The 251,556-nt window shown below is 39.1% G+C and overlaps 2 protein-coding genes across 4 annotated transcripts; one reads left to right on the plus strand and one right to left on the minus strand.

Moving 5' to 3' along the window:
* The first annotated feature begins 4,782 nt into the window (after positions 1-4,782).
* On the plus strand, positions 4,783-200,034 carry nrxn3a (neurexin 3a). Its single transcript, XM_047344991.1, is given in 25 exon segments — positions 4,783-5,017; positions 20,557-21,649; positions 34,114-34,134; positions 37,847-37,873; positions 39,684-39,695; positions 101,786-102,087; positions 106,299-106,460; positions 127,401-127,694; positions 127,848-127,995; positions 129,395-129,778; positions 138,447-138,650; positions 140,136-140,162; positions 146,459-146,578; positions 146,801-146,921; positions 148,633-148,893; positions 149,033-149,223; positions 152,615-152,788; positions 156,854-156,973; positions 177,261-177,442; positions 178,056-178,227; positions 179,655-179,744; positions 181,207-181,514; positions 184,326-184,407; positions 197,397-197,638; positions 197,641-200,034. Coding segments are annotated over 24 exon segments (4,977 nt in total). The 5' UTR covers positions 4,783-5,017; positions 20,557-20,964; the 3' UTR covers positions 198,289-200,034.
* A 3,344-nt stretch (positions 200,035-203,378) lies between these two features.
* On the minus strand, positions 203,379-236,301 carry dio2 (iodothyronine deiodinase 2). Of its 3 annotated transcripts, none has more exons than XM_047344994.1 (3): positions 233,466-236,300; positions 229,468-230,078; positions 203,379-204,303 (listed from the first exon to the last, which is right to left on the minus strand). In XM_047344994.1, exons 1-2 carry the CDS (start codon positions 233,688-233,690, stop codon positions 229,503-229,505), a joined length of 801 nt encoding a protein of 266 aa, XP_047200950.1. In that variant the 5' UTR covers positions 233,691-236,300; the 3' UTR covers positions 203,379-204,303; positions 229,468-229,502. The 3 variants fall into 3 exon arrangements, with proteins under 3 accessions (XP_047200950.1, XP_047200951.1, XP_047200949.1); XM_047344995.1 differs by lacking the exon at positions 203,379-204,303 and adding an exon at positions 215,564-216,425 and having other exon boundaries at positions 233,466-236,301; XM_047344993.1 differs by lacking the exon at positions 203,379-204,303 and having other exon boundaries at positions 225,798-230,078; positions 233,466-236,299.
* Positions 236,302-251,556: the final 15,255 nt, after the last annotated feature.

Raw genomic sequence — 251,556 nt, forward strand, 5'->3', positions numbered from 1 at the left:
TATAATATTGCACCGAGATAATCTTTTCTTTGTGTTTGAGCTCGGTTTGTTCAGAAATACATCTCAGCAAATATAAAGCAATTGGTGGTGATGTTCTTAACAGGAAGAAGGGCCCCAAATCAAATTCTGCTTAAGGTCCCATACATTGGGTCAGCCCTATTTGTGGGTGCTTTTTTGGGTTGATCCACTGAATGAGGTGGTCTGTTTGTGTTTCTGTTGATGCCGTTTGCTACTATTTCCAATGGTGAGATTGCCGTATTCAAATTCAAATTCAGATTCCAAAATACTTTATTAATCCCACAGGGAAATAAATGTTGTAGCTCATATTATTTAGGTTTCTTCAAAGAGCCGTTGTAGATGCTGATGGCTGTGGGCAGGAAGGATCTCCTGTAGCGGTCTGTCTTAAAGCAGATCTGAAGAAGCCTCTTACTGAAGACACTCATGTTCAGGGTTCTCCATAATGTTCCTAAATTTACGAAGAATCCTTCTTTGCACGATGATCTCCAGAGGTTCCAGAGGAGTCCCCAGAACAGAGCAAGCCTTCTTTATTAGCTTGTTGATCTTGTTCAACTCCCTGGCTCTGATGCTGCTGCCCTAGCAGATGGTGGCAGAAGAGATCACGCTCTTCAAAACAGACTTATAGAAGATATGCATAATCTTGCTGCAAACACTGAAGGACACAATCTCTCTAGATGTGGCTCCTGTGCTTTACTCGAGCCTGCTGCTTGCATGGTGTGCGCTCTGCTGTTGTGTGGTCCGGTGTTGCAGTATAAGGTGTTTGGCAGTGAGGTAAGTTTGTTTTTTTGTTTGTTGTTATTAAAATCAGAAAGAAAGTAGGAAAAGAAAAGGAGGGAATGTAAGAAATAGAAAGGAAAAGCAAAAGGGAAAGAAAATAGGAAAAGAGGGAATAGAAAAAAAAACAGAGAGAGCGGAACAATGAAAAGGAAAAATAAAAGAGAATGGAAAACAAATGGGAGAAACGCTGGAGAAAAAGAAACAAAAAGAATACAATTTGCTGGTTGAATACAATAAAATAGGCTTAGTGTGCATTCATGATTGAGGCACGTGGCAGTACAGAAAGGGGTCAGCTTTATGGCAGGAAGGGTGGCATATCAGTTGGCCAGTGGGCTTTTGGCAGTGAGTAGCTTGGGCTTGATCTTGCAAGTCCACCAGGACATATGTGGGCTGATCCTATGCCGACTGACAGGGCAGTTGGATGCTTGGGCTCGGTTTGGGCCACTCTGTAGGGGTCCGTTGTTTGAGCACTGTTTTTACCATTAGTTGAACTGCTCTATCCCCACACAACAAATATTATAAAACATAAGTGACTTAATAGCGCCATGTTGGGACCAACGCATGTTGTTCTGGTGAAGCAGTCTACAGCAACAAGGTTTGATAATAGTGTTTTTTTATTATTTTATTTAAATAGTTTTTCTATATTTGCTTTGCTTCATGTTATTAGTGGTTTTTGAGAAGGGTGGGAGCTTTAGGACATGTTGTGCTGCTGTATACCAGTAGGTGTTTCCTGCATGGGATGGCACTGCATATATGGTGTGTGTGGTGGTTGTGGGAACAGGGCTGGGTGCTTCTGTCGGCCTGCCTTGTTGCTGCTCCGTTAGTGGGGTAACATTTTTGCCTCTTCATTGGTGGGACAGCTAGCCTGTGATGGGTGCTCTCCAGCACAGGATCATAGGGAGCTCCCCTGGGTGATTTTCAGTCCGACTCCTTGGAGCTGGGTTCTGTGTAAATGACAAATTTTAATGGTCTGCACTTGTATAGTGCTCTATCAAGTCCTGAGAGACACCAAAGCGCTTCACACTACAGTCAGTTATCCACCCATTCACACACTGACAGTGGTGAACTACAGTGTAGCCACGGCTGCCCTGGGGCAGACTGACAGAAGCGAGGCTGCCATACAATTGGTGCCACCGAGCCCTCTGACCACCTTCAGCAGACAAGGCAAGTGAAGTGTCTTGCCCAAGGACACAAAGACTGAGACGGACAGAGCAGAGGTTCGAACCAGCAACCCACCGGTTACAGGACGAACCCCTACCACCGTCTTCTCCATCGTGTAGTTTCAATTTGTGGGTTGCTAGGGTGTGTTGGAGTCGATTAAGAGGGGTGCCCTGAGTTCTAGATAGTCTTATATACTGGTTGTGTTCTATTGGAGGGAGCTGTGGATGGGGTATTGGTGGGGGGTTTGTGTGATGCTGTGGGTGAGTGCATGGACTGCTCTTGGGCCTCTGTGAAGCATGGGTTATGTGAAGGCTGTTGATTCACTTGATGGTATGTCGTTTCTTTGTCTTTTTTGTGTTTTTTTTTCTCTGTAATTGTCTGTTCTCTTTGTTGGAAGTGACAAGATGAAGATGTGGGTTTTTGTTCCTTTAATTCAATCTAGTCAGTTATGCAACAGCAGGAATATGACATTATCACCCTCTTGTGGAGTAAATTTGCTCCAATTCAATAAGGCAATGAGACTGTTTCATTGCTCTATAAATTGCTTTTTTGTATGAAGTTGTCTTTTATGACTTGACATGAAATCACTTCCTACCTTGAGTTTAGCAGCCTTTAAATCTCTGAATGATTTGTAGGTCAGAAAGAGTTAAAATGCAAAGAAATGTGCTTTGATTTAGAAATCATTTCACAAAAAAGAGAGACTCTGGACTTCGGTCAGTGCCATGAATCCGATCAGAATCAGGAAAATGTTAAGAAATATCCAGAGTTGGAACTGTTCAGGAGGCGTTTTGGTCAGAAATCTGTTCAGAGATGGGAATCCATTTTGTAAGCTCTTTAGAATTATAAATCTAATCAAAGCTTTGTTAAAAAGATAGCATCTGTCTGAAATAAGAACGGTATTAAGAGTTTAGTCTCTGTACAAAATAAGGAAAACATTCAGAATCAGGAATTTGTTCAGTGTCTGGATTCTGGTTTGAACTGGTAACTAATTAGACACCACCATTTGCTGCAATTGCAGCTGCAGAACCTTTGGGGTTTTTCTCTACACACTTTGCACATCTAGAAACTAAAACCTTTTCCTATCCTTCTAAGCAAATTAGTTCTAGCTCAGTCAGATTGATTGGAGACCATCTGTGGGCACCAATTTGTATGTCTTGTGATTGATTCTAAATTACAATTAGGTCTGGACTTTGACTGGGCTATTCTAACACATGAAAATGCTTTGATCTAAACCATAGGTGTCAAACTCCATTCAACAAAGGTCTGTGTCCTGCAACATTTTATGTGTCCCTGCCTCAGCTCTGGCTGAATCTTTTGGGTCATTGCCTTAGTGCAACGGAAGCCTCCACAGCAGTCTCAAGTCTTTTGCTGCCTCTGACAGGCTTTTATTCCGGGATGCCCCTGTATTTAGCTTCATCCATCTTCCCATCAAATCAGCTCCCTTGTCCCTGCAGAAGAAAAGCATCCCCATAGTATGATACTGCCATTGCCAGGTGTCGCCATGGTGATGTCATGTTCAGGGCAATGTGGAGTGTTAGTTTCTGCTGAAGATAGTGATTTGCATGTAGGCCAAAAAGTTCAATTTGGTCACATCTGACCAGAGCATATTCTTTCATGTTTTTTGTGTCCCCAGCTTGTGCTGAACCACTAACACAACATGCAGTAACTCTCAAAAGTGTACACACCGCTGTTGGAATGCTTCATTTTTTATATATAAAAACCCATAACAAGTCATTTCAAAACTTTTTACAACTTGAATGCTGTCAGGTTAAAGCAAGCAAATCTGTGAGAGGGACAAACGTAAAAAACGATCAAAAAGCTGCAAAACCCTGGTTGAATTAGTATGCAAATATTGTTTGTCATACACCTTCTGCTCCAGTTTAAAATAATAATAGAAAACTGGACTTTTATCTAAAACTGATAAAAAGTCAATATGAAAACTGTGGGCAACACTATTAGCTGCAGGAATTTCTGGTCAATACTGGTTATGCTCAACATGTAAAATCAGACTTGGGTTTTCTCCATATGTCTGGACTAAGGAATAGGCAGATGCCCAAAATTCCAGAAGAAAATTTTGATTCCAAAACAACACAACCCATCATCAAAACAGCACTCTGACCACAGTTAAATAATGGCGGCGGTTGAATCATGATCCAGGGATACATTTCATCAGATGGAACTGGTTTATATGTCTAAATATTGCTATCCATGATCTGTCTGGTTTGTTCATTTGTCTTCATGATGCTGCTTGTTCACTAATGTTCTCAGACAAAGACCTGAGGCCTTCAGAAAAGAGCTGGATTTATACTTGCCCTAGATTAAACACAGGTGAACTTTTATTTAAGGGCAGAGTACAGGATGCGAAATGCACACAACAGAACTTTTGTATGGTTTACATAAAATCTCAATAAATCGAGGTTTGTGGTTGTAGCTTTCTAAAATGTGGAAAAGTTAAAGACATATAAATACTTCTGCTAGGTACTGTCTTTATTTGTCACCTTTTTAACGATAGAAATAACAGAAAAAACACACGTTAACACGTTCCGACTAGGCTCCATGTTATTATTCAAATGTATTGTTCTCATATATCAAGCTCCATCGTATTTTAAAGATCTGAATGTTCCACGTGTTCCCATCAGAGCAGTTCACACTCAGACGACAACCTTTCCTTACGTGCTGAGACAGACTGAAACTAAACGACACCATATAGCATCCAGACGCGTCTTCGTGTTTGTGCGCACTCTCCATGTGCCTTTAAAGGGCGCGCGCCGGCGCTGAGTGGAGGGCGGACCCTGTTTGGCGGGCGCGTGCGTGTCAGCCTGTGCGCGCCTCTTGCCCGCAGCCGCCTCGAGTGGCACAGAGCAAACAGCGGCTTTTGTGCGCATGATGCACCGTGTTGGACGCACCTGCGAGGAGCGATAAAGGCAGCCCGGAGAGCCCGGCTTCTAACTGGATCCTGGATATTTTTGTAAAAGCAAAAAGGAAAACAAAAAAAAGTGGCTCCGTGGACAGTTGGCTGATGGATTTTAGCAGGTGGATACTTTTGGTCTGCTGATCTGAGGTCAGTAACGCCGTCTGTGTGAGTTCAATCTTTTCGTGTTAGTGTCCGCCTTCAGAATGAGAGTTAGAGGAGCAGAAACAGGAGGGGAGAGGAGGCAGGGAAGGCTCGAGTTTCGGCTCCTGACGAACAGGTATCACAGGACTTTTAGAGGAGTTTTTCCCCCTTTTTTCCGGTTTTTACGCACAAAGTCGGCGGATGTTTGCGGGTCTCCTTGAAGGAATGGCGACATTTTGGGGTTCAAATACAGAATTACTGCCATGTTGGCCTCTAATGTCGCTTTGACATGCCAGTGTAGAATTACAGACATCTGCGCTGTCCTCATGGTTACAATATTAATTATCAATTATATTTTTTGGAAAATAACATACTAAAAACATTGCAGTGCTTATAGTAGGCCCTAAGCTTTTTAACATATGCTTTAGTAGGAGGCAGAATGAAATAAAAATAGAAAAATTAAAAAGCGGATTTCCTTAACCTTGTTTAGGCTTATGAATAATAAATCATATGCGCGTCTAGTGTTCAGTTTCCACGCATTGTTTTCACGCATTGTTCTCGGCTGCAGCCGCGTGTTGAAATGTCACGCACGCTCCTCACGGACTCTTTAAATATTGATGCACATTTTCGCGTAATTCGACCAGCTTTTCTTTTGCATGACCTTGCGTTTGCGCGGAGACGGACAGCAATGACCGTTGCATTCTTTCATCATTCTTCCTGTTGGGGGGAAAGAAATAGGAAGCTGATGTTTTCTTCTTCGCATTCATTGGATCAGTTGAACATAAAATCATAATTTTAAGTTACAATTTAGACACCCGACATTTTACGATTAAAAGGAATACAAAAACAAGCCAAATTTGGTGCTTTCAGATTCAGAATTGTCGAACAAAATTAAAGCAATCCGTACATAACCCGACGCGAAATAAAAGAAAGGATTTAGGGTTAGAAAGTTCTGAAATATTCTGATGAATCGGGATAATTTGGGCTCCCCAGCGAATCAAATGTCGTCTTCAGGGGCTCGCTGAAATACATTTCATGCTGTACCTTACGCTGCACCTGACCGCTTTTTTACTCCCAATTCATCATGAGTAACATTTCAGCTCGAGCTGCTTTTATGTGTCACCTCCACTGCGACGGATGAGGCGAGATGTCCCATTTAAAGGGAGAATGTTTGGCGTTTTTTCTATTGCAGAAAAATACGAGGCCTTTCATGCAGCGCGCGTAAGAAATAAAATAGCGATGATTAAAATAAAAACAGGCATGAATCTTTAGTTTGCATCTCTAAAATCACCTCTAGGGCGAACAGATGAGTTTTTGTGTTCAAATTTACAAAAAAGGCGGGGTTTTGTTTCTCTCTCCGTCGCTGGAGAGACTTAATATGATTAGAAATTATTTCTGTGCGTTTATATATGCAAAGACGAATGTATGCAGGGGGAATTCCTAATCAGGATTTTTTTCATCTGTCCAAACCCCCTTCAGAATGGGCGTGACCCGTGTTACAGAATTTATTTATTTATTTAGTCTTCTAAAGGCCCGAAGATGTACCCTCACCTGATGGACACTGGAGCGTTTTAAAAAGACATGGAGAACATTGAAATGATATTTCTTCTTTATAAAAATAACACAAAAAAATCTGGTGTAATTACAATTTTTACATTTTAGTCAGTAAATCCTCGTTTCTTCTCTTTGTAATTTAGGCTTTTCTGATTTTTTTCTGATGTTTGACAGCTGATTAACTGCTCTGACAAAGCAACCGAAAAGAACCAAGGGCTCTCAAGGTAACACTAATCCCTCTGGGCGGGGACCGACTGATAATACGCAGGATATTTGCAGAATGCTCTTTTCTTTCTCCCCAGTGTCTCAGATTTAAGTGTGGAAAAGTGCGCGGCCCTGCGGTTCATCGAATGGTGTCCACTCTGTATTTGTCTGAATAAAATTCAACAGAAACAGTTCCAGTTTGGTTGCATTAAATATTATGAATATTCATTCATTATTTGCAGTAAAATAGAATTGAAATAAAATAGAAGATTGTGACAAAGCCCGTGTGATGTTACATACACCGCTGCTGCATCTGCGGATGCTAATGTTGGGAGGTTTTTGAGCCGAGACGTGTGCGTGGATTTAACTCGTGCGTGTGTAAAATTGTTTTTGCGCGCCTGCAGTCATTTTTTGGAAGCTTTCGGTCATTATTGTGACGGGGGCAATTATCCGTTTAGTGCGTGGAGGTTTGCATGCTTGTATGCGCGTGTGCATATGTGGGAAACGCGTGCTTGTGCGCGTGGGTTGGAGGTGTCTCTGATGATGTAATGCCACGAAGGGTGCTGCAGCCCAGAGAAGGTGTGTCCTGCCTTTTGAGGAGCTGAAGAACAGCTCGGTGCCCACGCTGCATCGCCATCACAAATACGAAGGCACATTTACACACATCCACGCACTCCCCCTCTCTACATTTACATGTCTGTAATTAGGACCTTTTTTAATTGTGTTCTTTCTTTAAACGAACAGTTGATTTTTTTTATTTTTTATCTGCCACCAATCTGTAGAAATCATGCTTTAAAACACGAATTATGTGATTTGCAATTTCTTTGGATGTATTTAACTTAATACGTGTTTGATTGTGGGTCCATACAGACAGTTTTGGAGGGTAGCGGACACTCTATTTGAGGCCATGTTCTTTAGTAAACTGAGCTCTTTTAATTTTTATGTAATTCTTCAATTAAATCATATATATAGCAGTTTACTGGACATTTACCAAATAATATTTGTACCATCAGACATAAGCTGCCACAAAAACAGACCCTCAGCATCCAAAGCCACCTCCCCTTGGAGAGAGGGAGATGTTTCCACCACCCAGCCTTAACATAAAGTCTGCTCTTCTCTGCCTTTAAACTCAGAGCTCAATCAATCATTTAATTTGGCAGCGGTGTTTTTAAAAATTGTGAAATAGAAAGATCAGTCATTTCTGCTCATCTGCTAATATTTTTATTCATTCATTTGATAAATAATTAGAAAAACACTGCTGAGAAGTAAAATTTTCCAATTATTTGCAATTTCCATTACATAACAAAAAGGTAACTGAAAATGTAAACAATAAAAAGTGTTCAATAATATTTGCTTAGTCCAGTCACAGACGAGTTCCTTCAGATTAAACTGAAAGCCTTTTTTTTGCTCAGAGCCCTTTGCACAAGCATAATAATACAAAACTAAATAACAAATTAAACAGATGTTTAATAAAACACATATTGGAAGATAATAAAATAAACAGGGATCTCATTGTAGGTTTTTTTTTTTTCAAGAAAGATTAAACAAAGAACATATTTCTAGAGATGCACCGATGTATCTATCTATCTATCTATCTATCTATCTATCTATCTATCTATCTATCTATCTATCTATCTATCTATCTATCTATCTATCTATCTATCTATCTATCTATCTATCTATCTATCTATCTATCTATCTATCTATCTATCTATCTATCTATCTATCTATCTATCTATCTATCTATCTATCTATCTATCTATCTATCTATCTATCTATCTATCTATCTATCTATCTATCTATCTATCTATCTATCTATCTATCTATCTATCTATCTATCTATCTATCTATCTATCTATCTATCTGTCTCTCTGCCTGTCTGTCTGTCTGTCATCAATTTGGAGGCCAATGAAGGAATACTAAAGTTATTCACAAATGTATGCATCAGACCGATGACCTTTACCTTTATCTGATTTTTATTTAACACAGAAAGGTGCATCAGTTATTTGCTGTTACTGGAGTAGATTCCAAACCATACGGAAATAAATTTTGATCAAGGTCTAGACACATAATAATACAAAAAATAAATAAGAGATTATTGATATATATTTAATAAAATTAATCTGAGAAAATAACCGATTAAGCAGGCATCTTAAGTGAGTTAGATTTTTTTTTGCAGAAAGGTGAAATGAAGATGAACAAATTTCTAAAGATGCACCGATCAGGTTTTTCCTGAATGATATTGATTTACAATTTTCTTTAACGTCTGACCTGCTGATTCTGATTTTGACCAATTAAATTTTTTCACCCTGAGGACTATAACACATAAGAGAGAAATAATTGTGCTGCAGGTTGTTTGAAAGAGGTAGCAGTTTAGTATCCAACTGAAAATTAAGGAATTACAAATTGCTCCATGAATTACGCATCAAAGTATGTTCCTAAACTTTACCTGATTTCTAATATACTCCCAAAAAGGGCATCAAACTACACGATATTGATTGATGGGCTTGTTGACTGAAAATGGTGGGAGTTTTTTCAAGCATTTAATGAACAGGAGAAAAGAAAAGTCAGATTAAATACGATCACAGCCAATTAAGCTAAATATTTTCTGATTCCGATCTCTAGAAGAAACTGTTTTTTAAGTTTGTGTCTGTTTTTATTTCTAATAAACTAATTTAATGCCTGACCATAAAATAACTGAAATCAATTTCTAACAGTCAATGAGTCAGTATAAGAACCTTCAATATTTACATATAATAAAGGGAATCTGAAATGTACATTTTGACCAAGTCCCAATCATTTTTTACTTTAATTGTTGTAGATTATTTTTCTGTTCTGATTGGGCCTAAACAGTTAGAACTACAAAGATTAGCTCAGACACTAATAAAAACATTTTGCAGATTTCATTTTTTCGATTTGAAGCATCATTTTCTGCAAGGCATGATTCGGATTTAGTTCCATCTTCTCATCCAGAGGATGGATTTGTAGATGTTTTTCAGACTAAACGACAGTCTGATAATCTGATGCATCACTGTGGAGGATGGTAAAAATGCAGACCACCTCCTCAAGCACAAACAGACAGATTTGAGCCTAAAATGGAGGCTGGATGCTGAAGGTATGTGTCTGAGGTGTGAGAAAGAGTGGGAGTGTATGAGGTGGAACGTCCCTCCCTCTCTGTTTTGTCTCTCCTCCTCCTCCTCCTCCTCCTCCTCCTCATGTCCTGCACAGATGATGGTGCAGAAAATCGACTCCACGGAAGTGAGATGTGAGCTCTTCGTTTGCGTGAGATGACAAACTGCAGCGTGTTCTCTCCAAGATCTTATCGTTCTGGAGGACATTTTGTCACTGCTGCAGTGTTTGATCACGGCCGTAAAATACCACCAAGTGGCTCCTATTAAAGCACAAGAGGCCTGCTGGTGCTTTTATTTGCATTCACACACACACATAGACGTACACACACACACTTGTCAAGCTGTTAATAGGATCCAGAGTGCTGCAGCCTTTTGTCACTGAGTGGATGTGGACGTGTCCCTGCGGGCCTCGTCAAAAGAAGCCTTTCAAAGAGAACAATGATCCATGCCGTTTAGCCTTTTAACCTCTGACGCGCGCCACACTGCAACACGACACAATGAGACCATCTGAAAATGATGTCTGCTTTGGTAAACATGAGTTTACACCACATGTGCATGAGTGCAGTGAGTGTGTCTGTGTGTGTGTGTGTGTGTGTGTGTGTGGGGGGGCTGATTGCTAGGTAACAGGTAGACATCTTTAAATTAAATAAAACGTATCTTAATTTTGAAAGCAAACCAATTGAATGAGACATTTTGATTCAGGTCTTTAACGATTAAACCATGTGCTGCATCAGAATAAATTAAGTGGATATTTGTTTTTCTCAAATATGTGTGAAAATCTGAATAAATACATTCTAAGCAAGCTTTCCTATAAAAGAAAGCTCAGTTTTTGTATGATAAAATATATATTTTTGTAATGATTTTAAAGATTATTGTTGATCCAAAGTGACAACATGAGAGATAGCACAATAAAAGGTTTTATCATCTAACAGATTATGCATTTAAAGTGTTTCTGTGTGACCAAAAGAGGGAGCAGTGAAATTTCCAGAGATTGAATTTATCAGATCTGATTGGTCAAACACAAGAATTAGATTTTGTTTCCTATTAATTAAAGTTCATGAAGATCAGGCACCCACCATGTTTGTTCTTTAAATGCTTTAAGTGGCATGTATTTTATGAGTTTGTTAAAATCAGATAAAGGTTAGGAATCGAAGAACCTAACTCATATTTTTTCACTTCTATGTGTCATAATCCCAGGCAAATAAAAATCTGCATGCATCAAAACTCAAAGAAAACCGGAAATAGGTTTTGCACCATTTTCAATGATATTTTGTCTTTTCTTTTTCCTTCCTTGCTTTTCCCTGCCTTTCCTTCTCAAACATAACCTGTAACAACTCACACCAAATTAAGTCCATATTTTAGCTGATATCTACGAATTTTTTTTAATAATCCTGTTAAATAAAGATCTTTTAAACTCCAACCTTGGCAGCTCTGATTGTCGGATATATTATTCATCATTGGGAGTTTAAAGCCACAAAAAATTAGAATATTGTGTAAAAGTGCAGTATTTTTTGCCAGTCATTTCAGAAAGTGAAAGTATTATGTAGAGATTCATTCCACATGGAGTAAAATATTTCAAGCTTTTATTCCTTGTAATTTTTATGATTATGGCTAACAGGTAAAGAAAACCCAAAATTCAGTGTCTCAGAAAATCTTAATATCACATTAGACCTATCAAAAAAGCATGTTTTAAGCACAAATGTCAGCCTTCTGAAAAGTATGCCCATTTCTATTCACTCAATACTTGGTTGGGTTTCCTCTTGCATGAATTACTGCATTAATGAGCCGTGGCATAGAGGTGATCAGCCTGTGGCACTGCGTAGGTGTAATGGAAGCCCAGATTATTTTGATAGCTGCCTTCAGGTCATCTGCGTTGTTGCATCAGGTGTCTCTCAACTTCCTCTTGACAACAGGCCATAGATTTTCTATGGGGTTCAGGTCAGGGGAGTTTGCTGGCCAATCAAGAATAGGAACACTATGGTCAGTGGACCAGTTTTGGTTGTGTGAGCAGATGCCAGGTCCTGCTGGAAAATAAAATCAACATCTCCATACAGCTTGTCAGTAGAGGGAAGCATATAGTGCTCTAGAATTTCCCGGTAGATGGCTGCATTCACCGTGGACTTCAGAACACACAATGGACCAATGCTGCGTACCATTAACCCCGGAAGTCACAACTGGGATGTCGGAGTTTACATCATGTCCAAGTTGTAGTGTTCCAGTATCCTGCTTGTTTTCGTTTGTATTGCTTGCAACTGTAACAGAAATCTTACAACAATAACAATGACAATAAACACTCTCCTATGCGGGATTTCGTGCATATAAACATTGTTGAAACATTGTGTTATTATTATTGTAAAGTAGTACGTGTACAACAGACTAAATGCTACATAGATAATAAGGAACTGCTAAAAACAGTCAAGTGAAAAAGTTACTATCATTGATGCAAGTAGCAGCCATCTTGAGTGCGGAAGTCGGCAATGGTCATGTTGCCTCGACTTTCAGACCTGTAATTCTGACTTTGGGGGACGTTCCAGTAAAAATTTCCTACTTTGAGGTCGGAAATTCCGAGTACAAATGGAACGCAGCACAACACCAGCAGATGACATGGCACCCCAAACCATCACTGACTGTGGAAACTTCACACTGGACTTCAAGCAACGTGGATTCTGTGCCTCACCCCTCTTCCTCCAGACTCTGGGGCCTTGATTTCCAAATTAAATGCAGGATTTACTTTCATCTGATAACAGGACTTTGGACCATTTAGTAACAGTCCAGTTCCTTTTCTCGTTAGCCCAGGTAAGACGATTCTGACGTTGTTTCTGGTCATGACTGTCTTCTGGACATCTGTCAAGTCAGCAGTCTTCCCCATGATTGTGTAGCCTATGACCCAGAGTAAGGGAGAGTTGAAAGGCTAAGAAAACCTTTGCAGGTGTTTTGAGTTGATTAGCTGATTAGGGTGTCACCATAAGTGTCCAATAATGAACATTTTTACAGTATTCTAATTTTCTGAGATGCTGATTTTTACCTGTAAGCCATAATCATAAAAATTTAAAACAAAGGCTTGGAGTATATCACTCTATGTGTAATGATTCTATATAATATATGAGTTTCACTTTCTGGGATGACTGGTAAGAAATATTGCGCACATCAGTGACACAATCGATAAATATCTGCAGGAGCAAGAGTCAAAAGTTTTCTTTTTTCCTGATGAAATAAAAACGTACAACCCATATCCAGGCTGAACGGTAGCACAGTTATTAGCTGTTGCCCACAAGGTCCTGGGTTGGAATTCTGGGCCCTGGGTCTTTCTTCTCTCCAGGTACTCTGACTTTCTGCCACAGTCCAAAAACATGACTGGTAGGTTCATTTGTCTTTCTAAATTACACTTCGGTGTGTGTGTACATGGTTGATTGTTCCTGTGTTGCCCTGTGATGGACTGGTGACCTGTCCAGGGTGAAACCCAGCCTCTTACCCAGTGCTATAGCTGAGCACTGGACCTCCCGCGATCCTGCAAGGATAAGTGGATATAGAGATTAATCACTGCTGACAGTTTGGGATGGCTCAGTTTTAGGAATCATTGACCTAAAGTCTGAATCCCATGTTGTTTTTTGATGCAGAAATGTTCAAACAAAAAAAAAAACATTAAATCATTAAATCCATTGCTTTGAAGGAAGTGTTTGGAAAACGATTGATTGGTTGTGCTCTGTGGATTAAACTTCTTTCCTGTGATGAGAAACTCTCAGCGTTATCTGTGTTGTAGTATAGTCCTGTTTCCCAACTTGAAGCTGTCTAACATGGCTATTACAGCCGTCTGCTGTCTGAGCAGTCCAGCTTGTTACAAAGACAAATGAGAGAGAAATCAGCCCTACACTGCTGTGCTCAGTGACCGGCTGTAACTCCTCACCTACAGAAGGTGTTTCTCAGGTAAATGGCAGTAATGACTCTGATTAGCAGAACTACACAGTGAAAAGCTATTTAACTGCTGCAGCTCAAAGAGAAAAACAGTGAGGGAACATCATTCCTTAGCAGTGGTTGATTTAAAAAAGACTAAATGCTGCTGTTGTTTGAGACCCTTCTGGTTCTGTTGAGTCTTATTCAGAGCTTCACAGATGTTCTGAAATCTATCTGCTAGTTAGTCTGTTTCTCTTAAAACGTTCTGGAACTCCAGACTTGTGGAGTACCAACGTGTGCAGTTGGTACTCTCAGCAGTCATATAATGCTCTGTATTTCTGTTTCCAGCTGCAGCATTGTGGTTCTGTTACCATTCTAGACCCATTTTATTTCTGCATTAACCTGCACGCAAAGCGAAGCATTTACTTCATCACATCAGAACCCAAGCAGTCAGGAAGTCGTGATGTTACTTTCAAACCATTAATGTGCAGCAATCAGGCTCATGTAATCCAAGAGATAATTCATCCATCTGAGATCAGATCAGATCAGATCAGATCAGATCAGATCAGATCAGATCAGATCATGGTGGTTACTAGTGCAGGAGAGAAACCAAGACATCTCTTTCTTTCAGTCAGGATCCATATCTCATGACCATAGGTGAAGGTCTGAACAGGGATGAAGCAGTAAAACCAGAGGTTCACATCTAGGCTCATCTGTGCCATCTCCTTGACAGACCAGAGCAACACCTCCCCCCTTTACTCCAGAAAAAAACCTCCAATCTGGATTAGAAGTGTTTAGTTTGGCAAAGCAGCAGAACCTCTGCTACAGAGCAAGTGGAAATATTTCATACCCTCTCAAATTTAATTCCCAAGACTTATCTAAAAAAAACTGATGGTAAATCCTTGTTTTGCCTTCATAATTTTCCACTGCAAGTCTTCAGGGTACAGAAGTTTGATTTTTGTTTTCATGGAACACTCTTTTTTTGTACTCATCTGGTCCAAGAAACAAATGTGCAACTATTTTTGGTTTCTGGGAAATAAAAGCTGGAAATTTCCTCCTGACAAGCTTACTCATAAACCTTCTTATTAAAGCACCTTTGGCAGCACACGCAGATTTGTTTGGGATCTCACAGGTTTGGCACACATTTCCATGGTATGCTGCATTTGGTTTCCTTTCCTAAACGTGCGTCTTGTGTTCGTTCAGATCTGAAACAATCTGTGTTGTAGAATTAACTGAGTATGCTGGTTTATTTATCATGCCGTGCAGATCAATTTCTTCATTCATAGGTTTTGGAACACCTCAGACTGCTTGTTAAAAGTTTTCCTTTGCTGAGACTCTTTTGACATGTTTTATAGTCTCAGCTTTGAAATGCTGAACCAGGAAATGAAGCTCACTCCTCTGCTGAGCAGATTTCTGTGACCCAACATCAGCTGGTGATCTCTCATGGGTTTGCTCCCCTATAAATAACATCCTGTGAAGGGTCAGGACTAACCCGGTTAGTGGGTTATTATCAGCATCAACTTAATCTGCAGTTTCTGCTCTGCTTTTAGCACTTAATCTTTTTTGCTTTGTGTGGCTTTCCCAGTTCATCTAAAAGACGCTTGAGTAGCTATACAAACACCATAGGCTTCACCTGCCTTTTAAATTGGTTCATTAGGGAAAGGTCATTAAAAGAAAGCTTTGTTTTAAGGAAAATGTGCAAAATTTGACAGCAATAACCAGGTAAACCTGCTGTCAAATCTCAAAGCTTTGGACAATAAGCAGGAGTGGGCAACTTCAGTCCTCCAGGGCTGGTGTCCTGAAAGAGAAGAGGTTCAGTCAAATGCTATAAATATATATAAGAAGTAAACAAATCAAAATATAAACGTTGGAAACAAACAAGGGTAGCTGTCAGCTTAATTTACCATTTCCTCCCAGTCAGTAACTTTTTTTCCGCTTACGTTTGAAGTCTATTGATAATTGACTATGAGAGACTGACATGGAGCAAAATGGGCATGTACGATGTAGGCAATAATACTGATAAAACTCTATTCTTTTACATTAGAGATAACTTTATGAGACCTGTCATTAGTTTTTGTTTAAAATTCTGGTCAGCCCATCTGTGGAAGAGTAGACCTTCCCAATAATAAATATCTTTGATGATGTTTTTCTCTCAAAAACAAGACAATTATCTTGTTATCATGAGAATACGAACATCGTTGTCTTGCAAAAAGCATTTTTTCCACAGGCAACATTATCCTGTTCTTACAAATTATATCAAAATATCAAATTTTATTTTTGAGATTAAAGAGGGGTTTACTAATACCCTGACAGAACCAAACAGAAAAATATATTCAGAGGAAATGGCTGCTCTCGGCTTCTGTAGTCAAAATACTTCCAAATGACAATATAGAGAACATGCATCAACTGGATTTAAGAAATGATTTCTGATAGAAGGAAAGCCTGAATACACTGTGCATGTAGGTTTATAAAATATAATAGCTTGTATAAAACAATGTTAAACATAAGTATTACAGACCCAGATGATGCTTCTATCAGATATGCCAAAACATTTGCAAACATAAATCCTTTTTTGTCTTAATGCAACATTCTTAAGAGAAACTGTAGATCTTAATTTAACGATTTCAGTTTGAAATAACAAACAACCAGGATAGACCTTACCTAATCTGGACCTTTTGGCCAACATTGAAATTAAATTTAAAACATTATATGGCTTTTACTGATAACACACAGTTGATACTGTAAATTGCAAATATTTTTGAATTTAGAAAAATAATTTGGAAATCTAATATGTAAGAAAATAATCCTAAAAATGTTCACCTTAGTCATACCTTACATTAACATTGAAACCCATAAATCAGCATGTTTACTCTTCAACCTCAGGATGCAGTTGTTTTTCTGCACATCTTATTATCCAGCTGGATTCAGCAAAAGGCTTTCTCTGCAGTCTGGTCATCAGATAAAGGCAGTCTGCCTGGCTGACTCATAGTCATTCTGTGCCATGAGAATAATGAGACTAATTTACCCAGCAGATGACCGATAACTCCAAACAACCTCTGGAGGAGGAAGAATGCGACTCTTTCACAGGCAGGAGTGATGACATTAAATGAACATTTTTCACTAGACAAGTAAAGCATCATGGTCCTTATTAACGCTTGTTACAGCAAGATAAAAGCTTTTCCTCTACTCCTGTCCTCATCTTCTTCATACAAAATGAAATAGCTGTTTTTTCAACTGAAAGATCATCTTCAACTTGACATGGAAACAGATTCAAAGTTGTAATCACTTTGGTCAGGATGTCCATATTAAACAGTCTCGATTTTGTTCCTGCGACATATTCAGGGACCTTTGATTTAATCTATTTTTATGTCCACAGTTTCCAAACATCTTTATTTTTGTCTACGTTCGCACAGTGCACACACTCTTATATGCCTTCATTTTCTGCTCAGCCTCAGAGTGCTGAGTGCTCCCACCCAAATTCTGATTAAATCCATGATATTTCAGCTCTGGCTGTTTCTTTAAAAACTGAAACTGAAGGGTCTCTTACATAAAACACAATAGATAAACAAGGATTGTGGGTAGAGTATTTTCCAAAACAACCTATTTCTTTTCACATTGTGGCCGTTAGTTTAAGGCTTACTTATTTTATCTGTCTAATGAAAAGAGTGGTGCTCTGGGCTTCCCCTCTCTTCTGCTTGCCAAAAAAAGAGGAAATTCCCATAGCAACCTGTGACTCAGCAATTTTCTACATCTCTGGTTCTTACAGTACTTGCATCTTTTTCTTTTATTAATCCGTCATCCATTCAGTTCAAAATTCTTAACACATCTAGCAGATTGTAGTTAATGTATGTTGAATTGGGATTAGATCCATTGACATTCTTCAAGATTTCTTCAGTAATTTTCCATTCAGAAACTTTAGGTGCTGGTTTTCTTCCCAGCCGAGTTATCCCAGGAAAAAAAAAACATTTAACGCTTGTCCAGAAATTGGGAGAATTGAGTATTTTACTTTGTTAATGATACAGGTAGGTGCTCACGTAGCATTTTCCCTACCTGCGTCCGCTGGCGCTGATCTATGGTGACAGGCAGCAGTAGTGGTGTGTGTGGTGCTTTTTCTCTACTCGTTTTTAAGATACATTTGCCTTTACTAATTTTCCTTTACTACCTGCATGAATAGGGAAAGTACAGATATGATCTACCTGGAACTAGGATGTTTATAAGGTGTAAACTAGGGAAAAACCCTAACCAACTGCAATTGACAAGTTTTTAAAGTGATGATAGAAATTAGTGTTTAGATTTTTGGTTAAACATGCCAAAATAACTTGTTTCAAATGGTTTAGAACATGTCATTGTTGGAATAGTTGGAAAAATGCAGCTTGGTGAGAATTGAATTGTGTTTTTATTTTTATTTTTATTTTTAATCTCAACCAGAAAATGATTAATTGCACCCTTTGGGTCAGGGTCAATATCTGCCTCAATTGGAGGAGTTGAAGTATTTATGTATCTTTTTAAGTGATTGTAGGGTGGTGTTAGAGATAGACAAAAAGGGTCCAGTCAGCGGTACTGCTGGTATTGCTTTGGTTTGTCATAGGAAAGAAAGAGCTGAGGTGACAATTCTGAAAACTTTCTTACCATCAACTATGGCCATAAAATATAGATAATGGCTCGATCAAATGAGTCAGTTTAGACATCAGGTAAGGACGCCTCTCGAGCGGTTCCGTTTGGACATTTTACAGGCATGTGTCCCTGGGAAAACACCCTGAGACAGACCCAGAAACCACTGTAGAGACTACATACAGATACATCTCAAAACAGTTAAATATCATGAAAAGGTTTCATTTCAGAAAATAAAACTTGTATATTATCAAGATTCATTGCGCAAAAAGTGACAATTTTCAAGCATTTATTTCTTGTAGTGTTGAAAACCCTAAACGTCTCAATAAATTTGAATTTTACATAAGATTAGTAAAAAATAAATAAACAGAAATGTCCTGCTTTTGAAAAGAAAGTTAATTTCTTTGCACTCTGTACTTGGCTGGGCCTCCTTTTGCTTGAATTAATGCATCAATGCGGCGTGGCATGGAAGCAATCAACCTGAAGTTCTGCTCAGGTGTCTATGGAGTATTATTCTTGACAATACTCCATAGATTCTCTGTTGGGTTCAGGTCAGGACAGTTTGCTGGCCAGTCAAGCACATTAACATCATGGTGATTGAACCACCTTTTGGTACCTTTAGCAGTGCAGGCTGCTACAAAGTCCTGCTGGAAAAGGAAATCACCATCTCTATAAAGCTTGTCAGCAGAAGGAAGCATGAATTGCTCTAATTTCCTGGTAGATGGCTGCGTTGACTGTGGACTTCAGAAAACACAGTGGACCAACACCAGCGAATGACATGGCACCCCAAATCACCACTGTCTGTAAAAACATCACACTGGAGTTCAAGCAATTGTGTTGATTCAACTTGATTCTGTGCCTCTTCACTCTTTCTCCGGGCTCCGGGACTTTGCTTTTCAAATGAAATGCAAACTTTACTTTCATTTGAAAAATGAGTTTGGACCACTGACCAAAGGTCCAGTCTCTAGTCCAGGAGTGGCTTGTTATGAGGATTGTAACATTTGTAGCCCACGAATTGGATTTGTCTTTTTGTAGTAGCTTTTGATCCAGTGTCAGTCCATTCAATAGACCAAGGGTTGTGTATGCGAAGTCAAATGTGAATGGAAATTTCTCCCACAAAAGTTTCTCTATACAGTTCTTCAAATTCTGCGAAATGGGTATAATATAGGGGCATTCCCAAAAAAACATGAAAGTGATTAGCTCTATCTTTGCCACATTGTCTCCAACATCTTGTATCCTGATATTTCTTTTGTGCTGGTGTAATAAAATATCTTACAATTTTCCTCCAGCCAAACTTTCTCCATTAAGGGAACGAGATGTTTTCCACTGTTGCCCACAGATCTCCTCCCTATTTTCCTCTGATGGCTTCCTTCCATCCTCCTTTTCCCATTTCAACATTTAACTTTTTTACAATATTCTAAATTACCAAGACACTGAATTTTGCATTTTCATTGTCTGTAAGCCACAATCATGAAAATTACAAGAAAAAAAGGATTGAAATATTTCACTCTATATATAATTAGTTTATATAATGATTGACAAATAATACTGAACGTATTCATGATATTTAAATTCTTCTTTAGATGTACCTTTAGTAGGGACTATGTATATCCCTTCTGGCCTGGTAAGACCTTGGGATTCCTCAGAATGTCGCTAAGGAGAGTCATGTCTGGGTTTCCCTCCTGCACCTACTACCTCTTGCGATAATAGACAGCGGATTTAAATCTTGCTCTTAGAAACTCTGCAAAACTTTTTAAGAATGGACAGATTGTGGTCATCAAATGTTTGAGATGTCTGACTTGTCTCAATGTCCTTCATCAAATTAATGCAAGTGCTGCAAGTCTCTGACTGGATGCAATCTGCTGGGTTTCCTGAGATAGAAAAACCTTTTATCCAATTTGAATAAATAACTGAATCTGACTGCACTGTTCAATGGTTACGATTAATTGGAATGTATGTACCTGACTTTTGTGAAGTGCCTTGAGACGACATGTGTTGTGAATTGGCGCTATATAAATAAACTGAATTGAATTGAAGTGTTGCATTGACTGCCCCCCTTGTAAACCTTTAAGAGATGTATATTGAAACTATTTTTGCAGATTAAACATTGATGACCTTTGCTGATCTTCTATCTTTCTTTTTTTTTCCTAACAGTGATGAAACTGAGAGAAACCAGAGGATCCACTCATACCTCCACTTCTCATCTGAAAACATGGAGGAAATTCCACTTTCCCTGATAACCAGAGATGATCATTGTATCAGACCTTACACCAAAAATAATGCTCTGAAGATTAAAAAAGCATAAACACTGAAAAGGATTCCTCTACACGATCACTGCCTTGAAGCATCTGGACAATTTTTTGCTCCTAAGACTGTTAACTCCAACGACTGTTATCCTTCTATCTCCCTGTTCCCTTATAAAGCATATTTTTATAAGAAGTATATATATGAATATATCTCAATACATGTTGTGGATAAAACTGGATTCCTGAAATTCAGCCAAAAGATTTCGATCTCATTGAATTTCTGTCTGACATTTTCTTGGATTAACTCTTTGCAGCTATGGATCTTGTAGGTTTTTCTATCAGACTGCAGTTATTCCTCAGCTCCTGTCTGGGATTGGAATTTTTAGGTACTCCAGGTCAGTGGGCGCGCTACCTCCGCTGGGACGCCAGCACCCGCGGTGACCTTAGCTTTCAGTTCAAGACAGAGGCCTCAGAGTCACTGCTGCTGTACTTTGATGATGGAGGATACTGTGACTTTCTGCAACTGGGAGTGGTGGAGGGCCGACTGCAGCTGCGCTTCAGCATTGACTGCGCAGAGACCACAGTTGTTTCCGACAGGCGGGTGGACGACAGCAGTTGGCATGCAGCCACATTGAGCAGGTATAACCTGCGCACAGTACTGGTGCTGGACGGGCTGGCCAAAGCCGATGAGGTAAAACCTCAGCGCCAGTTCATGAAAATAGTCAGCGACCTGTTCCTGGGTGGAATACCTCAGGATATCCGCAACGGTGCACTTACACTGCCTACGGTGCGAACCATGCAACCCTTCAGGGGAACAATTACAGACCTCAAGTTTGGCAGCTCACAGCCCCTGTTCTTGGGAAGCCTTAAGGTGCCCCTGGAGTCAGAAGGTTGGTGCACTGTCAACCCATGTGAGAATAGTGGAACGTGCATGGTTATAGATGGACAACCGGTCTGCGATTGCTCCAAAACGGAATACAAGGGCCGCTTCTGTAATGAAGGTAAGACAAGATTCCTGTTTTTTTTTTTTTTTTTAATAAAACATCCTAAGAAGGTTTATTAGAGCTCCAACTGTGAAACACATTCCCCTTCAAATCATTTTAACATTTGAAGACCTTTCTGTAAGCTATAAAATATAAATAAATTCCAAAACTTTGGTTTATTTAAAACCATCTATCTTTTTATTGTAAATTGTTTAATTTAGTCTCAAGGTTATCAATGTTTCTTGGGATACCATGAGATGCTTTGAATGTGAAAGGTTTTTGCACAAGAACTTAATGGTGTTGTAAAGATAAACCAATATGAAACAGGTCCAGTTACATCCCAGTACATGAACTCGCCTGTTTTTACAATGTGCTCTCCTCTCTAAAAATCACTGAGGTCTTACAAGAGGGAAGGGGAAATATCTGTAGTTGATTAGTTACAGTAGCAGAATGACAGATTTGAACTCTCCCCTGTGGAGATGTCACTGTCAATCTATGGATTCTAATACAGCTACCTTAAAGACCAAGAAGACACAAGACAGAAGCATGGACCCGACTTTTCCAGTACATGCATTTAAATGTTGGCAAAATACAGGATATTCAATAATTTCCAGACCTTTCTGCATTAGTTTGCATATAGATCAATCTGTGTCAGATTTGTTGCCAACTGGTGCAGATGTTCACCTAGTAGCAAATCTTGCACATTGCGTAGTTGTCATCCACGTTTTTGAATTCAAACGGTTCCCACACAAATAGACTGAATCCAATTTTTTATTTGATAAATGCTGCTGTTGCTCCAAACAATTTCTCTACTTCGCCATTGCGAACATTTGCAGTTTTGCAAGAAAATGGGGGATGTTTCACTGGTCCTCCCCTCTTCCTGCCATATTTATTTGCTGACTTTTCAAAATGAGACCATAAAACTCACGGGGGTTCTACGTTTGCAAGGGTCGTGAAATTTTAAACTTTTGGGAAAAATTTCATAATATGGTCATGCTACTTTTCTTATTCTGGTTTTGATGATTGCAATGTTTGTGTGATAGTTTGGATACAAAATAGAAATTTAATGATCAATTAGAAAAATTGTAAAGCCCTACATGTAAGCCTTAAGCACAGTTGAGGAGCCATGGACTGTTGCTCAAAGTGGCAAAATCATGAAAGTGGCATTGAGAGTCTGCAGTTCTGATATTAAGTGATGAATTAGCACTGTTTAACCCCCAAGTGAAGACGTGAGGTTAATCCTGACCTTCTCATCTTTTTCTGTGTTATGGAGAACCAAATATACTAATTTTAATCATAGTTTTATATAAAGTGCTTTGTATCTGCTGAAGGTTGTGAGCTTATTAAAGATCCTAAAAGCCTTTAAACTTCCAGTTTTTTTCAATTGCCGTGGCCTTTTCTCAGTGTAGATTGTTTCTGCTCTTCCACCCGATATCATTGTATCAGCTGTGCTGTAAAATCAGAAAGCTAATCAAAGCACAGTTAACTAGGGAGGCCCAGGTTAATGGCATCGGTCCTGCAGGCAGTGATAAGGGCACCTCTCCAGAGAATGAAACCTCCTGAGCCTCTTTTCTTCACCCAATCACAAGATGGCAGGTGTTTTTATATCGCATCCCTTTGTACAGAGATTTCTGTGTGTTTCACTCGCTCTGCAGCTGGCAGGCTAAAATTGATTTCTAGTAAAAGGAAAGCCTTTTACTCATTTCCCTCCCTGCTGGCCAAATACCAGAGACTTTCATCTGGTTAACGCTGAAACCTCCTGTCGCTGGATGAGTTGGGAGCTGAGAATCTTCAGTGATATTGCAATTAGCCAGCACATTAAACTGATTCAGGCACCTCTTTTTTAATCTGCTGTGAAAAAAAAATCAAGCTATGAACTTAGTTATTCACAATCAATACACATTCTTCAGGTTTTCCAAATCAGTGGCTTCCAGCTGCAGAGGAGACACAATAATCTGAAGCCTTATAAGATAATCAATACTACTTAGAGGAGAAAGTTTTTCTACAATTAATTCAGATCAGATGGGATTTGTTTAAATGCATTTGTTGAACTGTTTCCCCCCCTTGATCTCTCACTCTGAAGCCCTGCTCCTAATGTAAATATGGAATTTACATCCCATTTGGGCATTTTCCAAATCCTCATCAAGCAGATAAAAGGCCATTGAATCTGGAATTCAGAGATTATAATATATCTTTTAATTCATCTTGTTGAGGCTTTTCTATTTTCCATTTATCTGCTTATTAAATGTGTAGCATTTTACTGACATGATGACCTCTGTGGTGGAAAACGTTTGTCACATATTCTTTATTTGTTGTATTTCATTGTGTATAAATTAAAAAAGGAGTGAACAGGCAACAGGGAGAAGCATTAAAGAACATCCAATGTCTTCTCACATTAACCAAGACTGGGTGAAGAGAAGCTTCAATGGGAAGACATTACACTCTTCTTGAGTCCTACTACATCTGAATCTAAAATAACAATGTGGTCTTTACCAAGTTCGAAAGTAAACGCACATAATTGCACTACAGTTCCATGCAGTGCATATTTGCTGTGCTTTAAGGCCAAACGTTTCTACTTTGGACATTTAACATGCAAACTGAGTCTGTGAAGCCTGTGAAGTCTAAGATGGAGCTCTTGTTTTTTTGTTTTTGTTTTTTTTTTGTTTCTCTTAATGGAGCATGGTCAGACATTGTGGTGACTTTGCTTGAATCTCAATGTCTGTGGAGATTTGATGCTACTTTACATGTTTTACACTTATAAACATCTTTCTCCCAGTAGAATGACAAACATCAAACTGTCATTGAGGATGTCTTTTCACCTTGGCATAGTTAATGCACACTTATATGGTCCAGAACAACAAACTGCCAAAATGTACATGGGTCCATAAAATATAGAGAATACTGAGCAATTTTTCTTGGATTTTCTTTTAAATATCCCCTTTTGGATAGCACGAATGTGATTTTTTAAATACAAATTCATAGTTTGCACAACTACATTTGCTTTTGACACATTGCTTGGAAGTTCCAGAATTACACAACGCAAAAAGGACAATAGAAAACAGCCTGTTTATTCATGACAATCTGCAAATTTAAACACATAATCTTCAGTGCCTCTTGTGAAACAGCATCTGGTTTTACCTGACATTTGATAAGCATGGTGTGATGGCTCATTATGGCAGAGTAAAAGGGCTCCTTGACTCTTAAATGTAGTGGGAAGGCAGCACATGCAAATGCAAGAAATGGGTCAGTTCCCACAGCTGACCTAATGTTCTTGAAGGAAAATAAATTGAATTAAAAAATAACTGTAAAATTCTCTGAATGTTCCAAATATAGTTTTTAGTTACCCACATGTCCATGGCGTTTCCATTTACACCAAAATTAGTCTTTTTTTCCCAGCAGGATACAGTATTCCACCTAAATTTTACTAAGAGATGTTCCCTCATAATTCTATTGCTCCACATATTTTCTCTTAGTAGTTTGTCCCTCTAAAGAACCACCTTCCTTCCACCGCCTTGGAACATGATGCATAACTCAGCACCGCTTCGGAGTGGCTGCACCATTGACCCTCCAACGATAATGGCCTACTTTTCCCTACCTTGATTTACAGTCTCCATGTCAGAACCTGTTCCTGCTCCAGATTTATGTCTGGCTCTCCCTCTCTCTGCTGTCTGCCTGGCTGCCTTCTGCGAGGCGGTGATAGGTGACAGCAAGCAGGGAACCTAAGCAGCCCTGAGAGAATTTAGATTAGTTATTGTTAAGGGATAAATAACAGCTTTAATGAGGCTGACTGAGCTGGATTGGTGAGCGCCTGCTGTTGGGATAATGTGGAATAACTGAAAGTCAGCAAAACACGGTTTTACAAATGTTAAAAATATTTTTTCCTACTTGAAACATGCGAAATAACCAGATATTGGGACCAGATTTCTTTTCAGGGAATTCCTATTAAGGTTTGTTATAGCATGCAGAAAAGTAGTTGGTCTATTTCTGCAAAACTTGATTAAGAGCTGGATTAAATTAATGTGAGGCTACAATTCAAAATGATTTCCAGTAGGAGCTCTTCAGGTCAGTTGATAGAGTAAGAACACAAAAGCTTGAAGTGCTGACTGATTTCCAAACAAATAAACCTGAAGATAATCTAAATTAGTTACACAAACACAATTTGTTTCTTACAGACAGAAATGTTGAAGATACCTGTTAAAATCTAATGTTAGTAATCAGACTTTCAGCTCCTTTCAGCTACCTGCCATTCCAGAGAGCCCGGCTGAATGTTCAGGCTTCATTTTGACTTCCTGCCAAGATTAAATCAATTTGGGAATGTCATCTACCACTACATTCTTAAATTTGGATTCCTCAGGAGATCTGGAGATTTTCCAGATGTAAATTTAGATAGAGACATCTGAAGCTTTTAGACACTTTCAAAACAGTATCTAGTGTGTTATGTAAAGATTATTATAAGACGGGGGGTTGAAGTTCACTCACTACTGTTATGCCTCTGATATACCCGGTGGTGGTAGTCAAAGAGCTGTTTTGGCAACTAGATGTCAAATGGTAGGCAGCAGCAGTGCTCTGTTATAATTCACAGTGCTGCTGTTACTGGCATCCCAGAACATTACTCAAAAGGTTTACAGGCTGCAGCATCTTAAAAAGGATATATCTATTTCGTTACTATCTTTCCTATTCGACCGCCTTCAAGCTTGTAACTCATGATGTTTTTACTCATTTCCATGGCCAAACAAGTACAAGACAGCCAAGAACACAGCTAAAGTTTGATAACCTTACAACTGAAACACTGAACTGGGGCATCAGTTCTGACACAATTTCCACCCAGGATAACTGTAGTGCTGCAAAGACTCCAGCTCGAATTGGAGTCCATAAAGTGGAGATTTATATGGTGTTTCATCTGGTAAGGAGGAGGAGAAAGTAAATATAAATGTTGCTTGAGTGAAGTAGTTTGGAGACTCAAACTGGCACACTGTGCTGGAATGTGAGCAAGCTCTGTGGTGAGTACAGTCTGCCTGTAGTCACCACTCTGATGACTGACAACTTGTGACAAAAACAAAAAACACAAAATTCTGGCAGCACTCACGTAGACGTAATGTTAGTTCTGACCACCATGGTTACTCTGATGCCCACAAACATCAGCCCTCCCATTTCTCCAAACATCTGTCAGCAGAACAGTTTATATTGGAGACAGTCACTCCAACCTAATACAACACATCTAGAGGTTGATGGAAAAGCCAAAATACTGAGAGGGCATCTGAAGTTAAATGATCTCTTCTTGACTTTGCACAATGGTACTATGCATGATTCTCAGCAAAAGCACTTTCCTATCTTATAAACCTTTCTTGCTCACAAGCAACAGTTGGGGTCTGTCGTTACTTTCAAGATTTTAAGATTTTCTTTTTGCCATTAATAGATGCTTGTCTTTGTAGACATTTACATGCAGTGAGTTGTCAGAGGCTCTTATGAGAACAAACTAATTTTCTAAAGTGTAGGCTGCATTTTGAGTAAACTGTTGTTATTGGGTTTCTATGTGAATAGATATTTTGTAAAGGGGAAATCTTCCAGTAATTCACATAAAGATAGATGGAGAAATTCTTCCATTACATCTTTTACAGTGGTAGATTAGTACTGCCACTTTAAATCAAATTAATGATCGTTTAAGAAGAAAGTAGATGTACCTTAGATACAAACAAGAGGAACAACTGCATTGGTTGTTGAGTCTAATATGTCTAAAAATGAAAGTTTAATGAATCCTTTACCAAACTCAGCAAATTACAGTTAACCTTTAACAATATATACATGTATGATGGACTTGTAAATAAAATATAAAGAAAAGAAAGTCCTCGGTTGGCAGTTTTGTGCAATAACAGGCCTTCAGTTGATGGTCCCACCCAATATGACACAATCTCTTTAAGATTGATCACTCCAATCTTTTACTCAGATTGGAGTGTTCTGAGTAAAAGACTACCTCTTTAAGTACTAACAGATACTTTTACCCTGCTGAAGAATGCTCCTAAGCTAAAACAATATATTGTTCGTGGGCTTGCAGGTATAGGCGATACAAATGTTGATGGGGTAAATGGGATTCTGAGAATATGAACGCTGTACACAGATCATAGTTGGCCGGGTTCAGCACAAAGAGCATCTGAGCGCTGCAGGGTGAAGCAGCAGACCACTACAAATGACACCCTGTTGTCACACCAGACCGATCGTGGATGAACTTTGCAGATTTAGATGACTAGAGGTCTGCCTGTAGTGATGATGATACAACAGAGACTATAAGTCAGCACAAACTCTTGGTGGTCAGTATAAGTCATGTCATTTCAAAAGACCTCTTCATCCAGGTGAGGAAGGTGGAAAAACTACTAACCAACAGGCTCTATCTAGGACCATGAGTGTTTATAGGTTATTACTGTTTAAAATAACATATAAGGTTTAGGTAAGAAATATATAACTGACCTTAGGCCTGGTGTGATAGCCATCAGTAAACAGCCTTTTAAATATATTTGGTTTATAAGGGAATTTTGAGCAGAATTTTGTTAAATCACTACTTTGAATTGTTGGTTGAAAGATTGAGACTGAAATATAAAGTTAAAGCAAACAAATTTAGCGTTCTGTTTCACAGGTTTTACTACCAGTGCAGTTATCACCACCTGATCCAGCAGGACAAACCTAACCAAACAACTCAGTCTACCAAGCAACCCAACTGAGAACTTTCTGTGGATTTTTTTAAACAATGACCGTTTTTTTTGCCCCTCTTTCATAAAGGCCAGTTTTATGGAGTGCACTACTAATAGGCGTCTTCTCTGATTAAAGCTCTCCTTACCCAGTCTGTCAGTTTTGGTGGGACCGGGATGTCTTCTAGGTTTTCAGCTGTGCCACACTCTTTTCAGATGATGGATTTAAACTTCTTTAAACTCTATCGCTAACCTGTCTACTCTCTGTTTGATTTTCACGATGCTTTTTGTTCATTGATGTTTTTCTAACAAGCCTCCGAGGACTTCACCAAACAGCTGTATTTACACTGATTAAATTACACACAGACTCTTTTTGCCAATTTAGTATCTTCTAAAAACAATTGCTTGCTCGGAATTTAATTTAGTGTTATCAGAGCCAAAAGGCTCTATTTGAAAGCATAGCACATATTTCAAATTTCTATTTGTAAAACATTTTGAAATTTTACTGCTGCTTCACAATTATGCACTCCTTTGTGTTGATCTGTTGTAACCTGTCCAGTTACACAACCATAGACATCAAATGGCTTCAGCAGGCCTTCTTTGTTGTTCATCCAGCTATCTCTGTGTTCATATCAATATGAAACATGGCTGCTGGTGAAATCAGAGATCCTAAAGCCTTTACAGTAAGGATGATGAACATAAGCAGTAATTGGTGTATTTATCTGCAGATGTAATTATTATTAATCCATCAGTGGTGAAATACCTTTTGAATCAGTATGCTTTCTCAGTTTCTGCAGCCCATCATGAATCATCCTTTAAGTAATCCACTCTAATCCCCAGAAATCCTCACCTCGCCTTTTAGGTGTAGAGTTAGAACAGAATCAAGCACATTCACTTGAATTATGTGTCCACTGGTGAATAAATATGTTTGTCTAAGACATGGTGAGATGATCTGTGTGAAATAAATCAGGAGTTTCTGAGAGTGCAGCTGGAGGCATATGTTAGAAATACCTGCGACTGTTTGACTGCTCTCTGGGCTCTTACCTTTATTAAATATTTGTGGCTTCACTATCCTTATCTCTCTTGCTGTCTCACCAAAATCTACTACAAAGCGGCACAATGCAGGTGGAAGAAATTGTCAGAGGACGTAGGTCAAGATTGAGAAGAAATGACAGGGCTGCAAGGAAGGGGACTGAATCCAGCTGTTCATCAGAGAGACATAATCCACCTGAGTGTTGGATCGTAAAGAGGCCCTGTTTTAGAGAATACTGCAAGATTTACATTAGATGAATTTAAACCTCACAAAGTTGGATTCTCACTGGCTTTATTTATATTGCAATAATTATTGTTGGATATTATGGGATAATAAGGGCACTGTGGCCTAAGGTATAACAATCTTAAATTTTATTTTAGAAACCGTATTCCAAACATTTGAACTCTTTATATTTCCCTAAGTGTGGTCCAGATTTTCCTGTGAACTTTTTAAAGCTGTGTTTCATTAGCTTCTTCTCTGGGGTTTTTGAGGGTCTTTCTAAGGCTGTCTTTGGACCTTAGCTGTATGTACTTAATTTACACCTATTCATTTTTGTTTCCTTTTTTTTTGTTATTTTACTCGCTGCGAGGAGAATGGACAGAGATGTGCTTTCAGTTACAAATCTCCTACCGCTTTGAAAACCATCTGTCCGCACCTCTCTTTTTATTATCTTTGGGGGTTCCCTAGTTACAATACACGTTGCTGCTCTGAAGGATGGGAAAAACAGCTGCAACGTAAACAGGTCATACACCATTATCTTGTAACAACACACTTCCGCAATCTCCCCCATCTTTTTTTTTTACCATGTCCTGTCCAGGAGAGTATCGCTCAGAATTGTTGTCAAGTGCCAAGAAAATTGCCCAACAGATTTACTTTCACAAGCAGAGCATCACAGCGAATGCTTTAAAGCTCTGCTTGATATTTATAGAAGAAACTTTATTATAAACTTCTTTGGGAATATTTCAATTGTTACGGACACGGAGACTGAAATGAAAAGGAAAAAAGCTCAAAAAAGAGAGAGATGGGGGAAAAAGGGGAGAAAAGGAGGAAAGAGTGGAGGAGAGAAAGAAAGATGAAGAGAATACAAGATTACACCCTGCTTGCTTATACACCTGCAGCTGTTTTTTTTTTTTTTTTTAACAAACTAGTACACGGTAATTCTGAATGTAAAATGTACTTAGTGAGAGGTGCAGCCCAATATAGAACATCTGTGTATCTGTCAACACCTGAAGCTCAACACCTGTAAGTATGGGTGTGGACGCGCTTTTGTATACAAGGTTTCTCCACAAAAATATGCAATAGCGAGTGTGAGGACCCACAGGCCTGCCCCATGGTACCTGGACGGACACTGAGGAGATCTGAGCCACAGACATCTAAAGGCCACCCAAAGCACAGGAACCCCGGAAGAACCACCGCCGGGACTACCGCAACCCCCCCCAGAGAAGAGCAGTGGAGAGTCCCAGGGGAACCACCCAGCAGCGACAGTGCAGAAGCCCCAGGGAGCCGCAGCGACGAGCCCACAGGCCCTGCCGGCAGCCGTCCACGCCCGAGCAGATCCAGCCACAGACCCAGAGGCCCAAAACCTGGGACACACCACCCCTCAAGCAGAGGCCCGACAGAGCCCAGGGGGCCAGGCCCCGGCAAGCAGCCACTAGGAGTGAGCCAGTCCACACCAAAGCACCCGGCCCCGGACACCGAGAAGCACAAGTACACCAGCGGGCAGAGACTCCAACCACGGGCAGGTAGTGTGGTGGGGAGGAAGCTGATCCAGGAGAGGGAGCAGTCCAAGACCCAACCTGTCACAAAAAAAAAAAAAAAACAGGCACACACAGTCACAATCACCCACTCCCACCCTCATACATACACATAAAATCACTCACACCCAACGTAAGGATAAATAATTTATACCTATTCGGATACAACTGACCTAATGTATTGGCCTACAAATAATCCAGAAACAAATATTTTGGCATATAGTCACAACTAATGATACTAATTTTATATCTTTATTTCACTTTACAGCCCCTTGCGAAGGTATTTATATCCCTTTTGTCATGCAAAAACTACACAGACTGCAATGTGATTGGGATTTTATGTGAAAGACCTCCACTAAGTAGTGCCTATTTGTGATGCAAAAGGAAATAGGTTTTTTGATATTTATTAAAAATCCTAAAAGTGAGTTTGTATACAACTCCTTTTCTTTAACAGCTCTAAATAAAAGCAGTGCAACCATTTGCCTTCAGAAGTCAACTAACTGATAGAGTCCACCTCTATTTTGTAAAATTCTATCTGACTATAAATCCTCAGCTTTTGAGGTTTGTTCGAGAACACTGGTAAACAATCATGATCATGAAGACCAAAGAACACAGCAGACAGTTCTGGAATATAGTTGTGGAAAAGTTGAAAGCATGATTAGGTCATAACACAATTTCACAAACTTTGAGCACTGTTGAATCCATGATCTGACAAAAAAACTGCCTAACTGGATGAGTTGCAGAGATGTGCAGCTCAGGTAGGAGAATCTGTTGACATTGCCACTATTGTTAGTGAACCCTGAAAACTAACCTTTTTGCAGGAGTTGGAAGAGGAAAACCATGGTTAAAAGAAAGCTGGACCAAAACCTCATAGAAGCTGCAAAACACTTGAGACTGGGGCAGATATTCGTCTTACAGCAGGACAATGTTCCAAAATATACAGCCAGAGTTAACTGGAATTGCATACATTTGTTAGCATGGCCTAGTCAAAGCCCAGAGCTAAATACAATTAAGTCAGTAGGCATGTTTACATGGCCATAGGTATCTGTAATAAAGGGATGATCGGAAAAAAATGTAATCATGTAAACGCATCAATTTAAAGATTCTGATCTGATTCGGCTCAATTGGAAAGAAATTCCATTTCCAATGAGAGGAGGAGTTTATGCCGATTCACAGTCTGAATGGTGTCCATGTAAACATTCATTCTGATTGGGGCAAACTGTAGGGCACATGTGTGCCCTATGTCAGCATGATGTTTTTCCACCTTCGGTGACAAACTTGGAGGGATGTTAATTTCGTGGTTTGTGTAAAATACTTTGGGGTTAATGTATAACACAGTCCAAAGACATGCCTGTTAGGTTAATTGGTCACTCTAAATTTCCCTTAGATGTATGAATGAGTGTGTGCATGGTTGTATGTGTGTTGCCCTGCGATGGACTGGCGACCTGTCCAGGGTGTACCCTGCCTCTCGCCCATAGACTGCTGGAGATAGGAACCAGCTCCCCCGTGACCCATTATGGAATAAGCGGTAGAAAATGACTGACTGACTGACTGACTGACCTTGCTTAAAATGAAGCAAGAACCTCCCCATACTATGCTTATAAATGTAGTCATCAGCTTGTGGCACAAACTGTACATTCTCTCCTCCTCACAGCCTTGAACAGTGAGGCCAGCTTAACCTTCATAAGTTTTAGCCATGCTGTTTGTTTGTCAGTTAGGAGGTGTAGAAGCAAGGGTTCCTTTCATCAATCACAGCAGGTGTCAAAGGCCAAATTTGTGAAAGTTTCTTAGATTTTCCTCTAAAGTTTGGGAAATGTCCACAGTAAGTTCCTGTCCTGTCCCTGTTTAAAATCTTTTGACTCAAAGGATCATCATCTATTAGTGAGATGTGATGCTGAGCACATGTGGTCAGTTAATTTTATAGATAATCTGTGCCAAACTACTGAAAACTGCCATAATTTTACATTATAACAGTTGTTTGTCTCTTACTTTACTTTTACTTGGAATTCAAAATGAGAGTTGTCAGTGATGACGTTAACCGGGGCTGTGCAGGGTTCAGTAAAATACAGGAAATTATAAGATGAGCTGAAAGGTTTTCTGGTTTTACGTTAGGACTAAAAGACAATGTCCCGAGAATAATCCCAATGTTATTCTATTTATTATCTTTGCTTTCAGTTCCTTCCTGATGTTGAAATCTCAAACAAAGCCAAAGGTTTGTAAAATCTCGAAGGAATTTGTGGATTTCCCAACACAAACCCAGCTCTCTTCCCCTCGAAGTAACTGGACTTATTCCATGTTGGAGCTGCTCAGTTTCAAGTGAATTAATATCTAATGCATACCAAATCAACCACCATCTGCTTGTGTTCACATATTAACACCATAACATGCCCAATTAGTCCATGCTCCGAACATTTAATGCTTCTCAAGTCAATTACTGTTCATTTTATTCTGCAACTGCGTTGCCTCTCAGGAGCCTAACTAAATAGAAACTCCTCTGTTATCAAAGTAAACCTGCAGTTTTCAAAAGACGTTCATCTACCTAGTGTGATGTAATGTCCACTTCAAGTTTAAATGCCAGCAAATCCTGCATCCAAAAGCTCAATGTTTGATATAAAAGGTTTGATGTTGATATTGATTGTTCCTGAAAAAGTCTCGAGTTCAAAAACAGAAAATTCAACAACATCAGAGCTGTGTATGTATTTAATCCTACTATCTGTCTGCTGGGAACAGTTTCCATTTTATTCAGTGCTGAATTTCTTTAGCTGAGTAATCTAGTAGCAGTAGGTTATCTTCATTTTCTACTTTCCAAATGTCATCAAACAAATGTTGCTTCTTTCGCTCCTCACTGTTGAAGCTTCCTGTAAAGCAGATGCAAATGTTTGTGCAAACCGCCGGCCATTTGCATTGACTGCATTGAAAGTGTTTGAACAGTTGCATGACAATCATCATGCAAGTACAAAGTGTGTTTCTAATGCTGGTTTCTTTGCTTGTTCTCTCTGTCTCCTTTCATTGCAGGGGTCAGCAAGACTATACCAGGTGAGTTAAAATGGACACCTAATACAACCAAGTGAGACAAAACAGTATATCTTTGTGGAAAATAAGAAATAAATTTAATACCAGTCCCAATTCTGTTGTTCAGTGGAAAAAAGTGGCCACCAAAAAAAAAAAAGGTCACACACTAAGATTTCGTTGGACCGCTTTTAGCTTTGATTACGACATACATTCATTGTGGCATTGTTTCGAGAAGCTTCTGCAATGTCACAAGATTTATTTCCACCCAGTGTTGCATTAATTTTTCACCAAGATCTTGCACTGTTGATGGTAGAGTCTGACCCCTGCGCAACGCCATCTCCAGCACATACCAAAGATTCTCAGTGGGGTTAAGGTCTGGACTCTGTGTTGGCCAATCCATGTGTGAGAATGATGTCTCGTACTCCCTGAACAACTCTTTCACAATTCGAGCCCGATGAATCCTGGCATTGTCATCTTGGAATATGCCCGTGCCATCAGGGAAGAAAGAAATCCCTTGATGGACTAACCTGGTCATTCAGTGTATTCAGGTAGTCAGCTGACCTCATTCTTTGAACACATACTGTTGCTGAACCCAGACCTGACCAACTGCAGCAACCCCAGATCATAGCACTGCCCCCACAGGCTTGTACAGTAGGCACTAGGCATGATGGGTGCATCACTTCACCTGCCTCTCTTCTTACCCTGATGCTCCCATCACTCTGGAACAGGGTAAATCTGGACTCATCAGACCATATGACCTTCTTCCATTGCTCCAGAGTTCAATCTTTATGCTCCCTAGCACATTGTTGGACAGTTCTCAACCCAATTTTGGTAATTTCTTCAACTTCCTTAGAGGTTTTCTCTGCTTGATGCATGCCAATGATTTGACCCTTCTGAAACAGACAGACATCTTTTCCATGACCACAGGATGTGTATTTCGACATGATTGTTTAAGAAATGAGAAGCAACTCATTGCACCAGTAGGGGTTAAATAAATTGTTGCCAGCTGAAACATAATCGCCTATGCAGCTTGCATTTACTGTTGATTTTTTTATGCATGCAGGGCCAAGGATATACATATAGACTCAAATATATACATACATTGCCCTATAAGCGATGTTGATGGTTTCTAGAAGGTATTTTAACTTGACAAAGGCAAGGCCTTCTAAAATTTGGTTAGTGACTATGATTGAGTGCAGCTGCCAGCTGGATTAGTTGGACAGCATCCATTGGCACAGAACAATTCTCAGAATGATGGGAAAGTCTAAGGAAATCAGTTAAGGCCTAAAAAAGGAGTTTCGTAGATTTACAGAAGTTGGGAGGCTATTTTGGAACATTTCTAATCAACTGCAGATTCCTAGATCAGCGGTTCAAACAATATAGACAATGATTCCAAAGTTTTTTTGGGATTAATAAAGCAGGCTGGCATTCAGCTTCAGAAAACCCTTCACCAAATCCATCTCGAAAATGTGTGGACTATGTTTTATATGGGAAGAAACTTGTGCCATCAGAAACTGAATTTGAATTGCTCTGACTGAATCTGTATTTGTGTAATTTGAAATTAAATGCATTGGTTTGAAAATGAATTTTACTAAACTGAAACTGAATATAATGGTTTAAAACTAAATTTGTTTGCTTTGAAAATTGCTTTGCTTGTATTGAAAATTCAGTTTGATTACTTTCACTTTCAGGTCTGAAATTCAATTTCAGTTCTAAAATTCAGTTTTTCTTTGTGTCACACATCCGGGTTCTTGAAGCCAGAAATTAATCAAACACAGATTTACTGATTCACGGATGCCATTCACTATTGCTATGTCCAGATTCAGGACTGCATCCTTTGAAGGACGCATTTGTAGGCCGATAACGTCCTGGATGAGAATACGAATGCTGTCCAGTCTCCAAGGTTTCAATAAATGCGTCCTTCTTATCCCCAGATTTGAAGGATGGGTCCGGTGTATCCTCCATGTCCCATCCTATCCCATGATTCATTGCGGGTCGAAGTAGATTGTTCAAACGGAAGTGGCAAAGGCCGGAGGACAGAAAAGCTGCCCAGAGAGAACAGTTGACTTCCGGCACATTGTTTTCAAAATCCCGCTGGGTTTCCCCAATGGGTGGAAGTTAAACATATATAATTCAGTCAGATAAAATCTAATATTAATGTTTGGTTTATTTATAATAATAATTACTATTAGTATTATTATTATGCTCTGCAAATAAACTGATTTAAACTTTGTAATATGTTAGTGTTTAAGTTGTTGAAAGCTTTACAAATAAATTAAAGAAATGGTATTTGTCATCAATGTATTTTTATCTAGAGTTAGATTTTTACATCTATGAACACAAAAAATATTTTCAACATTTTAAATGGCTGAATAATGAACAAGATCAAAAAACAACATCTTAAAACAAAACAGCATTATAAGCCATCAGCAATATGTAAAAGGGTAAATAAAAACCGTGTAGTTATTTACAGTAGAGACAGCGTTATTAACCTTCAGGCTCCATTTGTTCGCTTTCACAGCTCTGCGCTTCATGCTAACACGGTTGCTAGGCAACAGCAGTTACGCTGAGGTAAGGGCAAGAGAAACGCAGACCGGCGGCACACTATGCTAATCTGGCATGTTTAGCTAATAGCTACAGGTAGCATAAGTGTTGCTGTTTGACCATCATTTGTTTACATGACGCTTCTTATAGATGCTTATTTGACTTGGTGATGGACATCCGCCAAGCTCATGTAGCTGTACTGCTCCAGTTCAGCATACCGTAAAGGAAGTTTAACCTGATGTGAAACATAAATCGATGAATCTGTGTTTGATTAATCTGTGATGTTAACCCGAATGTGTGACACAAAAAACTGAATTTTGGAACTGAAATTGAATTACAGACCTGAAAGTGAAAGTAGTCAAAATGAATTTTTAATACAACAAAATACATTTTAAAAGCAAATGAATTCAGTTTTAAACCAAAAAATTCAGTTTCAGTTTAGTGAAATTCATTTTCAAACCAATGCATTTAATTTCAAATTACCGTACACAAATACAAATTCAATCAGAGCAATTCAAATTCAGTTTCTGATGGCACAAGTTTCTTCCCATAGCTTTAAAGTCAGGACTGTGCTATATAACCAACCAATTCAAATGGACTCTACCAGAAGAGTGGTCAAATATCCAACCAGAGTGGAAAGTCCATAGTTGTTTAAACATTTGGCCACAAGTTTGGTTTTCAAATTTTGTGAAATCATGTAGATGTAATTTTTAATCTTCCTTTTAAAAACAATGTATAATTTGGTCTATAAAACATTTTCACTGGAAGTTAAAACTGAAAAACCTCAAACTTCTCGCCTTAAAAATAGTTGATCACCCCCTTAAGACAAACAAAGGTGTAGATAATCTTATGCCACACTTTAAAAACCGCTGTAGCTGTATGATAATAAATGGTCATTTTCTATCTCAAAGATGATGACAATGTTCAAATTTTGTTTTTGCTCCCTAAACCAAATTCCTACAGTTATGGTTGGTTAATCAGGTCAGTTTTTGTGTCTGATTTCCCAGTTTAAGTATTCTTTAAAAGTGTGGATTTTTCCCAGAAAGCCTCCTGCTCGGACACAGGAAGCTTTGGAAAGTGATTGTGTTTGGATGTTATGCTTTCCCCTCTCAGTGGAAGCATGTTTCGTCCCAATACCACAGAGTATTGAAGCTGAGTGTTCTCTTTCCCTCCCTTTTCTTTTCTTCTCAAGGCTTCGCACACATGATGGCAGAACAAGGTATGCGTTCTTTACTTCTTCTCTATAAAATCTACTTTGTTTGTGATTCTGGTGTGGAGCTGCATGCTTTGGTGAGGACTGTGTAAAAGTGCATGGCCTTTGTACAGAGACACTGTGTGTGTGTGTGTGTGTGTGTGTGTGTGTGTGTGTGTGTGTGTGTGTGTAATTCAATTGGGATTATTCTGTTTGTTCAATCAATTCTCTGAAATATTTCCAGTAATCTTTCACAAGTTGAATCACTTACAAACAAATGCCGAATGTTTGGTCAGAAAATTACTTTTAAAGGAACATTTTGCATATTTTCTAAAACTAAAACAAAGTAAAAATAAACATAATAAATTAAAAACAAACCAATTTCAATTTAATAAAATTATGAAATAGAAATAACATTAAAAACTGAAGTATAATTTTTAATTATGAAGTTTAGAGTAATAATTACACAAAAAGAGATACATTTCAGGTTTATAAAAATTGACAAATTGCATGAATGTTCACATTTCTCCTAGGACATGATTTGTAGTAAAATTTGTTTTTAGATTAATTTATTTTAAGTATTCTGTAGGCCTATATTTCTTGACGGTCCTTAGGCAGATGCCATCTTGTCTGTTGTAACAACAGGACACTAAGTTATAATTTTTACATTTTTTTATTTTTTTTACTGATGATTTACCGATGATTTTCTGAAGTTTTATTTTCTGATGCATTTTAAACTGAAAATCCAACAGGGAGTCAGTCAATCAGCTGCACTTTCAATCCTGTCTTTACATCTGTATTTTTTCCACTCCAGCTACCTCTTCCTTAGGGTGTTTCTTGTCCAAGATCAGGGCTACAGTTGTGAACTACCTTGCAAATCAAAAATTGGTTTCTGCCACAGCCATTTATGCTCTTAAAATCATAGGTGTCTAACTAATGGGACAAGTCAATCCCTTTAGATTCCCTGCAACAAGATACATTTGCAAAGCCTGCAATAATTTTCACTTTTTGTCATACTATAAGTAACTGCTAAGTTCCAGACTAGCTCTAGGCCACCTTTAAGTTGGCACAGTTCTCCACATGATCTAGTAGCCGTTAAAGGAACCAAAACAGAATTCATTCATCCATTGTCTTCTGCTCATCCAAGTCTGGGTTATAGGCACAACAGGCCCAGGAGGGAAACCCAGACATCCCTCTCCTCAGCGACTCTATTCAGCTCATTCAGTTGGTCCCAGGCTGGAAAGGGACATATTGTCCCTCCATCAGTTAGTGATCCACTCTATAGTCCCCTCCCAGAATCTTTTGCGACCGCAAGATGCCTTTCCATTATAAGACTAGTGTATACAGTAAGAATTTTGCATGATTAGTTGGTCTAGTTGGAACTTGATCTGTTTTTAACCAGCAGAGCCCTCTGGATTTATTTGAGCCTTCATGGACGTTTCAATACCAGCTTGTAATAATGCAAAATAGCAGGAATATTTGGTTGACTTTTATTTGTTTGTCTTTTCACTTTTGGAAAAATTGACCAAAACCAATGAATTTAAATGATAAATACATGTAATTTACTCTCAATTGTGTACCTGCATGTTTTCCTTCTGTGGTGTTCAAGTCTAAAATAATTTTATTTAATATTTTCATCAGTTCTGGAATTCCTGCTCCAGGATTCCTTCTGGCCTGCTGTGTTTGCATGTTTTAAATGTTGTAGAGAAGCTCTGTGCACTGATTAACCCTCAGGAACTTACTCTTCGTCCTCTTCTTTCTCCCTGCCTGGCCTGTCTCGGCTGTGGACTCTCTGTTGCTCCCCCTCATGCTCCTCCTCCTGCTGCTGCTCTTCTAGCTAAAAGCAAAGGTACAGCCTTTTCAAAATCTTTCCTTTTCCGCGTGTATGAAAAGCGCCGATTGCTCTGTGAGTGTTTGAGTGGAACGCGTTTGATGTTTTAATGTGTTTACTTGTCTGTGTTCTGTAATGCTTTCTCACTGAGGGTGCTTGTGTTAAGTGAGTAATTAAGCCAGCAGCAAATGAAAGAGGGAGAAAAGAGACTTGCTTTGTGTGTGTTTAAGTGTGTTTCATGATTTGTTAAAATACTTTAAGTGTACACAGGAAGACTGCACAGTGGACCCTTTTTCAGAAAAATCCTCCCCTGCTTTTCTTTCTTCAAACCAAAGTGTCCACTCAGCAGCTGTGTTCTGCAGACAGGATTTATGAGATGCTCACGTTTTCTTTTTATCAAAATCTTGTCTGACAGAATATTCTGCTAACTCTGGCTGAAGCATTTCTATCCCTATACATGCATTTGTATGTAATAAATTGCAACCAGAAAGACTCCAGAAAAAAGAAATTATTATTTGACTGGTAAATTACTAGCAAATAAACAGAGGTTTCAGGCTGTATATCTATTCCCATCATAGTATGCCTTTAAAGCCTGAAGCCAAGAACATGTTTGTAGTTAAGTTTCAGTGCAGTTCCCTGCTATCCACTATGATGTCCATTATCTGTGGACATCATGCAACTTAAATCTGAGATCTGATGTCCAGTCCTGGGAACACTGAGTAAATGGGTCTCCAATGATTTAGGGGTCTCCATTGTTCACACTAACTCTGAGATGCATTCACAGTAGGTATGAGACCAATCTCTGCATTTGGGACCAATAACACGTTTTTAAATGTCTCCTTCAAGCAGGGATTCTGTGCGTGGATTTAAAGCATTACTGGGATTTTATGTATTTTCCTGTTGTTGGCAGGACTCTGGTTGTAGCATTTGGATGAGCAGCAGCCTGAATTTGAGTTTTTTTTTACTAATGCCTATCAAGACACCATCACAGAAATATAACCTGCTGAAACTAAAATGATTGCTTTTCTGGTTCCTGATTTGACAGGAAAATCTTAATTCCCTCAATAGTGTTTAAAGATGTTGGTAGACTTTATACAGTTGTAAAAATATAGCTCTGAGTGCTAAGCTACAAAGTTTTCTAGCATGCTCTGTATCTTTTAGCCTCATCAACAATGACTGATTCTTTTCTTCGACTTAAAATGGAGTCCTGACCCAGCCCCCCATTGACATTATGCACACACTCATTCTGTGACTGAGGGACCTGTGTGATTGTTATTGTTAACTATAATCAGCGCTATGGGGAGCATGTAGATGTTGAGTAAAAGTGGCCCAAGAAGGGGTCCTTGAGTCACCCAGCATGTGCTTTATAATTACAAAATTACCCAAAGAATTCCAAGTTTAATCTAAAGAGTTGTAAAATCATCAGATGAATGTAATATTCAAGTTGAAAATGTATATTTATTGTCCAAAAATATAAAATAACCATGTCTGAAACACAAAGTCATAAAGTGACACTGATTACAGAATCAAAGAAAACAAATGCAGCACATTTAATCTTAGTTAAATTATTAAAACGATCACTAAGGCTACAAAAAATAGCTAAAACTTAGCAGCATTAAAAAATGGCATATTTTATTGTCTATACCAGAAAGGTAACTGTCCTATTTTCCCGTTTTTTCTGAAAGGTTTTGCATCAGAAATCCAGTCGCACCAGCCCCACAATGTTAAATTTTATTAAACACAGCTTTTTAGACACAGTTTTCTCTACATTATCAGTCAAAAGCTGGAAGCCAAAGTACATTAATTTCTCACAAGGGAAGCAAATATGCTTTGGACAGAGGGTTTTACTGAACTGACACACTTTACACTCATCCTTAACTTCACATAGATAAATAAATAAATAAATAAATAAATAAATAAAGCTATTGCTTACATCTTTACCTCGGTTTCTGCCAGTACATTATCTGCAGTATTTTTAAACAGATGAAGCCAAATATAAAATCCTCAATAGGATCCTTAAAAGGTATTTGTCCCAGTATTTGCCACAGATAAACCAGGCAATCTGTCTCACTCTAGTGAATGTTAGATGGTGTGCTGCAGTGTGTAAGCATGACTACATGAATCCAGCTAATGTTTCCACTTTAATGTTTCTTTCACAAAAAATACTGGGATTTTTTTAATCAAGACTTTAAATTGTTTTGGAAGAGATGGTGGCATAAAATCTTCATTCCCTTGGAGGCTGAGTGAGGGCAAGGCTGATACCGATGCTTCAATGTAAAGATGAGCTGGTTTCTAACTTCAGATTTAAACCCTTTGAACCAAGTACTTTAACGATTTATGTAACTTTTAAAAGAAAACCTCCTGCATTATTAGGTAAAGGTGATGTTGGGACACCCACTGTGGGTATGGAAATGACAAGTGTGGAGTTTTAGGTTTAGATAAAACCTGTAATGGAAACTCCAGGTTACACTATGTTGCAGTATGTAAATGTATATGTGTTAATGTAACTTGTAGAAAATCCTTTATACTTCATAAAACACTGCATGAACCAAGCAGAAAGTGGCTGTCAAAAGTGAACACAACCTTGTCCAGGTTTTCTGCTGTAATAAATTGAGACCATGATAAAAGTTGGATATGTTTTTCAATTCATTACAGTTTATTTATATAGTACCAATTCACAACACATGTTGTCTCAAGGCACTTTACAAAGTCAATTCAATGGAATCATACAGATTTCAAGTCAGGTACATATATTTCAATTAATCCTAACTATCAAACAGTGCAGTTGGATTCAGTTTATTATTCAAATTGGTTAAAAGGTTTTTCTTATTACAGAAACCCAATATATTGCATCGATTCAGTGACTTGCAGCATTCACTCCTGGATGAGCATGTAGCGAAAGTGGATAAACGCTCGCATTGACTTTGCAACAATCCAACATACTAGGAATGCATGTAGCGACAGTGGAAAGGAACACTCCCTTTTAACAGGAAGAACCCTCCAGCAGAACCTGGCTCAGTGTAAGCAGCCATCTACCACGACGACTGGGTTTTTTTCCTGCACATATCCTATGCAATTCAATTTAAAAACAACCAAATCTTTTAGAAAAAAAAAAAAAATGAAAAGGTGCAATAACCTGGTTGCAAAAGTGCGCGCCTTTGAATTAAAGCTTTGTTGATGCACCTTGTGATTCAATTTTAGCATCCAATCTTGTTTGATGTGAAGCTGTCAGCATTCCATATATTGACAATATTTGCCTTGCAAACACTCTCCAAAGCGATCAGATTGTGAAGGCATTGTGTTGTTGATTTGGATATATGCTTGGATTCACTGTGATACTGAAGAAATAAAATCCATCTTTAAGTTGCTAATGGTGAAAGTTTTTGCATCATGCCCTCTTATGAATTAGTTTTTCAGTTAATCGTTTAGGATGAATGTCTTGAATGTGGAAAGGTTTCTGAAACAATTAACCAAGATATAATCCTTTCTATTATAATACTTTTAAAAGCCACTGTGTTTCCTAATTTAGGAGTTTTCAGTTTTTATTCACATTATTCATGTTCTATTTCCAAGCATTTTTTTCAAGATATTTTATTGAAAGATCAGATCAGGACTGTGGTCTGATACTTCTCCTCTAATTGGTGACACAGTTTTAAACAATGTTTTACTGAAGAACACTTTACCTATTGAGTGAGAACCTAAAAGTCTTAGCACATATTAAAACTATTATATGTAACTTGTTTAACTAGTCCTTAAAGTTCATCAGTGAATCCAGTCTTTTGTTTTCAAATAGTTTTTCGAGAATACATATAAAAAAAAAAACATGACAACTATTCATTGTAATTTTACAGTAAATTAAGATGGCTAAAACCTCATTGAAAATTCAAAAAAATATTTGACTTTGGTAAAGATAATTTTAAAATAGAAAAATGAATTCAAAGTGACTAGCGGTTGAAGGATTTGTCCTCATATGATTGGCTAAATGTGATGTTTATGTTTGATCCAGCAATAGGTTGGAATGCAAGTCTTAATAATTGTGATTTGAAAAGACTCGGGAGTCACTGTATTAGAAAGCCTGGAGATGTTTGTTGGAACACACTTTGTTTTAGAAAGAGTCATTGCAGATGCTTTGTGTATGAAACATATTCAGGTCTCTTTCCTGTCGGCCAGCCTGTGATTAGTTGTGCACCCAAAATGGCTTCCCCTGTACATAAGCCCAGCGCTCACTCCTGGAGATTTCTGCTCGCGGAGATTTCCACTCTCCTCCCTCACCTCCACTCCTGTATTTCCTTGTTGCTGTCTAATCCCTCAGCGAGATGGTTGCCATTATTAGGTATTGCACACATGCAGGATCCCTGTTGTCGCCTGTTAGGCACACAAGAGGCTCCATTCTGGCTGTGTTTGTATGCCAGCTCACTAGTGGCAGAAGAAAAGATGCTGGGGAAAAATGAGATAATTAGGAAACTTTCTCTGCTTCAGAAGGGTCATATTTTACTGTCATGGGCTCAAATTAAATTCTCTATATTCACTTTTAGATTTCTCTTTGATTCTTTTTTGTTTTTTTAAATGTCAATTTTTCCTTATCTGTCGGTATTTCTCATCCCCTTCTGTTTCTTTTCCATTTTTTCCATTGTCATTCCCTCCTTAACTAGCTGATCCTTTCTTTGCCTCTCTTTCACCTGCAGCAGTTTCTTTAATCAGTCTCAGTTTTATCTCTTCTCAGTTTGATTAGCTTCATTCTCAGTTGATTCTCACTGTCTTCTCACCTCCCTCTGGTTTAAATACACCATCTGTATGAGTCTTCATAAGAATCTAGAAGAAATAGTAATGCACATTTGAATCTGTGCTCATTCTGTGTTTTTGTTTTATCTTTCAACTAGAAGAGAGGATCCAAGGTGACCTGCTTGTGTCGCAGTTTGTGATGATCTGCAGATTAATGACTCATTAATGTATTACTGTCATGACATGTTAATGACTGAAAATGCCCAAATACATACACATGCCCATAAACCCATGGTGTCAATTAAAAGCAAAGTTACAATTAGTTAAAAAGTAAGACATTTCCATCCCTCTTCCATGACTGAAACCCTGATATCCTCCTCTCAATCAACATTCTCCTCCTTGTCCTGAAAAGCATTCCTGGGTCAGAAAATATATATATAGTCTTTCCAGAAAGATCTGGGTCTGCTTCCAGTAGGAGGGAAAACCTTAAACAGAAACTTGACTAGACAGACTAGAGCAACACCCAGATGAAGCCCTGATCTGTCAATCTCCTGCTCCATCCAGCCATCCGTCTGAGATACTTGAACTTCACTGCTTAAGGCAGAGACTCGCACCTGATCTGGAGTCAGCATTCCACCTATTTCCACTTGGGAAATATTGCCTTAGAGCAGGAGGAGCAGACTCTTTTCCTAGCTGTAAACATATCTTGTGCTTTCTGAATGCCACGATTTCAAGATGCCATTTGGACAAAAGAAAAGAGGAGACCCTCCTCTCCATGACTACACCTAAAAATCCTGTATGTGAACACTACAAAAAGTGTTTTCATGCATTAATTTAAGGTTTACAAAGCAAAGGTTTGAGGGAGCCCTGAAGGAATCCAGCCCACAGTATATTTTGAGATGATTTACAATAATGAGAAATCTACTGGTTGTTTTTCCTTTTATACAAACAGTCATGGCGAAGGTCAAATTAAGATTTGCACACATTACAGTTCAGTGACAGAAGACTGACCTCTGAAGAAACATCTAGAAACTGCATGAATTGGGATTACTTTTATCTGGCTCTTATGGAAAATTAAGGGAATGCCTGAGAGTGATCAAATAAAAATAAAAATATAACAAACTATTAAAGTAAACAAGGATCATGTGTTTTATAACAGACATTTTGGTAAGAGCAGCTGAATCCACTGAACCTGTTTATTAAAGAGATCATGACTGGGCATCTTACTGGGGTTCATGAATACTTGGACAGTTGGGATTTGTGCGCTTGGCTGACTGCTGATAAATGAGCCAGACAGGGATCACCCAGCGCTCGTGTTATAGAGGGGGAAGGTGGACAGGTTTACTTGGCAGAACCGAGGCGACACATTAAAATCTCCTAATGCATCTCAGATGAGGTTCTGTTTTCTGTGGACAGTGGTTTTAGATTGGGTCCCTAAATGGCTGGAATAATTTCCAAATCTAAAAATATGAAGTCAATTTTTATAGAGATTCTGTCCGACTTACTACACATTCGGCTGTACGCAACACCAAGTCAGATTTTCTGCATCTATATCCACTTTATTTTTTCACCAAATATGTTGTCAGTGCCTGTTTGAACTCAGATTACAGTGGATGGATGTAGTGCCCCCAGTGTCCATATTATGTGTGTTTGAATAAAACACAGATAATATCTAGTCACACATGGTCATGTGACACAAACCAATGTTGGCAAGCTGTTCTGCGGTGCCACACTGTGCCGAGTGCTTACTGGCACAGCCAGCTTGCCAAGAAACAGCAGTGAGAACAAAAACAACAGACCCAGACAAAATGGAGAACACTATACTACTAACTGAATAAGGAATGAGAAAAATCAGTTTTGACCTGGTCAGCAAAAAGTTGAGTCAAATACCATTGACCTATAGGAAAACATTCAAATCTGCCAGTGCAACCATATCAGAATAATGGAAAACTGGCAAACAATACCAATACACATGTGCAAGAAATCATCAGATTCACTCCCTTGCTTTTCAGCTTCCAAGCCAGAAAATAATTTCCTATACCTAAAGTCTTTAATCAAGAGTATCACTGGTTATTGTATACATACAGGGGTTGGACAATGAAACTGAAACACCTGGTTTTAGACCACAATAATTTATTAGTATGGTGTAGGGCCTCCTTTTGCGGCCAATACAGCGTCAATTCGTCTTGGGAATGACATATACAAGTCTTGCACAGTGGTCAGAGGGATTTTAAGCCATTCTTCTTGCAGGATAGTGGCCAGGTCACTACGTGATACTGGTGGAGGAAAATGTTTCCTGACTCGCTCCTCCAAAACACCCCAAAGTGGCTCAATAATATTTAGATCTGGTGACTGTGCAGGCCATGGGAGATGTTCAACTTCACTTTCATGTTCATCAAACCAATCTTTCACCAGTCTTGCTGTGTGTATTGGTGCATTGTCATCCTGATACACGGCACCGCCTTCAGGATACAATGTTTGAACCATTGGATGCACATGGTCCTCAAGAATGGTTCGGTAGTCCTTGGCAGTGACGCGCCCATCTAGCACAAGTATTGGGTCAAGGGAATGCCATGATATGGCAGCCCAAACCATCACTGATCCACCCCCATGCTTCACTCTGGGCATGCAACAGTCTGATTGGTACGCTTCTTTGGGGCTTCTCCACACCGTAACTCTCCCAGATGTGGGGAAAACAGTAAAGGTGGACTCATCAGAGAACAATTCATGTTTCACATTGTCCACAGCCCAAGATTTGCGCTCCTTGCACCATTGAAATCGACGTTTGGCATTGGCATGAGTGACCAAAGGTTTGGCAATAGCAGCCCGGCCGTGTATATTGACCCTGTGGAGCTCCTGACGGACAGTTCTGGTGGAAACAGGAGAGTTGAGGTGCACATTTAATTCTGCCATGATTTGGGCAGCCGTGGTTTTATGTTTTTTGGATACAATCCGGGTTAGCACCCGAACATCCCTTTCAGACAGCTTCCTCTTGCGTCCACAGTTAATCCTGTTGGATGTGATTCGTCCTTCTTGGTGGTATGCTGACATTACCCTGGATACCGTGGCTCTTGATACATCACAAAGACTTGCTGTCTTGGTCACAGATGCGCCAGCAAGACGTGCACCAACAATTTGTCCTCTTTTGAACTCTGGTATGTCACCCATAATGTTGTGTGCATTTCAATATTTTGAGCAAAACTGTGCTCTTACCCTGCTAATTGAACCTTCACACTCTGCTCTTACTGGTGCAATGTGCAATCAATGAAGACTGGCTACCAGGCTGGTCCAATTTAGCCATGAAACCTCCCACACTAAAATGACAGGTGTTTCAGTTTCATTGTCCAACCCCTGTATATCACTAATGAACAAGCTGAAATTGGAAATCGAAGGTTTAGGCATTGACAAGGTTGCATTGATATTTTAAGATTTCCTAGTGTTACACCGAACACAAACACTTCCTCTTGGCACTTTGTTTCTCATGGTAGCAATACACACTGTAATACAACCTATACTTTGACAGAACTTAGTTTTACATGGAAGTACTTGCTTTCCTGGAACTTGCAGAGTATGTGCAAGTCACTTTGCAATTTATATTACAGCCTGTGCTTTACCAGAGCTTTATTTTACTTCCTGAGACTCAAGAGTTACTTTCAGAAAATTACAGGTTACTTTGTGGATCTTGTATTACTTTCTGCAACTTAAAGTTTATTTTTCAGGAATTTGTACTTGAGACAAAAAATGCCTTTTAAGCCTAATCTTCAATAATATCAAATGAAATATATAGTGGTTACAAATGTAAAATTATAGTGTTTTTGTGAAAGCACAAAAGACAGAAGCTGCTATGTACTTCAGCTATACTATATTTAGGGGTGCTATACACCTCTACCACCCATCTTACATGACAATGGGAATGGGATTACACCGATATATGCCATGCAATGCATACATCCTTGTATTTACCCATGATGTGTATTTACTCCCACAGTGTTTTATAAAAATAAATCAGAATGTGGATTCTCTTTTCAGGGTCTTTGTGGGGTCTTTATGGGTGTAAACGTATTAAGAACACCTTGGGCTCTTCATTATATGTGATGGGAGGTACTTCTTCTAAAGTAGTAGCCACTTTTTGGGGTCTTAAGTGTAACAAGATGGGATGGTTTGCATGAGGGCAGGTTTATGTGCAACGCAATTTAAATAACATGCACTGGAGGCTTAACTGTGTAGAAAGTTCTGGCTGCAGATGTAGTTCTCTGGCCCCACCTTTCCCAGTTCTTTTTCTGGTTCATAGTCTTATTCTCTAACCTCTAAACTTCATCACCTATGCCCTGAAACATCTGAAAATGGGGTTGATTTTTGCTCATGTTGAAATAACATAAAATATGCTCTATTCTGTGTGACAAAAGTCATCCACTCAGCGTATGAACATTTAATATTTGTAGCACATGTGGGTGTTGTGTCTGCATGTGTGCAAAATGAGTGTGCTGCAAAAAAATCAAGTAGTATGCTAATCAGCTAATCAGGTTTGATTGCACTACAGAGGGGTGTGTTCGTGGTAACCTTGAGGAGGCTGATAATCGGGAGATGATGAGTGGTGGGAATTATCTCACAAACACACTCTGAAGTCAACATGGCAGGACTGACAGATCAGGTGTATTAGTGCTTAATTTAAAAATCTGCTTTTAGACTTCATCTTGGACAAATTTCACACTGAGAGATTGTTAACAAAGATGAAGAAAAGGTATGGGTGGAGCCTATTTAATTAAAGCCCAGCTTGTGCTAAATAATACCAATGCTTACATTTTAGAGTAAAACAGACTTTGATTAGTTAAGTGTTAAATGGTTCACATTAATGTTTAATATTTTAATAATCACTACATGTTTTTTGTAATGAACAGAACAATTCAAATCTGCCTTCTCCCACGCATTTAAATGCATTCACCAAGGCCCTTTGAAATAGCCTTGCTCGACTGCAACAACAGTCTCTTATCCCATGCCAATTCAATCCTGAGTCTTTAAAGTCTAAAGGTTTTGTGACCCTGAATTATTAGGCTCTTGTGTCTGAATGTCTTTACGCATGATCTAATTTTACTCATTTAGAAATTCAGAAAAAATCTTTTAAAATAATGTTTTATTAGTTAACTTAACTGATGATTGTGTTAAACACTGAATGTGACATTGTCCTTTGTGTTCCTTGTGTTCAAAACACAGAATTGTTCTATAATATTATTTTTTAAAATACTTTAGTATAGATTAACATTGTTTATTACCTGCTGCATGGTACATGTACGTGTATGCATGATGTTCCAGTTTTAATTATCCATGCATGTCTCTAAAAGGTCAGCTTTATGAGGTACACAAATTATTGTAATGTAGAGTTCTGCCATAAAGTTTCCCGAAAATCGGTCTGTGATCTCATGCAACCTGTTTTATTTATGCATCCAAACAAATGGAGTCCCTGCTCTTTAGCTTAATACCAGCATAAGCACTTTCTGTTATAAAGTGTTTAAAAGGAAATGCCAGCGGAGGGTCTTTATGCAGCAGCTGATCGATAGAGCGGCCCTCCAGTTGTTTGGAAGTCACAACCTGTTACTCTGAAAATTTTTATTTGAGTTTTGTTCTGGTGTGTTGTGATTATGGCCAGCTTGAACTTCATATGATTGCAGCATTTCCCAGGTGAAATTAGGTGAGTGTGGGAACAAAATGTGAGGTCTCTACAGGAACCATTTTTATTCACATTGAATCAGTTAAGGACTGAAGCTCAGAATAAGGTTTATTCTATATTTAGAGCTAGACAAATGTATTTGTGTGGGCTGAAATATTTGTACTAGTTGATTATTAAATTTAAATGAGCTGTTATACTCATCTGCTTAAAACAGAGACTAAAAAAAGTATTCTGTTGTTTTGACTTGTCATGCTCATCTCCATTTTTGTAAAGTTGTTGTGCATGCCCCTTGTTGCACTCCCCAAGCCAGAAGAGCAGAAAGGTTGTTTTTGCACTAATAATCACCATTGCAAATAACCCCAGAAGGAATATTAATGGCAAAATGTTACATAAACTTCTAAACCAGCCTAATGTTAAGACATATAAACTGTGTAATTATTGAAATATATGAGGAACTGCTCTAGTTTTATGTTACTGAATTATCTTCTGGTGGAAATGTCCATCCTAATTCACAAAATGTGACCTCTCATGTGACGACTGAAGTTGTTGCGATTGTAACCCGTTCGGTTAAAGATGTCAACCCCAATTGTCAAATCGCCCTGAAGCAACGTTATTTCAGCACCAGAGCACTCCCCAGACAACATTTCAGGCAGTGGGGGGAGCGGGGTTGGTTTCTTATATTGCGAAAATATTGAGATAATGCTTCTTAAACAGAAATAAACTGGGCCAACAGTTTTACAAATAACATCAAACTCTATATATTTGCCATATCTTTGTAATTTAGTGTAGTCATAACACAGAGTATTAGATCCTTGACTTTTACCTTTCTCTTCTTTTTGTCTTAGCCTTTTACAGTTGCTTGTTGTTACAAACACTCCAGTGCTCTTCAGCATTGTTGTACAGCCCCGCAAGGTTGTGACTGTAACCCATTTGGTCAAAGATGTCAACCCCAATTGTCAAATCGCCCTGGAGCAAACATATTTCGGCAGCAGAGCGCTCCCCAGATGACATCTCTGGCAGGGGGGGGTCCGCAGCACGCTTAGAGGGGCAAAGAAAACATGGCGGTGATGTAAGAAACAATTGAATCCAAACATTAATTCCCACCCCCCACCCCACACACACACACACACCCGGAGGGATTGACACAGGCAGCAGCACAGGAGGAAGAGAAAGAAGGAGGAGGAGAGATTATGAGGGAGAGTGTGCTGGTTATCTTAATTAAATGGAAGTGTATTTTATCCTCCTATTGATTTGTGCCAGGGGCTGTGTGCATTGTGTGTGTTTCAAAGGGACCGTCTGATCTGTGGAGCTGAATTTACTGATGTGAAGAGTGAAGTCGACAAACTGCTAGGAGTTTTATAGTACTAAATAATAAACCTTAGGTCTTACAAACTGTTTATGACTGTTTTGAACCAGTCATTCGGAAATACAAAACAAAATAAAGAGACTCTCTAAAACGTTTGGAAAAGTGTCTGCTTTCCTGATTGTATGAACTCATCTATTTCATCGTGCCAATTCCAGCCGAGCTACACACAAACCCAAAGCATTATTCTTTTCCTCCCTTTCCGCCCCTTCTGCCCTCCTTTCATTTATTTTGATTCCTGAAAGTTAATGTTAACAGTTCTGTCAAGCGACTGTGCTCCAGGCAACACTGCTTAAATACATCTTGCTATTTTAGTGACCTGCTTTCTGGCATGGGTTCTTTTTTCCCATTACTGGAAATGACATTTCATTTAGAACACATCATTCATCTTTTCAAGTCTACATTCTCCCTCTCATTTTTATTTTCATTTTTGATATATCTGTATTGGGTTTTCATTTGACTTATTTCACTATTTCTTTCCTGCAGTTCACACAAATATACCACCTTTTGTCCACTGAATGAGACATAAAGCATCTTAGATTTAGTTTTAAGTAAAATACAGTGTCAGTATGTCGTCAGATCCATTTATAAAAACAATTATTGCAAGATGCACATATAAAGTTCAACTTTCTCCAGCCTGTAGTTGAAAGAAGATTATCAGAGTGAAGTCAACTGAGTGCTCAAAGAACAGCAAGCAATGGCTTGCAGTTTTAAGCATAGCATATTTTTCTCCAAGTGAAAAATTTGGGCCATGACAAAAACGAGAGTTCTGTTACAGAAACTTTGTGATCATCTTTATCAGTAAATGTAATGTATACATACATACAGCAATGTTCTTTTTTTTTTTTTTTACTAAACCAGTTTTAAAGCGATGTTGACAACAGAGGGGTGGACTTTTATCTACTGGGGAAAATTAGGGATTCACCTGTCTGTTCAGCTATTTTCTGTCTCAAGCTTGGAGACATTTGACCCCACATTGATTTAGTAATTGTCACCAGGGTCCAGGCTAACCAATGAAGGAGAGGCCGTTGATTGTGGCTGCTTTCATATTGTATATCAGTATTTCAACTTCTCCCATCCACCACATCTGTAGCATTAGCTTGAAGTGACCTTTTAAGGCCAAATGACTTGTTTTTGTGTAGACAAACTTACAAAGTTTGAGAGGAGTGACATATGGTGTTCTCATAATATTTTGACACCTATGTTCCTGTATTGCAGTAAACACGAGGTGATGTGTAGAGACTTTCAGCTGCTGCTATGCTTTACATAACTGCTGAACAGCTTGCTAATATGAGGTAATCCACAATACTTTATAGAATCAGTAACAATGGTGATCAGAACCAGAGCAGAAATTGCAATGCTTACCTTATTTAAAATTAATGTGAATTCCTTTGAAAAGGACATTTTCTCATAAGGGTTAATTTGTTACTTGCCATAGAGCCTTTTACATATCCTTGGTTTTTGACACCTAAACAATGTAGGAGCAACTCCCAAAAAACTGGTTCCCACTATGGTCTGACAACTTGAAAAACTCGTACTCGTCATCTTCCGCTTTATCTGGGACTGGGTCGCGGGGGCAGCAGACTCAGCAGAGATGCCCAGACGTCCCTCTCCCCAGACACCACCTCCAGCTCCTCCGGGGGGAGCCCAAGGCGTTCCCAGGCCAGCCGAGAGACATAGTCCCTCCAGCCTGCCCTGGGCCGTCTCCTGGGCCTCCTCCCGATGGGACATGCCTGGAACACCACCCGAGGAAGGCGTCCAGGAGGCATCCGGTATAGATGCCCGAGCCACCTCAACTGGTTCCTCTCAAGCAGCGGCTCTACTCCGAGCCCCTCCCGGATGGCCGAGCTCCTCACCCTATCTCTAAGGGAGTGCCCGGCCACCCTACGGAGGAAGCTCATTTCATCTGCTTGTGTCCGGGATCTCGTTCTTTCAGTCATGACCCAAAGTTCATGGCCGTAGGTGAGGGTAGGAACGTACACCGAACGGTAAATCGAGAGCTTCGCTTTTTTGTTCAGCTCTCTCTTCACCACAACGGACCGGCACAGTGCCTCCATTACTGCGGCAGCCACACCGATCCATCTGTCGATCTCCTGCTCCATTCTCCCCTCACTTGTGAACAAGACCCTGAGATACTTGAACTCCTCCACTTGAGGCAGGCACTCCCCTCCAACCTGAAGAGGACAAGCCACCCTTTTCCGGTCGAGTACCATGGCCTCTGACTTGGAGGAGCTGATCTTCATCCCAGCCACTTCGTACTTGGCTGCGAACCGCCCCAGCGCATGCTTGAAAAACTGTTAATTCTTATTAAACTTTTTTAAACTTGCAAATTAGAAATGGACATTAAGGAACTGCTACCTTTTTAGTACCACCCTCCTTTACCTCTGAGTTGGTTTAGTCCAACCTGATTTGGTTGGATCAGTCACTTCATTTCATTTCTATGGAGTCTGTTACATAGAAGTATCATGCTAGTGACTGTTTCCTAGTAAAACCTAACTGTAAAATTTTAATCTGGGCTTGTTAAATCAGCATTAATTCAATACAGCCTAAACTAACAAGAAATAAAGTTTTCATCAGGGATTGAACTCAGGATTTCCTGCACCAAAGTATAGAGTTTAATCCTTTCCCATTGCTAAGGACCTGGACAAGTAAGTGCAACCTAGGAATGTATTAATTGATAAAATAATTTACTTTCTTTCATGGATTTGGAGGTTCTACACCTGGTTCTACACATGTTATGTGTAGAACCAGAGGTTGAAGCAGAGCTTGGCAAACCCTCAGAGGCTGGAGCTGATGCGTCGGCGAGACCCTCAGTGACGTGAGCACGTCACTGAGCGTCCGGCCGATGCCTCAGCTCCTGCTCATGTCACTGAGGGTCCGGCCGACGCCTCAGCTCCTGCTCACGTCACTCTGGGTCCGGCCGACGCCTCAGCTCCTGCTCACGTCACTGAGGGTCCGGCCGACGCCTCAGCTCCTCCTCACGTCACTGAGGGTCTCACCGACGCCTCAGCTCCAGCCTCTGAGGGTTCGCCAAGCTCTGCTTCAGCCTCTGAGGGTTCGCCAGGCTCTGCTTCAGCCTCTGAGGGTTCGCCAGGCTTTGCTTCAGTCTCTGAGTCTGCTTCAGGCTCCACGCCTCCGGAGTTCCACAGAGTTTCTGGGAGGTCCTCTACTCTGCTCAGTCGGCCTTCACGTCTTTGGTGCAGGTCGGGTCGCCCGCCTGAACTCTGTGCCTGCTCGGGACGACCTCCGGGTCGCCCGCCTGAACTCTGTTTTTATTTTTGGCCCTCCTACCGAGGCCCCCACCGCCCGCCCTGGTGGGTTGTTTTTTGTTTCACCATTAACATCAAGTTCAGTAAATATTCGCACCTTGAAAGAATTCCTGTGAGACACAGGAGGAACATACAGTAATGTTTAAAAGTACACTCACTTTACCACACTCTTCAGCTTCTAAAGTCATTTCAGTCTATGGTTCTCAAACTCTGTATGACGTGCCCAGGTCCTGAGGCTCCAAAAAAATTAGGTTTTATTCTTAAAAAAAAGGTTAAATTGGTTTTATGCTGTCATGATGCTGTACAGGTCCTTCTCAAAATATTAGCATATTGTGATAAAGTTCATCATTTTCCATAATGTCATGATGAAAATTTAACATTCATATATTTTAGATTCATTGCACACTAACTGAAATATTTCAGGTCTTTTATTGTCTTAATATGGATGATTTTGGCATACAGCTCATGAAAACCCAAAATTCCTATCTCACAAAATTAGCATATTTCATCCGACCAATAAAAGAAAAGTGTTTTTAATACAAAAACGTCAACCTTCAAATAATCATGTACAGTTATGCACTCAATACTTGGTCGGGAATCCTTTTGCAGAAATGACTGCTTCAATGCGGCGTGGCATGGAGGCAATCAGCCTGTGGCACTGCTGAGGTCTTATGGAGGCCCAGGATGCTTCGATAGCGGCCTTTAGCTCATCCAGAGTGTTGGGTCTTGAGTCTCTCAACGGTCTCTTCACAATATCCCACAAATTCTCTATGGGGATCAGGTCAGGAGAGTTGGCAGGCCAATTGAGCACAGTGATACCATGGTCAGTAAACAATTTACCAGTGGTTTTGGCACTGTGAGCAGGTGCCAGGTCGTGCTGAAAAATGAAATCTTCATCTCCATAAAGCTTTTCAGCAGATGGAAGCATGAAGTGCTCCAAAATCTCCTGATAGCTAGCTGCATTGACCCTGCCCTTGATAAAAACACAGTGGACCAACACCAGCAGCTGACACGGCACCCCAGACCATCACTGACTGTGGGTACTTGACACTGGACTTCTGGCATTTTGGCATTTCCTTCTCCCCAGTCTTCCTCCAGACTCTGGCACCTTGATTTCCGAATGACATGCAGAATTTGCTTTCATCCGAAAAAAGTACTTTGGACCACTGAGCAACAGTCCAGAGCTGCTTCTCTGTAGCCCAGGTCAGGCGCTTCTGCCGCTGTTTCTGGTTCAAAAGTGGCTTGACCTGGGGAATGCGACACCTGTAGCCCATTTCCTGCACACGCCTGTGCATGGTGGCTCTGGATGTTTCTACTCCAGACTCAGTCCACTGCTTCCGCAGGTCACCCAAGGTCTGAAATCGGCCCTTCTCCACAATCTTCCTCAGGTTCCGGTCACCTCTTCTCGTTGTGCAGCGTTTTCTGCCACACTTTTTCCTTCCCACAGACTTCCCACTGAGGTGCCTTGATACAGCACTCTGGGAACAGCCTATTCGTTCAGAAATTTCTTTCTGTGTCTTACCCTCTTGCTTGAGGGTGTCAATAGTGGCCTTCTGGACAGCTGTCAGGTCGGCAGTCTTACCCATGATTGGGGTTTTGAGTGATGAACCAGGCTGGGAGTTTTAAAGGCCTCAGGAATCTTGTGCAGGTGTTTAGAGTTAACTCGATGATTCAGATGATTAGGTTCATAGCTCGTTTAGAGACCCTTTTAATGATATGCTAATTTTGTGAGATAGGAATTTTGGGTTTTCATGAGCTGTATGCCAAAATCATCCGTATTAAGACAATAAAAGACCTGAAATATTTCAGTTAGTGTGCAATGAATCTAAAATATATGAATGTTAAATTTTCATCATGACATTATGGAAAATAATGAACTTTATCACAATATGCTAATATTTTGAGAAGGACCTGTATATTGGGGGGAAACATCTCTTCTTTGGTCTCATCTCAAAGGACATTATACCAGAAGTCTTGTGGTTTACTCTGATGCAACTTTGCTGTCCTCAGTTATGCTTTTCAAATAGAAGAGGCTTTCTTCTTTAACCATTCCAAACAAGCCATAGTCTTTTTCTAACTGTACTGTCATGAAGTTGAACATTTACCATGCTAACTGAAAGAGAACTCTTGGGAGTTTTGCCATTTCTCTTGGCAGAGAACTAGTAAGCTGTCCTAAATCTCTTCCATTTGTGAATAATCTTTATCTCTGTAAAATGAATGACTGGAAAATGGCATTATAACCTTTACCAGATTGATTAACAGCAACTGTTACTTCTGTAAAGTCCTTGCTGATCTCTTTCCTTATTGGCATTGTGCAAAATGCTCCAGAGAAGCAAACTGACAAAATTCTTGCTTTTACAGAGGTACATACTAATCCTGATTAGTCTCTCAGATGAATGACTTTTATTAAAGCCAACCTAAATCAGAATTCAAAGAAGCTCTGAGTGAGGCCTTAAAAATCACACTTGATGTTAAGCAAGCTTTCCATTAGCAGGAGCCTCTTCCTCAAACCATTTTTTTAACCACACTCATTCAAACCACCTTTTAGTATACCACCAATCTTCAGCATCTATCACAGCTGCACTTTCATATTGCTGTAACGCAGCCTGTCTTTATCCTGTGATTGTGCATTTTATTTACGTATTCACCATTTTTCTGATGCACTAGGTCTTTCAGATTGTTTAGTGTTTTTTGGTACTGCAAAATGGTATTTAGCTTTTATGTAGTTGCATAAAAGAATGGCAAATAATGTGAAGCTAAACTGAACAGATTTTTTTAGGCTTTTAAGGTTGCTTTTTTTGGGTGGCTTGATAAAAAGGCAGTGAAGAATTTTTAGAGTGCTAATATGGACTTTCTGTGATTATCCCTGCTGCTATATTTCCCTCAATAGAAATGAGCCTGGTGTGAAAAAGGAAACATTTTCTGCTGGCTCTCAGTTAAATGCTCCTGTGCAGTGCAGTTGAGTCAATGGCATAGCACCAAGGTTAGCTTTGCATACATTTTCCTCTTTGCTCTGTGCTTGACCGTTAGAATCGGCCTTCCTTATCTTGTTCAGCTTTTGCTTTGTTCCACATGGCTGAGCTCCCAATGAGCTGCAGTGATCATTCGATTGCCTTTAGCCAACCATAACTGTCAGAGTGTGACATTTTTGGACTTTGTTTTATAGTCTCTTGTGATGGTTTATTTTTGTCTAGATGTTTCTATTTTGGTTTTTGTATCAGGTTTATTAGTTTGTTTTGCTCCCTCTACCGCCTCCTGTTGTTTTATTGTTTTTCTCCCTGAAGTTTCCTTTATGCTTGTCTCCTTTTTACTTTGTATGGTTCTATTATTATCATTATTATTATGGTTCTTTGTTCTCCCTGGATTCTTTTAGTTTAGTTTCTCATTTAGTATTTCTGTTAGATATTTGTTCTCTCTCTCTCTCGGTTTAGTTCTCAGCTTTGTTTCTATATTTCAGCCTTCCTTTTTAGGTTAGCTCTAGTTATTGTTTATGTTTATTCCAGTCCTTGTTTCCTCCTTTTCATTCTCAGTTTGTTCCCTTAGTGTTTATTTAGGTTTGTTTACTTTTGTAGTCTGGTTTCCTTATGGTTTCTATTTTGTTTAGGCCTTAGGTTGTTGTTGTTGTTCTTTTGTTCCCTCCAGTTTCTCTGTTTCCTTTAGTTCTTGGTTATTCTAGATTTCTTATGCGTTTGGTTATTTTATCATAGTCTATAGTTTTGCTTAGGTCTATGTTTCTCTTCATTGTTTATTAGTTCCACCTGTTCCTTCTGCTTCCCTGCCTCCTTGTCACACATGTTCCCTGTTTCTTTGATTACCTGCCCTTTGTAATCCCTCGGTATATTAGTTAGTCTAGTTCCTTTGTTCAGTGCTGGTTTGTTGCGTCACCTTCCCTGCGCCACGTTTCCTTCGTTTCTCGTGCTCTGTTAGACCTGGACTTCTGTTAACTCTCTGAAACACCCTGCCTGCCTGCCTGCCTTCTGTTTTGCCAGAGTTTAGACTCAAATAAATCATCGTTTTTACTCAACATGCTGTCTCCTCGACTGCATCTGCACTTTGGTCGGCAACAACAAACCCAACATATGACAATAACTGCAGCAATCTTAAAGTTGTGACGGAGAAACGGCGGTTTGAGGAGAAAAATGATCTATTGTTGCCATGTTGCCTCTGACTGGCTGCTATCAGAAGCATTTGACCCCAGAGACAAATTATCTCAGATGAAGAAAAACTCCAGTGTTTCAGCACTGAAGGTGACCTGAACATTCTGGCTCGACAAATTATAGTGTCTGTGCTATCAGATGGTGAGGAAGGCTAAGCGGATATAAACACCACATCCACTCGGAAGAGGTGAATGCCTATCACTGATTGATCTCCCTCTCAGATTCATTTCATATAATTCCCATCAGCATAATTCAGCCTACTAAACATTCCCTTCAGCCTTTAAAATTAATGCAAAGTCCCACAGAGAGATTCAACTGGAAAACATTTGTGGTGCTATGAGAAAATAAAATATACCTGAGGGCTGTGTGCTGGGCCCACTAAGCTTTTAACATTTATATCCAGATAAGAGAAGTCCATTATCTTTCATGCTGAATGCTCATCAGCTGGCTTTGATGCTACAAAAGCTGTGGAGGCTTATTTTTCCAGAGGCTAACACAGAGTCGCTTCAGATCAGTATGTGTGTGTGATCTAAAGTGGGAAACTTTTAACAGAGTTTGTTGCAAAGTTATGCAAATTCCCCCCATCAGATAGACAGCATTTTGGGTGATTTATTCAAACCTTTCATTGTCAAAAGTCCAAATATGACAAAAATAGTCTTTGTCTCCTTTTAGTCTTTTGTCACAGAATATCTTTAACATGCCAGCAAATACACCTTGTACTTCATCCATCACAGTGCCTGGTAAACCTCCAGAGGAAGACATCAGGTATCCTAATCAAATAAACCATTACAACAGACTCCTTTTGATTTAGTTGAGAAACACCTCTACCCTAAGCTTACGTTGGACCATGAAGCTCCTCACCATGTTTCCAAGGCAGAGCCCAGGTACCCTACAGAGGGAGCTCATTGCAGTCATCTGTATTCAGGTTCTTGTTCTTTCAGGCTTGATCCATATTGCGAGACTATATATGAGGTTTGGAATGACAATGAACCAGTAAATTGTGTGCTTCACCTTTTTCTAGCAATATTGCAGACCAAACCCCAATACATCTATCCATCTCCTGCTTCATTCTATGGGAGGCCCCATGAGACAAAACTTACAATTACTCTTACATGCTTACATATACTCTCTCACAAACATAACTATTCACTTGCATAAAGACAACCAACCCCTCTCACAAACATTACTGTAATCTCAATTTCTCACACAAACACAATCAAACTCTCTTACATATACCACCAAACCTTCTTACATATACCAGCTAACCTTCTTACATATACCACCAAACCTTCTTACATATACCAGCTAACCTTCTTACATATACCAGCTAACCTTCTTATATATACCACCAAACCTTCTTACATATACCACCAAACCTTCTTACATATACCAGCTAACCTTCTTATATATACCACCAAACCTTCTTACATATACCACCAGACCTTCTTACATATACCACCAAACTCTCTTACATATACCACCAAACCTTCTTACATATACCATCAAACTCTTACATATACCACCAAACCTTCTTACATTTACCACCAAACTCTCTTATATATACCATCAAAACCTTCTTACATATACCACCAAACTCTCTTACATATACCACCAAACTCTCTTACATATACCACCAACTCTCTTAAATATACCACCAAACTCTCTTACATATACCACCAAACCTTCTTACATATACCACCAAACTCTCTTATATATACCATCAAAACCTTCTTACATATACCACCAAACTGTCTTATATATACCATCAAAACCTTCTTACATATACCACCAACTCTCTTAAATATACCACCAAACTCTCTTACATATACCACCAAACCTTCTTACATATACCACCAAACTCTCTTATATATACCATCAAAACCTTCTTACATATACCACCAAACTCTCTTACATATACCACCAAACTCTCTTACATATACCACCAAACCTTCTTACATATACCACCAACTCTCTTAAATATACCACCAAACTCTCTTACATATACCACCAAACTCTCTTACATATACCACCAAACCTTCTTACATATACCACCAAACTCTCTTATATATACCATCAAAACCTTATTATATATACCACCACCCCTTCTTACATTTACCACCAAACTCTCTTACATATACCACCAAACTCTCTCACATATACCACCAAACTCTCTCACATATACCACCAAACCTTCTTACATATACCACCAACTCTCTGAAATATACCGTCAAACTCTCTTATATATACCATCAAAACCTTATTACATATACCACCAAACTCTCTTACGTATACCACCAAACTCTTACAAACACTATCAACTTTCTGTTTTAGCAAAGGAAGTTGCTTTTGTAAAACAGGAAGACTGTTTATATTCCCATTGTCTTATTGGTCTGCAACTTTTAAAAACAATCACATACCCATTGAAACTGCTACTAGCTAAATTTGGGCTATGGATTGTTTGGGCAGCATCACTTTGTTTATGCTTTGATTTTTTTATTTATTTCATTTAGATTTTCTACTAAGTCATCCATGGTTTTGTTCCCTATTTTTCTTGTTTTTCAAAATCAGCTTTTTGTCATCAATGTAAGTGGTAATGAAGATTATGTTAGAATCTTTTTTACTAATGCAATGAGGTGTGTTCAGAACATTTTCAGAGAAGATGGCGTGGGTGTGTCTGGACATGACAGTACAATCATGGATAGATTAATCTATGAGCTTAGAGGATTTGCATAAACAGTCTCAGTTTTTCTCTTAATATCCCAGGAATTAGAAGAGAGTGCCAATCAACAAGTGTTAGAAGTTCTGGAAGGTCTCTGCATGTGTTTTTGTTTTCAGTTATAAATTCGTATAAACATTCAAGATCTATGGAAATCAGGCAAAGGGACTTGCTTTTTTCAAAAGTGCCGCCAGTAGTAAGAACTGGTCTTTCTAGTCGCCCCAGGTACAACATACAATGTGGTCAAATAACCTACTGTTTATCCTTAGGAATGAGCTGGCAAAGAATGGCTGCATGCTTTGGAATAAACATAAGAACATTGTACAAGCACAGGCAGGAACTTGAAATAGAACCAATAACCTATTCAGAAATGTCTGATGAGGCCTTGGCTGGTATTGTCAGGGAGATTCTTCAAACTACTCCAAATGTAGGGGAAAGATATGTATTAGGAGGCCTTCGATCACACAACATTAGAATTCAACGCTGGCGTGTGAGACTTTGCCTGCAACATCTGGATCCAATTGGAAGGGCTTTCCGCCGTCACCACACAATTCGCAGAAGAATCTACAATGTTCAAACTCCAAATCAATTATGGTGAGTTTGTTCTTAATACTGTATATTAAATAAATTACTCTTTAGCACAGGTGCTTGTAGAATACTCCACAATCCTCTGTGACTATGAATTGCATTAAAAAACATAAATTATTATTTACAAGGCTTAACATGAAGACTTAAATAAAAACATTTTTATTTCTGTAAGGCTGTTATCAAAACTTTAGTATGAAATGTTTCTCAAAAGTGACTCACATGCACAGATAACTGTATAAAGGTTTCCCTATAATATGACCCTGTCTCTGCAGCCAGGAGACAAGAGATAGTATGCCAAGGGCTTCACTGATAGAGTTCATACGTTATTTTATCTTGTGACCCCCTTCATTTACAGACACTGAATCATGCAGTGTTGGTTAAGTAGCGAAAAATACAGATTAAATGCGACATAACCATTCAGACTGCAATTGCTTTTTGTTGAAAATTGGATAGATTTCCAATTCAGGACCACAAACAAATGTGATATGGATTACATAAGAAAATAATTGGTTCAGACAGATACAAAAAGATCTGACCTGATGTGAGTCACATTTCCTAGCAGTGAAAAGGGCCTACTAGTTGTAGGGGTAAAAGTAGTAGTATTAATGTAAGTAGTAACTCACACAACAACAACAACAAAACATTACCAACTTGGTATGTCTATTATACAAACCTTTCAAATGCCCCAGTCATTCTGTGGACCACCTGAAACATGAGAATGTCCTAAACCAACAGATCTTTTTCCTCAACTTTCTTGAGTTGCCAAAGACATCCAGCATTTGCCAGACAGTCCTGCATTGGTTCAGTGGCACTTATCAAGTCTTCAAAAGAAGTGCATTCTGACACCTAACAATAAAACACCAGAAGGAAAAATAACTAAATTTAGGTTTGCAAACCAAAAAAAACAAAAAGCCAAATGTTCCTTTTTGTACTTTAGAGAACCCCGGACACCTTAATGTATTTCAATAAACATCCGCATACACTGCATTTTAGCCACAGGTATTAAAGAAGTAGTCAGATAGTTTGTACTTGTATGTCAAAATAACATTCTGGCATGTATTATATACTTTACATACACTGACACAAAATAAGCAATATAAACTTTATACAACAATATGACTTTAGACATAAATTTATTAGGAAAGCCATATAAACTGACATCTGAATGGTAATTCATTTGTGATATTTATTTTTCCTTTTACCTTTTTAACCTTCTCATAGAGCTCATTATCAGCAATGTCACTTAATACAAGCTTGACAGAGGAATTGCCACCAAGTAGTTGTGAATACAAAGTTGGTGAGATAAATCCTGGTGGAGGACCCCTGTTCACCAGACTTACAGCAATGGCCTGCCCAACAATAAAATATCGATCCTCTCGCAAAGCTGAAAAAACACAGATAACACCACACAGGGCAAAATGAATGGCAATGATGAAGACTATAAAATATCTGCAGAAAGAAAATACATTTCTTCATAAAAAAAATAATGCAATGACACATAAACAGCTTACCTGAACTGTCTAGAGCCAAGTTCAGTTTTCCATCTCTTCCTTCAAACACTGGTGACTGCTATGGGCTCCATTAGCAAATGTAGAAATTCTCTTTGTGGGCCACCAAGGTCCACAGCCTCTTCATGCAATCCTAAGTCATCTGAAAACTTAATGCACATCTGGTACGTTGGATTGTAGGATAGTCGTCTGAAACCTTGCAGAGCTCCATCCAGAACTGACGGCCTGTTAATATTAAATCTAGATCTTTGGCTGCTATCAATTTGAGATGCAAGTTCAAGAAGAACCTCTTTTGCTGATCTTAGTGTGGGAAGGTGTGGGAGGGAGAAACAGAATAATGACAAGAGCACAATTTAACAATTTGTTATCCCTAGATGAACATAGATTGTTACTATTACAATTTAAAACTGAAAAGCTCATGTTTTTTTGTGCCTACTGCTTTTGATGTACTTCCTTTGAGCATTATGAAATTATAGCATATTGTGACAAAACAGAGTGAATTGCTGGTTATGAGCATAAAGTCATACACACAGCATTTAAAAAGATATTTAAGCTTTCAGTTTCCTGCAATTTCTATTATAGTTTTGAACACAAGCATAGGAAAATATCTGAAAATTTCAGTTCAGAACATGCAAAATACATGCCAAGAAATACTTTAAAACGATTATTTTCTTCATTGCAAACTTTAAAGAAAAGGTCCGCAAACTCTCAGAAATTTAATGTTTGTATTTTAATAATAAAATAGAAACTAATATTTCTAACCAAATTATATGTCAGTCAGTCATTTTCTACCGCTTATTCCATAGTGGGTCACGGGGGAGCTGGTGCCTATCTCCAGCAGTCTATGGGCGAGAGGCGGGGTACACCCTGGACAAGTCGCCAGTCCATCGCAGGGCCCAAATAATATGTTAAATTCTAAATTATGAACCAATGTGATGTTAGAATGTTACTTACAACTGACTCTGAAGACTGGCTGTCATTGCCTGATTTAATTCTTCCTCATCAGAAGAAAGGTCAGACATAGAGGTAATTATTGAAAGGTGGGTAGCATAGTTGTCACGGGAGTCAGATGGAGTTTGGTTCACTGCTTCAACATTCATAAAGCTGGGACATCATTCCCTTGTGCTGAAGAAAACTGGTTAGCTGTGGTCAAGCTGTCAGTGCTCTCTGGTTGGGCTGCAGAGAGCTGGTTAGTCCTGGGCCTTCTGGTGCAAGGGTAATTTGAAACCTGTATCAATGAAGTCTGGTATCCTCTGGCCCTTGTGTTCATATGGTAACTCATCCGACTTGCTATGCTATGGCCGGTGGTTGCTGATGGGGCATCCGCTTCCATAGAGCTGTCTTCTGAGTCTGTGCCATCAAACTAAACCAAACATAAATACATTTATAAAATATTGACATGAATTATATAACCAAAGTTTCAACAGTAGACTGAAAAATTATATATAACCTACCTAACATTTTAAATATCTTACCGTAAGAGAAAGATTGGTTGATGGTCTAATGTACACCGACTTTGATTTGAATATCTTATGAATCATAAAGCCATTCAGTTCTTGACCTTCACGCAACGTTGGTGAAACAAGTTTGTTTCCACAGGGCATCAAAGGTTCGATGCTAAAAGAAGCATTCAAAATATTGTGATAAATCCTGAACTTATTAACTGCACTGAATGCATCATTTTAATATTCCATTATTCCAAAAAGCATACCTGAAATCATCAGGAATTTTATCCTTGAAGGCTTCCTTTATCTCTTGGGACTGTCCTGCAGTCCCATGATTTCTTCATCTCAAAAGCACTTAAAATGTATCCACTTTCATGAAGCCTTCTCTTGGTTTTGTATTTGCACATTTCCTTCCATGTGGAGTTTGGTTAAAGTATGACATCTTTGTTAAAAGTAAGATGATTTGTGATTGTGGGCCTAAAAATGAAAGCAAATATACATTTCACAACACATTTCCCAGCAGCAATCAACAAAACCATGGATAACAAACTTACTAAAAATAATCTTGTTTTAAAAAAGCATTTCAACAAATTTACACAAATAATTAAAACTTTTGCTCTTCAACGTTAAGACATAGAAAAAATTATTTAAAATAACCCAAGAAACTAATTTATAGAGAACTTTTCAGTGGCTAAAATTTTAGCTGCAATTGCAAATGTCTGTAAAACGATCATTCCATTGTCCTTTGACAAAACCAACAACATATCCACTTGGCTGAGACAGACCACAAGACAAAAAAAAATTACTTGAATGTTACAGTTTAATAAATAAAAATTCGCAATAGCACTCGAGCCATGACATAAACATGGCACTGATTTGCCCTAGGAATATGTGAAAGATGAAACAAATAATGTACAGATATCTATTGGCGATGCCATTTAAACAGGTGCTTACAAAGCTTAGCACTTGCATTTTAACTCATCCCTATTTAGTCAATATGTATGCTTTAACAATACATTACAACCAACAGTCTAATACAGAGTCAGACTTATCACTCTTAAACTGAAACAAGAGCAGTTAGGCATTGTTTATTTTTTTAATAGTTGAGTTTTTCACATCAAGGGTCATCACAGAACAACAGAGAAGTACTGTTTACATACTGTTTTTTCTCTATATTCCTGTGTTTTTCAACAGATGCCTGTCGTGTCATGATGCCTGCTTCTTAATTCCTATGCTCACTTAGTTGTGCTGAAATTTAAAGACTTTCTATAGGTAACTAATTAACATGCGAGTGCAACCGTAATTTATTAACTCTCCTCTTCCTCGATTTCGAGGTCCATCTACCAAAATGGTGCTAACTTTGAAAATGTGGCCGCGGTTCTTGGCTTGGGTGCGCGATAGCTCCGTCAGCTATGCTGCTGCTGTTAGCAGTGTACAGTGTTGCCAGGTGAGAAATGTAAGATTATTGTACTAGAGACATAAAATTATCGTATTTTGAGGGAAATTATCGTACACTCGTCATAACCAAAATAACAAGTCTGTTGATGTGTTGAATAGCGTCTAATAGGTACCCGCAGTTTGTGGCGTCAGTACGGAATGGATTTATCAACAGCTGCAGCCTCACAGTGCCGGGCTCTGCTTCTTCTTTTCTTTTTTTCATTCCTCAATCATGGGCGGGCGCAGTGGACTATTCAGCCAATCATGGCCGTTGTTCTGAGGCCAACTCATTCACGTCACTCGTAGGTCACATTTAGAAAAGCACAATTGGCTGTTTATTGGCTGTTTATTGGCATCTGTTTTCGGATTCGGAAACAGATGCCTTAAGGGTTCACAAAAATCTCCGACAGACTTTGGCGATAGGCTGATGACAACTGATTACAACCACACATTCACGGAATGGTCAAATTATTTGGCCTTTTTTTAGGAATATTGATCGTACATCGTACAGAGAGCAAAATGATCGTACAAATACGATAATTATCGTACACCTGGCAACACTGGCAGTGTAGGATGCACCTGGCCCGAAGAGACGTCTATCTTCAGCATTACCCGCGGCGACAGATGAGGGGTCCGAGGCTGACTGTCGGCTTCTATCTAACATCTCGGATACTGCTGTTACGACTGTACGAGCATTTACAATATTACTTAAAATATTAATTGCCTCCGTGAGTCGCTCCCTAAAGCCATTTTCCCTTACCGTGCAAGCAATGTCTGTAAAAACCCGCCTTTTTCTTCCTCATTACTGGGGTCCAATCAGTAACTGAGAATTTAAGTTTACTTCCATTTCAATCAAACTCTTACACATTCACCTATTCTCATTCACACAGACCAGTAGGATAGTTTGATCGTGTTTGTAAGAAGATTTGGTTTTATATGTAAGAGAGTTTGATAGTGTTTGTAAGAGAGTTTGGTGGTATATGTAAGAAGGTTAGCTGGTATATGTAAGAAGGTTTGGTGGTATATGTAAGAGAGTTTGGTGGTATATGTAAGAAGGTTAGCTGGCATATGTAAGAAGGTTTGGTGGTATATGTAAGAGAATTTGGTGGTATATGTAAGAAGGTTTGGTGATATATGTAAGAAGGTTTGGTGGTATATGTAAGAAGGTTTGGTGGTATATGTAAGAAGGTTAGCTGGCATATGTAAGAAGGTTTGGTGGTATATGTAAGAAGGTTTGGTGGTATATGTAAGAGAGTTTGATTGTGTTTGTGTGAGAAATTGAGATTACAGTAATGTTTGTGAGAGGGTTTGGTTGTCTTTATGCAAGTGAATAGTTATGTTTGTGAGAGAGTATATGTAAGCATGTAAGAGCAATTATAAGTTTTGTCTCATGGGGCCTCTCATATCATTCTGCCATCACTCAGGGCCAAGACAGTAATATACTTGAACTCTCCCTAATGCAGAGAAAGCTTTCCACCTTTTCCAGTTAAAGAACAAAGAAAGGCTGGATCTGAGTCAAGGTGCTTCGAACTCAGAGTCCAAAAACACGACAATGACAGCACCCTCATATTTTTGGATATCTTCAGGCATGTTTACAGAGACAATGTGGGAAAATATAACCTGAATTGCTTATGGTTTATATCCTCAAAGCCAAAGCCTTGTCCAAGCTTTTAGAGAAGAAATGGGAAAATGGGAAAAACTTTAGCATCCCAATGTGGTCTCCTCACACCATGGGAGAATATGACAGATGTCCCTAAGCAAATGTCAGGGATAAAATATGTCCTCAGGGAGGGACCTATTGCAAAGTATTTTTCTTTTTTTCCTTTTAACTTGAGCACAATTGTTCAAAAATCTGGTAAATGACACTACATTACCTAGCTTGATATGTAACCAAAATATACCTGATAAATAAACAAGTTTAACTTAATCTTTTTTTTTAATATAAAGGCTTTGTAGTCTACTTCACTCTTGATTGCCTTAAGAACTTATGCAGTCTATTATTCCAGATCTGCATTAAATATCTCATGTGTTTTACCTACACTGATGCACACATGGCTGCCCTCGGCTCTCTTTGTGTGCTGTCTCCTTGCTCTTTGCTGAGTGTGGATTGTGGAAGTCTGTGTCATTTTGGCCTCGGCTGTACCGTGGGAGTGGGTCACGCTTGATGAGGTAATACAGCGTGAACATGAGAACTGGGACCAGCCAAGCCTGGGACATTTTCCAAAGCTGCACACATACATTTCCCTACTGGCAACACACCAAGCTGTAGGTGTCCTCTTACTGACTCATATCTGCAGGTTTTTACCGTGCAAAAACAAACTAAACCTCCGCTGGTGGTTTTCTGCAGGTTGTGGGATAAGGCATCAGTCTTTGTGATGCAAACTCAACAGATTTACATTCACGATGCCCCCAGAAAGCACCAGGTTTTATTATATGTTTTTGCAATACATATCAGTAATATTAAATATTTGTTTCTGTGGTCTAAAGTTAAAGAACACATTCATTCTCAATAAATTTGAACCTAAAACTATAATTTATTCAGTTGTATATCCTTAAATATAAATTCTTAGTGGCTAATCTGTACCCCATCTTTCGCCCAATGACTGCAGGAGTTAGGCACCAGACCCCTGGGACCCTGCATGGATAAGCGGGTATAGATGGATGAATAGTTGCTTATTTAAACTGATCAGCATTTAGACATTTTTCAATGAGCAAACTGGCTCCCATCAATTCCAAACACCTGCAAAGGTATACAACAAATTTAAGCTTAATTAGAGACTTGTATGTCATAAACAGTAATAAAATGCCACGCACTACATTAAGTGTTGTAATGAAAGTTGCTTTTTATTTTGTCAGGATGCAGAAAACACAAGAAGAGAGAAAGGACACACCAGTCAAAATACTAATGAGCAGGGCAATAGAACAGATTTAAAAGTTTATTTAAAGCTCTGATTTAGTTTGTTTCACATTTTCAATTATTACAGATGCAACAGTAGTTTTAGTTCACAGAAAAAAGAACTAAGAATGTTTTGTTTTAGCAAATAGTATAAATGTTTCAAAAATGACTTCTATTTGAAAGAATCTGTTTTATCTGCAGAGTTAACCAGTTTAGATTTTATCAGTCTATTTTAGATTTTGAACTGGAGGTGATAAGATTCAGTCCAAATTCCTTAAAAACTGTAAAATGACACATTCCTGGAGTAGTGAATCACATCCGAACTTCAGCTTTGTGCCGAAACAACCTGAAAAAAATATTTAACAATATTTTATATGTTATCACCAAAAGAATAAAGCTTTAACAGTAGGGTTATATAAATACATCCAGCTCACACAAAATGATATCCAAGATAACATGAGATTGGTGCTATAATTTTGAGATAACTAAGATTCCCCACTTTAGTTTTCACAATTAAAATACAGGTTTTACATTTAGCGCGCTTATTTTTATTGGAAAGGAGGCAGACAGGAAGGGGTGTGAAGAGAGGAGAAAGACATGCAGCACTGGTCACCAGGGTCTGGACACAAACCAGGGACAGGTGCATTGAGGACAGAATCCCCTGCATATGGGTCGCACGCTCTACCACTACGCCACGCCGCCAAAAAGTGTGTTTTTGAAGAATCTGTAATCACTCTAGAATAAACCGTAAAGGTATGACAAGCCCATATATTGCAATGTTCACGCTTGTCTAAATTTAAGGTAAACTTGCATTAAAAGTGATCCCTTTATGCCTTTTTGCAAATTGATTAAGGTAACAAATGTTAAATTAAGCTTTAAGGAATCTATAATTGGTGTAGAATAGGTTAGTCCAGGCTTTGCTAGTCTGAGTCATTTAGATTTTGATTAGTGATCAAAGTGCAGTCTAGACTTATTGAAAAACTGTGAAATACCTCTTTAGTTTAGCACTGATAGGAATTAGAGAAGCAAATCACATCTTAAGTGTCTTAGCCAGTTGTAGTATTTTCATATCACGTTATATGATATGAAAATATCACTATTTTGTCTGTCACACTATCGTTTTAGTACCCAAAATGCTACTATAGGAAAAGTTTAAAAGTTGAGTTTCAAAATTACATATTTATGATGCCAGCAATGTTGTGATTATGAATATGAATATAATATTTAATATTAATATTTTAATATTTTATCAAATAATATTTCGGTCTGTTAAGGGTTGTCCTGTGAATACCAGCCCAATAAGGCGGTGGTATTAGGACAAAATTGAAAGGGATGAGCCAAGCTCTGGCATTATTGAACAGCAAAACTCTGTCACACACAGAATGAATTCACACAATTTCTTAAAATACAAGAATTTATTAACAAAAATAAGTCAACAAAAAGTCAAACATATTTCACTCAACAAACTCTTTACTATGCTAAAATAATCCAACTAAACTACCAAGCAGAATTAAAGAATAAGGAAGACTAATGGGCAATATAAACAAGTTTATTAAAGATGATTGAAAATCATGACCAAAAGAGTGATGCAACATTACCATGCAATGTTTATGTTTGAGAACCATGGATTATCTTGAAGAATCTGGAAATGAAGTTAAGTTAGTCTTAGAACCAACTTAGGCAATAATCAGCATACCTTTGGATAACCATTCACAATGCAAGATCAGATAAAACATTTTTTAATAAAATAATGTTTTAAAGAATGATCTGCTGAATAAAACCAACCTTCTGGATGACCAATTTTCAACGGTGTCTCATTAGCTGCCTTTATTTATTAAAATGATATTTAAATAAATATTATTTAGGAAATACTAGAATATTTAAGGAAACATTTTGGAAAAGAACCAAATCTTTCTGGAGAAATGGGGCCTAATGGTGTTTACTTAGTTATCAGGTTTAGCAAAATGATGTTTAGGTAAATATTTTACTGGATTGAAAACTAGCAGCCTTTTTGGGTAAATGATCTTAGTAGGCAAGCACGTGTTCTTAGCTGTTAGCAGTTAAAGCTAACAAAACAAGCTTATAGCTTATCATCAGAATCAAAGACACACCTTTAAAATACCATTAATAAAAGGGTTAAAATGCATAAGTGCGGATGGCGCGTTATGATCAATGTTCTGTGTTTAAAATCACCATTCAAGTAAAGTTTGTCTTAAATTTAAAAACACACATACACAGAACACAAAACTGAGCACGTGCTGAGCAGATAGCCCACTAGCTGAGTTCAACACAAACAAAACCAAACTTAATAAAATGAAAACTGTTTAGATTATTTCATTCTAAAATACTTCTATCACTCTGCCCAAACCTAACCACGTATGAACCGTGCTGAAGAAAAGTTGTCTGGGCAACAACGAAGTTTGAAGAAAGCTCCGTGAACAAAAGATTAGCTTCAGCTAATCTCCGTAGCTGCTGGGTGGGGCGGCTCGCTCTGTCCGCCGATCAAACTGCACAGTTACTGCCGTAACCACGATGATGTGTCCCGTGGTCCTTACTTTGGGAAACTGCTTCACTCGGCTTGCTGGGACCTCTCTGGAAACAGTTCGCTTCTGCAGATCTCAGAGAGAATGTCAAGCAACGCATGTACCTTAATTACCCCTTTTTATGAATGAATACCGGATACACAAACAGCAATTCATTCGTACTTAAATTAGTGTAAATGATTGGCTGATCGTATGACACTCTTGGATCCAGTTTGAAGAGTTATGTCTGTTTGCCTGCAAAGAGACATTAGCGCGCTGTGCCTCTCCTGCCAGCTCCGCAGAGGGGTCCGGGTGGAAGAGATTGATTCATTGGAAAGTTGGGGGTTTTATACGGGCAGTGACCTCACGGGAGGTCCGCTGTTAAATCCCCTTCCTAAGTTGTGCTGGAAGTCGGTTAATGCAATTTATTTTCAAAGTTCCAGAAACGTTTGTACCGGACTTCATGTTGTAATCCATGGCTGTGGGTTCCAACAGTAAAAAAAAACAACAAATAATTTAGGTATATTTGGACATAGAGCTGTAGAAGCAATGGTTTGACAAGAAGATGCCTCCTGGATGTTTGGGATTTAATACATGTTCTAAATAAAAACTGTGGATGTCTCTGCACTTCACTTTGGTAGAATGGTACCACAACATCACTAGTGCCCTCCTTCCAAGACTTGTTTATCTGAATTTGGAGCAATTCGAACAAACTGCTCTCCCCAGTTTGGTCTGTCCATTAGTGACCATTTTCTGTTGGTATCAGTGCAAGCTGTCATCAGAGCACAGCCCCACTTCATCGTCCCCTCATTATTCTGTCCTCGCTGAGACCTCTGTGCATTGTATCAGAGGCATTGCCTTTAGCCAGCAGTCGGAGAACGATGACAGGCGTAGACACTTTGCAGACTTTATCTGCATGTCACCATCCTAGCAGACCTGACTTTACTTTCTATGAACCTGTGATTCCGGCTTGTACATACACAAACGGTGCAAGATGGCCTGGGATGTAAAGGTTGATTGATGCACAGAGATAAATGTGGTAAATTAGTTAAATTGCAGTGGGAGATCTGTAATCATTGCCTCAGTGCTTGCCATCCCTCCCTAACACCTACAGCCCCTCTTGTGGATGCATCTTCCTGTTTGCACTGGAGTGAATTTTAAAGAATTCCATTGATCCCAGTCAGACTTAATTACCTCTCCCTCTCCCTGTTGGAAACCAAATGAAACTCTATTTAGATGCTATCTTTCCTTGTGGTGTCTTTGATAGAGGAAACAATGAGAAAGTGAATGTTATCTTTGCCTTTGCCGAGGCATGGTAAAATGTGAACTCCATCTTTATATCATAGGGTTTTTTTTACAGATTGGAGAGTAACACAGAAAAAGTCAAACATCCATCCCATGATCCAATTCCTTGTGGACCCACCTTTACCAGCAATAACAGTCTCACATGTCTGTGGAGGGATTTTGGACCACTCTTTTCTCCCAAACATTATTTCAGCTCATTGATGTTTGCAACAATTTATTTTCTGTTCAGCTGTTTTAAGGTCCCTTTGTCACATTTCAGTCAGGTTGGGGTCTGAACTTTGACTGAGTCACGTTGATTATTTTATTTTGCCATTCAATTCAAGAATACTTTGTATACAAAAGAGTTCATGTTTTTGACTCAATGACTATAAGGTGCCTAGGTGCTGTGGCTGCAAAGCAAGTCATAAGGACCCTACTACCGTGCCTGACAGTTGGTTAGATGTGTTTGTGCCGATATGGTGTGTGATCTGAGCTTTATGGCAAAACATTTCTAATCTGATCTCATCTGTCAACATGACAATGTTCAAGAAGTCTAGTGGCTCATGTGATGCTAACTTTTCTTATTTAAACCTTCTAAAAGAGCCATACTTATTCAGGCCTTCTGTAATTGTGCTGTTGCAAACTTTAACACTCAGCATGCTAACCCAGCTCTTTGTTTTTTGTTATTTCTGAGCATTGCATGGTCTGACTTTGAGGTAGATTTGTGAGGACCTCCACTCCTGGAAGATTGACAGCTTTCTTGAAATGACTTCCACCTTTCTCCCATTACAATGATGAACCTCAGATAGTTACAATATGGCTGTGAAACCCTTTTCAGAATGATTATTTGATTTTAAGAATAAATTCAGAGCAGGGTTGTGATTAATTCAGATAAACAGTATCTAGAAAATATATACATAGGCATCAGTTTCCTTGTAAATGCTGAAGGTTTTCTTTTATCTCTCCACACACAGAGCGGGGCAGCTCATTTTCTTTGATGCCATTGGGTTATTGGTTTACTGAGTTTACAGGTTTAGATGACCACCTCACCTGAATAAATCTGTGAATTGATAAAGTGTCTCTTTCACAGATTTCTGTATGTGTGTGTGTGTGTGTGTGTGTGTGTGTGTGTGTGTGTGTGTGCGTGTGTGTGTGTGTGTGTGTGTGTGTATGTGTGTGTGTGCGTGTGTGTGTGTGTGTGTGTTAGCTGTGTGCTGAGCAGATTATTGGAGTGGCCCCTGCTATCTTTATCAGCCAGATGCTCGCTGCGACACAACGCTCACACGACGACTCGGAGAGAGGGGGATCTGTTATCTCTCTGCCTCCAGATCCTGCAGCGTCTCCTCACCTCCCCCCCAGCTCTTCCCCATCCACTTCTCCCAAGGCCCCCTTACATTTTATTCTTTCTTCCACTCTTGTTCTCATTTTAGCACAATTGTTTATGATTGGTCTGTTGTTTTTTTTTTTATATATGTGATTTAAAGAGCTATTACTGGAGTAAAAAATTTTGCACAGACACATAGAGTATTGTGGGAGGTGTGGGAGATGGAGATGAGCCAGGTGTAGACCAGCCAGACCATAGGTGGTTAAAAGGAAGTCTATTGGTGGCAGTTTTGATCTCAATGGGACTTTGAAGCTCTGGGAGAAAGACATTTTCCAGCACTTTTTAACAAATTGGTAGAGGAGAGGAGTGTACGATTGTTCTTGGAGGAAAAGAAGGGATGGTGAGGAAAAATGACACTGGTGGGTAAAAATAAGCCAATCAAGATGGAGCATGTGGTCCGTTCCACACCAGTAACTCCCACTTTAATACCGCCCCAGCCCCCGTCTGTTCAGCCCCCATTCAAACACACACAGAGTAAAGGACAATGCACACAATGGGTTCATCTATCATCTATTGTTTTTTACACGCTCCACCAAAAGTGTGGTATATGTTTTCCCTCACAAACACACATATACACATTACATGTGATCATCACTGCATAATGTTCACATTTAAGGCTAATTTCCTTGGTTGTGTTTCATTTCTGTATATTCTCTGTATATTTGGAAAGGTATGCTATTTTTACTAGAACATGAAGGATGGTCTGACTGGTCCTGTTTGGGACATCAGTCAAAAAATCACAACCAGTAATTTTTATTTGTGGATTCTTTTAATGATGATGCATATCACAGTGATATTAGATTCAGAATCCTTGGATTCAGTGGATAATGAGAACATTACTTTTAAGAAAATGTTCTGTAAATTATTATCAGGGCTATTTCCAGGCCTTGAAATTACTTTTGTGGCCCTCAAAGACTATGGTAGAATAGTGTGAAACACGTTTTTAAAAATGTTGGGTCGAAGTATTTAATGACAAATAGTAACCTTTTTTTATTAATGCCATTTTTTTTTGCTTTAATTCTAATTTTATAGTAAATGCGACCACAAACATTCAGGTCACTTTTTGCTAAATCTTACCTAGGTGCTTTTATACATGAACCATTGCTAAATATCGCAGCGTTTTTAAAGAAACAATGATCCACATCCTGTTTTTGTAGCTGAGAATAGAGAAACAAATTCCTAAACCATCAAAATAGAAAATAATTGATCTGGAACTGAAATGTTATGCATTTGTTGTAATGAGGGGAACATGAGGTATCCAGTATATGTTTTGGATCTACAAAACTAACAGAAAAAAGTATAATGAATATTTCTTCTGACCTGTGAGTAGTTTTCCCTTTCTTGATTTTGGGCCCCTCTGGCCAAAAGTTTGTACACCACTGACTTAAGTCTTTAAAATGTGAGTTCACGAACTAGTAGAAGAGCTGAAAGCATGTGAAAGTAAGGAGAATAATCAAAATAGGCTTAGAAGGAAAATAAATAAAACTGAAAATATAAACTCCAAAACCAATTAAAACTGCAAGCCAAACTGGAGGAGTCAAAAACCACATACTGTACTTTTTATTAATTTTAGGTTTCTCAATAATACTAATATATCATTTTATTCATGCTCGTGCTTTTATTTTTCATATTAACTCTTCTGGAAAACCTTATCAAGCAGAGATAATTTTCAGACCAATGTTTGATGTCCAACCGAAGTTTTTATGCTGTTCCACCTTTGAGGTAACATTTGGATAATTCTATTGTTTTAAACAGACTGCAGTGAATTCAAGCTAACCCAACCACTTCAGATTCCTATAGCATGAAAAATATTGAACTTCATGTCCTCTGACTCAGCAAATGTGAGCTGGTAGACTTGATGTGAACTGACAATAACATGCCGAAGTGATTCCAGAAACGGTGCAGACTGTTCAAAGCAAAGAGATAATCCCGTCAAACTGCGTGAAACAGTTTAAAAGAGACATATTTAACAGAAGTTTGTCAGTCAGACTGCAGACATATGAGATTTGGACAAAGTATAACTTGAGGAGGAGAAAGGTTCTGTTTGTGTTGACTGTAAGCACTGCAAGGTTGTTGCCTCTCATGTATCTCTGTGATAATTGCCCTTCACGTCAGGTCGTTTAAACATGATTGTGGATTGAGGTAATCCAATAAAATGTCACTTAAACTCTTATCAAATGCAATCTTAAAATGGTTGGGGATGGTTCTAGAATTTTTGCGATTATGAGCCACTGACAGACGGATTTAATCTGGAGCCTCACTGGGGAGGGGTCAATCATTGTGTGATTATTAGCCCTCCTTGGGGGAGTTTGTCTGGGCCCCATGAGAGAAAGGAGGTTAAAGCTACTTAGCCTGAGGAAGGCCCCTCAAAGCTGTCTGTGTGTGTCGGAGAACATTACTGCTCCCCTGCTGACCAAAATCACTTAATTTTTTGTCAGATCTTCACCATTTCCTGTCTGCTGAACACCGACACAAAGGCTGCTAAAGTGGACCAATTTTAAAGAAAACTATGTGTAAAGTAGATTTTTACTCTCGCCACATTTATGATGAGGTCAATATCTTACCTGACGTTTACTGTAAGTCTCTTGTCATCTTTACTTAATATAAATCCTGATTATTATTTTTCTTTTTCCTGGAGTTAGACAGACTTTTGTTCAAATTAACAGATGTTATTTAGCTCGTTGATTGAAGTAGTTCTTGGCTTTCCAGTAGAGGCTTTCATCTGTACATCTGCAAGTCACCATTGCTGTCTGAGGAAGTGAAGGTTCCCACAACCTCCAATGCCTTTCCTTTCAGTTTAATGTCAGCATTATCTCACACCTTAATCCTTCGGATCACTTATTATCTGCTTTTTTTATATGAAGACCTACATAAGCCTTGGTTGACGGTACTCAGTCCATCTTCTGTCAAGATTTAATCAACAACACAAAAGGGAAGAACATGCAAACTTGCCTGACTCCGTTCTTTAGTTCAAAAGCCTTCATCAGTTCAGTGTTGGTAGAGCATGCACACCATGTGGTGGGTTCAATTCCCGGTCTCGGGTCAATCCTGCATGTCATCCCTTCTCTCACCACCCCTTCACATATAAGCAATGCAATGAAAAAAATATTTACATGAAGAAAACAACGAAAAATAGAGTGCAATGCATGTAATCGTCATACCCAGCCAGTGACTGAGTTTTGTGTTTTTGTTTATTTCTCCTGGTCTGGTCCTTAGTTTACCCTTAGTTCTGTGTTTTTGTCTTGTTAATTGATTTCACTCTCTGCAGTCTGACCCACACCTGTTCCTTGTTCCCAATGACTACCTTGTCCCTCTATTCATTGGTTCACCCTGCTTTCTGTTTTGTATTTAAGCTCCTTATTTGCCAGTGTTCCCCGCTGGTTCCGTCTGGTTTCCGGTGTCCTGATCTGGTTCTGTTTTCCCTGCCTGGTTCTGTGAGCGAGGAAATATAAAATTCGGCTTACCTTCATTCCGCTGGCTCCTATCATCCTTCTCTGCATTTTGGTCTTACCACAACCCGTCTTATATGTAACAGTAACAGCATGACTAAGAATGCACAAAAAGTCAGGTAAATAAAAATTAAATTAGCATCTTACAGAGTTAAAAGCCAACCAGAAGCGGTGGATCTTAAGAGCACAATTAAAAGTCAAGAAGCCTGATTACTGGCATTTATTTCTATTGTTTGGACCTGTGAGGTCAAATACCCTATCACCCTTAAGTTTCAGAAATGGATTGTTCTAGTTAAAGTTTTTTTATTGTGGCATTAATATTTTTAGACTTATTGTGATTTCTATGTGTAATTTAATCTGTATTTTCCTGTGCACCTTAGGGAATTAACTACTTTTAGATGTGTAAGGTGATATCTTCTTTATATTTCAAGTGTGTAAGCGCACAGCCTATTTGGGCTCCGGTTCAACCAGTCAGCAAGCACCATTCCCTTGATTGCTGATTGGTCAGACTGTTTGTGTGAATATGTGATTGGTGCATTTGATTTTTATTCTGTCTTATACTTTCTTTATTTAAACACAAACTGTTATTTTGTAATTACCATTATGAAGACACAGGCCAAATTGCATTGGTCTGCTAATAAAGTTGCTTCCTAGTATTTCAAGTGTTGCAGGAGTCCTCTCCTCACCAGGCCTTCTGGGTACATAAAAGCTCTCCACACAGAAAAAACCTACCAGTGAAATATCGACCAGAAATAACCATTAGGTGCACTTATCCTTCCATTTAAAGTCACCATTAACCTTATTATCACCCGTATAACAAAAGACAACAATTTTGTTCTCTCTATTAATCAGGGCCAGAGATACAAAGAAAATAGCAGAGGCCCAGGTATTCAGCCCTATGCTACTTGCATAGAGAGTGAGCACCATTCCAAAGACTGCTTGATGGTAATGCAAAACGGTGCAATCTGACCCATCGAGAATCTATCAGTGAAAGTTGCCTTACTGTTATCATGTCTGGTGTCATATTCTATAATAACTGTGGATAATATATAATGGCTAAATTAAGATAGCACGAAAAACAAAAAGTAGTATATCATTTTTATATATATATATAAACAAAATCCAGAGCCAGTTAAAGCGAGACAACTAACTGGAGTTGATGTTTATGTGATGAAATATGTTTGAGAAACTTTGAAGCTGTTTGATTTACTGTGTCATATTCTCGTTGTAATCACTTACCTGCAGTAATTCAGTTAAATTAGAAAAAGCCTAATTATAACATATTGCTTTGTTAAAAAGTCAGATTCATCCATCACCAGCTTTACCCTGACAGAGTCTGACAGGCGTCTCATCTTCCCCTCTGCAGCGTCTCCTCATTAGGACGTGGCGTGCACGCAGCATTAGGCCTGCCACATCTCATCGCAGCAGACGTCCACTCTGGTCTGAACACAGTGCGTGGAAGCACCACCCTACAGCTGTCCTTCAGAAATCACTTTAGTGGCGTGATTAATGCGTCCCCCGTGTCATCTGTCCCCCCTCAAAATGCAATTATGTTTTTGAGTTAAAGGACAAACTGTCCATCAGAGGAGCATGATTACAAATCAGAGAGAAATGGTGACTGGCAGAGGAGCTTCAAGAAGATCTCTGGTTCAAATGGCTTCAAAGTTGAGGAGAGCAGCAAGAAAAGGAAAATATCAGAGAAAAAGAGGGCAGAAAGTTGAGTTGTGGATCAATAACTGCCATAAACAAATGGGGAAAGGATCAAGACCTTCATAACAAAATAATCAGATTAATTGTGAAATTGATCTTCCTTTCTGCAGTAAAAATAATCATTGACTAACATTATTCGTAATTTCTGTCTATCATGACTGATACAGTGAAAGAGAAACAAATCTAGGAACAATGCGAAGAGTAATTAGTTTCTGTTTTATGTCCATTCATTTTCATATCTGTTCATATTTAAGCGGACATTTTGTGATTGAGAAAGGACCAAAGGAAGAGGACATACTGTACAATAGGTGGACAAACGATGAGGTCCAGGCTCTTTTAAGCAGTTTTGCTGATGACGTCATTCAGCGAGACGGTGAGTCGGTAAAATAGAATAATAGGATGTATGCTAAAGTCGCTGCCAAAAAAATTCTATTTCCCCCAACCTTCTGGACTGGAGGTGTAGGACAGTGTTCTTCACAACTTCCCTTACATCATCAGGCTGATAGAAAATAAATTTTCCAGAAACAGAAAGTACACAAATTACCCAGGATTCCTTTTACCCATGGAAAAAAAAAGCCCAGGTATTTAAATCCTGGGACTTTCACTGGAAAAGTAGCAGACGCCTAAAAAACGTTGTCAACCTCCTTGAATGTTTCCCTCTTTTGTTGGTTTATAAATGAAATAATTGTTGATGTTTTTTGACTAGAAAACTTTGAATCAGTAAAAACAGATTTTTAAATTGTCATTTAAAACATAGTGTGAAATAAGCATTTGTATAAATAACCCATTTAAAGTGGCTGACCTTATTCAACAGAGTGCCAACCTTTGGTCAATGCCAGAAGTATCACAGTTAGTGAAAGACAGATCCCCTATGTTTAGCTGAATTGTGTAAAGTGACTCTAGTAGGAAAAGCATCTGTTTCTGGGAGAGCGGGTCTGGGGTTTGTCAATATTCCTGTTACAGCCGCAGCATGGAAACAAAAAAAACATACTTGGCTATGGCTTCTATGGGGAAGTTAAGTTAGGGAAGTTCTGGAAAACTGTTCAGCAACTCAGAAACAGGGAGCATCCCAAGCTGTGAATAGTCTGTGCTATGGTTAAGTCATTTCAAGCTTCTCCCTAATTCCTTCACCATGTCCTCTGTGGAGGAGACAGTCTGAGGACTTGGGGGAAACTGATTTCATCCAAAAGATGTTGCACTTGGTGGCAGGGAAGCGAATTTTGCATTTGGTTTGTTGGAGGAAAATATTGGATCATAGGGAATGTAAAGTTAAAGGATATCAGATTAACACAATTCCTAGATGCAGAAGCTGTTTTACTCTGGAATCAGTAATAAGCTTTATTTTCTGATAGTGCTCTGGTCTGGCCAGATAAAATATAAGTCACTAACATGTGACCATAAATAGTAATTTTTTACTGAACTCTTGGTGTATTTGGAATGATGACCTTCACATTTCAGTTAATATTTTGCACTTCTTATCTAAGTCTTATCTCAGTCTTATCTAACTGGAAGTAATGTTGGATTCAATGAGTGCCTGATCCCTGCTGGACCCCACGTGAAATACATGGCTGTGAAAAAAAAGACACCATCAAACACCAGTTCAGCTTTTCACACAGGTTACAAACAGTTTCTGTGAAATGATTTTGAGAGGATATACTTTTTTTATGATCAAAAGACAACAGAAAAATGTTTTTATTCAGCGACCTCCCATCCTCATTCATTTAGCTTCATTCTCTTATTGTAAGGCTTTCATGGTGCCTTTAGCACCCCCAGTTTCTTGTAACTATGGTGACCGCCAGCTGAGAAATGGCAACAGTGGCCCTTCATTAGCTTTTAACACAGGCTCCGACAGCCCAGATAATAGCCAATGAGTGTGTGTGTTTGTGTGTGTGTTTAGGGATGTGGCATTATGTCAGGCAGTAAATGAAAAGCCTGCAGGGATGAAGCCAACCTCACTGTCATGGTTCAGAGAACATCGTGTGTGTATGTGTGCGTGTGTCTTTCGTACTATGTGCATATGTGGGAAGATGAGCACATGTGAATGTCAGCAGATATAAGTATGCCTAATGTACACATGCAGACAGCCTTGACAACCCACCACACACACGTTGGACATGTAGGATAATTCAAATCCCTTGTGTCTTCCATCCATCCATCCGTCCAAGGATTTTTACAGGTCCCAAACTTGCCAACTGGAGTCTTCTTTTTAGTAGCTGCATTGTTATCAGTCATTAAAAAAGCTAAATGAGAGTGACCTCCTGACAGGTTTCGCTCAAAGGAAAAATGCCTGATGTGTTTGATTGTTCGCTGCGTTTTGAAAAGAGTTTAGGGTGTTGCATGGTGGAATATTGTCATAGCCAGAGGCATCGTCTGTCCCTTTCATAACATGAGACTTTAATTGCCTTCAAACAAGAGACCGTGAGTACATGAAGACCCGATTGTCCAAATGCAGTCAAAATGGTAGCACCTCATCATTTTCCCACTGTGGGATAATGCCTCAGTGCTTCCATCCCCCGCCTGCTGCCGCTGCTATGTGTTTTAGTACCACACCGCCATTTGGTGCACACATCCCAACGCACCATTGGTCAAGCTGAGGAACAAATGGAAATCCACCAGCATGCTGAAATTACTGATGGTTATCTCCACCCCTTCCCCCTCCACCATCTTTCCTCTCCTTCGAAGTTGCTCTTCCCTCACCCACCAGATCAGTCTTTGCACAGTTCAGGGAGGAGGATTACTCTTGTAGGAGCCGCTTTCATCTTTTTTATTCCCCATATCCTGCTCTGTATTTATGCCATCCACATGCTGCGACCATTTAAGTTGATTACAGCAGTTAATAATAAAGACAGATGTTTTTTTTCCCACAAAGTACAAGTCTAAATTAGCTACAGTATGGTTCAACATTTACTCAAGAGTCTAATTACGATTGTTATTAAAGATTTGATTTATTAGAAGCATTTTATTCAGAGATGTATTTGATTCTCAAAGAATATCACTAGCTATTTGAATTTTTTTCATCTGCTAAATTAATAAGATATAGAGAAAAGTATGGAAATGGTAAGGCAGGGCTGAGGAATGCCCTCTAAAAGTGGCTGTTTCTATATTTCTCAGAATTTGCTGATGCACCACAGAATAAACAGTATGACCGTTATGAATGTGTGTTTGAACATTGTTTTCTGTACGGGTAAACATTGACCCTGCAAAGTCCATGCAAAACTGTGTTTAATATTGAATGTAGCTAAAGATGGGTCCAGCTGTAAGCCCCAACACAGCAAACAATTACCTTACATAGTGAATGTCCTGTTATATAGTGAGAAGGGGTGTGACAATACAGCCAGACCAATAAAAAATGTCTAAGGTTCACTTTACACTGGATGATCCAAAACATAGATAGTCAGGTCTTGGTGAGATCTTCAGTGCATAGTAGAATTTCAAAAATTACCTATATTCTGATGGGCCAATGAGGGATTTGAGTATCCTAAAAATCCTGTGAAATGCTGTGAAGACCTGTGCACACCAGTGTGTCTTGGTCATTGAAAACTTGAAGCAGGAAAGAGCACCATGCTAGCCTGGTGTGATGTAGTACAGAATTGAACAATTTCAGTCCTTCTGGCCATTGTCATACATGTTCTAGATTTCTCTCTGCTCCTACAAACCTGAGTCAAACACTTGAAATATTTTTTGCAGGACTTTAAAAGTTGCTCTGACAACATCTCTCCTCCCTTAAAATTACCACTTCTGCCCATATCTTCTGGGTGCTGTCAGTAAAATGAGTTGGCTTACTGGCAGATGAAATTAGTGTAGACTTTGGCAAGTTGACCTACAGTCACATAGACCCTGCAGCACAGCAACAACCTTCCAAACAAATGTCTTATTCAAACTTACTCTTACAAGTCTGAATAATTACAGTAATTACACCGTTACATTATTGTATAAATAATGTAATGGTGAAAAAAGTAACATTTGCATTTAAATGCCATGATGAATGTAATTTGAAAAATAGGAACAGGGCACATAAAACAGCTCAACTCATTGTCTTTGAGACAAAACTATAAAGACGAATGATGCAATCACATACTGTTGTTAAATAGATTTGGCTTCTAGTAAGGTTTTCATTATGACAATTAATGCAAACCTCATGGTGTACACACATCTCCATCCATGGTCATTAGAAATTGGCAAAGAGCTATTCCTAAATCCTAGCACTGTGCTTAAAATGAACTGTATATTTGACAACAGTGTCAAATTTAATCAGGTTACACTCATAGATTATACTGTTACAGATCAAATATTTGTTATTTTTTATTGTTCTTACTAAAGAACCAAGCTTTGATTAGTGCAAATATTAGAGTCCTATCGTCTGCCTTTCAGGGATCTTCTGTTTTTTCCAGGTATCATTTTGTAGTTGCAAATATCAAACCATGTTCCAGACCATATGTGTGCATGTGTGGACTCTGCAAGACCAAGTTAAATTTAGAGCTTTTTTCATGCTTTTCATTTTTTAGTGTTAAAGGCACAATGATCAATCTCTCTGATCATATGAGCTCATAAATGCATTCACTAGAGCACAGAATTGTTTCTTCACTCTTTTTACCTGTTGCAAACTTAGGTATGAGAAAGAAGCATTTCTTTTATTCACGTCTATTTATATGGAAATATTCTGTAAGTACCTAGATGATTTTCACAAGTCTTAAGGTCATGATAGATAATATCTTGATATGATCTGGCTCCAAACTGAATAGAGTCTCCATGGTCTTTAGGTGGTGTCACTGGTCTGTTTAGTTTGGTTCATCCTTGCTTTGAAATACTCACAATTTTCACATCTCTTCATAGCTAAATGATCAGTATATTGGTCCACTGTTCAAAACGTAATCATTTAACAGTTAAATGTTTTCATTTTTCATCAGCATGTGTTTTGATTATGTGAATCATTAATTGAGGTTGGTGGCAATTAGCACAGGACTTTCAACAAGAAGACAAAGGGCTATGTGCTTTTAGATAATACTTAGAACTAGACAAGTGTTTGATTTAATGCAAAAACTTATTTGCTGCTGCTGTGTGTTTTCATTTTTTAATTTCCAACTTCTTCAGAGAATTTGTTTTGAATTTAAAAGGTTTGTTGCACTTGAATATGTGTTTGCAGTAAAAATGGCGAAAAATATAAACCACACAGATTAAGGGGCAAAGTTGAAGGCATTTTTAGATGTTTTTGTGGAAAGAATTGGACAAAATACCACTTAAAACTGTTCAAGGCTTGGTATTCTCAATGTCCGAATGGACAAGGATTTTAAGTATTGGGAACATTGCAAGGTGGGAAAGATGCAATTGTTTCTCCATGAAATGGCTTCAATACATCTCAATGAATGAAATGAAGGCAATAACGCAAAACACATATCTTTATAGTGCCTACCATTAGATAGGTCAAATTGAATAATGTAATAACTTTTGTCATCTTTGTATTTGACAAACATCTTAACTTTATGTTTTGCGATTTTCAACTTTGAGAAAGAGGATTTGTAATAAAGAAAAGTATAAATTTTCTTCACTGAGAGACAAATGTGTGATGTCAGCATACTTTGAGTTAACTTCTGCCACTCATCTGATCTGTTTTCCCACATTAACTGTTAAAAGGAGGAAATTTATCCTAAAAAATCATTTAGGGACCAATTTAACAGAAATCAGACATTTACTTCACACAAACGAACAAAAAGAGCAGGATGTGCCCTGACATCTTTGCGAATTTGTGCGCAAAGACTGTCTTTTAAATAGGAAGCTCCTTTTATCCTGTAGCTCAGGTCAGGTTTTCAGCTGCTGTAAAACTCAGAATATTAAAAGCACTTTCCAAGTCAATTATATATTTGGTTAAGATTTAACATTTTTACAGTCATTTAAAGAAGATAAGGCAGGCCGTGTACTTACACGGTTTATCTGGATGAAACCATTTTAGGTTGAACCCTCCTCACAAGCGGAAACATTATCTCCAGAGCTGCTGGAACGAGGCAGCCATTTTGTGTCTTTCTACTCATGTCCACTTCTTGTGTTGCGGTTTTGCATGAATTCGCCTCTTTGAAGTTTTAGTGTAACAGCTCCGTTTGGTATGCAGTTGCTGTGGGGAGTCTCCCTCAGCTCTAATTTACAGTCTCTGCCCCAAGAGGAAGTAAGAGCCCAGCAATCACATTTATATTCAGTGCAAACCGAGATAATGCTTCTCTCAATCTGCTGCTCCTTCAATCCTCCACTTGCATCCTTGCTTTTTCACCAGCACTTTTCTGTGTTTTTTTATTAAAAGTGCTACTCCTCTGCAGGTTAACATGTCCTCACAGCAGCACTGTCGGCTGCTTATTCAGATGATCATTCAGCTAAAGAAGGATATTCTGAAATTTCTGCAAATTTCTGCATTCTCTCATCTGAGTTGATCGTTATTCCTCTCTGGAAGATTTACGACAAGGTAAAACATTGTACTTTCATGGTTTTTAAATCGACATGCACCTTAATTTTCCGTTTGTCTGTAAACACAGATAAGTAAGGGTGCAGTGCTTAGGGCTGCATGAGTGTGCAAGGCATTCTTTTTTCTTTAGAGGCAGGTTTACCAGATGTGATGTCTGCCATAAAGTGTCTAAAACTGCCAGCAGTGATAAGAGCCTTAACTTTGGCAAGGGCATACAGGGACACAAAGGTGTTGGGGTTCCAAAAAGGTATTAATTTGTTATTTACTAGTTACTATAAGATTTTCAGACATTTTTTTTATTTGTATAAAAACATTAATTGAAATTACGCAGTGTTTATAACAAAAGAAAACTAACCGCAAAGGTTAGTTTTGACAAAGCCCCAAAGCTCAAGCTGATATGTGCATAGCCAACCCTCCATCGTAGTTCACATGTGTAAAATAAACTCACTTGAGAAGGGTCCCAACAATGTCCATAACCCAATGGGCTCACATCCTCCTATATCTGGACCTGGCCACAACTCATAGATAAAAAAAAAAAAAAAAGAGAAAACACTTTTATTACTTGTTTGTGTTATTTTTGAAAACTGTGGCCAGGTTATTATAGCAGGCAGTCTTCTTCCTATTGGATGTAGTTACTGATTGCACCTCCACACTGTGGTCCTTTTACTTTGCCATACAGCAGGCAATAAGATCATTCAAACTTCTTTTACTGGTGTCACGTGTTTAATAGAGGAAGAAGTATTTTGAGTGAAACCAGTAGAAGATCATTAATAGGGAAAATTGTGGAAATTATAAAGACATGTGATCTCTGAAATGTATAAAAGAGCAGTATTTTCATGTTATTCCCTACTATAACTGACGTGCATTAAACAGTCAATTTTAATCACAACCCTCTCTTTACTGTATGGAGGGCTGATTAGGACAATCTTATTTCTTAAGCACTCAAGCAGAGGCAAGAAACTTTATCCTGTGAAGAATAGAAGGCTGAGCCAAGAGATTAAGAGAGATGTTAGGACCACAGAAAAAGATCATTAGCTAAGTAAAAGACTGATGGGGCTGCTTTCCAGGAGAAAATAGTCTCCAAAGTGGGGCAGAAACAACACCTAATGAACAGAAATGGAGACAGATGAGTCTCAGCTCATGGAGGTTTATTGATGCAAACAATGTGATTTGGAGTTTTAGGGTGGTAATGTGGCCCAGAGTTGGGTTTATCTCGGCGGCATTAGGTTAAACATTTCTGTAATGTTTTTTTATTCTGATGTGAGCCATCCTTGGTTACAGAGCTGATGTTGCAAAAACCAGGTATTTTTCAATACCGATTTTTTTCTTTCATAGTCAAATGTACCCTGAAAATGAAAACATGGCTGGTAAATGAAGTATGGATTCTCACTGCAGGATTTAGCCTGTTTTTAACACATACTGAAGACAAAAAACTGCTGATTCTGCTTTATGCATATCAGAGGTAATCGTTAAGGTACAGTACAAAGTTCAAGTTCAAACCTTTCTTGTCAGGGCCTGGCGCGTGGCATAGTGGTAGAGCATGCGACCCATATATTGAGTCTTCAGTCTTCAATGCAGTTGTTCATGGGTCAAGTCCCAACCCTGGAGACCTGTGCTGCTTGCTTCCCCCTCTCTCCATTCCACTTCCTGTCTACCTACTTTCCAAAAATAATAAAAAATAAAAGCCACTAGTGCTGCAATAAACATCTTTAAAAAACAAAAAAAGAGAAAACCTTCATTGTCATTGTATAATACAACAAGATCCTGTGTTACTCTGTGGCAGCCAAAAACTAATAATAAAAACGTAAGCAATTATAAAAGCATAAATACTCTTAAGTTAAATAAAAGACTTTCATTGTGAAGTTAACAATTCTGACAAGTGTGGGCCCTCAAAGTCCAGTACTGCCTCCCAGAGGGCAGCAATGAGAAGTGTTGGTGCCCAGATGAGAAACATCTTTAATGTTTGTGGCTCTGCATAGGCAGTAGCTACCGTACAAGTTGTCCAATGATGGTAGTTCTGTGCCAGTGATGTTTTGGGACAATTTAATGACCCTCTGGAGAGACTTTGTGTCATGAGCTGTACAGCTGGTAAAGCACAATAGCAAGCCATAGGTAAGGACACTCTCAATATAGCAGCATAGAGGAATTGAACTACTCAGCTGGCATTTGTAAACCTTATGGCAGACGAATGACTCTTTGCAGATTTCAACATGTATCCCGAACCATTGAATTGTTCTACAGGACTCAACCTCACGTGTTTCAACCAAAGCTCAATTCTGATGATCTTAAGCAATGATGAATACTGTCATGGGTGGCAAAGCTGAAGCAAACTGTGACAGTGACCATCTTCAGAACTTTAAATGTGTTCCTTTTCAAAATGTTCCACCTGATTTGCTTCTGTGCATATTTGCCAATTGTAAAATTAGTACAAATGGCATTCTGCTTGTAAACCTTTGAATAGTTACCTGATTTCCCATTACAGCATCATTGCATGCATTACCACTTTAGCCTCTGTCTGAACAATTTATCTTACTGATTGGTGAACAACACAATTTTTATTTACGTTTGCTGTAGTGTTGTATGGAATGAGGATGATGGTATTGGCTGTACTGCAGGTTCGTATGTGGTGGGCTTAAATGGTAGAATTTGGCTGATTATAAATCAGTCTGCCTGGTAACTGTTCATCATGGGGGGTGACCTGCAATTCTGCAGACAACATTTTTGGGACTTATTTTTAATTAAGCCTATTCTGGAACTAAATGGAAATATAGCCATACTAATCCCAAATGCATGTATTCGGTGAACGAGAGGGTAGCCTAGGGGTGTTTTGTTACTGGACTTCTGTGCTCGTCATGGATTGTCGATAACTAACACCACGTTCAAGCATAAGGGTGTCCATATGTGCTCTTGGAAACAGGACACCCTAGGCCGCAGTTTGATGTTCAACTTTGTTTTCGTATCATCTGATCTGCAGCCGTATGTGTGGTGCTGAGGTCACCGAGGTGATTAGGTGAGTTCCTTAAGGCTCTGGATGTTGTAGGGTTGTGTTGGTTAACGCACGTCTGCAGCATCGCATGGACATCGGGGGGAGTTCTAGTTTGGCAAACTGGGGTGGAGGTCCCCCTGTTCAAAATGGGGGACAATAGAGTGTGTTCCAACTATAGGGGAGTCACACTCTTAAGCCTCCCTGGTAAGGTCTATTCAGGGGTTCTGGAGAGGAGGGTCTGTCGGATAGTCGAACTTCGGATTCAGGAGGAGCAGTGTGGTTTTCATCCTGGCCGTGGAATACTGGACCAGCTCTATACCCTCAGCACTGTCCTGGAGGGTGCATGGGAGTTTTCCCAACCAGTCTACATGTGCTTTGTTGACTTGGAGAAGGTGTTTGACCGTGTCCCTCGGGGGATCCTGTGGGAGGTGCTTCGGGAGTATGGTGTACCAGGCCCTTTGATACGGGCTTTCAGGTCCCTGTATGACCAGTGTCAGAGCTTGGTTTGCTTTGCTGGCAGTAAGTCGGACCCGTTTCCAGTGAGGGTTGGACTCCGCCAAGGTTGCCCTTTGTCATAGATTCTGTTCATAACTTTAATGGACAGAGGGGATCCGTTTTGGTGGCCGTATGATTGCATCTCTGCTTTTTGCGGATGATGTGGTCCTATTGGCTTCATCAGCTCGTGATCTACAGCTCTCACTGGTGCAGTTTGCAGCCGAGTGTGAAGTGGCCAGGATGAGAATCAGTGCCTCCAGGTCCGAGGCTATGGTCTTCAGCCGGAAAAGGGTAGAGTGGCTTCTCTGGGTCGAGGTGGGAGGTCCTGCCTCAAGTGGAGGAGTTCAAGTATCTTGGGGTCTTGTTCATGAATGAGGGAAAAATGGAGCAGGAGATCAATAGACGGATTGGTGCTGTGTCAGCAGTGATGCGGGCGCTGAGTCAAAAAGCGAAGCTCACGATTTTCCGGTTGATGTAAGTCCATACCCTCATCTATGGTCATGAGCTTTGGGTCGTGACCGAAAGAAAGAGATCACGAATACAAGTGGCTGAAATGAGTTTCCTCTGCAGGGTGTCTGGGCTCTCCCTTAGAGATAGGGTGAGAAGCTCGGTCATCCGGGAGGGACTCAGAGTAGAGCCGCTGCTTCTCCACATCAAGAGGAGCCAGTTGAGGTGACTGGGGCATCTGGTAAGGATGCCTCCTGGACGCCTCCCCGGTGAGGTGTTCCGGGCACTTCCCACCAGGAGGAGGCCCAGAGGAAGACCCAGGACACGCCGGAGAGACAATGTTTCTCAGCTGGCCTGGGAACGCCTTGTGATTCCCCCGGACGAGCTGGCCCAAGTGGCTGGGGAGAGGGAAGTCTGGGTCTCTCTGCTTAGACTGCTCCCCCCGCGACCCCTCGGATAAGCAGAAGACAATGGATGGATGGATAGATGGATGTATTCAAAAGAGCTTTGATATGTTGCTTTATGTGATGTCCATAATGGCTTGCTGATGGAATGCTTGGTCTTTAAGAAGTTTGATTTTATCTTGAATTAATAAAGTTTGAAACATAGAGGGAAAAACAAACAGGAAAAAACTGACAATAACATGGTGTTCTGTAGGTGTAAAACGATATTTAAAGTGTTTGATTCCTTTTACAGAAAAATCTGGCTATTAGCTTTAGAAACAAATATTTGATAATTTTCTCTGTCATTAACTTTGACAGCTCACATTTGAAGTTTAATGAAAATTGAAACTGAAATCAGTGTTGAAAATCCATAGAAACAGCTTTACTGTTGTGGTTTCTAGAGCAGAAAGTGATAGTGGGCATGCACAACATGGGCCTCTACATCATCTATTGAAATTTGTCAGAGCAGAACAGTGTTATTAATAATCCATACTAAAATCTATATATAATCTGTGAATTACTGTGACCTATTGTAGTATCCTAAGGGGAACACAAGGTACAAAATACACAAAAAACAAACTAGATTAAAAAAATGACACTAAAATAAAAAAGGTACCGTATTTTCCACACTATAAGGCGCACTTAAAAATCTTTAATTTTTTCAAAAAATGACATTGCGCCTTGTAATCCGGAGCGCCTTATATATGGATCAATTGGTTAATTGGTTGATCCATACTGGTTGTACACGGCGCTCTGTCAAAATGTTTCAGTACAACTGGTAAACTACAAAGCCGCACCGCTTGCAGCATTACGGCTACCGTAGTCAGGGGCGTCGCCGAAGTAATAGCAGTAAACACCTGTACTGTGCTTACTCCTAGTCCAACACCACTTGTGTGTGTATAACGTTTGAATGTACTGTTGCAGGAATTGCCTGAACTATATGTGATTAGAAGCTCAGTGTGTGGGGTGTATGTTTCGTGTGTGTGTATGGAAGATGTTGACATTACTCCTCCGGACAGAGGTGGCGCTGTGTGCTGCCGTAGCTGAGAATCAAGAGTGAAGGAGTGACGTCGGTATTATTGTGTGTGTGGGGTGGGTAGAGACGGTGACCGGAGCAGCGGTGTATGAGTCTGTAAGCCCTGTGTTTTTACGTGCTGCAAAGTCATTAAAAAGAACCCCGAATCTCGTCAACAACTCAGTGTTTTGATGCTGTTTCTTCATGCTCAACTCAGCAACGTATGAGTGAGGGAGTTAACCCCGAGGAAACTAGTAACTTCGGCCCTGGAGAAAGCGTCTCCCCTGTGTCATCAGACTACGGTCAGGGGACAGAAACAGGAAAGGTTAACAGTACTAACGTTTGATTTAGTGCATCAAACTGTTTCATTTACGTGTTTACTGAATCAGGGAAAAGTTCCCTTTCATGTTTTAACTAACGTTTGATTTCAACTTCAACTTCATAGACTCCAATGCATTCCTAACGTGCAGTTGGCTCTATTCAATAGAATTCTATGTAGAGGAGACCTTACCATGAGAGTGAATGGAGTTATCAGAACGCTGGTTTGAGGTGTATTAATAAAGTTTGACTGACTTATCTGACTGTTTTGTTGACATTCTCTTTAGCACAGCTCCATCTAGTGAATGCATAACACAATCCCAGTCAAACGTTTGACTGCAGTAGCTTCTATTCTATGCGCCTTATAATCCGGTGCGCCCTATATATGAAAAAAGTTCTAAAATAGGCCATTCATTGAAGGTGCGCCTTATAATCCGGTGCGCCTTATAGTGCGGAAAATACGGTAAATGTATTGTGTTTCTTTTGGTTCTTTCTGGTTGCTTCTGCTGGTGTCAAGTGCGGGTAAGGAAGAAGCACAATGTTTCAATTTATTTTTATTCTGGTCGACATAAAGACTAGTTGACCCTTATGAAATGTGAGCGATTAAGATCCCTGATCAAACCCCAAAAACTGAGAGATTTTCTGCTGTTGAACATCATTTGTTGGAGGAATATAACCACATTTCCTTACAGTAGAGGATTAATACAAATTGAAAATTTTCTTAAACTGTTGTTTGTAAAAGCGGATTTAAACTTCGTCAAAACCTGTCAACCTGGTGGGTATGGCTTTGTGCATGGTTAATACAAAACATCCTGTAACAGGTCCCTGTATGACCAGTGTCAGAGCTTGGTTTGCTTTGATGGCAGTAAGTCGGACCCGTTTCCAGTGAGGGTTGGACTCCGCCAAGGTTGCCCTTTGTCATAGATTCTGTTCATAACTTTAATGGACAGAGGGGATCCGTTTTGGTGGCCGTATGATTGCATCTCTGCTTTTTGCGGATGATGTGGTCCTATTGGCTTCATCAGCTCGTGATCTACAGCTCTCACTGGTGCAGTTTGCAGCCGAGTGTGAAGTGGCCGGGATGAGAATCAGTGCCTCCAGGTCCGAGGCTATGGTCTTCAGCCGGAAAAGGGTAGAGTGGCTTCTCTGGGTCGAGGTGGGAGGTCCTGCCTCAAGTGGAGGAGTTCAAGTATCTTGGGGTCTTGTTCATGAATGAGGGAAAAATGGAGCAGGAGATCAATAGACGGATTGGTGCTGTGTCAGCAGTGATGCGGGCACTGAGTCAAAAAGCGAAGCTCACGATTTTCCGCTTGATCTAAGTCCATACCCTCATCTATGGTCATGAGCTTTGGGTCGTGACCGAAAGAAAGAGATCACGAATACAAGTGGCTGAAATGAGTGGCTCCATTTTATATCTAAAAAAGTTGGATGCATCACCATTATACTAATTCTGATAGAGGCCTGATCCATCCATTCTTCATTTTAAAGAAAACTGCTCAACCTAGTTTCTCAGAAAATCTCTAATCTCTTCTTCCCAAATTTTTGGTAATCATTGAATTTGGTAACACAAACCTTCCACACCACTCATGATTTATCATTGTCATCCATGAACAAATCAGTAAGAAAGTCCACACGTTATAGATCATAATGTCAATGCATTATTTATAACCCAATGACTTATTTATTGCTGGTTTATGTCCAGACTAAATCTATTACCCTGGTGCGACTGAGACTTGTCAAAACATAAAAAATGCATGCAAAACAATCCATATTATTCATTTATAAATGCTTTCAGGTCATTTGTCATCATCCACTCAACAGTAGGTTAAAGTTATCAGAGCTGGATTGGCCTCTGTAGTAATTCTTTCAACAATAAAATAATGGAAATTTGGCAAGAAAATTTACTTCTGTGCCACCAGGAGTGGCTTGCAGCCTTCGGATATTAGGAATATTTACTGTGTCTGTAGCTTTTTTTCTTGTGCCATCTCTGCTTCTGACATTTTTATGGATGACCCCTCACAGGACTCATTTCAGCTCATCCATCAAATGAATGCTCCAAATAGAACAGCTTACGGATGCCATTAAAACTATTATGGGGTGATAACAATCTCCTCACATCATCCTCATTTCAGCCATAAAGACCTTAGATTCATTCTCACTTCATTAATATACCACCTTTCAAGAACTATGACTTCCTTTCTGGGCAACTTTAATCTTGTATAATTTTTTTCTTTCACTGGATCACCACATCCATAAATCAGAGACATAATATTCAGAGGGAATAAACAGTATGAATCCATAGTAGCTTTATGGCTCTTTTTTCTATACATAAAGTTTTACAATTTTTGGGGGGAAAGTAGGGCCACATTTTTATCATGTCCCTGCGGGAAAACGTGCTTACGGATGCACTGGCGTGTTTCCTCTTGCCTACGGAGGAACCACGGAGCTGCATTTTTTGTCACAGTGGGCTGTAGATGGAGAGAGAAACATGGATGCTTTCTCACATTGGGGGAGCTATGTTGGAGACCAGATGCAATTTGGCTCTGCCTTCTCTAAAAACAGCAGATAAGAAGAAGAAGCCTCATACTTTTAAGGAAGAAGTACTGTATTTATCGCTTTTGCCTACTTTCTTGGCATTGCTTCAGTTTGATATTGATGTTGTTCAGTGTGGCTAAAACTTAGATATTTATCGTTTGAGTTTCAACAGCCTGAAAAGGTTCTATGACTGTGTGAGGACAAGCAGTTGGGAGTTGTCTAATCCCAGTCTGTCAGCTTTCTTAAAGTCTGGTTTTAAATTAAAAAAGGTGCATTAAAAGACAGTGATAATGGCTTTGGTAAATGTTTGAGAGAAATGTGACTTTAACACAGTGGCATGAATACTTCTAGTAATGCAGAAATGTGACAAATATCGTCTACGCATCCTTAAAACTAGGTGTCCATACTGAGAAAATACCCTTTCTATGCTGAAAGAAAAATACTACAGGAAGCTTTATGTTCTCTTTTTTTATATTTTACCTGTATTGTCAGTAATCAACAGAGACTGCAACCTAGACTAGTAGCACTTAACCCTCATGTGTTCCTTGACAATCTTTGCCCACGTTTTGTGCCACTTATTCCCAATCAAAATACGTACATTTAACTAAATTACCTCTAAATGTCATGTTTTATTGATTTCCAATAGGTGCAGATATTTTCTGGCTGTAAATTAACCCCAAAAACATCTACTTTTTGATTCGTATGAATGACTTTGCACAAAAAAAAAAAAAACACGGCACATTACAAAATGTTACCTATACCACAGTCTAAAACCAAAGCAGGACCTTCCTCTTGCATTATAACCTGTACAATCACCAAAATCTGCATAGTGAATTGTTGGGTAGAACTATTGCCTCACAGCAAGTAAGTGTTCAAGATAATGAAAACCCCCAAATTAGTCTCAGTAAATTAGAAAAATACATAAGATCAATGAAAAAAGGATATTTCAAACAGAAATGTCAAGCTTCTGAAAAGTATGTTCATTTCTGTGCTCTCAATCTGTTGTTGGGCCTCCTTTTGCATGAAATACTGCATGGGCTACAAATGTCACATTCTTTGTCATAAGCTACTCCTGAACCAAAGAGTAGACTGTTGCTCAGTGGTCCAAAGTCTTCTTTGACAGTGAAATTTGCATTTCATCTGGAAATCAATGTCCCAGAGTTTGGAGGAAGAGTGGAGAGGCACAGAATCCATGTTGCTTGAAGTCCAGTGTGATGTTTCCATATAGTTAGTGAGAGCGCCAGGTCATCTGCTGGTGTTGGTCCACTGTGTTTTCTGAAGTCCACAGTCAATGCAGCCATCTACCAGGAAATGTTAGAGCACTTCATGCTTTCTTCTGCTGGCAAGCGTTCTGGATATGCTGATCTAATTTTTCAGCAGGACTTGGCACCAGCCCACACTGCCAAAGGTACCAAAAGCTGGTCCACTGACTGTGGTGTTACTGTGCTTGACTGGCCAGCAAATTGGCCTGACCTAAACCCCATAGAGAATCTATGGAGTATTGTCAAGATGAAGATAAGAGACACCAGACCCAACAATGCGGATGACCTGAAGGTGGCTATCAATGCACCCTGTGCTTCCATTATACCTCAGCGGAACCACAGGCCGATCAACTCCATGCAAAGCCGCATTAATGCAGTAATTCATTCCAAAGGAGGCCCAATCAAGTATTAAATGCATAAAAATTACATTATTTCCAGAAACCTGACATTTCTGTTAAAAATACTCTTTTTTATTAATCTTATGCAATATAAAAAAATTTTAAGTGCTTTCATTCTCTGTAAGCCATAATCATCAAAATTACTAGAAATAAAGAAATATTTAACTCTGTGTAATAAATCTATATAATATCTGAGTGTCTCTTTCTAAAATGACTGACAAAAAAAATTGAACTTGAACTCAAAACATTTGCATTTTTTTTGTGCTGACTTGCACATCCGCAGGTTTTCTCTGGGTATTCTTCCATTGTTCAAAGTGTGCTTTGGGTTAATTGTCCTGGTTAAATTGCTCTTAAGTGTCTATGTGCTGGTGCATGGTTGTCTGCCCTGTGATAGACTGGTGACCTTCTTCTCACTCACTGACTGCCACAGATCGGCCCCAAGCCACCATGTCCCTGGCTGGGGTTGGGAGGGTACAGACATTGCATGGACGGCCACTCCAATATGGCATAGAGCATTACAAAAACTTGAGCTTAACTGTGCATAGGAATACTAGAATATTTGTTATTTGAAGTAATTTCTGTTGTGCAGCATCTTTGGAAGACAAGAACACTAACCAGAAGGAAAAACTGTTATAGTCAGGAATTTTAAACAATAAAAAGCATTAGGGTTAATAATGTTAAGCTTTCCTAAGTATACTGGTCCTAATGGTATTACAATCAGCCTAGAAAAGATTGTGTTGTATAATTACTGTGGGTAATTTGAGGCTTTCTTATGCATTGTTCTTTATTAACAGTATTCCAAGCAACTCAGTGAATATTTTTGGATTCCCCAGTATCCCTAAATACTATGCTATCACCAAACCCTAACTGGTGTCATGTTTTACCACATTAATCTCATCTTCCAAAAGTGAGAAGGAAATCTGTTTCAGTAGAATAGTTGATGCAGTAGTGCAGCAGAAGTAGTGGTTGTATTTCAGAACATTTGTGCTGCTTCAAATAGAAGAAAATCGTCAATTTATCCAAGATAAAGTGGTCCTGATCTTTACAAATGTCAAGATTTTCTTTTAGTTTAGTTTAACAGTACTGGGGAACACAATTTATTCTGTTATTTTTTTTTTTCCGTTTTCAAGTTACAACTCCTTTTTCGACCTACAATAAAAAAAATATAATAATTTTTTATTTAAATTGTTATTTTAAAGAAATCTTCTTTTCCATACAAACATTTCAGTTCTAAACTTTAATCGAACCCTTTTTATATGTACTTTAATTATGGTTAATAATTTACATTTGCTTTTCTTCCTAACATTCTCCCAAACCTGTCTTCTGTTCTTTTCTCTTTTTCTTTTTTCTCCAACCCACTCAGACACTCACATTCCACTGTTTCATTTTGCATCTTTAATAACCAGATCGCCTCTGGTCATTGACTTAGAAACAACTTACTATAAGTGTGTTTGACATTTATTACGTATTCAGTCCAGTATTCATAAAAATATAATGTGAATTTTAGCAGAAATGCATGCATATAGATGTGTATGTAAGTAGAATGTAAAAGCATTCAACTCTCTATTATTCCATTGTCTGTTTTTGTTTTTTAATTCAAACTAATATAAAATTGTTTATACATAAATACAGCAGCCACGGGCCTTGGGTCCAAATGCAAAATCTTTATTTACACTGCTGATGCACAGTTATATTGTAGTCTTACGGATACATTTCATTTTCTCAGTCTGGTTTGTTCTGTTCTGCAGTTTTGTGGTCAGGATTGAAGCTATGAACATCTGAGATAAATGTGCTTTAATTCTGCGTTTTAGAACTAGACAGAACTAACAGTCATAAGGAGTTTTTTAAACAGGGACCTCAGCTTGTAAGATAATATGGCAATGACTTTTGTCAGAGGAGATAAATGAAATCACTGGTATTTAAAAGGTAAAATGGAATTACTCTGACAGGACAAATTGAAGAGCAACAATATAAATGGATCACAATGTATATAACAAAATAAATCAGAATTTAGGTTTCAGGTTATTTCTAAACATTTCACTGGTGATATTGAATAGTAAGAACAATCAAAGTTTCACAGTTGTAGCAACTAACAAAACTCCATTATTAAAAAGGTTGGACCATGGTGGCAAAGAGAAAAGTACCGCTTTTAATATTTCAGTCCCGAAATGACCAGGTCTTTGAACTGATCTATTTGGATATTAGGTGTTAAGCAGCTACAGGGGGGAATGAAATGGTTTAACCCAATGTACAAATGTCTGGAATGTTATTAAAGATTTTTTTTCTTCCAGGATTTATTTATTTTTCAGAATGTAGCTAAACATTCAGTGTAAAACAAAAAGTCAATGAACAAAGGAACCTCGTCTAGAGCTAGAATGATGAAGAGACATTTTCAATGTGCTTTTGAGAAGAGAGCACCCTGTGAACAAGTGTACGGAAATATGTTGCTTTTACGTTTGCTAACAAGATATAAATAGAAGATAAAACCAACAAAAAGGTTATGTGGATTTATTTGGATTGCTTTATTATTTTTGTTTCTGAAGTGAGGCAATGCTAACCAGTTTGATGTGTTTTGGAACTATATCAACTGTATTTATTAAATCCACCTTACTAATTTAGATTTTTCCAAATAAAATTCATCCATATATCCATACACCATAGGGTCTCCTCACCAGATTCCAACACTGGAAATCAGCCCTGCACGTAATGGGCCATGTGATCTCCTGGTACTTTTTTGGTCTCAGCTCATTTTAGGTCTCAAGAACCAAGGTTCTACCACAAGGTGCTCGTTGGCGAGCTACCCCCACCCTTCTGTCCTTGCTCCAGTCTGAGCAACATTTGCCTTTTATTATTCCTCAAGATCATTGAACCACTCCCCTGACCCCTTCTATAAGGCCAGTTTGCAAAGGAAGACACTGCCAAGATGTAAATGCTCCTCAGACCCCTCCACCACATTAGGTGGCGATTACTTGGAGGAGATCATAATCTGTTAGTTCTTTAAATAAACTCTTCCTTAGGAAATAGTACAGTGACTGTACTCTTCATTTTCAATACACACGACAATAAATTAATTTAACTTTACCTTATAGAGATGGATATTTATTTGTTTGCATGTTTTAGACACCTTTGTGTCTATTTTTGGATCTAGAAAACTTGCTGTTCATGGTATGTAGAACATCATCACTGGAACAGCAGGTTGTGTCACTGGAGCATTGAATGAAGTCTGATTGATGGCATTGCCGTGTTAGTTTGTGTAACTTGGTTGGAAGTAGATTCATCCTCATCTTATGCAGCTTTTGTTGCCTTTCAAGATGCATAGATGAAAAATGCATCCGTCACTGCAATCCTCAGAATCCTCTTAGTTGATTATTTGTGATTTTCTAACAGACTCTGGTGCAGAAAAAATGTCCGCTCTCCTTTGTGTATAAAGTCTCACAGCTGGCACTGGCATCTTGGCTGACTTGGTTTTGTCTCAATAATTTATTCCCAAATCTTCAAATGTAGCATAATACAGTAAAATCTCTTGACTGCACTGAGTTGGGCATGGTCTGTGTATGAACATAAACCTGAAGATCCAATATGTGTGAACAAAACAGAAGAAGCAGCTTCATTTTTAAAGTTCCTCCACAGAAGCATAAGCTGGTAGATTGTACTTCATTTTGTGTGAACACAAAGTCCAGTATTTTTGCAGAGGAGACAGCAAGTTAATTGAAGATTATGTTCCAGATAACCCCTGAGTGGACCATTTTTCTGTGTTAAACCTCAGCTCTTTGTTGCCCTCTCCTCTTTCCATGTTCCCTTTTACTTCTGTGTTTTCTGTTACCCTTCGATCAAGGTCATAAATACATCCAGAGTCTGTGGCTTCCCTCTGTACGATCACAAACATGACCACTACATCACAGTGTCTCTCTGACACGCAATTTTACTGGAAAGATTATTCCTTTGATGTTGCAATGCGATAGCTCTCAGCAGTCTTGTTTGTCACGTGCTGAGGATTTGTGAAGGTGTCTTATCATGATGCTTATTTTAGACCAAACTTACAAAGATTATCACAGGATTATTGCCTCTTTTCCATGCTCTAAATCTACAGCACTGTCAGTTTATACACCAAAACCCTTTTGATATAGCAAACACTTCCTAACCCCATATTCTAACCCCATGAAGAGTGGCAAGAAAAACACCCTGTTTAAAGAAAGCAATGAGAACTACCATTTCCAGATTGCCACAAGCCATTTAATGAACAAAGCAAACATGTGGAGTAAGGTGTTCTGGTCAGATTTAGACCAACACAGAACCTTTTTGGCCTACATGCCAAACACATTTTGCAGGAAACACTACATGTCACTCTGAAAACATCATCCCCAGCTGTGGAGATTCTTTTTTTTTAACAAAAACGGTAAAGCTTGTTAGAATTTAAAGAAAGACAGATGGAGTTATATACAGGGCAGTTCTGGAAGAAATACTGTAAGATGCTGCTGAAGACTTGAGACAGGGATGGAGGTTCCCCTTCCAACAGAACAAGAAGCCAAGCATACAGTCAATGCTACAATAGAATTGTTGTGATAAAAGCTTACTGAGAATGGTCCAGTCCAAGTTGTCTGGAATCAACCAAGAATTTGAGACAACTCTTTAAAACTGGTGTATACAAACACTCTTAATCCAATCTTACTTAGCTTTAGCTTTTTTGCAAAGAAGAATGAGGAAACCTTTAGCCTCTAGGTGTGCAAAGTCCAAAAGACTTACAGCTGTAAATGTGGTTCCATAGAGAATTGACTCAGGTGGGCTGAATGCAAACACACCACAATTTTTTGATGTTATTTGAAAAAAAAAAAATTGAAAACTAGCTGTTTTCGTCGAATTTGAAATTATGTAGTACCTTGCACTTGTTGGAATAAATGAGTGATGTTTGTCATTATAGATAGAACAATGAAATTAATTATTGCTCTATTCAAATGTCCTCAGTGCCATATTGTTTGTGTATGTAATGACGTGTTATTTTTTGTGTCACATTTGCATTCAAGTGTAATGTGGTGAATGTTGGGATCATTGAAGCTACCAAGGCAGAATAAAAAGTATTTGGGGGTCTGTTTGCTCTTTCTTTAATTGTTCTGAGCCGTTTGTCAGACAGCGGCAGTTCAAACTGGGATCCAGAGCATGTACTGTTCTTGATGATGCCTTTTTTTTCATCGTGGCAGAACAGAATGGGCCCAGATTTGTGAGGTCCTTCCCAAATATGCATTGCAGCACCTTGACAACTTGATGCAGTAAAATGTAGGTTTTCACAATAAATGAGCTAAAATGACGTCAGAGGAGTAGGTATACAGGGAGTTGCATAGCTGTAGAGCTAGCGCTCCATATATTGAGGGTATTAGTCGTTTTATTTAGGCATCCAGGGATCAATTCCTGACTTTGGGACCTATTCTGCATGGCTTCCCCTCTTTTTTCTCGGTTTCCTTTATAATTAATTTAAATAAGGCCAATAGTGCCACATGATCTCGAAAAAAGGAGAGCGTGTGTACAGTAATGTGAGAGAAAACTACTGAGAGTAATTGCTGCTAAACATTTTCGGCAAGATTATAAGGTGGACTTAGTTTGATGTTATCTTACCCATGTTTCTGAGCCCGATTCATTTTCCTCCCACCACAGCGAGGGAAGAGAATGTTGCCACCTTCCGTGGTTCGGAGTACTTCTGTTACGACCTCTCCCAGAACCCGATCCAAAGCAGCAGCGACGAGATCACATTGTCCTTCAAGACGTGGCAACGTAATGGCCTCATCCTGCATACAGGGAAGTCAGCCGACTATGTCAACCTGGCTCTAAAGGACGGTGCGGTCTCCCTCGTCATCAATCTGGGCTCCGGAGCGTTCGAGGCCATCGTAGAGCCGGTCAGTGGGAAATTCAATGACAACTCGTGGCATGATGTGAAAGTGACCCGGAACCTGCGACAGGTAAGGTCCAAGGGTCAGGTAGATTACTCCAAAATTCAGTTAAATTAGAAACCTGTTTTGTTCTGGTTCATCCATCATAACGTTTCAGTTCATTTCATGCTTTGGTTCTCTCCCTCCTTGTTTGTGTGCACAGATGTTACTGTCAAGATGCATGTGATTTATGTGTAATTTTTTTGTAAATTCAAATCTTACCCAACCCACCTTTCTACCAAGCCCACAGGTACTGGACCCGACTTGGTAAACAAACTCCATTGTATGGTAGATATCATTTAACTCATTGCCTTCCTTAGTTTGCCATCTACCTCTTTATTTCCTCCTGTTTGATTTCTGGCTAGGTTTGCAGAAAATGGTACCAACAGAATTAAATGATGACTGGGTTCTGAAGTTTCTAATCACTCACTTGACTCTTCTTTTACGAGCATTGTTTTGCTTAACGTCAACACTATGCATGCTGTATCACTTCTCACCTCACACAACTATTTCTTTCCTTTGGTGACTTTTCTAGACATTTAAGTTCCTGTAAATCAAATCACTTGCTTCTCCATCATTCTTAGCCCCACGCTATAAAAGTGTGGGGTGTCCTGATGGTTTCTGTGAATTAGGAGAAGGGCTCAGTAGCTTTAAAAATAACTGTTAGGTACACACCTGGAAATGAAGGGGCTGGATCTGCACTTTTGGATACACTCACACATTCTCTCAGTTAGAATATTTGTACGTCACAATAGCCACTGTGATGTCTAATTAAATGTCTCCAGATTGGTGTGCTTGGTATCACTGTTAGTTATTGTTATTTAGTATAAAAAAGTAAAGTGTACTACCAAAAACAGCAACCATTAGAATGAGGGGGGATAGTTCTCTGGTAAAAATACTTTGTCACAATAACAAAAATGGTGGATAGCTAAAGTACTACATATCTGAATCTGACTTACCTATGTATATTTGTAGTCAGACTTATCATCAATATGTTTAAAGATTAGTGTACCTAAAATGTCAATAACTAATTTTAAATATATTCATTTTAATCTATTTATATATTTTTTTGTATAAATTAAATCTGTTCGTCTTCTGAAGTCCTTTATGTTGACATTTAGGTTTAAATTTTTATCTTAACAACATGTTTCTCCAGGCTCGAAGTAATATTACCATTTTAGAGCAGCCCAGCCAGAGTCCCAATTTGCATCTGATAGAAAATCTGTTCAGGGAGCAACAAATTAGGGTGATGGTAAGGAGATCTTCAGATCTTAAAGGCAACTGCGGCCCAGGCGAAAAAGTAGACTTCTTGCAATTCCAGCTTCCTACTGCCACATGTTAATATGCTCCCGAGCAAGGCACTTAGCTTCAACTTCCCCACCGATGTGAGTGTGACTGGGTGAATGTGGCTCTAGTGTAAAACGCGTTGAGTGGTCTGTGTGACCAGAAAAGTGCTGTATAAATTCAGTCTATTTACCATTTTACTATTTGAAGCTCATAACCAAAGATAAATTGACAAGATAATTATTAATCATATTGTCTGTGGAGGCCCGCAAAAAGATGGCCAGCAATTATAAGATGGGTTCGATTGCTGTTATTCCAAAAACAATTTTCTTATTGATTGCAAAGAAGGGTTTAAATAAGGATTTTGTTTTAAATAAACTACTAATAAAAACAGATTTTTTTCAAGATTGATACTTTTACATTGTTTTATTACTTTTTGAATGGTGCCTGTCTTATTTCCGATCATAAACAAGCTTCTTTTGTTTTTGAAATACTGAAATAATGATGAAAATACCCCGAGGTATGAACGATAATTTTAGATTTACCTATTCAAACCATACAATATGTTTTCTGTACTAGCATTACACAATCTTTCTACATTTTAAAAACATAAAGTAAACATATCATATAAGCTCATATTCACTGCAGCAATAATAATAGTTTATACAGCATAGGTGGGCAATTTACGTCACACATTTACATAGTAAGAATCACGAGAAGCGATGATGTTTCAGCTCCTTGGAGTTTCTCATCTCTTAGTGGGATTTTAACCACTACTTGAACTAGGTGCCAAGAGATAGTTGGAAGGGGAGCATGCTAGGGGAAAGAGCCAAGGGAAATCAGATTCATTCCAAATAACATCAAATTAAGACCATCTGGTATTTCAGAACAATAATAGTTTGGCAGTTATTTTAGGAAAAAAAAGTTAGTGATTAGAATGCAGTTTCATTTTAAATTTGCTGGTCAGGTAATATAAATCTCTTTTAACAGATAAACTCTGCATTTACAAAATTAGTAGCTACTTAAAACTAATATCTATCTATAGTCTTGTTTCTTTTTATAATACACAACTGTTTAATTGTTTAGAATGTGTTTACAGGTCCTTCTCAAAAAGTAGCATATTGTGATAAAGTTCATTATTTTCTATAATGTAATGATGAAAATTTAACATTCATATATTTTAGATTCATTGCACACTAACTGAAATATTTCAGGTCTTTCATTGTCTTAATATGGATAATTTTGGCATACAGCTCATGAAAACCCAAAATTCCTATCTCACAAAATTAGCATATCATTAAAAGGGTCTCTAAACGAGCTATGAACCTAATCATCTGAATCAACGAGTTAACTCTAAACACCTGCAAAAGATTCCTGAGGCCTTTAAAACTCCCAGCCTGGTTCATCACTCAAAACCCCAATCATGGGTAAGAATGCCAACCTGACTGCTGTCCAGAAGGCCACTATTGACACCCTCAAGCAAGAGGGTAAGACACAGAAAGACATTTCTGAACGAATAGGCTGTTCCCAGAGTGCTGTATCAAGGCACCTCAGTGGGAAGTCTGTGGGAAGGAAAAAGTGTGGCAGAAAACACTGCACAACGAGAAGAGGTGACCGGACCCTGAGGAAGATTGTGGAGAAGGGCCGATTCCAGACCTTGGGGGACCTACGGAACCAGTGGACTGAGTCTGGAGTAGAAACATCCAGAGCCACCGTGCACAGGCGTGTGCAGGAAATGGGCTACAGAGAAGCAGCACTGGACTGTTGCTCATCCAAAGTACTTTTTTCGGATGAAAGCAAATTCTGCATGTCTTTCGGAAATCAAGGTGCCAGAGTCTGGAGGAAGACTGGGGAGAAGGAAATGCCAAAATGCCAGAAGTCCAGTGTCAAGAACCCACAGTCAGTGATGGTCTGGGGTGCCGTGTCAGCTGCTGGTGTTGGTCCACTGTGTTTTATCAAGGGCAGGGTCAATGCAGCTAGCTATCAGGAGATTTTGGAGCACTTCATGCTTCCATCTGCTGAAAAGATTTATGGAGATGAAGATTTCATTTTTCAGCACGACCTGGCACCTGCTCACAGTGCCAAAACCACTGGTAAATGGTTTACTGACCATGGTATCACTGTGCTCAATTGGCCTGCCAACTCTCCTGACCTGAACCCCATAGAGAATCTGTGGGATATTGTGAAGAGAACGTTGAGAGACTCAAGACCCAACACTCTGGATGAGGTAAAGGCCACTATCGAAGCATCCTGGGCCTCCATAAGACCTCAGTGCCACAGGCTGATTGCCTCCATGCCACGCCGCATTGAAGCAGTCATTTCTGCAAAAGGATTCCCGACCAAGTGTTCAGCGCATAACTGTACATGATTATTTGAAGGTTGACGTTTTTTGTATTAAAAACACTTTTCTTTTATTGGTTGGATGAAATATGCTAATTTTGTGAGATAGGAATTTTGGGTTTTCATGAGCTGTATGCCAAAATCATCCGTATTACGACAATGAAAGACCTGAAATATTCCAGTTAGTGTGCAATGAATCTAAAATATATGAATGTTAAATTTTCATCATGACATTATGGAAAATAATGAACTTTATCACAATATGCTAATTATTTGAGAAGGACCTGTATTTGCTTTTGCGTTGAATCAGGAAACAGAATAAAGAAGTCAATTTAGGTAAATGTCCATGTAGGTACCATGAAACCGGTTTTTTATAATAAAATAAATCACACCTGTATGGCAGTGCAGATTTTATTGGTTATTTATTTTTCCTGTGTGCCCTGCAGTGTGGACCTGTTTCTGGTCCTTCTTTGTCCTGCATGTTTGCATTACTTTACATCTTTCAGTCAACTCGTGTTCATGTGTTCTTGTGTTCAATTGAATCAGATTAATTTACATTGACAAGTTGCATCTATTAACCTGAAGAATTGTTCTGTTTGTCCCCTCATGGTTGTCAGGTGACGATATCTGTGGATGGGATTCTGACCACCACGGGTTACACCCAGGAGGACTACACCATGCTGGGATCAGATGACTTCTTCTATGTGGGTGGGAGCCCCAGCACAGCCGACCTGCCGGGATCTCCAGTTAGCAACAACTTCATGGGCTGTCTCAAGGAGGTAATGTAGCATAGTTGCTGAGAAAAAATGTGTTCCTGCTGTATTTTAATCAGGTTGAAAAAACTCTGTAAGCTCGTTGTCCAACATAGATGCACTGCCATCTATGTGGAAATGCACTTCAGCCTGTTAGTTTAATAGAGACATGGTTGAATTCATGACTTTTCCTGAGTATTGCTATGCAGATTTGGAACGGGTGAAAATGCAGATAAATAGAAACCATAGAAACAAAAAAATATCCTACAAAGTTTGTTAAACTTGACAAAGGAGACAGTTGATTCGAAAATAGTCATGATAATAAACATACATACTAAACCAGTCCCACTATGAAGCTTCCATACACCCTTCATTGACATGTATTTTGTATTAATTTGGGGCTTTTAGTGATTCATTTGAGCAGTTCTTTCTCATTTATGGAATGATTGTATGTCATACAACACTACTTTGTAAAAAGCAGGGATCTGGGACACAAGTTTGAATTGATTAGTCAAATTTACACCTACAGGCTCAAATATACCACCACCACCAATATTTAGTTAAATGTTCCTAAGCAAATTGCACCTCTGTCACAAGCCTATGTAGCCATCAATACACTTCTGAAATCACTTTGGAATCATGTGGGTCCACTCTTCTTCATACAGTTAGTAGAGTTTAGAATAATTCATTTCCTGACACAGACATGGCTATTAAGCTTAGTCTATACAGTTTCAGTAGTGTTGAGGTTAGGCCTTTGGGTAGATCATTATGGAAGCTCAATGTTTAGCCAGCTTTATCTATTTCAACGCCAGTCTGGAGTGTTTGGAATCATTTGGGATCAATTGGAGGTTCACCCCATTGTTTTTTGTCAATCTAGCTGTTCCATGAACTTTGGACAACGTACCAGTGACATTGGCAGCCTGATAAAATGCTAAAACCACCATTGTTGACAATTGGGATGGTCTTCGTGGATCTAAAAGCCACACTTTGACTCCTCTAAACAGAATTCTTGTTATTGAGGTAAAATAGGTCAATCTTTGTCTTGTTTGACCAGAAAGCACTTGGCTTTTAAATGTGGACAGTTCAAGTATTTCAGTCCTAGGTATTGAAGGTATTAATTTTTTTCTTGGTGGGCACCTCTCAGTCCATATTGATGCTAAATTGGCCTCACTGTGGACAGCTAATAAGTTCCTGGAAATTTCCTGAAGATCCTAATCAAATTTGTATCATCTCAAAGTAATACCCTTAAATCTTCACAGGATTTATTGCCTTTTCCCATTGTTGTGAGTTTTTGGTCATTACAGTGAGCGCTGTCAAACAAAGCTGCAGGTGCATTCAATTTACTAACACTTACCAGAGGACAACAGGACTTGGTCTTGTCAAGTTCAAAGACATTCTAGAACCTTTAACACCACTCATTAAATTATTTAAGAGAATGTTATGTTTTTTCACCCTGTGTGTAAGGGTTTCTAATTTTAGTTAATGTACCCTCCTTGAACCGCCACCTTAACATGGTGGAGGGGTTTGAGTGCTCAAATGATCCTAGAGGCTATGTTGTCTGGGGCCTAAATGGCCCTGGTAGGGTCTCCCATGGCAAACAGGCTCTAGGTGATGGGTCAGACAAAGAGTGGTTCAAGAATCCCTCATGAGGACCAAAATATCGAGGCACGTGACGTCACCCGGTACGGCGGAGCCGGGGTCCCACCCTGGAGCCAGGCCTGGGGTCGGGACTCGTCGGAGAGCGCCTGGTGGCCGGGTTGCTCCTCGTGGGACCCGGCCGGGCCAAGCCTGAACGAGAGACGCGAGGCCATCCCCCAGTGGGCCCACCACCTGCAGGGGGAACCGTGAGGGACCGGTGCAAAGAGGATTGGGTGGCGGACGAAGGTGGAGACCTCAGCGGCCCAATCCCCGGATGCTTAGGCTGGCTCTAGGGACGTGGAATGTCACCTCGCTGGGGGAGAAGGAGCCTGAGCTTGTGCGGGAGGTCGAGAGATATCGACTAGAATTAGTCGGGCTCGCCTCCACGCACAGCGTGGGCTTTGGACCCCATCTCCTTGAGAGGGGTTGGACTCTCTTCTACTCTGGAGTGGCCCACGGGGAGAGGCGGCGGGCTGGTGTGGGTTTGCTTGTTGCCCCACAGCTCAGCCGTCTCGTGTTGGGGTTTACCCCAGTGGATGAGAGGGTCGCATCCCTGCGCCTTCGGGTTGGGGAGAGGTCTCTGACTATCATTTCAGCCTACGGGCCGAGTGGTAATGCAGAGTACCCGGCCTTCTTGGCATTCCTGTCGGGGGTGCCGGATAGTGCCCCTCCCGGGGACTCCATTATTCTGCTGGGGAACTTCAACGCCCACGTGGGGAACGACAGTGACACTTGGAGAGGCGTGATCGGGAGGAATGGCCTCCCCGATCTGAATCCGAGTGGTGTTTTGTTATTGGACTTCTGTGCTAGTCACGCATTGTCCATAATGAACAGCATGTTCAAACATAAGGGTGTCCATCAGTGCACTTGGCACCAGGACACCCTAGGCAGGAGGTCGATGATCGACTTTGTTGTCGTATCATCAGACCTCCGGCCGCATGTTTTGGACACTCGGGTGAAGAGAGGGGCTGAGCTGTCCACTGATCACCACCTGGTGGTGAGTTGGATTCGCTGGAGGAGGAGAAAGCCGGACAGACTTGGCAGGCCCAAGCGCATAGTAAGGGTCTGCTGGGAACGCCTGGCGGAGCCCTCTGCCAGGGATATATTCAACTCCCAGCTCCGGGAGAGCTTCGACCAGATCCCGGGGGATGTTGGAGACATAGAGTCCGAGTGGACCATGTTCTCCGCATCTATTGTCGATGCTGCTTCCCGTAGCTGCGGCCGTGAGGTCTGCGGTGCCTGTCGCGGCGGCAATCCCAGAACGCGGTGGTGGACCCTGGCAGTAAGGGATGCTGTCAAGCTGAAGAAGGAGTCCTATCGGCTGTGGTTGGCTTGTGGGACTCCTGAGGCGGCTGACGGGTACCATGAGGCCAGGCGTGCTGCAGCCCGGGCTGTGGCAGAGGCAAAAACTCGGGCTTGGGAGGAGTTCGGTGAGGCCATGGAGAAGGACTACCGGTTGGCCACGAAGCGATTCTGGCAAACCGTCCGGCGCCTCAGGAGGGGGAAGCAGTGCTTCGCCAACACTGTTTATAGTGGGGGTGGGAGACTGCTGACCTCGACTGAGGACATTATCGGGCGGTGGAAGGAGTACTTCGAGGATCTCCTCAATCCTGCCATCACGCATTCCGTGGTGGAAACAGAGGCTGGGGACTCGGGGTTGGACTCTTTCATCACCCAGGCTGAAGTCACCGAGGTGGTTAAAAAGCTCCGCGGTGGCAAGGCTTCGGGGGTAGATGAGATCCGCCCTGAGTACCTCAAGTCTCTGGATGTTGTAGGGCTGTCATGGTTGACACGCCTCTTCAACATTGCGTTGCGGTCGGGGACAGTGCCTCTGGACTGGCAGTCTGGGGTGGTGGTCCACCCTCCGGTCCCACCTTCATAAGAAGGGGGACCGGAGGGTGTGTTCCAACTACAGGGGGATCACACTCCTCAGCCTCCCTGGTAAGGCCTACGCCAGGGTATTGGAGAGGAGAGTCTGGCCGATAGTCGAACCTCGGCTTCAGGAGGAGCAGTGTGGTTTTCGTCGTTCTAGGCACAGTCAAGGGCCGGAGGGGGTCTGGTTTGGGGACCAGTGGATTTCGTCTCTTCTTTTTGCAGATGACGTGGCATGCGCTGTGGCGGTTCACAGCCGAGTGTGAAGCGGCTGGGATGAGGATCAGCTCCTCCAAGTCCGAGGCCATGGTTCTCAACTGGAAAAGGGTGGCTTGTCCTCTTCAGGTTGGAGGGGAGTTCCTGGTTCAAGTGGAGGAGTTTAAGTATCTCGGGGTCTTGTTCACGAGTGAGGGAAGAATGGAGCGGGAGATCGACAGACGGATCGGTGCGGCTGCCACAGTAATGGGGGCACTGTGCCGGTCCGTTGTGGTGAAGAGAGAGCTGAGCCGAAAAGCAAAGCTCTCAATTTACCGGTCGGTCTACGTTCCTACCCTCACCTATGGCCTTGAACTTTGGGTCATGACCGAAAGAACGAGATCTTCCTCCGTAGGGTGGCCGGGCACTCCCTTAGAGATAGGGTGAGGAGCTCGGCCATCTGGGAGGGGCTCGGAGTAGAGCCGCTGCTCCTCCACATCGAGAGGAGCCAGTTGAGGTAGCTCGGACATCTACAGTATACCGGATGCCTCCTGGACGCCTTCCTCGGGAAGTGTTCCAGGCACGTCCCACTGGGAGGAGGCCCAGGGGACGGCCCAGGACACGCTGGAGGGACTATGTCTCTCGGCTGGCCTGGGAACGCCTTGAGCTCCCCCTGGAGGAGCTGGAGGAGGTGTCTGGAGAGAGGGACGTCTGGGCATCTCTGCTGAGTCTGCTGCCCCCGCGACCCGGTCCCGGATAAGCGGAAGACGACGAGTACGACGTGTACGAGTACCTGAAGGCACCATGAAAGCTTTGATGCACAAATGAATCAGGGTTCACAGGCTGTGGTTTAACCCATTGGTAAGATTTTTCAGATATTTGTTTTTATTACTGACAATTTTGTTCAGGAAGTATAACTGAGCCTTCGAACTAAAGGAAAGGTCTCCCTCACGTATAATATACTAGACACCATATTGAACATGCTAACATTGCAAGCTTAAAAAAAGATGATTTTTTTCCAGTTTTGTATTTTTTTGTCTCATACTATTAAACCCAAGTATTAGCTCGGCTGTAAAAGAGGCTTTTAAAGGTTACTGCATCCTGATACCAATACCCTGGACGTGAAACTTGGCTCTGAGAGTTACCACACACAAACACACACCCACGTGCAGACAAATATATTTCTCCCTGAAGCTCATGATGTCATATCTTTGCACTTAAGCAGAGCCAGTGGAGTGCACTGTGACTGCAGGGGCTTGGCTTTCTCCATCTCACACACACACGCACACACACACCACCACACTGAGTGTACAGCATCATATGGCTGCAGTGTGATGGAGGAAGTGGCGCAGCAGCCATTTAATCCCCCTCTGGCCTACTTCCTGCTCTGTGGCACGCTGGGCCTGTTTCAGTTCTCTGCACCACCCACTCCCACTCCTGTCAAGCATGTGCATGGACACACACAAATATGCACAGATAATTAGAGACTTGTATATTTGTGCATGCACTGATTCATGAACCACAGAATCGAATATGAAAAGTGGTGTCACACGAAGAAAATGAGGCAAACATGTTTTTTCTTTGATTTGATGTGCACACAAGCAAAATTCATTAACATACAATGAATGAGTATAAGAATGCACAATGCTGCAGTGTAATCTCCTGGAAAATGTGCTGCTATTTCAGGTTTCTTGTTCACATTTTTTATATTTGTAGATGCATACGGTTTGTCTTTTTATGACTTCAGAATAGAGCCCATTCCGCCCCTTGGACTTATATCTATTCCTCTGGCACACACTCAATGCTCTCAACAAATCCGGCCAAAAACGTTTAAAAACCTAGAACTCAACTGTAAGCTTAACAACAGCAAGTCTACATTTACTGTCTATATTTTATTGCAACGTCCTGTGTATTGGATAATACATTATTTCCAAGTAGTTTAAGTTTTTAAAAACAGACGCTCAGCTCACGTCTGTGAAAGTATTCTTAGTAGGCTTAGACCTAGATCTACCCCAAGCACCAGCCTAAAGATGACCTTTGTCTTTATTTTTCCTCTGTTCATCCCAATTTGTGATGTGACCGGTCAATTTATCTTTTTTAATCTTGTTTCCTTGTCTCCATTTGCAAAAGTTCATAAAAACATAATTTTGTTCAAAGAAAATCCTTCGTACCATTGCTCGAGTTGCAGTGTGTGGTTATCACTCTGTTTCAGAATCAGAATCAGAATCAGAAAAGCTTTATTGCCAAGTACGTTTTTGGACATACAAGGAATTTGTTTTGGCGTAGTCGGTGCAATACAGTACAAATTAAACAGTACAAACATATCTACAATATAATATAAATATAAGTGCACAGTTTTAAGTGAGTGAGAGTAAATATAGAGCAGTATAAGATGCAAGAGCAATACAACAGTGCAGGTGATCATTGTGCAAGTAAAGCAGTGCAAGTAAGCAGGAGTCCAAGCTGAGCGTTAATGTAACGCATAGAGTTACAGGTTACAAGTGTCCTGTCAGCAAGAAAAGGGGGGGTGTGGGGGAAAGGGAGAGTGTCAGTGTGGTTTCCGGGCTTTGTTAACCAGGCTGGTGGCAGATGGGAAAAAACTGTTCTTGTGGCGTGAGGTTTTGGTCCGGATGGACCGCAGCCTCCTGCCAGAGGGGAGAGTCTCAAAGAGTCTGTGACCGGGGTGGGAGGGATCAGCCAGAATCTTCCCTGCCCGCTTCAGGGTCCTGGAGGTGTACAGTTCCTGGAGCGACAGTAGACTGCAGCCAATCACCTTCTCAGCAGACCGAATGACACGCTGCAGCCTGCCCTTATCCTTGGCTGTAGCAGCGGCATACCAGATGGTGATGGAGGAGGTGAGGATGGATTCAATGATGGCTGTGTAGAAGTGCACCATCATAGTCTTTGGCAGGTTGAATTTCTTCAGCTGCCGCAGGAAGAACATCCTCTGCTGGGCTTTCTTGATGAGGGAGCTGATGTTTGGCTCCCACTTGAGATCCTGGGAGATGATGGTTCCCAGGAAGCGGAAAGATTCCACAGTGTCAATTGTGGAGTCACAGAGGGTGATGGGGGCAGGTGGGGCTGGGTTCTGCCTGAAGTTCACAACCATCTCCACTGTCTTTAGAGCGTTGAGCTCAAGGCTGTTCTGGCTGCACCAGTCCAACAGATGGTCCACCTCCCATCTGTATGCGGACTCGTCACCATCAGAGATGAGTCCGATCAGGGTGGTGTCGTCCGCAAACTTCAGAAGCTTGACAGACTGGTGACTGGAGGTGCAGCTGTTGGTGTACAGGGAGAAGAGCAGAGGAGAGAGAACACAGCCTTGGGGGGAACCGGTGCTGATGGTCAGGGAGTCAGAGACGTGCTTCCCCAGCCTCACGCGCTGCTTCCTGTCAGACAGGAAGTCAGTGATCCACCTGCAGGTGGAGTCGGGCACACTCAGCTGGGAGAGCTTCTCCTGTAGCAGAACTGGGACGATGGTGTTGAAGGCAGAGCTGAAATCCACAAACAGGATCCTGGCATAGGTTCCTGTGGAGTCCAGGTGCCGGAGGATGAAGTGAAGGGCTAGGTTGACTGCATCATCTACAGACCTGTTGGCTCTGTAGGCAAACTGCAGGGGGTCAAGGAGGGGGTCGGTGATGTCTTTTAGGTGTGAGAGCACAAGGCGCTCAAAGGACTTCATCACCACAGAGGTCAGGGCGACGGGTCTGAAGTCATTAAGCCCTGTGGTCCTTGGCTTCTTGGGAACAGGGACGATGGTGGAGGACTTGAAGCAGGCTGGCACATGACATGTCTCCAGTGAGGTGTTAAAAATGTCTGTGAAGACTGGAGACAGCTGAGGCTGGCTGGTGAGACAGAATCCGGACCAGCAGCTTTCCGGGGGTTCTGTCTCCTGAAGAGTTTGTTGACGTCCCTCTCCTGGATGGAAAGAGCCGTCCTCGGCGTGGGTAGGGGGCTGGTGGGGGGGAACTTCAGGGTGGGGGTTGGAGGTGCCAAGGCCCCTCTTGAGGTTGGGGAGGTGGGGGTGGTGGATTGTGGCTGCAGCTGTTGGGGGGCGTCGTGGGAGATGGTTGCAGGACTGTCCCTTTGTCTTTCAAAGCGGCAGTAGAACTCGTTCAGGTCGTTGGCGAGGCGTCGGTCGTTGATGGAGTGGGGGGCTTTCGGCTTGTAGTTGGTGATTTGCTTGAGCCCTTTCCAGACAGACGCAGAGTCGTTGGCTGAGAACTGGTTTTGGAGCTTCTCAGAGTACAGTCGTTTGGCCTCTTTCACTGCCTTGCCAAACTTGTACTTTGCCTCTCTGTATATGTCTTTGTCCCCACTCCTGAAGGCCTCCTCCTTATCCAGTCTTAACCTTCTGAGTTTAGCTGTAAACCAGGGTTTGTCGTTGTTGTAACTCACCCTGGTGCATGATGGTACACAGCTGTCCTCACAGAAGCTGATGTAGGAAGTCACAGCCTCTGTGTACTCGTCCAGACTGTTGGTAGTAGTCCTGAACACATCCCAGTCTGTACAGCCTAAACACGCCTGGAGATTCTCCACAGCCTCCCTGCTCCACTTCCTTGTCGTCCTCACAACAGGTTTGCAGAGCTTTAGTTTCTGCCTGTATGCAGGAATCAGGTGGACCATGATGTGGTCGGATTGGCCCAGTGCAGCACGTGGGACGGCGTGATAAGCGTCTGGCATGTTCCTTCCCAAACATGAAGTTAGCTGACATACTATTGCAACCACCAAATGTTTTAAATATTGCAAATAATGCAGAGTTCTCCTCAGTTATTACTATAATGATCTGAAATAACTTTCCATGCTTTGTGTGGACAAAACATAAATGTAATCTTGTATTTTCTCCTTTCCAACACTATTCCAAGTATTTTATACACAACTCAATACATTTTTATGAGCATTTCAAACAACTTTTGTTCCCAATTAAGAGCTGTTGCCCTGGTTAGCATTCCTGAAGCCGTTGCAATAGTTGATTCTCTATGTGCTTTCTGAACTGTAAATATTCTTACCTTTTGTCAATAAGCTGCCAACATTTGATATGTATATTTTAATTTTATTAAGACCCATTTCTTTAGCTGTAAGCTTAAAATTACTAAAATCAGTCAAAATGAAACATGCAGAAACACAGGAAATGCTGGATTGATGCATTGATCTGTAGCTTTAGCCCTGTCCAATCCAAGAAAGAAGTGATAATCAGATCCTATATTGGATTGGATCAGACCCATCTCTGATACTAATTATACTTAAAGACAGATTTTATCAATAATTTCTTACGTTCATTTTTTATCTTATCATCCCATTGTAAACCAACAAATGAGCAAACTTTTTGATATTTTTGGAAAGGAATTATATTGTGACTTTACCTTAAATTTAAGCTGCAATTCAGTCAATGCAAAGTTATTTTAATTACAGATAATATAGATGTGATGCTCAGAAAGCTTTTGTAAAATTTATATTAAATCACTCAGTCTGGTTCAAGTCTAAAAATTATTCCACCAGGAGGAATCTGAAATGTAAGTAAATTGTTTGAATTATTAAAACATAATTAGTAAATCAGAGTATATTTGCATATTTTTACATGCCGTTTTTTCCCAATAGAAAAAAATGAGTCCTGGATAAAAATAAAGATCATGCACTGAGAACTTAAATGATAACGCATACATTATTTAGACTGTAGAAAGCAAGTAAAAATACATCTTGACTTCAAAGTTTTTGCAGATTCAGCTTGCAGATGTCCTTATTTATTGTACAATCATCCATAATGGTTTTTGTTCGGTCAGTTTCCTCTCCTCCCCAAAACAAATAAAAAACCTATGTGCATTAATCTGAGTACCCACTCCCAGTCAGAACCCCACCCAGCCACCCACACATCTGCAGCATCCACCAGTTCCCCTTAGTCTACAGGCTGGCACCTCCTTGTTCTCCTCTCCCCGCCATTAGGGCTAATTTCCCTTCTGCCGGTGCTCTTGTCCTCGCCATCCGCTGTGCAGGATAACGGATAAATGTTTTGTTACCATGGTACCAGGTGCTGGTTGCCCTTGGTAGCTCCTTCGGCTGGCCGGCCCGTGATTATTATGCCTTTCATAACCAGCAATTACAAAAAAAGCCTACATCTCCGAGCCTACAAAATACATAATGGCCTACAATAACACATAATTGCTGTAATTGTGGTTGTCATTACACCTCCATCAGCCACTCGTATGGAGGCCTCTGGCTGTGGAGCGTATACTGTCACCAACAAAGAAACACAAAGAAGGAGTTCACGGGCCGGATAGTGACTACAAGCAGAAAAGAGACAATTGCTGGCTGTTGTCTGATGACTCTTCCTTCACCACATTGATTTATTATTATTTTACCATATTTATTTTACCATTTATTCATCGTTTCTATGTTGAAAGGGCTTCATATAATATTTTTTACTCTGCTGAATTACACCCTATCCAACTAAAGTTAATTAGCTTATACCTTTATTGACTTAAAAAAAAACATACAATTAACAGATTAACTGGAATAAACATGCCATGAACTCAACTTTAAGATCAATTATAAACAGTGGGTGACAGTACATTACCAGTGGCACAGGTACTGAGTGTTAGGTAAAAATTACTCGTTTTTTACTAAAGGATGTGCTTAGATTTTAACATGATTTTTAACATGATTTTTAACATCTGGTTTAAACCGCAGATTTCTTAGATTGCAACATTACAGTCATGCTAAACGTTTTTTGCTTCAGCTTTTTGAGATTTTTTTTTTTCAGCCTATCATTCACCCAAAAAATATAAAAAAAATACTTCATTTAATATCAAATAAATCAGCACCAGATGATTACTTCATTCTTTGGGCAGAATTGAGACAAACCTAAGTACTTGAATAAGATGCACACAAGGTGGCTTGATTAGTTGCTCCACAGATGTCACATTTTAGCTCTCACCTTTTCTTTTCTAGATGTCTCAAACAATTAGCAGGAGGATTCATCAGAGAAAATAACTTTGCACCTACATAGTTTCAGTCTGTCCTTTTATTTTTACTGGACAGAAGTGACTTCTTTGCTGTTCTTCTACCCCAAATGTCTCTCACACCCACCTGCTGGCAGTGCTGAGTAAGCTCTGCACTGGCACAAACAATGTCCGCAGGAGAAAATGATCCAGCAGACTCTCCAGCATCCTGAAGCCTTTTTCAGTGCAACTGTACCTTTTTGTTTAAAGTTGGTGATCTAAAAAAAAAAAAACTGGCAGTTTCATGCATGTGAGGCCATTGTAAAATAAAACAAAGATGGCCGCATGCAATTTTTGGAGGTAACAATTGCCAATGATTTGAAGATTTAGAGTTATTTAATCAGTCAAATTAAAGAGTGGAGTGCTTCACAGCTTCACAGCTTCACTGGTGCTAATGATAAGATTGTACTGTGTGCTGAAAAAAGTTAGGTGGCCACAAAAAGGAGAAATTAGTGTAAGATGAGTTTTTATTAGAAAGTAAGTAAGTAGAAAACTTTGCAATTTTTATTCGATCACTTTGTACACTAATCTAAAAATAATGTGATCTCTCAGCACAAACACTAAAGCTGCACAGGTTGCAAAATGCAATCTCTGTTGATACATGAAAGTTTGACCTCAAATCTAAGATGACCTCTTTGTCAGAACAACTGTCAACATCATATAAAAAGAATGTAAAACGGGATCAAAACTTGCTCAGCAGAGGCTCAGGTAGGCACTGAGAAGCGTCAGAAAAACACTGAGGAAGAGCAACTCTGCAGAGCTGTATTTGGATAATAATCTGAGTCTTTCAGTTAAAGTAGCCTCAGTACTTAATCACCAGTGTTTTAAATCAGATCCAGCCTGAATAATACACCGAAGTGTCCATGTACTTAGAGCTTGTCTCCATCAAATGAAACAAATCAGTTTGTGAAGGTGCCATCATTTTTACTTGACTGACTAAGTGGGTTACGGGCTCATGTTGTGACTCTCTGTAAAGCAAATCCTGCCCCCCTGTGGACAAGACCCCATACCGTCAGGGATTTGATGTTGCAACACACTCCTCAGAAGGTCTCGTGTCAGAACCATGTGATCACTTGTACTACAAGACCAACACCAGCAGCAAGGTGTTGATTTGCAGGTGTGTCTACATGAAGATTGCATGGATATGCCAATATTTCTGTTGCAGCAGAGACATATGGTCAAAACAAGCATGAAGGGAGGAAAATCTGTTTCACAAAGGATAAGAATGAGAAGTGATACAAAGATGATCTTAAAACAAATCTTTTTGTTTCATATTTTTACCTTAGTCTGATTTGTGGGACCACAGGTAGACAGTGTGTGTGCATCTTGTAGGAATTCTCAGGGGGAGATAACACCTGAATCTGTGCTGGTCGGCAATCCAGAGAGGTAATTTCAAGCCTCAGTCATATTGTGTAACAGTGCTCGTTCTCACACACTGATAAGGGAGTGTGCGTGTGTAATGATGTGTGTCCTGAACGCCTGGTCAGGGAGATAATGCAGTGATGGATTTCTTTCATCTGACCATTGTTGAACATTTTCCCTCACCTCTGCTGCTCACACACACACCTTCAAATTTCCATGCGTGTTTGTGTGCACATCCATGTTTTCTTCGCTCAGAGTGGGTATTCCTCGAGCTTCATTCTCATGTTAACCTGCAGCCGGATCTGCAAAGTGCTGATAAAGCTCCCTCTGCATGTTGAAAGGCTTTCTGTGCGTATTGTTCGGAGGTGGCAGAAAGCTGAAAGTGACTCGTCAAATTGTCAGCTACACTCTCCGTTTGTCCCTCCTCCTCTCCATACGGGCCTTTTTTAATGATTTATGACAGGTTCTATCTTTATGTGTAAATATGTACAGTATCCACACCAGCAGAGTGTGCATATTGGTGTCTGTCAGGAGATGTTTCCTTCTTTTTGTAGCAATTCTGGTAGCAATTCTGCATTTTTTTTAAATTAGTCCTCATCATTCATCCTTAGAGGATTGGCGTAAAGGTAACCTCAGTATATACTCACCCTACAGACTTGTCTGTTTTTTTTTTTCTTATTTGACATATCTGAAACATTTAAATGTTAGACAAAGATATCACGCGTAAATCAAAACAGCAGTTTTCAAATGATGGTTTCATTTATTAAGGGAAAAAGCTATCCAGACCACCTTGGTCCTGTGTGAAAATATACCGATTCCCCCCTGTTGTCCTCTTAATGGTTCAGAAAATGAAATTAAGGTTGTAGAGGGCCTAGTTAAAATCTGGACCTAAATCCGACCGGGTTGCTGTGACATGACCTCTCACCCTTGATTGCAGTCGTTGCTGCAGAGGAAGGCACAATAACATTATCGTTTGAATATGGCTTTTAGTATTTATTCAAGTTTTCTTAGTCGGATACTCAAATTTGCCATTCCTCAAGGGTAAGACACCAGGGTGGATGGATCCTGTGGCAGAGACAAGCTCCTGGCACAGAAATAACTTTTTACATTTTACTGGTTGAGAATCATGGACTCAGACCTAGAAGAACTTGTCATGTCTCATGTCTCATGTCTTTTAATGGCAAAGGAGAAAAAATCTTTTTAAACTAATAATTCATGTACAAATCTTCTAACAATTACTGATGAGAGAAAGGCTTCCTGATGCAGTAAAAATATCCCCAGGAAGAATACCAAACATCATTTCAATCTGAGAAGGATGTTCTACTTCTGTTCAGTTATAATTAATTCTGCTGACACCAGTTTACTTAGAATGCACTGTAGAGAAAGGACAAAGGACAATGTGATATTACAAGGAAAACTATGTTCCAGGTAAACATTCAGAATGACTGTGCATCCTTGCAGGGATAGCAAGTTTTTATTCAGAGGAGAGTGAGTAATGATTAGGCGATCTGAAAGCTGCAGAAAATTCTATCTGCTTTTTTGTTTGTTTTGTTGGAAAATAGTAATATAAACATCATAAATTCATCATCATAAATTCAGGATTTTCTTTAGCCTGTCTCAGAAAAGAAGTAGCATAGTATTGATATTCTTGTTCATCTGTCTTCCACTTTTCTAAAATTTTTTGTGAAGGTACATTAACAAAGGAAAGATACTGCTCCCCAGTGAGACTCTACAGCTCTTCCTAGGGACTTCCAAAACATTCCCAGGATTGTGTGTTCTGGGTCTACTCTGTTATCTCCTTCTAGGAAAATGTGCCCTAATTAATCTATCCATCTCCAGGTCAATCCTGGAGTAAACTCACCAAGAGTAAAACACCAGGGTGCTTGAATCCTGTGGCAGAGACAAGCCCCTGGCACAGAAGCAACATTCTACATTTTACTGGTTGAGAATCATGGACTCAGACCTAGAAGAACTGGCTGTCATCATGGCTGCTTTACACTCACCTGTGATCCAGTCTAGTGTGGCTCAGAAGAACCACAGATGAGAACCTGAGGTTGCCAACCCAGACACCCTCTCTCCATGAATAAACCTTCTGGATCAGTCTGAACACCACAAACAGGATTGGTTCTGTTGGAATCAGATTCTCTAAGAAAACAGTACACCATAGACTAAATCTGTACCAAAACCCTTCTGGGGTTCCTCAGAACCCCAAGGACATCCACATAACCATCATCAATACCAGAAGTCCAAAAGCACATCCAGAAACCTCTTAGATCATTTAGTGTTACATTTTTGTGACAATTATGATTAATATCTAAACCAAGGGTCAAAAGAACAAAACTACAAACTTGCAATAATTCATTGCAATTGAAATATCGCAACAAGTAACATTCAATTGTTTCAGGAACCCCTGAGAAACAGTTTAAAAATGGAATACATTTCATATAGATTAAAAATGCTTCTGATTTATCTTTCAGTAGCATATTAGAAATGTATCATCATATGAACCGAAATTTTGAAGAGGAAACCGTCGGAGGAACATGCCCTTAAACTACATTACAACATTTTTAATTCAGAACATAGTGGGCTAATGGCATCCCAATCAATAGAGCGGAATATGTGATGGACCCACTCAAAGAATGCCAAAGGATGAATCCTTCTCTGTGGAATCTTTTCTCCAATATAGGGAAATATGTGGTCTGAATGTGGCTGTTTTGGGTGTTGCAAATTATTCTATTATTGACCTAAATGCGAGGAGACTGTGATGTGGCCAAAAATGATATATCTTATGGCTTTTTGTGTCTATTCAAGTAATCTTTGTTTCATATTATTCATTTAAGTGTGACAAACAAGCAAACGCAGAAGAAATTTGTAAAATGAGTAAGCGTTGTGCAAAGAATCCAGTATAAAGCTACCAATCTTAAACGTGGCATGCAGATGTTTTCCTTTAGCATCACTAAGTTCCAGAATAGAATGTGTAAAGACGTTGATGTGTTGAACTACACATGTCATACACTTTATTAATAACTCTCAAGTAGAGTGGAACTTAACTACAATGGAATAATAAAAAAAAAATGTCCAATTCAATTTATTTGTTTTCATTTAAAGAGAAAAGCAACATGTATTACCTACAGGTTAACAAATTAAACTGCTGCCAGTTCAATTTTATTGTCATAGAACATAGCTGAAAATCTTCTTCCAAAAGCTGTCTAACACTATAAATTTACAAAGCTCGCAAATGTTCACTAATATAAACCTAATGGAGGTATTTTACCAAGTAAACTCTAATAAAGGAAAGTAGCATATGTGTATAAATTCACTATGAGGACCATTGATGGGTTTAATGAAGCCAAGATTTTTCAGCAAAGCAAGAGAAACATGTTTCCCTCCATTAATCTATAGATTCCGGTTTGTTTCCCGCAAATGTTGCTCTTTCTCTGCTAGAAGGACTTTTGTTTTTGGGGCTTCCTCAGTCTGAGTGCAGGTGTCTCTTATCAACATCCTTCAACACTTTGCAAAGACTAGACTGATAATCCTTTCTTTTATTCCATTTTGGAGAGGAGAGACTGAAACTGCTCAATCAGAGTAGGAGAGGATGCTCTTCATGAAATGTTGGAAAATCCAATATATCGACAGGAGGAGCAAGAAGAGAACAAATGGGGAAGAAAGAACAGATAGACAGAGGGGGAGAAATGGAGAAGACTATTTTCTGTGCAGTCCTTCGACACGTTGAGGGATGATCTGATTTACTGTCAAATGTGCAGCTGGATTATCAATATTCTGAGCCAAGACCCTTGATCTACCCTCACAGCCAGCAGAGCTGCGGTATCTGAGATGTTCAAATAAAACAGGAAAACCAAACAGAGCAGAGGCTGTTTGTCTTGTTCCTGTCTAGGAACCCACCACAGACAGACTCTGAGTGTTTCTCTGTCCCGAGAATTAGAGGAGAAAAAAAAAAAGAGGCCTTCAATTTTCCACTCGAGCAGATTTCAATTTCCACCCACATCCCCCTCCGTGACTCCAGCCTCCCTTTGTTCCTGACAACATTTAGGCTGCAGGGATGAAAGAGACTGTTTCTCAATCATTTGTTTCCCATCACTCGTTCAAATAGAGAAACTGGGTGTTTGGAAGCAGCTTTGGGATACAGATGAATCAGGAATAACTGGAAGTCTGCACCAACATCTGTGTTTCTCTTTTCACCAAATGCTTTACTGGACAGAGGAACAGCAATGTCACAGGTCAGAAGAAGAATGTTAATAATAGTTTAATTTCTAATGATGCATTTAAGCATTTAAGAATTATCAATTTTATATAGTAAATCTACAAACAAGTACTGAATGACTGAGAGGAAATTCCATCCATCCATCCATCCACAAAGACAAAATCATTCATATTATGGCATGGAGGGTTTTCAGCCTCAATGACTTGAAGACTCTTCCTAGTATTGAGGAAATGATTAGAGTCACACACAATATTGGGTTTAAACCTTTTTATTTACAAGTACGATTAAATATAACATTTTACTGAGGTATAGATTTATATGGTTCATGTCATTAGAGTCCACTTATTCTCAGTTTTTGCAGCTTTAAAGAAGTGTATGTGCATAGAGTGTCTGTAAAACATGTGGTTATACACACATATGTCTTTGCTGGTCATCAAATCTGAGAGCTGACTGACAACACGGAAGTATTACTGTCAGAGTTAGACACACTGAAAAACTCAGAGAACGTATGCAATGAAGACACAAGCAAGTCAAAGTTATCTTTGGCTGGCCAGGGAGAGACAATTCATTCTCTCAAAGGAGCGGCCCTGTGTCACAGCCTTTTATTAAAGAAAGAAAAAACACTCATGTTACAGCATTGTGGGTGTGGCTACACACAGTTTCACAAATACTGAAAGTCCTACTGAATAAAACTGGTTCTGTCCATATACTGATACAGCCCACACGTTCACATCTGGCATCCAAGGCCACGAAGATTGGCTGGGGTGCGAACAGTATTCTTCCCAGAACTACTCCACACACACACAAGTTCCTGCTCAGTCTGCATAGCAACCACCCAAATGCAACTCTAAGACAAGATGACAATTCTGTTAATAGTTCATAAAAGTACTTCAAAGATAAATGTAAAAAGTATTCACCCAACTAAATAAATGAAAATGTCTTTTAATGGCAAAGGAGAAAACATCTTTTTAAACTAATAATTCATGTACAAATCTTCTAACAATTACTGATGAGAGAAAGGCTTCCTGATGCAGTAAAAATATCCCCAGGAAGAATACCAAACATCATTTCAATCTGAGAAGGATGTTCTACTTCTGTTCAGTTATAATTAATTCTGCTGACACCAGTTTACTTAGAATGCACTGTAGAGAAAGGACAAAGGACAATGTGATATTACAAGGAAAACTATGTTCCAGGTAAACATTCAGAATGACTGTGCATCCTTGCAGGGATAGCAAGTTTTTATTCAGAGGAGAGTGAGTAATGATTAGGCTATCTGAAAGCTGCAGAAAATTCTATCTGCTTTTTTGTTTGTTTTGTTGGAAAATAGTAATATAAACATCATAAATTTATCATCATAAATTCAGGATTTTCTTTAGCCTGTCTCAGAAAAGAAGTAGCATAGTATTGATATTCTTGTTCATCTGTCTTCCACTTTTCTAAAATATTTTGTGAAGGTACATTAACAAAGGAAAGATACTGCTCCCCAGTGAGACTCTACAGCTCTTCCTAGGGACTTCCAAAACATTCCCAGGATTGTGTGTTCTGGGTCTACTCTGTTATCTCCTTCTAGGAAAATGTGCCCTAATTAATCTATCCATCTCCAGGTCAATCCTGGAGTAAACTCACCAAGAGTAAAACACCAGGGTGCTTGAATCCTGTGGCAGAGACAAGCCCCTGGCACAGAAGCAACATTCTACATTTTACTGGTTGAGAATCATGGACTCAGACCTAGAAGAACTGGCTGTCATCATGGCTGCTTTACACTCACCTGTGATCCAGTCTAGTGTGGCTCAGAAGAACCACAGATGAGAACCTGAGGTTGCCAACCCAGACACCCTCTCTCCATGAATAAACCTTCTGGATCAGTCTGAACACCACAAACAGGATTGGTTCTCTTGGAGTCAGATTCACTAAGACAACAGTACACCATAGACTAAATGTGAACCAAAATCTTTTTGGGTGCACATCAGAACTCCAAGGACATCGCATGACCATCATCAGTGACCGGAAGTCTAAACGCACATCCAGAAACCTCTCAGATAATTTAGTGTTCATCACATTTTTGTGACAATTATGATTAAAATCTAAATATCTCAACTAGTAACACTCAGTTGTTTCAGGAACTCCTGACAGTTTAAAAATTGAGTACATTTCAAAAAGGAAATCAGTATAGATTAAAAATATTTCTGATTTACAACATTTTTAATTCAGAACATAGTGAGTAAATGGTATTCCAATCAATAGGACAGGACATGTGATGGACCCATTGAAAGAATGCCAAAGAATGAATCGTAATCTGTTGAAGATAGTGCTTCTTTTCTCCAATATGGGGAAATATTTGGTCTGAATGTAGCTGTTTTGTGTGTTGCAAATTATTCTATTATTGACCCAAAAGCAAGGAGACCGTGAGGTGGCTGTAAATGGCATGTTTTACCTACAAATATTCAGTAAACTGCAACATAAGTGTAATCACATCAGGGGTGATGCATCATCATAAGAGAACTGTCAGAGACACAAAGGAGGAAAAGATGAGAGACGAATACTGAGTGTGCCAATACTTCCGATGTTTCTGTGACGGATATTTTATAGATTAATGCTTTTTGTCACACCTTTGCTCTCAAACTGGAGTTTCTGTAAACATATTTGTTCTTCAACAACTTATAGTGATACTTCTGAGGGAGTAAGTTATATTACAGTCAGACCCCCTTGTTCAAAGGCTTTCATTTGAGAAAAACTGAATGGTCCCCTTAAGATCTGGGGTAAATGTGTACCTCTAACACAGGGGGAAATGTATCTTGGTGTCTTGATCCAGAGTAATTGGGGCTTTGTTTGGAGTATTGAGGATTATGTTCTGGTCTGTGTTGATGAGAACGGATCTGAGATGAAAGGGGAAACTTTTAATTTATTGTTCCATCAATGTTCCAACCTTTGGCCAATGTCATGATATATGAATCAAGTGAAGAAAAGAATAAGACCCTGGATTCAAGCAGCCGAAATGTGCTTCCTCTGTAGGGTGGCTGGACTCAGCCTTAGGATCTCTATCATCTAGGGGGAGCTTGCAGTAAAGCTGCTACTTCTCCACATCGAAGAGAGTTAGGTAAGGTGGTACATCCGATCACGGTGCTTCTTGGATGCTCCTCTTTGAAGGAGTTTTCAGAACCCACAGGCAGGAGACCCTGAGGCAGACCTCAAAATTTGTTGGAAATCCTCCTGGAAAAGCTGTGGAGTGCTGCTTCTGGACCCAAAACCTTCATGACTCTACTTTGGATATGTTTAACAGGCTGAAAAATGAACGGCCCATCTACTATTCATTTTTGAGTGTTGAAAAATCTGGAAAGTGAGGAAGGGATATGAAGACCCAACCTCAGTTGCAGTCAAATAAATATGTTTGATTTTTTTGAGGCTGGTCTGATGCAGGTGGGTAGTGTGAGCTGATCACTGACTGACCTGCAAACGCGTGTTTCTTAAAGCCAATGACAAAGAGAATCCGGGAGACGGCATCTTTTGCTTTTATGTAACCATACAACATTGTGAACATAAACACAAAGCAGCACTGGGCTATAACTATAAATTATAACCTAATTACATTAAAGTAGTGATAAAAAAAAAAAAAAAAAAGTAAAACAGACAGGTACTAAAACACAGTATGTGATGAAAACTGAACAATTCATATATCGTGCATAAAGGAAGTAGGACTTAATTAAACAAATTGACATATTTGAAATATCTTCTAAATAGAATAAACATATTTATCATACATTCTTAATGTTTCTTTTCCATGATTCAGACCAAACATTAAATTGTTGCCTGTTCAGACAGACATATTAACATTGACACTCATTCAAAAACCCACAAACAACCTCAGATTCATGCTCCAAACACACACCATGAGTATAGCAAAGAATACAGTCAAATCTATCCAAATCATATTCACTTGTGGGTTAAACTTAACATATTTTAAATTGTGTCTTATTTATTTGATGGGGGAGTGGAACAGATTTTGGGGTTTTAATTGTATTGTGGATTTTAGGACCTGAAAGATTAGTCTATAGCTGATGTTTTTCTTTATATAACTTGTTTTGATATTCCTAAACATCTTTGTTTGCAGATCTCCATCCAACAACTCTAGGTTTACACTTTGATTCCATCCTGGGCCTGTCATAAGAGTTGAGCTGCATCACTGGGCTGTTGTTTGTTGTGGGGGAAAATGAGCTAAAAATGTATATAACTTTCCTTACCTTACCTAACATTCCTTAGGTAAAATAAACTAGCTTTATTTGTATAATTTTCATCTTTGGGTATTTTTATTCTAAGCTCCTAACTGTTGAATAATGTCAGGATGTACGAGTACCAAGATCAAATAAATCTGTCAGCATTAGTTTGAATCCTTAATAATCGGTTAAGCCATGTATTTTTTTCAAATGGAGTTTGTGTCCATCATCATACAGTCTGAATAGGCATGCTGCTAATTAACAGGAGCTTGAATAGAAATTCATTTTCACACATGAGGATTGCATTCATCTGCAAACCCCTGATAATTCCGTGTTTTATTTCTTTGTCTAATTGTAAAAATATAAATTAAAGTGACAATATTCTAATGTCATGCTTTTTAGCTGATTGTGATTTCTTCATTGTTGCATCTATAGAAGATTAACCAAACCCATCATTTGCTCATTACAGGTGGTGTACAAGAACAATGACATCCGCCTCGAGTTGTCCCGGATGGCTCGGATTCTGGATCCAAAAATGAAAATCCAGGGTGAGGTGTCCTACAAGTGTGAGAACGTGGCCACGTTGGACCCAATCTCCTTTGAGACTCCAGAGGCATACATTAGCCTCCCCAAGTGGAATACTAAGCGGATGGGATCAATCTCTTTTGACTTCCGCACGACTGAGCCTAATGGACTCATCCTGTTCACCCATGGAAAGCGACAGGAGCGCAAAGATGCTGCTCGCAGCCAGAAAAACACCAAGGTCAGTTCATAACACCTGAAATTATTCCCAATTTCATTTCTCATTTGTTTAATGTTCACCTGACCATGTCTGCAAAAATGAGGTCACAAGATGTTGGAGGACCAAAAAACATGTTGCTTATACTTAATGGTACTCTCTGGTTCTCCTGCACAGGTGGATTTCTTTGCTGTCGAGCTCCTGGATGGCAGCCTGTACCTACTATTGGATATGGGCTCTGGGACAATAAAGGTGAAAGCCACCCAAACAAAAGTAAATGATGGGGCATGGTACCACGTGGATATCCAGAGAGACGGACGCTCAGGTCAGTGAAGTAGTTGTTTGTAGAAACTGGAATTACTGCTGAAATCCTGAGCTGTGATGCTAGTTACATCATGAGTTATACTCACTGCCCAAACATGTAAGCCTTCGGAAGAAATGGTCAAGTTCGGACATAATCTGGTGCACATACCTTTCAGCAATTTCATTTACTGGGAGGAACCAGCCAAGGCTCATCTAGTTCCACAATTTAACCCCTATCAAACTCCACCAGTGATGGTAATGCCGTCTAATGTGTGTACCAGAAATTCTTTGTCTGATGACCTTCATTTATTGTTCTGAATCTCAGATCATTGGGTAACTGCCTGTAAGACTTATGCCAACTTAAGCCAGTTCTAGACAGTCTAGCTCCTTGTAGATCTAATCAAACCAAAATGCCCAAACTGGATCATTCAAAATGCGTAAAGTTAAGTTTCCAAAATTATTGGAATAGATATGAAGCAAGGAAGCACAAGTTTAGCATGAACTCTGTAGCCAGTGCCAAGGCTAAAACAAATACATATTTTTCTTATCTTCACAATGTTCTGCTAACATGGACCACCCCATGTAGTTTAGTCTATCTGAAGTCGCTTGTCTGTTAGTGGTAGATTGTAGAGTCTTTCAGTCCTTACAGAACGTCTTGGAGTACCTACAGTTTTTTTTTTTTTTTTTGCCATAAATAATCTGCCGCCTCTGTCACTGATCTTCTAAGGCCTTAAAACTTCCTCCTAAACCACTGAAAATACTGTACTCTTAGACATGACCGAAATGGCCTTACTTTAAACATTAGTAAAATTTCTAAGCAGCATTTCTCGAATATGACTGTGACTTAGACTGAAGTTATAGACTGAAAGCTTATGAAGCTAAGCCATGGACAATTCTTGTTAGAGTTTCAAATTGGGCACCTTATTTCTTACCTTGGTAGGTGTACCTCTGCTGTACATCAAATTCTTTAGACATTCTTTGCAAATGTCATTGTCTTTTCCTAACTTTTTGAGTTAAGGCATCAAGATAAGGGTGTGGTTAGTTGAGGTAGCCCCCCAAAAATCTTGAGATTTCCAGCTACAAAAACTTCTGAAGCACCTATTCTTTGTGCTTAAACCTACAGATAAATCACACATCACCATACATTAGATTTTTAGCCCTATAAGATCCAAGGATAAGTCCAAGACTTAATGCCTTGGCTGTTAGCCCCAAAGGGGCATTGATCCGCTCCAATTAAGCCCCAGAACTAACAGATGAAATTCCATGGTCCAATTGTTTAATGATATATACAGAAAACTCAAAGACTTTTCTACCCACAATACCAAACCGGTGGTAGTTTGGAGGGGGTAGCACTAAATCTCTATCATGTGTTGCTGCTGCTGTTGGCTTTTGTTAATCTGTCCTTTCCCTGTTTGCCTTAGGCACCATCTCTGTAAACAGCAGGCGGACACCGTTTACAGCCAGTGGTGAGAGTGAAATTCTGGACCTGGAGGGAGACATGTATCTGGGAGGCCTTCCAGTCGACCGCTCCAACCTTATCCTGCCCACCGAGCTCTGGACAGCAATGCTCAACTATGGCTACGTCGGGTGCGTTCGTGACCTTTTCATTGATGGTCGCAGCAAGGACATACGTCAGATCGCAGAGGCACAAAATGGCGCTGGAATCAAACCCTCCTGCAACAAACAACAAGGAAAGCAGTGCGAGAGCTACCCATGCAAAAACCGGGGAGTCTGCAAAGAAGGTTGGAACCGATTTATCTGTGACTGCACTGGCACTGGGTATTGGTCACGCACCTGTGAGAGAGGTAACCCTGGGTTTGGATTTGCATTTTTGTGTGCTCTTATGTGAAAATGGGAGTAAATTATTATTTTAATCAGAAGGTATAGAGTGTAGTGACACAATGAAGAAGTGAGGCAGGAAAAGCAGCAGGTGTTAGTTTTATAAAATAAAATGGTTATAGTGATTAATATTCATTGGAGCAACGGCAAGCAGGTGACATATTCAACTTACACTCACCGGCCACTTTATTAGGTACATCTTGGTAGTACCGGGCTGGACACCCTTTTGCCTTCAGAACTGCCTTAATCCTTCGTAGCATAGATTCAACAAGGTACTGGAAACATTCCTCAGAGAGTTTGGTCCATATTGACATGATAGCATCACACAGATGCTGCAGATTTGTCAGCTGCATCCATGATGCGAATCTCCCGTTCCACCACATCCCAAAGGTGCTCTATTGGATTGAGATCTGGTGACTGGAGGCCATTTGAGTACAAATAACTCATTGTCATGTTCAAGAAACCAGTCTGAGATGATTCTTGCTTTATGACATGGCACGTTGTCCTGCTGGAAGTAACCATCAGAAGATGGGTACACTGTGGTCATAAAGGGATGGACATGGTCAGCAACAATGTTCAGGTAGGATGTGGCGTTGACGCGATGCTCAATTGGTACTAAGGGGTACTAAGGGGCCCAAAGTGTGCCAAGAAAATATCCCCCACACCATTACACCACCACCACCAGCCTAAACCGTTGATACAAGGCAGGATGGATCCATGCTTTGATGTTGTTGACACCAAATTCTGATCCTACCATCCAAATGTCGCAGCAGAAATCAAGACTCATCAGACCAGGCAACATTTTTCCAATCTTCTATTGTCCAATTTTGATGAGCCTGTGCGAATTGTAGCCTCAGTTTCCTGTTCTTAGCTGACAGGAGTAGCACCCTGTGTGGTCTTCTGCTGCTGCAGCCCATCCGCCTCAAGTTACGTTCAGAGATGCTCTTCTGCATGCCTTCGTTGTAATGAGTAGTTATTTGAGTTACTGTTGCCTTTCTATCAGCTCAAACCAGTCTGGCCATTCTCCTCTGACCTCTGGCATCAACAAGGCATTTGCACCCACAGAACTGCAGCTCCCTGGGTATTTTCTCTTTTTCTGACCATTCTCTGTAAACCCTAGAGATGGTAGTGCATGAAAATCCCAGTAGATCAGCAGTTTTTGAAATACTCAGACCAGCCTGTCTAGCACCAACAACCATGCCACGTTCAAAGTCACTTAAATCACCTTTCTTCTCCATTCTGATGCTCGGTTTGAACTGCAGAAGATCATCTTGACCATGTCTACATATCTAAATGCATTGAGTTATTGCCGTGTGATTGGCTGATTAGAAATTTGCGTTAACGAGGAGTTGGACAGGTGTACCTAATAAAGTGGCCGGTGAGTGTCCATGCACTGAGTGCAAAAAGACCCCTCAACTAAATAAAGCAAGCTATCATATAACTGACTCTGAAACATGATTTTAAATGAAAAGGAGATGAGGAACACATTGAGAAAGCTTTTACTGAAACACAAATATTCATAAAGATATCTGAAATCCATTACCAAGCATCAGTGCAGGGAACACTTTGAGTGACGCTGGATTTTTCATGTTAGAAATATTATTTTAGATTAAATTAGATGCTTACCTGGTACTGTTAATGCAGTTTTTTTGAGTATATCAGGGTAAGAAAACGTGCACGCTCTTCTTGATCTGCATTGTGTGGATGCGATAAGTCAAGTCAACCTTAAGATAACATTAATGGGTCAATTTTGCGAATGAAACCTTTCTGTTTAGATTTAGAATATCCATCAAGGTCCCCCCAACTTTAATCTGGCTGATCTGCTGAAGTTACAAGTCCATCAAGGATTTTAAGAGCTTTCTGCTTTGCTGTGGAAATTATTTCTATGGGGAAACAATGTATTATTACTAGAACACCTTATTTTCGGACAGGTTTTGTTCTTGCTTTAATGATTGTTTGGTAAGTTCCGGTCATCCATTTCAGGACCAGTTGACACTAAGTTTAAGGTGATATAATTTTGCTAGACTGTGTCTATATGGGAAGGAGCCATGATTAATATTTTACCTCTCTAAGACAACACATGGAACTAATGTAGGTGTATTACCTACATAGGGCCATACAAGTTTATATTAGAAAATCATTTGATCTATGGATGTAAAACAATATTTATTCCTAATTCTTGATTTTCCATTACCAAATATTTGCTAAACTTTTGTGTCACCTAATGCCAATATGTTTGCACCAGAAATAGGTAACTGAAGCGATGATGCGAGCTTTAGCTTAGCAGTAGTTTACACTTTCTGTTTGTTTACATTAGTCTTTTTTATTAAAGTTTCGGTCAAACGTCACGCTTTAATGGCTAAATGAAGGATGGCGAGTAAATAAAAAATCTAATTTCACTGCACATTCCACTCCCATGTAGAAGTATAAGAGGAATTTTAAGTAACTGCTGAATAATCCTATCTGTAGCATATTATCTAATAAATATTTTAGAAAAATAAATTATCCCTTATGTTGAAATGTTTTTACTCTTAATGTTTGGAAGCTGCATCCGGCTATGTGCTGTATGAAACCCTCTTATTGATGTATTAAACAAGTGAATCGTAGAATACAACACAGTCTCACCTGAGTAAAAATGTTCTGCTCTCCTACATCCTTCTGCCGTTTCATAATCTCTACCGTCCGGGTTTACTGCTGAGCTGACTGCAGACGTCGTCTTCAGAGAGATGTAAATTAATTCCTAAGCCATTTACAGCTGACACACAAGTTTTCTGTTCAGCATTGAGTCTCTCCTGAATTCACCACAGAGCTGTAAGGAAGGTCTTCCGAATGCCAGGAACCGACCGGGATAAAAACGTTCAGTCAATGAACATTCAATGAACAAACCTTTTAGGGCATTAAGGATCTAAGTATCTGCCAACATTAACGGAGTTGGTGCTGTGTAACAGTTTACACGTGGCATCTGTTGGATTAATAAACCATCACTGTTTAATATACACATGGTCATGTAGAGGTTTTATGTTGCCTTTTTAAGTTGTTAGGGCAAAACTATTTTACAGTGTGAAAAAGTTATTTACTAAATCTTTAGTCTAAAACGTCAGTGGTAGCATTTTCTCATAGGACCGGAACACCATCCATCCATCCATCCATCCATCCATCCATGAGAGGATGTACAAAGACAAAATCAGTTGCTCACTTCAATTACAAAATTCCTCAGTTTTAAAATGTATTGTTACATTTAAGGATGTCAGGTTTTACTATACAAGTCTGAGTCAAACATGATACTTTGTTCACTGTGTTTTGGCAATTAAAACCAACTGGTTTGTGGCATTTCTCTACCCCACCTGTCTATTCCTACAAATACACCTCAGCCTGCCAATGAGAGGAAATTGTCCTGTCCACCTGACCAGTTTTCCTTCTTTTGTCCAGAACATTTATTAAAGATTGATCAAGGACGGAAACACATTTTCACACCCCTAACCTTTCAAATTGTTCACACTCCTTTTAGCATATCAAATAGCAACTTTCTCATATTTTAATTATTTTTTTTCTAATTTCCCTTATCCAGTAGACTACAGAATAATATTAACACCTCGGAGTCTCATTATTACTTTGGAAAAGAGAAGTTGCAGGGTGTCAATGGGTCAATCTGACTGGAAACATTTTCCATCAGATTAAAATTTTTCAATTTAACTATCAGGTAGTATTATTTGCCTTACATTTTAGATGAGTGGATCTAGCTCCTTTTTGCGTGCTCACAGCTGCTTTTAATGAGTACTATAAACTTAATTAAACCTTTGACTTCATATTTTTTATTTTAAAGAGAATTATTTGCACTTTTCTGCCATAGTATTGATTGCTAATCATTTAGAAGACTTCAGGTTTATCTGAAAAGAGCACATCATTAGGATTGTGTCTCTGTTGGTTTTACACATGAAATCTGGCAGTTACTGGGTTCCCTGAAATTATCTCCTGCTGTTTCAGAAAGGTTTGGATATTTTTCTGCTTCTTCAGAATCAGATCTTCACTTGTAATAAAGTGTCGGAGGAAACAATTTGCATTTATATAGATCTGTGTATTTAAAATGACCTAAAAAGTGTAGTTACTTTTAAGCCACAATAGCCATGAAGAAATCCCTGAAAATTTTGTTATGATATAAAGTGTTTTTATCATTACCATGCTTCCTTATTTTTAACTTTGTGGCCAAGAGTTATTATTATATTGATCCATTTAACAAAGAACTATATATTTTTAATATTTATTGTGATTATTTCTGATGATTGCAGCTTACATCTGACAAAAACCCAAACCTCAGTTTGTAAAAAAATTTGAATGTTGCATAAGATCAATAAAATAAAGATTTTTACCTGAGAAGTTTAAGCCTGCTGAAAGGATGCCAATGTACTGTACAATATATGCACACCTAATACTTGCTAGGGAGTCTTTCTACAGGAATTACTATGTCTAAGTGGTGTGGCAAGAAGGCAATCAGCTTGTGACACAGTTGAGGCAGGTCCAGGCTGCTTTAATTGCGGCCTTTGGCTCATTTGCATTGTTGGGTCCTGGTGTCTCCCATCTTCCTCTTGACAATACTTCTTTGAATCTCAATGGGGCTTAGGTCAGGCCAGTTTGCTGGCAAGTCAACGGGTACCATGGCTATTACATCAAGTACTGGTTATTCTTCTTGCTTGTGCACCTTTTTCTATCAGACTTTTCCTTTCCACCAAACTTTCGATTGACAGGCCTGGATCCAGCTTCTTTAGTTATGACATTTTGTTACCCTCCTTGTAGAGTGTAACAGCGTCTGCTATCAAGTCAGCAGTCTTCCTACTGATTGTGTAGGCCATATTATAGTATTTATGTACTTACGTCTCTTTTTTAATGGTTTTATCAGTCACTCAGTCAGTCATTTTCTATACCGCTTTTTCCATAGTGAGTCGCGAGAAAGCTGGTGCCTATCTCCAGTAGTCTAAGGGCGGGAGGTGGGGTACACCCTGGACAGGTCACCAGTCCATCGCAGGGCAACACAGTCACACACAGCACACACAACTACGCACACACACCTAAGGGTTATTTAGAGAAACCAGTTAACCTAACAGTCATGTTTTTGGACTGTGGGAGGAAGCCCGAATACCTGGAGAGAACTTACGCATGGTAATGTTTAGTTATGTTAAAATGTTGAGACACCAATTCTTGAGTTTTAATTAGTTGTAAGCCATGATCGTCCACATTAACAGAATTAAACACTCGAAATGTATCTTACACTGTGTGTAATGAATCAGTATAGTAACCAAGTGTCACTTTTTCAAATGAGTTCTTAAAAAAATTTTGTTTTTTTTATTGAGATGCATCTGTAAGAAGAGACACTGCTTGGACAGCAAGTAAGTGTATATCGATTGTGTGGTCACCCTCCATCTCACAAGCAGCTGCATCCAAGTAAACATGAAATGTCAGAGTTAATCTGACAGGCCAAATCTCAGCTGGAATGGGGGCTTAAAAAGTAATTTCAAAACATGTTTGCTATCTGCAGAAAAACTTGAACAAAGAACACATCATGTCTTTATCTAAACCTGATATGAGCCGAATTTTGGTGCAAAACACTTTCTAAAGCTGCAATAATTATTTACAGCTTAATTTTAATGTTTAAATTCAAAACAGCATGTTTTGGCAACAGATTTCTGCAAGCTGAAAGGTGGACTGTGTCTCCCCCATGTGGCCTTTTGACAGCCCTACACCCGGCTGATCATGCGGTAAAAGGGAGCAAAAGGACATTTAGAGGACACCTAATGCTTCAGCACTTAGTTAGACAGTTTATCATATATAATTATTGTGACAAGGACAATAATTATGTCTGATTGATTCCAACAGAAGGCCAGAAAAGGAAACCTGCCCTGCTATTCAGCTTGTGACAAAAGGCAGCAGGGCATATTTGGTCAAATCTGGAAAAGATTTTTACCTTTAGAGATTTATTTTTCTATGGGGGAATCAAATTCTGGAGAATCAAACATTTAAAAAGTCAGTATCAGTTTTTTTTTTACCCTTGCTCACATTTTTTTTTTACATATATATATACAGGGGTTGGACAATGAAACTGAAACACCTGTCATTTTAATGTGGGAGGTTTCATGGCTAAATTGGACCAGCCTGGTAGCCAGTCTTCATTGATTGCACATTGCACCAGTAAGAGCAGAGTGTGAAGGTTCAATTAGCAGGGTAAGAGAACAGTTTTGCTCAAAATATTGAAATACAAACAACCTTATGGGTGACATACCAGAGTTCAAAAGAGGACAAATTGTTGGTGCACATCTTGCTGGCGCATCTGTGACCAAGACAGCAAGTCTTTGTGATGTATCAAGAACCACGGTATCCAGGGTAATGTCAGCATACCACCAAGAAGGACGAACCACATCCAACAGGATTAACTGTGGACGCAAGAGGAAGCTGTCTGAAAGGGCTGTTCAGGTGCTAACCCAGATTGTATCCATAAAACATAAAACCACGGCTGCCCAAATCACGGCAGAATTAAATGTGCACCTCAACTCTCCTGTTTCCACCAGAACTGTCCCTCAGGAGCTCCACAGGGTCAATATACACGGCCGGGCTGCTATAGCCAAACCTTTGGTCACTCATGCCAATGCCAAACATCGGTTTCAATGGTGCAAGGAGCGCAAATCTTGGGCTGTGGACAATGTGAAACATGTATTGTTCTCTGATGAGTCCACCTTTACTGTTTTCCCCACATCCGGGAGAGTTACGGTGTGGAGAAGCCCCAAAGAAGCGTACCACCCAGACTGTTGCATGCCCAGAGTGAAGCATGGGGGTGGATCAGTGATGGTTTGGGCTGCCATATCATGGCATTCCCTTGGCCCAATACTTGTGCTAGATGGGCGCGTCACTGCCAAGGACTACCGAACCATTCTTGAGGACCATGTGCATCCAATGGTTCAAACATTGTATCCTGAAGGCGGTGCCGTTTATCAGGATGACAATGCACCAATACACACAGCAAGACTGTTGAAAGATTGGTTTGATGAACATGAAAGTGAAGTTGAACATCTCCCATGGCCTGCACAGTCACCAGATCTAAATATTATTGAGCCACTTTGGGGTGTTTTGGAGGAGCGAGTCAGGAAACGTTTTCCTCCACCAGTATCACGTATTGACCTGGCCACTATCCTGCAAGAAGAATGGCTTAAAATCCCTCTGACCACTGTGCAGGACTTGTTTATGTCATTCCCAAGACGAATTGACGCTGTATTGGCCGCAAAAGGAGGCCCTACACCATACTAATAAATTATTGTGGTCTAAAACCAGGTGTTTCAGTTTCATTGTCCAACCCCTGTATATATACATACGTCCAGCGCAGACATATGTATTGAAAACTGTCCTTAGTTTGATTACTACTAGTATGTTTTAAATTGACATTTTCAATCTAAAAGAAGAATTATAAAGAATTTAATATTCTTTTAAATTGGATTTTCGGAAACTTTGGTGGGAGCTTATTTAAAAGTAGGCTGTTTCTTGATAATCTTAGCTATAAATATGAGGTTTTGTAAATATAATCTGTTTGATGAGAAAGGTTCTCTATAGCAGCATAGTGTGTTTATGCCTTGGGTCGGCTCTGAACACTATAAACATTAATCAGTATTTTAATACGGTTCCCATGTAATCTTGATTTGTCCATAATTTGATTTTATGATTAACCAGGTATGGATAAGTATGGAAAAAAAAATTTGTGAAAGGAAAAATGTCTGATGTCCCAGACTTTTTTCTAAAGGATCAAGACATAATTTTGCTCAACAAATGCTGTTTTTTTTAACCTTTATTTAAATGCCATGCTTTGTCTGTGATTTTCCACCATTGAATTTTCACATGTTACTCATCAGTGTTTGGGTTTTGAATCTACTAATGAAATGCACACTCATTCAAAAATCAAAACTGCAAATGTCTTTTATTTTTTGGGCTCAATGTAACTTTGGTTAAACTTGACCTGTGGTTTTTAAACTGGGTCAAGTAAAATGCTAAACAAAGCTTTAAAACAGAGAAGACTAATGATTCACTAGTTGTGTTTTACTCTGCATTTAGTGTAGGGCGCTACAGTTGATCCACACTGAAAATTGGAAGCCAGTTTCTACAATGTGTTGTTTTATGATTTGTAGAACCTATGGTCAATACCTGAATATCATTCAAGACATTCAAGGTCAATGTCTTGTACTTAAATGTGCAGAATGTTACAAAAACTGCTGATAAAGTCCTCCAATTTGAGTCAGGAAAAGTGTGGAATTTTGAAATGAAAAATGTGTAAGTACCCTCGTTTAATGTCATCTGTGGACTATGTCAAAGCTTTTTGAATTATTAATTTCCAGCATAAGATTATTTGTAGAAAAGGCTTTGATCAGCAAATGTTCAGACAAAATTCAACATAACAAGGTAGATCTCATGATGCTACTTCATGAAATAAGGTTCTTTCGGCTAGACCTGTGGTCCAGCGCAGACATTTTGAAGGGATCAGAAGCAGAGCTGTTCTTGTAGGTTAAAGGTCATATTTAAAGTGTCCATGTACACTACAAGTGTCACCTGTCAGGAATTAGCTGTCCTTTGTTTGTTAACATCCATCCTGTCTCTAACCGACAGAGGCCTCCATCCTCTCCTATGATGGAAGCATGTATATGAAGGTGGTGATGCCAACTGTCATGCACACAGAGGCTGAAGACGTCTCCCTGCGCTTCCGTTCGCAGCGGGCCTACGGCCTCCTCATGGCCACCACCTCCCAGGACTCGGCCGACACACTGCGGCTCGAGTTGGATGGGAGCCGCGTAAAACTCACAGTCAACTTAGGTATCGTATAACCCCAACACCAAAAGCTCAAGCAGCTCTTTCTTCATCCATCTGCCCCCACATTTCTGTCTTCGCCATGAGCCGATTTACCTTCCAGGGGTAACGTCTCTAATCCACTGCTTTTCCTCTCTCTTTCTCATCCCCTAATTCTTCCAATTACCTTACATTTTTTGAATAGACTATAGTATTGTTCTCTCTCTTGTTTGCATGAGTATTGAGGCAGTTTCTGCACACAAATGTTATTATAGTGGTAAAAATATGTATCTCATCTCTGAAAAAGCAAACAAAAAAATCTTTACAGGATTATTGAGACAGCTGCAGCACAAAGTACCAGAATAATTTAGTTTCTGATTCGATCAGTTAGAACATTAGAATAAACTCCTTCTGCATTTCTCACTAACTCCAGGTCATTTCTTTCTTTGCTAACAGCAGTATCCTTAATGAAGTGTGTGCTTTCTCAGCGTCTTGTTCTTTCCATTCTCCTGTCGGCTTCATTCTTCCATCATGCTTTGTCACCAGATGGTATTCACCCCTTCAAAGGCCTTAAGCCTGCGGCCCGTCAGGCGAACAGCCCGAGAACAGAGCCCAGCAAAACCTGCAGCTGGCTGCGACCCCATGAACCTCCAAACATTGAGGCTCTTATTTTATTTGTAAAATAATCTTTATTTATATGTCTGATTTTTTAAGCACATTTAGGACTTATAGTGTTAACATGCGTTAGATGATCTATAAATCCCATTTAGATAATTTTCTTAATGATTACATTAATCCCCATCAGATCTTAAGCCCCTTAGATTTGCTCACTGCTCATTTTAGTCTGTAATTTCTTTCTCAAAGTGTAAACATTCCCAGTTTGAGCTTCTGATGCAGCTTAGACCCAAACATAGCAGCAGAGTAGTGCTCCAGTCTTCACAGCTGGGGTTCCGGTGCCTCTGCACGGTGCTGGTGCTGATTGGATCGCGGCTGTTTGCTCCCACTTTTCTGTTGCGGTTGACGACACATGACCCACCAGCCACGTGGTGACCAACCCATGGCGTGCTCACAGCTGCTGGCAGCAGCTGCTCAGGCCTCGCATTGCATCGTTTCACTCTATTCTCTGCGTGAAAAGCAAATCAACCTGCTTTTTTTTTCACTTTACAAAAATTTGTGGCTTGGAAACAAAAGAATGCAACAAAACCTTTTATCTTTGGCTTTGGGTTGGAAAAGCCTCGTAGCTGGTACCACAAGTGGCCATTTTACAGTAAAGAAAAAGCCTAAAATGTTAAGCCTAAACTTTATAAAGAAAACCAGCTCTTTAACTGTTTCTCTGTATTTTGTTTTTTCTGATCAATTGGTATTGAATTAAAGATAAGAATCCAAAGAAATAAAATGGCCACCCTCCTGCATGTGTGCGTCCCCGGAAGGGTGGACTTTTTGTTTTTGGATGTCTGCAGCTGTAACCTTGAAGGATGCAATTTCATCTGTCATTTATTCTTCCCCATCTAGACTGTATCAGGATAAACTGTAACTCCAGTAAGTTAACACTCAAGTTTCATTTTGTTCTTGTTGTCTCTTCTTCTTATATCTAATCTGCACTGCCTTCCACTTTACTTTAACCTTTATTATGTGAATGTTGAGTTTGTTTCGGTTTTGAGTTGAAACTTTAAGATTAGAAAATGTTTCTGTTGGTTTACATCTGAAGGGTTTTTATTCTTTATTTGAATACAATTTATTTTAACCAATGCAGACAAATAGTTACTGAACAAAACCAACAACCTAAACATACTAAAAACATATTTTAGCCCAAATGTTCCCAACAATGCAAATATCAGGCAGAATTTCTAATGGAGAGGGCAGGAGAAATCCATAAAGAGCCATTAAATAAAAAGCATTTCAAGAGCAGTGTATCACACAATTCATAGAAAAATAACCCATAGGGTAAATAAAAGGGTGTCAAAAAAGGATTGCAAGTAAAACGTGTAATTGTGGTTTTATTGTGGTTTTATTTTTAGAAATTGCAATGACGAGCAGTTGCTAGTCACTTCCCTTTTCTGTTTCTTTTCCCTCATCATGGTGACCCCACCCATCTCTGTGAGCTTTAGCATCTTGCTCATTAAGAGCTTTATCTGGTGTAGGCATATAGGAAAGTGAAAGCCCTTCCAATTAGCCTAATATATTATTTTAAAACAACATTTAAATGGATGGCCATCTGAAATTTTATAGTCTACCAAGTCTTATATTTAAGCAATCCTTTGCTATTTGGGTATTACACACATTTAAAATGTGTAGAAGATTCGACTCATTGCGCAACTCCACATCAGATTGATGTAAACTTGAAGAATAAGAGCACCGCAATCTCTGACAAGTTTCTCAATGCACAGACTTGTTGCAGCCAGAGAAGTGGCTGGATAGATCCAAAGGCAATGATAAACTGTTCTATTCAATTCTAGTTATAAAACAGAGCAGTCAAATTCAGTTCATAATGCCAGTTGGTGAAAAGTTTGCTACCATTAAGCTTAAAATTATTCATAGCCCTGTCAGATTTAGGTTTAAAGTAGTCTTTTAATTTCACTAACATGCTGTGTGAAGTCACATGTTTTTGTGTTTTCAAAATAAAATAATCTCTGTTCGTTGTAGAATTGTCCAATTCAGATTTGTCCAAACATGGTTCAAATGTTAAGCTAGAAATGATCAAACTCTCTCCAGATTCCTTGAAAAATTAACGGCAACTTTAGCATTATTATCCATCAGTGGTGAATGATAATAATGCATAACAGGCTAAGTAATAGTTACATAGTATATGAAAGCCAGGATGGACCTTATTAATGCAGACGCCAAAATTATAGGGATGATAATGGAATTATCAGCTTTATAAAGGGAGGAAGGGAGGTAGATGGGCACATTTTGGACCTTGGAAATTCTATCATCTTAATGTCACTAGGATCCAACTTGTTGAATAGAAACAGAAATTTGTGATTCCTTTTGATTTTAACACTTACATACTCATAGTGATCAGTTGTAATCCTGAATCTGAAGCTGTTGAAAACAAGGTTAAAAATCTCTAGACAACAGCATGAGGACCTTGTAAGTAATCACTTGTCCATGTGGTTCTATCAGCTATTGATGTGTGTCGGTTCTGGTTGCAGTGCCTTCTGAGGGATAGGAGATCACGACCTTCCAGCTAGGCTTGCTCCATGAAATTCTCCTAGATTCCTTGAATGGTTTAGTGATATTTAGTATTATAGAGGGAGAAATATGCAAATCCCTTACAGTCTTTTCAAACATAATTCCTAAGCTACTAAGTAACTCAAACCTTTATGAATATTGCTTTTTTATAAAGATGCATTTTAGCAGATTAAATTAAACTGAAAACAACAAAACATGAAATATCTTACTTTTATACTGTCAACTATAAATTAAGATTCAGTTTAACTGCAACAATCATTGTTATTTTTGCTATTTTCCACACTGTACCAACTTTTCTAATTCAGATTTCATGTTGAATATGACATATCTCTCATAGGTAATTCAATCATCAACTCTGTGTGTCAAATAAACATTTGATATTGTTTAGATATCCACAGGTTTTCAGATAATGATTTGTTTAACACAAACAAGAGTCCGTTCTATTATTTTAATGATGTAATGAAAGCTTAAGGTGGTTTTATTTTATACTTTTCAAAGAACCTTGGTGAACCAGTGAGCTTTTTCTGCTGCTGCACTCATAGTGGGCCAATAGCGATGTTTCAAGACATTATATCACATTAAAGCAGTTACAGTCTAAATATAACAGAACAAATGGGAACTGCAGTTGTCACTGTCCATAAACTGCCGATTCAGAAGAAAACCTGTTTAGTTTCAACCCATTGGACCATAAACCTCAATTGCACAAGCATCTTAAAGGTTAAAATATCTTTACTTCAAAAGAGAAATCAATGTGAACATTCTAAAAATTCCAGATGTATGCTTGAATGTTTTAAATTAAATTATTTTTTAAATAAACTAAACATATTGAGTTCATGTTTGTTAAAATGCTGTGTGCTTAGTTAAATGTCAGAAACATTGTTCAGCACATAACAGATTTGGTGATTTTCCACACAATGATGTGGTTCTCATTAAGACTGAAGCATTTATGCTATTTCAGTAAAACTAAAATGGGTTTGGTTAACATAACCTTTTAAGGTTTATTCACACGATTTCCCACTTTGGCTTTTCTGAGACTGGCTGGTAGGGCGAGGTTCATCAGAGACTCCCAGACCACCCTCCCATTTCCGTGCGTCCTCCTTCACGTAGCACTTTGCTTTCCAATTTCAGCCATCGAGCTAATCTCTCCTGTAAGTATTAAACCTGCCGGTAGACCTTCTTCCTGTGGAACATTTTTAAAACTTTTTCCTAGGAAGGCATTCTGAGATGCCCAAAATACCTCAACTGTCTCCTGTCAATGTGAAGAGGCAGCTAAGCTCCTCATCTCATTTCTATGGGTGATGCATTTCATCCTGCTGAGGAAGCTTGTTTCTGCTCCTTGTGTTCACGTCTTATTCGTTCAATCATTTCCTACAGCTCATGATGGGAAACCTTGACTAGTCAATCGAAAGCTTTGTCTTTTTATTTCAGATTAGCTGTCTCTTAACCCTATATTGCTGAATAGTAATGTGAATACATTGAGTTGTTACTGACAACTTTAAGATTCTTAAACGTCTCCAACTAGGGCATTTACTACCTCAAAGTGGCAATCCTCTTTTTTCTTGCTCAGGACCATGACTTCATTGGTGCTAAAAGTCATTCATCTCAGCAGCATCCCAAAGGTTTCTGCACTGTGAGTCAGAACCACATTGCCCAAGATAAAAACAGTGGTGAAATCCAAAGACTCCCAAGAAATTGGACACCCTCTTCCCCCTGGCTACATCAAAACATTCTGCCCATTAAAATAATGAATGGAATTGGTAACGAAGGGCAACCCTGGTAGAGTCAGACAGTCACTGGGACGAGTCTGACTTCTACTACATGTACTACCTGTAGGATGATATGGCTTAAAATTAAAATCACAATTTAGTTAGGAATGATCGCGTTACACAATATTAAAGTTAATGCTTCTTCTCAACAATAATGTTCAACCTTGTTATGCAGCTGTTAATAGTGAGTCAGACTCTAACCGTCCTTCCAATAGCAAGATAAAAGCAATGTAATTTGCAGCAATTTGTATCTTTCCGCATAATCTGTAGAAGTGATTTTAGTAACATTTTCAGTTCCAAACAAAGCTGCAGTTTGGATGCTCATTTTCAAAGTACATTAAACCAGCAAATATATATGTAAAACCAAGCCTAAGATTACCTGCAAAACAAACACAAACAACCAAATAAAAACAGCTGACTCAGTATAATAACGCGCATAGGTGGCCGGCATCAAAACATCTGACCAAACTTTGACTAGTGACTGGAAAAGCAGTTTTTTAAACAGTCTAGAGTCATGCCACTTTATGAGTCTTATAACAGCTGTTCCAAAAGAGGAGGCTAGAAGAGAGCAGGGCAAAGATTTGGAAAACCCTGCCAAACACAACTAAATCACAACAATTATTGTGTAATAATATATTACAGATACAAGCTAAGCTCTAAGACATTAGTGCATTGTTGAGTGTTGAACGATGAGAAGAGCAGCCTATTAACATCTGCCATATTTTGTTGACAGCACTTTTTAGTATTGTAAATACTGAACAATGTGTACAAAGTATTTAAGGCAACATAAGTCATAAAGCGACAATTTCAAAAGAACTCAAATATCTGGTACAAAAAAACAACAGACATTACAATAAAAGCTGCTTTACTAGCCAGACCAAATTATTTACTACCAGATTACTCACCCTTACCTGACGAAGGCAACAATAGTAAAGTTCATCAACCTTTTGTCCGATCAGCAGCCAAACTGTAGCTTTCACAAACTAGAGCAGTTTTGGTGAAGTCAAGCTGAAATCTCTAGTCCCAGGATGACTTTGCAGTAAAGGTCGTGTTTGTTTAAGATCTCTTCCTTATCTGTACTCTTTGATCCAGAGCTGTTTTCTTTTATAAACATGTTGTCCGTCTATTAATCCCACATCCGACAGTAAAAACTGGGGAACCCTTGCTAGGCTGTTTGCATTTCAAATGGTGTCTCCATGCTTTCTCCGCTCAGGTGCATGCTCTGATATTTTCCTCATGGGCTGGAAAGGGGACTAAGTGATGTGTTTAGGAATACTAAGAAAAACGGAGCTTCCAGCTAATTAGATCCCGAAGGTGCGGTTGCTATGGAAATTCATACTTGAATAGTCATGAAGCTGTCATTTTACAAATCGCACATGGAAGCAAAGCACAATATATCACATATACAGTACAGACCAAATGTTTGGACACACCTTCTCATTCAAAGAGTTTTCTTTATTTTCATGACTATGAATATTGTAGTTTCACACTGAAGGCATCAAAACTATGAATTAACACATGTGGAATTATATACTGAACAAAAAATTGTGAAACAACTGAAAATATGTCTTATATTCCAGGTTCTTCAAAGTAGCCACCTTTTGCTTTGATTATTGCTCCGCACACTCTTGGCATTCTGTTGATGAGCTTCAAGTGGTAGTCACCTGAAATGGTTTTCACTTCACAGGTGTCCCCTGTCAGGTTTAATAAGTGGGATTTCAAGAATTGTAAATGGGGTTGGGACCATCAGTTGTGTTGTGCAGGAGGTGGATGCCTTCAGTGTGAAGCTACAATATTCATAATCATAAAAAAAAAGAAAACTCTTTGAATGAGAAGGTGTGTCCAAACGTTTGGTCTGTACTGTAGTTAATATATCGTTCAGTCCAAATTACTAGCAATGTAAACCAAGCTGTTGCTACAGTTGTACAGGGACTAAAGTAGTAATGTCCACAGGACACCAAAGGGATGTGGTCATAGGCCTTCTGAAGTCAGCAAAGCACATACAGACTGTTTAAGCATAATGATGTTTGCATGTTTGACAATGAAAACCTAATTACTCTGTGTGAATCCAAGGCTCGACTATCAGTTAAACTCTCCTGTCTTGAATCCAGGTATAAGCTGAAATATGAGATCTTATACTTAGAATACACCATTTTCTCCCCTTTAAAAAGGACCAGTGCCCCAGTCAGCCAATCTACAGGCACTATCGCCAACCTCCTGATATAAGTTGTACTGGCATTTCAGCAGGGTCGCTTCAGCAACCTTCAGGGCCTTGAAAAGCTTAATGGGAGCCATAGAGTTGAGCTGAGCTAGGTTTCCAGATTTAATTACATCAGTCTCATTGGTTCACTTTTTATTCTATTGTAAATTAGAGGTTATGTTACTAAACCCAATGAAATAATGCATCCTAAAAGATAATGTACACCCAGCCAAGATTTATTACAACTGTTCGGTTTAAATAATGCTTCATTATGAATGAAAGACAGATAATTGTGTGGAAATTCTTTTATATATTTTTCGAATTCATTCAAAAATTTTGCTGATTTCTTTCATAGCAGTGTTTCTGATAGTTTCATAATGCAGTTGAAGGGAAAGATTTCTAAAAGCCTGTAATCAGTAAAGGCATTTTTCCCTCTCTGCAGCTTTAATCTGCTGTATTATATGAACACATTTATCAACTATTTTGTCTTTTTTCATTGTGTAATTCAGTGACAGAACCAAACCTTTGTTTCCCAAATGAATTAGATCCAATCTTGGATACATTTCCAAGCCTCTGTGCAGCCTGCAAAGTTTATGCCTAGACTGACTGGTGGGAAGACAAAGGTTTGGTTTGAGGCTCACTTTGTCCTTAACTTTGTGACTGACCATTGTTCTCAGGCAAGGGACCGGAGACCCTGTATGCCGGGCAAAAGCTCAATGATAATGAATGGCATACAGTGCGGGTGGTGCGTCGGGGCAAAACCTACAAGCTAACGGTTGACGATGATGTAGCAGAAGGTACTTAATCCTGCATCAACTGGAAATCTTCTCAGTGTTGCTTTGTCAGTGTATTTTCACCATGCTGGGGTGTGTTAGCTATGAAACATTCCTCTAATACTGTTAATGTAATTTTTTTCCTTAAATCAGCCCTTTTGTGTTAGTGTCAGACAGAGTTCTCTTTTCTTTTCGTTTTGTTTGTCTTTCTTTTCAACCCATCCCCTGCACCCTCCCCGTCTGCAGGACAAATGGTGGGCGATCACACTCGGCTGGAGTTCCACAACATTGAAACGGGAATCATGACGGAGCGTCGGTTTGTTTCCACCATCCCATCCAGCTTCATTGGTCACCTCCAGAGCCTTAGGTACGTTCTACAGTCATTGCCACTTTCAAGTGGGTGTAGGAGGGCAATGGAAAAATAAGTCCAAATCAAATTCAAAAAATTCTGATGTTACATTTTATTTGCCAGATTGTTAAAACCCATGTTAGTTTCTTCAGAATCGAATTAAGCGGGAACTACTCAATACATTTTCAGATGTCGGTGCCTATCAGTAAATTAGAATGTCATCCAAATGGTAATTTCTTTCAGTAATCAATTTCAAAAAGTCAAACTTGTAGGCTATAGGTAAATTAGGCAAAAACAAATCAGCTTCTATTACAAACTCCAATAAAAACACAATCATGGGGAATACTGCTCACTTGACAATTGTCCAGCAGACAGTCATCGACACCCTCCACAACAGGGTAAGCCACAAAAGCCCCTTGCTAAAGAATCTAGCTGTTCAGTGTTAGATCCAAGCACAGTAACGGAAAGTTTAGTGGAGAGAAAAAGTGGGGTGGAAAATGGTCCACAAGCAACAGGAAAAATCAACTTAACTTAGAACAAAGAGCCATGGTCTACAACTGTTACAGTTGAAACCTTTATTCTTTTTGCGAACACAAACCAAAATGTTTTAAATGTCATGGATTCAACAATGAAGATCTAACAGAACACAGAGTAACAGAGTATTAGGGCCAGACTAAGAAAAACCTTTTTTTTTTTGAAAATTAAGAGAATTATAGTCCTAATATTATCAGAATAAAGTCCTAATAATACAAGAATAAAGTCATAATGAGACAGCTCCACTTCCACAAAAGAAGCAATTTCTTCCAAGTACATGTGATTCTTTCTTCAAAAAAGACAGTTGTTTGCACAATCATTTCAAAGTCCTGATAACAATTTGATTCTGATATGCTAAAGAATTAAATATTTCCTTATTTGTGAAGCCGATACAATAGTATAACTTCACAAGCTGCTTAACATGCAGGGGGAAGACTGCACTTCTTGTAAGAGTTCTCATAAAATTACAAGTTTATTCTCATGTTATGACTTTGTTCCCGTAATACTCTGACTTTATTCTAGTAGACCTAATATTATAACTTTGTTTATGTTATATGACTTTATTCTTGTAATATTATGACTTTGTTCTTGTCTAAACACCACATCGTAGTTTTTAGATTTATTTATGTTCAGGTAAGAATTGTTACTTTTTACCAGTCTAAGTATCCTACATCATGAACAGGCTGATCAAACATAGTTCAGATTCTTATAAGACGCTGACGTAGCTTTTTACTAAAGCTACAAATAGAATGCTAACTTCAGCTGAGTGGAGCTGCTTATGTGATAAAATTAAACTGGAAGGATCAGTATCCATTAACGCATCCATTAACCCATAGCTCTTTGGAGTTAAAAACAGCTAACAGCTATGATCTGTAATTCAGACAGACTAAGGCTTGATGAAGAAGAACAAACAAATACTTATTCTGAAACTTAACAATAGACTGCCCAAATAAAAAAGAAAACCTTCAGAAACCAGGGTTACTCTTGATCAAGACCTCTTTAAGTATGTCCCTTCCGGGTGGTTTACAACCTTTGCATAATGCTCTTGTTTGACAGGATGGTTCTTTGGGAAGAAGATATTACCGCCATTGTTCTAAGTTCTATTATTGCTTACCAACCCAGGTTTTCATGCTCTGGAGGACATTTGTATCTCTGAGATAGAAATATTAAGTCCATGTTATCTTTCTTTTTTCAGGTTTAACGGCATGCTCTACATTGACTTGTGCAAGAATGGCGACATTGATTACTGTGAGCTCAATGCTCGCTTCGGGGTTCGTTCCATTATAGCCGACCCGGTTACCTTCAAGACGAAAAGCAGTTACCTGAGCTTGGCCACCCTTCAGGCCTACACATCCATGCACCTCTTCTTCCAGTTCAAGACCACCTCCCCTGACGGCTTCATCCTCTTCAACTCTGGGGATGGAAATGACTTTATTGCTGTAGAATTGGTCAAAGGGTACGTTCTGGTTTGAGGAGATATCTTTTTAGTTTACTTGGCTTGTTTCAGTTGATGAAGTCAAATGTATAACTTTAAAATCAAAATTATTGGGATTTTATTAGATCTGTTTGAAATTAAAGACATGTTTTTGCTGCAGATACATCCACTATGTTTTTGATCTTGGAAACGGGCCCAACCTCATCAAGGGCAAAAGCGAAAGGTCGCTAAATGACAATCAATGGCACAATGTGGCTATCACTCGAGACAACAGCAACACCCATACCCTAAAAGTAGATGCTACAGCCACAAGTCAGACGATCAATGGAGCCAAGAACCTTGACCTCAAAGGTAAGTCCAGAACATGACATTTGTCACATGATTTGATCTCATTTTAGATCCAATCTTCATTCAGATGAGTGGTACTTCAACTCTTAAGAAAAACCTTTCACATATGTTACCAGATATATGGGCAGCTTACTCAAAACAAAAGCAACAGAAGGTTCAGGCATGGAGCTAAATCTCTTATGTTCCTTTCTTTAATTCTAACTTAATACTAATTAAAAAAAAAAAAATGGTTTTGGGAGATACACCTCAATGAGATCAGTGGTCTAAAATACACGATTTTGTGACATCTAGTAGCACAGCTTTCAAATTGCAAATTTACCAAATGCGAAAGGGGGAAGAGCCAACTGTGCATCAAAATGCTAACATTACTGATGAATCAAGCAGTCGAACTGATAGTCAGTCCAGGTAAAGACTGTTGTGTTTCCTGCCAGTAAATTGATTGTTTAATTTTGAGCCTAGACATTCCTAAAGGAGAGCTCAGTCAGTCAGTCATTTTCTTCCACTTTTTCCATAGTGGGTCGTGGGGGAGCTGATGCCTGTCTACAGCAGTCTATGGGCGAGAGGTGGGGTACACCCTGGACAGGTCGCCAGTCCATCGCAGGGCAAAACAGTCACACACAGGAAAAACAACCATGCACACACACTTAAGGGCAATTTAGAGAAACCAATTAGGTTAACAGTCATGTTTTGTACTGTGGGAGGAAGCCAGAGTACCTGGAGAGAACCGCACACTTAAATGCATAGTCAAATGTCTGGAGTGCTATGGCTACAAGGTTATTGTCATGAGTTTTTGGACTTTTGCCTCAGACAGACAACTTCTTGTGGCTGTTTTGATATTATTCTGGATGCTGAATCTGCATGCTGTTGCCACACTAGAAACTGGAATTACAAGTGACACTTCAGCAAAGTTTTGATATCAGGGCACATTTCCCCAATTGAAGTGATCAGAACTTGACAAGACTTTCCAAACAAGGTGTTTACTCATCCTTCAAGCAATTGTTTCAGCGGGAGGAAAAAGCTAATTAATATGCTAACTCGCCACCAAGTGGTCAGGGGTGTGAATAACAGTCTGTCAAAATGACAGATGACCTTCAAATTTGTCACCGTTTAAAAAAACTGGAAAAAATGTAAAAATATTTGGTTAACACTATCCCTGGGCCCTATCCATATTATCCAGAAATCTTGGAAAATTGAGTCTTTCTTCTTTGTGTTTGTGCTTCTTGTTCACATGCAAACAACGTTTTTTATAAGACAAACTGGAATTTTTAGGTTCTGGATAGACTTGCTTTTACTGGGATTTTTAGAAATGATAACAAATGAATTCAGTGTCCACATACCCAAACTGGAACTGTTTTTATGTATGTTTCCCACAACTTACCATATGACCTTTAAACTTCAAGCATAATCTGAAATATGGCTATAAACAAGTGGTGTGAAAAAAAAAAGTGAAACTCTTTAAGGTTGCACTGCTTAAGCATGTTCTCAATGTCCGTCCTTTGAATTTTGATGCCATTAATGACAATATTATCATCTCCTACTGGTGCAGCATTGGTATTACTGTGCTTTTCTAGGAACTCCAGAGAACATTTGGATGCATTTTTTTTTTTGGAGGATAAAACATAAAGTTAGTGTGGTGATGACATTCAGATATTAACTTTTATATTTTAATGAGACTGAGAAACTACTTAACAGGTGTATTGGTTAATTCATGCATCATTTACCTTTTTTGTACTAGTATGTATATATATATATATATATATATATATATACAGTACAGACCAAAGGTTTGGACACACCTTCTCATTCGAAGAGTTTTCTTTATTTTCATGACTATGAATATTGTAGCTTCACACTGAAGGCATCAAAACTATGAATTAACACATGTGGAATTATATACTGAACAAAAAAGTGTGAAACAACTGAAAATATGTCTTATATTCTAGGTTCTTCAAAGTAGCCACCTTTTGCTTTGATTACTGCTCCGCACACTCTTGGCATTCTGTTGATGAGCTTCAAGAGATAGTCACCTGAAATGGTTTTCCAACAGTCTTGAAGGAGTTCCCAGAGATGCTTAGCACTTGTTGGCCCTTTTGCCTTCACTCTGCGGTCCAGCTCACCCCAAACCATCTCAACTGGGTTCAGGTCCGGTGACTGTGGAAGCCAGGTCATCTGGCGCAGCACCCCATCACTCTCCTTCTTGGTCAAATAGTCCTTACACAGCCTGGAGGTGTGTTTGGGGTCATTGTCCTGTTGAAAAATAAATGATGGTCCAACTAAACGCAAACCGGATGGAATAGTATGCCGCTGCAAGATGCTGTGGTAGCCATGCTGGTTCAGTATGCCTTCAATTTTGAATAAATCCCCAACAGTGTCACCAGCAAAGCAACCCCACACCATCACACCTCCTCCTCCATGCTTCACTGTGGGAACCAAGCATGTAGAGTCCATCCGTTCACCTCTTCTGCGCCGCACAAAGACACGGTGGTTGGAACCAAAGATCTCAAACTTGGACTCATCAGACCAAAGCACAGATTTCCACTGGTCTAATGTCCATTCCTTGTGTTCTTTAGCCCAAACAAGTCTCTTCTGCTTGTTGCCTGTCCTCAGCAGTGGTTTCCTAGCAGCTATTTTACCATGAAGGCCTGATTCACACAGTCTCCTCTTAACAGTTGTTCTAGAGATGTGTCTGCTGCTAGAACTCTGTGTGGCATTGATCTGTTCTATAATCTGAGCTGCTGTTAACCTGCAATTTCTGAGGCTGGTGACTCGGATGAACTTATCGTCCGCAGCAGAGGTGACTCTTGGTCTTCCTTTCCTGGGGCGGTCCTCATGTGACCTAGTTTCTTTGTAGCGCTTGTTGGTTTTTGCGACTGCACTTGGGGACACTTTCAAAGTTTTCCCAATTGTTCGGACTGACTGACCTTCATTTCTTAAAGTAATGATGGCCACTCGTTTTTCTTTACTCAGCTGCTTTTTTCTTGCCATAATACAAATTCTAACAGTCTATTCAGTAGGACTATCAGCTGTCTATTGTATTCACCTCCTGCACAACACAACTGATGATCCCAACCCCATTTATAAGGCATGAAATCCCACTTATTGATCCTGACAGGGCACACCTGTGAAGTGAAAACCATTTCAGGTGACTACCTCTTGAAGCTCATCAACAGAATGCCAAGAGTGTGCGGAGCAGTAATCTATATATATATATATGTGTGTATACACGTATCTATACATGTGTATTATATGTGTATGTGTGTGTGTGTGTGTTTATAAGCTAAATAAATTTGAGGAAAAGGCAGCTATACAAAGGCACTAGTTGCTTTTTCATTACAGTCTGAACCTGTTAGTACATGTCACATGAAAAGATTCTTCTATTCTGTTTCTTGTTCAGGTGATCTGTTCATCGCAGGACTGGGTCCAGGGATGTATGGAAACCTACCCAAACTGGTGGCTTCCAGAGAAGGCTTTCAGGGTTGTTTGGCTTCCATGGATCTCAATGGTCGCCTGCCAGACCTCCTCAATGATGCCTTGTTCCGCAGTGGTCAGATCGAGCGTGGATGTGAAGGTACACCGTCGCTCCGGTCTCAGCCTGATTTAGACTCCTACAACACAAAGTCCAACTCGAGCTCCAGCAGTCCTTTCTTCCTGCTCAATGCAAACAGTAGCTCCTCAGCTCTGCATCCATATGGGAGAAACTCCATCCTACTAACTGTGCTCGTTGCCTCATTTACCCACTGCTAGATTCATACCAAACATCCAATGCTTCCTCATCTGCACCATCACCACGTTATTGGCCACATTGGCCGTTCATCAACTGTACCAGCACAGTCACTATCGGAGCAGTTTTGCCAGTTTAGCAACATAAACCACTCACTGGTGCTGTTTTTTATCCAACATTCTTTTGTAAGATTTGTTTTCTCCACATTGATGTAAATGTAGAATCGTAATAGATAGAAAAAAACATGTAAAGATCTATGCTGCACAGTCTATATTGGATATATGGTTATGGTAAATGGTTCAAAAACAGAAAGAGATGTATACTCACATGTATACTGACATTATGCACAGAAGTATTTCTGTAACATACTTGGCTGAACCCTTACTAATCCCTGCCTCTATAGTTTGCAGCTTCTGTTCCTTTGCAAAGACACATCACTTGAAACAGGCAGATCTTCTAGGAGTCTAAAGTCATTTTGTGACAACAAACAGTTGATTTCTCTCTCAAAAAATCTTCATATTTACCTGGTAAATCTAAAATTAACTCAGATGATAGCTTCTGCTTGCCATTTAGATTTTATCTTCTTGCAGCTTAGCTTTAGTTCAGCCTAAAGATCTGTTTGCTGATTCACACATAAATGCTTAGTCTGCTCTGATTGGTCCATTAATGACCAGTTTTGATAAAATAATGTATAAATCCGCCTTGCTTCACAAGGGGGGAAAAAAAAATCTTAAATGTATGATTGACTTTTCTTAAATAGACTGGAGTCACACTTTAGAGGCAAAAGTGATTTTATAGCTTGTTAAATACATTTTTAAAACTAAAATTTGACCCTGGAGGAAAGGCATGAATCTCTTTTTAATTTTATGCCTTTAGTTTTGTAAAGAAAAGTATGTGTTTACCACAATGTGACTGAAAATAAATATTTTATTTAATATTTTATTTAATAAGCAAAATGTATCATATAAAAACACTACATTTGAAATAGAAACTTTAAAATAAATTTCAAAATGGACATCATATTTACAATTGATGTAAAAAAGGTTCCAATAATTCAGACTATGTTATATAATTTTTAAACCTCATCTTTTTGTAATGGTGCAAATATGCTATTCAGTTCAACTGAAAAATAAGCTAATTTGTTGGAGGGAAAATGTATAAAAATCTAACTGCACCAGTAAGCTGGTTGTATACCAGCGAGACGCCTAAACAAATACTCTCTTAAAGCACCCTTTGATTCAGTTTCAGCATTCATTCTTCTTTATTTTACACATGCTGTTAAATATAATGTATCTGATGAACCTGAAATAATGTTCAACTGTTATGGCTGAAATTTCTTCATTTTGCTTGATTACATTCTTTAGCTAAATCTTTATAGAGATGGCAAAGAAAGAAATGGGGTTTGTTGTACAAAGCTCACAAAAAGGATCCAAAAAACTTCAAAGCATTTTTACATTCACAGTTAAGCCCAAATTTTTTAGACCTCTGTCAGATTTAAATATAATAATATTTTCATTCAGTGAAGAACTTTGTTTTTGTTAGGAAATGAGACAGGCATCTTCTCCTGCCGAAGATGACTGAAAGCTGAAACTGAATCAAAGGTTTCTTCTACAAACTATTTAACAGTGTTCATACTACATTACTGTAGCTTTTTTATTGTTTAATTTTACCTTTCAGAGGTTTGTTACTTTTTCAGTTGAACTGTACAGCAGTTGAAGTACACAAAATGACCATAAAGCTAATAAATAGGATATATTGAGCTTCTGTTGCTCATCAACCCACAGTTTAATTTTGAATTCCAGTTTTAGAACACATATAGCTCTTTTATTTGAATAAAAACTGAATGAACTGTTTGCATTTGAGGAAACAGCCAAGCTAACTGGAACACACTGCCTATTGTAGGATATCTCCCAAAGCCAAAGACATGCCGGACATATCGGTCACTTATGTTGTGCCTCGATGTTGTTCTCTTTGCCCAAGGACAGCTGCTGCTTGGGATTAAGTAAATGGACAGCTGTAAAGGTTTAATATAAGATGCTTGAATTCTGAATTTCTCAATTCAGTTGTGCAGTTTCAGCTTAGGCCATGAAACATGTGTCAGAACTGCATTCTATGCTGATTGTTCTTAAAGCAAAACTTGCCAAAGGTTTAATGTTTTGTGCTGCTTCCTGCTTTATCCATGCCTTCAATGTAATACCGCTCCATGGAAACATTTTGCACAGGCTAACAGTTGTCAGTGTGGATAAAAATGTTTCTATCCTCCGGTGCTTTTCTTTTCTGCTTGGTTGTTTTTGTCATCCTCTGAAGGTCCTGGGCCATCCTCCACAAACTGTTCTTGTTTGCATGGAAGTCTGTTTTTATTTTCTTGTACCTGCCTCCAGCTGGCCATCAAGTACTCTGAATGTTACATTTTTTAACATTAACTCAGAGCTCAATTAATGTGTTTGTTGCTGTAAAAGAACAATGTGAACTGTTCTGTGTGATGTTATACATTGTACTGTATTTACTGTGGGGAAGTGATGGTTGATCGGTTTATTTTTCCAAATAAAATCTCATCGATCACAGCTGGGTGTCCATCTCATTTTAATAAATCATTTTATGTTTGCTTTATGTTTTTCTTTATGTTGGGACTCTCATTGTAACTTTTCAACCTTGTTTTTATGTTTTTCATTTCAAGCTTTCATCACATATGCTGATTTGTCGTTCTTTGGCATCTATCAAAGCCTACAGTTGAAGGTTATAGATCCAGACTGCCACACTACTCTGTTACCATCACTAGATGGTGCTGCTGTGCCTCTGGTAACCACTGAACGTCTTACATGAAACCCTAATTCAGATCAGCCACCAAAAATAAAGGGAGTTTAAACTAGAACGCCCCTTTATTTTAGATTGACACAAGATAAGCATTTACACATTTACCTAAATTACCAAACCTCCAGGAATGTTTTTAAAAGTTTTCTAAAATCCAACAAAAACCTTAAAGCTTGAAAACAAACATGAATGGCAGTTGTATTCTTAGATAACTCAAGAAACAACATAAACATTGGTATTTTTTTATTATTAGTTTAATTTAAAGAACTATAACCTGCAGAAAAAAACATTGTAGTGAAGAGGAAGAAGTGGAGAAGAGATGTGAAGCTCTTGATTTATTTGTCCATTTATGTTTCAACCCACACCCAGTGGTGGTACTTGCATGAATGAGGCCCTATGTTGTGCAGATATTTCCACCCAATTCTGACACCCTTTATTGTCACTTGTTAATTTATTGATTGGAGAGTCTTACAGAACTCCACCACAAAACTGGTGTACAAAATATTCCCCAAAGAAAACTGACAAATTCCATATTTTTGATGCATTTTTTGAACTTACATTACTGTAATATCAACCCAAACCTTGTTGTCATTTCACCATGACAATGAATGAACACACTGATAAAAAAAAAAAAAGTAAACACCTGCAGGAATGGTCAGATTGCGATGGGATATTATGACTGGAGGAGTGTTTGCAGGCATCTACTAGTGTGTCTGACAGAACAATGAGTGAAGGTCAGCAAACGCAGAGGATGCCTCATAGACACATTACACAGCATCACCAGCACTTCATGGAATTTGATGGGAGTTAAGATTGTAGGTTTGCAAGAGGCCAGATGGTTATTTAAGGAAACTGAGCACTGCTCCTCAGCAGATTTGTTGAGACATTATGTTTCAGAGGGAGGTCAACATCAATAAATGTAGTATCTAACATCAGTCCTTCAATGCCCAGTCCATCCATGTTTCATAGAAACAACAGAGTCTTTTCCAGCAGGAGTGAGGAGAAGAATATCTTAGTCTATGCTACTTCTAGTCATTTCATGATTATTGTTGAACCCAGGGTTTGTCTGTGTGTTTGGTGGGTATTGTTGGACTCCCACAGGTCCCAGCACAACCTGTCAGGAGGACTCCTGTGCCAACATGGGGATCTGCATTCAGCAGTGGGAGAACTACACCTGCGACTGCTCTATGACCTCTTACACTGGGACCCAGTGCAACGACCGTAAGTTAATTTGTCGTGTTCACGTCTAATGTCGCACCACTCAGCACTCCATACTGGTAATGCAATAAATTATTCAGCATGAGAACATGTAAAGAATTGTTTGTTACACAACTTAATAATTTAATATAATCCTACTGAGCTGCTTCAGTGAAATAACAGTAAACAAAAAAAGCTTTTCATGATAAATTTTATAAAAAACAATCACAGTCTCATTGGTTTGGCTGTTAACTTCCTGCCTAAGCAGGTCCGAGCTGTGCCAGGAACTGTCTTGTGTCCTTCAGCTTTGAATTGTTCCTACCCTTCAATTCAACCCTGCAATTATTTCATAATCCAGCAGCAAACAATGTTTCCAATAGAAATATGTCATTCCTCCCTACCTGTACTTACTTCTTTGGAGCTCATCCACGTTGGCAGCATAGATGATTTTTGTGGGAAATGTTTCTACTATATTATGTTTTGCATAACAAATAAGTGGTCATCCATCCAATTGACTTATCTATTTTGTGATTACTGTGAGAGATTTGCAGACAGTGCAGGTACAGAAGCAATGTCATCTTCAATATATGGTGGTGGCTTAAGCTTTAGTTAGCAGGACTCAAAAGGCTTTTTTTTTGTTTGAGAAAAGTGTGTTCCAAAATTACTTATAACATCCTTTGCTTTAACAAAACAAAGCACAATCTGATTGAGAATTATCTTTCATAATATTAAGATTGTGAGGTTTTGTGGCTATAAAATATGCTGATATACTGTATGTCCTTTAAGAGTAAAAACACATCATTGGTGCACAAGTATTATGACACATCAAGTGGCACCAGCCATGTTCAGCAAGCTATGGCCTGGTGACTATGTAGTACCCTCTTTAGGATATGACCCTGTCCTTTTAGCTGTAATATTCTTAGCAGCATGTGTGGCTTGTATGTTGCTAAATGATGAGGGCCATTCTTTGGAGATAACCTTTGGTAACACAGACAGTGCTTTAATCTGCATCTCATCAGTCTGCACGAATTTAAAAACAGTGTGAACTGCCAGCACAAAACCTGAATCAGTCAAATTTAGCATACATCTAAAACACAACATTTTTGTCACTACAGAAATTTTTGGTCATAACTGTGTTCTGAGCTCAGCAGAACAAGACAATTTTTTCTTCGTTTTTACCTGCAACTTCAAAAGCACCTTTTTCAAATAAATCTTGTGTAGTCATCTGTATAATCTCTAACTTCCTGCAGCAACAAAACATGCAAAACGTTTTTAAAAAGACTGTGAAAGGTGCAAGCTGTTGCACGGGCCTTAATGAAAGTTTTGTCAGAGGTTGAATTCTTGAAAGCAGTGTTTGGAGCCTTGGAGAACACTAAGTTACAGCACACTATGATACAACCCAACATCCGATCAAAGAGGGGAAAGCTGCAAATGGCTTCTCATTTGTTTGTGGTAGCTGAATCCGGTTTGTGTAGTCAACATCTAATCCCATGCTTTCAGTTGTCGTGTCAGATCAGAGCTGTTGCTGTCTTGGTTATGCCATAATCAATCTTAGTTATTCTGGTATCAATCTCGTTTTGTATGGAGTGTTTTGTTTCCACTGGCCAGATTGGTCATTGCGGTTCAGCATAGCATTTGATTGTGTTGTTTTATAGATGCTTCCATTGCATATGGTTATTTCCTCACCTTGATCTTGTTACACCACCATAATACCGACACATTTTCTAGCTCATTTTCCATCCAGTTTGTTTTAGCTTTGCTTATGCTTTTTGCTCACATTAATACAAAAAATGTTTCTGCTTCTCTTGTTTTGAGTTATGGGGTTAATTTGGACAGAACGTCCCATTTTGTTCATTCGCCCGCTAATTAACGTAGGACTTTTTGACCTCTTAACTTAAACCCTCTTCACTTTAACTAAAGCCCTCGCTGTTTTGTAAAAACTTTGGATCTTTTTGTAGGGTCTAGATGAGGTTGTTAGGAGAATCTTAAGCATGATCTAAGAAATATTTGCCAGAAAAGCTTATACTCTAAGAATTGGTCTGGTTATTGGTTGCTTTTGACAAAATACATATCATAGAGATTATTCCTGTCTAAATTGTTTGAGAATGTATCATGGGTTTTATTTTGGTATTTAAAGCACAAATTAAATCAACGAATCAAGAAACTTGCTGGAACCATTTACCACCTGTAGTAATTTGAAAAGTTTATAAAAGTATATAACATTTAAGACAGTTTTTTTTTTTCTGACTTTGTTAAACATTCTCATAATGTGGGTTTTGAGCATGGACACAGCTTAGTAAGCTTATTGTGGTTAATTACTGCTGTGGCAGTGTATGTGGATCCTGGATATAAATAGTATAGTGGTATTCAAAGGTCTGTAGATGAATCCTACAGATTCCATATACAGGTCCTTCTCAAAATATTAGCATATTGTGATAAAGTTCATTATTTTCCATAATGTCATGATGAAAATTTAACATTCATATATTTTATATTCATTGCACACTAACTGAAATATTTCAGGTCTTTTATTGTCTTAATACGGATGATTTTGGCATACAGCTCATGAAAACCCAAAATTCCTATCTCACAAAATTAGCATATCATTAAAAGGGTCTCTAAACGAGCTATGAACCTAATCATCTGAATCAACGAGTTAACTCTAAACACCTGCAAAAGATTCCTGAGGCCTTTAAAACTCCCAGCCTGGTTCATCACTCAAAACCCCAATCATGGGTAAGACTGCCGACCTGACTGCTGTCCAGAAGGCCACTATTGACACCCTCAAGCAAGAGGGTAAGACACAGAAAGAAATTTCTGAACGAATAGGCTGTTCCCAGAGTGCTGTATCAAGGCACGTCAGTGGGAAGTCTGTGGGAAGGAAAAAGTGTGGCAGAAAACGCTGCACAACGAAAAGAGGTGACCGGACCCTGAGGAAGATTGTGGAGAAGGGCCGATTCCAGCTGCTGGTGTTGGTCCACTGTGTTTTATCAAAGGCAGGGTCAATGCAGCTAGCTATCAGGAGATTTTGGAGCACTTCATGCTTCCATCTGTTGAAAAGCTTTATGGAGATGAAGATTTCATTTTTCAGCACGACCTGGCACCTGCTCACAGTGCCAAAACCACTGGTAAATGGTTTACTGACCATGGTATCACTGTGCTCAATTGGCCTGAACCCCATAGAGAATCTGTGGGATATTGTGAAGAGAACGTTGAGAGACTCAAGACCCAACACTCTGGATGAGCTAAAGGCCGCTATCGAAGCATCCTGGGCCTCCATAAGACCTGAGCAGTGCCACAGGCTGATTGCCTCCATGCCACGCCGCATTGAAGCAGTCATTTCTGCAAAAGGATTCCCGACCAAGTATTGAGTGCATAACTGTACATGATTATTTGAAGGTTGACGTTTTTTGTATTAAAAACACTTTTCTTTTATTGGTCGGATGAAATATGCTAATTTTGTGAGATAGGAATTTTGGGTTTTCATGAGCTGTATGCCAAAATCATCCGTATTAAGACAATAAATGACCTGAAATATTTCAGTTAGTGTGCAATGAATCTAAAATATATGAATGTTACATTTTCATCATGACATTATGGAAAATAATGAACTTTATCACAATATGCTAATATTTTGAGAAGGACCTGTACAGGGCTGTTTGCTTCAACCAGAACCCCTCTAATCAAAGCAATACAAAATACTTTTTAAAACTCTTTTTTAACATACCTTTTAATGAACGCCCTTTCAAGTGTGAGTTTCAACTCTTGGATGTTTCTAACTCTTTTTTTTTTTTTTGATTGAGACTTGCTGGTCTTTTTATCCATCCTTTGGTGCTTTTTTGAAATATGATTTCAGTCAGATGAATTATGAACAAAGACTGTTTTTTACCAGAATTCATTCCATGCCAGATTTAAGGTACACTACGCTACAAAAATGAAGTTTTTTCTTTATATTTGTCCCAGAGCCATGGACGCAGAATATCTAAACATGGTTTAAAACCGATCTCTGAGTTTGGGCTGATTTTATAGTGTTCTCATTTAAATTTAGGACTTCAAATTGTGGAATTAACTTTTAAAGCTGATTCCACAGACTTATACATTTTTCTAGTTTATTTTTGTTTTGTTTTTATTAATGATTTGCCAAACCATTGTGAAGTTAATCAATATGCTGATGATGCTGTTATTTATATCTTACTCAGATCACAGGCCCTAAGATAGGCACAGAGGTGAAAGGTGAAGATCTCAATTTCTGCATCATCAACATTCTGATCCTTATCTATGGTCATGAGATATGGATCATGACCAAAAGGGTGAGATCCTGGGTCTAAGCAGCTGAAATGAGCTTTCTTTGTAGCATGGCTGGGCTTTGCTTTATAGATATGGTGAGAAGTTCCTTTAATTGGAGGAGAGCTCGGAGTGTATCCGCTGCTCCTCCACATCAAAAGGACTCAGCTGAGGGGATTCGAACGTCTCCTGGAAACCTCCCTGGAGGAGATCATGGAGAAGACCCAAACATCATTGGGAGTATTTTGTATCTTTTATCTCTGGGAACACCTTAAGATCTTCCAAAATGAGCTAAAGAGTGTTGCACAGGATAGAGGTGTGTGGACCAAAGTAATCATATGTGTGGATAGATGGAAATATTGAACTCCTAAATATGTTAAATGCTGCTCACACATTTAATATAAATCAACAGTTTTGTCAGTTCCTTCTCATCTCTTTGTCCACGTTTTTTGTTTGCTTCTTTCATCTCCTTTTGGTTCTCCTGGCTGCATGTCGGAGAGAAATGTTGATCTTGTGTCATGCATTTGAACATATCTCATAATGGATTATAATATTTATAGGTTTTTGGTGGTTCTTATGAATTTTGAATATATAAAAATACAATGTGTTTGGGAAAAGACTTCTGTTGTTGAATGAGTTCATAAGACAGCACATAAGACACAATGTTTGAGACTGTTTTTCTTCACAGGCTCAGACATGAAAGCAGTTAGGCTCACTACAATATTCTTTTGAAACAGGCACCTGACTCTACACTGACATAAGGTTGCATCATTGTCCGTCCAAGTCTCAGCCTTAGTATTGGAAATTGACTGTTTCATGTGCTTCCGATTTTCTTGTTTGCCTCATTTTCGTTTCAGTGAGCAGTCACAGTTGATGTTGCATACCCGATGTTTGGATCATTATATTAGTGTGTGTGTCTCAGCAACAGAGTGAAATTAAATATTTAGGATAAAAAAACATCTTTTTTTGTTAAGTAGAGGAAAAAGTATGAAGCTACCCTCCAATTTTCATTTCTAAAGGTCCAAAAGAAATGTCAAGATTGAAAAAGGGAAATGTTCTGTTAGACCAAGGAAGACGCCAAGGCATCAGGATGGAAAACTCAAAGTACTATGCTTTAAAAATAGAAAATGAACAAAATAAATTACAATTTCTTCACAAATTGCAAATGGGCACAAACAGGAGTCAATGTATGTTACCAAAGTGTAATAAATCAGCTGAAGGAAATGACATCCAGAAAAGCTGAACTAGAACCATCACTAATGCCAAAACAGGGGAGAACAATGTTTCAGTGGGTGAAAAAAGCACTTGTTAAGTGTGAATAATTGGATCCAGTTAGTTCAGGGATAAATCCTGAACCAGCTTTAGACCAGGAGCTCATGCTGGAATGTATATTTGGTACAATGCCGAAAGCAGCACATTTCCAAAGTTTTTAATAGTATTAGACCTTATTACTTCCACAGGAAATTCCCACATAAACATTTCTTTATTCCATCAATCCAAAGCAGTTTTGCTTGCTGATGACAGGATGATTAGGATGATAATACATGTGTCCACCAAGCAAAGAGTAATCAAACCTTTCTTTAGGAGAGGCTGTTTACCTTATGCATTCTCCAGCACTCTTGCATGGCCAGCATGTCCAGATCTCCATTAAAATAGATATTTAACGTGGAATCTGAAAAAAATGGTGCAAGAAAAGCTATGCAATACGAGAATGTGAGGATCTAATTGACAAAAGTATTATTTATGCCTCACACAATTCAAGTTGTCTGAATAGCTAGAGGATCTGATGGTACATGATCCCATCATTTATTCCTTTACTTAATCTGAAAGGAAATTGTAAGCTTAGCTTAATTACCACTTTTCAGCCATATTATAAATGTAATTATCACAGACCTTTACTCTCACTTTTATGTTTGTGACACCTATTTCTAGTTGGTCGCAAAGTGGGCTGCAATTACTTCCCTAATTCATGTTAATGCTTTGGTGTCTACTCCAATGATTCTGAGCTCTGGCAGTATAATTCCAACCCTTCCAATATAAGGGATTGAAGGTGCGGAGAAGTGTTGGAGCTGGAGTTCATATTCATCACAGGTCGCTCACATAACAGTGGGAAGACCGATAGAAGATGAATTGGTGAAGTAAGGCAATAAATAACATTTTATGACTGAGCAGCTCTTGAAAAATGGGGATGAATAGAATGCTGGAAAAATAAAAGGAATTGAGCTGAGATAATTTATGTCTTTGTGTGGGCCTTTGGAATAAGAGGAAAGTGGAGAAGCCTAGTGCATTAGCTGAGTTAAAAGACTGTGTGCAGATGTTTCGTGAATATGAATTGAACCTGTTTGTCTTGTACAGTTTCTTGAGATGACTTTTGACTTGGTACTATATAAATAAACTGAACTGAAATGACTCAGTTGCCTTAAAATCAAACAAGCTTTCAGCTCCTGGCAAACACTGCTTAGTGTTTGTAATGTATATCAGCAACTCTCTGTACATTTTGTGTCCAATTTACTGCACCAGATTCTGAAAGGAAGCAGCTAAAGGTCAAGTTTCCCTAAGGTATTTGGTATTTGGTTCCAGCCATGACCTTCAGCGTGTGCTGCAGTGGTTCACAATCAAGTGTGAAGGGGCTGGATTGTTGTAGGGAAAAATTTCCCTCCTCATATTGTACTCCAATCTTGGATACGGTTAAGTTGACAGATGCATGAACAAATCTGGCTTGTTTGAAAGCATTGAAAGACAAAGTCTCTTTTCTCTAAAAGGAATATGTCATGTAGTTGACCATGCACTCCTCTATACACCTAAATATTCTAGAGTCACATTTGAGTCCATCTGTCCGACAGGTAACGTTTTGCCCAAACTAGGTCATCAACAGGACAATAATCACAAACACAGCAGCAGAATTAGAAGAAGAATTAAGGTGCTGCAATGGCCCATGCCAAAGTCCAGACCGCAGCCATATTGAACTAGTACAGCAGGACCTATAGAGAACTGTGCGTAGTAATGGTACATGGTCTGCATTTGTATAGCGCCCAGAGACTCCAAAGCACTTTAAACTACAGTCATCCACCCATTCACACACAACGTGGTAAACAACAGTGTACCTACAGCTGCCCTGGGGCAGACTGACAGAAGCGAGGCTGCTGTAGAATCAACGCCACCCGGCCCTCTGACCATCATCAGCAGAAAGCACATCCAGAAAGCATTGTCTGCACACCTCAATGAACTGAAGCAATGTTGGAAAGAAGAGTGGGTCAAAATCTTACAATGATGACAGACTGATGCATTTATGCAGAAAATACCTACTGAGAGTAAGTATTCTTCAACCTGCAGGGCTTCTGTACAATTTGGATCCAGAGAGAAATATACATTTTTTTAGTATCTTGATGCATAAACCTTCTAAATCAAAAAAAAAAGAAAGTTATTTTCCATTCACATGACTCTAAGCAGTGAAATGCTAATTCCTCACAGGCTGCAAAGGAAATTTTCAACTGGAGCAGGTAATTGTTGGAATAGGATGAGGTGGGACAACTGGTCACATTTAAGCAGAATGGCAGGCAATCAGAGCGATTGCCAGGGTGACATAGAGTCTATTTTCCTCTTCACTGACCTTTATATGTGTTCTGCTGTGAGCTGGATCCTTCATTGATCTACCAACCTAAAGACTAATCATCAGCACCAAGTGCATCCATGAAGTTGCAGAGCAGCTCCTCCTTCCTGGCTGTAGGGCTGATACGGCTTAATGTCATTAACTTGTTCTCGCAGATATGTGAGGTTGATGAAGGAGAAGCTGATGTGTCCTGGTTTATCTCTGTGTAAAGCAGGTCCTGAATGAGCTGCGTTAATGTGCTGCTGATAAACGGAGGATAATGTGCATGTTGTCCTTCACCTTGTTGGTCTTCCTCAGCCGTTGTTTGTGTAATCTTTGCCCTTTTGCTGTTCCAACCCACATAAATCTGAAGCAGGAGGTAAAATAAAAAGCAGGAGAGCAGGAAATAGAGAATGTGTGGTTGTGGGTGGGGGTGGAACTGGCGTTCTTCTGTTGGTGGGGGAAAAAACAGCCATGCATCACAGCGGACAGGTCATTTGAACAGTGCAATGCTGCGTCTAAGGGTTTAGGAGATTAGAGAGGCTAATAATTTCTGAGGGCCATGCTTTATGTTAATGTGACAGGCTTCGCTATATATTTCTGCTGAGGCGCCGTCTTTGTTGCTCTTAATTTTCCTTTAATGGAACTTTTGTGTTTGTTTCAACAGCCGGTTCACAGGTTTTACCGGCTTTGGAATTACCTTGCTTTCTGAAACAGAGGTCGTCCTCTAATTATTTCTCCTAGATATAAGCAAGGGCATCGCTGGTACACAAAGTGTAGCAGAAACTGAGGACAGAATTAGCAGATCTGGACTCATTATCACAGTTTTACATTCTATTTATGCAATTCTTACTAGCAAAAGACATAAACTGAAATTATCCTACTTACATTTCCAAAAAACAACCAAAATGCTTCTGGAAAATATGATGCATTAAGATTAATGTCTGGGAAACCTTCACAAATTAGGCTTTTATGACTGATGATTTTCCATGAAAAGGAGATGAAGCACTTTTATAAAAGCTTAATTAGTTTGCTGGTCTAAATAATTAAAACTTCCTCTCAGAGATAGTAAGGCAGTTATGGTGCTAAACTTTTAAAGTTTTGTTAGACAGTTGTCTTGTTACTTCGTAAAATGACATGCACTGAGGCTGCAAGTTGTGCCCAGCTGATAAGCTGAGAAAAAAACATGAATGCACAGTAAACATCTGAATTATTCTCCAAGAATTTTCTTGTGGTGCAACATAGAAGATAGTAGTGGTTTGTGCTTTTCTAGGCTGCGGTAATAAAGAAAAAGCCTGGTCAGTAATCAGATTTCGTCACGATTGACATAAAGCTCCGAATGTTCTGAATGGTTATACTGGGATATTTGTCACACACCAACAGCTGAACTGATGCAGTTCCACACATAGAACAAACTTTTAAAAGACAACCTTTTATACTTAACTCAAAATGTACATCTTGCAACCACTTTTTATCATGTTGCCTCTGAAATGACTACATAAACCCAGAGGGGAGACACACATAGGCAGACTCCCAAGGTGAAAGCAGTTCCAGCCTATCTGTTGAAGCAGGTAATAAAATGTCTAAGATAAAGGCTAATGCCCATTACTTTAGAAATGTGGAAGTAATGCCTTTATACAATAAGGACACCCTGAGAGCTCAATCCAGACATTAAGTGAGTAAACATGTCTTGTTTGACAGTGTAACCAGGCTTCACACATGTTATTTAAGAAGTCTTAGTACATCCAAATGCACAGAACTGTGCAGGTAAACCCAGATTAAAGTTACTCAAGTTGTAATGGCATTAACGACACACATTGGCACAATTGAGTGATGCAACATCCTGCAAAGGCCTTGAACCATTTTTTCCTCTTCTAACATTTTCAATTTCTAGCATTACAATAAACATTTTGATTACTACAGAAGATGCAGAAAAACAAACAAGCTTTAAAGTGAGTTTGCTATCACATACAGGTCTATGTGGTCTGTAATGTCATGCAGAGCGGAGAGCAGGTTGATGGGTCCTTTCATGTAGACAAAATAATATTCAGCTTTCCCACTTTATTCCCTTAGGCAGAGAAGCTGTGAAAGGCCTTCCTGGCTGCAGCCATCAAAGCTGACTTTCAAAAATCGCATTTGAGTTGTGTCACAAGGATGAAGACATCATACAAACATACCCCTAGAACATACCTCCGCTAAGATAGAACAGCACCTGCACAATCATACTGTATCTGTGTCTCATCTTTCTTTTTATACTGTGAGCTGTAAAACAAGTTGGAGTTTGGAATATTTCTTCACGTTTAGAAAATGAAGTTTTCAAAATTCAAGGGGAAACTTAAGTTGTATCTGAGGTGGCTGAGAATTAGTGAGCACCTAGACAAATTAATATATAATAATGTCTGTACCAAGTTACTTTTTCTGTAAGGAATACAAATGTTTAAGATTGCTTAGTTTGTATAAACCAGTCTGTAAATGCAAAATCTAACAAAATACTATTTTGTTATGTGTTTTTGTGTTCATGGTGTTTACCCTATTCTTGGGAGAGTTGCTGTAGGATTATACAGGTCCTTCTCAAAATATTAGCATATTGTGAGATAAAGTTAATTATTTTCCATAATGTAATGATGAAAATTTAACATTCATATATTTTAGATTCATTGCACACTAACTGAAATATTTCAGGTCTTTTATTGTCTTAATATGGATGATTGTGGCATACAGCTCATGAAAACCCAAAATTTCTATCTCACAAAATTAGCATATTTCATCCGACCAAAAAAAGAAAAGTGTTTTTAATACAAAAAACGTCAACCTTCAAATAATCATGTACAGTTATGCACTCAATACTTGGTCGGGAATCCTTTTGCAGAAATGACTGCTTCAATGCGGCGTGGCATGGAGGCAATCAGCCTGTGGCACTGCTGAGGTCTTATGGAGGCCCAGGATGCTTCGATAGCGGCCTTTAGCTCATCCAGAGTGTTGGGTCTTGAGTCTCTCAACGTTCTCTTCACAATATCCCACAGATTCTCTATGGGGTTCAGGTCAGTAGAGTTGGCAGGCCAATTGAGCACAGTGATACCATGGTCAGTAAACCATTTACCAGTGGTTTTGGCACTGTGAGCAGGTGCCAGGTCGTGCTGAAAAATGAAATCTTCATTTCCATAAAGCTTTTCAGCAGATGGAAGCATGAAGTGCTCCAAAATCTCCTGATAGCTAGCTGCATTGACCCTGCCCTTGATAAAACACAGTGGACCAACACCAGCAGCTGACACGGCACCCCAGACCATCACTAACTGTGGGTACTTGACACTGGACTTCTGGCATTTTGGCATTTCCTTCTCCCCAGTCTTCCTCCAGACTCTGGCACCTTGATTTCCGAATGACATGCAGAATTTGCTTTCATCCGAAAAAAAGTACTTTGGACCACTGAGCAACAGTCCTGTGCTGCTTCTCTGTAGCCCAGGTCAGGCGCTTCTGCCACTGTTTCTGGTTCAAAAGTGGCTTGACCTGGGGAATGCGGCACCTGTAGCCCATTTCCTGCACACGCCTGTGCACGGTGGCTCTGGATGTTTCTACTCCAGACTCCGTCCACTGCTTCAGCAGGTCCCCCAAGGTCTGGAATCGGCCCTTCTCCACAATCTTCCTCAGGGTCCGGTCACCTCTTCTCGTTGTGCAGCGTTTTCTGCCACACTTTTTCCTTCCCACAGAATTCCCACTGAGGTGCCTTGATACAGCACTCTGGGAACAGCCTATTCGTTCAGAAATTTCTTTCTGTGTCTTACCCTCTTGCTTGAGGGTGTCAATAGTGGCCTTCTGGACAGCAGTCAGGTCGGCAGTCTTACCCATGATTGGGGTTTTGAGTGATGAACCAGGCTGGGAGCTTTAAAGGCCTCAGGAATCTTTTGCAGGTGTTTAGAGTTAACTCGTTGATTCAGATGATTAGGTTCATAGCTCGTTTAGAGACCCTTTTAATGATATGCTAATTTTGTGAGATAGGAATTTAGGGTTTTCATGAGCTGTATGCCAAAATCATCCGTATTAAGACAATAAAAAACCTGAAATATTTAAGTTAGTGTGCCATGAATCTAAAATATATTAATGTAAAATTTTCATCATTACATTATGGAAAATAATTTACTTTATCACAATATGCTAATATTTTGAGAAGGACCTGTATATGCTTGCAACATTTAGTAAATTTGCATAATTTTGTGAAGAAATGCCAAACTGCTTTACAGCAGCAATAGAGCTAAATGTGTAAGTTCGCTCTGGGTACTCCAGCTTCTTCCCTAAGTCCAAAAAACATGATGGTTAGTTGGTTATTGCCCTTATGCCTGATTCACTCAGAAAGATAATTATGAAGATTTCTGACCCGATAGTTCCCTTCCAACAATCTTAAGGACATCTCTTTTTTTTTTTTGATGGCTCTAAAGAAAATCTTATGAGATATTCCTGCTGTGTGTGGCATATCAAGAGTGTTCTAGTCTGCTCAGAAGAATGTCGAGATTGCTCCGACTTTACTCGTACTCGTACTCATCGTCTTCCGCTTTTCCGGGACCGGGTCGCGGGGGCAGCAGACTCAGCAGAGACACCCAGATGTTCCTCTCCCCAGACACCTCCTCCAGCTCCTCCGGGGGGAGCCCTAGGCGTTCCCAGGCCAGCCGAGAGACATTCCCTGCAGCATGTCCTGGGCCGTCCCCTGGGCCTCCTCCTGGTGGGACGTGCCTGGAACACCTCCCAAGGAAGCCATCTAGGAGGCATCTGGTATAGAAGCCCGAGCCGCCTCAACTGGCTCCTCTCGATGTGGAGGAGCAGCAGCTCTACTCCGAGCCATCCCAGAGATGGCCAAGCTCCTCGTTCTTTCGGTCATGACCCAAAGTTTATGGCCATAGGTGAGGGTAGGAACGTAGACCGACCAGTAAATCGAAAGCATAGCTTTTCGGCTCAGCTCTCTCTTCACCACAACGGACCGGCACAGCGCCCCCATTACTGTGGCAGCCGCACCGATCCATCTGTCGATCTCCCATTCTATTCCCCTGTAGTTGGAACTCACCCTCCGGTCACCCTTTTTATGAGGTGGGACCACCACCCCAGTCTGCCAGTCCAGAGGCACTGTCCCCATCCGCCATGCAGTGTTGAAGAGGCATGTCAACCATGACAGCTCCACAACATCCAGAGACTTGAGGTACTCAGGGTGGATCTCATCCACCCCCGAGGCCCTGCCACCGCAGAGTTTTTTAACCACCTCGGTGACTTCAGCCCGGGTGATGAAAGTGTCTAACCCCGAGTCCCCAGCCTCTGTTTCCACCAAGGAATGTGTGATGACAGGATTGAGGAGATCCTCGAAGTACTTCTTCCACCGCCCGATGTCCCCAGTCGAGGTCAGCAGCCTCCCACCCCCTTTAAATTTGGGATATTCAACATAGTGGATTTTCTTGGCCCGATTTCCATGCATGTGGGGTGTTCCAAAAGGACAAACAAGCATGCAGGCTGTTGAACGTGATGTGTAGCCAATCAGAAAAAGTGGTGATGAAAACATGGAGGTAAATCAAAAATACAAAAGACAAAACAACTGCCTTGGTGCACCAGAAATGTATTCACATTTATTTCAACTGTAATTAACCAGATAGTCTCAATGAAATATCAGAACAGAAACTATCTCAACACAGTTTTTAACAACAAACAAACATGGACTCACATTTGAGTTCAGACTACATTATGTCTCATTTTGTGAGATTTCTGACATCCGTGAGTGAAATCTGTTTGTGTGTGGTGTGTTGTGCTTGCCGTGTGGCTGTACACCACACACTGTAGCACCAAACTTGTTATGTCAGAACATGACTCAGAACATGACTCCTGGTTGCGTTCTTTGCTGTTTTATGTATAATCAGACGAAAATTGTTTTGTGACTTGATCAAGTGTGTGTTAAACATGCACACAAAGTGAAACAGGATTATCCCTGTGATCAGTGGAATATTTTCCAATTTTTACCGACAGATGAGGAATCAAGATGAATATGGCTGAAGAATTTAAATTTTAAGTCACCACTGAAAGCCCACCGTGTGTGTATTATTACTTCATCGTTGTAAAGCTCATGGATGAAAATTTTGACCCGACATCTGTATTGACCACCAGTACCACACAGTACTGGTCGGTCAGTGTCATCTGTGACCGACCACCAGAAGAAGCTTCTGGTAAGTGTCTGCTAAGAAAGTGTTTTTTGGTATGTTCCACTAGGATGACACCTTGGAAGACCCAGGAGATGAGTTGGACAGATGACTTTGTTTCCAGTTATTTAGTTTTTGGAGTCATTGTCTGGCTTGTTTCAATAAAAAGCTGTATGCCTAAAGTTCACCTGAGAACTAACATTTATTCTGTTTGTCACATTTACAAAATTTTGAATCTTAAACATATCCAAATCTGTTCCTCAGCAACACTGTGAGATCATTCTAATTTGTGTACAGATTATAAGTATTTTCTAGTAATTAAGAAGTGCATTATTTTTTGGCTTGTATTGTTGTATCGCAGTTAGGTTGGTCACTAAATGCAACAATTAGCAAATTCTACTAGATTATCCTCTTTGCAAATGAAATATAGTTAATTTTGGTGCATTGTCATTCTTAAATTAAAGTTTCAATTTCAAATGGATTTATTCTAAAAAATGTCTGTTAAAATTCCTACATTTAAAGACGAAAATAACATACTCTATGATGCGGCTTCAGTTTGAAGCTCTTTTGAACTCTGATGCTTTGTGAGAACCAAACAGATGGGTATTATAAAATAAGTTCTCCAATATATTTATACTAAGATGTATACAATATCGCCCTGTGATGGACTAGCAACCTGTCCAAGGTGCACCTGCCTTTCTCCCATTGGTTGAAATGCATTTATACATTTCCCGAAAATAATCACTTCCGTTTTATCCTCTGTTTGCTCTCTGAGGATAATTGTATCCAATATTTTTAAAATTCCGTCCCAGAGTAAACAAACTCTGCTTTTGTAGTTTTGTTCCGAGTTCCCCAGCTCGTCTTTCCATCCTGGATTTGTTGTGTCCACATTTCCTGCATCCTTGCAGCCTCTCTTTCACCTTTATTTTACCTCTGTTGTTTCTCTCAGCAGCTCCTCAACAGCCGTCCAACCCCTCCTCCTCTTTTCTCCTCTCCACACTACGCTCCCTCTCTTTCATCCTGTGGCAGCTATGGGATCCAGTTCATTGCTGTTCCCTTCGTTAAACAGACAGAGTGTCCAGACTGAGCGCATACATCAAATGAAGGTCCTAGATGGATATAGACGACTGCAAACAGAAAAGGACTTTTACTGTCACTGAGATATGGTGCTTTAGAGGATATTTTAATCTTTTTGGACTTAAAAAGAGGAAGAAACAAGAGAAACATAATAAAGTAAATAGTTCAGTGGATTTAAAGAGTTCAGGTTTACGAATGGGTTGCTCATTTTGTGATTTATTTTCCAAGGATTCCTCAAGATGTCTTTTTAAGAGTGAATGGAGAAATGAGGTGAGAATAGTGAAGCACATTTGGAGTGTCCAGTCAGGAGCACCAGCGAACCCACTGCTTTCATACAGAGGAGGATGGAGGATGTATTGATCCATCTTTTATGGTCCATTATTGTATGCTTCAGAACAACACATACTTTTTCTCAGGTGGATTCTTCTTTTTCTTTCACTGACCAAGTTCAACCAACTCTAACATGATGTGTCGGGAGTGTTTGGAATTACTGGTGATCCATCGACTCCCGATCTGCTCTATTTGCTTCAACATGAGATTATTTCACTTCAGTATCCTGCCGTGTGTGACTGTTTGAATATTCATCATCATGTGCCCCATTGGTGCTCTACTTTTACGAAGTTCTAAGAAGAGGAGTTCATGCCAAAATCCTGGACTGATTGTTCTTTACCAGATTGCTTGGATTTGGTGGCTCATTCTGGGATGTCATGCTGCATCTGCAAAGCAGAGCTCATCCCCTAACCACAGACCTCAGTTGGCAACAGACTCATTCCATCAACAGCTATATGTGGGGAGGCATCGCGCCTCTCAGACTACATCCATATACGGCTTTCCAGCAACTCTGAAGGGTGCTCATGGTGAGTGGTAAAACATCAAGGAGAAAATCTAATGAAATGTTGCTACACAAATATTTTTTGTTAATGCAATCAAACATAGTGAAGTTATTGGAATGCCTTGGCTTGAATATAAGAAAGTAGTTGCACACACATCAGCAGATGAAGGTGCAGGGAGAGCTTGCAAGATCTCCTTCTTAAAGTCTAATCTGTCTTGGCTTCAATAAATATAAAATATCTGGCTCTTTGGGGTTTAACTCTTGTTTTTGAGAAAGAAAGATATTCAAAAGCTGCTTTGTTTTATTTGTTTGTTTGTGTAAGCTGATGTATGCTCCAGGACAGACTTATTTTAATATTGTTTTTGCTAAATGATTAAGTTTTCTTAAAGGATGTCTTAATTTTTATTCTCCCAGAGGTTTGACTAGTTGTAGTCCACTTTGCTCTCCTTTAATACCTACTACAAAGTTTTACATGAGGGGCAGCTGATGAGCAGCAAAAACCCAAAGTTATTTTATTCTTTCACTTTCCTTTTTTTTTCATCTGACCAAACTAGTCCTTGATTAATTGGATCCTGTATGCCAAATTATACTTTTCTTTTCTTTTTCACACCTAAAAACTAAGTTTTCTGTTCATCAGCACTGTTTGCCTCAAGCAGCATATAAATCTTGACATATTGAACATATTGAAACATATTGCGCTATAATTGTGGTATGGTACAAGCAAATATGCTGTTTTATTTCTCTTTTGATTAAATCATAATTTTAAGAAAGAGAATACCTAAACTTTCCTAGAGATTGAGTAAGTTCTTCAACGTCCTTTGAGTGATAACAGATGGCTGGAGAGTCTCATCACCACTTTAAGGCACCCAGGGGCAAGATTAATAAGATTGTTTGCCTTCTATATTTATGGGTTGGAGTTACAGTTAAGCTTGGGAGTATGTATGTATACCGGTGGCTCTGGCCTGAGTTAGTCCAATAATCGAAACCATTTGGAGTAGACAGTCAAAGGCAGTTTATGGGCCAACAGGTCATTCAAGGTGTTGCTTCAGTTTAGTTTGTTTATTAGCAGTTCAAGTAGTTTGTCTTGTTTAATTTTGGACATATAATCAGTTGTGGATTCCAGAGTTCAATTTTCACTAGAGAGCCTCTCACAAGAAGAGTTCAGCCAAGGACTATTGGCCCTTGGTGTTTAATTCAAATATATAGGATTTGTAGTTACGTGACCAACATTTTTGTTTAAATTGGACTACCAGTAGACAACATAATGCCATGAGTTTAGAAGGTGGCCAATACACAAGGGAGGGGTAAACAGACTGGCAAATTGGTTAGGTCTAGGGAAGGTTTTCAGCAGAATATGGACCAAAGAAACTAGCTATGTTCCAGACAAAGAGCTAGAAGGTAGATAACACACAGGGTTATTCAGATTGATGAAACTAAGAATAGCAAAGTACAAGAAGAAATACTCAGACAAGACCTATTTATATATCATGTTTTTAAATCCTTCCTTTTCACACATAAATCATTCAGTTGTGGTCTATATAAAGTGGAACTGCAATGCTTTGGTCTGAATTCCTTGATATTCTATCTCCACATGTTGATCTTTTACCTGTGTTCTGAAATGCATCTGAGAGCAACTCGTTTTGGAGCGGTCTCTTTAAATGCTACTGATGCACCTCACACCCCACACCCCTGGAGGTCAAGGAGTGTTCCACTTTAACCCATTTTGTAGGTTGTTACCAGATACAATTACCTAGCGGTGCAGAAACATGATAAACAAAACAATTCAAAACTGTTGATGTAATGATTATATTCAAAACATGCAGAACGGTTCTGTCCTCAAGGAGCTAAAAGCAGCACACGCCGCTATCATAAGCAGAAAGCACGATACTACTGCTATCAACACAATGGCGAGGATGTCATATCAACACACAATAAACTCATGTCTAAAATAAAGTTTGTTGTCATTTTTTGGTAAGCATGTCAGCTTACAGCTTTGCTGTGTTCGTCGTTTCCATAGACAGAAAGAACTGACCCCTTAATCAGATGAAGTCTTTCAGCAGATCCTTTTTGATTCTGATAGAGGTTGCTGAAGGGATTCCTCCTTGAAGTGGGGGAAATAGAAAATTTCCTCACTGCTGTGGGAACATTTCTATGAAAAATAACATTTAACCAGGCGGTGTAATGAATTGTGTAAGTTAATATACCCAACAACCGAACATTTAGACTTATCCAGCTTAGGCATACTTGAGTTTGAAGAACAAAATCTCAGCAAGAAATAAAAATGGCGGATACGTGAAATTGATCAGCCAGAAGTCCATGACCTTATTTAGCTCTTCCGCTCAAAAAACGTAATAGAGGATAGAGAAAACTGAAAATATGACCCAAACAGAAAATAAAGATATCTTTGCAACACCTGGAGAGACTAAATTAAATGTTTCTGAATTCCTACATACTCCAAGTACACAACAAAATATATTTAAGGGCTAAAAATTTGGATTTTGCATGATATGTCATCTTTAAGGGGACCACAGAGTGTATAACTATGATCTTGCTTTCAGTGGTTGCCTCCAGCAGGGCTGGAGCAAAGGTCGTCTAGTTTGGAAAGCTCAGGGTCTTATCTTTGCTTTTTTAAGATGAGTCACTCTCATCCAAGGGAGACCTGTACTAGGGCCACTGGTCTGGACACCTCCCTTAATGTGTTTTCTGGGCGCATCCCACTGGAAGGAGACGAGCCAAAGCTAGCAGGCATATTTGAACAAATTGTATGTGTCTACCAATTTGTCCATTCTGGTGAATCAATCCGGAACAGACATCCTTAACTAGGACAAAGATCACATTTGGTGGTAAGATTAAACACCAAGTTTTGATAGGCTTTTATATTTTTGTATTTTGAGTTTCCATGCATGGATTTTTTGTGATTCTGACATCAGGCAGAGTAGAATATATTTTAGGGTTTCATTTTCTAAAACATGTTATGTTGATCCTGTTTTCACTAAAGATTTTCTTTTCATGCAGAACCGTAGTATATCCACCATAGTAGAATGTTATTTTGAAGCTTCTTATGAAATCCTCTGGAACCTTCTTCTGAGTATTTAGGTATTGAGTTTGAAAATTGCAGCTCTAAGCAAATCTCTTGAGTAGTTTATAAAAAATCCCTCACATCATTAGCCTTACTCTGTAGTCTTTGTTGATGTGCAAACACACATCAACAAACACGTTCTAGCAGAAAGCTGTATCCACTTATCAACATCATTACTTTTCCTCTGCTTGGTCTCTCTGACCGTGAGTTTAAAACAATAGGCTCACAGTAAATATTTCATTGTGCAGAGAATCCCCAGGGATAAAGACAACAATAACCACATTTCTTTCCCTAGGTCTCCAGGTGAGCAGTTGAATAAACAAAAACAGGATTATTTGGTAAGGCACTTAAAGTCGCCTCCCCCATAAAGTATTAGCATGTTCTGTTAGGGGTAAATAAAAGTTGTTTCTTCTTGTTCTTCAGCAGGCATAGAGGCGACTGCAGTGTTAACAGGTCACTTATTTGTAAAGCAGTTTGTGAAGAGCAGTAAGGGCTTTTGGGAATTGGGGTCTTCTGGCTCAGGCAACAAAGTGCTTTTGTGATGAGCATTATCAGCCCAGAATCGTCTTATCTGCCTGGGCTTGCTCATTAGCATTAGCTAACCTCTGTGTTTGTGCACACATGTGTCAGATTGTGTATTTTTTGTTTGCACAGGAACTGTCAAATAAGGGGACATACAGAAAATTGGTGTGTATTAACAAACAACCTCAGTGCATTATCTGAACACAAATGTCATGCTCTAACCACAGTTGGTCCAAGTGGTTTATTAGAATTTTCATGTACATTCACATATAAATAAGTTTCTCATAATAATAAGAGTGGTCAAACGAGATATTAAAACTATCAAAACAGTTATTTGTGGTATTTACTAAATTTTTTATTGAATAAAACAACCTGTATTAAAGAGGTCAAATCTACTTCAGTGTTCTCAATATTTACATTACTATGTCTTGTTTTACCTTCTGTTTTAAACACAGCCACCAGTATTCCTGCATTTAGGCAAAATCTAGGTAGAGTTTGCTCTTACTCTTTTCTTTTTTGTGTCTGCTCAATTGATACAACTGTATTTTGGTGGCTGTTGCCATAAACCTTGATGACAACCCCTACAAGACCTATTAATTAGGATATTTGTGATCTCATTTGGACAGCTCCGGCAAAATAAATAAGCAGCATGTTTAAATAGAATAACCTGTGGATTGATTTTATGTATATTGGCCAGTCATTTACCTTTTCTGTTATGGCTAATGATTTATAAATTCTAATTATCTTTCTGTTCCCCTCAGCTGGAACCACATACATCTTTGGCAAAGGGGGAGGTCTCATTACGTTCAACTGGCCAGCTAATGAGAGACCGAGCACCAGAACCGACAGACTGACCGTTGGCTTCAGCACATCCCTAAAAGATGGCATCCTGGTCAGAATTGATAGCGCGCCTGGTCTAGGGGACTACCTTATGCTGCACATAGTGAGTACTCATAAATATTCATCCACTCTTCCTTGATTTGGTCTCATCTGGTGTCCTGGCATGCAAAAGTTTGGATTATTCCAGCCCATTACTAAAACTAATGATGACATTATATCTTGTTATGCAAGTTACAGTAGGAGTCATCTGTCTCTTTTTTCCTATGTTGACAGGGATTATTTCTGAATTATTCATGATATTTCTGGTTAAGAATAGTTTCAGAAATGTTCCAAAAATACTATAGATGCAATAGCATTTGAACATAAGGATTTATTCTTAGCATTAACATTTTCCTTGTTTCATCAGCTACAACTCAAGCCCAAAGCAGGATTCATCCACTTCCTTGCTTTAGACCGAGAAAGGTGTTGCTTTCATAAATTCGAAACTGACGCAGACATAATGAACCTCTGTCTGTTCACATTTCAGTTGCAAAACAATCCAATATGTTGTATCAGTAAATATAAAAACTGCCATACATTTTAGATGTACTCCATGCTGAACACTTCACACGAGATCAAAATGTATTCAGTTCGTTATATTGTTTGTATTTCTACACAAATAAAGAGAAGACGTACCTACTTCCCAGCACCTTAACAATGGTATTTTGTTATTTTAGGAACAAGGGAAGATTGGAGTGACCTTCAACATTGGAACTGAGGACATCAGTGTTCAAGAAAGCAGCACCCCAGTGAATGATGGGAAGTATCATGTGGTTCGTTTCACCAGGAATGGTGGCAATGCTACCCTGCAGGTGGATAACTGGTCAATCAATGAGCATTTCCCAACAGGTACAACAATAATGGTTCATTCTCGACTATATAACAAATTGTTTAAAGAGCTCTGATGAGGCGATGGGGTCATGTTGTTGTGCCGCAGCTGGAAAAAGTCACTGGACAGCATCTGCTTCAGAAATCATCATATTTATATTTATATCATCATATTTACCAAAATCATTGCCATCACAAGATGAGGTAACGCACAGACATGTGTATAGGGATAATTGAGACTTGTTTAAGGAGGTTCCAAATAGACTGTCCTTCTGCTCCAGTATTGTTCTCAATTTAATGTCAACCCCTAAACTCTGTGTCCATGCATTCAATGGTCTTTCTCTTTTTGTTCTGACTGAATCAACAGTTAGCTGATCAGTTAACTAAATTTGTCTATGGGTTGGACCTCTGAACAGAGCCATTGATAAAACCTCTGAGATTATGATCTTTTCTGTGAACACTGTAGCATTTTTTCTTCTTGAATCCATTGAAAAAAATCTTGTTTAATGTGAGAGAATGTCTAAGCTGAACTTTGAGAAGACAGTTCAGAAAATCTGTCTTTAATTTTTAATGAGAGCTCATGCTGCCCAGTCACCTGTGTATCATGGTTAGTGTGATCCTATGAAGAGTTTTTAAAACCCCAAACCTGCAGTTCAATAACATCTTGCTTTTTTCTGTTACCCAGGGTTCATCCCATGATAACCTTAACTAATATATATATATATATATATATATATATATATATATATATATATACATATATATATATATATATATATTAAGCCTGCCCTAAAATGTCAAAAAATAAGTGATCAAATATATACTGCTGTGTGTACATGTCATTTGACTAAATATGCGTTACAACGCATATGTTCAGTATCAGCCTCTTATCACTGGTAACGACGCAGCTTTCCTCTCACTCATTCCCGTAGCTTCACAGTGCTTTAAACAGTGAGTTCAATAGCGACGCAAAAGTGCTGGGCTTTGCCCATCAGATGCGCAGCGTCTCTGGGGGTCTTTGGGGCAGTGGGATTGATTAGATGATCTGTCTGAGGCTGAATCCCTTTTTGATTGACAGCGAAATGAGCGAATCAGCAATCTAGAAATTGAACTTCCCCTCCATGACTTCTTTAGTAGAGAATGTGCATTTGATGTCATGGCAAATTCACTGTTTAGAAGATGCAGTGTTTGTGCACCCCCACAATTTTTTACTATTTTTAGAAGCAGGAGTATTATTCTGATACACTCCTGGCATCAGAGCATACTCTATGCTAATGTAGGGGTTCGTGGTGCAGCTATTAGTAATTAATGTGTGAGGAAGCAAACAAGGTCTAATTTAAATCTAATCTTCCAGCTAAAATGATTTAACCTGATGTAAAGTCTTCTTGAATTTTTCATGATTCTGATATCAATAAATGCCTTTATAAATGTCTTCTTAAACTTTAAAGGGAACAGCGACATTGAGCGCTATCAAACGGCCAATAAGAAAATTCCTTTCAAATATGTCAGACCAGTAGAAGAATGGCTACAAGAGAAAGGTAATTTATATTAAACATTTTCTGTGTGTGTGACCACTGTCCTGATGTTCCGTTCTATAAAATAGCAGTATTAAAAGCATGTCTTTGTTTCAGCTTTTAATACATATTTTTGTTTAGAATGCTCTAAAGCTATTCTGTGAGAATTGCTGATTTTGAAGTAATCACGAGTGTTCTCATTTACTTAAAAAAATTAGGCTTTTTTTGTGTTGAACATAAATATGAATGTATATTCATATAAAAAGCACAGTTTAAATATTAACAAGTAAACCAATAATTGTGAAATAAAGTATCACCCGCCTTAATGTAAAAGACAGCAGGATGTTTAGATGCTTTTATGCATAAAGTAATGCATGGTGATATGTTATCAGAAATGAAACACTACTTTAGTCAGACTGTTTACACCTCTAACAATTACACAAAAGTGTCCATGTAGTTGTTATCTTGTGTTTTTCTGCAATGCATTTACACAGGGCTCTAACTTCAAAATGTCAGTGATTTCAACCTTTTTGATCACTCAAGAAAGTTTAAAGCAACATCTAAATGTAAATTAAGACTCGAATTCCACCCAACAACATGAAGCTGGTTATTGCTGTACGAGAGAACAGACAGTACCTAACCTAAGAGATCAGACACTCCGCCCATCCATTCATTCATACTTGATTATCCTTACAAGGCCTGCAGGGGGGCTGAGGCCTATCTCTAGCAATCAATGGGCAAAAGGTGGGGTAAACTCACCATTTCCAGGCAACACAAAGACGAACATAACAAACAACCATTCACACACACACTCACTTCCAAAGGACAATATTAAGTAACCAAATATGCTTATATTTGGACTAATTGAGGAAGCCGAACTACTCAAAAAGAACCCACGTATGCCCAGGGAGAACATGCAAACTGCAAAGAGGACTTGAACTCAGAATCTTCTTGCTGCAAGGCAACATTGCAAATAACTGTGCCACTGCACAGCCTGCACTCAGACTAGCACACACCCTAACTGAATGAAAGATATTTGAGTGTGTAATTTCCAGATATACACAGTAGTGTGATATGTAAGCTCTATAAAACCCAGCCTGCTCTGTTGCCCATCATATATTCTTTTGTTCTGCTTTACTTTTCTGTGGTGGTTTGAGATACCTTACCTGGCAGGCTGTTAGATTATAACATTGATTTTGTCACAATTTTATTTATTTTACTGCATTGAGGTCAGACAATACAGGATCTATTAATGGCCATTATATTTTTTTAACTACATAAAATTAAAGTGATTAAGCCACTGTTGAGAAATCTATTTTTTTCCAGTAACTTACTGTCTTAATAAATAGAGACATACACAAGTATTTCAGCTTTGAGTTTGGTTTCATGGAAACTGTATAATTTTAGTGCTACTTATTTTATTAGTGTGATGCCTATTGAAAAGTGCTTCTTAATGATAATTTCTTACTGTGGATGTCTTCTCAAGGACGGAAGCTTACAATTTTCAACACTCAAGCAACAATCGCAGTTGGAGGTAGCGACCAAGGCCGACCTTTTCAGGGTCAGCTGTCGGGTCTTTATTACAACGGCCTTAAGGTTTTGAAAATGGCGGCTGAAGCCAACTTCAACATCAAGATCAACGGCAGTGTGAGGCTGGTGGGTGATGTGCCCATTGTGGCAGGTTCAGCAAGGACCACAGCCATGCCTCCAGAGATGTCAACCAATTTTGTTGAGATGACCACTATGATCTCCACAACAACCACACGGAAACACAGGCCCTCCTCAACAGTACAGGTGGGAATGCCATCCAAACGGTTTGTCATTGTTTTTTCCGTTTACCTATTATCCAAACTTTCCTGTAATCTTTCAAAATGGTCTGGATTAATAGTTCTCAAAGTTTTTGAAATGTCTGTCAGAATTTTTATGTAGAGCTTTTCACTTATTTTCAGTGCAGTTCTTTGAAGTAATAGTTTTCAGAGGAATCTTTGTTTTTTCTAAGCCACCTAACTCTGACCTGTGAATTATTCAGGCAAATAAATCAGTTTAACAGAGTGATTTTAACTGTAATATTATTATAAAAGAAGCAGAAAACATGGTTGCATCCACCTGACTAAAGCAATCATTTCAGTTGTACTGCACACAACCTACTGATTTATCCAAAATAGCATGTAAATAAATATATTTGTAGCATCAGTTTTAAACAATTACTCGATTTTAAGTAAGAATCGGACCTGAAACCAAATATTGATAAAAACTCACATCTTATTTAAGCTAACATTAGTTTCATTTAGCTTACCTTTTCCAAGCCTTTGTTTTGCTTACCATAGTTAAATTTTTCTGAGCTTTTCTTAATTTAGCCTAACATAATTTATTTTAGGTACTGATGTATATTGAAAAGTTTAAAATATTGCTTAGTTTTCTTAGCTAGTCTAGAATAGTTTACTTTATATATAGTTTAATAATCTTAGCTTATCTGAATTTCTCTTATACTACATAATTCAACTTATCTTATTTTAGCTAGCTGTAGCTTAGCATTGTTTATTGTTGCAATGAGTGGTGCGCAGAGGTATTTACGTTGCAGAGAGATGAAAATAAGTGAGTCTGTGAGTTTCTTCAGCCTCTATCAGGCATATTTATTGAAGAACTTTAACAAAGTTACATGTAAACCCTTTTGCTTACAGCGCCATTCTCTTCAGCAAAAGTAAAACGTAAAATCATGACATAATGACGTCGCACATGCGCACACCAGGAGTAACATACATGACAACAACAACAGGTGGCAGTATTGAAACATGTTGAGTAAGAGCGTTTACAATAGTAAAGTTTAACATTTATCATCTTTACCCTCAGCAACAGACCTGATTTCAACACCTGATCAAGACATGAGTTAGTGTGAAATTTATACATAATCCTAATTTAGAGGTAGATATTTAATTTATGTTAGATGAAACAGGCCTACCTGTTCTAAATGTTGGTCTAAGCTTAGACTTTACATAAATAATAAAAAATCAGTAAGCACCATATTAAGGTTTGGGAAATTCTACAAAAGCCTAAATGAAAACTCAAAGGAAGCTTCATTTGTTTTACTATGAATGAACCAATTTAATTATTTAATAAGAGCTAAAACTTGAGAGAATAGCAGTAAATATGATTACAGTTATCAGTGGCAAGCTGCAGGAACCTCAGGGTATTCAGCCCTAAGTGGTCCCAGAAACAAAAGCAATAATAATAATGAAATAAAAATAATACTTTTATAAAGCCACTTAATAAAAATGCATTAAAATAATTAGATGAAAACTTTATAATGTAATAATATAAATGAGCTTGATTCTGATTTTTCTGTCAGAGATCTTGGCCTTACTGAGATGTTGAAAAAAGCCAATGAGAAAGACGTGTCTGCAGCACCAGGCATAGCTCGGGGGTATTCCAGTGTCTATGTTTGAATACTTTCAGCCTTGAGCTGAATAGCATTGTCATAATTATATTTGGATTTGCAGTCAGTGGTCATTTTCTTCAAAAGTTTGAACATTCTAGCAGGCATAATGACAATTATTGTTAGAGACAGACCTGTCATGGTTTTTGCTGTTCATTGGCCATCTAGAACACTGACACGGCCAATGAGAGGCTACAAACTTGTATCAGATTAAATAAAACAGCAGAACCTGTTTAGTTGCTCGCAACACAGAGGTTGTGCAACACTGACAGAGTTTCTCTGAGGCAGATGAGGACTGGGGTTTAATATGTATTTGTAATAAAAAAGTCAATACTATTATAGCAATGACAATGAAACATTGACCAGTTACAAATGAAAGATTGTGGACTTCATTGTGCATCATGAAGTGGGCAGCTGTGTAGTTCATCCAGTAAAGCCATTGTGTAAGTAAATGTAAGGTCCTGAGTTTGAACCCAACGTACAGTGTATAACTCATCTATGATCATTTAGACATGTTTCAGATGTCCTTCAGTTAAAAAATACTCACTGGGTTTTCTTAGCTTATCTTGGCTTAGTTTAGTTTGACATAAAGGCAGCAAATAGTAAATCCATCAGCCTGACTTGTTATGAAGATGAAACAATGACCAATCATCTTTTTGTGTATTGTGTATTGTATTAATTTATTTGCTTCATTTTTATGTCTAGAAGCATTTGGGGACAATTTTTATCTTAAGATAACTGCTCAAAGTCATTGGTGAACATTGATTCTATGTAAACATAAAAAGCTTTTCAAAATTGTAACATGGCACAATTCATTATTTCATATTCATACCTGTAATAGTTTTTTTTTTGGGGGGGAACAATTAATCTTTCATTATACTTATTACTTTAATTACTCTAAACATCACTGAACATCAGCACAGTAGAGTCTCATCAGCTACAAACATATTTTTAACTAAAGACTTTCTGCATTACACTTTCCACGTCTAAATTAGTTTTCATTTGTGTGGTTTGGATTTTGTTTTGGATTGTATGACCTGGAGACAAAGTCAAAAAGACACTAAGATCTGTCATTGACAACAGAGGTCATAAGACAATGTCTAAACTTATCTGTTCACCCTGTTTGTTTTTTTCGGTTTTCTCCTCACTCTGGATGGGATTTGTGGAAGAAGCACCCAACAGATGACACTGGGTCTTCTGCAGAGTGTTCAAGTGACGACGAAGACCTGGAGGAGTGTGAAACGACCCATGCAGGTGGGCTAGGTTAGTTTGCATTTGCTTGCTTTCTTTGTGCTTTTACACTCATCTGCAGCAGAGGATCAGATGATCCTCAAAGCATCACGCCCCCCCATGGTTCTAGAAAGTGTAACTTAAGCACTTAGCAACATCAGTTGCTAAACAGCCAATATAGTAACAGGAACTTGTTGTAGGTAAAACCAGAGTTTTCAATAAAACTTGAGAAAATTGCAGGAGTTTAATTTAGTGTTATGAGCTACACTTGCACATGGGTTTTTTTTAAAGTGGTAAACATGGTTCCCAGATTACATACAAATGTTGGCAGCAGAGAGGAACAATAAGAGCTACAAAGTTTTCATACAAATCTGCCAAATTTGCATGGAGGCGAACCATGTTCTCTACACTGATGCTGCAAAATGTGTTTCATCATGTTTTAGATCATCGCTCCTGCAGTTCACCGCTCTTTTGATTTTCATTAAGAAAACAATATTTTCAATTTTGTTCATAGATAAAATGAGAACTGTCTCCAGATTAAATTTTTAGTCTTTTTTTGTTCTCATTTGTGTTTGTTTTTTTCATATTTAGAAGCTTGCTTTGGTAAATGTGATAGAGAACAGATATCATTGAATTTCTGTGTACAGGTTTTTCTTTCTTTGGGTCATACTTTTGCTCTTAGGTGTACTCATTATTCTGTCTTTTTAGTATCCAAATAGATTCAGGAATTTTGATAAGTTAATCAATTTGAAAAAAATTGGGAATCTCCCTATTTTTAAAAACACTAATTTAAGATGATTCAGAGTTAAGTTGGAGAGAAACTCAATATTTTTAAAGGCCTTTCAATGGAACAGTTAGATTGGAAAATCGGAACTATACACTTCTTGCAGAAAGCATAAAACTTTGTATGTAAAGACTTCCGTACTGGTAATGTTGTGGAACTCCTGAAAAATAGTGGGTCCGTTATGAATAATACATGGGGCAGCTCATACTTTTATGTAACCTGCAGGTGTCTTTCCTAGAACTTACATTTCCATAACTTTCCTGCAACTAATGGGTCACTTTCAAACAGGTTAAAAGTTACTTTGCCAGAACTCACTGGTTACCATCCAGTAACTTACAGGTTACGTTTGTGAATTTTTATGATAAGTTCAATTACATTTATGGAAAGGAAACATTGATAAAATATTTTAAAAGTAAATTCATGCCACTAAAAGGAACAGTTGTTGAGATATATGGTCATAAATTTCACTAAAAAGGCATTTCCAGACTACTCCTTTGTGATTTCGTTTCGGTCTTTTATGACGTCAAAGGGGAACCTCCGAACGTAAACTGACTGCTGCTACAATGGCCAGCAACACAGACAGCAGCAAAGAATCTGATATTTCTTTAGATATATTTCAGTCACTATCAGAGAAAGACGCAGCAGAGATAGAAGAAGAAAGTCACCTTTCATCAGATGGCAGAGCACAAGTGCTGCGGCGTGCGGACAACCATCTAATTCGGCCACTGGAGCACGGCCAGTGTCAATATGCATGAATCATACTGCACCACCAGGAAACAGAACGAGCACAACATCCGAATTTTCAAAATAATTCACAAAAAATTTACAAGATTTTGCTTTATTAATAAATACACATATATTTATATTTACACATGTATATATAAGCAGTTGTCAACATTACATCAATTAGATCAGTTACTGGGTTAACTATTCTAAACAGAGCAATTAAACATTAAATGCACCAAATTAAGCACATAATATAGCATGGCTGCACTCAGCCATCTGTACACATGCACACTTTTTTGCTTTCTGTAATAAGTGAAAAATCCTTCTGAAAAATTAACTGTAGTTGATCCGTTGTTTCATACGTTTATTTTTAGATCTGCATTGAAAACAATGCCAAACATTTTAGGTTGGCATGAAGTGGATCTACAGGATCTACATGGCTAAATAAATATTGGACAAATCCCAAAGAATTTGGTTGAGTGTGGTTCTGGTCATTTTTAGATTACCAAGATGTCTTGTGGTCAAGTCATATGTCAGTTAATTCTACAACTTTACTAAAGGTCAAAGGGTCATTCCCAAATGTTTTCAAAAAGACTGTGATCATGTGGTGTAAAAGGGGATTCAAACGGTGCTGTGAAGCCTGAGATCTATGGGGATTTGTGAAGAAAGATAAAGACAGGGCCCCAGTCATCCAGTCATGTGTTTACACAGAAATTCACACCATTCTAACCCTAACATCATGTTGGCGTTGATTGAAAGCTGCATGCTTTAGGTTTTTCTTATGTTTTTTACTTCAGTTGGAAAGTCAATGCTATTTCCTGGTGTTTTGTTGCCAAGATGTCATTCCCGTCTTTCCGCGAACTGTGCCAAAATGCATTCTTGTATTTATGGCCTCATCATATGTGGCACAACATTTGGTTGGTTATGACTGTTTCTTCACATCTCTTGGTGTATCGTGTGGCTTTGTGCCTTGCAGTTCCTCTGTTTTCAAGGATAAAATAACATTTTCATTATCATCTACAGTTTACTTGTCCACCCTGAACAGCTAGAGATCGACATTATCTTTCACACCTCCTAGTCTTCTGTCTCCCTGTCTCGCACTTATTTTAAACATAAATGTGAAAAAATGCTTTACCAAATTGAAATACTTCTGTTGAGAAGTCTTTAGATTACAAAATCTGTCTGTTCAAGGTGAATTTATTACTTGACTGCATGCTTTTTGATTGACCCACAACACCATGCACCTCCTCCATTTAACTCAGTTGTTTTATCTGCATTTGTGTTGAAGTTATGAGCTGTTTTTGCGGTCGCAGCATCATCAAATTGCCTGTTTAATCCCACACTTTTTATTTCAAAGTTGGACTGTATGTTTTTGTCTGGACAATTCATCAAGTGATTCTGTTCTCTGTTGTAAACCTTTCTGTCATTCTATCTGTTTAATTTCATAAGATGGCACCGACATGAGTCTTTAGATTATTTATGAACCACACATTTACAGCTTTTATAATTTCTTTGACACCTATGAGAAAATTTTGTCAAACGTGATTAGTGTTCAAGATAAATCTTGCTGTTCTAAAACTGTCACTCCTTGATAAAAATCAGTCATCTTGAATCTGGCAACATGTTTTTGGTCATACTATACTATGTATTTGACCAATTGGTGAACCTTAGGCTGGGTTTGGTGAATTGAACTTTCAGCCGAAGATGGTAAGGCAATCATTATGTGTGGAAAAAGAGATAAATGACAAAAATAAGGCAAGAAAAAAGACATAACTGACAAAGTAGCAGACTGAACATGTTTTGCCCTTCATTCAATATAATCACTGTGCAAAACAGTGGTGCCTCAAAAGAGACACGTATACTAGATGTGAAAGGATTGGAAATGGAGCCAACTCACCTTCACTTGTTTGAACACACAGCTTAAAAAAATTCCTGAAAAGACCTATTATTCAGGCACCTTAACTTACCATTGTAATGGTTGATTAAGAATTTGTGATTAACTGTAGCTGAACGAAGGCATAGTGAAAACTTACCAGGTTAAGAATAGCGGAGCTTTCCAGTTTCATTCGGGGCTACATGATCTTTGTTAAGGATGAGAATGATTGGTGTGTATGACAGCTTGGACATTTTAAAAATAGCAGAAGGAAATAGTAGAGAAGTAGCTAATTTTGTACATTTTTCATGACCATATCAGTCAGATGTGCCATCTTATTAAATTAAAATAAATTTACAGCTACATCTAAAAATATAATTTAGACTGCACAGTGACATATGTTGGAAGAGAAAGCAGATTTAAAGCTGGTATCCTTAACATTTTATTTCAGTAACTGTTTTGTCTATTCCTACATAAGACAAAAATAAGGCAAAACACCCCAAAAACTATGGTTTCTATTAGTTCAGTGGTAAAGTAGTGGAGTTTCCATCAAGTGGTTATAGCCAATTATCAGGATGCCCATTCAAAAATGCCTCATGAAGCGATGGACAAAACGAACCTTGAAATTCTTGAACTGTCCAATCCCTGCTCAGCAGGTTCTTCTTTTTATGTTTCTCCATTATGGCTGCCCTAAAAATTAATTAAGAGGCACTGCAAAATTCAGTATTCCCTGTCCTTAAAACTTGGGAAACAGAAAGAGATTTTAACTGTGACTTTCAAATGATGCTCACAGATATTCTTCAAAAAAATCATAGTTTGATTATTAGTAGAATCCAAAACCCTAACAGCTGGGAAAGATATAACTAAGGGATATTGTCCTGGAAGTAGCGACAACAAAAATCTTTTTAAACCTGGTAAAAAATGTCTATAAAATCAAATGGTTACTAGTAGGGGTGTAGCAATATTTAAATGTCACAGTATTCTTGTTAAACTAAAGTCCCTTCTCACAAAGCGCTATCTTCCTGTTGCATTAGCCTGAAATATGTTTAAATACAATAAGAGATTCATAAAACGTAATTCCATTTATTTTTCAAATAAAACGTCACTTTTTCAAGGCTTTTCTTGTCCAAAACCTTTAAATGAAAACCTTATAATGAGACAAGCACCAAAATATATGGACTCGTCAAACCTGTACTGGACTATTCTACACTGATTAAGTATTCTTTAAAATAATTATGTTAGTAAACAAAAATGAACAGAGATTTTTACAAAAATATTGCCTAAATCTTATCTTGTCTTTTTTCTCTGCGCCCAGATTGTGTATCATCATGTCTCATGAGTCGAACATAACGGTGCACCCTAGTTAATAAAAGTGAAAGGAACAACACCCTCAAAAAAATGCATTGTAAATTGCCCAAGTCTTTGATTTAATCTTCCTCGTCTTTGAATAAAATTTTTCTTGTTTGTTGTCATTTTATCAAAGGGTGAGATTATGTGTTTATCTTATGTGAAGTTTTTTGATCAAATATGACAAAGTAGTTATTTTTTCTGTTATTTTTCAAAATGTCAATGTTATTTCCATTGATACTAAGATTATAGTTTTATGCCATATATGTCTTTTGGCACATGCATATATATTATATATATATATTTAAGTAATGGCAAACAGTCCTTAAAAATCTCACTATTTTATAGATCTTTTATTATCCACAAGTTAATAAATGTCAGCAGATAGGCTCCTTTTTCTGTCGTGTTTATATTTCAGATTAGATTTCTCAGATGTGCTTTATTAGGATTACACAAACTGCAGTCTATTAAACTCAATTCAATTCAATTCAATTCAATTCAGTTTATTTATATAGCGCCAATTCACAACACATGTTGTCTCAAGGCACTTCACAACAGTCAGGTACATACATTCCAATTAATCCTAACAATTGAACAGTGCAGTCGGAGTTAGCTCCTGTCTTACATCTAAAATGTTTTGGAAATCAGCTTTACTTCTGTCATAAAAAAAGAGAAACTCTCGCTCAATATTAATGTATTAGAAACATATGATTTGTGTCTTTTGTTCTACTTATTAAATGTGTACCTGTGTCCCAATTCCAATTACTAGGGAATCGGTTTGCAGACGGTGAACATTTTCACTATGTCACAGTTCATTGGAAAACAGGAATAGAAACCTCAGAAAGTTGCATCAGGATTTTGTTTTGGGCCAGAACCCGCTGTTACTTTAAATGCATGTTTGTTTTATGGGATTGGGACACAGTGTCCATCTCGTGTTCTTACATCGGTCAGTCCTGCCAGTTTGCAGTGTGGTTTCTTTTTTTTTTACTTTCCCTAAATGCAACTTACTTTAAGCATGCATCAACATCCTGCAGTTTGACTAAAACAAACCCAAATGACAGTAGTGGTAACCCATTCTCAGCCAGTACCGTCTCCCTCCGATGTACACCCAGACTGCACGGCCGGCTCATGTTTAAGGACTAACATTACAGGGAGCACATGAGAGAGGAGCCCGTCCTCCAGTCGAGTGCCTCTCCCATACGTGTCTGTTTTTTATTGTGTGCATCTGGTTGTAGTGTGTGCAAAATTTTAAATGGCTTTGTTCCTTCATCTTAACATTTTTCTTCATTTGATAGTTGAAACTGGTCATATTTTTACCCAGTTGATCACTGGCATTTTGGTTCTGATTATGTTTTTTGGCATATATGTTTCTTTTTTTCCTCAGAGAATACCTAAATCAAAGTGTGAAATATTTTTCCTATATTTTTACTTTTTTGATTTGGAACTCCTTCAGTGACTTGCTTGTGTTTCATTTCAGGTAAACACTGATGTAATCATGTAAATTTAATAAAAATAAATAAAAAATCCCCACATCAGGATGTGATTTATGCACATGCAAAATAACCTCACACAGATTATAATCTGAAGCAGTTCCAGATCGACCTCTCACAAAACAATTTTAGACTTTTTACAACCTATTATGACAAAACAAAACTTTTTTATACACACTCTGACCAAAGCATTCAAGCATCAGTGTGAGTATCCTGAAGGAATGGTCCAGTTTGGATGTAATTTGTTCCACATGCAGTCCATTTATAAGAATGTTTATGATTTGATTTACATGGAGCCAACATGTCCAGCATGACCATCAGAGAACATCAGTGGTGGGACCAAAGATAGCAGGTCGTTACAGGAGCACCCAACAGTTAGTGAAAACACTACATGAACATCAGCAGATACTGAGGATGCCTTGTAGATGCTAGCATTACTAGCACTAGATGGTATTTGATAATGGTCACATTGAGAGTTCGGCTGGGAGGCTGAATCATGCTACTGCCACAGAAGCGGCTATGAAATATATACTATACTATCTGCAGAATTGTGTCTTTTGTGAATGACTGTGTCATGCCACCGTTTCAGAGGAGAATCCCATTATTCTCCTCTGAATTACTACTACAGATGACCTGAACCTAAAGGCCAGGGGTGGTGCTAGCCATTTGGGTGCCCTAAGCACAAATGCTTTCTGGTGCCCCCCACAGGCACAACATTATACAGTATTTTTCAGTGTCTTTCTCTTTATTTCCAAAGCAACTTCTCAATATTAAGGCATATAATCTCATGAATCTCCATAGTTAACTCATGATTATATTGTCAATTTATCTTAACCGAATATTTTTCTGTGTGTATAATATTCGTTTAAGCATTGGGGTGGACAAATATACTTCTTTTATGTAAATGAACATTTATTATAATTGCAACAATACCAAACATGAAAATTATCAAAAATATTTTGCAAACAAAACTATAAAGGTACTTTCACTACAATATTTGCCAAAAGTACTACTATGTATATACTTCCACACAAGATAACTGTGTTTTACCTATCATGGAGAAAAATCAACAAAGACAACATATTTTAAATGGGATTAAAATGAGGAGACAAATAAAGTACAATAAATAAAATGCAACAATGGATAGTGTAATACAGAACTATGACTCATCCTATAAAGTGATGTTAGACTTACTTTTTGTGCTGTTTTCACATGTTGCATTTGATTGATCCAAACCCATTAAAACATGTTCATCAGTAGTGAATAACTGCATGTTAAATGATGCTTTACTACTTTTTTTGGTCTACAACAGTAAAAAAAATGCCAACGGTTCTTTCTGTTTCTCTCCCTCTCAGCCGCTACTGAGAGGCGCTCACAGCTGCTCTGAGCGGCCGAGTAAGAGAGGTTGACAGGAGGTCTCTCGACTGTTTAAGAAACGGTAGAAACAGCTAAAACAGAAAACAAAATAACGTTCAAACTACAGCGCAGACTAGGTCCAAAAAATACGAAGGCATGCGTGTTAATCACGCATGTTTTAACTTTGCTATTATGAAATAAAGTCAGCTAGCCTTTTCATTATGTAATTTCCTAGAATTTGCAACATGGCGTGTGCCAGTTTGTTTTCATCTGTTTAATTATCTGCTGTGCTGTGTGGTACTATTTGAAGTCTAGTCTAGTCTATTTGAACACATTCATGCACAATACTGCCAGTGCCTGTGTCCACATGGCAGATGCCTAATGTCGTTGACTATGGTTTTGTTTTTTGTACAGTACGGTGATTTTCTTCTTAACTTGGGTGACCAGAACCTTGACAAATCCTTCGAATGCTTTCAGTTGACCCATTTGTTCCATCAACCAGACAAATGCGACAATGTTTGATCCTCATGCAACTCCTCCGCATCATGCAAACTCATGTTGTGACCCCTATTAAATGACATCAGGTGCTGGTAATGCTGTCAAATGAGCCTAAAAGGCATTCTCTCTGCTGACCTTAACTTCCTTCTCTCACTGACTGTTGGTTGCTCAGGTGCACAATCATTTCACTCCTGAGCCCGTCCCTTACATCCTCTAAAGCCTTTTTTGAGACATTCTCACTGCTGGTAAATTTAATCATTTGCATTCCCACTATTGTTCTGCATATGAATCAAATTAGATACAAATCAGAACATTCCTTCTGGGTAGGTCACTGTTTTTGTCAGTGAGTGTATCTTGACTGTAAGAACAATAAAAACTGAATTGCATGGCTAAGAAGTTGCAGTTTAGGGTCTGTAAGACATGTCAGTGTTAGAGTTCTTCTGTTCTTTTCTGTAGATGGGCATGTATATTGCTCATTGTTTGTATTCCCATCCCTTCCTTACAGCCAAAAGCTCTAATGCCGCCCGACCGCTTCGTACTGCCTTTACATGGACATGGCAACTGACTTACACTGTCACCCTCATCATCCTCATCTCCTCTGTAGTATGTTCATAGGTCCAACCCCTTCTTCACCTCCTCCCTTGTCTTTAAAAATATTAAAATATAGAATCATCCATCCATCCTACACTAAAGAGCAAATCAAGCAAAAATTGTAACATGGATAGATTTTAGGCTTACTGAAGTCTCTTGATATGAAAAGAATGCAGATTTTTTTTGTAAAAAAAAAAAAGAAATTATTTACAAGGAAAGAGAAACAAAGCATAAAAAGCAGAAATATGGTGTTTATTTTTCTGTTATGTGGTGTGGATGTATGTGCTGTTGCCTCCCTGTACCGTCATTGTTTTAAGATAGAACCCATTCTAATGTGGATAAAAATGATCTCTAACGGTACCAAGTGGCTATCCAATATTTTACACAATTTTTCCTTTGTAAATTCTTTTCCCGTTGCCTAAAAATCATGCGGACAAATTGTTGATGTGAGTTAATGACACACAATGTGCATGTTCTGATTGTCTTTGTGCTGCTTGTTTAAGATGCAGTTTGTAAACTGAAAATGTCAAAAGCTTTCTAATATCTCCCACTAAAATCAATATGATAAAGCTGGTTGGGTCAACCTTTTCTTGAAAGCTTGCAGACTGCATCTCTGATGGATGTTTGGTCATGTGGCAGCTGATGAATCTTCAGTCGAGCTTGAAATGACACAAAAGGTCTTTGTTTAGTCATGAGTTGTATGCCTGTGATTGGATGTGTTTGTGGTTGCTGTGTGTGAAACAATGTTTTGTGTGAGGTGTTAATTTGCATGAATGACTCTAAAGCAACATGTTAAATCACAGTGGATACTTTTCATGTTAATGAGTTAGTGGCTCTATGAATGTTCACTCCAATGATAACAGCATGGGGCACATCATGATTACTAATGATGTTTTTCTTTTTATGCAACATAATAAAAACCTAATCACATTAGATGATGCCCAGAATTTGCCAAACACCATTGGATTTTACATCAGTTTAAATAAAATTAACACATCCATCCGTCCATTGGTTTCTGCTTACCAAAGGTTGGGTCCTAGCTGTAACAGGCCAAAAGGGGAAACCCAAAGATCCCTTTCCCAAGGTGTTCCCAGGCCACTCTCTGGCCACTGTATTAAGTACACCTGCTCAATTGTGTGTTAACACAAATAGAGCCAATGGCAGATATTCAATGCATCAAAGGAAAGGGGAGTTAAGTGTAGTTGTTGGCACAAGACAAGTCAGTTCGAGTACTTAAGAAACCTCTGATATACTGGGATTTTCACTCATAACCATCTCTGGGGTTTAAAGAGAATTGTCCAAAAACAGGAAAATATCCAATGAGAAGCAAATGCCTCATGCATGTCAGAAGAGAATGAGCAGATTGTTTCAAGATAACAGAAAGGCAACTGTAGCTCAAAAAACCACTTGTTACAACCAGGGAAATAAAATCTGTCAATTTGCAACATGATGAACCTTCAAACAGATGGACTACAGCAGCAGAATATCTGACCTGGTTCCCCTTCTATCAGCTAACAGGAAGGCGAGGCTACTATTCAAACAGACTCTTGAAGATGGCATAGTAACCGATTGGAAAAACATTGCTTGTTACATTTTTGGCACACTTTGGGTTCCTTTTTAGCAGATGCATTGTTTAAATTCCACAGTCTACCTTAGTACTGCTGCTGATAATCCCAAAAGGGGTTCCAATCTGATGCTAGCAAGATGTATAATAAAGTGGCTGATGAATGTACAGTTCCTCTTTAAGTTTAAGGTCTGGCCCAGAATTTGGATGAACCTACAACCTCCAATAGTAGGTGTCCAGGCATCCTAATCATATGAAGCACCTCAGCTGACTTCTTTGAAGCTGACTCCTTTAGATTTGGATAACTACCCAGAGCTCAACCTAGTGGAAGGAGCTCCTTGCCCAGACCTTGGCTGCCCTACAGAGAAAACTAATTTTAATAGCTTTTATTGCTTTTATTCTGGATCTTATTCTTTTGGTTATTATCTATCTCTCATGACCATTAGGTGAGGGTTTGAACATTAATGGACTAGTAAGTTATGAGCTCCATCTTTCAGTTCAGCTGGTTCAGACTAGAGCAACCTCATTAATGCAGGATAAGCTCCAATCCACCAATCCATCAATCCAATTCCTGCTCCCTCCTACCATCACCCAGTAACAAAAAAAAACCACATTACTTGAAACCAACAGACTTTCCATTGAAAAATAATTATTAAAGACTAACTGAAATTTGAGCAGATTTTTGTAAATGGAAAAATGGTTAAGATCCACCCTTTTTGTGTCCTATGTGTGTCTGTAAAGGAAAAGAGAACATAAAGAAATTTCCATAAATGTCTGGATAAAGAACATATTCTTTCATTTAGCATGCTGCTATATAGGGTGTGAACATTTAGGAGCCACACTCAAAACTTCAATAAAAACACAAATTAAAGAAATGTTTTCTGGTGACAGAGCTGCTTCTGGTGAAATAATTATTATACAACAAAAAACTTGTCATGAACATGACAGTGTTCTGTGCCATGTGGAAAGTCCTCTTTGCTGTCTAAGCACTCTTCTGCCATGTATGATCTTTTTGTTGTTAGAAATATAGATTTTCAATGTATAACACTAATGAAGAGTTTCCCATCTTCAAGATTCAGCTCTGCATCTGAAAACTATTCATAAACCTGTTACTAGATTTAGTCAAGAGGTATAAGATGACCTGGGAGCCAGTGAGTGGCGATACTGCTATTGGTTTTGCAATAATTAAAATTGGTTATTTGGATCATTTCCTGGCCCTGTAGTGTTGGAGGGGGGATATTGTGGGGCAGTAAATGTTAGAAGTGCTAAAGATCTGCTGAAGGCTGATAATTTAAACCAGCAATTTAAACCAGGTGTGCTGAAACAGGGCAACAACTAAAATTTGCAAGACATTGTGTTTCAAGTACCAGTATTAGGAAATGCTAGTTTAACGTTCATTCATCAAACATTGACAGCACTTAAAATCTACAGTTTTCGTATTAGGTTTTTGTTCTTTTGTTGGAAACAATTTATTTCTTTGGAAGAAACTAAAATGATCCTGACTGCTTCAATAAGATTTTAGAGGGAAAGTAGTAACAAAAGCAACAAAGATTTATATTAACAAACAATCAGAGTGACCGCTCCTATAAAAGCAGGAATTTTGGTAGTTTATAGGAAGAAAGACATCAATATTGGCCTTAGAGAAGCAACTGTTCCTGTTTATCAATCTTGAAAGGGTTATGAGGCTATTTCCAAATTACTTTTGCAGTTTTCAGAGAAACATCAAAACAATTAAAATCAAGAGCTCCATTGCAGATTCTCACAATACCATTTTTCATAGCAGGACAGTTTGAAAAAGACTAAACAAATTTGCTTGTCTGGAAGGTTTGAATGACAAAGTTTCTTCTTTAAAATAATGTCTGCATGACTTTTTTGCAAATTTGCTGTGTCATCTGAATGAACCACAATACCTGTGGAACAATGTCCTTCGGACGAGTAAGGCATTAATATAGATGTTTGGCCACAATGCAACTTCAAGTTTGAAGAAAATTAAGCATAGCATGTTGACACAAAACTCATTCCAAATGTCAAGCATTTTTCTATAGGGCTGATGGCATAGGGTTGTTCTGTAGCCAAACACTCTGGCAATTTGGTGCATTTCAGTCGACCATAAACTACTTTGCATACCCAAAAGTCAAATGTGAGGCTACCTGGCCCAAACTGGGTCATGCAACTAATCAAGCAATGTTGAAAATAAGTGAATTAAACTTTCTCCTCAACATTATGAGACAGGTGGTTCTACAAGCTTTTGGATCATGGACTTAGTTTTCCACATGACTGTAACAAATAATGAGAAAAGAAAAGAAAGTCATCAAAACGTTTTGTTTTTTGATGTTTTTGAGCTTTTTTGTGAGAAATAAGCTGCATTAGCAGTAAGCAATTCCAGTCCTGGGTGTACAGAATAGTGCTATTGAAGCTAGCTATTTACATTGGTCATGAAGATGGCATATTAACTTTAGCAAAAAATTTGATGTGCTAGATTATTCTTATGATGATACACATTTTAAAGCAAAAAGCATGTCCAATTAGGTTTATTAAGTAATCCTTACCAAGTAGTTCTTCCTTCTTCCTAAACCGAAACTGATGTGAAAGAGTGAGTAAATGTAAACAGTAAAAGCTTACTATTAGAAGCACACTGAAATGAAAGTACAGTTTAGATGATCCTGCTGGCTCCCGGTTCACCTCTCAAGCCTTTTCAATTGTTTTTTATGTGGCATTTGCCAGCTTTGTTTGGTTAATAAATCACAGTGTTTGCCTCTAAAATAAATCTTTCTCCATTTCCAGGAGCTGAGTTAGTCATTGAGGATCCATTAGAGCACCCCTTTGTAGCTCCCTGTGCACCCTTCATTCCCACAACCCACCACCCACTCCTCACCATTATTGAGACCACCAAAGAGTCCTTGTCCAAGGCCACTGAGGCGGGGGTACCTGGCTTGTCGGAGCGAGGCAGCGATGATTGTGATGATGATGGCTTGGTGATTTCGGGGTATGGCTCTGGGAAAGCGTTCAAGTCTTACCTGCCCCCACTGATGATGATGAAGATTTTCACTCGAACTTCTACTTGTTAAGACCTACATCACACTTTCAAGGTGACTACAAAGCACATGCGCCCAGGACTTTTAGACCAAACAAACCTTCCATCTTCAGACGCAGTAGGACTACCACCATACCAGTAACCGCCAACCAGAGCCACCACTACCACCTCTGCCTCCACCACAGCCCTCCACAATTCTCCGGCAAATCAAATAACCGCGAGCTAAAACCCCAGCCCCAACCTAGTGTTGCTTCTATTGCCACATCCTTTGAGGTAGACAGCAGCAAGCTGAGGGGCCCATTAATAATTTCCGCCATGTTCCATAATATACCCACAGCACTCCCCACAGAGCCAGGCGTCAGGCGAGTCCCGGGGCCCTCGGAAGTGGTCCGCGAATCTAGCAGCACCACCGGGATGGTCATCGGAATAGTGGCAGCCGCAGCGCTGTGCATCCTTATCCTCCTGTATGCCATGTATAAGTACAGGAACAGGGATGAAGGCTCCTACCAGGTGGACGAGAGCAGGCACTACATAACCAACTCAGCTGTGCAGAGCAATGGCGCTGTCATGAAGGACAAACAGCAGAGCCTGAAAGGCAGCAACAAGAGACAGAAAAACAAGGATAAGGAGTATTATGTGTGACTGAGACTCAACCCGACAGAACAAAGAGAGAAGGCACTGAGAGAACTTTTATTACGTTTATTACGTTTCCCTGTGAGGAGCTTTGACAAATGATGGTATAACATGGAACTTGAATAATTCTATACTGTGCTGAATAGTTGAACTGATATGTACTGTAACATAAAGCACACTTACTATTAAGCAAAAAGCTTAATGACAAGGTTAAATAGCAACTTTAGAAACCTTACACTTCTTTCTGGTCAGAGACATTGTCGGTATACAAATATTTCGCAGCATCATTCTCCTAAGTGACTTTTAGAGCTATGTGATCCTTGGCATTAAACAATTTTTGTGAAATTGTTAATTACAAAAGGCTCATTATCTTAAACGTTTCCAGCATGTAAGCAACAAGTAGTGCTTAACAAGAGGGGGTCAGACACACAAAGGACTCTTGTAATCAAAATATAACAGATTTCTATGGTTTATACATAATATAAGTGTGGTGTCTTACTTATTTTTGCTTAAAGCAAAAGAAAAAAGATTAAAAGAGAACAGTAAGAAAAACAACTATTTTATGTGTATTATATGAATCCAAGTGAGCCAATTGCCAAGGGCAGACCTCATACCATCTGTTTGCTCTGGCATCTAATTCACCACAATTATTCTCATTGTCTGACAGACACAGTGACTCTCTTTGTGGGAAGAATTTGTCAGTTCTCTTGGTAAGAAGCGCCTGATTGTAAAATGCATGCCATCCTGATTCCACAGTAAGGTGCAGTTCAGTAAAAGTCCAGTAAAGAGTGTTCAACTGGGATCACACAAAGGCAGTTCTTCATCTAAGACCAGGACTTCCCCTCTTCTCGAAACCCCTCAAGCGGATCTCTTCTTGCTGCACAGCCCGTGGTGGTTTTATCTTTCTGCACAAGTGTGTGTTGGTTCATTGCCTATCATTCTCTTTTTCTATGGAGGTGTCAGGAAGAACACAGATGCAGTACTACGACACTGTTAACAAATGTGTATACAGAAATAAATCAAATGTTCAAAGTGTGGATTATATCTACCGTCACAGTCGACTGTGTCAAAAAAAGAGAAATTTGTTTACATATTTTATTACATGCTATCTGTTGTACTTTGTAGGTAGTAAACTGTACATATACCACGACAGTTGTAATTTTTAGTACTGCTATTGTACAGACCGAAGATATGATTTATCAACAGATTTCATGACAAAAATCTATCTATCTGTTAATTTACATTGAGAAAGACTTTGACCAGACTGTGGAGAATCATATTGATATTCATGAAGAATAAAAATGTATTGTTAGCCTAGAAATCTACACAGAAATGTTTCTAAAGTTGCATGAATATTTAACTACTCGCAGTTGTCCAACAAATACAAGGTGCCCTTTCTTCTCAACCATGGCGTTCTTGTCCTGGGGCACACTGATTTCTGTTTTGCTTTGTTTTTACTTTTTTATAGAGTGAAAGAAAGAGCATAAACTCAGACTCACGGTGAAGACAGAGATACTCAAATAAAAGCTATAAAGGGGTGTTCACTGTTTAAAAGGACGTCATTTCTTCTTTGTTATTAGTTTACGTCTTGCTTTGGTGAAAACTTTACCATCCATTTATGTTTACATTTTTTGCCATTGCTATTAAAAAAGTGGAGACTTTTTTCTCAGAAATCATATTTTGGGTTACAATTGTTATGTTTCATAACTTTCTTTCATCCATTTGATAACAAATAAACATTTTTTTTCTCTGAAATTATTCTCTTATCCCTGGGTAAATGCAGTTACACAATTAGTGTAGTGTTGTGTAGTAAAATGGTTAGGTTATTTAATATTTAATTGAATTACGTTCGGTCTGTTAAGGATTGTTCTGTGAATACCAACTCATTATGGCGGTGGTATTAGAACAATAGATGAAAGAGTGATTCGAGCACTGGCATTCTTAAAAAAGCAAGCTCTGTACACATTTGTAATAAATTCACAACTTCTCCTTAATATATTTAAAATTTATTAACAGAAACCGTTAAACTCCAAGTTAAACATATGCCAATTAACAAACTATTTACTAGGCTAGAACAATTCAGCTAAACTACCAAGCAGAATGAAGGAAAAAGGAATCTAATGAACCATGTACAAATAAGAGAACAAGGGAACCACTAAAAAGAACGTAGTGATATGGCAGTTCAATGTGGATATTTATGTTTAAGAACTGAGGTTTATCTTGAGGAATTTGGAAATGAGGTCAAATTAGTATTAAAACTTATTAAGGACAGCAGTTGGTATGTGTTCAAACAACCAGTCACAATGCACAATCAAAAGGTAGTAAAGTAAAACATAATTTGATGCTTATTGTTGTTTAATTTGCAACCATTATTTTAGTAAAAATAATATTTATAAAAATATTATTTGCAGAATTATAAATCAATTATTTTTTGGACAATTGATCTTAATGTTATTTTATCCAGCCATCACATGAAGTAATGGACTACTAAAATGGCAGAGAGGAATGTTTATGGACTCTCAGAAAATGGCAACGTAAATATTTGACTTTTCTGGCGCTAGCATTAGCAGTTTTAGTTAATAAAGGAAAGTAGCTTATATGCCAACCTTTTTAATGTCACATGTTAAAATACCATTAATACAAAAATTAAGATGTACATGAGCACTGATGTCATATGATCTACCGATTACAGAGCAAATAAAACGAGCTCTGTTGTAAACAAAACTATCTGCTGTGTGGTATAAACCGAGCTATTAGCTTGTTAGCCGCTACATTTGTGGATACAACATTTGGCATGTTGTTAAACAATATTTAAACCTTATTTTAACAGGGTAATTCAAGGAAGGGTAAAACAGAGATAAAATGGAGGAAGCTCACATAACTGGACCATCAGTTTTTAAAACATTTCATTGAAGACAAATTTTGTATCAACTTCAAAACAACACAGAACAAATAGGCTAGCCTCAAGGCTTAAAGGCTGGTTCGATTTACTTTCACCAGGTAGCTTTATTACCACCACAAACAAAGCAAAACACAATGAAATAACCAATATTTACATTCTTTCATCCTAAACTAATTTTCTGTGCCCAAACACTACCTCATACAGGAACTGCTCTGAAGAAAGGATTGCGGGAGGTCCAAGGGCGATGACTTACGTGGCGGACAGTGAACAAAGAACTGTGGCGGAAGCGTTGAGTAGCAGTATCAGCACGCATCAAGCATGCAGAGCTGCAGTTTCGATGCCTTCTTCAGGCTGTAGGGAAAACCGCTTCACTTTGCATGATTATAGGCACTGTCTAATCTGGGGAAATTCTGGCTCAGATACCTCTTCTGTAGGAGTTCAGAAAGAATGGTTTTGGACAACATTGTCTTAATTGACCTTTCGCAAAACCCTGCCCCCAAACGGTCCTTGTCCAATTACACATCATTAGCATTTCTAGCTATGTAAGCTAGGTCCAACATTCCCAAAGATGGTGAAGCGATGCGCTTATGGTTTATGTAAATCAGACAGTAGGTATCCCAAGAGTTTGTCTGGGGTAGTCGTGTTTTTTCCCTTCCCAAAGCCGAAAACACAACTGGAGCGGTGCCTACAAAGGATAAAACGGTGTGGAAGGCCTCACTCCCAGCTGAATGTCTCGAAAATTAACAAGCATACGTACGTCTGCTCAAAGGTAAGGCAAGTATTGGCCTGCTCTAGAGGTGATAATATCAAGGTTATGAATAATATGCGTTATTATTGTGTATTATTTAGGATATTGTATCCAGAAGATTACCCTCTTACGTTTAGTAAGTCCATTACCTAACTTTGGTAAATTCAATTCAATTCAATTCAAAAATACTTTATTAATCCCAAAGGGAAATTAAATGTTGTTATAGCTCATATTATGTAGGTTTCTTCAAAGAGCCGTTGTAGATGCTGATGGCTGTGGGCAGGAAGGATCTCCTGTAGCGCTCCGTCTTACAGCAGATCTGAAGAAGCCTTTGACTGAAGACACTCTGTTGTTGTAGGACAGTCTCATTAAGAGGATGCTCAGAGTTCTCCATAATGTTCTTCATTTTATGAAGAATCCGTCTTTCCACAATGATCTCCAGAGGTTCCAGAGGAGTCCCCAGAACAGAGCCAGCCTTTTTTATCAGCTTGTTGAGCTTTTTTAAGTCCCTGGTTCTGATGCTGCTTCCCCAGCAGATGATGGTAGAAGAGATCACACTTTCCACAACAGACTTATAGAAGATATGCAGCATCTTGCTGCAAACACCAAAGGACCTAAGCTTCCTCAAGAAGTACAATCTGCTCTGTCCCTTCTTGTAGATGGCTTCACAGTTGCATCTCCACTCTAGTCTGTTGTCCAGGTGAACACCGAGGTATTTATACTCCTAATTATGTCTAAGTACATGTTCACTGTCGTGTTGGCTCTCAATGCTGGTAACCCTCTAACGTTATGTTTTGTCAGTTTAAATACATAAACGTAATTAGCTAACTAACATAATGTTAGCCTCCTAACAAGCAACTTGAAATCATTTTCTTTTCATCTTTCATTTAGCATTTCATGAATGGAAAGCCCACCCCTGAGTATCCCAACCCTGTAGTTGCTGTACAAGTGCTGAACCAGACTAGGGAGCAGCTCGGAGCCAGTCGAAAGCCACCCAAACATCGGTAGGCCTACATGCTAATATTTTATTTGAAAAAAAGCGTTGCACTAGCCAGTTAGGTAGAATGAACAGTGAATGCTTATAAGTTGCACTTATCATTAAACCACTTTGAAGAGCAACTGGTATATAGGCAGTGAATAAATACTGTATAGGGATTGAATACTTGTTTATTGCACTTAAGGCACTGTAAATAAGAACATGTTTACCAACTCGCAGGTTAAATAAATAATAATCATGGACAAAATGTGTATACAGATTAGGTTTTGCTGAGCTGAATGCTTCCAGCTCCAGCACTGATGATGCTGAAGAGACTCAACAGCATGTTGATGACTGTAGTGAGTGATATGTATAATATTAATTAGTACCATTTTAAAATGAGTGTAACCCTGCCCAATCTCATTAAACTCTGTATTGTGCTAAATGATGAAATAGGCAGAAATAAATTTGTGACAATGCATCTCCTTCCTTTATTATAACATTCACTCTGTTCAGAGGTTGAAACAAACACATAACATTGTTAAATGCAATGGAACAACATCCAAAAGTCCTGACATGAAAAATAACTGATTTATCTCACTGGCATGTTACATAGTAGTCAAAGAAAAATACATCAAGCTTGCTCTTCATTTGTTCCCATTTTGCAACATCAAAGTGTATTCTTTCTAGGTGGTAGTCCTCTTCACATTTAACAAAGAAATCACACCATGACATACCTGTGAGCCCAAGTTGCCCCATTATTTGGTAATGGTGGGCATGACACTCTTTTAATTTATAGGTACCATCTGGCTGCTTGTAAAGGTAGGGGCACTCTGTGAAGCTGTTTTTAGAAGGGAACTTAATTTCGAAAAGCCCATAGTTTCTTTCTATCACTTTACGGTCAGTTGATGTACCAAGATGTGGGGCATTGGGATTTACAACAAAACCACATGGATACACTTGATTACCTGTGAGCCTGGTGTAACATATGGCTGCTATGGGCTCTTGTTCTACACCTCTCTTCATGGCCTTTGTTTGTACTGATGCTGCACTCTTTAAGCTTGTAGCAAGTTTTACATGGTCGGTTCTTCTAGAGCAGATTCTTTTGAAAGATGTTGATGTAATTTGGGGAGACCTCGCATTGAACCACAAATTGTTTGTGCTCTGTTCTCTCTTTCCAGAGCTATAGAATCTCTTTCCAGCTCTTTCCAGAGCTCTTTCCAGAGCTATAGAATCAGTCAATGGTTATGAAATGCTCAGTTCTGTGTAATGCTGCATGGCACTTTCATTAAGAACTGTGCAGAAGCTGGTGGGTAGGCATGGCAGAGGAAAGTTGGGAAAGTCATCTGGGTGGCTGACAGGAGCTGCTCCAGGGCCAATTTGGGTAAGACGTGGGAGCTGTAAAAAGTGAGAGAGATAAATGAATATCATTATGCAACTTTCCTTTTACAGAGTAAAGGAGAGTCCAGAGCAACCCCCACTCCCTGGATGTCAGCTGGAAAGTGAGCCTGAGGAAGAGCAGAGCACTGAGAAGGAGAAGAACTTAGAAGAGGAATACAACAACATGAAATTGACATTAAAAGAAACTGAAATAGAAAGCCTTAAGGCACAAATAGACACACTCATAAAGAAAAATCTGACACCAGAACTCCTTGAAAGCAGTAAAATCCTCAAAATGCTGGAATACAGTACAGGTTATACATATGAACGATTCAACCAACTGTGCACAATATTTGGCATCCCAAATGATCCACACACTGCTCAAGTAAAATTACCCCTAACATACAACGCAATGATTGGGAAGTTGCTGAGATGCCCCTTTGTAGCCAGCTGCTGTTTGTTTTAATAAAACTCCGCAACAATGAAGACTTAAAAAGCCTTGCCTTTAGATTTAATATACAGATGCGCACAGCAAGTAATATTTTCAATTCCTGGATTCATTACATGTTTGATGTATAAGGTGAATTACCAATTTGGCCTCACAGAAATGTCATAGTGCAAGATATGTCAGAAATCTACAAAGCAGACTACCCATCCACATTTGCAATGCTGGATTGCACAGAGCTGAAAATAGAAAGGCCAACGTCATTGGTGTTACAAAGCCAGAGCTATTCAAATTACAAAAGCACTAACACCCTAAAATCACTAGTTGCCTGTGACCCCCGAGGTGCTGTCATTTTTTCATCTGCCCTTTTCACAGGATCCATGTCTGACAAGGAGATAGTCAGGCAGTGTGGAATCATCCCACTGCTGGAGACACTTATAGATAATGGTTATTTGCAAAGGGGGGATGGCATAATGGCTGATAAGGGCTTTTTGATTGAGGACGAAATGCGAGCAGTCAGACTGCAGTTAAACCTGCCACCTTCTTCGAGGTCCAGGAGGCAAATGCCATCAGGAGATGTTCTGGACACAAAGCATATTGCAAAGCACAGGGTGCATGTAGAGAGGGCTATTGCTAAAATAAAAAAGTTTAAGATTGTCAGTTTCTACTGCTTATTCCATAGTGGGTCGCAGGGGAGCTGGTGCCTATCTCCAGCAGTCTATGGGCAAGAGGCAGGGTACACCCTGGACAGGTCGCCAGTCCATCGCAGGGCAACACACAAACAACCATGCACACACCTAAGGGAAATTTAGAGTTACCAATTAACCTAACAGGCATGTCTTTGGACTGTGGGAGGAAGCTGGAGTACCTGGTGAGAACCCATGCATGCACAGGGAGAACATGCAAACTCCATGCAGAAAGATCCTAGGCTGGGAATTGAACCCAGGACCTTCTTGCTGCAAGGCAACAATGCTACCAACTGCACCACCGTGCAGCCACAGTTTAAGATCGTGTCAGACAAAATTCCTAATGCAAGATTAGGAATCATAAATCACATCTGGTATGTGGTGAGCATGCTTTCAAACTTCCAGCCACACATACTTAAGAGACAGTAGTAGCATCAATTATTACATCTGTTGGGATTATGAATCTGAGAATATTATTTAATATTAATATTTTAATATTTTATCAAATAATATTTTGGTCTGTTAAGGGTTGTCCTGTGAATACCAGCCCAGTAAGGCGATGGTATTAGGACAAAATAGAAAGGTGTGAGACGAGCTCTGACATTATTGAACAGCAAAACTCTGCACATATATGGAATGAATTCACACAATTTCTTAAAATACATGAATTTATTAACAAAATTAAGTCAACTCAAAGTCAAACATATTTCAATCAACAAACTCTTGACTATGCTAAAACAATCCAACTAAACTACCAAGCAGAATTAAAGAGTAACGAAGACTAATGGGCTATGTACAATATAAACAAGTTGATTAAAGATGGTTGAAACCATGACCAAAAGAGTGATGCAACATTACCATGTAATGTTTATGTTTGAGAACCAAGGATTATCTTGAAGAATCTGGAAATGAAGTTAAGTTAGTCTTGGAACCAACTTAGGCAATAATCAGCAAACGTTTAGACAACCATTCACAATGCAAGATCAGATAAAATATTATTTTAATAAAATAATGTTTTAAATAATGATCTGCTGAATAAAACCAACATCTGAATGACCATTTCTCAACGGTACCTAATTAGCTGCCTTTATTTATGGAAATAATATTTGAAGAAATATTATTAAGGGAATATTTTGGAAAGAGCCAAATCTTTCTGTAGAAATGGGGCTTAATGTTGTTTACTTAGTTATCAAATTTAGTAAAATGATGTTAGGGACACATTATTTACTGGATTGAAAACTAAACCTTTCTAGGTAATTATTATTTAGCCGCAAGCACATGTCCTTAGCTGTTAGCAGTTAAGCTAACAAAGAAGCTACTAGCTTAGCACCAGATTCAAACACACACCTTTAAAATTACCGTTAATAAAAGGGTTAAAATGCATAAGCGTGGACGGCGCGTTATGATCCATCTTCTGTTTAAAATTACCCTTTAACAAAGTTTGTCTTAACTTTAAAAACACACAAAGAACACAACCTGAGCACGTGTGCTGCAGATAGTCTGCTAGCACCAAGATAGCTGAGTTCAACACAAACAAAACCAAACTTCATAAAATGAAAAACGTTTAGATCATTTTAACCTAAATCACTTCTATGTTTTTCTGCCCAAACACTTAACCTCATGAACTGTGATGAGGAACGTTGTCCAAGCGACGATGAAGTTTGAAGAGAGCTCTGTGAACAAAGGGTTAGCTTCCAGCTAACCTCCTCAGCTGTGGATGAAAGACGACCCGTTCTGTCCGCTAACCGCACTGCACGTTACCGTTACCACGGTAATGGGGTCTCTGCTGTCTTCCTTCCAGACTGGGAGACCGCTCTGCTCGGCTTCATAGAGACCGCTTCTCTATAGGGAACTTCTCTGGGACAGTTTGCTTCTGCAGGCCTCAGAGAGAGAAAGTCAAGCCAGGCGTGCACCTTAATTCCCGTTTTTATGAATGACAGTCATTATCAAGTAGCACTCCTTGGTGTTGTGCAAAATATTTTTCCCCTCAGGTTTGTTGATGTTTCATGACAATTGGATTTTACGTATTCTTAAAAGGTGCTTAAGTGATTAAAAAAAGAGAAAAATAATCTTCATCATATAGAAATCTTTATTTCTATAGCACCTTCCATAGCTCATGTCAACAGAAAGCTTAACAGTGGTGAGTAAAAATGAGAGATTCAAGTGTAAGTAATGTGATGTGTTGGGACCCAGCCATGGATTTCAACATTAAACTCCGGTACGAACTCTTCTGGAAATTTTTAAAATAAAGTGCATTAACCTTCTTCCGGCACAGCCAGGAAACGGGATAACTGCGGACTTCCTGTGATGCCACTGCCCAAATAAAAGCACAGCTGTTGCCACATCTGCCCTCTTCCACATTGCCTTTGAAAGGGACCGGATAGGGGAGATAAGTGCGCTGATGTCTCTTTGCTGGCAAACAGACATAACTCTTCAACTGGATCCAAGAGTGTCATAAGATCACGCGATCATATGTACAAGTTAAGTATGAGTGAATAACTGTTTGTGTACCCAGTATTCGGCTTGCTCAAATGTTCTCTGCTCCATCTCACCTGGTGGCTTAGACCACACCCCACGGCATACTTCCAGCCTCCAACTTTGACCTCTGGTGCAGAGGCATCTGTAATGTAGCTTATGGGTGCATCTGACATCTCCCACAGTAGATTATACACTCCTGTCCCTAGCTCTTTTCTATAACAAATACATTCACAAGTGAGTATTGTCTTTGATGTCACACAGTGCACAGGAATACATTCTGAAAAGTGTGATTGACAATGTTGCTGAAGGATATGTGAATAAGAAAAAAAAACATACTTATTGTGGATAAAACTGAACATGATTGGTTTCCGCTTGCGGTTGACTTTGGCCTTGGCTACCACCACACTGCTTACAGGTTGTCCATAAATCTTTTTCCCCCTAGCTTTGTGCCACTGCCGGGGCTGGCTTGTGCAGCAGATGTCAGCATTTCTGGCACGGCACAGGTCCACGGTGTGCATAAGGCCCACAATATGAGAGCAAAAACCTGGTGACTTGTTTTAAGACAACAGTAGCATAACCACTTTTTTAATGCTTTTGACAATAATGTACATAGCTACTTACAGCAACTGCACATGAGTGCTTTGACATATAACCTTAGCTATATCCATGAACCTAGAGAAGAAAGCTAGCCACTGATGAAAGTTTAGCTAGCTAGATAACCTACCGGTAACAATCATATTTGACTAATACATTACTTAACTAATATAAAAAAAGAGAACTTACCCTGCAGTGCAAGAGCAGGACTGGTCCAAAAGGGTGTGCTGGCTGCATTTGAGGTAGAGGTCATGGGGTTTCTCTGATTTTGCTTGAGAACGGTATGCTTTAGCCTCAAGAATTGTTGTGTCCCCTTCATTACGTATTATAATATTTTGAATATAAAGCTCCACGGCATATTGTAACCCCTTTTGCCTCGATCTGGAGGATATTGCGCAAGTATTGCTCCAAACCGAGTCACTAACACGCACTGGTAAACAAGTTATCCCTGTCATGACATGCACTAACACTCCGTCGGCTACAGAAAGCTTGACGGGCGTAGTAACAGTAACTAAGGGGGGGGGAGCTTTTGCGAAAGGTCAATTGCTCATTTAGAATGAATGCTGAAGTGCATGAAAAAATGCATGCCATTTTCCAGTTCCTAGTTGTGAATTTCAACTGGAACACCCCCTCAAGTGGGACATCCCACACGGAAAGTGGGAGCAAGTTGGACTACACCTGGATAGGATTTCAAGATGGCTGTAGTAAAGCATTCTTACTCTGACTGTTTTTAGCAGTTCTTTATTATTTATGTAACATTTAGTCAGTCGTATACATGCAACTTTTCAGTGTTTATAAGATGACATGTTTCAACGCTGGTTATATGCTCAAAATGCCATGTAGAACAGTGTTATTGTCATTGTTACCGTTGTAATAGTTTCCATAGTGGCAATGAGCAATACAGAATACAAGTATCCATGTTTTTTCTGACTTTCAAACCAGTGGAAAACTGGAATACTATCACCTCGGAGATTATTCAAACTTCCCAGTTTCGATTTCCGAGGTAAATGGAATGCAGCATGAGTAACCACTACCCTTAAAACATAAACAACAACAAAAACGGGGACCTATATTCCAGTGGGAATTTAGGTCCCTGTTGAGAGAATGTCTGTTTTGCTGTGCTATGGTTTCGGGGAGTTCATAGACCTAGAGTGGGCAACTCCAGTCATCAAAAGCCAGTGTCCTGCAAGTTTTAGATGTTTCTGCTCCAACAAGGTAGGCTGAGGGTTTTTTTTGTTTTTTATTTTACCTATGATTTTCATTTGGGAAAACTCTGCACCAGTTTGTTGTAGTCGATCAGCATGGGTAGTTGGCACACAAATCTGCAAGGGAATGAGGGGAACAGACCCAACCTGACCTCAGTCAGAGTCAACCATGTTTGAATTGTTTAAGCCAAATCCGGACACAATCGTTTGCTGTGAGCTAATTAACAACCCAACTGAAAACTGGTATGTTTGTTTGCTCTTTAAGCTGTCGCTCTCGTAAGAGTTTGATGTGTTTAACAGGCTTTAATTGGATTCAGAAATTATTTAGTTTTTGATTCCTCATCAGTTAAGTATGGGATGCCCAGTTTTTCAGTTCACAGTCTGTTAAAACAAACCTGTTTGTTTGTCCTCAAATTATTTTCAAAATTTGCAAAGGCTGTAAAAGATTTATTGTCCCTAGTTTAAGCATCACAAACAGACAGGACTCTTGGCCTTGAGGACTAGAACCGCTCACCCCTGGCATGAAATGTTGGTTTCTACTGAAAACACCAAATTCCACAAGAAATCCCATCAACCACCCCATAACTGGGGGAAAAAAAACTAACCCTCTTACGTTTAGGATTCCACCTGGAGTTCAGGTTATGTTAGCTTTAACCCACCTGATTTGAATGATCCCTTGACGTGTCACTGAGGTCAGCAGGAGCCTGCTTATTACACATTTATTTAAAACAGGTAAACATCAACAACACACAATACTATGACCGTGGCATAGAAAGTTGCTTTCAACTGAAATTGCCAAATACTTCACGGAATCATCGGATGTCTGTTCCTTGATATTGACTTATTAGAAGATTATCCTATTTGGCATATAAATAGTTTAAACACTAATTATAGTGCCAAGATAGAGGAGAAGGCATAGGGATAAATGTGGAAAATGAGATTTGACCAGTATTACCAACTAGAAAATAAATTTGCCTTCAGTAGAATGCCCTCCTGGCAAAATATGAAACTATATGATAAAACGAAACACTAGCAGTGTAAAGTCAACAGCTAGTGAAATTTTTAATATTGGACTTAACCACTGACCATAAATGGAATCTAGAATTTTTTGTTTTTGTTGTTTATTTATATCTCTCTGTTTATACCTACAAATCAAGCAGGTCATCAATTTACATCATTATAGTTGGTAAAATATGTTAGCCATGCCATTTAACATTGTTATGTGGGAGCAATTTTAAAGGATGTTTTCTTAAGGAAGAACTGATTAAATCCAGACTCAAATATATAGCCTTGAAAAAATATTAATATCCTTTGAATCGTGAATTTTGTCACATTTTCTAATGTTACAACTAAAGGCTTACATGTATCTTAATGGGATTTATGTAATCGACCAACACAATAACATAATTCTTCATGAAAGTAAAATGATACGTGTTTTCAACATTTTTGTCAATGAAAAACCTAAAAAGTAAATAATTTTGTAAGACCATCTTTTAATATAGGAATAGCCTCAAGCCTTTTGGGGTATATTTTTACTGGTTTTGCACATTTGAACATTTTTGTTTGCCCATTAATAATAGCAAATTAGCCAAGGCTCAGTCAGATTTGATGTATGAAATCTGTGAACAATAATTTCAACATTTCCCTCTACCTGCTGAAAAAGCATCCCAACAGCATGATGCTGCCATCACCTTGTGTAACAGTGATGATGGTGTGTTCCAGGTGATGTGCAGTGTTACTTTTCTATAGGTGCTACATTGTTACACGTTTTCTGCCTTCCCTACAACACCTGTGGCAAAGTTTAAATGTGACCTTTTTGAGTTCTTTTTTTAACAATGGCTTTCTTCTTGCCAGTCTTCTACAAGACACAACATTTGTAGTGTCCATGACTAATCGTTGTCATGTTGAAATATTCTCCCACCTGAGCTGTGGTTTTCTGCAAATCCTTAAAAGGGGGCTCAATGGGGCTCCTGGCTGCTTTTCAAATTAAGGCTCTCCTTACTCAGTTAGCCAGGTTAGGTCTGGATGATACAGTTGATAAATATACTGAGATTAAATGGCATAGGTGGAATAAATACACACCCCCACCACATTTCTTAAATTGTAGTTGTAAAACATTTTTGAAAACCATGAATACTTTTTTTTCACTTTACAATCATGTGCTTTGTTGTGCTCAGTTATGGTTGAGGTGCAAACACACCTTCCATTTCTGCTATCTGTGCGACCCCTTCTCTTCTCCAATGGTTATAATCAGTCTGACAGAGAGAGGTACCCCCAATCCTTGTGGTTTTTAGTATAACAATGGCCACCAGTGGGCTCTACATGGACACACTTTATCAGTGTATTATTTTACTTAGTACCCCTACACATAGCCCATTCTAAAATGGCCAAACTCTAACACTCAGTAGTTTAATCTAACCTCCCCAACAACCCTGTACCATTCCAAACCCTTTGTGAATTGCCTTGAAACGACATGTGTTGTGAACTGGCGCTATATAAATAAAACTGAATTTAATTTAATTTAATTGAATTGAATTTAATTTAATTTGTTGTGCAGGTTTTTCACATAAATTCCCAATAATGTACACATTGAGGTTTTCGGTTGTAATGTGACAAAAAGTGAAAAGTTCAAGATCTATAAATACTTTTGAATGCACGGTAAGAACTCTTTTTTTTTTTATGTATGATGACTTCACTCAATCTTAAGGCTTCCTGACTGACGTCACAATTTTTTAAACACAACTTTTCCATTCTTTGTCATCCAGAAAAAGCGGATACAGTACACATACAGAGACGTTTATTAGGCATCAACAGACCAGATGTTTTCCTCAATGTTACCATTCAATCTTTAACTCCTTATACAACTAGGTTGTGGGGTTGCTTTAACAATACCCCAACAGAAACGTTTTATAGAAATGTGTCAACTGGTCAAAAAGGAAATGTATTGTAAGTTCTTCATGTTGGCAGTGGGAAGCATAGTACTATCATCAAGAATATATAAAGACTCACTTCCGCCTCTCTGCTTGCTCAGACGCTTTTCTCCTGACGCTTTTTTCAGACTCTTTTCTCCTAAGCTCCCTGCTTGTTTGCATTCTTTTACTCCTAACTTTTTATCTCTTAGCCAAAATTACAGAAATATTGGACTAAAACTACTTCTTACCAGCGACTCCCAAGGATTATTATTATTTTTATTTATTGTTTTCTAAAGGATTTAGATTTTTTTATAGTCGAACTCGAAAGAAGGACAAGTTGACGCCAGCTAATCAACACAAAATGCCTCCCTTAACCACAGAGGACTTCGCCAAACTTTTACAGAAACTGCCTGTTTTGGAGATGAAAATCCATCGACTAGAAGTTAATGTGGAGGTGAATATGGGATATCGTGATGATTCAACTCTGCCTGTGATCCCAAACAGTGACAGCCAGCTCAACAACTCAGCCGGCAATCAGAACACTGAGAATAAACCTACCGGCAGACCCCCCTGGCATGTTTTAGACGCTTGCCCAAAAAATCAAGGTGGACGACTCACTGGAAGATCTCAGCAATTCAATAAATTAGAATGGCCAGAATAACAGAGAAATGCCCCCGTTTCCCCTGGGAAAAGGACACTTCGACAGCGAGCTGCTGTCACAACAACTGATAGGAATGAGACAGCTGGAAATATTGGAATTCCCCTCCAAAACAGATTTGCTTCACTACAGAATTAAAACCAAGAAAATGATCCATCTTCTGAGAACAATAAAAGGTTTGAGAACAACCTTCATTCTAAACAGTCTTCTCCTACGTTGCCAGAGAAAAAGCACCCCACCGGACCAAGAACCCTAATAGTGGGCAACACAGCTGTGGATGGGATTAAAAACTTCTGCAACAAGAAAAACACAGAAGTTATGATTGCTACCAGTAACGTGGTGTCCAATACCTCAGAGAATATTCTTGCAATCACAGAAAAGCGACCATCTCTATAAAACCTTATTATACACTGTGGAACCATGGATGACGTGGCTAAGAAAAAATCAGAAGGACTGAAGGAGGATTTCACTGGTCTTCTGAATATTGTTGGAGGTCTCAATATCAAAGTGTTTCTCAACGGACCCTTTGCACCAATTTTCTGTGGAGATGAGATTTTTTCGAGACTTCTGATGATTAATAAGTGGTTGAAAAAAACATGTGCTACTACATCTGTGAACTTCATCGACAACTTTAATATTTTTTGGCAAAAAAGACAACTCTTCAAGCAAGATGGTTTCTGTTTGAACAAGCCCGGAGCCAGACATCTCACATCTAATCTCTTCTATTCAGTAAATAATCCACCAGCAGCTTCGACCTTCAGCTGAGAACATGGAGTATCAACAACAATGATAACGCTGCCTCCAACAGCTCCAGCAGAAACAACCGGTCAGTTGGCTGAGAAAGAGAGGTCATCACAAAAGGTCTCCCTGTCGAAATCCACAGGAGAAGTGGACCCCCCCGTTATACCCTCCTCCCCCCAAACCCAGATCCAGACCGACCCCCCCGTTAAACTCCCCTCACCCCAGACCCCGACCCAGACGCACAGAACTCTCCCATCTCCCCACTGAGCCTGCTTTTTGCTTTACTGGATTCTGATATCATGAAAGGAGCTCTTAAAATTGGGACCCAAATGGCTCTGACATCTTCTCCATTCAACACCCCCCGTGGCCGAGGCCCTGCTACTGAACCAACATCTTCCAAATGCCGCAGACCTCCACCACCTCCTAATCTATCTCCTCCTAATCAGGACCTTCAAATCACTTCTCTGTGATACAGTTTGGGCCCCAGTGGTAACTCTATCAAAAATGAGCTTCATTGAACATTAGATCTCTGTCAGGAAAATCATTTTTAATCAATGACTTCATTACTGACCACAATCTTGATGTTATGTTTTTAACAGAAACATGGTTACATGAATTTAATGAAGCTCCCATTCTGATAGAGTCGACGCCTCTGAACCACAATTATCTTTGTGAGAGCAGACAGCAAAGAAAAGGGCCACTTTGTTTAAAGATTTACTAAAGTGTAAAAAAGTATTTCTTGGCAAATTTGACTCTTTTGAATATGTGGCTCTCCAGGTAAAGAGCCCGGTTCAAACCATGTTCTTGAATATTCTCAGGCCTCCTAAGTCCAAAACAAACTTTTTCAGTGATTTTAATGAGCTTTTATTTGTGATATGTGTTGATTATGACTGTTCAATTATTGTGGGAGACTTCAAGATTCACATGGACAATCCTGAAGACAGAAGTGCAATAGATCTATGTGACACTCTGCAGCTGCAGCTGCAGTTGATCCAGAACGCTGCTGCTGCTCACTAGAACTAAGAAAGTGGAGCACATCACCCCAGTCCCTACACTGGCTCCCTGTAGCTCAGAGAATAGACTTTAAAATACTTCTGTTAGTCTATAAATCACTGAACGGCTTAGCACCAAAATACATTACAGACTTGTTGTCAGTGTATCAATCACCCAGACCTCTCAGGTCTTCTGGCTCAAATCTACTCTGCATACCCAGAACCAGAACCAAACATGGAGAAGCAACTTTTAGTTCTTATGCTCCACTAATCTGGAATAAACTCCCAGAAAACAGTAAATGCGCCGAAACCCTAAGTTGCTTTAAATCAAGATTAAAAACTTATTTGTTTAGAGTGGCCTTTGAATGTGTTATCTAAACATTATTAGTTACGTTTTCAGTCCAATTTTCCTTTTGTTTTCTTATCCATCATTCTATTGTCTTAATTTGTTTTTTGATTACCTCTTATTTTATTTTCTGTATCATTGTAATGTTTTTCCTTATGTACAGCGCCTTGAGTGCCTTGTTTCTAAAAAGCGCTATATAAATAAGTTGAAGAAGAAGTAAGTAAAGTAAATAAATCGGTTTATACAAATTTATACAAATGGTGGCTTCCTATTAAAACACTTCATTTAACAGACCTGAATGAAAATAAACATACCATCAACCAATCCAGCATTTGAAGCTGTCTGCCAGAGGTTTAGTTACAGGTCCTGCACAGTTGGAGCGAGATTTCTACATTAACATCCAAGTAAAAATACTCCAGTGTATCCGCTTTATAACAGTTGTACAACGAGTGTGAGGAGTTATTTGCAGTGTGAATCATCTGAGCTGCAAACAGATGATGCATAACATGCTTGATGAGGAGCTGAGCTGTCTGGAAAGCTGAGGGAAGCTTCCTCAATGGCACGTGGTGACAAGCCTTTGAAAAACGATCTATAATAGTCAAAATGAAAGTCATGCCTCTGGATGAAGGTAACCCGGTTACAAAGTCCAAAGATATATGCAACCAGGGATGCCTGGGAATGTTCAGTGGTTGAAGTAACCCAGACGGTGGTCGGTTGCTACTCTTACTCCTAGAACAAACCGTGCAGGCGAGAACCCATTCCTTGACGTCCTGGTGCAGAGAGGGCCACCAAAAACATCTATTAATCAATGCAATGGTTTTACTTATTCCCGGATGTGTGGCAAACCTAGCAGTGTGGAACCATTGGATAACTCGTGCTATGACTGAGGCTGGGACAAAAGTTATGTTCTTAGGGGCTGTTCCAGGGTCAGGCTCAGTCCTCAAATTAACTAGTTCCTCGATCTCCCAGGAGACAGCCCCAATGACCCAGGTAGGGGGGACAATGGGCTCAGGGACTCTCTCCGTATCATCTGGTGCGAACAGTCGGGAGAGTGCATCAGGCTTCGCATTCTTACTCCCCGGTCTGAAAGAGATGGAGAGGTTAAAATGAGAGAAAAATAGTGACCAGCGTGCCTGTCTAGGGTTCAGTCTCTTAGCTGTCTGTAAATAAGCTAGGTTCCTGTGGTCGGTCCAGACTAGAATAGGATGAGTAGCCCCCTCCAACTAAGATCTCCACTCCTCTAAAGCCAATTTAATGGCTAACAGTTCTCTATCTCCGACATCATAGTTACGTTCAGTTTGGCTGAGCCGGTGCGAAAAGAAACCACAAGGAGGAAGTTTACTATCCTCACTCGAACGTTGAGAGAGTACTGCTCCCGCTCCAGAGTCCGTAGCATCAACCTCCAGCACGGACTGTCTGGAGGAATCTGGGTGAATCAAGATGGGAGCCTGGGCAAATTTCTCCTGAAGACTCCTGAAAGCCTGGTCAGCAGCAGGAATCCAATGGAAACTGGTCTTGGTAGAGGTCAACGCCGTCAGAGGTGCTGGCATCTGGCTGTAGTTTCCGATAAATCTGCGGTAGAAGTTAGCAAAACCAAGGAACCTTTGCAACTGCTTCCTCGAGTCGGGAACGGGCCACTCCAGTACTGCTCTGACCTTCTCCGGGTCAGCGCGGACCTGTCCACCCTCAAGGATAAACCCAAAAAAGTTACAGAAAACTTGTGAAACTCACATTTCTCTGCCTTCACAAACAATCTATTCTCAAGGAGTCTCTGTAGGACCAGTCGGACATGGCGCTGGTGCTCCTCCACATTCCTGGAATAAATCAAAATATCGTCCAGATAAACAAAAACAAAAACGTTTAAGAAGTCTCTGAGCACATTGTTAACGAGAGCCTGGAACACAGGTGTTGCGTTGCATAATCCAAAAGGCATGACCATGTATTCAAAGTGTCCAAGTGGAGTCTTGAAGGCCGTCTTCCACTCATCCCCCTGGTGGATCCTAACTAAATGGTAAGCATTTCTAAGGTCTAGTTTTGTGAAAACTGTGGCCTCACGTACAGGCTCGAAAGCAGAGGAAAGCAGTGGAAGAGGGTAACTATTCTTAATGGTGATGTTGTTTAAACCCGGTAGTCAATGCATGGTCGCATTCTTCTTAACAAAAAAGAAACCTGCACCTAGGGGTGAAGAGGATGGCCGAATTAAACCTGCAGAGAGGGACTCGTTAATATACTTCTCCATAGACTGTCGCTCATGTTGAGAAATGGGATAAAGTCTGCTTGAGGGAAAAGTGGCTCCAGGAAGTAGATTGATAGCCCAATCATAAGGCCTATGAGGAGGTAAGGAAAGTGCCTTGGATTTACTGATGGCCTGCTTAAGGTCATGGTAGAGCTCAGGAACATGTGATAAATCAGTAAAATCACTTTCAATGATAGCGGGATCGACAGAAGTGGGTACAACTGCAGCCTTAAGGCAAGAAACGTGACAGCTGGTGGACCATGATTCTACTCTACCCTCAGCCCAATTAAGGTGTGGGTTATGTTTACATGGCCAAGGGAATCCCAAAACCTAAGCATGGGTAGCTGCTGGGAACACATAAAAGGAGATAAGTTCCCGGTGATTACCGGATAAAAGAAGTACAATAGGTCTAGTCTGATGAGTGATGTGTAAAAGTTTCTGACCATTTAAAGCAGTGACAAGGGGAGGGGTACTGTCTCTATCTTATGAGCTCTTACTAGTTCTAAATCTATTAGGCTCTGCTCACTTCCAGAATCTACAAGAGCTGATAGATTCTGAACTGGTTGGCCAAGAAGTAATGTCGCAGAAAGACAAAATCTGGGAGGATTAGAGTAAACAGTCTGGCCCGCCGGTCTCCCCTTTACTACCGACGGACCCGCTCTTTTGGCCGAGGAGGACAGGTAGGACAACCTGCAATAAAGTGTTCCTGAGAACCACAGTAGAAACACTGCCTAGACTGCCTGTGTCTCTGTCTCTCCTCACTGGAGTGATGTGTGCACCCAATCTGCATAGGTTCAGCGACACCCGTCGGTCCAGGAGAGGTAACCATAGAAACAGAGGGAGAAACTACTGGAGGCTGAACGCGAGGAGTGCTGCGTTCGCACCTAGCTCGCTTTTGTTCTCTTAGGCAATTATCTATCCTGATGGCTAAAGCGATGAAATCCTCTGGTGGTTTAGGTTCATCAATCAAAACTAATTCATCTTTTAAAGAGTCATCCAATTAGTGAAAAAACGCTGATTTTAAAGCACGGCTGTCCCAACCAGAAGCTGCCGCCTGTATGCGAAAATCAATAGAAAAATCAGAAAGTGGTATACCCCGCTGTCTATGACCAGAAGCCACAATATCAGTCGAAAGAAAAGGTCTGCCTAAACTACTCTTCAAAATCAGAAAAAGACAGATCAAACTGAGCACAACTGGGAAAACGGGACTCAGCCCACCTCAAAGCTCTCCCAGTGAAAAGGCCTAGAATATATGAAATCTTGCAGTAATCATGAAGAAAAAAATGGGGTGAGCGATTAAATACTAGAGTGCATTGCATTAGAAAACCCCTATAGTCGGCTGACTCACCGGAATACTTCTCCGGACAAGGGGAAACGGCGTCACGGACTAAAGAAAGTTGCTGAGTGATGGGGGCTGCTGCAGCGACCTCGACAGGCGGGGCAGTGGAACTGCTCAGGGAGTGCTGGCACATGGCTGTTAATTGTTCAAGCTGAACATGGGTTAGTCTCTGTTGTTCAGCAAGAGTACATAAAGTGGAATCGTGTGTCCGAATAAGGTGAGTGTGGTCTGAAAGGACTCCCTTGAGAGTCTCTGCTGGGTCGGGTTGGCTCAAGTGTTCTGTCATCGTTTTACGGATAGTTCTGACCCACATGCAGTAAATGCTCAAAGGAAACCAGGAAGTGTTTAACAGATTTGCTGAAAGCACAGAATTAAGTACGGTCTTGGCACAGTAGGCAAACCTGCAAGGAAGAAAGCATAGGTAAGTTAAGACGGTAACTAAGATGGGAAACTAATGGTGTTCTGTTTCTTACTAGTTGGTTGTTGACAAACCACCAGAAGGAGAGGGAGTCGGGCCGGAGGAAACAGCGTGGGACTACAGAGGTGAGTTCTGCAAAGATACTTAGTCCCTTGGACATTAACGGTGTTTGGAGGATTGTATGGTGGGCATGAGTGGAGCGGTGGAGGGTGGACAGGTTTTGTGGAGGCAGGATTGGAGGTCGAATCCAGGAAAAGATCAGCTGGAGGAAATCCAGCAGCACAGCATTAGTGAGACACCAGTTTGTAGATCCATCCGTGGGAAACTTGGAACGAGGTCTCATAAGCAAAATCCATTGTCACCAACATGATATACTGAAAAGACAAAATAGGTTAACAAAGTCGAAGCAAGTAATACAAGAAGCGGCTCAAAGGTCGGCTTGGATAGTGCCACTGAAGGCTAACACTCGAGCGCTGACATGCTGGCTGCCTCCTGCTTAAATAGTCCAGGAGCCTCATCACCGGTGAATGGAGAACACCTGTCTCACCGCTCCTGCTCTCCAACGCCCTCTAGAAAACCAAACACAAACAATACAAAAAACACAGAGAACTCCAACCCCGACAAAAACATTGAGAGTGAAGTAGAAACAATTTCTTGAAGAAAAGGAGGACTACTGAAATGGTTGTGTTCTTCCCAAATAGGTTTGATATGCTAAAAGAAAAAGGATTTCTTCATTATTAAATCTTATTCTAAAAAATAAAGTTTTAGGCTCATCTACACAAGGCATTGTTGTCACAGGTCTTGCAGTCAGTGTCATTTCGACTTTATTGTTCATTTTCCACTTTTCATTACTCATCATTTAAACTTTTTTTTCATTTCCTCTTTAATCTTAAAATGTGTAAGCAACAACAACAACAAAAAATACTTAAGTGACCATAATACAAAACAAATATTAAAAACACAGGTTAAGATGACTTTTCTTGAAAATAGAAAAAGTAATCAAAGGATCAGTGTCAATCTAGACATTGCATAGTTTATAAAAGGGTCATTTTGGTCCAAAGAGTGGGCAGTTAAAGCCCACACTGTCATGATCAGCCTGTGTTTTAATTTCCTTATCCCCCTGTTTATTTTCTGCAGTTGCTGTTATTTTTGTTCATTCATTGTAGTGTGGGTTCATGATTAATTATTGTGTTTTGATGTTTCTGTTACTTCCCTGGACTCCCTGCTAATCCGTGTTAATTAGCCTCACTCCTTCAGTTGCCTTGCATGCTTCCTTTCACCAGCTGCTTCATATTCCTCCTGATTAGCCCCTCTTGTTCATTGGTGTATTCTTCACCCTACCTCATATTCTCTGGTTTTCATTGCTCACCCCTGGTTCCTCCTGATTACTACCTGCTCCATGGCTGTATAGCAGTCTGTGTTCCATGTCTAGTTTTGTGGGAAAGACCCGAACACAGCATAGCACACTGCTAAAACATGTTACAAGCAAAATGCTTAGTTTACAAAGCAGAAGAACAGCTTTTTCTGCAATTTTATTTTCCTCTGATCGAACTGCAAACAAAATATTATGAGCTAAATTATAAACAAGGCCAAGAAAAGCAAGCATTAGCCTGTCGTTCCTTACACAGCAGAGCAAGATGCACAAGATTTGTTGTTTTCATAGTTCTTTTGAAAAGAAATGCTGGTTTCCAAAATAGAAAGGTGGTTGGAGGAGTATAAATACCTCGGTGTTCACCTGGACAATAGACTGGAATGGAGATGCAACTGTGACGCCGTCTACACGAAGGGACAGAGCAGACTGTACTTCTTGAGGAAGCTTATGTCCTTCAGTGTTTCCAGCAAGATGCTGCATATCTTCTATAAGTCTGTTGTGGAGAGTGTGATCTCTTCTGTAATCATCTGCTGGGGAAGCAGCATCAGAGCCAGGGACCTAAAAAGGTTCAACAAGCTAATAACGAAGCCTGACTGTTCTGGGGACTCCTCTGAAACCTCTGGAGATGATGGTGCAAAGAAGGATTCTTCATAAACTGAAGAACATTATGGAGAAGCCTGAGCATCATCTTCATGAGACTGCCATTCAACAACAGAGTGTCTTCAGTCAGAGGCTTCTTCAGATCTGCTGTAAGACAGAATGCTACAGGAGATCCTTCCTCCCCACAGCCATCAGCATCTACAACGGCTATTTGAAGAAACCTACATAATATGAGCTATAACAACATTTAATTTCCCTTTGGGATTAATAAAGTATTTTTGAATTGAATTGAATTGAATTTACCAAAGTTAGGTAATAGACTTACTAAACGTAAGAGGGTAATCTTCTGGATACAATATCCTAAATAATACACAATAATAACGCATATTATTCATAACCTTGATATTATCACCTCTAGAGCAGGCCAATACTTGCCTTACCTTTGAGCAGACGTACGTATGCTTGTTAATTTTCGAGACATTCTATATGAACTACAACAACACTTAATTTTCCTTTGGGATGGATAAAATATTTTTTTATTGAATTTAATTGAAATAAAGCTTCAAGGGCCGCACGGTGGCGCAGTTGGTAGCACTGTTACCTTGCATATGAAGTTGGTGACATCCCTGAGACCTATTCAATGAAACTTATCCCTAACGTATCACCAGTGGTTAACCCTCCAATGCTCATTCCTGTTCCCATGCAGAAAAAAGTTGAAAAGGAACTCAAGAGAATGCAGAACCTAGGAGTAATTGAGCCGATGGAGGATCCCACTGAAAGGGTGTCCAACATGGTCACCACACACAAAAAAGATATTAATGAGGTTTGCATCTGTATAGATCTGAGAGATTTTAACAAGGCATTGATGCGACCTCACCATCCCATGCGCACTGTTGACAAAGTAGCAGCAAAGATGTCAGGAGCAACTGTTTTCTCAGTTCTGAATGCAAAGAGCTCCTTCTGGCAAATTAAACTGGATCATCTCTCCTCACCACATTTGCAACACTTTTCTGCTGATTCAAATTCCTGAGGATGCCCTTTGGCATCAACACAGCCTCTGAGGTCTTCTAAAAAGCCATGGACCAGATCTCTTATCTGCAGGATATCCATGTGCAGTAATCATGAACGTCATCCTAGTGGGAGGAAAAGGAATTGAGGATCATAACAAAAACTTGAAAAACGTACTACTGAAACATGCCAGACAAGTAAATCTCAGGCTGAATCCAGAAAAGCAGACCCAGCTAAAATTCCTGCAATTAATGACATGCCATCACCAGAGGACAAGATTTCCCTCCAGCATTTCCTGGGGATGATCACTTACCTGGGAAAGTTCATCCCGAATTTGAGTGAACTGTCAGCACCATAACGTCAGCTGCTTCACAAGGATGAGGTGTGGAGCTGGACCCAACACCAGCAAGATGCTTTCAACAAACTGAAAGCGTGCATCACCAGCCCACCTTTGCTCCAGTATTTTGACATGCAAGAGACAGTAACTCTCACCTGCTGCGCTTCCCAGCAAGGTCTAGGAGTCGTCTGCCTCCAAGACAACAAACCCGGAGCGTACACGTCACGCACTCTGGTATGCTCAGATCAAGAAAGAGTTACTGGTGGTAGTCTTCGCATGTGACAAGTTTTATGATTACATTTATGGAAAACCGATTGTTTCCACCAAGCATTGGTCACAATTCAAAACAAGCCCTTTAACACAGTCCCAGCATGGCTGCAGCACATGATGCTGAGACTACAGAAATTTAACCTGACTCACGTTTACAAGAAAGGGAAACACCTTTATATTGCTGACACACTTTCTCGTACACCAAAGCCAGACACTCAACCTCTCAAAGAGGAGCAACACGACTTTGAAGTAATGTCTCTTGAGCTCATCTCACCAAGAAGCTTACAGGAGCTTGTAGAACACACCACAGTTGCACAGTGTGGTTATGTGTTAACAGTGTTATTGTCATCAGCTATGCTGCTTTATGTTATTGCAGTTATTTAGCGTATCCAATAGGTGTTGCTGTAGTCTAATCTATCACCCTTTGGTGTTCTTCTTCTTCTGTATCGAATGCACTCTGTTCCGCTCTGGCTGATAATAAACATCTAGCTTGGCATATGATAATGATGGACTGGTTATTAGGAGAGTAAAAAGAACCACTAGTATATATACATTGAGGCATTGGTAGAGAAATGACAGGCAAACCAGAGGAATGAACTGCAGCTAAGGTAGAGAGAAGGCAGAGCAGAGAAGGGAGCAAAAGACAAATGCAACCAAAGGGAAAATAGACTAGAAAACACATGGCACAAACCGACAAAACATAAGGAATAAGAAGGCAACGTCTAAGTAATAACACAGAAGTTAACCAGAGAAGAAGAAAATTACCAAAATGAGATCACAGATGAAAATCAAAAAATAAACACAAGAAGAGCGTGACAGAATATCGTTCACTGTCAACTCTTCCTTTAATTTCATAATAAATTCATACACTACTTTTATAAATTACAAATATTTGATAACTCGCACTTAGACTTTTTTAATAGCTTTACAATGAGCATTGAATTAAACTCATTAGACTTGGGTAATGTCTCTGTTGAACTGTTCAATATGTATTAAAATCCTATTATTAAAAGTTTTTTAGTAAAAGACTGTGTTGACTATGTGGAATTTAGAAAAGTAATAATGGAAAGAAAAACTAATTTGGGAACAAAACAATATTTGGAAAATAAAACAGAATTATAGAGCCCCAAAGTAAACCTGTATACTGTATTTTTAGATGTATTTTTCAGCCCAGTTCTATTATAGCATAACATGTAGAAGAATAAGATATTTCAATAAACAAATTTTCCTTTTTCTCTCAAGATGGCAGAGTAGTGCAAATTACTTTTTTCAGGTTGCAGGATGTAAAATATATATTATTTTAAAAGGGTCTTGCAAATAAAATATTTTGAGTTGTTCTATAGAAACACTAAAGAAAATCTGTAAATCAGTTGTAATACTTTAGATATGTTATTTCATGAGTCAGTGATTGTTTTAGATAATTTGTTACTAACTTGGTTGAGTGCAAATCCTCAGATATCTCCATAAAACCATCAAGGATGAAGTCAGTTTTCCACAGGTCTATTGACCCTGTGTTGCTAATTTGTGTATTTTCTTTGCAGCACTTCTTTCCTCTGTCACCCTTCCAACATTACTGGGAGTCTGGCTGGACTCTGTGTGCTTCTCAGCGGTAAGGAGACAGCCGGTTTCTTGTAAACACTCGGTATGATTGCCCAGAATCTGCAACAAAAGCTTCTTTTTCAACCACTGTCCAGGGAAAGCTGTAATGACCTGGATTCATTGTCACAAATATCGGATAACAGCTTTGGTGTGCAGATTGAACAGATAATGGAAAAAAAGAAGCTTGGCGTTAGATAAGAGAACAATAGTTTTGAGAGGTGTTGGAAGGGTGCCTTTCCAAATGTGTTCTTCTGTACCTTTTCTTGTCCATCTATTTCATTTGCCTTAGACTAACTGGTCGCTTTAACAGAGCCATGGTTCAGCTGAAGAAGAGAGCAAGGTCCACCAGAAAATAGTTTTAGAAGGTTGTCTCTTAAGAAGCTAGACACTGGACTTTTTCAAAAGTCATGTTGTCATTTCCTGCAAAACTGTGAAAAGCGCATAATCTTTATATTCAATTTTACTTTTATTGGCTCTAAAATCTCTCATGTTGCTTCTTGCTAAATGCATTTGTTCATATTAATTCATTATTGCATTTCAGGTTGTAACAATTCCAAATGACACACAGACAGAATCAGATAATCTATTAAATATTATACAATTCAGATAATTGTTGCAAAAAGTCTCTCCAAGTCTAAGCTGGACAGCTGCAATCTCTGATCCCACAATGGCAATGCATTGAAAACCGATATTCATCAACAGCTGATAGAACTAGAATGGACAAGGGATTACTTTGGGAATACTTTGTCAATTCAATTCACAAATGCCATTTGAAACATTACTTTCTGTTAACCTTGTCTAGAAGCTTTAAAGTATCTGGGATAAACCATCACACGTAGTCAAATAGAGCAGTATCCTAGATCTTTGTTGGAAGAAATGGAGTAAAGAGGGAAAATCAACAAGTCCAAAATCTAGGCTCTGTGATGGTATGGCTTGCCTAAAGCTAATTTCCACCTCTTTAATAGCAGCATTAATGCAGAAATATCCTGGGGAGATTTTAAAGCCACAAGCATTCTAAAGGCATGGCTGAGGAAGAAGAGGTAATGGCTGCTTTACTGGCCTGCCTGAAGTCCTGACTTCTGCCCAGCAGAGAATGTTGGAGAATTATTAATTCTGGTCCTGTTTTGTTATTGTTCGCATAAGAAAATAGCAAATAGCTACTTAGATGACTAAACATCAGTTTCATAACACTACTGACAGGACGACATGTTTATCAGTCACATGCTTCAGTGATGGTTTGATATTAACTGACAAAACGACTCAAAGACGATGCATGAAAGTTTTACAATCAAAATTCACCTTTATTTTACACCAGTGGCGTTGTCCCCATTCTACATATAAAAATAAGTGTTACACTAAACAGAGATGGAAACCAGAGCTGTCTGCATGAGACTGTAACACGAGACAGAACTTCGAGACTAAAAATGAAAACAGATGCAATGGACCTGCGTCATGATGACAAGGTGTTGTGTACTATCCAACCAGAGACTGAGCCAGCGACTCTTTCGTCCAAGGTTTTCATTTGCACACCATAATCACTTAGGGCAGAGCAAACCATCTGTCCAGAGAATAAGTCTGTCTTGTTTTATTTCATATTCCTTCACTTTTTCTAACATCCATCCAACCACCTTAACATGTAGAGAATAAATGAAATATGTCTTTATGTACAGGTATGACTTCTACATTAGGAACTGAAGAAAATGAATTCTGACATGGAAGCTTGCTGGTTTTTTATTGTATCCTAGATTAAACCTGTGGAACCCAAACCTTCAATGCAAAACAACAAACCGATCTATGAAGGCAACATTTATGAGTTGAATCAATATATGTCTCTAACTGTAATCTAACAGGCAGAAATACAAAGCTTTGCTTGTTTTATTGAGTAAGTGTCCACGTAGTTTCAGAGTTGTTGTATTTTTTTTCTAAGAAAATAGAAAAAGTTTCAGAAGTGTGAATATGAATTGATGCATAGGTGACTGATGGCAGTGAAGTTAGTGCAAAAGATTTGCTTGTGTGGTCATTTGGCAGCATGTCTGATCCTAAAGCATAAACAAACATTTAAATCACTTAAACAGTGAAGCCCTATGGATAACCACAGGAGTTCATCAACATAGAGTCTGATGTCATTTTTTTAATGCTGAGCTAATTGTCCCATCTCACACACCTAAACAAATGTAGTTTACAAATGTCTTCACATTTGGTCCTGTTAAACTGTGGTCATCTTTAAAGTGAGCTGGTTTCATTATCATCTCCAAAAACAGCAGCTCAATCAGGCTTATGATCAAGTACAGTAGTTTACATAGCTTGGTAAATCTTTCTCTGAAACAAAAAATAGATTTAATGTGGCTTTCAAACTCTTATAACATGACTTTGTGCTGAAACAGAATGCATATAGACTTCTGGACTTTTTTTCTTCAACAGATTCTTTGTCCTCGTTTCTTCACAAGAAACCAGGTGCCTTTTGATTAGGAATATAAAACAGATAACTAATCTGAGGTCAGTGTACTGCAACACTGTTTCTTCTGTAGCAGCACAGCAACCATGCCTGTTGACGTAAATAGGTTGAATGTACACAGTTTGTCACGCTACTAGTTCCATAAATACTGAAGTGGTGTAGAGTTCATTCATCTGCCTATTGAGGAGAACGTCTGGAGAAATGGTGATCTTCAGATAGGAATCAAGATGGATCAATGTTTTTGCTGACGCTGTGTTTTGTTTTTTTAGGTCTCACCTGCTGATTCAGATTTTTTTTTTTCAGTGCACTTTAACACATAAAAGAAAAAATTGATCTTTGATAGAGATTGTAGTTTTGAACCAATATAGACTGATGGAATAATAAGATTTGCCCTATGTATGCTATAAAGCATATGACAAGAACCTTTACCTGATTTTTACTAAGCTTAAGTACCTGCTGTTTTCAATGCTTTTAAAGACTGAAGAGGTCTTAGCTTTTGTTAGCTTTAATAAGTAGGAGAAAAACAAATCAGATTTTTTTCTTTGAGTAATTAACCAGTTAAAGTTAAAGTTAAGAAAAATTGGACAATTCCGATTTACTGGTGTATCTTTAAAAAGAACACCAGTGTATTTAATTTGACATCAACTTTAAAGGTGTTTGAAAAAGTTTTTTTTTAAATGACATGTATTCAGGAGGTTTTTCACAAAGCCACGCCTGTCATCTAGTAAATAGTTGTTTTATTTAATCAATGATGAGGATTTCATTGGGCAGCATTGGTCCCAACATTGGTCCCAATCGCCATATCAACAAAAAGACTGCACAAATGCAATATTCCAGCACCTTATGTCCCGGTTCCCTTATTAAACTAAAAGATTCCTGGAGACAACTGTTGCCTGAAGACAGGGAATGAAATGCGGGAACTAAACCTGGGACAACATTAATGTTTAGGACTGAAATCACAGGTACAGTTTAAAGTGCTACCTGCAAATAAAAAAGGAGCTTTTTTACAACTTTAAACATATTTGTTGTCCATCGATAAAATGCTGAGTTTTTTTAGTTTTATTTGGCACAAAATCCATGCTATTAATTTGCCACCATGAAAACAAACCGTAAAACCTTGTTCTGACTTTTCATGCATGCTCAAAACCCTCCATGACTTGTCCTGCTCTATCCTCGCCCACTGCATTCTTCATGCTCCCCTGAAGAGCTCACCAAGGCCACACATTGTTAGACTGATCTTTGCCTTGTAACAGTTTCTTCATCCACTGTTTAGTTTGGTAAAAGAAACAAGTGCTTGTGGAGCAGCAGTAACCTGATTACCTCAGATCAAATGCTACAGAGCGATAAGCTGGATCTATCTTAATGCAGTGATGCAAACTATACATGAGAATACATTGTTGTTAATCCAAAATTCAACTGGATCTGTTTCCAAACTCCAAGACAATGGCCCTTTGTAAACCTGTAACACCAAAGTCAATGTACTAAAAGCTTTTGTCATACACTAAAATGTAACCATCTATAATGCCATTTACAACCAGTTGTTTAAAGGTAATCCTCTAAACCTAGTGAAGTCCAAATGTAATTCTTAATCAGCTTTGAGGTCTTTCAGAAAGCAAAGCACCCTAAGGTTTCTGCATAATTCAGCCTGTGGAAACATGGAGTTTAAAACAACTGTAAATCTCTTCAAAGCACCAAAATTAAGCAGCGAGAGAGGTAGAAGTGCCTTAAAATACTAACAAAAAAGGCAAAGCTTCTCTTAGGAAACTCACATGATCTCAGGGCAACAGTCTAACAGGAAAAATGTAGAAAGCCATGTTTTAAATCTACGTCAGCTGGAGGGAAGCTTTAATAACCTGATAAAACTAAAACTGAGCTTTGTGTTTGACTAAAGCCCACGTGAACAGAAACCCAGAACAGACAATCATTATCTTGAATCCCTGAGGTGGTTTTAAAGTAGAGGGGCTTGGAAATAAAATACAGACAAACTGAAAAAAAAAGCCATGAAGACAGATTTCGAAGCCCTAAGTTAGATTTTTGTTTACCAGCGAGATAATAACCCCCGCATGCAGTCATTGTTAGAAAGAACTCTATTCAAATTAACAATGGGAACAAAGAGAAACAGTCACGTAGTCACATTTCTGCCACATTAAATCTACTTTGAATTTATATTAAAACATGAAAGATGGAGAACAATGCTGCAGCATATCCTGCATAAAATACCAGGAAGGAAAAGGTGTAGAAAAAAGTTACGTTGTCAGAATAGTGCAAAAACATCTGACCAAGATGTAAAAATATATAATTCTTCTAAAAATAATCACAAAATTATCAAATTGGGAAATTGGGATTTTTCTTCTTAAAACAGGATTTTCAGCAGCAAAAATAGGTACAAAGGCAGACAAAACACACTCAGTGTGCATGGAAACAAAGAAATGCTCTGCAGTTCCAGGATACAGTTGTTTAGAGCCAGATGGCTGACATCTTCATGACAAACCTTTTAGTTGTACTTCATACAATGCCATTAGGCTCCTATCGTCTGCCGTAGCTCTGCTCCAGCCACTGCCTCACATCCTTCAGGTTATAGAAAAACGGTCCCTTCCCTCCCAGGTATGCAATCTTTCTTTGGTGCACGATGCACACCCGCTCATTTGCTACACCGTAAGCCATGTTGGCATTGTTATCCATGCAGTCAGCCACTAGCTGGCACTGCGGCGGTAGGGAAAAGTGCTCAGTGAGCTTGCGCGCAGCTCCCATTCTCTCCTCAAGGTTTTGGTGTTTCCTGAAACTGAAAGAGCAGGGCCCCATTGGAGGGGCCACCCAGCCGTCAGAAGGATGGGCCTCATCGATGTAGACCAACAGGAAATCAGCCACGTCACTGAAGTCCTCCACGAGCTGCCGGAAGGCAGGCAGGTGGCTGATGAATGGGGGTCAGGTGGCCGAGCCAAAGTTCACCACCAGGGGGCGATCTGATGACTCGAAATCCAGGAGGTGACATTCACCCCCAGTCTGGATCCTTGAGCCACATGGGACAACAGTGCTGCTCCACCAAGGTTCATCAGGAACCTTCACCACCTTGGAGTTTGGTGCCTCACAGCCAAGTTTTACCTAAGGAGGTACAAATACTAACATTTATATCTTACAGACAATAATATCAGATTCAATCCTCTCCTGTGTAAGCAAAGGTCTGCATTACAGTTACAGCATTTCATTGCAGGGTTTTGAACATCTTGTTGGGAGGCAGGTTCAGATCTTATTTGTCTCACAGATTAGAGTTTATTTATCTTAACAGTTAATGAAGCTTGGATGCTTTACTTTCTATATTAACTAATTCTTGTTGGCAACACAGTATACATTTTCTTCCCAGTATGATGACACACATTGGTTTTAATGTTTTTTGTTATAAAACATTAATAAAACATTAGCAGTTTAAGTAAGAATTTTAGACATAGACCTGAAATACATGAAATATCCTTTAAATTAATTCAAGGAATTGAGATTTTTATCAGTGAAACTAGACACCCCATACCTAACCATTAAATTGCTCTATTTGGTGTTTACTGAGCTTCAGGTACCACTGTACTACGTTAAGGAAAAACTAGAAACTTCATGTCTTTGAATAGTGTGGAGAAACTAGTCGCGAATTTGTCAACACCTAGACTGAATAACTACAATTCAGTTATGAACACTGTGGGATAAAGAAAGTACACCACAGGCTGATTAAAGCACTTGAGTCAGTTTTACTGTAAGCAATCAAAATGATCAATTGATGTCTTTATTGAGGATGTCAAATCATGCTAGGATCTGAATTTGAAGTTGGTGTGGTAATCCGGAAAGGTGGAAATGTCATTCCCACCTTTCTGCTGGCACACACTTTTCAGGAGCTGTACTTCAGTTTCTCAGGAAGTATAAGAAAAAGAAAAAGCTGCAAACAGAAGGGAAAGCAATTAAACCAGTGGAAACTATTTTATGATTTTATGTGTCCAGATGGGAAACCCTGCTTTGCAGCTGCAAGGTTTTTGTGGCAAGTAGAAGAACTGAATGGATTGTGTTTGAATAGCTATTTCCACTGTGAAAAAGCTTTGAGGGCGTCAGGCTTTGCTGGTGGCCACCACAATTTACAGATCATACCAACATAAAACCAGGAAAACTACATTTTCTAAGGAATTTACAAGTGGACTACTTTGCTTCACAGAGAAGGATGTGCTGCTGTAAATACTAATAAAAAGGTTAAATATCTGTGTTTTCAATAAAATTCCAGATGTTGTGTTGCATGAGCTGGAACTGCTATAAGGCTAAATGGGCTTAGTGGTGTTAGTGGACTAACTGAAAAAGGCCTTCACACAAGTAAAGACCTAACACTTGCAAACATATGTTAATTGTAGGTTTTAGAATATATTTAGCTTGAAACTACCTGGATTCATGGTGATAATTAAGAGCTTAAACTTAATCTGTTATCATGAAAAACAATAGTGATGGTCACCGTGTAGTTTCATGTTTTGTGGTCTGTTAAGTCATTTAGGGGAGGAGTGTCTCAAAGTTCAGAAACTGATTAAAATATCCAGATCCTAATCAGAAAGATTGTAGACAGTTCAGGACATTTACTTCATGGCAGAATTAATTTATTACAAAATTGTATTTATGTAAGAAGTAAACTTATTTATTACCTAAATAATTTTATGTAATCTTCTCTGTTTTTGGATTTTCAGCATGCAAACATTTGATCAAATGTTTTTTTATGTGTGCAGTGTTTAAAAGCAGTTGTTTACAGTCATCATTTTTAGGGGAAATTATTATTCTTTGAACAGCAAAAGAGGAGTTTTTACAAATTAAAAGGAAGCTGTACTGTTTTTGACTGGTTCCAGAACGACATTAAAACCTCAGCTGCCATCTTTACATCATCATAAACTGAACACAGAAATGCATCATCTTTTGTGTGTAATAAACACATATTTTGTTATACTATGAACATAAAACTGTTCTGAGTTAGCTAACATTGCTGCATAGACAGTGCGTTTTCCACATTTTGTCACATTACAACTACAAACTTCAATGGGTTTTTATTAAGATTTTCTGGGATAGATCAACACACAAGTAGCAAATAACTGGATACTTGATTTTCAAATTGTGTGCAAATAAAATTATCAAAAAGTATGGCATGCACTTGTATACAGCTCCTTTTACTCCAAGACCCCTACAAACAATTCATTACAACTGATCTGCTTCAGAAATATTCTAATATAAAATAGAGTCAACAGATGTGTATAAGTTTAAAGGAGGGTTACGTTATAAAAAAATACCCCAAGCTATCTTCCTGAGCTCTGTTCATGTCATTTGAAATCAAAAGAGTATGTCACAACTGCAAACCTACCAAGACAGGACCATCCAGGCTGGGAAAGAAGATCCTTGATCAAAGAAAATGCAAAGAAGCCAATGGTAATACTAAAAGAGTTGTGTAGATCCACAGCTCAGGTTGGATAATCTTACTACTGGACAACTATTAGTCGTGCACACTATGAATCTGGTCTTTATAAAAGTGTGGCACGAAGACACCCCTCCCTTAAGAAAGCCATTAGATGTCTTGTCTGCAGTTTGCCGCATGCCATGTAAGGGACAAGAAGGTGTTCTGGTCAAAGGAGACCAAAATTGAACTTTCTGGCCAACATGAAAAATGCTATGTGAGGCAGAAATGTAATACTGCACATTTTACTGAACACACAATCTCCAGAAGGAAATATGGTGGTTGCAGCATCATGATGTTGACATGCTGAGCACAGGGAGGCATGTCACAGCTGGAAGATGGATGGAGCTAAATAAAGGGGCAATCCTAAAAGAAACTCAGTTGTATATCATCGATGAGATGCTAAAACTTACAGAAAAGGGTCAGAAATATGTGGGTAAATCATAATGAATTTTGCAAGGCCCTGTAAATACTAGTATTGGTGAAATTAGTACAAAAGCAACATGCCAAAGGATGAATTGTTGCTCTGATTTCTTTAAAAAAAAAAAAAAAAAACTAAAAGGGAGAAGAAACAAAACAAGTGAAGTGACATAAGATTAATTGGCAAAAGGTAGCAACATGACAAAGCATAAAGGTGAGTCAGTAAAGTGTAGGAGGGGGGTCAGGCTGAACAGATCAGAATGAACTTTCACGACATAAAATTCAAATACGCAGATTTAATCAGAATATCAAACACATCTCAGAGGGAATGAGGCTAAAGGTTAGAAGGCAATGTTCAGTGAGTGCAACACAAATAAAAAACAGCACAGTTAAACATAATCATAAACTGTGCAGATTCTATAAGATGAACTAAGAGATCAAATGTTCTGATCAGCCTGACTCATAAGAATAATAATAAAACTTTCAACTTTTTGTAGGGGGCCCTGAATTTAGCGGTGCGCTACTGCGTCGCTGCTACAAACCTGACGACTGCAACAACTTCTGCAGCATGCAGTACCACAGAGGGTCATCAGAACCCGGGTCAGGACTCTTACCTGTTTGTGTGCGTCCAGCAGAAAGCTATTCCAGATGGAGCGCAGCCCCTCGGAGGTCAGCATTCGGCGCCACTCTCCGCAGCCGGCGGAGCGCGACCGGCTCAGCAGCGTCACGACGCGCTTCACCAGCACCACGGAGTCGTAAACTGCCAGAAAGAGACAGTTGGAGAAGAAGCCGGGCAGGATCTGGAGTGTGACGAGCAGGTCTTCACTCGCACTTCCCATTTTCTCTTTTTGACGGTTCAGTGGAGAGGCTGGAGACCGCGGCGCTGATGTGCTGCCCTCATAGTGTCGGATCTGCGCCAGACTTTGCTTCAGAATCCCTTTGACTTCCAGCACCTCCCTGGGAAGGATGGACTCTGCAGTCAATGTTGAGCCCCGCGGCTTATCTTCGCAGAAAGATCCTGACGTCAGATACGGCGCAGACTTCCAGTCTCCTCCTTTCTCTCCTCCCTCAAAGGCGTCCAGACTGACTGGATCAAACCACAGATTTCCTTTCTTTGTCCACTTTGTGCGAACACCGAAAAAAGACCTCCGAAGAGAGGGTCTGCATGTTCCTAAACCTTCACATCTAATTTTCTGGGCATCCACCTAACACGATTGCAATGGAGAATTGTGACGGTCTCTTGTTATTTCACTTTGAAAAGTTTTTGATCTGCAGCCATCTGCAGTTTGGACAGTTTGGTCTCAGCTTTTCCCGTTTACAGGGTGTCCTTTGGGAACAGAACATTCATTGTCACGGATGCTTGCATGTCTGAGCTTTGTGTAACCTGTAGCTGGGGCCACCTAGTGATTGGCAACTATTTCTGTTTGCAAACAAATAAAAACGGCTGGTGAGTGAAAGTTATGGTGTTTAGACCATACAATATCTATGATCACAGGATTGTTTTAACATTGTGTGAGAGGGTATGACATTATTATATTTTACATGGTTTCATGCTGAAACTATTTACTAATGTCCGCGGAAAAGAAAAGAAAAACACAACATCTATGTATAAAACTACACATTTTAGCAAACAATGAATCGTTCATGATTAGAAATAATTTCCTGTTTGGTGTTCAAACCCCTGAAGAATCATATTGTTCTTCTATGATGTAGATTTGCTGAGATAATGATGAATAATGTCTGATTGCTCCAAACTAAGCATGATCACAAACTAGTGCTTATGTAACCTCAGATATCTGCATTTGTGTACATGAACACCTTGTACTTTAAAAGTGATAGACACCAAGTTGTACATGACTAATACAAATCCCACTGTGTTTGGCACCTGGCTGAGAAAGAGCTGTTGTGATATGAATTATGGGTATATTTCAGTCTGCAGATGAGCAACGTTGGTACAGACGTACCACAAAATACTTATAGTGAAAGGTGTATTAATAAAGTGTGTGTATCCTCTGAACATCTGTACATCTGAAGGTAGGTCATTCCAGTGGATTTTATTTCGAGGCATCAGAGTAAAGGGGACTGCACGCCATACTTTGATACCATGTAAAATTCAAATTAATACTCTAAAATTTGTGGTTGTAATGTGACAAAATGTGTAAAGGTGAAAGGCTTATGAACAGTTTTCAACAGATTGTCACGGTGAGGTTTAAGGGTGGACCGAAGCGTAGAGAAGAGCTTGGCAGCAGCATTTTTGTAAACAGTCTTCAGCTTTATTCAAAGGTTAAGACGAAGCGAACATAGCGAATCACTCAGCAAGTACAAGCTTGACACAATCCAAACTTACTTGAGTTGTACAGCAGGAACGTGGCAAACACTGAACTTAATATAATTATTCTAGTCCCCATGTTCTCTGCTTTTTTCCAGTCAGCTCAGTCAGTGTGGTTTTAGGTTTGTTTACTTTGTAATCTGGTTTGCTTCATGGGTTCTTTGTTCGTTCTTAGGTTATGGTGTTTCTTATGTTCCCACTAGTTTCTCTGTTCATGATTATTCTTAACTCTCATGCTTCATTTGGTTATTTGTTTATAGCTTTGTTTCGGTATTGTTTATTAGTCCCTTCGCCATGTTTTAATCTATGTATTAGTTTCACCTGCTCCCTCTGCCTTCCTGCCTCCTTGTCACACCAGTTCTTAGTTCCTTGATTACCTGCCTTTGTTCTTGCTCTGTATATTAGTTGGTTTTGTTTCATTGTCTTTTGCTGGTTCCTCCGATCACATTACCTGATTAAACAAAATGTAAACACTACTAAATTCACCTCTCAGGAGGGACTGGAGAAATAAGATAAACTAGAGAACCAGACTGGGAGGACTAGGAAACAAAGACCGAATACAAAATAACTGAAGAGGAGTAACAGAAAAAGAAAATAATAAGCAGAAGAGTTCAAGGGGGAGAACAAATACCTAACCATAAATAAAACAGAGATACTAGATGGGAAACTAAATTAAAGAACCCAAGGAAAACAGAGCACAATAATAATAATAATCATAATAACAATAGCAATAATAACAACAAAGAGAAAACCATACTAAGTCATAAGAAAAACAACATTAACTAAAGGAGCTATGAATGAGGAGGGAGAAACAGAACCTAACACCCAAAATAACTGAGGAAAAAACAAAACCAACACAGAGTCCAAAAAGTGACACACCCTGACACAGATTGCATATAATTAAAAAAAACAATTCTGAAAGGGCGGCTTTGGAGATGGTTATAAAACCTGTTCTGAATCAGTCTTATGCCTCCTCAGGGTGGGTTGTTCCAGGTTTAAGGTGTTCCCAGTCAGATCTAGTTATAGTCTGCGTTGTGAAGTTTGTCGTGTCAGGTCTTGTTTTCATATTCAGCTGTGGTCAGAGTGTTCCTGCAAACATCCTGATCTGCAGAGGGCAGCTTTGTTTTGTTTTGTTAAAATAAATCCTTTTCTTTTACTTGGACTTCCTGCTTTAATTTTGGTGTGTTATGTCAGAGCAGTATTTCACATGCAGTGGGTATAATCAGTATTTAAAAACCATTTTCTCATTTTAAATATTTCTAGTGGATAAACTGACGCACAATTTACACCACATGCCAGCACCAACCCAAATGATCCACACATGGTTAGTCTACAAATGAAGTCATGGGTAAAAAATAACACAGGAAATAAAGATTGAATATAATTACTGAAATTTATTAAATGATTTGGGCTGTAAGATGGTGCAATTGATAGCACTGTTGCCTTGCAGCAAAAAAGTCCTGGGTTTGATTCCCAGCTGGGGGTCTTTCTGTATGGAGTTTGCATGTTTTCCCCGTGTATGCCTACAGTGTAGTGTCACATACACATCCCTTTGTTTCTGTGGGTTCTCTCCGGGTACTCTCTCCAGAGTACCTGGAGGAATAAATTACAACATAATGAACTAGGCAAAGTGTAGTAACTAGTTGAACTTCTGAATGAACAAAACGGGAAGTTCTTGTTAAGTTATTTTGATATTTTTAGCCCTTATAATAACAACGGTAACAAGGTAAGTTATGTTTATTTTATTTCCGAAATTATCTAACGTCATTTAATACAGCATACATCTGGAGGGACATTAATGTGTTTATTATGGAGAAGCTACAACTAACATTAAACAGATTGTAATACGCCAATAACAGCCCATATTCCACGAACGTGACAGGCTAATAATCAAGCTTATTCTTTCACAGTAAAACATGCGCAGCACTGCATCACCTGTAAGAGTTGCAGCCTGTGGCTAACACACCGGCTTCCTTTCACTCAGACCAAGCCTCAAGCCCAAGTTGCGTCTGAAGTCTTCCAGTTTTTGTAACTTATGTGTGACTCGAGTCGGTGTTTCAAACTCAAGTCGCTTATGCCACAACTCGGTCAAAGGATTGTCGGATTGCAGTGCCTGCACCACACTCAAGACAAACTGTCATTCCATGGTGGAGAAATGGCCTACCAAGAGCTACCAGAACCAGGGCGTCCCTGTATATCTTCAAGGAACTCTTTTGTATGTTGTATGTTGGTATCCTCATTTCAATTAAATTCAATTCAATTCAAAAATACTTTATTAATCCCAAAGGGAAATTAAATGTTGTTATAGCTCATATTATGTAGGTTTCTTCAAAGAGCCGTTGTAGATGCTGATGGCTGTGGGCAGGAAGGATCTCCTGTAGCGCTTCTTGTCCATCTCTGATCCACCCCACGACTGCAGAATCATCCGAGTATTTCTGCAGATGACAGGAGTCTGTCTTGTAATGGAAGTCTGAGGTGTACAGAGTGAAAAGGAATGGTGAGAGTACAGTCCCCTGTGGTGCTCCTGTGCTGCTGACTACCTGGTTAGACTCACAACCCTTCAGTCTCACAAACTGTGGTCTGTTTGTCAGGTAGTCTTTAATCCAGGAGATTGTTGAGGCCTCCACCTGAGTCTTCTGGAGTTTCTGACAAAGCAAATCAGGTTGGATTGTATTAAATGCACTGAAGAAATCAAAGAACATGATCCTCACAGTGCTGCTGGCTTTGTCCAGATGAAAGTGGGTTTGTTGAAGCAGGTGTATGATGGCATCTTCAACTCCAACTCCACAGCGATAAGCAAACTGAAGGGGGTCCTGATGGTTTACTGTTTGCTTACTCAGGTGGGCCAACAAGAGTCTCTCTAGGACCTTCATGATGTGAGATGTCAGGGCAACAGGTCTATTTGTATGTTGCTTTGAATATAAGCATCTGCCAAAATTTTGACGGGATCCCAAAGGATCCTGAGATTATTCCAGTCAAGCATTTGTGGAATATAAAGGACAACCCTTGTTTATCAGTAAATTCGTGTTTGCTTGAAAGCTCTTGAGCGGTTTCACAAACTGTGACATCAGGAACTATTTGACCTTGTTCAGTCATGATATCAGTGAGCGATAACTGACTGTTCCTTGTTCTATGGTGACATTTATTAGTAATATATGTAAGATAGACATTTTATGTAATTGTAAAAAATAAGTTTCCCCGCTTACATTTTTATTTTTGCTTTTTTGGCACACTTAACTAAAGATTTCATTTTTGAAGGGTAAAAAGCTTCAGACCAACCTGGCTCTATGTTAAAACGTAACTGCCTCCTGAACTAAATAATGTGGCATTCATAAGGACATGCCACAGCATCTAAATTGGATATAACTCCAGATTTGTACTATGCCACTTTGAAACATTTCTTTGATCCATGCAGAAGACTTGCAGGTATGATATGGGTCACTGTCCTGCTGTATAACCAAAGTGTCCTTGAGCTTCACTTTATAAACTCTTAGTCTGACATTCCTTTCAGGATTTTCAGTTCCATTAATTGCAGCAGGTCACCCAGGTCCAGAAGCAATAAAGTTCCTGGTTAGCACACTACCACCACCATGGTTGACTGTTGGTAGGTTGTTATTTTCCTGATAGGAAGGCCGCTTATTCTCCTAAAAGTTCCACTTTTGTATGTCCTTCCATGGAATATTTTCCCAAAAAGTCTTGGGGATCATTAAAAGGTTTTTTGAGAAATGTGAGATGTTCTTGTTGGTCAGCAATGGTTTTAGCCGCAGAATCCTCACATGGATGCAAACATTGCATCCATGCATCATGAAAACAGAGAAAAGTGAGTTCTGCAGTGCTTTAGATGCTGTTCTTAGTTCTTTTGTGATTTGCTGGATGAGATATCGATGTGCTTTTACAGTACTTTTGGTAGACTGACAATCCTGGGGAGGTTCACCACTGTTCCATGGTTTTGCTATTTGTGATTAACGGCTTTCACTGGGGACGCTAGAGTCCCAAAGCCTTTGAAATGGCCTTGTAACCTTTTCCAGATGGATAGATGTCATTTACATTTTTTCTTACTTGTTCTTAAATGTCTTTATATAAGGCCATGATGTGCTGATTTTAGTGATTTTTCAGCCTACTTCATGTTCTCAGACAGGTTCTATTTGTGATTCTTGATTCTACGTGTCAGGCAGTAATCAGGCCTAGGTGTGCCTATTGAAACTGAATGTGGTTAATTGCACTTAATTCATGAGATAATAAGGGGGGCAATTATATTTTCAAGCAGGGCTCGAGTGGTTTGGATAGCTTTTTTCCCCTTGCAGTCAATAAAATCAACATTTGTAATATTATGTTTGTACTTAGTCCGGATATCTTTGTCTGATGTTAGAATTTGTTTGATGACCACCATCTTAGGTGGGTCAAAAAACAAAGAAATATGCAAATTAGCAAATCATTTTCCAGACATGTTACTAACAACATCACAATCAAATGCTATTAAAAATTCATTTATTCTCATAGACGTTCCTTTGTTAAGACTTCTCAGCAACTCTTCATGCAACAGATGCATACTATGCCAATGAAAGACAGGAACAACTAGGACAGAGATGATGTTTACTTGTTTTGGTATCCCAACAGGACAGTATGTGTTGACATGGATGGTGTAGTTCATTAAATTCCAAAACTAATGTATTATATGGTTGAGTGGATTTTCAGCCTTGAACAATTATTTGTGTAAGTTGGTGTCCACCAAATTAGACAGTGTGGAGCTGGCAGGAGGACAAAAGTACAGTTGTAATAATTACCCAAAATATTTTTTCATGTTCTACTTTCTGTTCAGCTCCCATTACTAATTGGTTGCTCTGAGTGTTGTTTGTTCTGTTTTGGTCGAACTCACAGGGGTACATATTTTTCTGATTTACGTTAAGTTCTTGCTTGGTTTTAACCTGGTCTTTGACATTGATCCACTTGGTTCTCTACTGCCTGTGCCGTTGGATGAGGATCTAGAGTGTGGGAGAAAAATCTTTGTTTCCATTCTGGACCTCCATGACCCAATCTTGGACAAGGAGAAGATGATGGATGTCTGGACAAATGGATGGGTGGATGGATGGAAAGCAACTGACATTCCTCCCTTGTTTTTGGAGACTTTTCACATTTCATCTAAAAGGCTTCTTCAGTCCTGATCATGTGATGGGAATTTCGGACTTGTAAATAATTGTAAGGACAATCACACGATCACACAAGTCTGTTAAGGCCACATAAGTCACTGAGACACCTGTCCATCTTATGAGTTATTTGGGACCTAGTACTCCAGATATTTCACTGATATCTGTTGTCAAAACACAAAAAATTGTCATGAGGGGGAGCCAAATATTAAAGCCGTTTTCAATTGAAAACAATGCTAAAATGCCATTGTTGGTTCAAGCCTGAAAATGAGAATTTGTAGCTATGCTTATATTTACATTTAGAGTTTACAGAATTATCTGAGCTTTGCATATAGAGTAAAGATTTTCCATTTAGCTATTTTTGTCGACATAACCTAGAAGTAAGCTGTTGTATAAAAATTATTACAGGTTATTTATTATATGTACAAGTATTATTGAACAAACCTACAGAGGTCTCCAAAAAAGAGCAAAAAGTTTGAGTCTTTGGAAGATTTAGCTGTTTTTCCGGTTAAAATTTGTGGGCCTTTTATCTGCCGTTTGGATTTCTGTGATTACTCTCAGTGTGGTGGTAATAAAAAACAACATCCCCTCGTTCATCCAAGGAACGGCCTGTGACATTTGAGTGATAATCAAATCACTAAAGGTCTGCTGATCATCCCCCGGATGCTTGTTAGGTACAGGCAGACTTGCCAAAGCAATCATAATCTGCAGACCTTAAATTCCTTGAATATGGGGAAATGACACAGAACAAGGACATACATCTTCTATTTGTTACACTCAATTATAGGAGGCTATTGACAAACATCACCAGCAAGGCAGCACTAGCATAAAAAATAATGCCGACACAAAAGTTGAAGAAAGATTTTTTTGGTCTCAAGCATCATTTTTTTGCTCGAAAATCTCTGCTTTAATTTCCTGCATTAATGCTGCCATCACAAAAGTGGAAATAAATTTTGCCAAGGAAATTGATACAACTTCATACCATCAGCACACAGCAGTCAGGATGCTCATACATTGAAATTGTTCACTTTCTTTTGACAAAGATCTAAAAGACCAATCCATCACTTTTCCACCATATAATGGTCCGTCCCAGAATCCTCCAGAAAGATGGATGCCACCTTTGGACAACGCTAACATTTTAAAAGTTAACTAGATTGTAGAGCTTGACAAAGGTTTTCTAAGTTAATCCCTTGTTCATGTGTTTCTTTCAGATATTGACGACTGACCCTTCTTGATTAGTGCCGTCTGTGGGATCAGGGATCAAAGCTGTCCATCTTACATCTTGAAATTATTTCACATTTCTTTCTCCAGATTATATTCCGCACTATTGAGGTGGAAATCTGCAAAAATGTTTTAAATTTATTTGAGTAACCTTGTTTGTAACAAGAATTTTTTGAATTGTGGCCAGCCCAATTAACTTGAGGGTGAGGGGGCTGACTGAAACAGTAATTAATGTTTTGCACTTTTACAATAAAATAGGCCAGAGGACCAACACTGACTTTGTCCAAGATGGAAATGAATGGACCTTGTTTTCCTGTTTCCGTAGACACTACATCATCCTGTGCCATCTGATGAGCTTTGCTTCAATAAACTCTTTCATAAAGCTGGAACCAGAACCTGGAGTGGGAACTGAGGAAGAGTAGGTCAATGATCAAAGAGCTTCATCATGGACAAACTCTTCCTGCCCACTTTATGACTTGCAGCAGGTCTAATCCGACACACTCATTTCAAAAAAATATTTTTTTCAGATTGTAATTTTTAGCCTTCATTCTTTAGGAGTGAGCTCACAAAATTGTAGCACGATCACACCCTTTTCTTTGTGCTGTTGACTGCACACGTAAGTGTAAACGTACCTCAAAACAAATAGCTTTTTTGTAAGATTTTGTTTTGGCTGCATTTTAAAATTCATTAAACTTGTTTCTGATTTTCTGTAAGGCGTGCTTTATGTGGGTCAGGATTTGTTCCTTTTAAAAGGTAATATCAATAAGTGAAAAAACTTGCAATTGACTGGTTTTGTTAGTAGAGATGAAGCCAACGAACTGTTTTTTATTTTAGCAAATTTTCATTTCCAAGTATACCACAAATTCCAAGAAGGGCATTTATTTAAAGAATTGATTAACAGCAGCCTCTAAACCAAAGCTGGTGTGTACCCAGTAAACAGATCATAGGCCAGTACTACTAAAAAGGCAGACACTGGTTTGATGTGCTTATTATCAGATTATATCTAACCAAAGATCAGTTAATGTGTTAATCATTTATTTCTGCAGAACCTGTTGGTGATTCATGTTTTGCCACTGCCACCACAGTGAAACTTCCCAATGAGAAATTAACATGAGAATTCGCCAGAGAAGCTTTGGTTTACAATAAAGACCAGGCCTTCATTGGTTTCTCACAGCCGTGGGCACTGTTAAATGGTACATGAACTGAACTCCTACAGCGCTTTCAAGTCATACAACTTCTCAAAGCAATTTTACACTGGAGCCACATTCGCAAATGCACATACCCTGACATACAGATTTAAAAATCGGAAGGCAACTCGAGGTTAGGTCATATGACCAAGGTGTATCAGGTAGCTAAAACTAAACCTGCAACTATTTAGTTGGAATACCACTCTTCCTTCTATGCCATATCTATCCCCAAATTACATTCAAGAACTCAAGATTAAATTATATAAATAATGCTGTTTAGGCACTGCATGTAAATTGATAGGGTTTAAAACAAACTCTTAGGGTTAAATTCTTCATGGATTCACAACAGCAGCAACATGTTCACAAGGAAAATGGTGTAACCTGGGCTAGCAAGTTGATGCTAACTGATGAAGCAGACCTCTGCAACTCAAAAGGTACCAAAATCGCATTCTGACCAATAGCACTTTAACTGTACTGTGCTCTTAGTTAGGTGAATGGTGGCTCAGGTGGTAGGGGTTCGTACTGTAACTGGTAGGTTGCTGGTTCGAAGCCGTATGTCTAAGTCATTGTGTCCTCACCTGCATTTTCCGGTGGCGCCGATTATATGGCAGCCTCAATTCTGTCAGTCTGCCCTGCCTACAATGTAGTATACCACTGTAATTTTGTGAATGTGTGTACGAATGGATGACAGAATGTAGCATAAGGCCTACAGTCCTTGGACTTGATAAAGCACTATACAATTGCTGGTCATTTACAATGAGAAATCCAGAATTGCAGCCTCCGCTCATCCCAATGGTGGTCAAGAAGCTTTTCAGGCTGGTCAAGTTTCTCCACACCAAACCTCATACACCTCCACCCATGGAAGGGATTGGAACACTGGAAGTCATTGATTTGGCAGTGTGATCCAATACTTTTCCCAATATAGTGTGCTTTAAGTCAGTGGTCTTGTCACAGTGTGAGAAAATGGGCTTCAATAGCTTCAACCAAGCTGTTCTGTTTCACAGAGAGTCCCGATCACTGTCATGTGGGAAGGTCTTTGAACAGCGAGATGGGATCCACATCTTTTTGAAGGAAGAGACCAGTGATCTTGCCAACAAATTTTACTGTAACAAGTTCCTCATGAAACTTGCATACCTCATGTTTGGGAAACTCAGTGAATTTAATTTGCAGGTGAGGGGCAAAGACACACACCTTCTACATCTGGCAGATAAAGTCACATCATTTATAAGAAAACTTAGGATGTGGTAGCAGAAAGTGAAAGATGGAAATGTGGACTCATTTGAAAACATGAAATCAATTATTGAAGACAACAAGCTGCAGAACACAGTGATCTAACACAGGAAGGAACAGATTTATCCCTTCAGAAACATTTCCTGAGATATTTCCTAGTGCAGGATTCCAAAGAATATGACTGGATCCATGACCCCGTCAGTGCAACACTACCTACTGACTTCAGTACACTAGAGGAACAGTTCATTGATAAAACCTCTGATTTAACGTTGAGGCTGCAGTTTCAGTCAAAGACAATGACTGCATTTTAGATTGGAGTGGAGAAAGTGCTTTATGTTAATTGGTTGTTCTAAATTGAACTAAAATTGAAATGCATGCATGTATGGTTGGTAGCTGCCATTGATTAACAGGACTAACAGGTTGAACATATATATATATATATATATATATATATATATAACCAGACATATAAACACCAAAGTAGCCCTTTATTTTAGTGCTGAATCATTAGCTGCAGATACTAATTTAAACATTATCAGCCCTGTGTATGTTATAGAACACTCACTCCCTTAGCCTGGACATGCAAATCAGTAGTATAATACTTGATGTGGACACAAGGGACAGATAGGGCTCCCTCAGCAGATGCAATCCTGTGCAGAAAGCCACATAGCCAATATCATAAACCACAATTGATAATACATTTAAGTAACACTCATAAGCTAAAAAATAGGGGCTGCCTATCTCCAGCGGTGATTAGATGAGAGATGGAGTAGACCCTAGACAGGTCGCCAGTCCATCACAGAGCAACACAGAGAAACTCTGGACAAACAACCATTCTCGCACATATTCATGCCCAGAGAGAACTCCTACATACACTTTAACTCAATTTACGAAACAAAAAAAATACAATTACTTCCAGAAAGAGGGGCCATTTATTATTTGCCTATCTGAGTAGGACTGATATTTTCCAGTGGGAAGGCCAACACAGGACCTGTTGGGGCATTGGTGTTATGCAATGGTAATCAGTTACCTTTGAAAAAAAAGTTGTGTTGTGCTGACTCTGTGGCAATTGTGGATCTTTTTAAAGTAAGACTCTGACATGACTGTTGGTTTAACCCAAACCAGCAATTAACTTTGACCTAAACATAATAGAAATCAAGTTTAATGTTAAAATTCTCACAGTTATAATTAACCATGTTTTTTGGTTTATGCTCTTAATTTAGGTATTTTGTGTACGGCTGAACCAAGCCCTGAATAAAGAGACAGTGCTTTGAAAAGAAGAAATCAATAACTGTGGCACTGGGCTTTGAACTCTATTACAGGACCTGCTCCTAATATGTAACAATGAGTAAGTCAATGTGGGTGGTATAACCTTATATAATGTTACGAAAGAGCAGGGATGGATTTGAAGAGTTCATTCACACAACACCGGCTGTGTTTGGCTGCAATTTGCCCTCAGTAGTTGCTTGGTCTCTGGCAGAGATTTCACAACACACATTTTATGACTGGGTGAACTGGTAACTACAATGGAGTAGAAAAAGCTGTTTGCTCTACGTAGTAAATCTGACTTCATGATCAGTCAGAACTATAAGTGTGGCGGTTTGGATTGCAGCAAATTCTTTTTATTCAACGTTCAAACATTTAACGACTTTCATACCTAATCTTATCATGGCATCTGTTTGGGGTGAGGGTTTCATCAAGCAGCAAAGGTGCATTTTGTCCTCAAAGTTGATGTGTTAATAGCAGGAATAATTAGCAAATGTAAAACATTTGAGCAAGTTTAACAAGGTCCAAACGGTGTTGGCAAGACAACTAGGACAAACAACCATGCATGCATGCACACACAGGTTAATATCTAAGGATTATTTTGAGAGATCCATTAACTAAACAGTCATGCTTTAGACATAACTACCTGGAAAAAACCCAAGAATGCATAGCACCAGGATGCACTTTAGGAAGTAGGTAAGCCAGCAGAGACAGTGTGATGCTTTGGACAATGTTCTGGTGGAAAACCTTCGGCCCTGCCATATTACTTCACACTGCCTACTTAAATTAATTAATTAATTAATTCAGCTGGTTCTATGTTTTGGGACTTCATTATTATTTGAAAGTATTGTTTTTACACAAACAAACACATCAATCGCAGCAGAGGTGGTATGTACAGTATGCTCTTAAACTCTGGTCTTTATGTCTACCAGTCTAACAATCTAATAGGCTGAAAATGGGTATTGTCCTTAGTCATTTATTATAAGATTGACGTGATTGTAAACAAATATACTATATAACATAGCTGTTACCCAGCAATGTTTTTTTCCTGTTATTGTGACTCTGTGTCTCCTAACCCCTTTGTCCCTTTCTATTTAATGTTTGAAGGACAACAGGGTTGTACAAGTATCATTGTGAGATGTGATTCTCTTTTGTAACGATTGTTCAATCACTATTGGGCTCAGAATGTGATTTAAAAATGTCTTTTGACATATTTATGTTAAAACCTATTACATTTTTATATATGTGTTTATCTTATTTGTTCCTGTTCATTTATATTATAACAGTTCTCAATTTAGGAAAAACGTTATTTTCAACTAAATAACAACTAGGATTTTTAGAGCATCTGCAGCTGTTCACCTCTTCTACCCAGAACTTCTCTTCTTCTCCAGCAACACCATCTCTCTCTGTGTTCAGTTTCCAGCCAATAATGGGTAGCAGAATACATTATACTGCCTTTTACTTTCAAACGCACAAAGCTCTAATGGAACTCTAATCCTCATGAATAAATGAATACTAAAAAATAAAACCTTATATAGGCTACATCAACAGAGCCACATCATCTGATAAAAGCAAAGACCAGACACCCTCCTCTCTAAGACTGCAAGTGGAGATCATGTCCATGAAAACTACAAACAGGGTCAGAGACAAAATACATCCATGATGTAGTCCACCCTGCAATTATGACAAAGGTATTACATTAAATATCTATGTCAATTCAGTCATTCATGTTTTTATTATTCATGAAACATTGAAAAGCTGAGTTCCACTGTGTCAACTTGAGAAGTGGAAGTTATTAGACTGCCTTCTATTTAGTTTAGGTTTTTTAAGTATTAGAATTCACCATTTATCTAAGTGAAACCACTCTGATGCAGCACCAGTTGGCATGTCCATACTAGATCAATGAGGTCCTGTCATCAGGGCCTGTCCATTCTGACATGTACACAGCTTAAAACCAAAGTTGATAGAACATTTCAAATTGTGTCTCCAGGACTCTGGATGTCACTTCCTTCAACCTTGAGTTCTTGCACAAGAAACAAGCTTGACTTTTTGTCAGTAACACAGACGCAACTCTTGAATTGGTGAGGCTGAGACCTGATAACCTGTAAAAGTGACCCATGCAGCCTGTTTTGCTGCAGCACCAACTGCACGTTTCTGTTGTAATTTTAATGCAAATTTGAAAATCATCATGGGTTTCAGATAGACATATAAACAGCTGTGATAATTAGTCCACGTATTACCACAGCATCCTAAATACACACACTGCTGAATGAATAAAAAACTTTAGTCCAGTCAGACAACTCACATGAAAATGTCAAGGCGTTCATCTTTACTTAGGTTTGAACTTGAGTCCTATCACTCCTTGAGCATGCCAGGATCTGATGAGATTATCTTGGATCTTCGGTTAGGTGGTGGAGTACATACATTAAAACTGTAAATATACTAAGTGAGGTAGAAAGCAGCTTCCTGAACCACCCAGATAGAAAACAGGAATTCGATATGTTAGTAACTCTGAAATAGATTTAGGGTGAAAACCATTCAATGCTTCATTGACAAAAAAGATTTTAAAATATAATATTTCTCAAACAAGGAGTCAGTGCAGTGATTTATGGACTGCTGGGATATTATATATTTTCCTGTTGTTAGTCGGGACTCTCACAGCTGTGTTTTGATTGAGCCGCAGCTTCCTGATTGACTTTTCTTTTACTGTTGCATGCGATCATACGATAAGCAGTGTGGAGGTTCACCCAAACATGTTGGACTTTAGAGTGTGGGCATATGCTTTTATTTAGACTTTAAACAGTAGTGTAAACTCAGCAGCTTTTGAACCAATAGATCGTGTGGGAGCTGCTCACTTGTTTTGCATTTTGAGAGTGTATGAATAGAAATAAAGTGTATGTTTAAAACTACTATAATGGCCAGTTTGTTTAAAAACAGAGTATAGTGTTAGTACAGGAAAGAGATGTCAGACTTTTGATGTCTATGTGACATTTTAATCACAGTGAAAAAGTATCCCGTGCACCTTGGCATAGAGTATGACTCACATATCGACCAGTCTAGGAGTGCAGACAGACAGCAAACACCCAAATAAACAGAGATGTCGCTGAGCCACAAAGCGGCTGGAAATCGGCAGGACAGATCTGGTTATTTATTTTGTGAGAATCAAATTTAATTGATTTAATGTCTGGGCAAGATGTCCTTCACATGGTATCTTCTGCAATGACTGGCATCAGCTGGCCAATGAGTTCTAAAAAAAAGAAGAGAAATAATGCTTTCATTTTATGGTCTTCCCAGAGAAGACAAGTAATACAGGTATACAGGTAAAAATCAAACCATAAAAAAGGATTTCTAATAATACAAATAATCACCATAATAGCTCACTACATTAATGATAACATGTAGAAGCTACATTGTGGCACAAAAAGCATTCTAAAAACGTTCTTAAGGGCTTGAGGGTAAATAACAGATCACAACAACTTTACAGGTATAAAATGCCAGTAAAGGTGTATTGTTAATTTTTACCCCATTTACACTGGATGAAGACCCTTATAGGACCGGAAGAATCAATAAAAACCTGATTGGTCTTTGTAGGGTCTTGATTAGGTCTCCAGGAACTTGTTAAGGATGTACTCATAGTAGCCTGAGGGTTTTGATCATGACCAAACTTCCATATTGACATTGTGGTGGTTTATAAATGTGATAGCAGCATAGACTAATGTATTGAGCATGCAGAGGCATGTCTTGGGGATGCAGAAAATCTTATGGTAAAGTAGTTTCATAACTGCCATAATACAGGAAGACATTATCCACCAAAGTTCTATGAACGGCCATGTAGGCCGTGGAGAACCAGTGTGGAAAACCTCTATTAGTGTAGAAGCAATCATGATCCTGCTAACCTCTCAAGACACTCTTACCACTCTGTAAACATAAGCAGCTTCCAATGACCAACCTTCTGTATAAGTCCATGCTAACATAATGTGAGCCCTTTGTCATGCTTAGTTCTCTCAATCTCAGTCATATGGTCAACAAAAATACATAGTAGGTTAATCGCTATTAATCGATTATTGAAATAATTGTCAACTAATTTAGTAATCGAAAAACTGAAGTATACAGAACATGCTAAAACATGCCATTTGCTGAAGAACATCATACTCAGAGCAGTAATTAGGCCAAAACTGTACAAACAAATATATATATATATATATATATATATATATATATATATATATACACATTAGCATTTAAGATAAAAAGCCTTTGTTTGTAAATATGCTCTATCCAGAACCTCTAAAGTGGCATAGCTTTAGCTTCAACTGGTTCAAATTCTGTGAAAAAAAAAAACATCTGCTATCAAGCACCTTTTGCTAACCAATTATGAATCAATTAATCAAAAAAATAGTCAACAGATTAATCAATTAGCAAAAAAAATAAAATTAGATACAGCCCTAATACTTAGGTAGTCCAAGGCAAGTAAATGATGTTCATGCACTTGTAAAGTCCCCATAATGTACCAAGAAAATACTTCGTCCACACCATTACATTACCCCCAACAGCCTGTAATGCCAAATACTGCCCCTACTATCTTAATGCCACTCTAGGCTGGCACAGGAATACCACCAAGTGGGTGTTGTAGGGACGTCTGGGCGTCTCTGCTGAGTCTGCTGCCCCCGCGACCCGGTCCCGGATAAGCGGAAGACGACAAGTACGAGGGTGTTGTAGCTCTAGTATTAGGCATTGTACTTAACCTCCTTATGGAAGTTTAGTGCATTCTTAAAAAACATATGAAGGTTTCATGCACAATCATGTTGTAATGGGGAATTTACAGAGTTCTCTGTAAACCAATAAAGACGTTGCCAAGAACCTGGAAGTACCATAAAGCCTCTGATGGATTTTTTATGTCTTAGCATGGCTTTCATTCTGTGGTATTGCTCGCTTAGTTATGATGTGCAGTGGTGCAGCATTGTGGTAGCAGAGTCAAAGGGGACTTGATTTTGCTTTAAAAATGTAGTTGTGTCATCACCACAGGCTGTAGAAAAGAGATGGGCACATGGGGTAGCAGTATAGCTTTTTAAGTGTTAAAAAAAAAAAAACTAAATCTGTATTTTAAGATATTTTAATATTATCTAGTAGTTAATTTTAATGCAGTAAAGAAAAATATGTATCTGCATATTGATGTTCTCTTATAAAAACAGGACATTTATGTATAATAAATATTTTCAGCCTCCGTGGTGCTCATATGAAAGCAGAGAAATGCTTGCCACTAGTGGTTAAAATGTGCACTCATAAAGAATGATTTTTCAACCTCAAACTGTTTTGGGGCTAAGAGCAGTGTGCTGTAATGTCCATTATGAACCCCTTCGTGTCCCAAATTTGAGTGAGAAAGAAAAAAGCTACTGGACCAAAAAAGGGCTCTGAAAACATATTCCCTGCGTAATCTGAGCTTTATAAAAGTTGCACTCGTAGAGAAAACAGTAGGATTTGTAGTAGTGTTTTACTCTGACAGTAGAGCAGGCATTTTGGTGCACACGCCATATTGTAAGAGGCATATTTCCCTTGGAAACCATCACAAATCCATATGGAAACTAGGGTTTCCCAAATAAAAGAATATTAAAAGAAATGTATGTATTGTTTTTAAAAACACTATTTGTTCATTTTAGTCGCAATTATTACCAAGACAAAAATGAATATCTGCATAATTATTTCAAAATAAAGCATTTACCAAAAAACACAATGTACTTGAAATGCATTTAAAATTGGCTCAATTCAGCTGTTAAAAACATGCTTTCAAAGTTTGATTTCTTTCTAATGCCGTTGTTACTCCCGTCAATCACCACGAGGACAAGTTATTTTTGTAGTCGTTGACTAACGGGAGTAACAGTGAGAACTTATTGCCTGCCGTAACCAAACGGGAGAAATACGATCAACTTCGGAGCTGCAGTTCACACTTCTCAACGAGCAGATTAAAAAGCTGACTCAACACATAACTTATCCATAATATTTGACGAGTCCTTTCCACACTTAAGCTCTGTAAGAAGACGGCGATGAGATACAGAAACCCACGCTGAGCATGGTCGTTTCTTGCTTGTGTCACACTCTAAAAAAGTCCGGACTAAACATTACTTCCGCTCCACTGAGTTCTGTATCAAATACGTTAACTTAAATGAACATTACAAATATTTGTTTGAAACACGCAGTAAAGCATTAAGAAATTCACTGTCAGTAACAGCCGTATTTAGTTTAACAATTTAGTTTGCCATAAGATCTTATGTAATGGTTTGACATAAAAGCCTATATTACTGAAAACGCAAATAAATTCATATTAATTTAG

This window comes from Girardinichthys multiradiatus, chromosome 19 (genome assembly GCF_021462225.1).
Source record: "Girardinichthys multiradiatus isolate DD_20200921_A chromosome 19, DD_fGirMul_XY1, whole genome shotgun sequence".
Lineage (NCBI taxonomy): Eukaryota > Metazoa > Chordata > Actinopteri > Cyprinodontiformes > Goodeidae > Girardinichthys > Girardinichthys multiradiatus.